General features: G+C 40.1%; 2 protein-coding genes and 2 pseudogenes across 12 annotated transcripts in view; 2 read left to right on the top strand and 2 right to left on the bottom strand.

Annotated features, from left to right (window-relative positions):
• The window catches only part of ECHDC3 (enoyl-CoA hydratase domain containing 3), a 16,433-nt gene extending 4,068 nt beyond the window's left edge, over positions 1–12,365 (bottom strand). Inside the window, exons 1-4 of the mRNA XM_036241580.1 lie at positions 12,082–12,365; positions 8,539–8,660; positions 7,018–7,115; positions 1,818–2,018 (exon numbers count right to left, since the gene is read on the bottom strand). Coding sequence (XP_036097473.1) covers positions 1,818–2,018; positions 7,018–7,115; positions 8,539–8,660; positions 12,082–12,251 — 591 coding nt within the window. The 5' untranslated portion in view covers positions 12,252–12,365. The remainder of the gene's footprint in view (positions 1–1,817; positions 2,019–7,017; positions 7,116–8,538; positions 8,661–12,081) is intronic.
• A 45,170-nt stretch (positions 12,366–57,535) lies between these two features.
• LOC118620229 lies at positions 57,536–58,746 on the bottom strand (annotated as a pseudogene).
• A 2,353-nt stretch (positions 58,747–61,099) lies between these two features.
• Positions 61,100–98,007, top strand: LOC118633852 (annotated as a pseudogene).
• A 23,854-nt stretch (positions 98,008–121,861) lies between these two features.
• USP6NL (USP6 N-terminal like) lies at positions 121,862–282,528 on the top strand. 11 transcript variants are annotated; one of them, XM_036259968.1, is made up of 15 exons: positions 121,862–121,922; positions 122,382–122,512; positions 124,398–124,484; positions 200,724–200,791; positions 203,852–203,934; positions 208,267–208,403; positions 214,062–214,101; positions 229,540–229,620; positions 240,345–240,452; positions 250,145–250,265; positions 252,986–253,080; positions 254,210–254,275; positions 254,370–254,469; positions 257,088–257,240; positions 279,986–282,528. In XM_036259968.1, the coding sequence occupies exons 9-15, from the start codon at positions 240,423–240,425 to the stop codon at positions 281,383–281,385; spliced, it is 1,965 nt and encodes a 654-aa protein (XP_036115861.1). In that variant the 5' UTR covers positions 121,862–121,922; positions 122,382–122,512; positions 124,398–124,484; positions 200,724–200,791; positions 203,852–203,934; positions 208,267–208,403; positions 214,062–214,101; positions 229,540–229,620; positions 240,345–240,422; the 3' UTR covers positions 281,386–282,528. The 11 variants fall into 11 exon arrangements, with proteins under 11 accessions (XP_036115861.1, XP_036115808.1, XP_036115803.1 ...); XM_036259915.1 differs by lacking the exon at positions 229,540–229,620 and adding an exon at positions 191,225–191,349; XM_036259910.1 differs by lacking the exon at positions 229,540–229,620.
• The last annotated feature ends 5,830 nt before the right edge of the window (positions 282,529–288,358 follow it).

Below are 288,358 nucleotides of genomic sequence, written 5' to 3'. Positions count from 1 at the left end.
CCCATAGGCAAGAACTCTTATCTGTTACAACTCTGAACCACTTTCAGATGGCTGACAAGGAAGAGCCTCTGACGACGTCAAAACCAGAACGCCACCACTGACCAGCAATCAGAGGCCTCCTTGGCCCAGGGCGGGAGCACAGAGCAGGGGTGTGAGTGGGACACTACTGGAGATTCTCTGCCCGTCCTCTGGGGGGGCCTGAACTCTCAGGGGGAGGAAAAAGTTACTTTGGTCTTAGAACATCCTGTCCCCTCATCTCTCATAATGGACAATTATGCTCATGGTTCTGAGAACTGAGCTTCCTGGGAACTTAAGTCCTATCTCTGCCACATTTTCCCTCTCCTTCTCAAAAACTAATTTAAAATTTGACAAATATAGTGTTTGAGTGTTTAGGACTCAATTATAAGCCTTGATTTTAAGTTTGTTTGTTTTAAGAGAGAATAGATTCTTATCCTGACAGTAGGAAAATCATGATTTAAAGATTTCAAATGCCTTAACATGGAACCTTCCAGAATGCTCAGTGTTGAAGATGAACAGCTGTACGTAGGCTAACCAGACAGCCACCTTTTACTGTGCAAAAGGCCTCGTGACTTGATTTACACAATTATAAGATGGTGTATTAATAAGCCCTGACAATATGTTTGTAATGAATGCATTTAATTTAATGTACTGGCATAAAGTAGGGACTTAACACTCTCTCTCTCTCTCTCTCTCTCTCTCTCTCTCTCTCTCTCTCTCTCAGCAAATGTGTGTCCTGACAGGAGGAAAACACCCTTTGGGCTGAGGACATTGTAGAAGCTCTGTGTGGACAGCCAGCTTTGCAGTTGTGGAGCCCACGTTCGGCCAGTTTCCGTGTATGTGCTCATAGGTATCTACTCAAAAACATGCACCTCTGTGAGAACTCGCGAGGAAGCACCATGAAAGAAAGGAGTGCTTCCTTAAAGGTCTCGGTCCCGGGCCTCATTTCTTTTGTGCCTCAGGCATATGGACAACTGCCCATTTTTGTAGCAGATGCCACAATGGATATGACATTCTAGAAAGTAATTAAGTTCCCTACTTGCTATGGTATACGACCCCCACCCCCCTCATTTTTTAAACAAATTTCCAATTAAGAATGAGGATGTATTTTTTCTTGAACAAGGAATCCGCTGGTTTCTACCTAAGAGATGTGTGATAAATATTATTTTATGATGCTATAGGGAGGGAGAAAGCTTTGTAAAGAAAATGGATTTCACTGTGGCTGGCAACGACAAAACAACTCTTACAATATGGCTCCTGGGCAGCTCCAACATGCCAGGCACAGGCTGTTCATGCTCCTGAAATATAACCGCTGTAAAGCCGACACACTCAGTATAGCAGCTACTTTCAATCTTTTCTAGAATAAGACACACTGTCAGCCAACAATCAGCCAGCGACACTCATATCCCAGCCTCTCGATGCTGGCATATATCACCGAGCTGGTACATCTCAGGTGCACCCTTTCAGTGCAAAACCACCACATCTCAACTGCATTTCAAATAAGATTACAAAACTGTGTGCCTTTATGAAAATGAACCCAAAAAATCCAAAAACCTAACTAGCCGTATAGTTGGGCAGGCAGCAGGGAAATGCATGACTCACAAAGCGAAGCGCTCTGTGAGAGGCTGCGAATTCCCTCCGGAACGCGAGGCGTGAGAAGGAGCAGGGCAGCACACCGCCGGCGGTGCTTCGCCCAGTGTCCTGACGCAAACGGTACTTTAACGAGCGAATTCTGGAACCAGCCTTCACATGCACTGGAGAGTTACAACTAGAGAGGGCGCTGCGGGGGGTCAAGTTACCTTTCTTGGCACTGCTCTCCCCAAGGCCACCCCAGGGGTGGAGCAGAAGAGCCCGATGTTGACACCCGGAGTGGCAAACGAGGATTTGTCACTGGCCACAGCAATGTCACAGCTGGCGACAAGCTGACACCCAGCAGCAGTGGCCAAGCCGTTCACCATGGCAATCACGGGGACAGGGTGATTCTGGATCAGCATCATGACCTGAAGGAGCAAATATACCCTGTTCACATCCATCCAAGAGTGAGACACAATGTTAATGTTTATTTCATATGACTTTCCTGCTTTCAGAGCCATTTTCACATCCATTGGTGTATCGGCCTCTGTGAAACAAGGACAAAACAAGGCACAAACAGAACTTGCGTTGAATACTGACTATGACCCAGACTGTGCCGTTGGATTCCTGAGAGCCCCCAGAGGAAGAAACGCTCTGTTTCAACGAGGACACAAGGCTCCGAGGGGAAGGAGCTGGCCTAAGGCCCCAAGATCCGCACGTGGGGTCTGAACATCTGTCTGACTCCCAGCCCCTGGCCTCTTCGGGGTTACAGCGCCCTCCCTCCGACTGCTCCCCTGGCAGCCCCGCAGACGAACAAAGCTGATTTTATCTCTGGGGAACAAATTGTTCTGTTCTCACTGAGGCCGTGTGGAGCTCTGGTGTTAAAGGTCTGAAACTGGTATTTGGAACTTCCTAGAAAAATTAATGAAAAAGGAACTGGAAGGCAATTTCTCTAGTAATTACTTCTCAAATTACCACCATGAATACCCTCTCACTTCTATTAAAATGGTGGGGGACACCCTGCTGTCATCAAAATAAACAGAATTCCTAGAACAGTACCACTGGCACGGAGAAGGCAGCCAGAAACTTGCTCGTGTGCTACCCCCTCCCCCTCATTAGTCTCCAGAACTTGAAGTTATTTTTGCAGCTTATGAAATAACTTGATTTATTTTTCCATTTCTTCATGACACGCTACACAGATTGTGTTTCTATAGTAACTTCAATGTATAAGTGGTTGCTCTTTGAACCCAGGCTGGAAGGGAGAGGAGGCAGGGAGAAGCTTCATCTGGTCTTTTTCCCCATGATGATAACTCAAAGATAAAAGACCTTCATTGATTTTGCCCAAGGAACTTATGTCTGCCTTTATATATTTGTTTATTTGCTTATTTTTTTTATCCTCACCTGAGGACATTTTTGCATTTATCTTCAGACAGAGCGGGAGCAAGAGAGGGAGGAAGAGAGAGAGAGAAACATCAATGTGAGAGAGACGCATCGACTGGTTGCCACCCACACAACCCCAACTGGGGCCGGGGACAAACTGTAACTGAAGTACGAGCCCTTAGTGGGAACAGAACCCAGTCTAACCACTGAGCAAAACCAGCCTGGGCTTATTTCTATTGTTATAAACATTTGCTACTTGTCAGTTGTTGTTGTTTTTTTTATTCCTCACCCGAGGATATTTTTCTATTTATCATTAGGTAGAGCGGGAGGGAGGGAGAGGGAGAGAGAGAGAGACAGAGAGAAATATCGATGTGACAGAGCAACACCGACTGGTTGCCTCCTTCATGACCCAACCAGGGCCGAAGATGAACCACAACTGAGGTGCGTGCCCTTGACTGGAATCGAACCCATGAGTCATTGGTCCACAGGCCAACGCTCTAACCACTGAGCCAAACCGCCCAGGGCTCTTTGTCAGCTTTATTATAACACAACCAATTATATATTTAAGGATATGCTATCATACTCTAAAATAGTGGCTCCTGACTTTTGGGGGGTCACCTTTGAGGATTTAAGTGTTAGTAACCTTCTTTATAGAAGAATGCACTTACATGTATCTGTACCCCAAACCATTCCCGGAACACAGGGTTCACGTACTCCCGGTAAGAATGGAGATGGTCAGTGACAGAGCTCATCGCAGTGAGCTACAGTAACCAGGGGAAGAGTGCAAAAAACTTCAGAAATCTTGCTGCAGAGAAACCCAAAAGTTTGTTTTAGCTCTGAGTGTCCCCTACCACCTATGAAAAGTCAATTGTTTCTCTCCCATCTGCCACCTGTGAAAGGCTAGGATTTCATACTACCTGGTGGGAAAATACTTCGGTAATCCAATATAAATCAACAACGTTAAAAATATTCATACCTTTGTTCTAGGAACTATACTAATAAGAAACTATCTGAAAGGTTAAAAAGCTGTCTGGACAAAGATGATCACCAAATCATCACTCTACAATAATCAAATCTATAAAAAATAAATACACAAAGAAAAGGAAATGGCTATGTTAACTAGAATATATTCATTTCATGGAATGCTGTATTATTAAAATAATATTTTCCAAGAGAAACATCAGCACAGTAGTCTGGGCCTCACATAGTAGTCCAGAGCCACCCACTGGGGTTTGATGCCCAGTCTATCACTCATTCACTGCCAAATCCTCAGTCTTGACGTCTGTAAAATGGGTAGATAATATTAACTGTAGAGAACATGAGAATTACATAAATTAATCTACAGTTCTTAAAATATTACCTGGAACATAGTTACCATTCATTGGTATATTATACAATTACATAGTGTAATCATATCTCTATATGATTAGTCAGGCAAACATGTACATGGGGGAAAATGATTAAAAATAAATGTAGTCAATATTTTTATTAATTATAGTTCTCTCTGGGTCATATAATCATGGTATGATATCAATAATTAATTTTTTTTCTTTTTTTCTAGATTACAAAAATTTTCTGTAATAAGCATTTATTACTCTATAATTAGAAACTTTAAAAAATAGCAGTCCTGGCCAGTTTGGCTCGGTGGTTAGAGCATCAGTCCCACAGACCAAAGAGTCACAGGTTTGATTCCCGGTCCAGGGTACATACCTCAGTTTTGGGTTCGATCCCCAGTTAGGGTTGTGCGAGAAGCAACCAGTTAATGTGTCTCTCTCACCTCTCTCTCTCTTTTTCTCTCTCTCTCCCTCCCTCCCACTTAATCTTAAAATATATATATATATATATATATATATATATATATATATCTCAATGGAAAAATATCCTTAGGTAAGGATTAAAAAATAAATAAATAAAATAAAAATAGAGAGCAATTCAGAGAATAAAGCAGCTAGATCATCAATCCCTTAACAGTCAAGAATTGATTATTCCCCCTATTTTACCTCCAGAATGAAGGACTTTTGGGAGGGTCCAGCCTACTCCGAAATGTGACATAAATTTAACTCTGCCCTAGCCTCATTCGGCAACATTGCCAAAGTATATTACATCCCAAAGCCAGTGGGGTGTGAGGAGAAAGAGAAGAATCTCCTCCTGGACTTGGGTTTGCACCGTCAAACTCACAGGATATTAAAGAAGACAGGCAAGGACAGGTGTCTAGTGAAAGCGGCCGCATCAGCTCACAGAGGTTACTATCATTCTTCCATAACCAAGCACTCCTCCTCCTTCTCAATTTGCCCTATTCCTGTTTTTTAAATAATTAACTATCATGCTGTACTTGTGGTCTGTAACAAATCTGCTACAAATTTTAGATACTATGCTAATTCAGATTATCTCTCTCTTCCTTTCTGAAATCAGATTTCCTCATGCATGATCCAACATGAAATAGCTAGCCATTCTGTTCCAACCTGCCTGTTGACTACCCTTGAACACTGAAATCTTGCACTAGTTTATGACACTCATGTTTACTCAGACAATTTGATTTTCTTAGAAAAAAAATCTTGAAGAAAACAATGTATTTGCACTCTATTTGACTGTGCCAGGGTTAGGTCCTGTTTAGGGACTGGGCTTTTTCAGTGAGCTGGAGGCATCCAGGGGCTGGAAGCTTCCACAAAAGCTGGTATGTATCCTCTGAAGAAGCCCTGGCTCCCTGTGGCCCTTTGACAACCCGTTTAGATCCCAGTCCATGAAGATCCGCTGGCAGAGTGACAAAAGCAGGTCCTTTTAGGAAGGGTTCTACTGGTTCTCTTTGATGATTTTCTATTTTGGTAATACTTACTGGGTATTAATAGAAAAATAACTTTCAAAGCACCAAACCTTTGCAAACATAGAAGCAGAATGTTACATAATCATTAACGTGAAACAAAAGCCCTAAGTCCTAGCTCTGGCTTGCTTCCTCCTCTCTATGACACCTCAAGTCAATCCCTTTTCCCCTCTGTCCCTCCATGAAAAGAGAAAACTATCATCTGATCTCCAAAAGGGTTTCTGGAAAGGCAAGGAAAACTAACGATGGTGAAGAAGGTATCTTAATCACCTTCCATTTCCCAACACCCACTGCTCACCTGGTTTTACCTCCATAGTAGGCATTATTAGCTATTTGTTGAATCATAAATGACCAATTGAATGAATGAATAAGTTTATGAATGGTGAAAAATTAGCCTAAATTATCTTAGGGTCAAGTCATGAAATTGTTTTATATGCCTTATTTCTCAGCTAGATTTCCATTTTTAGTTAGCCAGGAAACTCTTTTTTTTCCTTTTATTTCCCTCAATATCTTGCAAGTATCATACATATAGCAAGTGCTCAGTGCAATAAATATTCCTGAAATGAACAATATGTTATGTAAAGTTGGATTCTATATTTAATTTTTGATTATCCAGGGGCTGATTTGATACATTTATAGACCATCTCAAACTTCTGTTCTTCTTCCTGTGTATCTGTTGGCAATTTCCCTTCTTAATATGGTTAAAGGGACAGAGTGAAAATGAAGAGGTTAATTTTTCTTCTTCGAGGTGTTGATTATAAAGATTGGTTGGAAGAAGAGTTTAAAAATATGTTTTAAATTGTTACTGTTATTCCATTTATTAATGCTTTCTCTTTTCCCATTAACTGAATTGTTTTAGTTAAAAAAATTTATAATTTATAATCTTAGGTTCTTTCTCTCTAAAGATGTACATTTCCATCCTTTACCTCTTAACACATATACACTAAGACATGCTCATGATGCTGGAGATAGCAGCAATCAATACCAGCATATATTTCACTTTCTTTGGCATACACAGTATCAGTAGCAAACTATGGTCACTCCTTAAAAGTCTAAACCAAATTGTTGCTTAAATGAAGGATTCACCAACGACCAAGAAATTTCAATAGTTCTGCAGTGGTTAGGGCTCATAGATAAAACCTTACCTGTAAACTAGAAGCCTAATTCAACATTTAATATGTATCATTATCATTTTCAGGTTTGCAATGCCAACCATCCTCCTGACTTACCTCAGAACAGGTTTGAAACACTTCAGAATGATATTCCGGACCTTGCTCATCTGTCAGTTCCTTTAAATCATGTCCGGAAGAAAATACAGGCCCCTCAGCTGCAAATGTTTCCAATTGAAAAAAGAAAATAAAAAGGTGTAAATAGCAGAGCTGGGAAGGTCACTTATTTGTCAACTGATTAATGAACAATTGTATCAATAACGTAGGCACAGAAAGTTAATGGCCTAATTTGGTAAGAATAATTCCAATTAACTTGAAAAATTACAGCCAGTATCTTGTGATGACAATATCTGTGCTCTAAGAGGTCTGCGATAGACACCAGTGACCATGTGCAATTTGACAAAGGAGAGGGCTCAGGAACCAAAGCAGATGGACTTCTTTCAGAGTTGTTCCTCCGGTCTCACAGTTTTGTTTTTGGACCTGGCCTGGCCTGGAGGTACTGACTCATATAGATCCGTCAAAATCCACCATGCTTTCCGCAGGTCCTTGTCATTTAGTCGACAGACAATAGCCACCCATAATGGTTGTGATCAGGCAGGTCAGAGGGTGAAGAGAGCCCCTTTATTATTTACATGGGATCTGAGGATGTGGTTTTATTGTTATTGTTCTCATTAACAACAACAAAATGCAATTCCACTGAAAGCTGATAACTTTTTCTCATACTTTCCTTTTGTTGTGGCTCTTTTGATAGGCAATATTATTTCCTTTAAATAAGTGAGGAAATTGTGTTGTTCAGAAGTTAGCTGCCTTTGCTGCATCCGGGTAACATCCCTGTGGCTGCCGAACAATATCTGTCCTGTTTCATTTCCCTTCGCCATATAAAACAGTTGAAATTTTATATTCAACCTTAGATAAGAAGATAACATTCTGAGCATCCACCTCCAGAAATACTGATCCTTATTTTCTACAACAACAAAAAAGTACATCACAGGGCATGATGCATTTTATTTTTCTGTGGATGCTTTAAAATGCTGACACTGATATTATTTATGCCATCCTCACCATCACTAGATAATTCAGTAACAATTCTTACTGGAAAAGAGCACAGAGGAAATGAGCAAACCAGGGCATCCTCTCTAGCACCACTGGAGAAGCATGGCTGAAAGTTTGGGACAAACCAATAAAATGCCTGAGCCGCCTGGTCCCAGCCGATGAGGTAGGCTACCCAAAGGTTCAGTGAGTAAACCCATCTTATCAGGTCCATGAGGAAACAAATTATCTGATTTTGATGGGAATGTTTCATACCCAACAAAAAGATAAAGACACATATTTTCACTGCACAGTAATCTTTGCTATAATTTCCAGTTCACAGTGTTAGGGGGGGAAAAATGTCAACAACGACAAAAAAAAATAGTGTTAAGACCAAGCCTCGTGCTACACAAGAGTTTTTCCAAATTAACGTTCTTGTAAAGGAGCTTCCAAAAAATTCTCCCGTTAAGGAAAGACCCCCGTTAACCAAAGAATTTGGAGAAAAGTCTTGTAGGTATTACAGAACCCTGAGGATGGATATCAGATAAGTACCTGAAATGACAATGACTTTCAGGTCTTGGCTTTCAGCTTCATGAAGAATGTCACTTTGGAGAGATTTCAGCATCTCCAATGAGAGCGCGTTTCTCTTCTTTGGATTGCTCAAGACAATGTTCCTGCGAAGAACATTTTATAACTCCTGGGTCATGCACCAGTCAAAACAAGCGAGGACCCCTGCAATTCCTTTCTAATTTGGGAACTATTTTTAAAACACCAGAAAAGAGAACTGCTGGTGCTTAGAGGCAACTGAAATGGTCTGTCAACTCTCTGGAGTTATGACTTAGGTCAAAACACGGAGACTTCCTGAAACACAGGCTGGGTTTTCTCCCTCTTCCCTTGATTTCTCTTTTTCTTCAGGTGTGCTGTCATCATTACTGCCACCTCCACCAAAAGGGCAAGGTAGAGCCATTCCAGAATCACTGTCGCCCATACTGAGAGGCTGCGCAGTTTGTAAGACAGCAACAGGAGCCAGAGAAATCTGACACACAGTGCCACTTTCAACTTACTTCTTCCTGTTGTCCTTCCGGGAAAAAAATTAGGTTAGGAGAAGAGTCAAGAATGAACTCTGCCCCCGATCTCCTCCGACCCACCCCACAGAAGAGGCGGCCAAGGTGCAGCTGCCCATACACACACGACAGCAATTTACCATCTTTTATAGTGGCATCATGTAATTCTGCACAATAGTTCATGCTGTCTGAGAATGGGATGGTATGTGAAGAACAAAAGGACAGAACTGTACAGCAAGAGGGCTCTTTTGGACATGTCATCTCACCAGAAGCTGCCATTCAAAGGCCTGCTCACTATTTTAAGTATGCTGATTAAAATAACCTGTACTGTCATCTTACCACCTATACATAGAAATGTCTTATTTTTGCTGTTATAAGGAAGAAGCAGCAAGCCAAACACCAAATTACTATTATATATATATTTAAAGGAAAACAGATTATTTATTTATTTATTTATTTTTATCCTCACCCGAGGTCATTTGTCCATATTTTGTTCAGAGAGAGTGGGGGGGGGGGGGAGAGAGAAACATCGACGCGAAAGGGACACATCGAGTGGTTGCCATCCACACAACCCAACCAGGGCCAGGGACAAACTGCAACTGAGGTACATGCCCTTAGCGGGAACTGAACCCGGGTCTCTCTGGACTGCAGGTCGACGCTCTAACCGCTGAGCCAAACCGGCCAGGGGACTATTATATATTTTATATCTGCTTCCCATCAGCCCCCACCCACATTTTCTGCTTTCCTCATTCTTTTTTGAATCTGACATTCCCACCGCTATGTGTCAGTTTGGATTCTACATAAATAGCCTCCTAGGCCACTGTTTTCTGGAAAACCACTTTGATGACTGAATTTCGGTGTAATACCACTTTCTTTGGAATACCATTTCTGTTTTGCTGAAAACTTCAGGTGACTGTGGTCCTTATCATTGCTTCTCAAATATATGCTATCTCCTAAGTAAAAAAATGACTTGCAGCTGATCGACTTTGAAACCTGTATTTGGGGCGAAGTGCTTGTTGTAGTAGACTTTAAAAGCTGCCATCCTATCCATGACATAAATTTAAATTAAATTCTAAGGCCTCAGGCAAAATTGTATAAAAAGATGCCAGCCCCAAATGACCATGCTTCATGGCAGTGTCTGTTCATGCTTCCCACAAATCCTTTGGTTTGCGTGTTACACAACCTGTCAGAGGGCCCTACGTTGCTGAGTTCACTTTTCAACCAGTGTAACCAGGCTTCTGTTCCTGCCACTCCACTAAAACTGTTCTCACCTAGCAGCTCCTAATTGTCTGAATCAAAGCCAGTGGCCATTTGGATCATGCTCTCTTTCTGGAAACACACTCCTCCTCTCCTGGCTTTTTGGTCCTTCTCTACTTCTTCCATGGGCTACTAGCTTTCTGCTAACCCCTAAATGCCAACCATCTTCAGAGCTCTTTCTTGTGCCTACAGCAGTACCCAATTCATAGCCGGCCCTCCGTACATGGCAGTGGTATTGCTGAGAGGGAACAGCTTTGAAAAGGAACACTCAAAGCTTGACTGAATTGCTCAAGCTCACCTTCTTCGTGACTAACACAGTATTGCTTTCATGCTGGATTTGGGGGCTTCCTTCCTACTAAACGATTCCTAGCATTTATGATAAGTTGTTCTAATCATCTATCTCCCTTTCTGATTCGTGTTTAACTTTGGGGAAGTCAACCAGGCCTCCTTTTGTCATTTGATGGCCATGCCACAAGTCAGGCTTCTGAGCAGATGGAACCAGATTTGCAGAAGCAGAACTGCCCTTGAAAACTGGCCCCTGCCTGGGCTGGCCCTGCAGTTTGAGGCACAGTGCTCAGGCCTTCTTCCAGCTGTGCCCATCCAGGTGAGCAGGAGACCACTAGGATAATGGGATGTACTCACCAGGAATCACCTCCCCCTTCCAAACCCTGCTGGAGTTCCCTGCCTTTGCTGTAGGTACTCCTAGGCCCCAGGGTGACTAAGAGGAGTGAGAAGACAGAGAATATGGGCAAATAATTTGGGTGTCTCCAGACCTATGTGCCAAGCCCCTCCAAGAGCAGCAGGAAGGAGGGATTAAGAGGTAGGAGTGGGTGAGCAGAGGCTGGGAAGAAAAATAAAAACTGCAGGCTAGCAGCTGGCTCTCCACTTTTGAGACTCCTAGGAGCCTGAGAATTGTAAATTCAAACATGGCCTTCAAAGTTTTATGTAGGTCTACTTATCAGGGCAGGAGAAGAAAACATATTTAGCAGTTAGTTTGATTTGTAACTTTAAAATAGTTAGATATGCTATACGGGCCTCCTCTTGGACCCTTGACTGGCCTCGCGAATGTCAGGATGAGGTCTGGATGGGGCTCGAGACCCTTCAACTTTCACGTCATCATCCAGTTTCCACTGTGCGCACTGGAACGGTTTTAAGGGTTTGGGGCTGTGGGGCCAAAGAGCAGAGCTCAGTACCATGTGTCCTTCATTCTGTTTATTGACCGGGCACTTCTGGGTGAGGGCCAAGGGGCAGCTCTGCCAGGCCTACCCTGCCCTTGGAGCCAGATGGAGCTCGGGAGGCACAGGGTCCTCTGGCGACGGGCTTTCTCGAGGGCCGAGGGCCGCAGCAGCGGTGACCACCGGCAGAGCTGCCCGCACGGAGCCTGGGCGTCCAATGACCACTCGGTTGCACTAAGTGTTTAGGGGGAGTGTGGGGCCGTCGAGGCAGTCCCACTCGAAAGCCTCAGGTGTCAGTGTGGCGGGGTCCCATAGCTACTGTGCCCAGGCAAGGGGCCTCTTTAAGCACCATAGCCGCGGGGCCTTCCCCTGGACTACCCTGCGGGCCGCACTCCGCAGTGACGGACGGCCGGGTCCAGGGCGGCGGACCGCGCTCACCGCCGACAGCCCTCGCTGGACGCCGCGTGGGTGACGGGGCGCGCTGCGGCCCCCTCTGCCCATCTCCCCCGTGTCCCCGCCGGCCCACCCCACCTGGGGCCAGCCCCGCAGGCCTGCAGGGCGCTCCCGAGGGCCAGGGCGCCCGCGGCCCCGCCGCTGACCTGATGCCGTCCCGCTGCCGCGCGCTGGTGGGTCGCGGCCCCGGCTGCGGCTGCGCGGCCCCGGTCAGCCCTCGGCTGCAGAAGCCGGCGGCGAGCGGAGCCCAGGGGCCGTGCCGGAGCCAGTCGGGCAGCTTTGTGCCGAAGGCCCGCAAGCCCACGGCGGCGGCCATGGCGGCTGGAGACGCGCCCCCTGTGCCGCGACCCTTCCAAGGTCGTAGGTTCGAGCCCAGCTGCTGGGCTCCGGCCGCGGATAGAGCTGCCTCGCAACACTCAGACGCCGGCCTGTTCCGACTCTCCCAGGCCGAATCCCTCTCCCAGGCCGGATCCCTCCGCCGCCCCGCCCTCCGCCGCCCCGCCCTCCGGCCGTCACTCCACAGCCCGCGGTCCTCCGCGGTCCCGCCCCCGCCCCGCCCCGCCCCGCCCCGCCCCTCACGCCCCGCCCCGCCCCCCGCGCCGATCCCCTCCTGCGGGCAGCAAGGCCCCCGCCTCGCCCCCGGACCACCGGCGCCCCGCCTCCAAGAGATAAGGGGGGCCTGGGGAAAAAGACGAGGTAAATTGGCGGGCGTTCGCCAAGGCCTGTTAGCTTCAGCTAGGCCAGGTAAGAGCTGGAAGGAGGCCAGACGTGGATTGGTCTGTTCTTTTCTGCACCAACACGAAGAATGTGGTGATTTGCCTAGATTACAAAAACGAATGTCATCAGGTGGTGGGTGGTGTCACCTCTGGACGTCACTTTGTTACTTCACCCCACCCACGGAAAACCGCCCAGGCCTGGCAGAGGATCACAGCTCAGGAGGGGAGGTGTATCCCACATAGGCGATGACTTTTGAATGATTTAATGCTTTCCCTTCCTTAGAGAAACCCTGGGATCTACATTTATCTCTTGACTTTTTCAAAATGCACCAGGGAGGGAATGGGGGGCCCTTTCAGGACCTAAGTGGCTGCCACAGACGGGGCATATTCTGCAGTTAAAAGCTTAAGTATAATGAGAATGTTCTCGTCATTTGTTTAGTTAACTGCTTCCTGGAAGTATTTGTTAAATTCTCAAAGTCTGGAGATTTGCAGGACACATAGAAGGTACGGTCTTGGCCCTCAGTGATCTTATAGTCTCTAGGGGAGACACCATGCCCAAGAACATCCACACCTTTCATACGGGGTTTGGCAAGAATAGCAGCTGTACTAAAATGAAGCCATTAAGATTGTACAGTGGCTCAAAATAGGCATACATTGGGTTCCTCTGAGTGACGCTCTCTTTAATTCTCAGCTTATAATTGGACAGCGCTTATGTTGAGGATATTTTGAAATAGCAATTGAGATCACCACCACCACTTCATTTCCTTGGTGCCATTCCGTTCTGGCAGCTGTGGTATTCTCATTCATTGTCTCTAAGCAGAAGGGATATGGCAGAATTCAGAGACAAATGGGGCAATTCTTGGCTTTTGACTTGTGAAAGCCTAGCAGATAGGGGTTGGAAAAACACCAAACAGGCATAATAGATTGGGGAAGGTGGCACTGATAAGTCAGAACAAGACCCCCCTAGGGTTAGGGGGTAAGGATAGAGCAATTCGGGCTTGTAGGAAAAGCTAGAGCAACTGTTGTGGGATTTGGGAAAGGGGTGGGCCAAAGCCTCCTGAGAAGTGAGGATGGTGGGAAGCCCCAGCTAGAGCGGAGGCAGGCTTGCTCGTTTTCCTGGTTAGAGCCCCAGGGGAGTCATGAGACTCTAGGTGGCACAGAATGCCTGGGCAGATAGGCCGGAACACCTCCCAGAATTTCACATGGCCCAGTGTGATGCTGTGACCACAGACTGGTCCCTGTCTTCTGACTGGGGCTGCTCAGAAACAGCTGGGAGAGATCTGGACCTGAGGAGGCTTTGAGGTGGGGAATGGAAGATGACTCAGCTGGTGTGGATTTGTGGTAGGCAGTTAGACAGATATGAGGAGAGCAAGGATGGTGGACTAGGCACAGAAGGTCACCAGGGTGGAAAGCCCTGGATGCCTGGCAGCAGACAATTGGACAGTGGAACCTCATCCCCAGGGTGACCTTTCCTCCCTTAGCATATTGCTAGTTCTGTGGTTTGGGCCCCCTGACCTTTACTCCCTAGAGATAACATTTCACCTCCAAGCCCAGAAAAGCAGCAAAATCAGACAAGTGGCTGACCTCAGGACCAGTTGCATTGAATAATGACCCCCTGCCCTGGCACTGACCAATCAATCAATGGAGACCCCAACCCTGAAAGGACATACCTGGAAAGTTGCTGAATATTCTATCAAGATCTTCTCCTGGGACCTCCCCTAAAAACTCCACCCTTAAATCCCTTAGGCCCAGGACCCAGCTCCCTCTCCCTCTCCACTTGTACCTTTCCCTTCCCCCTCCTCCTTCCTATCTCCCAGGGGCATCGCCTTTATATTATTTTGCCTCTACAAATTGTTTCCTCAGCCCATTTCTTCTACAAATTACTTCTTCTACTTCTGTGATTTTTTTTCTAAATAAATGTTCTCTTATAGTTTGAGTCTTGCCTCTGAATTCTTCCCTAGTCAGAATTCAAGTACTAAGGTTGCTGAACCCAGGTCCGGACTGATCCTACCGGTCTAACAACTGGTGCTGTTCTCGCTAACCCCAGCAGGTTGACAAGGTGGGAATGAGGACATCTTGGATGGATACCATCAGCTGTAGGTAGACTAGAATATGGTGAGGTAACAAAAACAACAACAAAACAAGTCTAAGTTGCTCAACAACAAAGCCTCATTTCTCATCCACACTGCAGGTCTGCAGATCCACCGAAAGCTCTGGGCTGGGTCAGTGCTGTCTTCACCCAGGAACCGGACGGAACAGTCTCTGTCCGGAAAGTTGGCAGTCTCTGTGGCAGAGGCATGAAAAAAAAGGGAGAGGGGGACAGGGAGAAGCACGAACTAGCACTTAAAGCTTCTTTCTGAAAATGCCAGTTGATCTCATGTCTCATTTGCCAAAGCAAGTCATAAGGCCACAGTGCTTCAGGTGTGTGGGGAAGTACAAGCCTCCCATATATTTGGAAGAAGAGAGCTAGAATCTTTTTTCTTTCTTTCTTTCAATAACTACCTAATGACTAGCACAACCATCCAAGCACAGAGCCTTGATGTTGTAAACAAAGTTATACTTATTACTCAGGGATCGGGGATAGAACGCCAAATTGTCATAGATTACGTTTCTGCCACCAGGCAGAATGAGGGTTTGAAATAGAAGAAGTTAAGCTTATAAATAAAATGAAGTTGAATTTCTAGCACACCTGAGTGTCTGCCCTGGGATTTATATCTACCCTCTTAGTCCTGGCAGGTGCTGCAGAAGACGCAGAGCTGCAGGTCATGCAGGATCAAAAAGTCTGATCAGCCCTGGCCGGTTTGGCTCAGCGGTTAGAGCGTCGGCCTGCGGTCCTGAGAGACCCGGGTTCGGTTCCCGCTAGGGGCGCGTACCTTGGTTGCGGTTTGTCCCCGGCCCTGGTCAGTCGTGCAGGTGGCAGCCACTCGATGTGTTCCTTTCACATTGATGTTTCTCTCTCTCTCTCTCTGTTCCTCTCTCTCCCTCCCACTCTATCTGGGCAAAGAATGGAAAAATGTCCTCAGGTGAGGATTAAAAAAAAAAGTCTGATCAGAATGATAACCAACAGGGTCCAGAGCCTACCACCAGAGGACATTTCTCACCTTTGTACTAAGATTAGTACAAAGTACTGATAATACTGTCTGGTGGGCTCAGTGGAACATGCTCATCTCCCCTTGAGAACAATGGGGAGCAGTGGAGTCCAAGCAAGAGGGATGTTGCCCAGAGGGCTTGGGCATGGGCTCTGATGCAGATCTGACAAACAAAAGCTATTTCGAGTTCTTGGAGACTAATATTTGTGCTTAAGAAGAGACACACCATGGGGTTTTCTCTTTTAGCTTTTCGACTTCTTTGCTGAGTATAATGTCTGTGACAGTGCAGAGAACAATCTATGATGATAAATGAAAATTCAGAACTCCTGGATTTTAATGAGGTTTTTGATACATCCAGCTGACCCTTCAACCTCTGGTGCTCATGGCAGTCTGCAGAGGGAAATAATTTTATTGTTTGGGCAACTGCTGTAGGAGAGCTCAGTTACTTAGAGTAGAAGCATCCTGGATGGTCCAGAATCACATCACTAAAGTCATTTGTCAAAGTCATCTGCTTTTCTTGGAGTCTAGTTTGGATAAGCTCAAACTTGCATTTTAGATACTGTTTTTGGCAAGGGTAGGGGCTGGATGGTGGATGGAGCTTTCTGACATTCATTTTTGCTTGTTTGTGTTTGCCTTTGTTAAATGTGTACTAGATATGTATTAAATTTTTAAAAATTTTATGAGTGGGGGTTGATGAAGAGACTGCTTCATCCCAACATAGGAGTTGGTACAGAAGAGGAATATTGGGTTTTGAGAAACAGAAGGGATTAGGAGGGCACTCAGAGCCTGAAAGTCACAAATGAACATAAAATGTTTCAGACACAATGTCCACCTGATTTTACATTTTATTTAATAATAGTAACAGCGCTAGGCTGGTGTGGCTCAGTGGTTGAGTGTTGACCCATGCACCAGGAGGTCGCCGGTTTGATTCCCAGTCAGGGCACATGCCCAGGTTGTGGGCCCGATCCCCAGTGGGGGGGCCTGCAGGAGGCAGCCAGTCAGTGTTCTCTCTCATCGATGTTTCTATCTCTCTCTCCCTCTCCCTTCCTCTCTCTCTAAAAATCAATAAAAAATAATAATAATAATAATAATAGTAACAGCTGCTCTTTAAGAAGCACCCCTCTGTGCCATTGCCTGCACATGGTGCTTTACCAACGCCATCTGAGAGTAACTTGTGAGGCAAGTATCATTATCCCGGTTCAGAGAGGCCCTGCCAGCCCTGCTCAGCCCTGCTCACGCTCAGCACAGTGGTTACCAAGTTGGGACTGGGTGCTGGAGGTGACCTGAAAGATGGTGCTGCAATGGAGGTTTGCATGCTCATCAGAATTCCTACAGCTGCTCTCCCATCTCTGTCATGTCTCCTTCCTCCCCTTATTTCTTCCGTGGCCCGTAGCTCTGGGTTGAGTAGCGAAACACACAAAGAGCACAGTGGAGCTGGACCGCCGTGGCATTATCCAAGTGGGAGTCAATAGCACTTGCTGAACCGCTTGTCCATCCTTCAACAGTGCAAGAGTCTTTTCATTCAAGCTGTTTCTCCAGGCCCCTTCTGCCTCTCATTAATTTTGGTAGGGGCTGCTTGTCTTCTCCCTTGCTCAGTGCCCTTCTAATCTATTTTTCTACGTGGGCCTTCTCCCTGACACAATTTGATTTCCAGGTTGCTAGCAGGCTTCTCTCTGCCTTTGATTTATGTGCTCCTTCCCTGTGCCACATGTCTTTGCCGTACAGATGTGTCTTTGCTACTTTTCACATTTCCTTTAAAGACCCACAGATGCTTGGCAGAATGCTGCAGACTTAATGCAGAATAAACGACAGTTCTAGGGAGCCTGGTGTCTCACGCTTGATGTAGGAATGAAGGAAGATTCAGAACTCCTCAGGGTGCAGAGAAAGAAAAGTAAAGGGCAGATTTCAGCTGCATACAAAGTGGTTTTTGAACTTTTAAAAAAAATGTCGGGCCCTTCTAAGGCAGGCATGTAATGACAAGGTTCAGAGGTATGATGTGAAAGATCTGGGTGCTTAGTTTCAGCGGAGATCCCTTGGCATCCGGCTGACCCGCCAGTGCTAGCTTTCCACCCTCTTTCTCCTTACATCTGCACCCCCCAAAGTCATAGGAGGGTCAAGCATCCATAAACCAGAAATGGTTCAGACGTTCATTGTTTCACACAGCTGCAGATGCTTTTCAGTACCCCGGGTTTATTTTATATTTTATTTATAACCCACCAGTCATTATCCAAAGACCTTTTGAAAACCTAAAATTTCTTCACAAAGAACCATGCTTTGAGTTGGTTGAACTAAACGGGGAGGTGGGAGGGGGACATGGATGAAATTAACTTCCTTTTATCCTCAGCGCAAATTCTTAAGTTTGCTCAGATACTTTAAACCACAGGAACCCAGTAATTTTAAGTAAAGGATATGGAAAAGTGATAGAAACTGACGAAGAAGCGTTCCTTTCATGCATCGTGGTTGTAGATAACGTTTCGAATGAGCTTGAGGAGTTCAAGGATCCTAATAGTGGTGTTGATGTAAACTTTCTGGAGGGCAAGGAGTCATTTGGGAGATGAATGTTGAACATTTGACCCATAAAACGGTGCGAGAGAAAAACAGCCCTGTGGAGGCGGCAGCGCCCCGCCGCTCAACAGCTTTCACAGTTTCCTGATGAGGAAGGGACCCCAGAACACAGAGCCCCCTAGCCTCGCCTCGAGAATGAGTGCCAGAGCCACCAGGGGAACCCAATGCCTGCCACACCTCAGGGTCTGCACCACACCTCCCAGTAATTACAATCTCAGCACATGAAGAGAGGTTACATTATGTTTTTATACGGTAAGAGGAAAGAAAAACAGTGGAAATCCTGGCATCAAACAGGTTAACCTTCAGCCAGATGGAACATTCCACTATGGATGCGGAGTGATTTATTGCTCCAATATTCCAGAGAGCCTCAGCAGAAAGCTGTAGAGGCTGGGGTTAGGGTTAGGGTTTAGGATTAGAGTGGGCGTGGTGGTGGGGGTGGGAGGGTGGAGAGAAGGAGGAGGTTTGCTTGTCTAGAAGAGGGATGATTTTCTACTTGGTTTCTAGGAGGGAGGGATGGAGCCAGTTTAGTTCTTGGAAGTTATCAGTTTACTAGTTTAGTAACTGAAAGGTTTAAGTTGGCGGTGTGGTGTGCAGGCATGCTAAATAGCAATTCCAGACAGCGATTAAAGAAAAAATGAATTTGTTTTTAAAAAAGGGAATCGGATAGATATCCAAAGAGAAGGGCTACACAGCACCCAGCCATGGGGTATTGGGTCGATGATGGTAGCCCGTTGAAGCTGGAGTTTTGTCCTTATATGTATCCACTTATATGTATCCTTATATGTGTCCTTATATGTATATGAATCTTTTGTCGTCAGTGGGTTTTAGGGACTTGTTTGGTGGTTTGGGCAGGGCCTTGGGTCTATGGCAGTAGTTTCCAACCTTCCTAATGCTGAGACCCTTTAATACAGTTCCTCATGTTGTGGTGACCCCCAACCATAACATTATTTTGTTGCTACTTTATAACTGTAATTTTGCTACTGTTATGTCTTAGGCAACCCCTGTGAAAGGGTCATTCGACCCCCAAAGGGGTCGCGACCCACAGGTTTGATAGTGATAGAAGAAGTAAACCGTCATTTTAGAAAGAGTGAGTACCCAGGAGATAACTTAGACCCTTTTGCTTCTCAGTACATAACGAGACCCCTTTGCCTCCTAGAGATAACCAGACCTTTTTGCTTCCTGCTTCTGTAGGCTGCTTACCACTCTCGCATCTAAAGAATGTCCGCCCAGCCCACTATAAAGCTAGGCACGCCCTGCAGCTCGGCCCAGAATTTGGAGACTGCCCCCTCTGGGTGCGCATGCATAAATAAAGGAACCTCTTTGCTTCCTCCGGTGTTCTGTCTGAGTCTTTTCCGTAACAGGTTGAGAACCGCTGGTCTACAGGAATGCGGATGTGCAATCCCCATGCTCCTTTAGCAGTTTTAGCTCCTTATAAGGGTTGATTCCTGGTGTCCGGCATTTCTTGTCCGGCCAGTTCTCCTGTGGCGGGAAGTTTGGTCTTTGTTCTCCTGTGGTGGGGAAGCTTACAACATGGCCATTAAGAGTTACATTGCCTTGTAAGTCCCAACAATAATCTTAGCAAGTTACCCCTGAGCTTGTGCGAAGGACTCCAGAACCACAGAAGCTAGAGCTGACTTCTCTGTGATGCTTGAGGAGAGCTTTGGACACTTTACAGAGTGAAAACCATGAAGAGAACAGATGCAAACCAGACCCCCCCATGTGGCAGCCTTCTAAGTCTGTGTGCATCTGGTAAACCCTGTGCAGAGAGCTGTGTCAACATGAGAAACGTGCAACCCTGTGAAGAATTTTGTGAGTTTATTTGAGCCAAACTGTCAACAAATGTCGGGAAGCAAAACCCCAATGGATTGAGAAAATGCTCCGGAGAATGGCAGTTTAGCGTTTTAATTTATACATTACAATTAAAAGAGAAGACTTAAGTGGGTTACATGAAATCCATTGGTGATAGATTAGGGAGGTAGGAGAAAGCAAAGAGGGGAAACCACTGGGATTGGATAAAAAGTAAAATGATAGACCTTTTTTTTTTTTTTTTCATTCATCTTCAGATAGACTGGAAGAGAGAGAGAGAGAAATCGATGTGTCTCTCTAGAGCAGTGGTTCTCAACCTTCCCAATGCCGCGACCCTTTAATACAGTTCCTCATGTTGTATGTGGGCGGATCTGCATGTGGCGGAGATGGATAGAGGAGCGGTGTCTGGGTTCCTAAGACCATCGGAAATATGTGTTTTCCAATGGTCTTAGCCGACCCCTGTGAAAGGGTCGTTCGACCTCCAAAGGGGTTGTGATCCATAGGTTGAGAACCGCTGCTCTAGAGACACATCAACTGGTTGCCTCCTGCACAACCTGGGGACTGACCCACAACTGAGGTATATGACCATGACTGGAATCGAACCCACAACTCTTTGGTCCATGGGCCGACGCTCTAACTGCTGAGCCAAATGGGCCAGGGCGGTTCATCCTTCTTTTACTTATGGGGTACAGGATAGTTAACAGTCAACAATTAATATGATAATAAGAACAGTGAGGGGATTTGTGTTTTCCACCCTGGTGTACAGGTTGTGCCCTGAGGGGTCCGGAGAAAAGGAAGTCCAAATATATGTTATCTTAGACGCAAAAAGACAACAGGCTCCATTAAGGTGAAAATTGACCTTTTTTCAGGGAAGATGCCGACCTAGGACATGACTACCTGCCATAAACTGCTTTTATTTAAAAAGTTTACATTTCAAACCATCCTTTGTGGTTACTTGAGGTCTGTGAGTTCCTAGGCTGCCACCCAGGCCTTGCCCGAGCTTGTCAGGTTACTGTATGACCCCTTTCATCCACAGCTGAACAGGACCTTTTTTTTTTAGCTTCAGGTTACAACATAATGATTTGATATTTGTATATATTGCAAAATGATCAACACAGAACATCTATTTAACATCCATTATCATATATAGTTACAATATTTTTTTCTTGTGATAAAAAAATTTTTTTACATTTTTTTCTTTATTGATTTTAGAGAGAGAGGACGGGAGAAGGAGAGATAGAAACATCAATGAGAGAGAGAACATTGACTGGCTGCCTCTTGCATGCCCCTCAGTGGGGACTTGGCCCATAACCTGGGCATGTGCCTGGACTAGGAACTGGACCCAGTGACCTCTCTGTGCATGGGTCGACACTCAACCACTAAGCCACACCAGCCAGGCCCCTCTTGGTAACTTTCAAATATAAAAGACCGTGTTATTAACTATAGTTACCATGCTGTACATTATATCCCCGGGACTTACCTATTTTATAATTGGAAATTTGCACCTTTACCAATTTCACCACCTTCCACCCCTACCTCTGGCGACCACCAATCTGTTCTATTTGTGAGTTTGGTTGTGTTTTTTGGTTTGTTTGTTTTTCAGACTCTACTTGTAAGTGAGCATATTGTCTTTGTCTGACTTATTTTACTTAGCATAATGTCCTCAAGGCCTATCTATGTTGTCAGAAACTGCAAGAGTTCCTTCTTTTTTTATGGCTGAATAGCACATACACACACACACACACACACACACACACACATACATACCATATTATCCATCCTTCCACTGATGAACACTTAGGTTTTCAAATCTTGGTTATTGTAAATAATGCTGCATTGAACATGGGGGTGCACCTGTCTTTCTGAGTTAGTGTTTTTGTTTCCCTTTGATGAATACCCAGAAGTGGAATTTCTGAATTATATGTTAGTTCTGTTTTTAATTTTGAGAAACTTTCTTCTTTTTTTTTTTTTATCCTCACCCGAGGACACCTTTCCATTTTTTGTTCAGATAGAGCGAGAGGGAGAGAGAGGAAGAGAGAGAGAAACATCGACGTGAAAGGAACACATCAAGTGGCTGCCACCCTCATGACCAACCAGGGCCGGGGACAAACTGCAACTGAGGTACGTGCCCTTAGCGGAAACCGAACCCAGGTCTCTCTGGACCACAGGCCGATGCTCCAACCGCTGAGCCAAACCAGCCAGGGTGAGAAACAACTTTCTTTTTTTTAATTGAATTTATTGAGTGACATTGGTTAATAAAGTTATATAAGTTTCAGGTATAAAATTCTACAGTACATCATCTATTGTATTGTGTGTTCACCACCCCAAGTCAAGTCCTTCCATTACCACTTACCCCTCCTTTACCCTCATCTCCCTTCCCCCAACCCCGTTCCCTGTGGCAATCAACATAATGCTGTCTGTGTCCATGAGTCTTTCCTTTTTATCTTTGCTTAATCCCTTCACCCTTCTCACCCAGCCTCCCAATCCCCTCCCCTCTGACAGCTGACAGTCTGTTTTCTGTATCCATGAGTCCATCTTTACTTTGTTAGTTTATTTTATTCATTAGAGCCCACATATAAGTGACATCATAGGTAGGTTTCCTTTTCATTTTGTTGATGGTGTCCCTTGCTGTGCAGACACTTTTTAGTTTGATGTAGTTCCATTTATTTATTTATTTATGTTGATGTTTTTATTTATTTTTTATTTTTTATTCTCACCCGAGAACAATTTTGCATTCATCTCCAGATAGAGCGAGAAGGAGAGAGAGAGGAAGAGAGAGAGAGAGACATCAATGTGAGAGACACACTGACTGACCGCCACCCACACAACCCCAACCAGGCCCCAGGACAAACTACAACTGAGGTACGTGCCCTGAGCGGGAACCTAACCCCGGTCTCTCTGGACCGCGGGCCGACACTGTAACTGCTGAGTCAAACCAGCCAGGAATATTTATTTTGCTTTTGATATCAAATCCAGAAAATTATTGCTAAGACCATTGTCAAGGGGTTTACCACCTATTGTTTCTTCTTATGGTTTTAGGTCTTATGTTCAAGTTTTTAATCTGTTTGAGTTGCTATTATTTTTATATAACATAATGCAATACAATTTCAAAATAAGTAGAAGTTAATTTTGGTTACTTCCATTAGAATTTGTGTTTCTCTCTTAGTTGGAGCTACCTTGAGCTCTAGGTGCCTTTACATTCTTTCTCTCCTAACCCCCTGCCCCTCCCCACAGTGATACCCTCATATCCCTTCCACCGCACCCCCCAACCCCAGCCCCATTCCCCAAGTGAAACTTAGCTTGGTCAGAAGTTAGAGAGTTACATCTAATTAAACTACTGTTTCTGGCCTTGGTTCTCACCCCTATCTGGATATCTAATAGGTATGGTCCTTGTTCCCCAAAGTTAAGAGGTCCATTGCAAACCCATCCTCTGCCCTCACTTGATCACATGTCCTTCTTTTATTTCTACACAGGCTCAAAGCTTTCATGTCTCCTTGAATGCCTTTCTTACTTTCCCCCTAAACTAGGGTTTTGGGGGTTCCCCACCCTTGGAGTTTGGGTACGGCTGTTCCAAACTGCGTACTGACCACCCTCCCCTGTTTCACGCCCATGCCTCATTAAGACAGTGGCAGCGGCCCCCTCTCCTCTAGCCTTTCCCTTTGTGATTTAAACTGTGGCCAGAGTAGGCTCCTTGGGGTCCTTCTCTCCAGTCCCACTGACAGCACCTGGTGCAGCCACCTCTGTCTCACCTGCAACTGTAGAGGCCTCCTAACTGGTGCCCCAGAGCTGCCCGTGTCCCCTTCTGGTGCATTCTTCACACTGTGCCAGAGAGATGTTTGCTCCCCAGCTTTCTGTGGCACTTAAAATCCAGGCTCGTTGCCATGACTTGTAAGGTCACCCCCCCAACCCCCACTCCTGCCCTCCACTCACATCAGCATTTTTCCAGTCTCTTGAGGTCAGAAAACACCTTTCTTTTTCAGGCCTTTGATGCAAACATGAAGGGTTCATTTCCCAAACCTCTACCTGGCTATCTTTCTGTATCCTTCAGGATGTCATTTTCTCAAAGGGGACTTCCCTGACCACAATTTCAATTAAGTTTCCGGCCCCTTGTTATTCTCTTAAAGGATTTTGTTCTTCATCATCTGTCTTGTCATAATCTTTAATCAGGTATTTATTTGTATGAATCCTTCTTTATCATCTCTGCCTGCTATAAGCTCTGTGATAGAAGGGCCTGTATGTGTTTTTCTAACCGCTCTATACCCAACACCTTGTGCTTGGCACAGGTGGGCACACTGATAGTTGTTGAATAAATCAAAGAGTAAGTGAGCTTCTCTCTTCTGCTCAAATACCTTCTCTGGCTCCCACTATGTCATCCAGAGCAGTTCAAGTTTGTTTGATCATTTTTAATTTTTAAAACATATTTATTTTTTATTTTAAAAGCTATTTTTATTTTATTATTCAATTACAATGAACATCAAGTTTGTTTGATCTTAATTCACATCATTACCCTTTATAAATGTATGCTCCCACAACACAAAACTCCTTGCTATTTTCTCCATAACTCCTGCATTTTTCTGCTTTAATGGATTTATCTTACCATTAGTTAAAATATTTTTCCCGGCTGGTGTGGCTTAGTGGATTGAGCATCATCCCATGGACTGAGAGGTCCCATTTCAGTTCCTGGTCAGGCCACATGCCCGGGTTGCAGGCTCGATCCCCAGTGGGGGTCGTGCAGGAGGCAGCCAATCAATGTTTCTCTCTCACATCGATGTTTCTACCCCTCTCTCCCCTCTTCTCTCTCTAAAAAAAAATTAATAAAAACACTTAAAAAAAAAAAAGATTTCATGAAAGAACCAGTTCATGACTGGCCCTACATTAGACCCAGTCTGCAAGGTCCATATCAAATACGTCTGCCATGAAGCCTTTTAGACACCTCCAGCTGGGATTCATCCCGCCTTCTGGCCTTTCCATAGCACTTTTATCCCTGGAACCATTAAAGGCATTTTTTGCTTTCAGCCTCCCTTTTCAAATGTTTCTGCATGTCTGATCTTTACTGAACTGTGACTTTCTTGAGGGCAAGATTCGTGTTCTGATCACCTTTGTATCTGCCAGCATGATGCTTCCGCCACAGCAGGTGGTCAGTGAAGACAAAAATTGTTATGGATGATTGAGTCAAAGTGATTATGATTTTTCAAAGAACTTACATGGAAGTTCCCTTTGGAAACACGAGGGGGTGCCCTAACCAAGCAGAAGTAGAGGGACTGCACTACTTGGATTATTTCTAAATAGTTTTAAAGGTGATGGGGCTCCTTTTGAATTCAGTCTTACTGGTCATATTGACCATCTACGGATGACAGAAGAGAACTGTGAAGGACAAGTTAGTGGGCCAAGTAAGAGAGGTAGGAAATCAAATTCAAAGATTGCATCTGGTCAGAGAGACCGGGCAAGGCACAACACCTCATTTTCTGAATGAGGCCCTATCCGTGGTCGCAGACAGGATATAGCATTGGCGACGTAGGTCTCCAAATGAAGAAGGGCTGGGAGTTGTGCTGTGGGCTGAACTATAACCCCTCCAAATTCCTGTGTTGAAGCTGTAACCCCAATGTGATGGCATTTGGAGATGGGGGCTTTAGGTGGTAATTAAGTTCAGATGAGATCATCAGAGAGGGGACCTCGTGATGCGATAAGTGTCCTTGTACGAAGAGGAAGAGAGAACAGAGTGCGCTCGCTCGCTCTCTCTCTCTCTCTCTCTCTCTCTCTGTCATATGAGGACGCAGTGTGAAGGCAGCCATCTGCAGGCCAGGGACAGGGCCTCACCACGAATCTGACCATCCAGCACCCTGATCTCTGTCTTGTAGCCTCTGGAACCGTGAGAAAGTAAACTTCTGTTGTTTAAGCCCCCACTCTGGAGCATTTTGTATGGCAGCCCAAGCAGACTGAGACAGGATGGGGGGGGGGGGGTTCCTTTTAAGCTCTTTAACTTTTCATGCAGACATTGACATTTAGATAAGAAAATGCCAAAACATAAATTGGAAACAGACAATAGAATTTCAGTCCCTTATCAAATTCTCTGATTTTGTTTTCTTAACATATATAGAGTTAACATATATAGAGACCTAACTTATGTGTACTGAAAGGCACCACTAGTCTCTCATAACAGGTGTGTTGATGGCAAGTCTCTTTGACTAGTTTGTTTGGATTAGACTTTTATTTCTATTTTTGAATGAAATCCTTTCCATTTTAAATATTGGGGTATTATGTGGGGAATAAGCTCTGAGAACTCTGTCATCTGGGATAAATTGCTTTTTTCACTATTGGTCTAAATGTGCAAAGCAGTGATTAGAATTAACCCAGGGATATGTGCACACCAATAGCCACATGCACTGCTCCCCGGGGCACCACTGCTTTCTGATCCCTGCCAATACCTGTTGCTTTTCTGCATTATTTATTACATGATTATTTATTTGGATAAACTGAATTTGACTAAGCTGAATACATTGGCAGAATTTGACGGTGCAATTTAAAGTGGTTTACGAGCTGAAATAGAAACTCTTCCTTTCTCATCCTCCACCCTTCCACCTCCTCCCTCCACCCTGTCAGGTGCTTTGTGCTATTGTGTGTGTGTATCAGTGTGTGTGGGTGTCTGCGCATAATCATATCCTATATACATTAAAGATGGGGCTGAGTTTCACATCTGGGTCAACACAGTGTAGCTATGATAACATAAATGTCTTTCTCCTCACCCTCCTACTGAGAAGTCACAGGAATCTCAGGGGAGGCTCTGAACTTCCACAGTCCATAGAATTGGTACAAAGGAACTGAACCAGTTATCATTAGACCTTGAGATGTAGAGGGGTCCCAGTTTATATCTAAATTATATATATTTTCTTAATGTATATATTTTATAACATACAATACAAACTTGGAATAATACAGTGCAATGTTTTACAACCTGCTTTTTCTCACTAATAAATTATAAATAGTCCATGATACTAAATAGTCTCCTACAAATGATTTTAATAATATCATGCTATTGTATCATATAGCTCTACCATAATTTATTTAAACCAATCTCTCTTGACAGACATTTATATTATTTGTAATTTTTACTTTTATAAATAATACCACAATGAACAGCCTTTTTCATAAATCTCTCTGTACATCTCTGATGTTTTTCTAGGATGAATTCCTAGAAGCAGAGCTGCTGGATCAAAGGATCTGAACATATTCGATGGCCTCTGGTACCTGTTGCCAAATTGTCCTCCAATAACATTGTTCTTCTGCTCCCAGGTGTTTGTTGTTGTTGTTGTTTTTTAATACTTTTTCTTTATTGATTTTAGAGGGAGAGGGAGGGAGAAATAGAAACATTGATAAGAGAGAACATCAGTTGGCCACCCCAGGCATGGCCCCCACTGGGGATCAGGCCCACAACCTGGGCATGTGCCCTGACTGGGAATTGAACTGGTGACCTCTTGGTACATGGGTCGATGCTCAACCTGAGCCACACCGGCCGGGCTGCTCCCAGGTGTTTTAAAGAGAAAGGATGTGAGCTTGAATCGAACTTAGAAATTGGCTATTGATATGTTGAATTTGGGCCACAAAGATGGAAATACTCACTGGATGCCTTACATTGTACATGTACATAAATCTTTGTAAAATGGACAGTTTTTCCAGTATTTTAAAGACTTCTATATTCCTAACAACTAAGGCAAACATGGTGGAAATAGGGATGGGCAGAAAGAGAACAGGAAAATTGAGAATCACTATAACTTTATTGGTAAACCATCCTAGATAGTTTACAGATTGATTAGCAAAAACTCTAAAGAAGGACCCAAATGTTATAACTTTGAGGTTAGACAGACTACCATGAACTTAAGAAATAGTATTTTACAAAATGCTTATTTCAGTATTTAGGCAATCTCAGTAATTTATGTCGTTTTGAAACACACAAAAAAATGTGTCTTCTCGCTCACAGGATGGAAACAGAACATGGCCTCATCTCCTCTTCACATCAGAAAGGGGTTTCTTTCCTTTTGTCTGTATTGTCTTTTACATATGAAGGAACTGACCTCCTCAGTCAGGTATGCCCCCTTGGTTTGTTTTTTTCAAAAACGTTGCTTATATCCATCTTTGTGTGTTCTGTCTGTCTTCCCCTGCCTCCCTGCTATGACCCCTTGCCACTTGCGTTACACCCCTATCTATGGCTTCCCCCAGTCCCCGTGTGGGGTAAGGGGACATGAACGGGGCCTGGAATCAAGACATCCAGGTTCTAGTAATCTCACCTCTCAAGACTTGTGTGCTCATCTATAATGAGAGAGTCAAGCTAACAGGGACTGTTAAAGAAAAATCAGAGCTGGACAGTAGTTAAAGTGGTAAATACAACTGTTAGTCAGGACTATTGCAGTAGGAGAAAAGAGACCTCAGTGTAGAACGGGCTCGACTCCAAATACAGCATGGGCAAGTGGGAAGTTCTAGTCAAGGAGCAGGTGGGGTTGACGGATGCAAGATCACTAAGAAGAAACACCAGGGGTGGGCGGATTTTGGCTAAACCGCCTTAACAAGATTCTTGCTGGAGGCTGGCTGGTGATCAAACATCACCTGAAGGAAGGTGGAGGCTGAGGAACCCGATCAGATATGAAGGCTGATGAGATATGGAGGGTGATCAGATATGGAGGATGGAGACTATAGCTCGACCAACGTGGCAGGATTCTTGCTAAAACTAAACAGAGGTGAGCATGGAAGTCTCAAAATTGAGGCCTGGTTGAAAAAGAGTTAGGAGGGGCTGTGTAGAATTTGGTCAAGGAGAGAATCTTTGTTAGGATGTTTTTAAGTTGGGTCATCAGAGAAACCCTATGGGTTCCGAGGAGGGTCCTTTGGACTGTGGATTGCAAGAGGGTGGTGCTGAGAGGCCAAGTACAGTCCCAACGTCACCGTCAGCCTGAACAGCTCCTCTCTTATTTCAGTGTGTCTGTCTGATATATTGGGTCTTCCGAAGCTCGTTTGTTTGTTTTATCTATTTATCTATTTATTTTTAGATAGAACGGGAGGGAGGAAGAGAGAGAGAGAAACATCGATGTGAGAGAGACACATTGAGTGGTTGCCATCCACACGGCCCCAACCAGGGCTGGGAACAAACTGCAACCGAGGTACATGCCCTTAGCGGGAACCAAACCCGGGACTCTCTGGTCCATGGACTGACACTCTAACCGCTGGGCCAAACCAGCCAGGGCTCGTTTGTTTGTTGTAAATCAGTATAACCTTTTCTTCAAACTTTGAAGATCATGAAACCAGAAGATGTGTGAAGACCCTTCCAAATACATCACTTTAAGATTCCAAGTCAGCCTAAAGCAAGGGAAGGGCTTCATTCTCTTCCTAACAGACACCCCAGGGAACTTTACATGCACAGGAGGGTGGCTTTTCATGAATCACAGAAACCTGCTATGCTCTGTCTGCCCGCTCCTTTTGATAGAAGTGTGTCCTTTTTTTTATCCTCACCCAAGGACATTTTTCGATATTTTGTTCAGATAGAGTGGGAGGGACCCTTCCTTAGGCGGATTTCCACAGCCAACACTGAAACCTAGTGTCCAGGCAGGTCTCTTGCCCTTCCCAGTGGTAAGTATTCCTCACCACTCTGAGTCTGCATTTCACAGCATCCATCTTCTGTGGGAGGCCTGATTATTCGTCCATTCCCACAATATATGCTGTGGTATGACCAGTGCCTGTTCTGCAGAAGAGGAACCTGGAACACAGAAAGGATGAGCAACTGACCTCAAATAGCATGTGTTGTTTATTGGGGGAGTGAGTCAGGACTGGAGCTTCCTAAAAGTAGTTCCCTTCCTGCAAAATGCTACTCTGCCAGTGGAGAGACTTGAGCCTTTTCTGATCTCTTGATAGCACCCGGCGTGCTTCTCTCTTTTTATTTCTTCTGGGAAACCAGCCCATCAAGATTGGCTGTAGTGCCTAAGGAGGCAGACTCAGTCCTCGGAAGGTCGGGGCCTCAGAGTCAAAAGACACACCTCAGTGCTGTGGGAGGCTGACGACACCTTTTCTGTGGGGCCCCATCAGAGGAGGAGACAGTCAAAGAGGTTGCTCTTGTTGCCTGCTCCTGCCTCTTAGAGTCTGCATCTCTGTTGTCTTGGGGACATACGTGTGCTACAGCACAGGGACATCACAGAATAACCCAGAGACAACCAAGCCGTCGACTGCATCTCAAACAACATTTAAACTCATGGTCATCAGTCATGAGTTAAAAGCCCAGGCCCATTTCATGTGCAAGAGCTGCGTGCTTTTGAAAAGGAATGGGTTTTGCAGTTAACTTTGAATGCTAAGAGGCAAAGCCCAAAGAACTCAGCAAACAAAGTTTATATCATTAGGCAGGACTTCCCGACCTTTCCCATTTTGTGGCACAGAAAAGAGTAAAATGCACTATATGTGTAGAGGATACTGGGCGGTGCCCCTGGCCACCCACCGAGGGTGACTCTGCTGCAGTCCCCACCTGTCCCACCCATCCTGGCTGCTGCCCAACATCAGGAAGCTCCGCCAAATAAACAAGAGTTAGGAAGGATCACGATGATGTGAGAAGAGTGTTTCTCATAAAAAATAATAATAATAATAATAATAATTCAAAATAACATCTAGGCAGCAGAGACTAGAGTGAGACTCTGATGTGGATACCCTGAACAGGGCGTCATGAGGGGACACCACATACGATCTACCCTTGTGGTAATTAAGAGCACCCTCCAGGACTTATTCCCTTGTATAACTGAACATTCGTATCCTTTGATCAACATCTTGTTTCCCCTCCCCAGCCCCTGACAACCGCCATTCCACTCTTTGCTTCTGCGTTTGACGCTTAGATTCTACATGTAGTCGGCATCATGTACTATTTGTCCTTCTGTGTCTGGCTTCTTTCACTTAGAGTATTACTCAGCTTTAAATGAAAAAAGCCCTGACATGGGCAACAACATGAGTGACCCCATACACATATTTTATACCACCAAACTGAGAAGTCAGCTTCTCAGTGAGCAACATCCTGTTCAAGTTATTGCATAGCATCAGTATCTCCAGAACCAAGAGACATGGATTAATTAGCTTTGCACTGCTCAAGTCTAGGGTGGCATTCCCTAAACAAGGAGAATCTGCCTGGGAGGTGAATTCCAGGGTCTGGCACAAGATTTTCCATGATAGTTTAGTCCCACCCCCATCCCTGCGCCCTGCTGGCTCCTCCAGGGGGCACTTTCCTTCTGTCTTTGTGAGGTGGGGACAGGCATACTGCCGAGAGAAGCTGGGGTCCCCATCCTGGACCCTGTTGTTTGTTTTTGGCTGACTGTCTCCTCCCCAAAGCCCTGCTGGGCCCCAGGTCAGCTCAACTCAGCTGCCCTCACTTGATTTTGTCCTTGACCTTCCACCCTTCCTACTTGGCACCTTCTGGACTTCTCTCTACTGTGATGGGAACTACAGACTGTTTCCTCCTCAGCTGACCCCCCTTGGTTTCAGCTGGGCCCTTTCTGGCTCAGACATCAGCAATTTCCCCTTTGCTAAAGCTGGGTGACATCCACTGCTTCTCTCTCTGTTCACCCTTTGTTGCTTCCAACCACCCGCTTTCCAAAGCAGTTGGAGAAAGAAGAGTTACTCTTAGTATGTTTTCCCTCGTCTGTCTATTCTTTCCTGCCTCCGTTCTCCCTATCTCTGAGACTGGACACGCTGTGTCAGGCAGAGGCCTTGACTCTTGTGTCAAGATGGAGTGGACATTCTGCTGTGAGGTTGGTCGGGTCAAGGTCTTCAACTGCCTTTTTTTTTTTTTTGGCTCCTACTGGTCTCTGGCATGTGGTCAGCCCTGCTTTGCCTGGGAGGGGCATGGGGCCCAGTGGGGAGGCCTGGCACAAAGGCAGCCTCTCAGACTGCTTGCTGGGTGAGGGTTGGAGCACAGTGGCCCCTCCTTGTTCCCTGGGCCTTGGTCCTCTCCCTTCCTGCCATGCCAGCTCCTTTAAGAAAGGACAGACCTTTATTTGGGGCCAAATGCAGCTTCTACTCCACCCATCCTCAGTGTTTCTTGGTCTAGGGCATGTCCGAGATGCAAAATCATCATTCCTGTGGATTGGGGTACATTTTCAGGCTAATTTGCATAGAGGGTGGGGGCTGGAGCTCAGGTTTCCCTTGGGTTTTGTTCTTGGACTGCTGTTCCTACTTGGGGCCTGGAGCTGGAAACCAAGAAAGCTTCCCAGACTTTCCATTGTGAGGTCACAGGTCACAATGTCAGAGGAAAACACCGCACATACCTGTCAGATACTGAAACACGGTCCCCAGTGGTAGCATCACTTTTGCCTCCTTTCTCTTAAGCTGCCCCCCTGAAACTCAGCAGGACTCTTTTCTCCAACCTGAATCCAAAGCCTTTCAAAGACATCCATTAATTTCCTCTCCTTGCCTCCAGTAGCAGATGTGGGATGCGTTCTGTGACTCTTGGGAATGTTCTGTATGACAGTAAAGAAGGTCTAGGAAAGTTAAGGGACAGGTGTGGGGTGCTCCAGCCTTAGTCCATGCTGAACCCCGATTATCATCCTCCTCAGGGAGCTGTTGGTGCTGCCTTTCCCTCGGGCGTGGTTGGAGTCTGGCAGATTCTCTGCAGCGAGCGTGGATGTTGATTCCTACCTTGTAAGCGCTGTGTGAGTGCGTGGGCAGCCTTTTATCCTGATTGTGTACCTACGAAGGCTTTCCTTCCTCCAGCGTGCGCATACTCAGAGGGGTAGGAATTCCTACGACTTCCCTCCCGGCCTGGGGTTCAGGCGAATTCCAGGCCTACTCTGGGGGACCCCATACAAGTGCAGTGTGTAATCCGGCCAGTTGTACCTCGAGTTCTGGAAACACAGACACCTTCATACCGCAGACGTCTCAGAGATGCTACTGAGGGGACACCGGGACAGCTGTGTGCCGTGGATGCCTGAAATAGCAGACAGTTCTCAAAGTAAACGCGTAGAGCAGGAATTTTGTGATTTTAAAGGGGCCTTTTCATCAGGAAAAAAACCATAAGGTGGTGTTTATAATATTTTGATGCCAGAGATGCCTCCATGTAAATGGAAAAAAATACCCACACATCATTGGAGTGATGCGGGGGCGGGGGGGGGGGCAGAAAGTGATGAGCGGCTGAGGGAGGGCCTGGCGGTATTAACTGGGATAAGTGCTTCCCTTCGAGGAGGGAAAACCCTCAGCCTGAGCAGCACTGGGTGCCTGGGATTTCACTGGCTGCAAAAAAGGGGTCTGGATGCAGAGCAGACGGGAGCCTCTGGGTTCTAGTTATGTTCCGAGATCTTCCTGCGATGTTCCCCAGGGTCTTTCCAGACACAGCTCAAAAGGCAGCCCGGCCACCAGACCCGGCACACGTTTGCGTGAGTGGCCCCTGCCCAGCACCTGCCTTCCTTTCTTGGGATCTCAGAATCTCTCCTACTCACTGTCCCTGTCTCTGCAGAAAAAGTGGTGGTGGTGGAGGGGTGGAGGGTGGGGTGACTGAAGAATTCAAAAGGGCCTCTTAGGAATCAGCTATACTTCTAACACCTAATCACACGCGAACAACGTTTCTTTTAGATGCCACAGCTTTGGGTGATCGAGGAGTCCGGTTTCTGAAAGCCCCGTATCTGCTCATCAGGTGAGGTCCTGCTACTTCTTCCCCACTCGAAGGTCCTTTTTTCTCCCAATAAAGAAAACAAGAAGACTGATAATAAAGATCCTTCACTCAGACAAGGAATATTATGGAGCTCCTGCTGTAGCAAGCATTGTTCTCAGACTGGGGATAGGCCTGTCGTAAAACCTTACCCGTGTATAGTGTGCTTTACAGTTTGCAAAACACTCAGTTCAACCACTCTTTTTTTCTTTTGTTTTGTTTTGTTTTGTTTTTTTTTTGTTTTCTTTATGCATGTCTTTATTGTGGTAAAAGATATGTAACATAAAATTTACCATCTTACCCTGGCCTGTTTTACTCAGCGGTTAGAGCATCAGCCCATGAACCAATGAGTCTCGGGTTCGATTTTTGTCAAGGGTGTGTACCTTGGTTGCAGTTCGGTCGCCAGCCTTGGTTGGGGTCATTCAGGAGGCAACCAGTCAATGTGTCCCTCTTGCATCAACGTTTCTCTCTCCCTCCTTGCCACTCTATCTGAAGATAAATAGAAAAATATTCTCGGGTGAGGATTAGAAAAAAATTTACCATCTTAACCATTTTTACGTGTACAGTTCAGAAGCGTTAAGTATTTTGGGAAAGAGATCTCTAGAACTTTTGCATCTTGCCAAAGTACAACTATGCACCCATTAAACAATAGCTCCCCTTTGTTCCTCCCTCCAGCCCCTGGCAGCCACCCTTCTACTTTCTCTCTGTGAATTTGACAACTCTGGATATTTCACGGAAGTGGAACCATACAGTGCTTGCCTTTTCGTGACCGGCTGATTTCACTGAGCATAATGTCCTCAGGATCATCCCTGTTGTGGCCTCTGGGCCAGAGCTACAGGGAACATCAGAATACCTTCATCTGGGGCAGTCAGTGTGCACGCAGCACAGTACTTCCTGAAGTGTATCCTGGTTACATGGACAGGTCTAGTTCCTCAGCTTGTAAACACTCTATGGTCCAATAGGTCTGGGAAATGCTAAATGAAAGCAAAGTAATATAGACTGCTTGATTGCAGAATTTCTCCGAGTCTTTAATTTGCTAATTCAGCCACCTAATCAGCACATATCTATAAACTGCCTATTGTGCGTTATTGTGCGAGGTGCTGAGAACACCGGGACCAGGAAGACGTGGCTCCTGTCCTTGTTTAGATGCCGGCAGAAGACAGACCTTAAACAACCGACTACCCACTAAGAATGCAGTTGTGATGGCGAATGCTACAGAGAAGTGGGGAGAGCAGTTATGTTAGGTCCTAATGGAGTCTGTGGAATCAGGAATGGCTTTTGGGGGGAATGATGGTTGAGATAAGATCTGAAGAAGGAAAAGATGTGGACTGGGTGGCAAAGGGGTGAGTGCAGAGCACTATAGGCAGGAGGACAGTTTATGCTTAAGTGCTGAGCAGGAAAGGGCTGGGCATCTCTGCAGTGTTTGGAAAACAAACCTGATCAGGGAACTCCTCCTCCGCACCCTTCCCACCCTCGGGTGCCTCATGGGACTGGAATTTGGCTTCCAAGTTTAAAAAGATCCCCGGGGGGAGGTGTGGGAGGCTTGCCACACTGTCATTAATTGTTCCAGATACAATACCCTTAACTTCTTAGAGTCTCATTTTTCTTATCAATAAAACTAGAGCAGACAACATGATTCCAAAGATCCCCTCCAGCCATGGCATGCTGTGAATACATCTCAATTTCTTAGGGTCCACAGAGAAAGGAAGTCAAGCTAATTGTAAACAGGGGGATTTTGAGGCTGGAAGGGAAAGAATCCAGGGCTGAGGAGGATGCGAGAGAAAAAGGCAGTGAGTGCGTGGCCATCCGAAAGCCTGAGGGGACTGGGCAGAGAAGCCAAGCCCGGTTCTCCCTGGGGCCTCTCCTCAACTTGCATTTGTTGATCAGCTGCTGCGGGGGTTACAGGCCCTGCCCTGAGTCCCCAGAGAAATCTGGTTTCCCCTGCCCTCACCCCATTTGCTCTCTTCTCGAAAAGACACAATTTCCAGGGACGTGAAGCCTAAAGGACTCTAGTGGGGGAAAGGGGCTCTGATGGACACTGGACAGAACAGAGGCTGCCCAGTAATCTTGCTGGAATCCCTTCCTGCCCGCCCTGCCCCCATTCTGGGAACAGAGACCCTGGAGTGGGAACAGGGGCCTGGAACCCTAAAGAACGCGGTTGACACCCCTATACAGGAGACTTTTAGAGGATCATTTACTTTATAAAATAACATGCTTGCTCAGAATGCCAACAGAGTCCTATTTTTCAAACTCCTGCAGACTGAGAAAAGAAGACTCCTCTGTGGCATCAGCCTAGAAGTTAAGAATAAATATTGAATAAAAACTATTATCTCTCAGGCTCCCGGTTCCTCTCACTCTTTCTCCCACTTTTTCAGCTCATCAGGGCAGATCCTTTTGTTCTGTGTCTCCCTCCCTGCCCCAGAAAACAGACACTGGTTTTTCTGCTGCTCTCAGGTTACTTCCCTCGGAGAACTCGGAGTGAGAGCTCCTCCCTGCTCCGAGGAAAATGGAACGCTATTCCTGTATTTGAGTTCAGGAGATTCTGAGCATCCCCACCCCAGCCCCACAGCAGATGTATGCATTGCAAAGGCCTCCGCTCTGTGCAGCCATTGTATTCGTCTGCCGGGGCCTCTGTGACAAAGTACCACAAACCGCGTGGCTCAAACAACAGACATTTATTGTCTTATAGTTCTGGAGGCTGCAAGCCCGATATCAAGGTGTCAGAGGGGTTGACTCCTGCTGGGCGCAGGAGGGAAGGAATCTGTTCCAGGCCTCTCTCCTCAGTTTGCAGGCGGCCGCCTTCTCCCCATGTCTCTTCGCGTCGTCCTCCCTCTGCGCACATGTTTGTGTCCAAATTTCCTCTTCTAAGGACACTAGTCATGTTGGATTAGGGCTCACTCTAATGACCTTATTTGACCTGATTACTTCTGTAAAAACCGTACCTCCAAATAAGGTCCCATTCTGAGGTAATGGCAGATAGGACTCGAACATGTGAATTTTAGGGTGATGCAATTCAGTCCATAACAACCAGTCAGTCTTAAACTTCACTGGATCTATGGCTTACCTGGGGGCTGATTAGAAATGGAGGTAGCAGTGATACCCCTACAATTTCTAATTGGATAGATCTGGGGTGGTGTGTCCCCCCCCCCAATGAATTCCTCCCCAAACTTCCAGCACTTTGCTTACTGAAGGCCCATAACAGTGTTGTGCCAACCACCTCAGGCTGCAAAAAAATGACATTTCTTTTCCTTTGTCCCCACTGCAAAGCCAAGCCCTACTCACTTGTCACCACACAGCCTCTTTAATTTTCCTGTGAGGTCCCTGTCATATCTGCAGGCTGCCAGGCCCACTCCGATGGTCACTGCCCTCTCTAACTGGCAAGCAGGTGGAGTGATGGTTCAGGCTTTGGAATTTGGGGCCTAGCTCTGCTGCTTAATGGCTGATTGACCTTGAACAGATCACTGGGCCTCTCTGAGCCTGAGTTGATCCACCTCTGCACTGAGGAGCTGCCTGGTCCATCTCAGAGGGCAACCATATGAATTAAACAAAGTAATGTTTGCCAAAGGTACATTGCACAGTGCCCGGTACATGGGACAGAATAGATGTTAGTTAAAACTATTACCCTCCTCTTATATCAGATGGCAAACCAGGTTTATTCATTTCTGCAGCCTAACTGTGCTGAAGGGCAATGAGGAGAAACTGTATTACAAAGTTCTCAGTGGCTGTCTGTTCTGGAAATGAAGAGTGAGCTCACCTTTGAATGGAGCATCCAGTGCTGGCACATGAGATCTGTAACGCATGCTCTGGAAACCTGGGTTAGATGTTCCCAGCTTGATGAATTCTCAAAGAAACCTGCCCACTCCGGTGCAAACTTGGGAAACGGGGGTGTTGCTGAGTCCACATTTCCCCCTACGATGGTACAATTGCTATGAGCACAGGGTCTGGAGCCAGACTGTCTGTTTCAAGAGCTCAGCACATCACCTCCTGGCTGTGCCATCTTCTGCAAGTCACTTAACTTCCCTGTGCCTTGCTTTCTTCTTTTGTAAAACAGGGAAATAATAGTGCTGTGATGGTTAATTTTATATGTCCACTTGACTGGACCAAGGGATGCCCAGATCACTGGTAAGGCATTATTTCTGGGTGCATCTGGGAGTGTGTTTCTGGAAGAGATTGGATTTGACTCAGTAGACTGAGGGAAGAAGATTGCCTTCCCCAGGGTGGGTGGGCCTCATCCAGTCTGCTGAGGGCCTGAATAGAACAACGAGGCAGAGGATGGCGAATTTTCTCTCTGTTTGAGCTGCGACATCCATTTTTTCCTGCCCTCAGACATTAGTGCTCTAGGTTCTGGGCCTTTAGACTTGAACCGGGATGTACACCATCGGTCCCCTGGTCCTCAGGCTTCTGGGTTTGGGTTGAGTACACCACCGGCTTTCCTGGGTCTCCAGCTTGCAGACAGAAGATTGTGGGACTTCTCACCATCCGTAATCACATGAGCCAATTTCTCATAGCAAACCTCTAGCTAGATATATAAATTCTATTCATTCTATTTCTCTGGAGTACCCTGACTAATACAATCACCTACCTTACTATATTCATAGTTTCTTCTTCTTCTTTTTTTTTTTAATCCTCACCTGAGGACATTTTTCCATTTTTGTTTGGATAGAGTAGGAGGGAGAGAGAGAGAGAAACATTGACGTGAAAGGGACACATCGAGTGGCTGCCACCCACACAACCCAACCAGGGCCGGGGACAAACTGCAACCGAGGTACATGCCCTTAGCGGGAACCGAACCTGGGTCTCTCTGGACCGCAGGCTGATGCTCTAACCACTGAGCAAACCAGCCAGGGCTTATAGTTTTTTCTTGATGCGTAACAAATGACCACAAATGTAGTGGCTTCAGACAACACCATTCATAATTCTGTGGGTCAGAAGTCAGGCTCGGCGGGACCCTCTGCTTAGGCTCTCACAGGCTGAAATCAAGACTCTTCTCCGGAGGCACAGGGGAGAATCCACCCCCGGGCTCATGCAGACTGTTGGCAGAATTTAGTTTCCTGCCACTGTAAGACTAAAAAGGCCTCATCCTTGGCTTACTGTCAGCCAAGGGCTGCTCCAGGGCACCTGAAGGACATCCACACTCCTCCTCCATCTTCACACTAGCAATGGTGCATCAGATACTTCTTGTGCTTTGCATTCTCTGACGACCTCTTCTGCCTCTTGTTTATTTATTTATTTATTTATTTATTTAATCCTCACCCAAGTATATTTTTCCATTTATCTTCAGATAGAGTGGCAGGGGGAGAGAGAGAGAGAGTGAGAGAGACACATTGATTAGCTGTCTCCCGCATGACCCCGCCAGGGCCAGGGACCAAACTGCAACCAAGGTAGTGCCCTTGACCAGAATCAAATCCACGACTCTTTGGTCCGCGGGCCGACGCTCTAACGGCTGAGCCAAACTGGCCCAGGGCTCTTCTCCTGCTTTTAAGGGTTCATGTGATTATATTGGACCCAACCAGATCATCCAGAATAATCTCTCTATTTTAAAGTCAGCTGACCAAATCTGCAAAGTCCTTTTTGTCATGTAAGTTATTTGTGATAGGGCATGGCCTCTCCTAGGGACCATCATTCTGCCCAGTGAGAGTGCTCCCGAAAGACTTTGCCCCTGGATCATAGGACAAGGCATATTTTGTCTACAGACAATTTCCCCTTTATGTTGTAATTATGTTTTGTTTTCTCCAGCACAACCTAGGAACCTGTGCAGTGGGTGTAAAGCTGACCCCCATTATCTGTGTCAGCCTCCCTTTGTGGCCCAGTCCTTGTGGTTTGGGTGAGACAGATTTTCCACCACCACCCTCCAGGTCCAGAGATGGGTCCTTGTTTTCCTACGGTAGCCCCACCCTCTCCCCAGGCCCGTAGAGATGGGCATGTGACCAACAATGGTCCATATCAGAATGACCCTCAGGACTTCTGATCCAGATGGGGAAGGATATCTCCCTGTTCTATGGGACTGAGGCAGTTTATCTTAGAAGATTATCTTTGGCCATTTTGTAGCCAATGATGAGAGAGTCCTGGCATGAAATCAATACCAGGAAAACAAACAGGGATGAAAGATGGAAAGAAAGTATAGTCTTTGCACTATACAAATATTGAATTTTTATATTATATACCTGAAACTAATATAATGTTCTATGTTAATTACACTGCAATTTTTTTTTTTTTTAAAAAGTGTGTTCTTGGTGGCATTGTTGAAATGCTGGATCAACCCTTACCTAAAGTCCACACCATCTTAGGGCTTTTCATTTACATAAACCAGTAAGTTTCCCTTATTGTTGAAACCACTTTGGGTTAGGTTTGATCTTACTCGTCATCAATAGCACTCCAACACACAGAACATGTTTAACAATATGGTGATTTTACGGAGCAGGGTAGAAATAGGGTCACAAAGAGAGGTGTGATTTGCCCAGTTTTTACCTCCCCCTCTGTAAGGCTTCTAAAAGAGTAGCCATGTTGTACCATAGGGGTTGCAGCCCTCGGGTTCCCCTGAGTTGTGCTCAACAGTAGAGGGAGGAGAGGCAGTGGCAGAGCAGGGAGGGACACCCAGTTGGAGAATTGGTCAGATAGGGAGCTCTGGGCCACATGGGGACAGCGCATCTCTTTCTGCATCACACCTTCCCAAATACACCAGAGAGAGGTGACACCTAAGAGGGAGGAAGACTGCTCCTTGTTTGATATGTGTGAAGTACTGGACAGTACCTGGCACAGGGTGGCCCTCAGTAAAGAGCTGCAGTCCGGGTCCTGTGGAATGGACTGGGTGCTGGAGTCAGGGTGATTCACCAGAGAACAAATTCACATTTTTCTCTTCTTTAGCAGGGTCTGTGCCTAAAAATCACTTGTTGTTGTGGCTAAATTCCACCCCCTTCAGAATTCATATGTTGAAGCCCTAATCCCTGGTAACTCAGAATGTGACTGCATTTGGAGATCATTTTTACGGAGTAATTAAGGTTAGATGCAGTCATTGGGATGGGTTTAAATCCAGTATGAATGGTGTTATTCTAAGAAGAGGCCATTAGGACTCAGTTACACACAGAGGGAAGCCCATGCGAGGACACAGGGAGAAGATGGCATCTAAAGCCAGGGAGAGAGGTCTGAGGAGAAACCAACCCGCCTACACCTTGATCTCAAACTTCCAGCCTCCAGAACGCTGAGAAAATATCTGTGGCATTTTGTTATGGGAGCCACTGCAAATGAATATACCTGGGTTGAATGGTGTTCCCTAAAAGATATATCCACCAGGACTTGTGAATATTACCTTATGGAGAATTGTCTTTGCAGATACAATTAAGTTAAGGATCAACCAGGTGAGCCCTAAGTCCAATGACAGGTGTCCTTATAAGGCACAGAAGAGAAGAGGAGACGCAGAGAAGGCCCTCAGAAAGGAGGCTGAGGTCAGAATTATGCAGATCCAAGCCAAGGAATGCCAAGGATTGCTGGCGGCCACCAGGAGCTAGGAGACAGACATGGGGCAGGTTCTCCCTCAGAGCCTCCAGAAGGACCAACCTGCCGACACCCTGATTTCACACTTCTGACCTCCAGAACTGTGAGAGGATACATTTCTGTTCTTTCAAGCCACCCAATGTGTGGTCAGTTGTTCTGAATGCCCCAGGAAACAAGTCCAGCTGAGAGCTGACATTTGCGGTACTGGAGGCTAGAGTTAGTCCTCAGGACAGGGCTCCCCGCCTCCAAGAACCCAAGCAACTTGTGCACGACTCTGGCTGGATGGCGGGCAGAGACTGCAGTGGAACTGAGTAGAGCCGGTTTCCAGCAGCAGACTCAGCGTGCTCTTTGCTCAGATGGTGTGGAGTTCCTGGGGTGAGGAGGGGAAGGAGGAGCGAGCCCTATGAAAACCATGCATGGATTTTCTGTTAATTAGACAGGGCCTGAATGACAAAGGGTTAAAATAAAAGGGAAGTGACCATTTCCCTGGAAGTGTTGCTCAGTGGTTAGAGTGTTGGCCTGCTCACTGAAGGGTCTCAGTTAGAGTCCCGGTCAAGGGTATGTACCTGGGTTACAGGTGTGGCCCCTGGAGGGCCTTGGTCGGGGTCGTGCAGGAGGCAACCAATCAATGTGTCTCTCTCACATCGATGTTTCTTTCTCTCCCCCTTCCTCCCTTTCTTCCATTCTCTCTAAAAAGATCAATGGAAAAAATATCCTTGGGTGAGGATTAACCAAAAAAATGAGGGGAAGTGACCGTATGTGCACAGTGATGGGAGCTTTCCTGCATCTTGCACAGGGCTGGACCTTCCCCAGGTGGGTCTGTCCTGGGAGCTGCCTTTGAAAGTGGAGAGTCTGCTCATCTTTGTTTCTGTGACCACCTCTCAAGCAAATGTGACCACAGTGCAGGAACTCCAATGCTTGAAGTAGAACAGTTATTATCATTTAAGCCAGAGGTGGGGTGGTGGGAACAGTTCTGTGCCCCTGCCCCTCCTCTGAGCTGAAGTGCGCAGCTGACACCCCCCACCCCCTCCATGCCAAACCCTGGACCCTGCAAACCATACAGCGCAGAGCCAGATGGCTCCCTGGCGCTGCCAGGTGGAGGGGTCACAGTTTGTTACAGCAGCGTCTATGGCCAGGAATCAGGTGAGGAATTTCTAACTCCTGGCAGATGTGGAGGTGGGTTTGCCAAATAGTGGTACCAGATTCCTCCTCCTACTCTGGGCTTATACAGCACTTGGCTCCCGATCTTCTCTCTCTGTTTAGCACATTCTCCCTTGGATTTCCCAGCACCCATGCCCACTGCACACACTGTGTGAGTGTAAGTTAAGGGAATACGGAACGATGCTTCAAGGGGGTAACCTGATTCCTGGAAGGGCTGAAACTGATCCAAGGACACACAGTGACCCAGGAACCTTCCTTGGACAACATGAAACCCAAATCAAGGCAGGGAGGCCAGGCTTTGCCACAGGACCCCAAAGTTCAGAGGGTGCAGATTTTGAAATAATGATGGAAAAGATCGTACAAAATTGTAAGCTGATAACTCCTGAGGAATTGTCCTACCATGTTCCTCTCCGCTTCGATCCCCTCCCCAAGTGCAGCTCTCTGGCTGGAGTGGCCAGGTGAGCCCTGTCCTGTGTCACCTACTGTGGATACCAGTTGCATGGAGGACAGTTTGCCTATGTAGGACCACTCTCCCTTTGCCATGCTAGCTAGTCTTGTTCCACTGGCTTGAAACTTGTCATGTTTCTAGACCCAAACACCTATGCAAGTGGAGAAGGAGTGTGCAGAGGACTCAGGACATGGAGGTCCTTTCCAAGGTCCTACAAGAGTGACAGCCAGCGAAGGCATCTCTATGGGTTCAATGTGAGCAGAGAGGTTAGTTTTGAGTGAGGGTGGGGGCCTAACAGAAGTGAAGGGATTTCTTTTTCTGCCATGTCAGGTCAGTTGAAAGCAGGTCCCTGTTTCCTTGGTTCCGGTTGAGGCGAAGAGGAAGTCTGTCTCCAGGTGAGGGACGAGAGACTGGCAGCAGTGTGGTGTGGAGGACACTGGGGCAGTGTTTCAGAACCATGAGGTGACCCCACAGCTCAGTGTCCTGTTCTTTTCTCCACTGCCCACTCCCTGCTTGGTGGAATGCTGGTTTCTAACGCCACGAACCTGCACTTTTCTAAAAATAAATAAAGCCAGACCAGAAGTCTCCCTCTCCCAAAGCCTAATGAAATCAACAGCATAAAACCTCCCTGTCAGTGACCAAGCATGGAAAAGAATACAATCCCACACTGTAAACTTTGAAAAGTGGTTGCCAAGGAAAGAAATATGATACCCAAGGTAGCTCCTACCTCCACCTTCTCCCTCATCTCTGCCCCTCAAAACAGAATATAAAAAGGAATCAGGATTACCAGGTCCAGAAAAGTGGCTATGTCTGCAAAACCCCCGTGGCCAAACTGTGGCTCAGAAGAGTGGACACAAAAGTGATCAGATAGGAGAGAATTCAACCACACTCTAAGAGAGAAAGAGGAAGTTGGAACAGCAAATATACAACACTAATAAAGGGAAGAAAAGGAAGAAAGAAAGATCCATGCAAACTGACATGTGAAGAAACCTGTCCAGAAAAAAAAATATGAATCAAAGGAACAGAAGTAACTCTGGCTGGTTTGGCTCAGCAGTTAGAGCATTGACTCACGGACCAATGAGTAGCGGGTTGGATTCTAATCAAGGACATTTACCTTGGTTGCAGTTCGGTCTCTGGCCCTGGTCGGGGTTGTGTGGGAGACAACTAGTCGATGTGTCTCTCTCACATCAATGTTCCTCTTTGTTTCTCTTTCTCTCTCTCTCCTTCCGGCCCTCCCTTCCTTCCACTCTCTCTAAACAAAACAAAACAAAATGAAAAAACAGAAGTAATGTTGAATGCTCTACATATTTTATGCTGTAGTAGACACAGGTGATTCCCCCGATCCCATCTGATAGACGGGGCTGGCCACTAACAGCGCTTAGCTATCCCCTCTGGTCAGGATGCCACAAGTCCCTCCCCCCTCCCCAGGGCAGCTGGAAGACATTGACTGTCTGATGACCAAAGGCTGGCCCCCTGGTCTTAGGGGGAGCCTACCCTGTGGTGTGGTTCATGCTCAATCCAGAGGGTTCATTTGTGGGGCCCACAACTTTATAAATAACTGTGGGCAACACTAGGGGAGATGGTTCATAACAACTGGGAGTCATGGGCATCTGTTTCTCCACAAATACAGAAAACCATCTTTCGTCGCCCAAGAAGAAATATTTCTTGGTGTGGCTGCGCAGGGAGGCACGTCTACCCAGGCACCGGGTCTCCCTCAGGCTTGTCCCAGGCCTGGCTTCCAAGCCTAGCATCAGCAGACTGTGGGTGGCGGTGAGCAGGTGTAACTGGTTCTCTGGGCAAGGGTGGTAATGAGGTCACTAGCAAGCCATCCCTTCTGTGTGTTTAAATGGCAAAGCCTGGAGTAATTGCATTTCTTTCAGATGACAAGTAGGGGACACACCTGGGACAGTCTGACTCCTGTTGATACCATTTTCTCTTCCCAGATACTTCCCAACCCCATGTACCCTTTTTGAGAGATGTCTTCTCTTCTGGGAGTCAGAGCACCTGTCTCTCAACATAGAACACTACTGAGGCCACATCAGGAAGAGCCAGCAGCAGCTGGGTCACCCTTGTCCCCTGGTTGAATAGATAATCAAAGGTGGTTTAAGGAAAAACATCTCAGACATTGTGCAGTGGTTTCTCCTGAACAACTGGTCGACACATAGTACCTGGCCTGGTCTTGTGTATGGCTCACCTGGGTGTCACCTCCTCAGTGTGACCTTAGGGCTTCTCTGTGGAGCTCCTCCCCACCCCTCACCTTCCTCCATACCTCCTCTTCCTTCTGACATCAGAAATCCTAACTAGACCATGTATATTTGTTTGTATTAGTCAGGCTTCTCCAGAGAAACAGATCCAATAGGATGTATTGAGATAGATACAGAAGGAGATTCATTATGAAGAGTTGTCTCATGCAATTATGGAGGCTGAGAAGTCCCACAGTTTTCCATCTGTAAGGTGGAGGCCCAGGAAAGCCAGTGGTATAATTCCAGTCTAGACCCTAAGGTCTGAGAACCAGGAGTGCTGATGTCCAAGGGCAGGACAAGATAGATGTCCCAGCTCAAGCAGAGAACAAATCGCCTTCCTCTATCTTTTGTTCTACCTAGACCCTCAGCAGATGGGATAATGCCCACCCACACTGGGAGGGCAATCTTCTTTATTCAGTCCACTAATTTAAATGCTAATCTCTTCTGGAAACAGACACAAACACGGAGATAATGTTTTACCAGCTATCTGGGCATCCCTTGCCCAGTCAAATTGACACACAAAATTAACCACTACTATTTCCCTCAAGGTTTTGTCAAGAATGCAGATGTTTCCCAGCCAGTGTGGCTCAGTAGTTGAGCATTGTCCCATGGACTGAGAGGTCCCAGTTCCATTCCTGGTCAGGGCATATGCCCGGGTTGCAAGCTTGATCCCCAGTAGGGGGCGTGCAGAAGGCAGCAGGTCGATGTTTCCCACATTGATGTTTCTATTTCTCTCTTCCTTCCTCTCTCTCTGAAAAAAATCAAAATCATTTACTTAAAAACAGGGAATGCAGGTGTTGCTCAGAGGTAACAGCACAGCTGTCAAAGATCAGCTATTTGACTTCCTGATGAATGACCATCACTTTTCCTTAAAGTCTAAGCTTTCGGAGGATACAGAACTGGGCTGGGGCCTGCAGGAAGGAGGTGGGGAGTGACAGACACACTTGGGTGGGCAGGAGGAGGAAGCTGAAGACTTGCTGGGTCTACTTTACAGGTCCAGCTTTGGATCAGATGTGGATAAGAGGGCCACTGGAGCCCAGTTGGTGTGGCTCAGTGGTTGAGTGTCGACCCATGCACCAAGAGGTCACTGGTTCGATTCCCGGTCAGGGCACATGCCCAGGTTGTGGGCCCAATCCCCAGTGGGGGGCATGCAGGGGGCAACCAATTGATGTTCTCTCTCAGCGATGTTTCTGTCTCTCTCCCTCTCTCTCTCAAATCAATAAAGAAAAAAAATAAAAAATAAAATAAAAAAAAGGGCCACTAGAAACAGGGGTCCAGGAGGATCTTAAGCACCTCTTCCAGGCCCATGCCCAACCTCACCTTGGTTTAAAAATAAGATCAATGCAGTGGTAAGCTGGGCTGAGCTCTGGGGACAGTGGAGGAACCCAGCCCTGCCTACCTTCCAACCTGTTCAGTTAAGAAGGAAGAAGGGCCCAGCAGCGCAGCGTTGGCTTCATGCCGTGGAGCCTGGCTGACCACTGAAGACTCCTCCTGTGAGATGCTTTGTTATCAGGTTGGGCTCCTGGACTGCATTGTTTTCTTTCCTTTTTAAGATGTTTGAAGTCCTTTGATGAGCTGATGTTTATATATCATGTTCTTTCATGCCAAATGAGCACTCGTTATTATGTAGAATTACAAAAGCATTTGGTGTTTTCCATGCTTAGGAAGATAGCTTCACAATCCGAGACCGCCTTGCTTTGCACAATAGGTGTGTGTGTGGGGGGGGGGGGTTCCAAAACAGCCATATGCTTATCGAATTTCTGACAATTTAGTGATATTTAAAATTCACTAGAGAAGTGACCAAAAGGAATCTTCTGATGGATTGTTTTGGGCAAAATAAACTAACTCACATTCTGTAATGAGTATAATGGCCTCCATACCAGACAATTGAAATGTGGTAAATTGAAATTTGAGGTTGGCATTTTTAGAGTAAGGCAAGCCTGAGACGTAAACACTCACTTGTCTTGTACGCTCTACGTAGCTCTCTTATTTCTCCCTTCCATTCTTTTTCCTCGGCCGCTTTTATTTTAATTGGACTGTGACTCACATAACAAATAAAGTGCAGTAGAAGCCAGACCAAGACATTCAGGGACAGTCCCAAGAACCCAGGGGCTGGCGGTCACCCCAGCTCAAGGGGAAGCCTTCCGTTTCCCCAGCCAGTCCAACTGGCAAAGGCAATTACCGTGGGAGGCGCCTGTTAAAGCCGCTGGCCCAGCGAGTCCAGGTTGAGACGCCCCTTTGTTTCCAGCCCATAACAAATGAAATAGTGTTTGCTCTTTCCAAGCCCAGAGTTCTCATTCTTGATTCTACCAGGACCCGAGGGCAGCAGGAGCCACAGTCCTGATGACTTGGCAGGGAAAGCGTGGTGACTCATGCAGTTAGTTATGATTTAAGGTGCAAAGCAGCTGGTTCATTTAAATGAAATTTTACCTTCTTCTCTCTCTTCCAAGAGGGAACAGTCGAAGCCCTGGTTTAACACGGGCCTCAGGAGCCCCAAAGAACAAAGGACATTGGGCCTACAGATCTGGTTTGAAAGTTGCTTGTGCAAGCAGCCAGGGCAGGGCCTCCCCCGTGTCTCTCGACCAAGCCCTCCTATAGATCGCAGTCCGGGGTGGCCGTGGGTTCTGGGGTGAGGCCGGTGGCCAGCAAGGGTGTGTTCATCTCCATGACCAAGCAGCTCTGGCATCTGAAAGGTAGATTCTTTTACCTTTAGTTCCAAACATGTGTGTTTGTGGGTGTGCTAGTGTGTGTTTATAGAGTGAGAGGCAGAGAGAGGGAGAGGCAGAGAGAGAGAGAGAGAGAGAGAGAGAGAGAGAGAGAGAGAGAGAGAGAGAAAGGGAGGAGAGGCCTGCAGGGCACAGGGCCTCCATGCCAGGTGCCTCTCTATTTCACTCTAGTCTGAGTAGGGAAATACAAGAGGCGTGTGTTGATTGTTGTTTCACTAACAAAGAAAGACACTTCCACCAAACTTTGAACCAGACTAGCACAGACCTCCGTGATGGGAGGCAGAGATCCTAAAAGGAACGTCTTATAAAAGTTGCCTGGTTTCACTTGGCTTAGTGACACAGAGCAGAGAGAGATAGGTGATGCTCACTTGGGAGCTGACTCGGGAAAGAAGAGACAGGACAAAGGCAGATTTCATTTTGCAGCTTTATGACTCGTCAGGAGGTAGAGACATACCTGCTCCGTGCCTTCCCTGAAGCAGGCTGAGTAGTGTCTCAGTTTCCTGGACTGGGCATGGGATGGGGTCTGGAGCCGAGGCAGCCTCTCTTGGAGAAGTCAAAACAACAGCCGAGGCCGGGCCAGCCAAACAACAAGAGATGGCAGGGTGGTTTCACTTTGTGAGCCAGTTTTCTCCATTTGAGTGGCTTCCTTCCGCCTTTGGCTATTGTGAATAGTGCTGCTGGGAACATAGGTGTGCACAAGTCTGTTTGTGTCCCTGCCTTCAATGCCATTGTGTCTACATCTTAAAGCTGTCATCAGGGGACCCAGGAGGTCCTCAAACAGCAGGATGCGCCCTCATGAGGAGGCTGTGTCCATCTTTTCCTCACCCAGGGTCACACAGAGCTCTGTTTGCTGGGACTCAGCCCCCTTTCTGTCTGAGCACAGCCACATCTGGGCCAGAGGCAGGGGCAGGGCAGGGCAGGGCAGGGCCTGGTCACTGGCAAAGCCGGCTGCCAGAGGTGGGGCCTCTTCTCAGGAAGGGCTGGCAGGTTGGGACAGTTGTTCTGATCACTGCCCTGGCGACAGGGGCTGAGATAATGCTGTGTGTGCGCCGCCCCCAGGCGCCCAGGCCTGGACTCCGGGTCTCTGGGTGCCTGGCCAGGTGTGCCTGCCAGCTGCCTCACACCTAGCCCGGGGATTTTGTTTGGAATTGAACAAACTGAAGTACTTAAAGCAATTAGGACAGTGCTCATATATACTAGGTGTTCAATGAATGTTAATTTACTTTTCCTTTCTCTCTTAAAAAAGTTGTGCTGAAATACACATAACATAAAACTTACCGTTTTAAGCATTTCAGAGTATACCATTCAGTGGTATTAAGCACATTCACACTGATGTTCAACCATCACCACCACCCACCTCCAGAACTTTATCTTCCCAGACTTAATCTCCATACCCATTGAGCACTGACTCCCTGTTCTCCCACCCCCAGACCCTGGCAACCACCATTCTGCTTTCTGTGTCCATGAATCTCACTACTCTGAGAACATCAAATAAGTGGAATCATACAATACTTGTCCTTTTGTGATTGATTCATTTCACTCCGCATAATGTCCTCAAGTTTCATCCATGTTGTAGCATGTGTCAGAATTCCCTTCCTTCTTAAGTCTGCCCTAATCTTTCGTTGTATGGATAGACCACGTGCTGTTTATTCATTTATCTGTCGATGGACATTTGAGTGGCTTCTGCTTTTGGCTATTGAGAACATAGGTGTGCACATGTCTGCTGGCATCCTGTCTTCAATGCTATTGTGTCTATATCCAGAAGTGGACCCTTTATCCTCTGAAACACCTTAAGCTAATTTGACTCTCAAGAACATTAATAGATATAATGGAGGCGGGCGTCTGCTTGCTGTTGTCTGTACCCACTTCAGACGGCGGCTGCCTCTGTGTCTGTCTCAGAGCCCACAGGTGAGACCCCCAGCCCACTCTCTGCATGGGTCCTCACTCACCCCAAAGAAGCCTTTTAATATCCCTGTGCCTGTCCCAGTCTGGAGCATCTACAGACCAGCCTAAACCCCTCCCTTGGCAAGGCCTCCCTGGAACGTGGGCTGCAGCGACAGCCTTCCAACCCATGACTGTGCACTTGTCCTGGTTCCTGCAAGTCTATCTTCCCCTTCGGCCCTAGATCTCGTGACGCAGATCTGACCCTGTCACTTCCCACTGCCTGCAGGATACAGGCTGAGCTCTGGCCTGACCACACCTCCCAGTCCTTGCAGTTTCCACGTAGTTGCTCAGAGTTTGCCCTTTCGATGCCTTTGCTCACAGTCCCCTCTGAATGCCATCTCCCTGCCACCCCAACCCATCCCTCTAATATTTACCTTACCCAATTAAGGATCTTCTACTCCTTCCTGTGTGGCCCGCAGAGTAAGAGCTCAGAAATGTCTGAGAGGTTGTCAAGGGAATGGCATTCCCAGCATTCTCTCTCAAGGGGAAGTGCAGGCACAATTTTAACATTGCTTTAGAGGCGGGGTCATGCCTACAAAGGCTGTGGGCTCCGTCAAGTCCCGCTGGGCATCCCTCCCCTCCTCAGGTGGACAGTTATGTAAAGCGGAAGGTTGACAGACACACCAAGGCCTCTTTAAAAGTCACTGGACTGCGGGGTTGGAGGGTGCGTGGGAAACAATGTGGCTGGTGATGGCTCTTTAAGGATTTACGGTATAAATGTACATGCCTGGATCTAAGTGTAGGTCTAGCTGTGCAGTCTTGGGGCTTTCTCAGTAGCCGTGAATAGCAGCCCCTCTCTGATTAGCCCTCTGGTCCACAGGGTCCCCTAGAGTTGGGCCCAGAGCAGGGCTCAGCTTCCTTCTGTCCTGGGAACAGCTCTTGTTTCATCTAGGTTGTGACTTACATGTTAATAACTCTGTTTCTTGCTGCCCTCAATCTGGGAGGTTAGTCTTCCTCCACGGGCTGCTTGCCCTGTGTGTGAGCTCATTCTTCCTCATTCTCCGCAACAGTTCAAGCTTAAATGTGACCCTTTGCAAAGAAGAATGTCAATGCCGGAGTGAGACAGCACAGAGATGGACAGTTGTAGATGACAAGTAGTGATTACACCACTTTCTCTGCAATGCCGGCAGAACCATGAGCGCCGCATGCCTATTACACCCCGTGTGTGGGGGCTGCTTAAAGCTCCTTGGAAGAGAGACTTCAAATGCAGCTGCCCCGGTTTTAAAAGGTGAGTTTAATGTGTGAGAGCCCAATCTGTCACCAGGAAGCCAAACCATTGCGACATGGATGGAACCATTTAACCTCAAAGCCATGGGCAGCCTGTGTCTGACCGACACTCTCTCTGTCTTCAGAACGGTAAAAAGAAAAGTCTCACAAAGCCCTGCGTGAGGAGGACAGAACTTCCCTTTGTGTTGTGTCTCTGGCTGAGGCTCCGTGGAAACAAGCTTCTGTGTGTGCACCAGCCTGCTGTGGGCCTCCACACTGCTCTCATTTTCTTCCAAGTCCCGTCCCAGCTGGGGGTGCCAGGACAGCTGGATGAAGGCCCTCGGTGCAGCCCAGGGTTGGTCCAGCAGCTCAGTAGGGAACACTTCTCCTTCTCAACTTCTGGTGTTTTCTTCTATGTAGATGGAGCTTCACTGGCATAACACTCTGGTTTCCTTCTGTCATGTCACTTCCTAGAGGAAGAAGAATTACATTAGGAAAGAAAAATTGGGTTTGCAGAGTCCGGGTATGTCCTCTTCTTGGAGAACCAGCCTGCCTATGGACAACACAGGTCTGCTCTGCCCGCTCTCGGCTGTAAATACTCTAGGGGCAAGACCCCCACACGGCGAGGGTCTGCCCTGACACAGGTTGATATTAGGAAGCCAGTTGTTTGCAGATATTAGAAGCCACATTTTCCAAGATTAATTTTGTTACTCATAAAGGTGATATTTTGGTCTCCAGCTGCCTGGCTTGTTTGACTGATTTCTCAAAGGCTCAGAACTTGGATAGAGAAGAAGGGTGCTTTCTGGGGGGCCATGTTGAACTCCAAGAGTGACAGACAGCTCAGCCCCAAACCCTGAATGAAAAGAAAGGGCAGGTTGGGAGTATGTGCTGTGCTCAAGGTGGTGGTCTGTGATGTGTTAGGCTCAGGGAACAGAAAACACGGAAGCTCAGAGTGGGAAGGAACAGGAGTATTCAAAGACTGAACAATACTCACGGAACATTGTGAGTGAGGAGGAAGTGATTGAGAAAGGCTGGAAATCCCCATACCATGTCATGCAAGCTTTGCAAGGGAATAAAAAGAGTTTGGCCCTGGCCAGTTTGGCTCAGTAATTAGAGCATCATCCCATGGACCAAAAAGTCTCCAGTCAAGGGCATGTACCTCAGTTGTGGTTCAATCCCTGGCCCTGGTTGGGATTGTGCAGGAGGCAACCAAGTGATGTGTCTCTCTCACATCAGTGTCTCTCTCTCTCTTCCTTCCTCCCACTCTATGTGAAAATCAGTGGAAAAATAGAAAAGAAAGAAGAAAAAAAAGAGAGTCAGTTTGGCTCAGCGGTTAAAGCATCAGCCCGCCCCGCAGATCAAAGAGTCTCGGGTTCGATTCCAGTCAAGGGCACATATCTCGGTTGCAATTCAGTCCTTGGCCCTTGTCCAGGTCATTCAGGAGGCAACCAATCAATGTGTCTCTCTCTCACATTGATGTTTCTCACTCTCTCTCTCTCTCTCTCTCTCTCTCTCTCTCTCCCTCCCACTCTGTCTGAAGATAAATGGAAAAAAAATATCTTTAGGTGAGGATTTTTTTTTAAAAGTGAAGGATTTAAGCAGGGCAGTGATATGGTCTTATTTACACTTGGAGAAGTCATTCTTTATAACTTTGTAGAGAATGGTCTGGGGTTTGGGCCATGAGATTAGAATCCTAATTTCTAGCTTGGTGATTGGGTGGGTGTGGGTGTCATTTACAGAGTCAGTGAAGACTAGGAGGAGGATGGAAAGGTAATACAATTTCAGATGTTCCAAAGTTCCCAGTGGCAATGTCAGGGAAGTTGGTTGGATATGGGCTCTGGTACTCAGAGGGTCTTGGGGAACCCTAACATTTAGAAGTGTGTGTACGAGGACACCCACGCAAAGGAGACAAATCCCTGGTTAGTCCTGGCAGTCATCGACTAGAGGATGCTAGCCGAACATCTTTTTTATTATTCAGCAGGGTTTGGGGCTGACTTCCTTTGGAAAACTCTGTATAGACAGCTAACCTTATAGAGAATGATTGCATGATTATATTTGGGGAGATTTTCATAATTTTCAGGATTTTTTCTTCTCTATACAATGACTAGTTGTCAATTACTTTTCTTTTGAGGGCAAGGAATGCAAGAGTCTTTTTATTTATTACAATTGATGTCTTTTGACAAAGGAGCCCTTAATTAATGTTTATGGGGCACAGAGCCTTTTCAAGATACCCGTCCTCTGCTAACACACACAGCTGTGTTTTAGAGCCTAATTTTTCACCCAGCCAAAGGACCCCACAGGGATCCATTATTCATCTCAACCTCTGCTCCCCACATCTTTCATAATGGGACCACCTCCCTGCAAAGCTCCTGCTGGCTGAGTCCCATTCATTCCCGTGAAAGGGGCTGCTGGTATTTAAAGTTCATTTCAGGAAGGTTTCATAATAAGAACTGGGAAAAATAACATAATCTCATTTTAAAACATTTCCTTCCTCTGTTCTGCTGATGGAATCAAACAATTCAGAGTCCCATCTGTCCTGTAACAGGTCCAGATTGCATGATGTGGTTTTGAAGTTGTTTCCTTTGTTTCAGGGCACCTCTGGTGGGATTCCCGCCCCTCCTGGATGTATTCAGACTGTGCCATTTGATCCTTGGATTTGCAATTCCAGAAGCAAAATAATGAGCCAGCATTGTGGGGAAATGTCACTCTGCCCCAACCGTCCGTACCTAGCACTGAGGAGGGAAGTCAAGCTCTAGAAGGTAGAATGGATTTTTGTTTAAAGGAACATTTTCGAAGTTAATATGAAAACACACAAGTATAAAATAAAACGGCGACCACCATCCAAATGGGAATCTCTTTGCAATGCACTGACATGCTTCAAGGTGTGTCAAGTCACCTTTTCTCCTCCCCGAGGCTCTGAACAACCGAGCATTGTCTGGTCCTACATGCTGCCCAAGACCCTTCCCTGATGCGATCTCAGTCCCCGAGGAAGGTGGGAGGGGTTGCCCCCTGCTGCTCTTGCCCACCGGTCCTTTCCTGGGTTTCTACCTTGCCCATCCCCTTCCCTCTAGCTTCTAGGGCTGGCAAATTTTTCCTGTAAAGGGCCATGTCTTATGTGTTCAGGCTGCCAAAACAGCCTTTGGGCTAGGACATCATCGGCTCTTTTCCTGCCTTTGGATTTAAACTAAAACATCGATTCTTCCTGGGTCATACAAGTCTGCTGAACCTGACATCGGCTCCCCGGGGTCTCCGGCTTGCCTGCCCACCTGCGAATCTTGGGACTTGCCTGCCTTCATAAACACATGGACCTATTCTTTACATCTCTCTCTATATGTCTTATGGTTCTGTTTCTCTGGAAAACAATAACTGGTATAATCCCTTGCCGTTCTAATTATCTGAAATAACCCCAACCTTTCAGTTCCCCAAAAGTACAAAGACCCTTTTCTCTTGGAACATTTGACCCCTTCTCTGTGTCCTGACTAAAGCCTCCTCTACCTAGTTGTCAGCTTAAGCACAACTTCCTTAAAAAAGCCTAACGCACCCTGGCCGGTTTGGCTCAGTGGTTAGAGCATCAGCCCACGGACCAATGAATTGAGGGTTCAGTTCTGGTCAAGGGCATGAACTTTGGTTGCGGTTCGTCCCAGGCCCTGGTGGTATTTGTGTAGGAGGCAACCAGTTGATGTGTCTCTCTCACATCAACATTTCTCTCTTTTTCTCTCTCTCTATCTGAAGATAAATAGAAAAATATCCTCTGCACATCCACCTTCTCTATCTAGGCTAAGTCCCTCTAAAAGTGTCTCCTAATACTTACCATAACTGTAATTTAAATTTAAAAGTTTAAGTAATTAAAGGTTTATTGGTCATTTTTCTATTTACTGTCTGTGTCTCTCCCAGATGATACGTTCCCTAAGGGCAGAGACCATCCTGTCTTGTTCAGCACTGGGGCACCGGGCTATACAGGGATGGGCGAACAGGTGCGTGGCCCCGGGCGCCTGAGGCTGGTGTTATACCACAGTGATTCCGTTCTGCAGCAGACGGCCAACTGTCAGGTAAGGCGAAGAAGTAAATAACCTGCCTGCCTTAATCTGTGTCAAGGGGTGTAAATCCTGAAGAGAGAGGTGGTTTTTAAAATTCTAGTTAGAAAAATCATTATTTCTCTGTCATGGCTAACATAAAATTCAATCTAACTAAGGTGGCAAGGTGTTTTCTAGTTGGGTAATTTTGCTTGTTGCGGTTTTTAAAGTGTGTGCATAGCTGGGTGATAAATGACTAAGAGTCGGGACAGATGAAATCCTAATTTTTGTTTCTTCACTTTTATCCAACTCCACTTCCCCTGATGACTTCCATATGGGGATAAATGTGATTCATTACTTGTGTTTTTAAATTAAAACGTATAAATTGTGTATGCCTCATTATTCTTACTTTGCAGAGACTTCCTATTCAGCCAGGTTGCCTTTGAGCACGGGGGCCCCCCTGGATGCTGGCCGAGTGGAGCGGACAGCACTGTGTTTGCACCGGCAGGCCGCACCTGTGCTCTGAGGGCCTTGCAATTCCCTCCTTCCCTCTCTCGCCTCCATTCTTCCTCCCACACTCAGACTTGGCTGGTTTCCATCAGAGATTTACAGTAGAATATTTCATTCTCCTATAGTGTTCTAAATTTTATTTACATGTCTCCAAAGGATGCAACATGAAATCAACGGAGGAACAAGGCTTCCCCCAAAATAGTGAACTTTGGTAACACAGGAGGCCATGCATTAACAAATCAGTTAGATGGGTTTTGAGAGATGTCTTTGAGATCTGTGCTCTAGTAAATGACTGCGAGTTATAAGAGTACAGCAGGATCTCCCTGTTCCCTACTTAATTAATATGTATTGGATATTTGTCATATGCGATGCGGAAGATGGAGTTGGAACTGGAAAGTCTGGCTGACACAGTAAAGTGGAGAGTATCAGGAAGGAAGGAAAGAAGGAAGTCAGCTAGGAAACTTGGTTTCTGATTTCAGGTGCTGAGGACCCATACTGAGAGATGATGAAAATGTGCTGGGCTCGTTCCTGCTTAGCTTTCTTCTGTGTGGCTGCCTGAAATGCTATTCCCCCAAATGTCTTCATGGCTTAACTCTCTTACCTTGATCGAGTCTTTCTGCAAATGTCATTTCTCAATGTGGCCTCCTCATCTGCTATGTTTTGAATTTCGTGTCTTCTCCCAAATCCATATGTTGTCCCAATGCCCAAGGTGATGGTATGTGGAGCTGGGGCCCTTGGGAGATGATTAGGTCATGAGGGTGGAGGTCTCATGAATGAGATGCCTGCCCTTATACAAAACACTCCAGAGAGTTCCCCAGCCTCTTCCATCACGTAAGGACACAGCAAGAAGACGGCCATATGTGAACCAGGAAGTGGGTGCTCACCAGACACCAAATCATCTGGCAACCTGATCTCGGATGTCCAGCCTCTAAAGCCGAGAAATAAATGGCTGTTGTTTATAAGGCACCCAATTGATGGCATTCTGTTATAGCCCCAGTACGGACTAAGATACTCGCTATGCTATTTAACATGGAAGCCCCACCCCCTGCCACTTTTTCCACCATGTACTGTCAAGTTTCCTTTATCCTTTCCAGTTTTTGTTTCTTTTTATTGCATGTGCTATCTTCCAATATACTATATAACACACATTGACTTTAGACATTAGTTATGTTTTTCATCCCTACAAGAATATGCATTTCATGAGGATATATGTTCAATGTTTTATTCGTTGCTGTTTCTTAATAAGTGCCCAGAAAAGTGCGTGCATATGGCAGATACTAAATAATATGTGTTGAACTAATGCGTGACATGCTTGCATATTTTTGGTGACTCTACTTTTGTCTACCTTTAGAAGTATCATTGTATTGAAATTGATAAATAATTTACCTATAAACATCTGCTAGTTGGTGTTTGTTCTTTTTGTTTCCTGGTTTTTAGGTAGCCGAGAGAGAATCACTAATGGCAATGCTAAATTTGCATGCAAGTGGCAGGTGTGTACTCTTTCTGGATATTGACGGTTCACACTTCAGGTGCTGAAGACAAGGACTGAGTGGCAAAAGCAGGACTCAGGATGGGATTCAAATGCTGAACTTTAGGTAAGTGGAGGCTATAGGAAGCACATTCTGGGCAGGGTTCCCCATAGGCAGAAAGGCAAAGTTGGTGAGAAGACCAGCCCATGGTCATAGGGAACTAAGATGAAATAGAAGAGAGGGATTGGATGCTGTAAACCTGAAAAGCTGGGCAGATGAGTTTTGGTGTTTTGCGGGAAGTCATGAGAGATGGGGCAGGGGGCAGGAGGAGGTGGTTCGATAAAAGTTTATTATTTTGAGGGGGGATTACAGTGACCTTTATTTATGGTTCATGACAAGGTAGGGCTCCCTGAGCCCCTCCCCTTCTTCAGGAGGTCTGGGATGAAAACTGTGGAGGTCAGGAGATTCTCAGTGTGTTGGGGGATATATTTGGGGCAAGGACTACCCAGAAGCTGAGGGCTTCTCTTCCTCTTGCTGGGGCTGGTAATTCAGGGGGCTCTTACTCCTTGGAGGGCATGTGGACCATGAGCTCCACCACCCTGTTGCTGTAGCCAAATTCATTGTCATACCAGAAAATGAACTTGATAAAGTGGTCATTGAGGGCAACGCCAGCCCCAGCATTGAAGGTGGAGGAGTGAGTGTCACTGTTAAACTCACAGGAGACAACCTGGTCCTCAGTATAGCCCAGGATGCCCTTGAGGGGGCCCTCTGATGCCCACTTCACTACATCCTTCTTTTTAAATTGATTTTTAGAGAGAGAAAGGAAGGGAGAGGGAGAGAGAGAGAAACACTGATGAGAGAGAACATCAACTGGCCACCTCCTACATGTCCCCCACTGGGGTTTTGGCCCAAAACCTGGGCATGTGTCCTGACCGGGAATTGAACCGGTGACCTCTTGGTGCATGGGTCAATGCTCAACCACTGAGCTACACCAGCCGGGCAACTACCTTCCTGATGTCATCATATCTGACAGCTTTCTCCAGGCGTCAGGTCAGATCCACAATGACACATTGGGGTGGGGGACACAGAAGGCCATGCCAGTGAACTTCCCATTCAGCTCATAAATGACCTTTTCCACAGCTTTGTCAGCACCAATAGAAACAGGGATGATGTTCTGGGGAGCCCCTCGGCCATCATGCCATAGTTTCCTAGAGGGGCCATCCATGGTCTCCTGGGTGGCAGTGATGCATGGACTGTGGTTGTGAGTCTCTCCATGATGCCAAAGTTGTCATGGATGACCTTGGCGGGGGGCCAAGCAGTTGGTGGTACAGGAGGCATTGCTGAAAGTCCTGAGAGAGTTGTCATACTTGTCATGGTTCATGCCCATCACAAACATGGAGTTAACCGCAGAAGGAACAGAGATGATGACCCTCTTGGCTCTACCCTTCAAGTGAGCCCCAGCTTTCTCCATGGTAGTGAAGACACCAATAGACTCCACTACATACTCAGCAACAGCGTCACTTTGATGTTGGCAGGATCTCACTGGAAGATGGAGATGGACTTTCCACTGATAACAAGCTTCCCGTTCTCCGCCTTGACTGTGCCTTTGAACTTGCCATGAGTAGAGTCATACTGGACCGTGTAGACCATGTAGGTGAGGTCAATGAAGGGGTCACTGATGACAACAATATCCATTTTGCCAGTGTTAAAAGCAGCCCTGGTGACCAGGTGCCCACTATGGCCAAATCCGTTCACCCCAACCTTCACCATTGTGTCTCAGGGTCACAGCTGGCACTGCGCAGGAAGACGTGGCTGTCTGTTGAACATGAGGAGCAGAAAGCCTGTTTCAGAAGAGTCATGTGGCTGCTATACATGGGCTGGGCTGTGAAATGGAGTCAGAGGAAGTCAGACAAATCTACTACAAAGTCATTACCCATAAACAAGTGAAGGTCTCAACAAGGTGATCATAAAGGGTAATCTGAGAGATTTTGAAAGAAACAATAGAATTTCCCCCAATTTTTATTATGAAAAATTTCAAACCTACAGAAATTTATGAAGAACAGAAAATTACCATAGATATATACATGTGTGTATATTTGTATGTATAGATGTATATAATGACTTAGACTTAACACCTAAGACAACAACATTTTTTTTTTTTTATCCTCACCGGAGGACATTTTTCCATTTTTTGTTCAGATAGAGTGGGAGGGAGAGAGAGGAAGAGAGAGAGAGAGAAACATTGATGTGAAGGGACACATCGAGTGGTTGCCACCCACACGACCAACCAGGGCCGGGGACAAACTGCAACCGAGGTACATGCTCTTAGCGGGAACCGAACCCGGGTCTCTCTGTACCGCAGGCCGATGCTCCAACCGCTGAGCCAAACCGGCCAGGGTGACAACAACATTTTAATTGGGTTTTATTTCATTGACCAACCTCTTACAAATGGCAGGTTACAGTAGGTACATTATCTATAGAGAATAATATTTTTCCAGTTAGACTTCAGAATCAACACAGGATCATATTTTCTCATTATAATTTCAATTGAGTTAAGACAATACTACCATTTTCAGTAGACTTAGTCCTTGAATATGAACCTCCATATGAAGTCACAGTTCATTAAATTAATAAGGAAGGCAATGCGAGGCTGTTTGGCTCAGTACATCTGTGATTGTAATCTTTGCCAGCAAAATCATTTTTAAATGTTCATGTTAACTGGGTTGAGATGAAAAAATATTGTTTTGTTCCTCTCTAAAGAAAATAAAGGCCGATGTGGTTAACATGTTATGCCAGATATTCTCCGAGGATGAAGGGCTCATTCATGCTTGACCATTTTAACCTCCCATGGGGGGTTGGGGGGGTGAAGTATGAAGATGAAAATACTGAGGAAAATGAAACTACCAGCCCAACATCCAGTTAGTCTTTACTGCCAGGTTTCTTCCTTTCCCCAGTGCCCTGTTTTAGGTTGTTTTTGTTGCTGTTTGTTTGTTTTCTCGGTTTTCAAGGTCTGACCCAGTGCTACTTTCTATGTCTACCAGTTCTTAGCCTGGGGAGATGATATATTCTTGTCACTCACCAATTCTCGCGTGTGTTACTTGTTAAAATGCCAATGCGTTCAGTACATTCAAACTGTTCCAGTGTCTGTTTCAAAACCATTCCTTGGGCTCGCTAAGGTTGAGCCATGTGGTAGTGAGGGCCTTGGCATTCTTTGTGTAATGAAGCTCCCTTGGAAGGGTCATGAGCAATGGTGTGGCATTGAGTTTTGGAGCTATAGATTATCACGTTATGTGGGGTTTCTAGCAACTTAGTTCCCACAATCATTGTTCCTGGGTGTGTGTATTCCTCATTCTGAGGGGGTGGGATAGTGATGTGGGGTACCACATTGTTTCAAAATAGATTGCTGGGGCCACCAGCTAAGACAAGCATGGGACCTGCGTGTCAAACAGTCAACTCTGGAGGTCGAGGGCATGAGAGAGGATGGAGAGTCCTCTTGTTTAATTCCTTGAGAAGAAGTTCCGTTCTTCTCTTCACACAATTCATCAGTCAACTCTATTTTTTTGACTAATGAAGACAGTGCTCTGTTCCTTTTCCCCATTCTTTTAAAATTTATTTTCATTTGCACAAGTAACACATGAATACATTCTATTCTCATTGTAAAAGAAAATTCTAAACAGATAAAGACAAAAATCCTCTTTAGTTCCCCAATCCCCAGCCTAGTTTCTTCCCCAGAGGTAATTGCTATTGTCAGTTCGGTATAAATCTGTCCAGATTTTCTTGTATGTATTTGCATGACCATAGTTACATAGAGAAATACACAGTTTTGTGGAAGTATTTACATAACTAATGCCATGCTCTCTGTAGTGTTCTGTTGCAGGCTCCGATGAGCAAATGTCTTTGAGGTCTTTCCATAAGATTTTTATGTGGTCTTTCCCATATAAATCTACTTCATTCTTGTCGTGCAGCTACATTGTATTTTATGGGTATGCCAAAATTTAACCACTCTCCCTAATGATGGCTATTTAATTTGTTTTTTCTTTTTCTTTTCTATTTTAAACATTATAATAAACATCCGTTGCTTCTTTGTGCATACACTTGAGTCATTCTCTAGGACAGATGGAAAATGGCACAGAGACCTGGAAGTGACTTATTGGTTGAAAGTCATGGACATGTTATAGAAACAGGTACTGCCAGATTGCTATTTTGGAAAATTGGTATCAGCGCACCACCAGTGTATAGGAGAGAATCTATTTCTCCACCTTGGCTATGGACAATCTTGAATTTTTACCACTCTGTTTTGCAAAGACATACTATCTCACTGTCAATTATAATTTGAATTTTTCTTAGAATTAGTGGGGGTGGAGCAACTTTATGAACCACATGCCCGCCATCATTTTTTTCTTATTAAAATTCCTTAGAAGCTTTTCTTTGAACAAATATGTGCATGCACACTTACAAAAAGATGTGTTATTTGAGGAGGTTGAAATGAAATGCTTGCATCTAATGCCTTCGCCCCTCTCATGAGTGAGATGTGGTATCTGTGTTTGGGGTCTGAACTATGGTGGGACTGGGAGAGACATTGCCACTGATATAACGTGGTTTGTCATTAGTTATTAATTAGTAAAAGCAATGGCTTTTATTTATTTTGTTTGTTTTTTGTTTTTATGAAGAAGAGAGAGAGAAAAACATGGATGTGAGAGAGACACATCATCGAGTGGTTGCCCCACACACGACCCCAACCGGGCCGGGGACAAACTGCAACCGAGGTAGTTCCCTCAGCGGAAACCGAACCCAAGACTCTCTGGTCCGCAGGCTGACGCTCTAACCGCTGAGCCAAACTGGCCAGGGCAAAGCAGTGGGTTTTAATGACAGAGCTCTTTACTTTTGAGGCTTTCTGATGCTGAGTCAGGTTTTACTACTTGCCCAGGTGTCTTCACAAAGTGTGATTCTACACCACAGAGAGCCCACTGAAATTGTATGGCTCCTGATTGTCCCCTTCTGTGTGGTTTTCATCAATCGGTGGAAATATCAAGGGTTTTGCTGAGGTCTTCTCATCGTCCGGGGCCGATCTAAGGGTATCCTTTTCCCAGGTAAAATCGATCCTTTCACTTAGCACTACCTCTGAGCAGGATGTTTTCATGCCCCGACCCCTTGACTTCCAAAACACATTTTAGCATTTACCTATTCCCTCCATTTCCCCAGGCCCACCAACCACAAGGGATCTGAGCATAGCTGAAAGCTTGAGAGACCCCTTGGGCCAGGACCGTGGGCAGGGCTGCCAACAACAGCTGCTTTCTGGTTGGTTGCCCTTGCCTGGCTCCTCTCAGAAAAGCCAACTCTGCTTCATGGTTCTCTGCTGGCCACACCCCTGCTGCTTGCCCTCTGCCTCCTCCTATTCTAACCCAGCTGTTACCACCTGTCTCCTCCCCATGGTCTGGAATCTGATCCTGAATCATTCTCTACCTACAAGGAGATGGACTTGGTATCTTCTACGAGGCCTGGGTGGTGTCTGCCCCTGAGCCCAAGTGTCCCTTAGAAACCCAACAGCTACACACCTCCTATGCACTTTCCTGGCTCCCCACCCTGAAACGCACTGCCGGAGACGAGGTGAATGCTACAGTGACCAGTCACTGCTATGTTGTCAAGTTCCCAACTGCTGTTGTGTGTCCAGAACCTGTTTGTCCAGGTGAGTGTTGTCTACCTTCCATGGCGAGGTCTTAAAACTAGAGAGTGAGAGAGACCAGTTTTATGCAAATCTCTTTATACAGTGCTTAGCCCAGAACCATAAACAATTAGGTACTTAATAAATACTTCTCGGTGGAGCAATACTACAGGAAATTATTCCTTTAATTATGTATTTCTTGAACTAGGTGGAAGGTTGGTGGAGTAGGGGTAGAATGGCAGTAATTATTTTTAAACACTTTTTCCAAGGGTCAAATTTCTAATTTTCATATGCACGGTTCCTTAGAGGGTCTGATGAGATGCATAGTTCTGGAAATCACAGTTACAGTGCCAGCTCACGTTTAGTCCCAGAATGAGTTGCTGCGCACAGATCTGAACAAACGCAAGTGAGGTCATCCTATCCCTGGTGTCAGATTATTGCAGGTCTGCTTGGGAGACTTGTCATCCTGAACCAAACAAAACGGGAAGGCTGTTTCCCTGTCCCTGTGCCCTCCCGGACTCTTTCAGGTCTTCATATGGCCAGGTCACCTAGCTTTGGGACAGACTTTTCTTCTTCAATGGTGTATTTCTGCAATTTCAAGAATTGCTTAAATTTACACAAATTAAAGAATTTTTTAAAAGTGTGACACACATATGTTAGGGAGGAATGTGGGTGTATGTATTATTTTGTTTAATGACTAGTTAGCTACATGTTTTAGAGAAGGTATATAGGATTTGGAATCAAAAAAAGCTATGGGTTTTTTTGGTTGTTTGATTTAGTTTAGGCAACTTAACCTTTCCAAGCTTCAGATGTCTCACACTAAAGTAGGTGAAATAACATGAGAAAAGAAACATGTGAGTAGACTAATATATCACCTCTTGTAACTTGATGTTCCTCCTTACAAGGTTCTATCAGAGTGTCGCCCTGACATAACACTGAGCCTGTCGATAAAAACTGGCTCTGGGGACTGAGGAGTTCAAATTCTGCCCTGACCCAGTGATTCGCTTTGTGACATGGGGACTGTTGGCTTCCCTGTTCAAGTTTCAGAACTGTAAGGTAAAAATCACAGAATCGGCAAGGATAATTAATGTCTGTCACCCTAAGTGACCCAGAAGAAAAAGTTGCTACATAAATACAGAATAGAAAGGATTTGCCTCCACACCGAATGTCACAGCTTAAAAAAGAGCTCAGGACTTCCTGCCTCATGGTCTAGTGCCCGGGGCAGATGTTTGGTGAGAGAGGAAGTAGAAGGAACCGGCTCCAAGAAACTGTCTGCTCTTGCAAGTGGCCGACTGGCCTGGCATCAAGGGACTTTCCCCGCCACTTTGTGAAGTTGGGTTCTTCCTGACCCCATGAATAACCTTCTGGCGAGGTCCACGAACGCTGCTGCTCAGGAGCTGGGTGTTGTGGAAGCCCGTGCCAGCTGGGCCCCTGCTTCCCACGTGTGTTCCCAAGGCCCGCGACTGGCGGGAGTCACTGTGAACAGAGCTGGAATAGAGCCTCTTATTTGAGGAGAGGGAGAGAGAGGGGAAGAGAGATGTGGGTGGTGTGTTGGGGAGGAGCAGGAGTAAAAAACCAAACAAAAAAGGCCAGGAGAAAGAAAGTAGGCTCTCTTGTCCCATTTAACTTAATTTTTATTTCGAAATTCTTTTCCTGTGGCTTTGTTCTGGGCTGTCTCTTCCGTTCTGCTTCCTGGTGTTCAGACTGTTGGCCTTGGTGTGTCTGATCCTGCTGTTAGCTTTGCCCTTTGTCTGTTTTCCACTTCTGCGGCATTGACCTGGGTGTCTCACTGTAATAATTAATTATTTCATCAATTTCACCCTCCTGCAGTTTCCAGAACATACTTTAGAAACATCACTTCAAGAATTGGATGAAAAGCCATATATATATATATTTGTTGTTTTTTTAAATGAACATATTTTTTTCTCTTTCTCTTAAAAAAAATTTTCAATTGATTTTTAGAGAGAGAGGAAGGGAGAGAGAGAGAGAGAAACATCAATGTGAGAGTGAAACATCTATTGGCTGCCTCCTGCATGCCCCTACAGGGGATCAAGCCTGCAACCTGGGTCCCAACTTGGAATCAACCGGCAATCCTCTGTGCACCGGATGGCGCCCAACCAACTGAGCCACACTGGCCAGGGGGGAAAAACACTCTTTATCTTCTGGTTTCTCTAAGTCTCGTTGTTCATGTCCTCTGATACCAACTTCTTCCTTTCCCCCTCGTTCCCCTCCTTGTGAGTTGTTTTTTCTGGTGACGGCTTACCTTACAATTCACTAGTGTACAATTCTATGGCTTGTAGTATATTTTAAAAATTGTGAATCTATTGCTATAATTAATTTGAGACCATTTTCATAACCCCAAAAAGGAATCCTGTACCTATGAGTCACTCCCCATCCCCCCTCCCCAACACCTGGCAACTACTGTTCTATTTTCTGTCTCTGTGGATTTGCCTTTTCTGAATACTTCATATTAATGCAATCTTAGAGTGCTTGGTCTTTTGTGACTGGTTCCTTTCACTTAGCCCAGTGTTGCCAAGGGGTGTCCATGTAGAATGTGTCAGTACTTGGTTCCTTTATACTGCAGATACCCAGAGTCCACATAGCACAGATAAGGGTAAAGGCAAGAGTCAGAGACCATGAACAGGAAGATACATCACATGGGAAAGGATACAAAGTAATAGATTATTGAAACACAATGTGAGCTTTCCGGACCTGGTGGAGCACAAGGCGCCATCACAGAGCCGACAGCCGCCACAGTGGAGCAGGGAAGGCTCAGCAAGGTGCCCGGGACATCGGCCTAAGGCTGCGGGTCCAGCTGTGCAGGTTTCTAGCCAGACGAACCACCTCCACCGTCAACCAGCTGCTGCTGAAAGGTTGCTCCTGAGCCGCACCAACCGGCCGCCTGGGTCCCTTTCCTGATGGCCCAGGAGGGGACCCCGCTGTGGCTGTGGGGTTGCAACCGAAGAGGTGGGGCGGGAGATGCCCAGACGAGGGGCGTTCACCCGGTGAGCCACGCGGGAGCCGCATCCTCAAGGCCCAGCAAGATCCTCACCTGGGACCAGCTGGCCCTGGACAGCCCCAAGGGTGTGGCACCATCCTGCTCTCTGGACCTCATAAGGGCCTGAGAGGTGCCCCAGGACCCCTTCCCAGTGCAGCGAACCCTGGTTACGCTCCAAGGGCAGGAAGTTCAAGCGCACAGGAGGCCGATGGGCCAGCTGTGACTATAAAACTAACCCAGATCCTACCTTGTTATTAAAAAGATTTCGGATGCTGGGGGGAAACATGACGTGAGCCTTTGCCAAAAATAATGCTGAAATTATATTGAGAAGCGTTAACAACACCTGCAGGAGATATGACAAAAACTCCAGAATTCAGGAGGGGCCAGGACCAGGTTCAGAAAAAGATTTTCCATGCAAATCTTAATGCTCCCAAACGCCTGCCTCTTGTCCCTGTCTCCTTCTTCCCTCTGGTCTTTCTGTGGAAAGGAGCAGCATGAGGAGCACCCACACCTGCGCATTTCAGTGCCAGTCTTGGTCAACAAGGAGGGAAGAATGAGGGAAACAATTTCATTCCTGGGAATTTGGAAGGGCCCACCGGAGAAAGCATTAGGCAATAGCTATATTGAGCTGGGTTTTTAAAGTAAAAAAGATGTTCTCTAGTCAGTAGGAGGTGACAAATACAGTTTCCAGACTAACTGAAATTGCAGCCTGAGACCATAAGACAGAGAGCCAGCAGGCATACGGCTGGGAGTGAATGTTGGCAGGTACGTGTGGTGAGAGAATTAAGGAAGTGTGGCTTGGACTTCCTTCACCCTGGTGGAGGTCAGAAACCTTCCTGAGAGCCTCCAGTGTGACACTCAGGTTGTAAACCAAGGTGATACATCACAACAGAAACAGCTGACCATGTGTCAAGTCAAGACCGAACGTCACCAGCATTAATGTGAACCATAAGCTAAATGAGGAATATATGAGCAGAATGGGAATGTTCCCCTCTTGCAAAAATATCTCAAAAATTATATTAATAGTTATAAAATCCATTAAAGTTAAATATAGTTAACTCGATTAATATAGCTTCGAAACATTAATAATAAAGAGAGAAAGGTCGTTTTAGAGCTCTGGGATGGCTGATATTAGAATATTTTGATATTGGATCGGAAAAAAAGAGGAAAAGTCAGAGTAAGACTTACCGTGGTCCATTGTCAGGTGATATGCTGCTGTGAATTCTGAAATTCTGAGACTCACGCTCATCCTGAGAGCTCTCATCTATCTGTCATGCTCTCTAAAGGTCCTAATTGATGTTGCTTATGCCGCTGGAGTTTACAGAGTTCATAGCAACAGTTACTTTAATTATAATCTTCTGTGACCCTAGGACCCAGACATTTGTTCACAGAGCTGGGAGGAACAGATTATGCTAACAACTGCCATACTGTATTCAGAATTCATTCTTCATTCAGATATGGAATGAACAGGTATTACTTACCGCCAGGGAGATCAGGTGGAGCGCTGGAGACAAAGCCATGAATAAACCAGTCATGGCCCTGGCTATGCACTGAATGTGTTCCTCTAAACTCATATGTTGAAGTCATTATGGAATACCCTCATTATGGTATTTGAAGGTGGCGCCTCTGGGAGATCATTAGGTCACGAGGGCAGAACCTTTAAGAATGGGATGAGTGCCCTGGCCGGTTTGGCTGAGCGGTTAAAGCGTTGGCCCACGGACCGGAGACTCTCAGGTTCGATTCCGGTCAAGGGCACGTACCTCAATTGTGGTTCAGTCCCCGGCCCTGGTGGGGGTCATCCAGGGGGCAACCAGTCAATGTGTCTCTCACATCAATATTTCTTTCTCTCTCTCTCTCCCTCCAACTCTGACTGAAGATAAATGGAAAAATGTCTTTGGGTGAGGATTTAAAAAAAAAGACCCGAAGGAGCTCCCTCACTGCTTCCTGTGAGGATACAAGAGGGCAGTTATCTATGAACTAGAAAGCAGGTCTTTACCAGACACTGAATCTGCCTGTAAGCTTGATCTTGGACTTCTAGCCTCCAGAACTGTGAGAAATACATGTTTCTTGTTTATAAGCCACGCAGTCCATGGTGTTTCTGCTGCAGCAGCCTGAACCACGACAGGCCTGTTCATGGAGCTTTTAGCGCACGGGGAAACAGGCATTGACTACGTGTGTGGCTGTGACTGCAGACGTGCTATGAAGACTGCGGAGGTGTGTGAGAGTGTTTTAAGGGGATCCTACCTCAACCGGAAACTTGCTCTAACACTGGTGAGCCAGACGTCGTTTCTGGGTCAGGCTCATGGTACCTGGGTCTTTCCTCCTTTTAAATAAATTTTCATCCCTCTTACAAATAAACATTTATCAGGCCATTCCCCCATTTTTTCAGAGCTTGCCTAGGTCTATCTTATCATAGGCAACGGTCACAGTCTGAACTCAAGCGGAGATCCTGATTGTGTGTGACAGGAATGTTTTAAGTTTTCTCTCTTTTAAAAATTGTGGTGAAAACATACATAACAAAGCTTACTGTCTTAACCATTTCCATGTGTATAGTTCAGCGGCATTAAGTACATTCATGTTGCTGTGCTATTATCACCACCATCGTCTCCAGAACTGTCTTATCTTTCCAAACTGACACTCTGTGCTCCTTAAACTAAACTCCACGTTCTCCTTCCCCAGCCCCTGGCGCATACCATTCTACTTTCTGTCTCTATAAATTTGACTACCCTGAGGTACCTCAGATGAGTGCAATCATACAGTGTTTGTCTTTTTTGTGACTGGCTAATTTCACTCAGCATGATGTCCTCATGGTTCGTCTATGTTGTAGCATGAGTCAGAAATGTGTATGTACATGTGTGTTTCAATAAAACTTAAATTCTTAGACTAGAACTGTTGTAGCTATATTGTCAGGGTCTCTACGGGAAACATATGGTTTGGAATAATGACATGGATATTGAGCAGTATTGATCAAAGGGACTATTTCTGAGTGTGGGCAGGAAACCAGCAAGGGGTGCTTAAGCCCCCCCCCCCCCCCCCCCCCCCCCGAGCTAGCAACAATGGGAGCTATTACCACTCCAAGGCCTGAAGGGGCAGCGGAAGGTGTTGATTAGCAGAACCTGGAGAAAGAATTGTGGCTGGAGATAGGTCCACCAGACAGAAGCTGGAGCCTTGGGGAAAAGGGAGAATAGACCCCCTCCTCCCTACCCCACCCCCACCCCAATCTTGTGCAGGTACTTTGGTGCCACACAAACCAGCCAGGAGCCAGAGGTCAAGATTGGCCTCCCAGGCAGAGGGCATAGTGGGAGAGGATGGAGATTGGATCTGGAGGAGCAAACTATGTATCCAGCCTACCTGCATTCTACAGGGAGTTGTGACGGGCAAATAGGGGTGCAAATGGAGAAACTGAGAACAGAGGTAGGCTGAGTTTCTCTAAGAGAAAAAATGAGGTGTGGGTGATACTGAGAAGAAAAAATAGGTCTAGAAGGACAAAGGGACAGGGGAGAAGGGAGAGGGGAAAAGTGAGAGGGGAGAGGGGAATTAAGTTTGCAGATGGAATTAAGATTGCAGATGAGCTGACCTTGAAATAGAAAGGCTTTCCTGGGTTATCTGGGTGGGCCCAGTGTCATCACAAAGGTTCTTTTTTTTCTTTTAATCCTCACCGGAGGATAGTTTTACATTTATCTTCAGACAGAGTGGAAGGGGGAGAGAGAGAGAAACATCTATATGAGAGAAACACATCGATTGGTCGCCTCCAGCAGGACCCCGGGGCCAGGAACGAATTGCAACCGAGGTACGTGCCCTGGCCAGGCCTCTTTGGTCCGTGGGCCGACGCTCTAACAGCTGAGCCAAACGGGCCAGGGCTCATCACAAAGGTTCTTAATGGGCAAAAAGGGAGGCAGAAGAGTCTGTGTCAGAGAGTGCCATGTGGGAAAGACTTGGCTGGCCATTCGTAGATGGGAGCAGGCCACAGGCCAGGGAATGCTGCAGCCCCCGGAAACTGGAACAGCACTCTGACACCCTGATGTTAGCCCATTAAGACCCATTTCCAACTCCTAACCTCCAGAACTCTGAAAGAATAATTCTGTGCTGTTATAAGCTACTAGGTTTGTGGTAATCCGTTATAGCAGCAATAGGAAATGAATACGCTGAATTTTCATGGGGTTGGGGTGAAGTTAGCCAAATTTTGGATTCAAAACATGTAACCGTTTATAATTACCCTAAATACTGTATTGAAAGCTAAACCTGTAAACTTTACTGATGAGAGCTTTAATTAAACTATTCAACTTCCTCATATTAACTAAAAAGCCCACTAGTTAAAGCAGGGTCTGGGCCTTTATACCTGTTTTCTGTGTGCACTGGATGTGTTACTATTATTATTATTTTATTTTGATCCTCATGGAGCTGCTGTAATCCTAATTCCTTGATTGATGGAGTGTCCGTGATTCTCATTTTGTGTCGTCATTGGTTTCCTGTACGAGACCAGTGCAGAGCCTCGCAGTCTATATTTAGGGCTCTCCCTACAGGTCGTTTAATATCTAATCCATCATGCAAAGGTTTTGCTGTTCTTTGTGGCCTCTTTTTTGCCTTTGTGAACTCTCATTTCAGTCTTGTTGGACACACAAAACTCATGGTCGTACGGGTCAGAAGACTGGCTTTCTGGCAACAGATGACACACACAGAATAAACCCTCCAATCTTGGGCATCTGCAGCAGGTATGTTTCTCTATGTTAGCATTTCCACATCTGAAAGAGGCCTGCTCAGGCATTGCTGGCAGGAGTACAAAGCAGTTCACCTCAGGAGGAGGATTTAGCAATATTTAATAAGAACATCAAATGGGTCTCACTGGTCTGAAGTCAAGGTGTCAGCAGGGCTGCATTCCCTTTGATCCAGTAATCCAGTTTTAGTGAATCTACTCTGAAGAGAAACACTCCTTGAAATGCAAAACAATGTATTAAAAAGGTTATTTATTTTGGTGTTACAAGCGCAAAATATTGAAAGCACAATGTTCTATAAGAGACTAGTTGAATCGATCATGGTATAGCCAAACAATGGAGTATTATATAGCCATAAAGAAGAGTGAAGGAACCACTAAGAACTGGAAGAATTTTCAAGCTATATTATTAGTGGAAAAAAGCAATGTGGAAAAGAATATATAAAGCAGGCTGCTGTTTGTGTAAGATAAGGTGAGGGGGAAGTGTGTGTGTGTGTGTGTGTGTGCTGTTTTCACAGAATAATGGGAAAGATAAACCAGAAACAAATGAAAATGATCACTTATAGGGCATAGGTGTAAACAGGAAGGAAGGAGCAGGGATGAGAGAGTCAATGATACCTCTAAGTATGTCATATTTTTGCAGTTTTAAATTTTGAATCGTGTAAATATTTTAAATATTCAAAAAGTAAATCAAAGAGGATTAAAAAAAACACCTTAATGTTGAGTACAAACAGAAACAAAGGAAATTAAATGGTTAGCAAATTGATGGCAAAACAACACAGAAATAAGAATTACAAGTAACTTTTAAACCCTGTACTCTGACTAGTGGGATATATTCTAAGAGAAAAAAGACCTGCAAGAGGCTTATGAATTGGGCTTGTAATTAACAGTAACATCAGTGTCATCATGCTGAAACTTTTTTGTATATACTGTAGGACACAGCAAATGAGTAAATACACAGATCGTGTGGGGTGACCTATGACTCTCACTGTAGGAGGAGGGAGGTAATACCGAATGGAGACATGCTTGTTCCTGGATTCAAAATGAAAGTCTTAGTATGAATTCATGATTTTTCAGCTCTATCCACTGTCAGAGGTAAGTGGGACATTAGTTAAAGCTGTGAAAACACATTTTTTTTCAGTAATCACTGACAGTAAAGAAGGGCTAAGATTTGTACAGGGGGACTGGGTGGTTTTTGTTGTTGTTAATCCTCACCCAAAGATACTTTTCCACTGATTTTTTTTTTTTTTTTTTTTTTTTTTTTTTTTTTTAGCTAGAGTGGAAGGGAGGGAGGGAGAGAGAGAGGGAGAAACATTGATTGGTTGCCTCCCACACCGTCCTTGTCCAGGAATCGAACCCGAGACCCTTCAATTTGTGGCTCGATGCTCCAACCACTGAGCAAAACTGGCCAGAGCTAAGGGGAGAAGGAAGGACTAGGAGGGGGAGAAAGAATGGTTCAAGTAAACAATTACAAAGGACAATTGGTACAGGTATGATTAGGCCAGTTGTGTCTGCTAGCTGGCCATGATGGAAGTTAGGAGTCTATCCTCCCACAGAACCTGGGAGACAGAGGCCCCGCTGATGACATTTCAAAGGAATGGCTTTCAGAGCCTTGAGGAAGACACTCCTGAGTCATAGGAGATATATATGTGCATCTCAAAGGAACTGAGGAAGGATTCACAATTAGAAGCCCTTTTCAGTAAATGCTCTAAGAAAGTGTGGTCAGGGGCTGATCTCATGTGTTGGCTGGAATAGACAATAAATGCTCATGGCAGTGTTGAGCTTTCCAGGCATTTAAGGCAGGGCCTGCAGTCATCCTATGAACATGGCCTTATGCTGTCTACAGCCATGTTAGAGTTTGGTCACCTCTTAGTGTCCAGTCATTGGGTGCTGGGAGTTCTGCAGTTCTCACCACTGACAGCGCCTTGAGGCAATGTCACCCAGGTCCAGTGAACACGTTAGTACTCAGATCTTGGTTTCTAAATACCATTTCCCTCTAAAATTCTAGGTCATGGCAGGGAAGGTACAATGTGTTTGGAATATCTTCTCATGCTGGAAAGCAAGACAGTGCTCAAAGACCAATGGGCAGCACCAGCTACATAATTTGCAGGGTCCAATGCAAAATGAAAATGCAAGGCCCCTTGTTGAAAAATTACTAAGTATGTCAGGACAGCAGCAGCAAAACATTGAACCATGCAGTGGGTTTTCTAAGAGCAGGGTCTTATGCTACTATAGGAATTACGTGCCCAGGAAGCTGACCCTAGTAATGAGAGATGTGTTCAAGTTCAGAAGAGCCAGCTTGAAGGGGCACCCGATGGTTAATGGTGGGACAATCTGAGCACTAACAGAAATAATAATGGCAATGGATTATAAAACATGGAATTACAAAAGGATCTATGAATTTATAGTGATACTAAAAAAGAGTGTGCAGGGTAGGGAAATTTTTATGAAGAATGCCAGATTATACATGTAGACAGAGTAATAGAATTAGAAAAATTATCATTTTTTCAGTCTCCAATGTATATAACAATGCTGAAACCATTAGGTTATAGATTGCTGGGGAACAGGATATTTGCACAATTTATAGAGTCTCCCTTTATCACCCCATAGGTTACTTATTAACTACAAATGGGAAAAGATGACCTTACAGTACAGATCTAGCAGAAACCATCTTGACCAAGTGGTCGACTAAGCATTACCAGTAGTGAGACAAAGTTATCATGCACAATCTTTATATGATGCAATGAAAAGTACACTGTGTAGGATTTTGCCCAAAGTGTTTAACTTGAATCTAATAATAAGAAAACAAACAAATATAGGTTGTGGGGTATTCTACAAGGCTAGTGGCCTAAATTCTTTAAAAATGTCATGAAAGAAAAAAAAAAACAAATACAAGGATCTGTTCTAGATAAAAGAAAGCTAAGGAGACACAAGAACCAAATGAATTGTATGAGCCTTGATTGTCCTAGATTGAGAAAGAGTTATGGAAGACATTTAGGAGACAACTTGGAAAAGTGGGGTTTGGATTGCACACTAGATAATATTATCATTATTAATGTTAAATTTCTTGGGTGTGATGATGGTATTGGTTAAGGTTTGATTAGGGTTGTTTAGTAGAATGTCTCTGCTCTTATAAGACACAAGCAGGAGATTTTAGGGTGAAATGCCTTGATGTCCACAAAGGTAGAGGGAGAGATGGTGAGAGGAAGAGGAGGAGAGGAGGGGAAAGGGAGTGAGGGAGAGAGGCATAGAGAGGGAAGGTGAGTAGTGGGCCAGGGGAAGATGGGAAGAGGGGAGAGGGCAAATGGGCATAATGTTGATAATTGTTGGAGTCTGAATGATGAGTATATAGCTATTCTTGTATTATTCTAACACTTTTGTGTAGGAGAGACGTTAAAAAAAAATCTGAGGGGGGAGATTTTTTCTACCAAAGTCACATGTCAGGGGGGAACACAGTAGCACCTCAAGGGCAGAAAGCCTCTCTGTTTGGTCGGCAGCCCTTCAGGCAGCACACGTGCACCTGACACTTCCATGTCATTCACACATCTTCTGGGTCAAGCTGAGCAGCAGTTAGTCACGGTGAGCAGAGCAGTGCTGACAGCCAACAACGGTGTAAGATCAGCACCTGTACCCAGTGTGACCTAACAAGAAGAGCTGAGGCTGAGAATGGTAGACCAGCTGGCCAGGGACTGAGGTCCCTTCTGTGCTGTGAGAAAGCAGGAAGTCGGGTGCAAGTTCAGGCTTAGACAACTTCTTAGGGTCTTAAATGAAAATTGGTGAAAATATACCTGCTCTATTTATGCAATAGAGATCAAATGAGATAATTTATGAGACAAAACATTCTTCTTTCATAGATTTATCTTATATTTTACTTACAGATTTTTATTCTAGACATATAGATGGCTTTTTAAATATATGAGCTGTTGTAGATGTACTTGCAGTTTGTATTTCTTTTGCAATGTGTGTCCTATAAACACAGAATAAATGATCATTCTATTTTACACAATTCCTGCCAAAAAAGTGGGGGGGAAAGTAGTGCATTTAAAATGATCTTGCTGCCCGGCCAGTGTGGCTCAGTGGTTGAGTGCTGACCCATGCACCAAGAGGTCGCTGGTTCAATTCCCGGTCAGGACACATGCCCAGGTTGTGGGCCAAATCCCCAGTGGGAGCATGCAGGAGGCAGCCAATCAATGTTTTCTCTCATTGATGTTTCTCTCTCTCTCTCTCAAATCAATTAAATAAATAAATAAATAAATAAAATGATCTTGCTTAATTAGTGAATACTCCTGACAGGAGAGGACTTCTTTCCTGCTGGGCTTCAGTGAGAACTTATTGCATATTTCAAACTTGTTTTTCTTCCAGTACCTGTATCCTTTCAGGGCTGGGTGCAAGAGGACGCGTGCGCATCATATAACAACATACCTTCTGGGTGAGTCAGCCTGAAGGATAGTAGGGATATTCCTGGCAGCTATTCTGACACCAGGGTGGCAATTACCATACACTCAAGTGATAGAAACTCAGACTGTGTCCCACCAAACCCAGTAAGATGTATCCCTAACTCAGCTTCCCCGTAGTTGGAATCCAGAATGCTGCCAGCCGGTCCGGTGGCATCTGTGCAGAGAGAATATGATGGAGAGAAAATCCAAGAGAAAAGATACAGTGGCCCTAAGATATTATAGTTAAAATGTCGTATTTTAAAACAATAGAGAGAGAAAGAGACAGAAGAGAGACAGGGAGAGAGTCTATCAGTGTTTGTTCCATCACACCGAAGGTAGAGATGTCCATCGGACAGGTGGAGATGTAGGTTTGAAGAAATGGTGAATAGTGATATAGAGATTAGAGAGTCATTTCACAATTATTATAACTGCATGAGTGGATGACTTCTCCGAAATCAAAGTGCAGAGGAAGAAAAAGGGCTGAGGAGAGATCATGGGTAATGCCTATATTTCTTGTGAGGAGGTGGCTATAAAGTACTGGGCCAAGATACTGATTAGAGCCAGGATATGAAGGCTGTGAGAAATGAACACAACCAGGTTGGTTTGGGTTTTTCTCATAACAGAAAGATTTTTGATAATATATACATTTAAATAGTTAAACCCTTATATAAACCTATGAGTATAGCTTTTATACAATGATAAAAAAAATCAATGCATATTAAGTACTAGCAAAACTACAAAATTCATAAACTAGAAACTGACATTCAGTATGACAGATGGTATTGTTCTGTTGAAATAATTATCACTGCTATTGGTATTAGCAGTTGAAAAAAATCTATTTATATGGTTGAGATTTCACTTGTTGGTTTGGTTATTTTAATTTTGAGCTTACTGCCCACCCTTTGGGTAATTGTCATGGTCTCTGTTGAGATTTTTCCTTTCAACAAAATTTATTTTATATCCTCTATCCATTATTTAAAAGATATAATCTAATAGTGCATCTCAAATATGATGGCAAACATTATAAAAAATACATTATTTAGCAAAGTGTAATTGTTGATTGTTCACTATCATCGGGTAGATATACTCATCATGAAATTCTTACTCTACATCAGTCACAATGTGAATTTGGAGCTGCATGCTGGGGCATGCTCTTCCGAGTTTTGTGTGCTTATACCACCAGGTGTATTTTGATTATTCCGTTTTCCCCCAGTTTTTCTCTAATCAAAATATGCAAAACACTCATCTCTATAGCATGGTTTCATATGGCCCACATATTCTTAAAGGTATAAAGAAAAGGACAAAAAAAACACAATCAACTAAAATTGGATGGTGGAGGGAAGGGGAGAAAGGAGGGGTATACTAATTTCACCATTGCTCAAAATAAGGTGTCAATACTACTGAAGGAATGTACATACCAACCTTTCCAGATCAGGGCCTTTAAGGGAGGCAGTGTGAGGTGGTACAAGAGCATAGGTTTGGGAGTGAGACAATTCTGAATTTGATTGACATGCTTACTAGCTTTGACACTGGGAGGTTATTTAAATTAATCAATTTGATTTTTTATCTATCAAGAAGTGTTATAATGATTAAATGAGGTCATGCAGCTAAAATGCCTAAAACTATGTCTGGTACACACTTGGTGTCTAGTAATAATGGTTATTATCAGTTTTATATACCAAGCAGGACTAGAATAAATGTGGAACTCAAAATGCTGGTAGATGAGGTAAATAAGGCTCAGAGGCCTGATGGCTGTGAACATAGGGATGGTTGTGGCCAAATGGACCAACAGTGCAAAGGGTGAGAATTGGCATTTAGGGCTCCTCAGATTTTATGTACCCAGATTATTGCTAGTTCTAAAACTTTGACATGCAATATGATGTCTCACTGTGTTTGTGTCAAGGTAACAAACCTGTCCCTGACTGTCCAGAAACTCAGCATTACTGGTAATCACATCATTGTGTAAGTTTCATTATCAATTTAGGGAAAGTCTAAGGTATACAGTTCTTTCCTGGTGATTAAAATAATTCATTCTTTCATCTGTGAGAATTATAATCATTTTGATCTTCTTCAGATCTTCTCCTCTTAGCCTCTCTTAAAGAACTAAATACTACTCTTTTTTGTTGTTGTAAGACTAAAGAATTCAGTCCTAATCATGTAAGGGCAGAAGTTACAGAAGCAGACTTGGCTTTCGTCCAGGCTCTGTTACTTAGCAATTACTAGATCTTTTTGGTCACAGTTTCCTCACCTGGAAAATAAGGAATAATAATACCCTCCTCCACTGGATGGTGGTGAAAACTGAAAGAGATAATGGCTATAATGCTTTGGGCCTGTCATCATCAGTCTCAGTAGCCTTATGACCATTAGGCACACCCCCCGAACTCTTCTCACCCCAAATTAAAGACTCTGCAAGATTAGAGTTCTTTTGCATACAAAATTTTTTTTCATGAAACTTTGGACAATATCAAAAATTATAGTAGCAGCCCTGGCCAGTTGGGCTCAGCATTTAGAGCACCGGCCCATGGACCAATGAGTCTCGGGTTCAATTCTGGTTAAGGGCATGTACCTTGGTTGCAGTTTGTCCCTGGCCCTGGTGGGGGTCATGTGGGAGGCAACTAGTCAATGTGTTGCTCTCATATTGATGTTTCTCTCTCTCTTCCCCTCCCTCCACTCTGTCTGAAGATAAATGCAAAAATATCCTTGGGTGAAGATTTTTAAAAAAAAGTTATTATAGCAGACTGAATCTTAACCATATTGGGGAGAATTGGAGAGGAGTTTTCCCAGATCGTGTGGCTCGGTGGGTTGAGCATTGTCCCATGGACTGAGAGGTCCTGGTTCAATTCCCAGTCAGTGTGCCCTGATCCCCAGTAGGGGGCGTGCAGGAGGCAGCTGATTGATGTTTCTCTCTCCCTCTTTCTCTAAAAAATCAATAACAACATATTTAAAAAATAATTGGAGAGGAGTTTTAAATCATAAGCTTACTTTACCCAGTATGAAGAATGCTAAATTTCTAGGCATGGGACCAAAAAAATCTGCTGTTCACCTAACTATATGATTATTATCATAATTTTTTTCTTGAATGAACACATGTAATTTCTAAAGATTACCCACAGATGCATTTACTGAGGAGTGTTGCCACTGGCAATTGTAGAACCTAAGCAAGTCACTGTCTCCCTCTTGCTTCAGTTCTCGCCATGAAATGAAGCGATATTTTTAACTCGGAAGGCTAGAGTGGTTGGGAGCATGTGCGGGATGTTTTTGCTGTCACAGTGGTTGTAGGTATATGGTAGCCAGCTTCCAAGATGGCCACCAGTGATTCCACTCCTGGTAGTCACACCCCTTTGCAGTCCTTCCCTTATTGTAGCAAAGTCGATCTGTGTGACCAATAGAAAGCAGCAGAAGTGAACATCTACCACTTCTGACATAAGGTTAGAAAAGGCACTGCAGCTTCCTTTTGGGCTCTCTGTCTGTCTGTCGTCTCTGTCTTCTCTCTGTTTGCCCTGTGGAAAGCCTTGTTGTGAGCAACCCTCCAGAGAGGCCCAGGTGGTGAGGAGCCAACCAGATTCCTGACTTACAGAAACTGTGAGATAATAAATGATAATTGTTTTTAGGTGCTAGGTTTGGAGTAATTCATTATGTAGCAATAGACAACTCATATAGGGTGTGACTCACAGAGTCAAGGATGCTCAATGTCCTGCAGTCTATGGGACAGCCCTGCTTGATGAGGACTTGTCCCTCCCTGCTGTAGCCTGAAGTTCTGTGTCCTCCTAAATTCATATGTTGAAACCTAATCCCCAAGGTGATGGTATTAGGAGGTAGGGCCTTTGAGGGTGACTAGATCATGAGGGTGGAGCCTTCATGAATGGGTTTAGGACCCTTATAAAGGGCCCCCAGGGAACCCTCATCCCTTCTGCCATATGAGGACATAGCCAGAGGATAGCTGTCTATGAACCAGGAAACAGGCCTTTACCAGATGCTGAATCTACCAGCGCCTTGATCTTGGACTCCAGAACTGTGAGAAATAAATGTTTATTGTTTAAGTCACATCTTCTATGGCATTTTTGTTATAGCTATCTGAATGGACTAAGACATACCTCAGATGCCAAAGGCTTCTCCCAACACTGGCATGATTCCTCCCAGCTTGAAATGTGTATGATCACATGTTGTGAGTTAAAAAGAAAGATAAAAAAGTAAAGATAATCATAAATTGCTGTGTGATTCTAATCCGAATGTAAATGCATGGATCCAGTGGTCCAATGAGTCTTTTTAGAATCGATCAGGCAGAAATTCTGGCAGATGTGCACAAGATTGTGTACAAGGCTGTCCCTTGCCCCTTTGTTTGCAATACCAGAATGCTGAAAATAACCTAAATGTGCGCCAATACAGGAATAATCAAATACATGATGGTAAATCAAGAATATCGTGCAACTCTCAACAAGAATAAAATTGATCTATATTAAAATGAACTCTAAAGTATATTGTTAAATGAAAATCTAAATCACAGGATAATATAAGTGGTATATCATTTAGGTTTTCAAAAACAATACAGTGTGTGTTTGTAAGTGTATGGAAATAGATATGATTCACTTCAAACTCTTAACAAGGAATTCCTGTGTGGGAAGGAACTGTGTGGGGTGGAACTTGGACCTTTATTTTTCCTACCACTGTATTGAGTTTTTTTTACAATAAGCATTACTTTTGTGATGACAAAATGCATTACATTCAGTGACATTAGTAATGTCCTGTGTACTGTTGCTGTCACTGAGCTGCTACAATCTAATTTTTCATTCAAAGCTGGGAATAAGTGGCACGTGGCTTATGTTTCCGGTTTGAGTAAGACGGAGTTAGGGAGTGAAGCCATGATACCCCATTCCCGGGCTTTGTTGCAAACACTTGTTTAAGATGTGAAGAGCCTAAGACATTCTGTTCCCCCACAACCCACAAACACCTTACTCCGGACAGGAAATGTACACTCAATGAATGACTGTGTCAAAGACATAATCTATAAAAGAATGGGAAAACCTTTTTTTTTTTCCTTTTGTGTGGAATTAAATTGTTGGAAGGAAGCCAAGGAAGTGACACATCTCACCTCCTGTTTCTGGCTGAACAACCCTTAAATCATTGAAGTTGTTCATCAAATTGTTTTGGGTCTTAGGTACTATGAGTAAGTTAAATTATTTCCCAACTAATTTTAATGTTTTTTCATATTTCTATAAGATAATGAGATATACTGCCTTTGCACTGATTGTAAATCTATTCTACTTTTTACTAAAACTATTGAAAAAACATCCTTTGCCTCATCTACCTGAACAGTCATTTAGCTCCTGGTGTGCACAGGGCTTGGGTTTACTTTTAATATCTTTAAGTAATTTCTCTCCATCTGAGTCAAGGCAGAGAGTAAATCTTTTATTTCCTTTATATTTTTTGGAATGTAGTTTGCTTTTCACTTGATCTCACTGAGACTTAGTTTGCTCATCTGTAAAATACAAGCATTTATTGCAAGAATAACATGTATACTTGGTATACTTTATATTAAATACACATGTATTTAATACACATGAGAGCACACTGTAGACAGTAAAATAATAGAAAAATGCTAACTACTCCGTTCCCCATTTAATTTATGGGGTTGAATGTTTTCTCATGAATCTAGGACAGAATAAGTGAGTATGTATTAGAAAGCATATGGAACCTAAGGCAGAAGAGTGAGAAGTGAAGATGTTGAACAGCCAATTGAATGCATGGTTCTTACTCTCGGGATAGAGGTCTGATCTGGAGGCAGAGACTTGGGAGCTATCAGCCTATCATGGTGGTTGAAGTCACAGGTGCATTGTCACAGAAGGGGGATGTGTAGAACTAGACAAGATGAAGATGACCTGGGGCTGAACTCAAACTAATGCTGGTTATTTAAGGCAGAAGTGTTTAAATTGGGATAAACTACTCTTAGCGGTGTATGAAGACTTTCTAAGAGGTACATGAGCATGGATGTTTTAGGATCCTTTTAAGAAATGAGGATCTGCCCTGGCCGGTTTGCTCAGCGGTTAGAGCTCAGCCTGTGGTCCAGAGAGCCCCGGGTTCGATTCCCGCTAAGGGCACGTACCTCATTTGCAGTTTGTCCCAGGCCCTGGTTGGGTCGTGTGGGTGGTAGCCACTCAATGTGTCCCTTTCACATCGATGTTTCTCTCTCTCTTCCTCTCTCTCCCTCCCACTCTATCTGAACAAAAAAATGGAAAAATGTCCTCGGGTGAAGATAAGATAAAAAAAAAAAAAAAAAGAAATGAGGATCATTTTTAGATCTTCAGCTTCCATTTCTAATCACTCCTCTAATTGTTGTCTGAGAATGTGCCTGCGATGGAGTCGGGAAGTGGAGGGCAGTGTCTCCTTTCTTATCCTTTTGCAATTGCTTTAAGAAAGAAAGACACACTCGCCCTGGCCGGTTTGGCTCAGCGGTTAGAGCGTCCGCCTGCGGTCCGGAGAGACCCGGGTTCGGTTCCCGCTAAGGGCATGTACCTCGGTTGCAGTTTGTCCCCGGCCCTGGTTGGTCGTGCGGGTGGCAGTCACTCGATGTGTCCCTTTCACATCGATGTTTCCCTCTCTCTCTCTCTTCCTCTCTCTCCCTCCCACTCTATCTGTACAAAAAATGGAAAAATGTCCTCGGGTGAGGATAAAAAAAAAAAAAAAAAAGAAAGACACACTCTTCATCACATCCCATTGCATTGTCCTGGAGGGTAAAATTCCCCAGGATGGCAAACAAAGGGGTGACAGAAAATATTGCTGCTGGTTCTGAGCAAGCGAATGACACCAGTGACCAAGTGCTAGGCCCTTGCCAGCCTTTGCATTCAGCAGAATTCAAGTGAACTTAGTGAGTTGTCAGCTGTCATCAGAAGTAGTCTGTGATTATAGATCATTCTTGTGATTTTTAGCATAACTCAAAAACAGTTCAAAGATTTGAGAGCCATTACTATATATATAACCTTTCCCTTTCTCATTCACTTATTTATGTGAATAAGGTTTCTCAGAACTTACATCTATAAAAATGAAAGATAGGAATAGAATGGAATTGATTGTGAACCCTGTCTCACTCTAGCAACAAATAATATTTACCAACAGATGACTACACTAGGGGAAAATGTATATATTTATCTATCTCTAGTCCCATAAATTAAGAGATGCATTTCTATCTTAGTCTGTTTGGGCTGCTATCACAAAGTGCCGCAGACTGGGTGACTTACTAGCAAACGAGATTTATTTCTCACACTTGTGGAGGCTGGGAAGTCCAAGGTCTTGTATGGTGCTGAGGGATGCAGTGTTTACTGAGGACTTCCGAGTTCACAGATGGCACCTTCTCGCTGTCCTCACGTGCTGGAAGGGTCTAGGAAGCTCTCTGGGGTCTCTTTATAAGAACGCTGTTGCCAATCATGAGGGAAGAGTGCTCCCAAAAGCCCTACCTTCAAATAACATCCCATGGGGCATAAGATTTTCAACATATGAATTTGGGCGACACAAACATTCAGACCACAGCAATTTCCAATAAAAAAGTATTTTTAAGGCAAAACTATAGGAACAAAAGCAATTCAGCAGTCGCCCAGGTCTGGGATAAGGTTAGGATTGCCTGCAAGGAGGCAAGACGGAACTTTTGGAGTTAAGGAAATGTTTTATATCTTCTTTCTTTTTTTTTTTCTATTGATTTTTTTTAGAGAGAGAGGAAGGGAGAAAGAGATAGAAACATTGATGTGAGAGAGATGCATTGATTGGCTACCTCCTGCATACCCCTGCTGGGGATCAAGCCTGAAATTCAGGCATGTGCCCTGACCAGGAATCTAACTGAGACCTCTTAGTCCATGGGACAACGCTCAATCCCCTGAGCCACATTGGCCAGGCTCTTCTTTTTTTTTAAAAGAAGTGGAACCTTATTTTTCTTTTTAAATATGTTTTTATTGATTTTTTAGAGAGAGAGGAAGGGAGAGATAGAAACATCAATGTGAGAAACATCAATTGGCTGCCCCCTGCACGCCCCATACTGGGGATCATGCCTGAAATCAGGGCATGTGCCCTGACTGGGAATCGAACCCAGACCTCTCCATGGGACAACGCTCAATCCACTGAGCAACACTGGCCAGGCAATGTTTTATATCTTCTTGATTTTGATTGTGATGTTAGTTATATATCTGACGTAATTGTCCAAGCTCATTAAAATGGGTAATTATTTTGGATTTAAATTATACCTCAGTAAAGCTACTTTTCTGTTTAATAATTATTTATCAAATTTATAATATTTATGTTGTGATCAACTGTATACCATTAATCATTGCAACGTAACTCAGTCCAGAAGAAATGTTTAACATTTAGAGGTTTGTGACTATGGGAAACACAAAGAGAGTGATTAATAAAGACTATAACGTATAAAATATATTACATTAGAGTTAAATTCTGTGAGAAAGGAAATATGATATCAAAGGGAAAAAGAAACCATATAAAATGCCAACTGTTAAACAAGAGGTTGTTGAAATATTTTACAATATGGATGATAGTGGGTTATAACATATCACTATGTTTTGTAGATTCCATTAGTTTTATTTAAAGGAACGGTATAAAAGTTTCATTTTAAAATGTTGATATTTACAATGTACAAGAAAATGTATTCTTTGCAACTGTTTAGACTTAGGAAAAACATTTTAAATATCAACTGTACGGGGAGAGTACATAATTTTTCAGAGTACTTTTAGGGACAAAAAGAAAAACAAAACAAAACATTGATTTAAGGGTGGGCAGAGCAAAGAGGACTAAGAGAGAATAACCAGAAAGAAAGAAGAAAAAGTCAGACGGAATGTTCGCAGAATTGAAATAGACATTCAAGGAGAAAAATTGTTCTCCGCCTCAGACAGCTCAATCGAGGCAAGTGCCACAAGACAATCTACTGAGACTTTAATTCTCCGTGGGAAATACTTTTACTTCTCCCTGGCCCAGGTGGGGATTTTGAGTTTGGAGAGCAAGGATTCCACACCCCTGACAACCGAAAGAGTTGAATTGTTTGAGAGCAGAGGAGGAGCTCCAAGGAGATTGCAAACTTGGGCATGTACTGGTAGCAGGAGGGAGTGTCCTGAGGGATGACACACTGAACTGAGGCCAGAACAGTGGGGCCTGAGGCAGGTGGTACAGGCATTGTCTACCTAGACAGGTAGGTAGCACCCCTTGTGCCCAGAACAAAAGCAGGGGAGCCATTTGTCCCCTAGTGAAGAGTATGGGCTGGAGGAGAAGCATGTCACTTTCGACTTTTTTTTAAATTTAATTTTTTTATTATTTTATTTTTGTTACAGATGTTTCTCCTTTTTTCCCCCATTGACACCCTCCTCCTCATCCCCTCCACCCCGTCCCCGGCTTTGTTGTCCGTGTCCATTGGTTATACGTACATGCATATAAATTCTGTGGTTTATCTCTTCTACCTTTTGACTTTTTTGAACCAAAGACCCGGGCCCCAGTATTCTGTGCTAAAATCTTCTTGAACCTTGGATGACTCAGGAACTGGGTAGGGAAGCCCAATAATGTCTAAGATTGGATTTCCTCTAGTGGAAAAGGGAGCTGATAAACAGATTAATTTTTAGAGGGGAAAACATGTCAATTACATCTTTTTGAAGACTGCCTGTTGTTGTATTTTAAAAACCACTCCATATAGACTGAAAAGTGTTGTTGGATGGACAGCTGGGAGGTCATTTCAGCAGAGTGTGGGGCCAGACCTAGATTTTATGGCAAGAGGAAAGAGTGGGAAGTGAAGAAGTGAAGAAAACAATGTAGATCACTCCTTCCAAGAAACTTGGCAATGAATAGATGGTGAGGAGGAGGTAGAGTAGAGGGTTCTGCTGTAAAGTGACTGACAGCTGCATCGCAACATACATTCCTACTGATTGGTGCGCTCTCATCCAGCTGCTGCCATAGGTGAACCCCCAAAGCTCAGGAGCTTAATACAATGAAGTTTTATTTCTCATGAAGATAAACCCAGTTGGATATTGCTACTGGGTGGTCATGTTCTCTGGCAGAAATGCAGGGACTCAAGCTCATTCCATCCCTGCCATCGTCCACTTGACTCCCAGAGTTGCTCTGGAAAGGGGAAAGAGCACAGAGAATTGCCTGTGGGACGTTTCTGCGGGCCAGGACAGAAAGTGCTCACATTGCCTTTGCCCTCTGTGAGCAGAACTCAGCCACGTGACCACAACTACCTGCAAAGTGGCTGGAATGTGATGTGGCTGTGAGCCACGTTAGGAGATGAGTCTGTGGAGTGTGCACTAGACTCTGCCACGTTCTTCTACCCACTCATTTCTATTACCTGCTTAGCCTATATCTCAGGACCCTGCCCTCGGTGTAGACTGTTATGTTGACTAGGGTACTGCCTAGATTCTTGTCCTAATCTATTTCCAGCCTGAAATATTTAAGTCTCAGAGTTTCTTGTAGAGACTGTAAGGTAGGGGTTCTCAACCTGTGGGTCACGACCCCTTTGGGGGTCAAACGGCCCTTTCACAGGGGTTGCCTAAGACATAACAGTAACAAAATTACAGTTATGAAGTAGCAACGAAAATAATTTTATGGTTGGGGGTCACCACCACATGAGGAACTGTATTAAAGGGTCGCGGCATCAGGAAGGTTGAGAACCACTGCGTAAGGCATTTATTTCTGCTTATAAACCAAGTCACAAAACACCTAAATTCTTGGCTTGGGATGTATGAGAGGGGAAGGTGTTAGGGGTTTGGAGATGTAACAAGGCAGCAGGACCAGAAAACCTCCCCTGATAAATGGGCATTTACCTTTTCCCTTGGGGTTCCTCTGCTGTGATGACCATTGTCACCACCTTGGTTACAGGGACTTTCTCTGTGAATATCCCACCTCCAGTATAAACAAACCTGACTTCACATAGCTGAGACAGGAGAGCATTTTCTGAGAGACTGTACTCAATTTTTAAAAACATGCTTGTACTGATTTTTTGCAGAGAGAGATAGAAACATGGATATGAGAGAGAAACATCGATTGGCTGCCTCCGGCACACCCCCTACTGGGGATCAAGCCTGCAACCCCAGGCATGTGCCCTGACTGGGATTGGAACTGGAACCCCTCTGTCCATGGCAGGATGCTCAATCCACTGAGCCACACCAGCTGGGCAAGACTGTACTCAATTTTAAGGAAGGACAAATGGAAATGAACAGGGTATTGTGTGTAAACCAGAAGCTGCTGGTCACACACAGCCACAGAACGACTCACTGCCCACTCTCTTTTGATGCTGCTCTCATGGCCAGCACAATGTCTCAGGATGGACCCGAGGATTGGCACAACTCTAGACACTGCTCTAGACTTTGATATCTGACTCTTTGTCTCAGTATTGTATCAGCTTGGCTTACTGATGAACCTGTATTAATTTAAAGTGCAAGTATAAAATCTTTCTATTTTTTTATCCTCACCAGAGGACATCTATTTCCATTTTTTTGTTCAGGTAGAGTGGGAGGGAGAGAGAGAAAGAGAGAGAGAGAGAGAGAAACGTCGGTGTGAAAGGGACACATCGAGTAGCTGCCACCCGCACGACCAACCAGGGCCAGGGACAAACTGCAACCCAGGTATGTGCCCTTAGCGGGAACTGAACCCGGGTCTCTCAGGACCGCAGGTCAATGTTCTAACCACGGAGCCAAACCGGCCAGGGCAAAATCTTTAATGGTTTAAACTCTTTTGTCTTCCATTCAAAACGCTCTTTTATTGTTAATAACTTACCCAAGGAGCCTAATAGCAGCAAGAACCTTGTTTGGAGAACACAGAAACAGTATAGGGCGTTAAAGGGTTTTTAATGATGGTATATCCAAGGCCTGATAGAATTTGGCAAATCATCTCTATAAAATTATGTAGTATACCGTTTTCTTGTAGAAATAGTCATGTGTACTAGTGCAGTATTTACCTTTGATGGAGAAGGTTGAATAATGACAAATTATTGCTATTTGAGTCTTCTCTTTCAAAACTTCAAATAGACTACTGCCTTTATATATATATATATGTATAAAAAATATATATTTAAATCCTTGGCTGAGGATATTTTTCTTTTTTTTTTAACTTTTATTTTATTTTTTTTTAATAGTGGGAGGGAGAGAGAGGAACAGAGAGAGAGGAGAGAAACATCGATGTGAAGGGACACATCGAGTGGCTGCCACCCGCACGACCAACCAGGGCCGGGGACAAACCGCAACCGAGGTACGTGCCCTTAGCGGAAACCGAACCCGGGTCTCTCCAGACCGCAGGCCGACACTCTAACCGCTGAGCCAAACCGGCCAGGGCTATTTTTCTATTTTCAAACAGAGTGGGAAGGAGGGAGGGAGAGAGGGAGAGAGAGAGAGAGAGAGAGAGAGAGAGAGAGAGAGAGAGAAACATCAATGTGAGAGTGACACATCGATTGGTTGCCTACCGCATGGCCCCAACTGAGGGTAGGGACTGAACCACAACCAAGGTGCATGCCTTTGGCTGGGAACCAAACCCATGACTCTTTGGTCCATGGGCCAACGCTCTAACTGCTGAGCCAAACTGGTCAGGGCACTAGATTTATATTTTGAGGACTTGTTTCATATTCAGTTTTAACTTAGTTTGAATTGGTTACCTGTGATAAAACTGAGATTTAGTGCATACTCTAAATTTCATAGTAATGCTTTGGGTAGTTAATATCTCCAGGTAGCTAATCTCATAGAATTACCATATAATCCTACAATTCTCCTCCTAAGTTTATATCCAACCTAACTAAAAAACAGGTACTGAAATGATATATGTACACACACATTTATAGCAATAGCATTCTTAGGAGCCAAAAGGCAGCAACAACCCAGAAGTTCATCAATGATTGAATGGGTAAACAAATGGTGGTATATCCATACAATGAAATATTATGCAGCTAATAAAAAGGAATGTTGTATTGGTACATGCTACAACATGGATGAACCTCAAAAATATTATGCTAAGTGAAAGATAGACACAAAGGTTGTATATTGTATGAACCCAGAAAGGAGATTAGTGTTTGCCAGGGCTGGGGAGAGAGAAAATGGAGAATAATGGCTTACAGGGTATAGAGTTTGTTTTTGGGGTGATGAAAAGGTTTTGACACTATAGTAAAGTGTTGGTTGTACAACATTGTGAATGCACTAAATGCTACTGAATAGTTTACTTTAAAATGGTTAATTTTATATTATATGAATTTCATATCAACAAAAAATCTTATCTAAATGAGTCAGTAGGAGCAAAACATACCAACATATATTTAATACTCAGCTATCTAGAGTTTTAGAAATTGAATTGTAAATACTGATTCTCAGCTAAACTTTCAACATGATATGGCAGAAAGCAGTGTTACCCAAAGTGTGAGGTATGTTTTAATGATGGTAGGTAAGACGGGGAAGGCTTTAAATAACATTGCTTCACATAGTGAGAAATTTAATGTCTTTTCAGAGATTTTTGTCACCTTTTAGTCCCTGCGAATACATCAGTGAGTCTCTTTGGTGCTAGGGTGTTAACTGTGAGTATGTTTAATATCTCTAACACACACAAATGTCTTTTTTCAACAAAGAGAGCTCAGGCTTCAGGCTTAGAGCTCTCTGTGGGTAATGCTATGTAAGTGATTTTAACATCATTGTTTTATTTTCAGTGTGTTCATTTTTACTTTCATCTTTGGTTTATGTTACGTGACACCTGTTTTCCACTTGAATGATTTGCATTATAATTTAGGTAGTGATGCAAAATTTCTTCTTTAAATTGATCTAGGTAGAACTGTGAATTTAACAAAAAGCATTAACTATATAATAATGTAAATGGTATGAGGATTTGGGGGTAACGTAGAACTCAGATGATTAAACAGGACACACTGGCGTAAGGAAACACACACTAGGTGGGTATGAGGACCTGAGTCTCACACTGTTCTGCTGAGGTCTCGATGCTGCAGTTCCTGCCTGCCTCACAGAGCATTTGTGGTGTTTCACACATGGAAATTGTATTATTAAATTACTTGTGTTGAATATTGTCTGTATCACGGGGGTTGCACTTTCACACAATTCTTATAAGGTTAGATGCACTCATGGCATTTGGATTGCATAAGGAGCATGTCATTATTGCTCCAGCAGCAGCAGTTGACATGAGGGTTTGACAGACACAAAACAGTGCAGTGAACCTGGACTCCAAGAGGTTCCCTGACAGTAACCAGCTTCTAAGCTGCAAGGCAGCTGTGACACTGGCAGGGATTTCCTGTCATTTCCTGCAGTTTCTGATTCTGGGTGCAGCAGCTTCCTGACGTCCACAGCTGATGTGGCGCAACCGGAGAGTCATTGGTGGCCCTTTTCCAACCGCTACCCATCTACTCCCTCCAAAACCTTTGTACGCGGCCGCTTCCCTATATTACATATATTTCTGCTGATAATACCTGAGTAGTTCTCTGTTTCCTCACTGAACCATAACGGAGATATTATTAGTTTTATTGAATTCATAAAAACTTACATTTAATAATAATACAAAAGAATTCACATCGGTTGAGCATTTACTAACTACTAATCATTGGGCTAAGATTTTACACACATAATTTCATTTAGTTCTCTTAAGAACCCTATGAGATAGTCTCCATGACTATGCTCATTTTGCAGAGGAAGAAACTGAGGCAGTGGGTTACGTACTAATCCAAGTCTCAGAGGCGGCAAGCAACAGAACGGGACTTTGAAGTCAGGCTATCTGAATCCAGAGAGTGTTCAATGACTCCAGACTTTGCTGCCCTTCCCCCCTGCACAAAGATGTTTACTTCAGATCTCCAATAAAGTCTGTTTCAGGTCTGAAACCGGACATATTTTGGAATTGAGGAGTTTTGACTTTTATATATTTATTTATTTTTATTTTTTTATCCTCACCTGAGGACATTTTTCGATATTTTGTTCAGATAGAGTGAGAGGGAGAGAGAGAGAGAGAAACATCGATGTGAAAGGGACACATCGAGTGGTCGCCACCCACACAACCCAACCAGGGCCGGGGACAAACTGCAACCGAGGTATGTGCCCTTAGTGGGAACCGAACCCGGGTCTCTCCAGACCGCAGGCCAACGCTCTATCCGCTGAGCCAAACCGGCAACACAGCACATATACCATATGCTAGTTGTGGGGTAGCATAAAAGGGATCTGGGGCAGGACGTTATAATCCAACACACTAATAGTTATGCAACAGGATGAGTGTTCATATTAAATAAGATAAAGACCATAAATAGCCAAAAGAAAGTTCAGTTGCTACCAAGTAAGATAGGTGCAAAACTAAAGGTAATAAACTTTTGATTTTCAGAGCTTGGTGGATTTCAAAATTGCAGATTAGGAATTGTGGACCTGCAATTATCATGAAGTATTAGCAAATAGAAAACAGAGGCTGAATAGAGTTTTAAAATATTTTTTTCATCTGTTGTTTTATTTTAATTGAATCTTTAGTCAGGCTACTTGTGACCACTTCTTCTCTCCTTTTATAGCCAAAGCATGTGGGCAAAGACTTATTTTTATCTATTTAAGTCAATTGTAATTGCAAGTATATTTACTTTGCAGATGCCCAAAGGTTAAGATCATCGTGTTGTTTCACAATGCCCAGCATATCACCCCACCTCAAAGGTTAGAACCAGGAGTAATCAGCAACTTGGTAGTGAAAAACAATACCTTAGGATTTCTTCAAGTTTACCTTGTTATTTTTTTTAGGGTGGGGGGACTTTTAGGGGCTTAAAAATTGATTTTTCAATTACAGTTGACATACAATATTATATTAGTTTCAGGTAAACAACATAGTCATTAGGCACTTATATACACCTTGTCCTTTTATAACTTGACATACAGCATGTCAGTTAATTTTTGTTGTTGTTGTTCTTAATCCTCAGCAGAGGATATATTTTCATTGTTTTTTTTTTGTTTTTTTTTTAGAGAGAGTGGGAGGGAGGGAGGGGGAGAGAGAAGAGAGAAACATTGATGTGAGAGAGACACATCGGTTGATTGTGTCTTGTACGACCTGGACCAGGGATGGGAATCGAACCTGCAACCCAGGTAAGTGCCCTTGACTGGGAATTGAACCTGAGACCCTTTGGTCTACGGGCCAACACTCTAACTGCTGAGCCAAACTGGCCAAGGTGATATATATATATATATATATATATATATATATATATATTTTTTTTTTTTATTCTCACCCAAGGACTTTTTTTTTTTTGCATTTATCTTCAGATAGAGTGGGAGAAAGACAGGGAGGAAGAGGGAGAGAGAAAGATCAATGTGAGAGAGACAGATTGGTTGCCACCCACACAACCCCAACCAGGGCTGGGGACAAACTGCAACTGAGGTACGTGCCCTTAGTGGGAACTAAACACGGGTCTCTTTTGTCCGCGGGCTGATGCTCCAACTGCTGAGCCAAACCGGCCAGGGCAATATTTATATTTTTAAGGTTTTAGCTAACTATGGCTTTAACATTTTGTTTTTAATCAACTTATTTCAGTTACCTGTAGTGGGGCAACAAAGCCCCCCAAACTCAGTGGCTTAAAACAATTATTATTGCTCTCATGGTTCCATGGGTTGACTGTGCTCACCTGAAACATTTTCATTTGGGGTTTCTCATTGAGTCACATGATTGGGGCTCAAGGCATCTGAGGGTTTGACTGTGCTGGACACCTGAGATAGCTCACTCACATGACTAGCAGCGGACGGGGCTTCAGCAAAGGTTCATTCAGACCACCTATATGTGGCCTTTCCATGTGGCTGGGCTTCTTTCAGCATAGTGGCTGAGTTTTGGGAGGGTTAGTGCTCCAGAGACCCAGGAGGAAGCTGCAAGACTTCTTATGATCTACTTTAGAAACCACTTAGTATCACTCCCACCCTATTCTTTTGGTCAAAATAAGTCACAGGGCCAGTCTAGATTTAAGAGCAGGAGGATATAAAAGGATGTAGATATTGAAGGCATGGTTCACTGGGGTGGGTGGAGCATCTTTGAAAACTATATCATACAACATATATATATATATATATATATATATATATATATGCATAAGAGTTTAAAAGTCCATTAAAAAACCATCTACACAGAGACAAAAGTTTTCTTACCCTACAACAGCAGCAAAAATGTCTTGAAATTGTACTTTAGTTTTTTCAATTATCTTACAATACTTTTTTTTTTCTTTATTGATTTTTAAACAGAGAGGAAGGGAGAAGGAGAGAGAGAAACATCAATGAGAGAGAACATAGATTGGCCACTTCCTGCATGCCCCCCACTGAGGATTTGGCCTATAACCTGGGCATGTGCCCTGACCGGGAATTGAACTGGCGACCTCTTGGTGCATGGGTCGATGCTCAACCACTGAGCCACACCAGCCAGGCTTACAATACTTTTTAATACACCTCTGCTCGATGGGACAAATGATAAATAAATGGCATGACATCGAAGAAGTGGCCCAATGGAGAGGTGAAATATGGCAACTATAAGTTGAGCAGGCAGAAGTTCTCGAAAGCTATAAAAACATAAGGAGACACTTTCAAATGATAAGGCATCATTACAGATTTCTGGGAAACCATGATAACCATTTTGGTATGTAGTTAGGAGCAGGGTGGCTTGTGAGAAAAAAGGCAGAGGAGATAATGAGAGGCAGCCTATGTAATTGAAAACTAGTCATTCCTGCTTTTTTTTTTTTCTTTGAGTCACAGACACTTTTGAGTATGTGAGAAAAGTTAGAAAATTTCCTCCCAAAATGGGTATTTGTATACCTTTGTTTCTTCTTGCATTCTTTCCTCCCTATCTTCCTTTCTCCTCCCCTCCTTCCCTTCCTTCATTCCTTGTACAATTACTTATAGAGATCAGATACTGATCTGGACCGAGGAATAGACTAGGGGAAAAGACAAGTAAGTTTCTCAATCTCATGGTATGTACATTCTTAAGATAAGGAGACAGAGAAAACAGAAGAAAATGATACACAAATAAACCAGACAACCTCAGATAGTTATAAGTAACAAAATGCATACACAACATCTTGCATATGATTTTATGGAGTTCACAATCTTTCCATGGACTTGTCTCCCTTGCTCTGCAATTAATAACTTCTCTTTTAAACCAACGCCTAACTTTTTAATATGAACAGTGTGTATGTGGCTGTTGGTTCTCCATTGCTTTTTCACTTATACTGAGTACACAGATGTTGACTTTTTTCCCCCCTCCAACCATGAAGAACAAATATGTATAGTATCTTTGGAACTGACTTTCGTAACTAATGGAGGAGCATTGGTTCCTTATGAAATTTCAGAAAGTACTGCTGCCTGTGAGGATGAAAATGTGCCCTGCAAGGCTCTCCACAGCTTTATTTAAAAAAAAAAATTCCTCCCTTAGGAAATGATCTGCTAACCCCTCTTAAAAAAAATTAAATGGATCAGATAGCCATGGATTCACATTTCAAAGTCTCAATTTACAGGAGACTCTAAGGACCTACCCTTTCATCCGTGTTCTAAAGATGAGACTGAAGGATGGATGGTTTGCTTTGGAGAATTTTTTTTTCTCTCTGTCCTCTGTTTTTATGTTCTCACCACAAATTGTACTTCTGGCCTTAGTTATTATAGCATCCTGTGGGAGATTCAAACATATACTTTTACTTTTGGCAACATTTTAAGTTATTTTCATTAGCATAATATATAACTTTTACAAAAGTGAAATGCAAAATATCCATCTACCATTTCACTGGTTGTAGTTTTTGGGTATTTGTAAAATATTTTAATTGGTAATACAAACTGTTAATCCATATGTCTTTTCACTTTTGGTGCTTTATTGATATCAAGCTTTTGCCCTTTCTTCAGTTAAAGGGTATTTAAATATCTGTTATTTCATGTTGGAGTGAATATAATCAATATAGTTATTTAGGGGTTGGTAATATATGGCCCTGTGGGTCAAAACCATCTATTTCTATAGGCAATTTTTAGTGGAACATAGCCACACTCATTCTTTTACATATTGTCTGTAACTACTCTTATTTCCCCTTTAAGAAAAAAATTTGCCCATTCTGATTTAGAGGAAAAATGATTCTATCATTATTTCCTTTAAAACCATGACATAAATTTAAAATTTACTAAATGCCACATATAAGTGAAATTGCATGCTGACCACATGTCAAGCACCACCCTGAAGATATCTGAGTAAACAAGAAAGATAAAAATCTGTGTTTATAGTTTAACAATACCTCTAAGATGCTTAATAATAAAAATTATGGCAAACCCCAGAAGTTCTACTTAAGAACAAATCAGGTTTTATATTGAGGTGACATGACTCACTGATGACACTTTGGCTTGGGGAGAAATATGGGGATTTCTGAACCTTATTAATACTGTAGTGTCAGAGTGCTATCACTGAAATATAAAATTGAATCACTGGTGCTCATAATGAAGTCTAAAATAAAGTCTTAAAAAATTACCCATATAATTTATGGAAAAACATATCTGAAATTTCTACCTCATTTTGCAAAATAAGCATGTGGCCAGGGTCATTCATCCAAATTCCCATGAACTCATTAACTAGTGACTTGGGTTCTTGTTTATGATGTTTGCAGTGATGTCCCTTGAGTAACATCTTTTTTGTATCTCTGTGGTTCCCAAGGTCTCCTTAAGTGATGAGAGCTGAACCACAAACATGGCAATTTAACTCAATAACTGTTTGTTGAGGGCCTACCATGTGCAAAGAAATCTGCAGGTCCAGTGGGACTACTGTGTGAGTGGGGGCTTCTGCCTTTCAGAAGTTCAGGATATCCCAGTCTGGGTGATAGCTAATCAGAGCATTCCACAACTTCTGGAGAAATGTTTGGATGTTGAAAATGTTTGCCATGTCCTCCTAACTCTTGATCTGCTTTTACCCCAATTCGTACATCAACCAATTTATGGCATGTTTGGATGAGGTTCATAAAAATAAACACGTCTTCACAAATCTGGAGAAGTGAAAAAAGACCCAAGGGGAGTACAAATTTGTATTTTCTTAAAAGTGTACAAATAAGATCACACTTGTGAGCTTGAAGGAGCCTTAGAGACCATGTAAGACCTAATCTTATGTACAGTTCTTAAAGTTTGCATCTTTAAGATGTGACCTTCCTGCGCTGGCCAGTTTGGCTCAGTGGTTGAGCGTCGTCCTGCAGACCAGAGAGTGCTGGGTTCAGTTCCCCCTAGGGGCACGTGCCACCAAAAAAAAAAAGATGTGACCTTCCCGCCCAGCTGGTGTGGCTGAGTGGTTGAGCGATGACCCATGCACCAAGAGGTCAGGGGTTGGATTCCCAGTCAGGGCCCTAGGTGCCCAGGTTGTGGGCCAAATCCCAGTGGGGGGCATGCAGGAGGAAGCCAGTCGATGTTCTCCCTCATTGATGTTTCTATCTCTCTCCCTCTCCCTTCCTCTCTCTCTAAAATCAATAAAAGAAAAAAAAAGTAAAAAAAAAAAAAGATGTGACCCTCCTTCCATCCCTCCTCTCCCATCGGGCACACAGCACCCAGTTTCTTAGTGTCAGTTTTCACCAATTGGAAAAGAGAGGTAATATCATCCAGCAGAGTTGCCAGTTTTAGTAATTCTAGTTCCTGGAACCAAGGACAGGCAGCTTTTTTTGTTATTTGTACACCCTAACTTTTCTAGCTTCTATTGGATAAATCATTTAACTGTCAGCTAAATACAGTGTTGGAAAGTTTACATCATTCATCTTTTTATGGCACCTCTTAATGGAAGACTCGGGAGATTAAAACTCTTGACAATTTCCGTGAAATTAAAAAGGAAAGCTGACCTAGAGAAAGATGGGACAAAAGATGAACATTTGAGAACTTTTAAGTAGCAGTGGGATTTCACACAGTAGCCTATTTAAAGTAGTGCTGATTTGAACACTTCAAGTTCCCGAAGAATGACAGAAACATGAATTTTGTCCGAAGCAACGCCATTTTATTAAATGAATGATTATTTTGCACTTACTGATGACCAACCATTCGATTGTTTCAGGTAACAGCCCTAAGAGACAGGTACTATTATTATGCCACTTTAAGATAAAGAAACCGAGGCACAGAGGACATGAAATAGACTGTCTAAGGTGTGACAGCTGCTAGGTAGAGGAGCCAGAAATCAAATCCCGAGCATTTGGCTGCAGCGACCATGCTCCTGGTTGCTCCCCGTTGGCCTCACGCCTGGCCCCAGCATCCCTGACCTGTCCACTGAACAGCAGCGTCCGTCTGCCGTGTTCCTGCAGTGCCCGCAAGGTCGCCCGTGCGCCCCAGGCCCCTCCGTCGCTCCCTCAGCGCCCCGGGGCCGGAGCGTCAGAGCCCGGCTGGCCGCGGCGGCCGCAGTGCACCCGGACGCGCGCCCCCGCGGGCGGCGGGGACGCGGAGCGAGTGCGGTGCCGCCGGGAAGGGGCGCCGGGCGCGCCAAGATGGCGGCGGCCGAGGCCACAGCGGCGACGGCTGGCGGCGGCCCGTGAGGCGGGCGGGGCCGACTGCGCGGGGGCGGGGTCCCGGGCTAGCCGCCCTGGGAGGCGGGGGCCGTTTCCATAGCGGCGGCAGGAGGTGTCGCGCCGGGGAACTTCCTGGTTCCCGGGCTCGGCTTCGCCGGGATCCTCTTGGAAGGGAAACAATGGGGCGGAGGGCACTGCGGTAGCCGCCGCCGCGCCGGGACCTGCTCGGCCACCGGGACGCCCTGCTCTGCCCCCGTCGCTGCCTCCGCTGGGACCGTCCGGAGGTAACTTCATTTCCTCCTCTCCCGCCGCCCGCGGCCGGCCGCCGGCGGCGTCTCCCCGGCTTTCCTCCGGGGCAAGGGCTCCACTTGGCCCCGGAGAGCAGGACGCCGCCATTCTCGGACCCGGGGGAGGCGGACCGAGACGCGGCTGCCCTCGAGCGCTCGCGCGGGCCGGCTCCGTCCTCGTCCCCGCTCTGGAACCTGGATGGTGGGGTCCTGCGGGGTAATTGACAGGTTGGCGGGCGCCGGCGGGGGGGGGGGGCGCAGGGGGCGCGCGGGGAGAGTCTGCGGGGCAGGTCTGCGGGGCACAGCGCGGGACGACCCGCCGGGGCTCGTGGAAGGGGCCGGGGGCGCGGATCCCGGGAGGGCAGACCCGCTGCCCCCTCCCCCCCAGAGCAAGTTTCGGTCCCCGGGAGACGTGTCTCGCCTGCAAGTTTCACTTGAGTCCTCCGGAGCCGAAGCGGGGAAGACCGAGGCAAACTTCGTGCTTTTAAATGAGTGCCTTCACGCTGCGGAACTTTGTTCCGACTAGGCAGCGGGAGGATGGGGCGAAGGAGGGATCCGGGGAGCCTGGAATCTGTGCGTCTTTGCGAAGTTCGCAGAAGAGTTTGGAGCGAACAGCCTTGTGACCGTGTGGCGTACCGAATGCGTGAGAACGGCCACTCGCAGGTGTTTTAATGCCAGAACACGTGAGGAGCCTGTGAATCCACCCGTGGACATTTCTGTAAATGAAGAGTGAGCTCTCCCCCCCCCCCCCCCCATTTTAATTCACAGATGCTTTGCAGTCAGTAGACTTGAACAGGAGTTAAATGAGTCCCTTATGTGGCTGGGAGAGATTTTTGAATTGGCAATACCCAGCCATTGGAAATAATGTGACACAAATAAAAGTGGGGACACGATCTTGAATGTTTTGCTGGCCGGAAGAAAGTGATTTCAATTCTGTATTAATCCAGTTATAAAGAGAATTAGGTTTGGGGGATAGATATTTAATATTTTGTAGCTCAGAAAAGTTCGACAGAACTTGAAAGATCACCTTTAAAGATCAACTCTCTCATACATTGAATCTCTGGGAAGTTTTGTTAGAGGGAAGTCGGGGTCCTTTTTCTTTCTTATGAAGTCACCTTAATTAGAATTAAAAGTAGCCAGCATCAAATAAACAGTGGTTTATTTGCCTTTTTAAAATAATTCTCACCCGAGGATATGTGTCTATTGATTTTAAAGAGACCAGAAGGGAGAGGGAGAGAGAAACATCAATGGGTTGCTTCCAGTAGGCACCGTGACTGGAAATCCAGCCCACATCTTGGGTATGTGCCCTGACCTGGAATGAAACAGGCAACCTTTCAGTGTATGGGATGATGTTCTAACCAACTGAACCACACCGGTCTGGGAGGTTTATTTACTTTCATTGCTCTCTCCATCAGACCTTAACATGAAGAAAAATATTTCTGAGTTTGCTGTTGTTTATAATAATGTTTGTAAACAGACTAATTAATTACTTAAAATGGATGTTAATTCTATGTTGTATTCTACATAGGCAATTGAAATATATCAAAAGAAAAAATTATACTAATAAAAGTAGAAATTATTATTATTTTTTGGTATTTTTTTTATTAATCCTCACCAGAGGGTATTTTTCCATTGATTTTGAGATAGAGTGGAAGGGAATGAGACAAAGAGAGTGAGAGAGAGAAACATCTGTGTAAGAGAGGGTTGCCTCCTGTACACCCTGACCAGGGCTGGGGATCAAACCTGCAACCCTTCAGCCATGTGCCAACACTCTTCCTGCGGAGCCAAACCAGCCAGAGCTAAGTAGAAATTAATTTTTAAAGGCAAACCATAGTCTTAATTTCACCTACAGGTACCCTGAATTAACAAATTCCTCTGAATTGTCCCAAAGGCATTCAAAGAAGCATTGTGTGCCAAACATTAAGTCTTGGTGTTGGTGCCTACTTAACTGTTTTTAGCTAGACTATTGGTCTCTCTTGTACTTGTTTTTGGTGAGGATATCCCATTACCAATTTGAACAGTGTTTTGACATGAAATAGCTACTAGCGAGGACAACTGTCATTGGTTAAACAAGCCAGTAAGTATCGACAGCTTTGGCACCATCTGTTAAAGGACTGGTCATCCTTAGCATTATTGGGAACCAAGACAACTTCCTGGCATGTGGATCCAGACTGGGCTGGGTCTCCAGTGCCAAACAGAGGTTGTACTGGTCAGTCTTTGCCAGCATGTGCTTATCTATCTAAAGTTACTGTTACATTTTTTTAGCCTTTGAAAATGGGTGAAAAAGAGACCAGTAAATTCATGCTAGTGGCAAATTGAAAACAAAGTTACATTGGTTACAAAGTGGTAGGAATGAAAAGACAGTTTGAAGCTGGCAAAAGACTTAGCAATAATATTAAAACTTTGGGAATTTCTACTTCAGGTAGAGAGAAAGAGACAAATGATTACATTTTGTGGTTTGTGTTTGCAATTTCCCTTTACCATTCTTTTTTGTTTTAGTGCAGTGATATTGCTATAAACAATACTCAGACCATTTATTACCAGAAAGTTATAATTTGTCCCTTCAGTGTGATTTTTGGAAGGCATATTGCATTCTTAGATGTGATTTACTTATATTTAGAGACTCATGTTTTTTCCTTTCAAGAAGTGTCTCAATTTTTACAGTGGAAGTCAATACAAAGATAATATTAATTTGAAAGAATTCTGCCTTCTGGAACACTTCATCATAGTATGTGGGAATAGAGCATGGGAATTAGAATCACAAACACTCTGGTCTGTGCTATTTCCAGGCTATAGCACTTCATGCAATTAACTTACATGTCAAAACGTTTTTGTTTTGTTTTGTTTTGTTTTTGGTAAAATTGGGGAACATAAATTCAACATATATTTTTTGAGTGCCTTTTGTGTACCCCAAGACCTTGAGTTAGGTACCTTGTTTTCAGCAACAGGGTGCATAAATCTTTTGAAGTAAAGTACAGGGAGCTCTGAAACCTAGAACTAGTGAACCTAACTTGATTTGAAGGTGGCCCGGCAAGCTTTCCTGAGGAAATGACTTGTAAAACTTGAAGGATGAAGAGGAGATGGTAGGTGAAAAGGGGAGGTGGGTGGGTGGCTGGGACACTTTGAGAATGAGAGGAGTATGTATACAGTCCCCGAAGGGACTGTTGTGAACCTTAGATAAGAATGCATGTTTATTACTTAGTACTCTGCATGGCACGGAAGCAACCACTGTTAGTTGTATAGAGAAGGCTCTTGGCACCATACCCTAATCATCTTTCTTCCATAGCCACTATAGAAAGGCAGTTAATCTACTTGACTAATTGCACTAAACCTGGAAATGACTCTCTGCACACTGGTGTTTATTGTCATAACTCTGGCACCATTACTTGTTAGTTTCTATATCTGTGAAACTAGGATTAAATGTTAAATAAAAGATTCTTTGATTTATTTACAGAGATACTATCATCTGATATCAGTATAGTATTATATCAGTATAGTATTATGAGTATATCAGTTTAGTATTATATACTGATATCAGTGTAGTATTTTGATTTAATCCCGATGGCATTTTCCCATAGAAGAGTTTAGACTACCTTGTTTAAAATATCTACTCACGCCCTGGCCGGTTTGGCTCAGCGGTTAGAGCGTCGGCCTGCGGTCCTGAGAGACCCGGGTTCGGTTCCTGCTAAGGGCATGTACCTCGGTTGCAGTTTGTCCCCGGCCCTGGTCGGTTGTGCGGGTGGCAACCACTCGATATGTCCCTTTCACATCGATGTTTCTCTCTCTCTCTCTGTTCCCCTCTCTCTCCCTCCCACTCTACCTAAACAAAAAAAAAAGTGGAAAAATGTCCTTGGGTGAGGATAAAAAAAATAAATAAATAAAATATCTACTCACAAAATAGTAGCACAATCTACCCTAAAGTAAAATAAAAAAAAAATTAATAAATGGCAGGAGTTTAATTTGCTTCTAGGAAGATCAGGAGTGACCTTCTAGGAAGATCATGTCATATTTGCTTAAGTGTTTTTGGCTCTAAAGACATTATTTTCTGATAGAAGTACACATTGCACCTGTGTCTTGCTAACATTGACGAGTGTAGAAAAAGTCATAATTTTATCATGGAATTTTTCTGTCACTGAATTCTCAAGTGAATTAAAAATATTAGAGTAATATTTTTAACGAAATAAGTGAAAGGATATTATTTTTAGGTTTGTTTTTTTTTCCCCTCGCCCAAGGACATTTTTGCATTTATCCTCAGATAGAGCGGGAGGGAGAGAGGGAAGAAGAGAGAGAGAGAAACATCGATGCAAGAGAGACATACTGAGTGACTGTCACACACACGACCCCAACCAGGGCCGGGGACAAACTGCAACCAAGGTTCCTGCCCTTAGCGGGAACTGAACCCTGGACTCTCTGGTCTGCAGGCTGACACTAACCGCTGAGCCAAACCGGCCAGGGCTTTAACTTCTTAATGTATGAATTTTAGTTAGTAATGTTATATAGATCAGTAAAGGCAAATTAATATTTTATTATGGAATTAATGCAGTATTTATAAGACAATTAGCTCTTGGGGCTTTTTATTCTTGTTTCTTTTGTTTATTATTTTTTGGACATTTTTAATGCTCATTAGCCTATCCGTGGTAAAATAAGAAGAGATAAGGCGAAATAAGATTTTGAAAAGTCAATTACAATGGAAAAAATGGAATACACGAGGAGGTTGAAATTTATAAAGGTTAGGTATATGTTTGTGGGCTAGACATTTCTGTGTATTTTGCCAGTGCTTGTTATAAAAATTAATGAAGTGGCATACAATAACTATTGACATTAATATTTAAATTTCTTTAAATCTATTTGTTTTACTTATTCCATGTTTTTTATTTCTTTTTAAACTTATCTTTATTGTTGAATGAATTACAGATGTCCCTCCTTCCCCCTGCCCTTGACCCTCTCTACTCTTACCCCCCTCCTGCCTTCCCCACATTATTGTCTGTGTCTATTGGTTATGCATATAAGCTCTTTGGTTTCTCTCTTCTCACCCCACCTCCCCCCTTCCCTTTGAGGTTCCTCAGTCTAACAACCAATTTGTACTTCTTAATTCCTTCACCTTTATCACCCACCCCACCTCCCATCTGGCAACCAACAAAAAGTTCTCTGTATCTATGAGTCTGTTTCTGTTCTGCTTGTTCATTTTGTTTGTAGATTCAATTGTTAATAGATGTGTATTGCCATTTTATTTTTCATATTTTTTTATCTTCTTCAAGAAAACCTGCAACATTTCATATAATACTGGTTTGGTGGTGATGAACTTCTTTAGCTTTTTCTTGTCTAGAAAAGTCTTTATATGGCCATTGATTCTAAATGATAGCTTTGTAGGATAGATTAATCTTGGTTGTAGGTCCTTGCTTTTCATCACTTTTAATATTTCTTGCCACTCCCTTCTGGCTTGCAAAGTTTCTTTGGAGAAATCAGTTGACAGTCTTCCTTGTGGGTAACTAACTGCTTTTCTCTTGCTGCTTTTAAGATTCTCTCTTTGTCTTGAATGTTTTGCATTTTGATGATGATATGTCTTGGTGTGGACCTCTTTTGATTCATCTTGTTTGGGACTCTGTGTGCTTTCTAGACTTGTATGTCTGTTTCCTTTACCAGGTTAGGGAAGTTTTCTGTCATTATTTATTAAAATAGGTTTTCAGTTTCTTGTTCTCTCTCTTCTCCTGGCATTCCCATGATGCTATCGTTGGTATGCTTGAAGTTGTCCCAGAGGCTCCTTATACTATCTTCATTCTTCTGGATTCTTTTTTCTTTTTGCTGTTCTGATTGGGTGTTTTTTGCTTTCTTATATTTTAAATCAATGGTTTGCTCCTTGGCTTCACCTACTCTCCTATTGATTCCCTGTAAATTATTATTTATTTCAGTTAGTGCATCCTTCATTTCTGACTAGTCCTTTATTATGCTCTTGCGGTCCTAAGTTTCTTGAAAGTCTCACTAAGTTCATTGTGCATTTTTTTTTGGTACATGCCCCTAGTGGGAACCGAACCCTGGGCTCTCTGGTCTGCAGGCTGATGCTCCAACCACTGAGCCAAACCAGCCAGAGCATCATTGTGCATTCTTATAAGCAGTATTTTGAACTCTGCATCTGTTAGATTGCTTATCTCCATTGTGTTTAGTTCTTTTTCTGGAGTTTTGCTCTGTTCTTTCATTTGGGACATGTTTCTTTGTCTCCTTATTTTGGCTGCCTCCCTGTGTTTGTTTCTATGTATTAGGTAGAGTTTCTGTGTCTCCTGGGCTTCCTAGGGTGGCCTGTTGCAGTAGGTGTCCTATAGGGTCCAGTGGCACAGCCTTCCTGATCACCCAGCTGGGCCCTCAAGGTGCACCTCTCATGTGGACTTTACACCCTTCTGTTGTAATTGAGTCTTCATAGCTGTTGGCATGTCAATCAGAGGGTTTTACTCAGGCTGATCAGCTGCAAGGACTGACTGTGCCCACTGACCACTGACCTCTGACTACTTTGGATGGTCAGCTGTGCAGGGGCCCACCACACAGAGCAAGACTTACTTCAGCAGGGCTCTGGTACCTCCTGAGTCCATTCCTTGAGTATGTCACTTGTGGAGGTGGTTGGGTGGTGGTGCTTCGATGTGGTCTGAAGCTGTCCACTATGTGTGCTGGCTCTGGGCCAAGGTCAACCACTGCCTGTGTTTTACCTGGGGCCACCAGGCATAAGCTACAAGTGATCAGCTGATGGCTGCTTCTTGTGCTGGGCTTGGAGGTGCCCAGGCAAAGCCAAGCTGTGAACGAAGGCTGGATACTTCTAGTGCCAGGCCTGGAGACGAGGCTTTCTGTAGCCAGATGCTATTTGTTTGAGAGAATTTAGGAAAATCTGAAGCAGGAGCCAAAATAGGCCAATCCTAAGGTAAAGCCACTGGAAACAGCTTAGGTGGGCCCAAAAGTTGGGTGGGACAGGGCCTCAGGGAATCACCAGGGTGGGGCAAACAGTGTGAGCCAGGTTGCTGGACTGCCAGGTATGGTGCTCACCAAAGGAACAACGACCTCTGCCAGTAAGTCTGTCCAGGAGAAAGCTGCCTCTCCCACTCTCGCCTTGATGCCAAACAACTTAGTTCTTCCCTGTATGTCTCTGGTGCCTTTCAAGCTGCTTCCCTCCACGCTGGAGCTCAGAGGGAGTGAGTTTGAGTAAGTCTGTGTTTGGGCTCTTTAAGAGGAACCGCCTGGGACTCTAGCAGCCTCCGCCTCCCTCAGCCTCAGTCCCGCTGTTTTTTTTTTCTAACTTTTTTTTCTTTATTGATTTTTTTAGAGAGGAAGGGAGAGGGAGAGAGAGAGAGAGATAGAAACATCTATTGGCCGTCTGCTGCATGCCCCCCACTGGGGATCTGGCTCACAAGCCAGGCATGTGCCCTGACTGGGGAATCGAACCGGTGACCTCTTGGTGCATGGGTCGATGCTCAACCACTAAGCCACACTGGCCTGGCACAGTTCCCCCTGGTTTTTACAGTCAGAAGTTATGGGAACTTCTCTTCCTGGCACTGGAACCCTGAGCTGGGCGCCTGGTGTGGGACGGAGACCCCTCAGTCCTCAGGGAGGACCTTCCCAGCCGAGGTGTCCTCCTGATTTTTATCCGCCACACGTGGGTGTGGGATGAGCCTGTCTGCCTCCACCCCTCCTATCAATCTTGATGTGGCTGCTGCTTTAATTTTGTGGTTGTAGGATTTCTCTTCAGATTGATTTCAGGCAGTTCTGAATGATAGTTGTTCTGTAGTTGTAATTTTGATGTGTTTGTGGGAGGAGGCGAGACTGCGTTTACCTCCACACCATCTTGACTGGAGGTCGGTATTTTATCTTCCATGTTTTTTTTTCTCTCTAGCTTTGTTTTGGGTTGATTTTTAAAAAATAATTAATTCCATTTATTGGCTTGGGAATCTCTCTCTCTCTTATCTCTCTCTATCTCATCTATCTCTCTATCTCTATCTCTATCTCTCTATATCTATATCTGTCTCTCTAGCTATGTCTATATCTTCCTTTAGTTTTTGCTTAAGAAATTCTAATATGTATTCTGGACTTACCAAAGTGCAATAGTAATCGAAACTCTCACCCTTTTTTCAGATAATGCAAATCCTTTAAAAACATTAAATCCAGTTTCTTTTCATTACCTATTTCATTGTTACCATGTTTTAAAGTGTGTGTTACCATGTTTTTAAGAGTGTCCCCCAAAATGTATACACTCTTTGAATAATTATAAGTTCCAATGGGTTAAATCTGAAAAGAAGGAAATGTCAACTGAGCTATCAGCTGTTTAGTGTGTATATATATTTTATGACCCCCCAAAGATGTTTTTCTCTTATTATTATTATTTTTAATCCTCACTCAAGGGTATTTTTCCATTTATCTTCAGATAGAGTGGGAGGGAGAGGCAGAGAGAGAGGGAGAGACATTGGTGAGAGAGACTCATTGACTGGCTGCCTCCTGCATGACCCAGACCAGGGCCGGGGACTGAACTGAAATCGAGGTGCGTGCCCTTGACTGGAATCGAACCCACAAGTCTTTGATCTGCGGGTCAGTGCTCTAACCACTGAGCAACTAGCCAGGGCTGTTTTTCTATTATTTTATGCTGTTATTATTTAATTAGACTTACTGTATTTTTTAAAATTCCTTTTTGCATTACTCACCTTTCATTTGGAATATTTTTTTTTTCTACTTGAAGAATATCCTTATTCTTTTCCTTAAAGTAGATTAGTATTGACATTTTCAAACTTTTTGTTTGTCTGACGATGTTTTTTGTTCACCTACATTCTTGAAAGATACATTTTGCTAGGTACAGATTATATGTATATATATGTATGTGTATATATAGATACACACACACACACACACATATACATATATACACACACACAGACACACACATATATTAGTTTTTGGAGAAGAGATTATTCTAAAGTATTTGACTTTGTTTCTATTGAGAAGTCAGCTGTAGTTTATTGACTTCTTGTTCATAATTTGTTTCTTTATCAGACTGTTTTAAAGATTTTCTTTTTGTCTTCTGATTTCAAATGATTTTCTCTCTTTTCTCTCTTGGGTTACATACCTTTTGATGCTGTGACTTGATGTATTTCATCAGTTTCATATAGTTCTCAACCATCATTTCTTCATGTACTGCTTCTTCTCCATTCTCTAGTTTAATCTTTCTGGGATGTCAATTATCTAGAATGTTGGATCTCACTGAATCCTCTATATACTTCAACTGTTTTCTATATTTTTCATTCTTTGGTTTCCTTTGGTTGTGGATATTTTCTGGCCTATATTCCAGTTTACTAAATTCATCCTCATCTTTGTCTAATCTGCTCTTAATGTATTCTCTGGGTTCTTAATTTTGGTTATTGCATTTTTCATTCTAAAGTTTCAATTTGATGTTTTAAAAATCTGCTATGCCACTTGAAGAGTTTCTAATTCCCTGTCAAAAATTTGAAGCTTTGCACATATCTCTTTGGACAGAGTAAATGTGGTAACTCTATCCCAGAGTCCTACAGGGTTATTTTTATTTATTTATTTATTTATTTATTTTGTGGTCTGTTATTTCTTGAGGTGGCTATTCTCCTTATGTGCCGGCTTATTTTTGATTGTGTACTGTTTATTGTATTTGAAAAAATATTTCTAGAAGTAATTATTGATTTAGGTAAAGATTTTTCCATTTTGCCAGACACATAGGATCACCTTTTATCCACACTAATTTTTTCTTTTTTTGAGAGTCTGTATAAGGGCTGCTTTAATTTACTTCTGGGCTATCCCTTCTTCTGGGATTCAGATTTTTGAGGTCTTATTTGAAAGCAGGAGGTGCTTCCTTTGGTTGATCTTGTACTCTGATATTTTGTCTTCTTAGCCTGCAAGTCTACCTAAGTGCATTTTAGCCTCTTAGACACCTCTTTTGAGTAGGGAAACAATTCCAGGCGTAAACATTTGAAGAATTTTTATAAATGTAATTAAATATATAATCATACCCACTTCAATATATAGGACATTTCTGTCACCCCAGCAGGTTCCATCACACTCCTTCCCAATCAATACAACCTTCTTCCCTTGTCTCAGGTAACATTTACTCAATTTTTCTGTCACTGTAGACTAGTTTTGTATTTTCTCGTTTTTTACCAAAATGGTATACAGTATGTAGTATCTTGTGTGTGGCTTCTTTCATTCAACACTGTATTGTATCCATTAAAATCAACTATGTTGTTAGATGTAGCAGTGGTGTTTCTTTTTTATTACCTTGAACTTGTTCTGGTTACTGTGGCACCTAAAAAATTGTCTCACACCTCACTGACTTAAATGATGAAAACATTTTTTTCCTTATAAATCTGCAGTTTGGGTGATGCTCATCTCTGTTTCATTTGGTTTCAAGTTGGGCTGCTTGAAGGATGAGTGTAGTATTGTTTGAAGATTTGCTCATATGTCTGGTGGTTGATGACAGAACACTTAAATGTGACCTGAGCATGCTCACTACATGGTGGCTGGGTTCCAAGGGCAAGTGTCCGACCCACATGTGGTGAGAAGGGTAGTGAAAAGCCAGTGAACCAGACAGACGCTATTTTGCTTCTTATGACTTGGCCTGGAAGCTTATGCAGTATTACTTCCACTGAAGTCTATTCTTTGAGGCAGTTATGAGTCTGCCCAGGTTTAAAGAGACAGAAAATGGATTCTGCCTCATGCTGGGGAGAGGCAAGATTCTGGAAGAGCATGTGAGACCAGAAATAATCCAGTGACCATTATTAGAAAATACAAACTGCCATAGTAGTAGCCTAATACATGACTGTACCACAGTTTATTTGTCCATTCTACTCTTAATAAACATTTGGGTTGTTTCCAGTTTTTGGCTATTAAAATAAAGCTGCTATGAACATTTTTATATATGTAATGTATGTATTTTGTTGGACATATATACTCGCTCCTTTTAGATAGATTCCTAGGAATAGAATTATTGAGTAATAGGTAGAATGAATATATATTTTACTATCAAACAGTTTTCCACAGTGGTTGAACTGTTATAGAATAGTAAGTAAGAAGCTAGGAAAATTCCAGGACAAGTGGAATAGGGAAACTAAGACAGATGGTTAAACAGGAGTTTGCAGCCACCTAGTAAATCCTACCTTCCTTAAACCAAGGACACTTAAGAGTAAATGATTTGCACCTCTCCTCCCAAACCAGAGGGTAAATAGCTTAAGTCACACTACTGAAGAAGACAGGTACCAGAAATCCAATTAAGTGCCATTTGCTAACCACACCCAAGGTCAGACAAATTAAGAGAATAGATCTCATTTTGGTATATCAGCATCAAGCTGATGAATATCCTATTGGTCCTCCCCTAAGACCTCCCCCAAATACCCAGCCTTTAAAACTCCTGAAAACAAAGGTCCCAGCATGCTCTCCTTCCCAGGAGCATGCCTATGCCTGCCCCTCCCCCTTTTTTTCCCCACAGGCATGCATCTCTAAACTCTTAAGGTGCCCCATGAGCTTTGCAACCAGGGCAGCAATGGGCAGCAGCAGTTCATTCCAGACAAACCCCCTGAACCTGTGTCCATGGTCCCCTTTTGTCTGACTTCCCAGAGAGCCAAAGCAGCCCAGCCTAGACCCTCCTGGGTGCTGTCCCTCCTGAGAGCTTTTCCACACTTTGTTTCTTGTTTGAAATCTTTCCTTCAAGAAAACAAGAACAGAGGTCTCTTTATCTTGCCAGTAATAGTACCAATTTATATCCTCTGATATTTTTAATAATTCAATAATTAAAACATATACTTAATGTATATAGGTTTATCTAGCTTTCTATTATCTTCAAGCAAGAAGGTTGATCTGTAATATCTGGTCTGTCTTTGTTGGAAATACACATCCCTTATCTCGTATTTATGTAATTTTTCATGCATTTGTGTTTTTCTTTCCCAGTTAGATGCTTAGTTATTGGAACATAGGGACTAGGTAGAAGAGTCTGATTGTGAAGTAATAGACTGATTCTTATTTATTATTATTATATTGTTACTATTATTATTATTTTTAATAATCCTCAGCTGAGGTTATTTTTCCATTTATCTTCAGATAGAGTGGAAAGGGGGGAGACAGAGAGAAAGAAACATCACTGTGAGAGAGGCATATTGATCAGTCGCCTCCTGAATGATCTGAACCAGGGCAGGGGACTAAACCTCAACCGAGGTACGTGCACTTGACCAGAATCAATCCCACGACTCAGTGGTCCTCTGGCCAACGCTCCAGCTGCTGAGCCAAACTGGCCAGGGCAATAATTGCGTTTCAACTCCTTTATTTTATACAATAAGAACAAAAAATGGATCAGTACTAATACGTATGTCAAATATATAAGATACTTAGTTTACCAAAGCATTTTTTTAATGCATATTTCATGACAATTTTGAGGGGTAGGCAGGTTGGAAATTTTAATTGTAGTCTTACAGATAAAGAAATGGGGTCAGAAAAATGATCTGATCTGCTCTGAATTTTGAGAGTTGGTTAATGGCAGAGTTGGACCATTTGTATCTAGTACTTCCTATATATTGAGTGATTTTTTTTTTTTTTTAAAGCTCTACAGTCTATAATCAACTTGCTGAATTTCAAGTTTATTAACATCCTATATTAAATTTCCTCTCTTCAACTGCATATATATGTATACTTTTGGCCCATAAATTTCCTCATTTTCATTGACCACAGAGTCTTTGCATGAGCTGAAGCTCTTAACTCCTGTCTCACTCTGGTTTCCCTTGGTACTTTTGTCCTGAATGTATTCTGTTAGCACAGGATGACTGGGACCAGGTTTCTCTCTCTCTCTCTGTCTCTCTCTCTCTCTCTCTCGCTCTCTTTTAATTTTATTGAATTTATTGGGGTGACATTGGTTAATGAAAGTATACAGGTTTCAGGGGTATAGTTCTATACTACATCACCGGTATATTATATTCTTTGTTCACCACCCCAAGGCAAGTTTCCTTCCATCACTATTTATTCCCCTTTTACCCTCTCCTACATCCCACCACCCTCCTTTCCCTCTAGTATTCACCATACAGGTTTATTTTGATTATATTTGAAGCTGCTTGAGAAGTTTTTGCATTATTGTATGGCTGAATTAGTATTTATTGAATGGATGGATGGCTACAGTCTTGTGTTTATAATCCAACTAGAGGTAAATTTCTTGAAGACAGAGCCTAGAATCAGGTCTACTTTCCTTTATATTTCTCATAGTGTCTGCTATTGTGCATATTATTATAGTTGGCAGTCTGGAATTTTTAACTGACTTTTTTAAAGGGTGTCAGGCTCCTGAAAATCAGAGATATTGTATCTTTCATTCTAGCTTTTATCTGTAGAGCTCAGGTATTGTGTACAGTTCTGATAGGATGTATCAAGAGAATTAGGCAAATACAACATGTAAACAAATTATAAGCCACTATTGAAAGGCTCTGCCTCTGTAACTGAGATGAGTAAAGAAGCCTTGGAAAGGACATTTGTTTTCCTAAATACATAGAAGTTGACATGTTGACCAGTGTAAAGCTACTACAATTTGGTAAGTCCTGGAAACCTAACTTAAATTCCATCTGTAGATGGGGAAATTAGACCTCATTCTTATCTGATGCTTCATTAACATACACATGTAAACAAACTGAGGAAACCAAATGATTTCTCATTTTGCCCATCTCATTTTCTGATATTATTAGCAGGAAGTACTTTGTTGATTTAGTCAACAGGATAAACAAACCTCCTTTCACTCTAGCAGATAGACTTGCTTTACTTCTCTTGAGCTGGGAAAATACTTAAAGCTGTGGGAATTTAGCATTGTGTTTTAGGGAGTATAAATTGCAGAAAAAGCATTTTTTTTTTAATATAAAAAGCCCAAGAATTGTGAAAGTACAATGATGGACCTCCTGTGTCATTAAATAATGGCCTAATATTAACTAAAGTTATTTCCTTATCTGGAATGCGAATATGTTATCTGGGACTCATCCCTGACATATATATTTGAACTAATAAACTATAAATCTGAAATAAGAAAGGAAGGTACTAGAGTTACTGTGATATAAGTCCATGGGGAAAGGTTCTTTGTTTTGTTCATGGCTGTGTCTTCAGAGCCTGGAACACTGCCTGACTCATAATAGCTGCTCAGTAAATATTTATTGAATGAATAGTAAATGTGTATATTATATGTCTTTTAAGTTTAAAAACTGAACATTACTCACTTAAATATTGGTTTATAAGCCTTTGGAGAAATAAATTTAAATTGGTTGAGGCATCATTTCTGAGTACATCCTGCTGATTGTGAGAAAGTTACATAAAGCACATTCCAGAACATTCATTCATCATTACATTTCGTTGTGACATTTTAAAATGATTCATGACAGTTCATTACGTGTAAATTAACAACAGTTCATTTTGTTATCCCTTTTTATTGGACACTTAAGTTGTTTATAATTTTTTTGCTGTTACAAATAATGCTTTAATGAAGGGAATTTTGTTAAGCTTTTTCTTGGGATGACAGTTAAAAAAATAGCAATTTAGCAAAACAGGATCTAGGATTTTCTACTAGAAAATGAACTTGGATTATACAACTGTGAAGATGAGATCAGAAGCTTCAATGATCAGACAGCTGAGATCAGACATAACAAATGGACAACTCTTTGGGTAGGCCAGCTGGTTCTACATGTAGATAATGGATAATCATCAGTCTTTCACAGAAAAGCTGTCTTGCAATTTCTAGTGGAACTGGCTATCACTTCTATTTGTCTTTAACTTTTAAAGAGTAAAGGAGTCACTACAACTGTTTCTTCCTCTTAATTATGGCTTAAAGATTATAAGTGCATTTAACTCCTTTATGACATTTACATATATGATTATTATATTATATTACTTTTATTTCTAATCATCTTATTTCTGAGTTTTGTTGGAAAAATTTTACTTTTTATATTAAAGTATTACATTTGTACAAAAGACTGTATGTAATAATGTGTTATACAAGGTCTGATATAGCAATGTCCATACTATCCCCTCCCTCAGCTTAAGTGATAAAACATCATCAGTACCTCTTGGATTACATCTCACTCCATTTTTTTTTTTTAATTTAAATCCTTACCTGAGGATATTTTTCTGTTTTATCTTCAGATAGAATGTGTGTGTGTGGGGGGGGGGGGGGGGGGAGGGAGAAAGAGAGAGAGAGAGAGAGAGAGAGAAAAATATGATGTGAGAGAGACACACTGACTGGTTGCCTCCCGCACGACCCCAACTAGGGCCTAGGACAAACTGCAACTGAGGTGCATGCTTTTAACTGGAATCGAACCTGCGACTCTTTGGTTTGCAGGCTGACGCTTTAGCTGAGTCAAACTGGCCAGGACTACTGCTCCATCTTATTGTTGTCCTTGAGGAAACCATCAGCCTCAACTCTAGGGTCTAGTATTTCCTTGCTTTTCTTTATAGTTATATTACATAGGCTTATAGTCGACCCTCGTTTATCGCTGTTAATCAATTTCAGACTCTACTGTGATAAATGAATTTCCGCGAAGTAGGCTTCTTTATTTGTATAGTCCTCCTTCGCCACTTGTGCCTCAACTTTTGTGGCTTCACTCTATCGCAGTTTTCTTCAAATAAATAGTATACTGTTTGAAAAAACCGCGATAGAGAGAAGCTGAAAGTCGAAGCGCGAAGTGGTGAGGGATGGCTTTATGTCCCTAAAGAACATACTGTTAATTTTACATATTATGGAACTTCATATAAATGGTATCATTATATATATATGTGTGTGTATGTATGTATATGTATATATAGTATATGTTCACAAATTTAGTAAAATATTTTAGTAAAATTAAAAAACAAATTTATTTGCATTTAGAGTTAACATATTCATCCTTTGCATTAGTCATCTTTTGCTTTGTAACAAACAACTGCTAAATATCAGTGGTGTGCCACTACAGGCATTTAATTCTAGCTCACAGGTCCATCATTCTCTGCTGGGTTTGGCTGGGGTTGGCTGGGTTTGGCTGGGGTTGGCTGGGTTTGGCCGGGGTTGGCTGGGTTTGGCCAACGCTGTGGGTTGGGTGTAGTTATATGCCAGGTATCTATGCATTCTGGGACCTGAAGCTACCTGGGGTAAAGTGAAGGAGCATGAGAGAACACAGACAAGTTCAGTGCTCTCAAAGCCTCCAATTAGAACTTGTACAGCAGCGGTTCTTAACCTGTGGGTCGCGACCCCTTTGGGGGTCCAACGACCCTTTCACAGCCGTTGCCTAACACATAACAGTAGCAAAATTACAGTTATGAAGTAGCAACGAAAATAATTTTATGGTGGGGGGTCACCACAACATGAGGAACTCTATTAAAGTGTCGCGGCATTAGGAAGGTTGAGAACCACTGTTGTACAGTGTCAGTTCTGCCCACTTTCCTACCCATCATATGGCCAGAACCCTAAATCCATGAGGTGGCCCCCAGGGAAGCCATGGCAAAAGCAGTGAGTGAAGGAAGACATATGAACAAAGGCTAGTGTTTGCCACATCTTCCACCTGAATAACAGCATAAGAAACTTGGAATATTTCCACTCCTCTTACCTCCCTTGTAGATTACATGCTGTTTTTGTTCAGTGTTTAGGTGTTTTTATTTAAATAACTCATAATTTAGATTATACCTGTAATATTTGTTTGTATTTTTTCATGTTTACAATTTTTTTACATTTTATTTCTCAATTATAGTGTTTTCGTTTTGATGGTTTCCTTTGTTGTACAAAAATTTTTTAGTTTCCTGTAGTCCTATTTCTTTATTTTTTTCTTCTGTTACCCTTGCCAAGGAGATATATTAGAAAAAATATTGCTGAGAGAAATGTCAGAGATTTTACTGCCTATATTTTTTTCTAGGAGTTTTATGGTTTCAAATCTTACATTTAGGTCTTTAATCCATTTTTAGTTTATTCTTGTATATAGAATAAGAAGATGGTCTAGTTTTATTTTTTTCATGATCTGTCCAATTTTCCCAACACCATTTATTGAATAGACTTTCTTAACTTCATTGTATGTTTTGCCTCCTTTGGCATATACTTGACCATATATATAAGTGTGGATTTATTTCTGGGCTCAGTGTTCTGTTCCATTGATCTGTATGTCTGGTTTTATGCCAGTAACATGCTGTTTTGATTGCTGCAGCCTTGTAGTATAGTTTAATATCAGGTAGTATGATTCCTCCAACTTATTCTTTCTCAAGATTTCAGTGGCTGTTCAGGATCTTTTGTGGTTCCATATACATTTTAGGATTATTTGTCCTAGTTCTGTGAAATACACCATTGATATTTTGATAAGAATTGTGTTGAAGCTATAGATTGCTTTGGGTAGTATGGACATTTTAACAGTGTTACTTCTTATCTGTGACACATATGTGCTTCCATTTATTTGTATCTTCTTTAGTGTTTTATAATTTTCAGAGTACAAGTCTTTTACCTTCTTGGTTAAATATATTCCTAGGTATTTTTTTTTTTTATATATATACATATATACAATTCTAAGTGAGATTTTTTTTTTTAGTTTCTCTTTTTGATAGTTCATTATTAAATAGTGTATAACAAAACAACTAATTTTTGGAGATTTATTTTGTATCCTGCTACTTTACTGACTTCATTTATTAGTTTTAGTACTTTTTTGGTGGAATCTTTAGGGTTCTCTCTATATAGTATCATGTCCTCTGCAAATAGCAACAGTTGGATTTTTTTTTTTTCCTCCAATTTGAATACCTTCTTCTTGTCTGATTGCTGTGACTAGGAATTCCAATACTATATTGAATAAGAGTGGTGAAAGCTATCTTCATGTGCCCTGACCGGGAATCAAACTGGCAACCTTTTGGTGCATAGGACAACACCCAACAAACTGACCCGCACCAGCGAGGGCTGTTGGGAGTTTTTTGATTACTGATTTGATTTCTTTGGTTTAGTTCATCTGTTCAATTTTCTGTTTCTTCTTGATACACTCTTGGAAGAGTGTATGTTTCTAGGAATTTATCTATTTCTTCCATATTGTCAATTTGTTGGCATATAATTGTTCATAGTGTCTTATAATCTTTGTTATTTCTGTGGTGTTAGTTGTCCCTTCTCTTTCATTTTTTTAAATTGTCATCTTTATTTTATTTTATTTTTTAACTTATCTTTATTATTGAATGTATTACAGATGTTCCTCTGGTCTGTGGGCCGATGCTCTAACCACTGAGCAAAACCAGCCAGGGCTGGATTTTATTAAATGCATTTTTCTGCGTCTATTGATATGATCATGTAGTTTTTAATCCTTTCATTTTTTATGTGGTATATCACATTTATTGCTTTGCAGATACTGTACCAACCTTGCATCTCCAGAATAAATCCCACTTGTTCATGGTGCATTGTCCTTTAGTATTGTGGGATTCTGTTGGCTAATATTTTGTTAAGGATTTTAGCATCTATGTTCATCAAGGACATTGGCTTATAATTTTCTTTCTTTGTTTTGTCTTTATCTGGTTTTGGAATTAGGATAATGCTGGCCTTATAAAATGAGCTTGGGAGTCTTCTCTCTTGAATTTTTTGAAATAGTTTGAGAAGGATAGGTGTTAGTTCTTCTTTGAATGTGTGGTGAAATTCACTTGTAAAGCCTTTGGATCCCAGCAATTTTGTTTGTTGGGAGTTTTTTAAAAATTCTTCAATTTCACTAGTTGTAACCTGATTCTTCCTGATTCAGTTTTGAAAGGGCGTATGTTTCTAGGAAATTAATCCATTTTTTCCAGATTGCTCGATTTGTTGGCATATAGTTGTTTATAATATTTTCTTACAATCCTTTGTATTTCTTTGGTGTCATTTGTTACTTCTCCTCTTTCATTTCTGATTTTATTTATTTGAGTTCTCTCTCTTTTTTATCTTGATGAGTCTGGTTAAAGGTTTGTTAATCATATTTTTCTTTTAAAAGAACTAGCTCTTGGTTTCTTTGATATTTTGTATTTTTTTTTTTTACTCTGTTTCATTTATTTCTGGTCTGATTTTTATTATTTCCTTCCTTCTACTCACTCACTCTGGGCTTTGTATGTTGTTCTTTTAGGTCCTCCTATGCTGGTTACATAGATGTTTACAAGGATTATATCCTCTTTTTGGATTGATCCCTTTATCATTATGTAATATTCTTCTTTGTTTCTTATTATAGCCTTTTTTTTACAGTTTATTTTGTTGATATAAATTCATTTACCTTAAAGTGATTATTGATAGGTATGTAGTTATTGCCATTTTTTTATTCAATTTATGTTCCTTTTTTTCCCTTTCTTCTTCTTAAAGTTTGCTTTAACATTTCTTCTAGTACTGGTTTGGTGGTGATGAACTTCTTCAGCTTCTCCTTGTCTGGGAAGCTCCTTCAGTTTTAAATGATAGCCGTATTGAGTCAAGTAGTCTTAGCTGTAGGCCCTTGCTTTTCATAACTCTGGATATTTCATAGTAATCCCTTCTGGCTTGAAAAGTTTGTGTTTAGAAAACAGCTGATAGTCATATGGGAGCCCCCCTGTAGTTAACTCTCTTTTTCTTGCTGTTTTTAAGATTCTTTTTGTCTTTAACTTTTACCATTTTAATTATGATATATCTTAGTATGGGCCTGTTTGTATTCATCTTGTTTGGGACTCCGTGCTTCCTGGACTTGTGTGCCTTTTTCCTTTACCAGTTTAGGAAAATCTTTCATCATTATTCAAATAGGTTCTCAATCCCTCGCTCTCTCTTTTTTCCTGGTACTCCTATAATGCAGATGTTGCTATATTTGATGTTGTCTCAGAGGTCCCTAGATTTATGTTTTTGGATTATTTATTTATTTTTTCTGCTCTGATTGGGTGTTTTCTGTTACCTTGTCTTCCAAATCACCAATTTGATCCTCTGTTTAATCTAATCTGCTGTTGATTTCTTTGAGTGTATTCTTCATTTCAATTATTATAGTTTTCATTTTTGAATAGTTCTTTTTCATGGTTTCAGTGTTCTTTTTTATTCTTAGTACATCTTTATTGAAGTTCTCACTGTATTCATCTATTTTTCCCATAAGTTCCTTTAGCATCCTTATAACTTTTGTTTTGAAATCTGTATCTGGTAGATTGCTTGCCTCCATTTTATTTAGTTCTTTTTCTGAACATTTCTCCTGTTCTTTCATTTGGGGATATTTCTTTGTCTCTCCAATCTGGCTCCCTCTCTGTGTTTGTTTCTATTTATTAGGTAGATTAGCTTTTTGTCCCAATTTTGGTCATGTGGCTTTATGTAGTAGGTGTTGTGTGGGACCCAGTGGTGCAGTTTCCCTGATCACCTGAGCTGGGTGCCCCAGGAATGGCCTTTGTGTCAGTTATGTGTGTCCTCCTGTTGTAATTGATCCTTGATTGCTGTTGACATGTTAGTGGGTGAGGTTGACCTTCGGCTGGCTGTGAAAATTGGCCATGACCACAGTGTACAAGCAGTTGTGTGGAAGCTGACCCCACAGAGTGGAATTTGCCCCAGCCTGCTCTGACCTCCTTTGGATGTGCTGCTTGTGTAGGTAATCTGGTGGTGCTCTTTTGTGGTCTGAAGTCAGCCCTGGTTGTGTTGTTTCTGGGGCCTCTTCAGGTGGACTCTGCGTAGGTCTGTGCCTGGCCCTAAGCTATCTGTTAGGTACAAAGTGATCCATGGTTGGTAGCTGCCTCTGCTGAGCCTGGGTTCTTGTGGGAGGGGCCAAGCTGCAAATTGAGGCCGGCATCCATCAGTATTGGGCCTGCAGAAGGTCAGCAATAGGCCCAAGGTATTCTGAGACCTGCCGCCACCTGTTTTGTCTGTTAGACTAAGCCACTGAAAGGACTTTGGGCAGTATGCGAGTTACATAAAGCAGGTTCTCAGGGTCATCGGGTAGATATGTGTGGTGTTCACCAGGTTGGTATAGTTTTAAACTTGTCACCAGTGCTGGGTCTAAGGCCACTTGGCAAAAGTCTTAGTGTTTGCCAAGGCCAACTGCCATCGTCGGGGGGCTGAGGACTTTTGCAGTGGAGTGGGGTGTGAGGGAGTTGTCAGGGTGGATCTAGTGGAGTTCATCAGGGTAACGCAGATTAGGATTTGGCCTTGTGGGGGTAGGTTTTAACACAGGAGAGGTGGTTCCTGTTGGCCAGCTCAGAAGATAGCCCTTACCCTACAACTGGATAACTCAGTTACTCCCTGTGTGTCTCTGATATCTTTCATACTTGACCGGAATTCCACAAGAGTTTTATAAGAATGACTGCAATACAGGCCCAGGCTGCTTGCCTTGGATGGAGTCCCCTGCTGTGCATGAACTGGTTCAGGCAGGGTCTCCGGTAGTCCTCATAGTAGAGCTAGTGGAGCTCCCCAGGCTAATGCTACGGGAAGTGCTTAACCCAGGAAACTTGGTGTCTGTGAGCCATGTGGCAAGGAGACTCAACACCAGAATCTTGGCTGTTGTCGTGCCAGCCCTCACCTTGAAGCCATGCAACTCAGTCTCTCCTTGTATGACTCTGGCATCCCTTGAGCCATCATCCTTTTGTCAGAGCCCAGGGTGAGTGCTTGTGGTGAGAGTTTGTGCATTGGTCCTTTAAGAGGATACCTGGATTTCCAGCAGCCTTCTGTCTTCCCCTAGTCCCTGCTGATATTTCACCACCAGATACTATGTGGACTTCTCCCTCCAGCTCTGGGCTGGGGAGCCCAGTGTGGGACTGAGATCTTGCTCCTCAGGGTTACTTCTGCAGCTGAGATATCCCTCTAGATTTTCAATTGCCCCATGTAAGTGTGGGCCCAGCCCGTTTCATATCTTCCACCAGTCTTGATGTAGCTGCTGCTTTTTATATCCTTTGTTATATGACTTCTGTTCAGCTATCCTTCAGATGATTATCCAGGTTGATTGTCCTATAATTTAATTGTAATTTTGATGTGGTCATGAAAGGAGGTGAGTGCAGCTTACCTACTCCACTATCTTGGACTTTCTTACAATTTTCTTTTCTTACCACCCTTTCCCATGTTTCAGATCTTCATTTTGGCATCATTTTCCAACTTTGTGAGCTACAGTTTTAGAAGCATCATTAATGAGGATCTGTTTGCAGTATATTCCCTCAGTTGTTTCTGAAATTTTCTTTATTTTGTCCTTTTCTTGAAAAAATGGTTTAGCTTAGTTGGGTACTTAATTATAGCTTAGCAGTTATTTTCTATTAGAACTTTGAAGATGCTGTTCTAATATTTCCTGGCTTCCCTGGTTGCAGTAAATCAGTTATTAAGTGTAATTGTTCCTTTGTAAGCAATGTGCCTTTTGTTTCTGGTTGCTATTAAGAATTCTTCGTTATTGATATTTCGCAGTTTCACTATGATGTCTCTGTCTATTTCCTTTTTATTTATACTTGGAATTTGCTGAACTTGAATCTGTATATTACTATCTTTCTTTAGTTTAGGAAAATTCTCAACTCTTTTCTTTTGCATTTTGTTTCCCTCATTTGTTGTGTTCTTATTCTAAAACTTCAATTAGATATACCTATTAGATGTTTTAATTTATTTTTAATGTCTCTCAATCTTTCTTTATAGTTTTCCTTTGTTGCATTCTAAATAATTTCAACTATATGATCTAGTTCATTAATTTCCTCTTTAGCAGTATCTAGTTTGCTGAACTTGTCCATTCGAGTTTAATTTTAGTTATCCTATTTTTCTTTTTTTTGGTCCTCACTTGAGGACATTTTTGTATTTATCTTTAGATGGAGTGGGAGGGAGAGAGGGAGGAAGAGAGAGAGAAACATCGATGTGAGAGAGACACATCGAATGGCTGCCACCCACACAACCCCAACAGGGGCCAGGGACAAACTGCAACCAAGGTACGTGCCCCTAGTGGGAACCGAACCAGGGACTCTCCGGTCCACGGGCCGATGCTCTAACCGCTGAACCAAACCGGCTAGGGCTATTCTATTTTGCACTTGATTTTTTTCCCCCAAATCTGTTGCCTTCTTTTTTGTTCATAGTTTACATTTTATATTGTATTTTGAAACATTGCTGTTCTTTTTTTTTATCCTCACTCGAGGACATTTTTGCATTTATCTTCAGATAGAGTGGGAGGAAGAGAGGAAGGAAGAGAGAGAGAAGCATCGACTTGAGAGAGAGACATCTAGTGGTTGCCACCCACATGACCCCAACCGGGACCAGGGACAAGCTGCATCTGAGGTGTGTGCCCTTAGCGGGAACTGAACCCAGGACTCTCTGGTCCGCAGGCCGACGCTCTAACCGCTGAGCCAAATGGGCAAGGGCCATTGCTGTTCTTTAAAAATTTTTTTTGATTAATCTATTTCTGTTGAATCTTGCTTATTATGCATACTTTTTGAGCTCATTTTTATTATTCCTTTATCTGTGGAAAATCTTATGAGACCTGAGTTAGCACTGCTTTCTCCCAGAGGGAATTTGCAACTGTGCACATTGTCCACCTAGGGCCATTTCATTTTTAGGCTTAAGATTTTCTGTACATATAAGTAGTTTGAATTTGAACTTGAAGCCTGTGTGAAAGGTTGGTTTGGTTACAGATTTCCAGAGAATACTCCCTTTCCCCTCCCCAAACACAAATAAACCTACATTTGGGAGAATTTTCTTTATATCTTTCCTTTAGGTTATTTATTTTTTCATAGTTTATTCTTTTTATTGAAGATATAGCCCTTCAGGTGCTAGGCTTTATGTGCTTATCCATAGTCTGACTTTTTCCATGTTGTATAACATAAAGGTTTGGCTTTGTCCTAATCAAACTGTTAATACTGAAAGCTCTTCAGCATTGTTCAATAGACCTTTCTGTAATACTGGAAATATTATATATCTGTGCTAATACAGCAGCCATTAGTCACATTTGGAATGTGACTAGTGCAAGAAAGAAACTGAATTTAAAGTTTAAAATTAAATAGCTGCATGTGGTTGGTGGCTACAGTTTTGAACAGTGCAGCTTGGTTATGAGAGATTGTCAAATGTTTCTAAGGGCAGTTGCTGGCATCATTGCCAACTTACCCCATTCTGTGTTCCTATTTATTTTTTTACTTTTATTTTTGTGTTTGAGTTTTTTGTGAGCTTTGCTATGCATTTAAAAGGATAATTCTTGTATTTTATCAAGTATTTTTAGGTGGCATGTAACAAGAGATTTCACAAGCCATTTGGGCACAAGAATCTTGGAAACAGATATCTCTGATAGCTTTAGTTTTACTTGGAGATGTTCTTATCTTAAATGATAAAATGTGAAAAGTTCATAGTAGAGTGCTAGGAGTTCTTCAAGTAGAAATTGATTATGAAGTTAAAAATGATGAGAAAGAATTATTTTATCTTCTTATTCTAGAAAGAATTTAAGCATGTTAAAAGATAAAAATATTAATAAAAATATAGAAATTATAATCAATTTCTGTTACTTTTGGAATACTGGGTAAATTTGATTTTTTAGAAAAAATTTGTATTTTTTACTGTGGTAACATATTAATAAGATTTACCATTTTAACCATTTTAAGTGTATAGGTCACTGGCATTAAGTACATTTACTTTGATTTACAACCATCACCATCCATCTCCAGAACTTTTTTCATCTTCCCAAACTGAAACTCTGAACCCACTAAACACTAACTCCCTATTCCCCTTCCCCAAACCTCTGGCAGCCACCATGCTACCACCTGTTGTATGAATTCAGCTTCTCTAGGCACTGCATATGTTGGAATCACAGAGTATGTGTCCTGTTGTGATGGACTTATTTCATGTCTTCATGATTAAATTTGACTTTTAAAAATTATAGTTTATGGTGAGAGTAAAAAAAACGGAGACCACATGAGCTGTTAGTGGAGATTGGGGTTCTTGTGTATTTTTTCCCAGAGGAGAAGTTACTATACCATGAAATAAGTTAATGTTGATTTGGTCCCCTTAAAGAATATTATTAGAAACAATAGAATATGGTACCATATGTTTCGGTTTATAATTCTATTAAATTTCAGTTTTAAAGTAATTAAAATTGGGTCTGCTGAGCTAATTCTAGAATAGATTATTAGGTGTTATAAAAATCAGAAGTTCTTTTAGATACTTCCAGAGGTCTTAACTGTCTAAAAGTGGCCGAAATTACTTTTAAGCTGTTTACTGCTGCAGTAATGAGAAGGCTGTAGCAGAGCTTGTTTTCCTTTTAACTAGACCCTGAGTTTCCTGTCAGCTCGGGTTATCCTTAGGCCTGCTGCATGCAGCCCCGTTCGTGCATGTCAGATTTTGTCACAAAAGTTGGAGGAGTTACTTGAAAGCCCCCATATTAGAGTTATAAGAAAATAAGACTATGAGGAGAATAAACAGCAATGGAAAATGAGTTTAAAGGCCAGATTTTGCAGAAATACCCCAATATACTTTTTAGGTGCAATCGTGGATTTAAAATAGATTAGATTTTCCCTTTTGGATGGTGTGATAAAGAGCAAGTAAGATTACTTTTTCCTTCCTTGTTTGTCCAGTGGGAGGGGATAGCATTTAGGGGCAGAAAAGGAATGTGAAAATTTTCTTATGTGTCACTGAACTGCCTAGTTGCTTAGAAGAATTGCTAGACTACCTACTTTGAAAGTAGATGGAAGAATCTACATTTCAAAGCTGTGGTTAGCATAAAGAATCTTAAACAAGTGACTTCAGTTATAAACATTTAAAAAAAATGTTTCTAAATATTACTCCATGACATTTTATATTAATTCGAACTTATGCATTGTCTTGTATTTGTAAAGTATATTAATCACCTCAGATGGTAAGGTTATAAATCCAGTGTTTATAGGTTTTATTACCCAGGTATTTTTGAGTTTACTATTTTTAGTGCTGAAAAAACTCTCTGATATCTTAGGAACTTCAGCCCGGGAATACATATTTATTTGGCAATTTATGATTATTGGCAGGAGGGGCGCACTGCTTAGTACAAAGTGCTTTGATGTTGTCATTGTGGAATTTTAAATTGAAGATTAAAAAATCTGATCTAAACATGAATGAAAAGAAAAATTCCTGGGCAAAGAGATTAGACTGTACAAATGTAAGTAAATGAACTCCTGGTCTGTGAGCATTTCATGTACTTTGTGACTTTGTAACATGGGATTGCCTTCCCATGTCATTCAGCATGCTCAGAGGCCAGCGTGCTTAACCTCGTGGTTCCTGGGGGAGGCAAACAAATATAATAGACTCATTGAAACACCATCCAGAAAGAGTATTGATAGTGAGAAACTTTCATCATGTAGTCTAAAGCTAATATGTAGATTATATGTTTTAGATTTTCCATATAACTTCTCATTGCCTTTGGGATAATCAGATTATCTGGAGATGAAAATCATTTAGCAGTGTCTACTGCATACTTGGGATGGGGGTCAGGTGATTATATGGCAATACTATGATTATATGCCACTACTAATTACAGTATATGAGCCAAACTGTGCATACAGAATTGTCAGTTTGTAAATTTATATTTCTCATGAGCGAAGTATATAGATGGGGCAAGCATTATTTCTTAAAAAAAAAGTTATCCTAACTTTAATCTGTTTCAGAAGCAGAGGTCCTTAGCATTATGCTCTTTGCTTAATTGATTTAGCAAATAAAGTAACCATCATTCCTTGTGATTGCAAGAATTAGCTCATCAGTTTAGGTAACACAAGTGTAAATTTTGTATCTAACTTGATCTTATGTGTAGAATTTCATATAGTAGATTTGGGGAGGTATTTATGCATCAATTGGTATATTTAAATATAGCATTAGTATTCATTTATGCCTCATTTAAAACTACGTTAATTAGGAAAGAAAATTTATAATGTTAATTTTAGCAAAGGGTTAAGTATATTTATACTAATACAGAGTGATGCTTTGGTATACTCAAGCAAAAAGAATCAAATACAAAATTTTATACGTAGTGTTTATAAATTACACTTAAGAAGAATTTACAAAAATTGCTGTGATGCGCTGGCCGATGTAGTTCAGTGGTTCGAGCATCGATCCACACACTGAAGGGTCATGGGTTCTATTCCCAGTCAAGGTCACGTACCTGGGTTGCAGGTTTGATCCCCAGCCCGGTCAGGGTACGTAAGTGAGGCAATCAATCTATGTGTATCTTTCACATTGGTGTTTCTCCCTCTCCCTCTCCCTCTCCCATCCTCTCTTCTTTCCACTCTCTAAAAAAATCAGTGGAAAAAATATCCTCTGGTGAGGATTAAAAAAAAAAAAATGCCTTGAAAAGAAATAATGCCCCAAATGATTGGGTCGATGTAGTAGCATTGCATTGTGATAGATTTTTTTTTTTTCTACTTTGCTATTGTTTATAATATTTTTAGATCAATGAAACCATAGTACTTTTATTATGAGGAAAATGCCCAAGTTTAGAGACAATTTATAGCAATAACTTTGTTGATTGTATATAAATCATTTATATGCAATCAAAATAAATTTAGCAGGTGTGATGTGCTATATTTACTCTAGCTGGATCACTTTCTTTCTATGTTTGATAATGGTGGAGAAAATACATTTTTATTTTTATTTATTTTTTTTTGGGGGGGTTCAAATTAAGAGAGCTTTATTAGCTGCAGGGCGACTGTCCCATCCTACGCAGAGGAGAGAGCAGCCGAGAAAATACATTTTTAGTAACATGAATTAATACTGTGTTTAATAGTAAGACAAAGGACACCTTAATAAGTTTCTGTGTGGTAATTACTTTATACATTTTATTTACTTTTGAGCTAACTTATAGAAAAAAGAAAATTGAATGCAATCATGATGTTCTAAAGATTGATTGGTAATTTTTTTTTATATTTAGGTGACACCAAGGGCTTCTTTTGGAAATAGAAAATTTTAAACTAAATTATTTTCATCTCCTTTTAGAAAACTTATTTTAAATACCTTTATAAAATATAATTTATTTCTATTTGTTTTTTGACTAGGACATGTATTCCTCCAAGAAACTTTGGACAGCAGATTTTGATTTAATATCTGATTGGGACAACATACAGAGACATTTCCAGTCATGAGTAAGTGTCCTTCTTTATTTCATTTCAGAGGTCTCAGGAATATTTGCAGGGTTGTACTTAAAAATAGAAAAAAAATTGTTACTGTACACATTGGAATTATGTCACTTCATCCAAGAGATCGGCTAATCTGTTTCTGCCCAGTAATGTGAGCTTGTCTGTATTTAAACAAGGAGATACTTTTTGATGTTTGATTTATCTAGGAAGTTAAATGTGGTAAGGAAATCTGTGTCATTAGCTCTTGGCTGATTTATAGTTCTGTTATCTAAAATGTTCTATTGATTAGCTATTGAAAAATGACTCATTAGAAATATGAGGAGGGAAAATTGTAGTACCTTAATCAGCAGTAGTTTTATTGTGTGAAATTTGATCATTGAATAACATGGGTTAATATTATGTTTAACCAAAAAAAATTTTTTTTAAGAATAAGAAAGTTCTCTTTATCAACATCTTTGATGAAACAAGGAACCAAGTCTATTCTATAGACTAACCAACTTTGATACAGATTTTATCTTTTCAGTTGTATATGTAATGTTTTCTGTCATTCTATCCACTTCTTGTGAACACAAGAACTGTGTTTTACTATTTTGTGTTAACTGTTTACTTTTAGAGAGTGAGGGACGAATTAAGATTTTGCCCTGTCATAACCCTAGGATAGCTTTGATGTACTTTTAAAAAGTACAGCTTTTTTTGGAGAAGTATCTATTCAGGTCCTCAGCCCATTATTTAATTGGATTGTTTGTCTTCCTTTTGTTGAGTTGTATGAGTACTTTATATATTTTAGAAATTAAGCCCTTATCAGATGTATTACAGGCAAATATGTTCTCCCATACAGTGGGTTCCCTTTTCATTTTGGTGCTGGTTTCTTTTGCTGTGCAGAAGCTTTTTAGTTTGATATAGTCCCATTTGTTTATTTTTTCCTTTGTTTATCTTGTTGAGGTGATGTATTGGTGAAAATTCTGCTACGTGAAATGTCTGAGATTTTCCTGCCTATGGTTTCTTCTAGGATTTTTATGGTTTCCTAACTTACATTTAAGTCTTTTATTCATTTTCAGTTTATTCTTGTGTATGGTGTAAGTTGGTTCATTGTTTTGCATGTACATGTCCAATTTTCCTAACACCATTTATTGAAGAGACTGTCTTTATTGTATACTCTTGACTCCTTTGTCAAATGTTAATTGAGCATAAAGGCTTGGGTCAGTTTCTGGGTTCTGTGTTCTGTTCTATTGATCTGTGTGCCTGTTCTTGTGCCAGTACCAGGCTGTTTTGATTATTGTGGCCTTGCAGTATATCCTGATATCAGGTATTGTAATCTCTCCAACTTTGTTCTTCTTTTTCAAGATTGCTGTAGCTATTTGGGGTCTTTTTTGGTTCCATATAAATTTTTGGAGTGATTTTTCTAGATTTGTGAAATATGTTATTGGTATTTTAATAGTGATTGCATTGAATCTGTAGATTGCTTTGGGTAGTATGGATATTTTATGATGTTAATTCTTATAGTCCATGAACACAATATATTATTCTTCCACTTGTTTATATCGTCCTCTCTTTCTTTTTTCAGTGTCCTGTAGCTTTCTGAGTACAGGTCCTTTATCTGCTTGGTTAAGTTTATTCCTAAGTATCTTCTTCTTTTTGTTGTTGTGATGGTAAATGGGATTTTTTTTTTTTTTTTTACGTTTTTCCTTCTGAGAGTTCATTATTGGTATATAAAAATACCATCAATTTTTGGATGTTAATTTTTTTATCCTGCTACCTTGCTGAATTCATTTATTAAATCTAGTAGTTTTTTGGTAGAGTCTAGGGTTCTCTCTATATAATATCATGTCATCTGTAAATAATGACAGTTTTACTTCCTCCTTTCCAATTTGGATGCCTTTATTTTTTCTTCTTGACTATGTTGAATGAGAGATGAAAGTAGACATCCCTGTCCTGTTCCTGTTCTTAGGAGAAATATTTTTAGTTTTTGTCTATTGAGTGTGATGTTGGCTGTAGGTTTGTCATATATGGCCTTTATTATGTTAAGGGATGATCCTTCTGTTACAACTTTTTTGAGAGTTTTTATCAAAAATGGGTGCTGGGTTTTGTCGAATGCTTTTTCTATGTCTTTTGAAATGATCATATGATTTTTATCTTTCAGTTTGTTTATGTGATATATCACTTTTATTGATTTGCATCCCTGGAATAAATCCCACTTGGTCATGGTGAATGATCTTTTTAATATATTGCTGGATCCAATTTGTTAATATTTGGTTGAGGATTTTAGCATATATGTTCATCAGGGATAGACACTTCTCTAAAGAGGACATACAAACAGCCAAGAGACATATGAAAAAATTCTCAATGTCACTAATTGTCAGAGAAATATAAATTAAAATGACAATGAGGTACCACCTCACACCTGCTAGAATGGCTACCATCAACAGATCAACAAACTACAAGTGCTGGTGAGGATGTGAAGAAAAGAAACAGGGGTAAACCTAGTTTTGCCCCACGTTGTATTTACCTTAATATTGACCAGAGTACCTTTTCTTATCAACAATTTAAATAATGACAGTTAATAATAAAACTAAGCTGTTACTGTGAAATCTTTGAGTGCTTTCTACTAAGAATAATATTGCAAGAAATAATCTTTGATGTTTTAGACTTTCCAGTGGTGCATATTTCCAGTGGTGCACATTTTCAGTGGTGTACTTTGAATAAATAAGGATATTTGCTAGATGAGTCCAAATACAGATTAAGAAAGAAATAGCCCTTGTTATTTCAGCTCCATTCATACGCAGTTTTGTGAGAATGTTTGTGTAATGCAGTGATTTTCAACCAATGTGCCACAAGAACTTTTAAAACATGTAATACCTGGCTATTTCATCAGGGGTTCTGACTTCTTTTCTCTTAGATTGTCAAGTAAAAAAATTACAACAGCCAACACAACAATAACCGTCCGATGTGAATGAATCAAAATTATACCTGTATTTTTTTTGTTTTTTTTTTGTCAGATTGGCAAAAAATATAATATTTTTTTTTGGTGTGCTGTAGAATTTTAGTAATCAGTTTGTGTGTGCCATGAGATGAAAAGGTTGAAAATTGCTGATTTAATGTAAAGTATCAACTCTAGTAAAGGTAGTGATATGAGTTAGTGAAAACTAAGAGAGAAATGTCAAGACTTTTAACTTAAAAAATGCTTACATTTTTGAAATTTAACTAAATTTTATTTTACTTTGTAATCTTACTGTTCTGTTAGCATCACTGTTACAGATGGTGAGTTCTTTGAGATGGTGAGTTCTTTGAGAACAGGTACCATGCATCTTTTCTTTTTGAATCTCAGTGCCTATCCATGTCTTGTAACCAGCTTCCCCTAAGAACTCAGAGCCCTGTTAGAATGAAAGCAGAGGGATGATATCTTCTGAACCAGTACAAATTTTCATTTGTAAATTATAATGGCTATATTTTATTTGCAAGATTTTAATTGTTTTTTATATGCACTAGTTTTTTTCTCTTCTCTGCTTGTTTTTTATTTAAACATTTTTTGGTTCTTTTTTATACCTATCTCATTGTGAGTCTTTTACATGCTTATTTTAAAGTCTGTTTTAGATCACTGGATTATTTTTTATTTTATTTTCTCTCCCATGAATTTATGTTGTGGTTATTGATATTGTTGGTGGTTTCTTTATGTTCTGTAATTTTGCAGGTACATTCTGATGGGGATTTTTTTCTTTCTCTTATTTTTCTCTCTTGCTCTTGTCTATCTTTTTTTGTGATGGCCAAGCAGATTTTCAGTTTTCTGTTGTCTGGCGTTGGTGTCCCCAGATGAGAATTAGGTCTTGTGTTATTGGATCAGAGCCCCAGCCCCATGGTGACGTTGGGGATATCACAGACTCAGTCACTGTAGGTCAGCAGTTTCCTAAGCTATAGCTTCAGTGCAAGTAGAAGTCTTTTTCAGTCTAGAAGTGCCACCCTGTACCTGATTTTAATCAAAGAGCCTGGCTAATAACCCTACTTCACATGGAACCCTTGTATTTACAGTCACCCTATAGAATCAACTTCCTGCTGCCTTTTCCTACTTTTGGGCCCAGAGCCCAGCCAACCCCCCTGGCTTCAGCTTGGCTCACACTTTGTGTTCCTGTTAGATTCCTATCAGGAATGCTTAACAGGTCCTGGGGTATATTTTGGGGATTTACTTCTATATTTGATCTGTTATTTCTCCCTGTTTGTTGTGAAGACAGGGAAGCCACAAAGAATAACAATGCCATTGATATTGAAATAAAGCCCAAAGTCCTTACTTCACATTTAAGATTAGAAAACTTAAAATCAAGTAGGTGGAGCAGTGTGAGAGAGACATGAAGGTTTGACTCCATGTAGATGTTACCGAGTAGTTGAACATTCTGGAGATTAAAGACAGGGAAGGCCAGGCCATATACATTCTAAGAAGTTTGAAATTTATCCTGTAGGGCTTAAGGAACTATTTACAGATTTCAATTAGAAAAGCACTTTTAAGATTTCATTCTGGGAAAATTACTCTGACAAATAGACATTTTCATTAGATGTATTAAAAAAGATCAGTTACAAGCAGTATTTGCCTTTTCTAGCTTTGTTCTTATTTTTCAGCTTTTTTCAGGCTCTCTTTGAAATAGACTCTGAGTTCCCTTTCTTGTTCTTGCCAATTTGATGATTTTGCCTAGTGATGGAGATCATCCCTGAGTAGAGCGTGTGACTAACCGTAGGTGAGGGATGTTGTGCTGGTGAAGTTACACTGCTGTTTCCAGGGAGTGGGGACTGAGTATATCAGAGTTCCTGTTTAAAAAAAAAAATCGTAGAGAATATTTAAAATATAGGAAGGAGCCCTGGCCAGGTGGAGCATTGTCCTGTACACCAAAGGTTTCGGGTTTGATTCCTGGTCAGGACACATACCTAGTTTGCAGGTCAGTCTCTGGTCAGGGCAACTGATCCATGTTTCTCTCTTACATCAATGTTTCTTTCTCTTCCTCTCCCCGCCTTCCTCTCTCTCTGAAAACAACAACAATAACAACAACAACAACAAAAACATATCCTTGGGTGATGATTACAAAAAACAGAACAGGAAGATAAGTCATTAATGTTTAGATAGGATTTCCAAATCTAGATTTGGGTGACAATGATGGGTAACTAACATTTTATCAGTATTTCTTTATAGAGTAGAAGAAAGATTGGATATTTTTGTATGTCAGTGTGGATTATCTCTGCAGGATTTTCTAACCCTTTCCACAATGAACTGCATAGGACATGGCTGTAGTTGTACAGCAGGTGGGATAAACTGATGGAGCTGTTTGGGACTTAGAGGTGACTGGCTCTGATACCTCAAGCCAGGCTGCCACTGTGCCCAACTGCCCTGACAGCTGAGGAGATAAATTCTCCACACACCCTGAAACACTAGTTGGGATACCCCAACTATATAGCTTAGAGAATATGTTAAATACTTTAAGGTGTTTTCATCTTTTAATCTAGATCTTTATAAATTTTGAGGCTGAATATTTATTTCATGGAAAATGTATTATATGATGCTAATGTTATGCATTTCATGGTGAATTATTAACTTTATTACAATCCACAAAAAACCTTTTGATTTTCATTCCTTAAATTGTTCTTGTCTTTCTGTATTTGCATTGCTTAGTAGTTATCAGAAATATTCAAAATTCTGTTTTATTAGATGGTGCTAAAGATGAAATAATGTATTTAAAGCATGGCTGTAATTTGAAGTGGACCTCTTAGATCTTTAATGGAGATCATACAAGAGTAGTTCATGTAATGCCAAACCATGTCTAGATGATCATTTTGGTATAATATGTTTTTAAAAAGCCAAAAGAAAAAAAAGGTGACAAAAAACAAAAGTGATTATTTAGAGTACTAATTTTCTTTCCCCAAGTTTTAAGTCAAAAAAAGTAAAGCCTATTTACTCTGTTTAAAAGTTTCAAATTTTAAATTTACTTCTGTATTTTATTTTACTTTCTTCAAGAAAATTTGTTCTGTAACTAATTACATGTCATGTTTCCTAAGAGAGTCTGGATGTTAATTCTCTTGGGCAGTCCAGGAGTGACTCTGTTATGTTGGAGTGTTTGATCCTGCCCTTTGGCCTAAATAAATAATGGAGTGAGTTTTTTGAGGTCACTTCTGGGTATGAAACATTTCTCATTGATCTGAGGAAAAAGTATGGCAGTGGATAATTTGGAATGTAGTGTGTTTGTGGCTTTCCAGTAGAGGAGGAGTAAACATCTATTGGAGCAGTAGAATAAGAGTTCATGCTGAAGTGAAGAACAGTTTGTTTTAACATTTGCTAGAGCACGCAATGTTGTAAATAATTGAGTAGATTGCTACATCCCCTAATGGTGATGGAAGGATTCTTCTGGGTCTTCCTAAATAGAAAAGGCTCCCAACAAGTAATATAAGACTTCCCCTAAGTATGAGCTAAAACTTCTCTCTAGGACAAAGCTTATTTAGCTATATATCCTGTTTTACTGAGTAACTGTGTACCTTAGAAGTTGGGCAGAAGTTAAAGAAAATTTAAGTTGAATGTATTTTAAATAATGGTGTATCTGCATTTAATGGAATCTTGAAAGAAATCCCCCTGTGAAGTATAACAAATATCCATTTGTTAAGACTCCTTTGTGTTTGATAAATTTAGGTTTGGGAATATAAAATTTTAAATGTCAGCCATTGTCAAAATAAATATATAATCTGTGATTCTCAGTGGGGTAGGTGAATTTGGAAATGTATGGAGATTTTTTGGATGTCAGAGTTAGTGGGAGAGAGCCTACTGACATTTAGTGGACAGGGGCCAGGTAAAGTGTGTAACAGTCCCTGTTGAGAAACACTGTATAACCTATCAGAATTGTGGCAGCAATAAAGTATAGGTAAGGTGAGAAAGAATGTCAGCAAAAATTGCTTAGAAAATTTACTAGATCAATTTTCATTGTGTTAATAATGACCATTTAAAATGGAGTGTACTTTAGCTAATTTATCTTCTTTTTGCCCACTTACTGCAAAAAAGCAAGTAATTCTTAGTTTGATACTCTGAGGAATTAAATGTGAATTTAATGTAGCATTTGAGTATATTCAGTTATAGTATTTTAAGTTTTTGTTAGATGATTTGCATTATTTTATATCTTTTGTTTTATATTTTTCAGCCTACAACAAGTTGTAAAAATAGTACCCCCAATTTTTTCCCATATGATTTTTACCCAGATTTACCAATTGTTTGTATTTTGTCCATTTGCTTTTCTGTCTCTTGCATTCCCTCTCTTGTCTCTCTCTCACCCCTACCCATATTTATCTATCTGTAGATATAATTGATTTGTAACTAAACAAAACATTTTCTATGAAAGTCTAGTTTCCTTTTATTAAAAGTCATTTAAAGCCTTTGTACAAATGTAAATTACTGTAGTATTATAATTTCAGTAAAGCTTCTAAATTACTTTTGCTAGTTAAATTTTAAAATTTCAAACCATTTACTTAATATTACTATGCTATTATTGTTCAAAAGCCACATTATTTGTGTAGCTTTTGTAAACCCGTCATTAACATTTTTCTTTTAGATCTACAATGTATTGTATAATATAGATAGACTTGGTATATAAATCAACATCAATTAAAATTTTTTAGTACAACACAAACCAGGGCACTCCAACACATCTCTTTATTGTAGTTGTAAGATACCAGCCAGTGTGGCTCAGTGGATTGATCGTTGTCCCAGAGACTGAGAGGTCCCAGTTCGATTCCTGGTCAAGGCACACATCTGGGTTGTGGGCTTGATACCCAGTAGCGGGTATGCAGGAGGCAGCTGATTGATGTAGCTCTATCACATCAGTGTTTTATCTCTCTCTCCCTTCCTCTCGCTCTAAAAAAGTCAATGGAAAAAATATCCTAGGGTGTGGGGTTTTTCTTAAAGGGTTTTCTTCTAACTAAGGGGACATCTTCATTGCTATTAGAGTCTCTCCTTTGGATAAGGAAAAATGCTGTCTTTGTCCAGACATGGAAGCATTGGGCCATTGTGATTAAAGAAAAAAAGTCTACTTTATGCCCAGGCTGGTTTAACTCAAGCATTGGTCTGCAGACCAGAATGTCTCGGGTTCGATTCAGGTCAAGGGCATGTACCTTGGTTGTGACTTGGTCACCAGGCCCTAGTAGGGGTCATGTGGGAAGCAACCAATGGATGTGATGTGTCTCTCTCGCATCGATCCCTCCCTAACCCCCCGCCCTTCCACTCTATCTGAAAATAAATGGAAAAATATCAAAATATCCTCTTGTGAGGATTTATAAAAAAAAAAAATCAACCTTAGACCTTTTGTAAAAGGAACTTTGTACCTGTATGTGTACCTGTATGTATGGGAAGCTTTGCCCAGGAAGAAAAAAAAAAACCCACCCCAACTTTCTAGGTACCCAAACTCACTTTGTTGAAAGGATCTTGGATACAAGTGATCCCTCACTAAAAGTATCTCTGCACTTAAAGCCACTTAAAATGTTTGATTTGTATTATAAAAGTGGAGTCATTACTCTCTTTTCCTTAAAATGTGATGTAAAAAGTGTTAGCCATCAGAGCTTTTAGTCCAAAATATCGATATGCTTTTCAGCCTCAGTGCCGAGCTGCATCCTGATGGAGAAAACAGCGTCTACATCAGTTTTCTCCGCAAGTAAGTTTTTTCTTTGATCAGTGTGTCTTCTCAGCGGGTAAAATTCTACCTCTGATATGAAATTCTGTCTCTTCTTCCCAATCAATCCAACTTTATTCTCTCAATAGGATCAATTTTTTACTTTTCTTAATTTTTTTATTTTTTACTTTTCTGAATTTATTTTATATATTTATTTTTTAAATTTATCTTTATTATTGAAAATATTATAGCCCTGGCCAGTTTGGCTCAGCGGTTAAAGCGTCGGCCTGCGGTCCGGAGAGACCCGGGTTCGGTTCCCGCTAAGGGCACGTACTTCGGGTGCAGTTTGTCCCCGGCCCTGGTTGGTTGTGCGGGTGGCAGCTACTCGATGTGTCCCTTCATGTCGATGTTTCTCTCTCTCTCTCCCTTCCTCTATCCCACTCTATCTGTACAAAAAATGGAAAAATATCCTCGGGTGAGGATAAAAAAAAAAAAGAAAGTATTATAGATGTCCCCCCACTTCCCCTCATTAGCCCCTCTACTCTGCTCCTACGTACCCCCTTCCCCCACTGCCTTCACCACACTATTGTCTTTATTTTGTTTTTTAAATTTCTGAATATGTATTTTGAAAAAATGCATATTATTTATTTTGGAACCATTTGAGACTAGGTTGCATTTACTATGTTCCTCCTCTGCCCATTTTGTATTTCAGTGTGTAGTTCTAAAGAACAGGATATTCTCTTATGTAACTACAGTAAAACTATTAAATAGAAAAGTTATGTTTATCTAGTCTACAGTCCTTTTCCCACTGTTGACAGTTTCCCCAGTAATGTCTTTTAGAGCAGTTTCACTCTCCCAGCACAGGATCCAGCTGAGTGTTACTCACACATTACATTTAGTTGTAAAGGTTTATAAATCTCCTCTAATTTGGAACAGTTCCTCAGATGTTTTTTTACTTTTTGTGATACAGTCTTTTTGAAGAATCCAGACTAGTATAGAGTAGCCCTCAGGTTTGGATTGGCTGAGGGTTCCTCTAATGAGATCGGCCCCACCATGGGTATTGGTTGGGGGCATTCCTTCAGGAAGCTGGTCTGGAAAAGAAAGGAAGACTGTATGGTAATCTCTAGATTTCCTTCCCATTTAGTTCTTTAACAGAAAAAATCCTCACTTCTTCTTGAACTGAAATAAATTTCAAACCTCTTGCATAAGAACAGGATTTATTGTTCTGCTTTACTAGTTTCTGCTTTGCTTTTATTGCAAAGGCTTGAAAAAAATGGCAATGAAATATAGAATATGAGATGACCTTGAAAGGAGATATTTGGCTTTTAGCAAGAGAAATTCCTTTTTGCATAATTCCTATTTTGAATTATGTTGACAAAAATCTTTTTTTTTTTTTTTTTTTTTAAATCCTCATCCGAGGACATTTTTCCATTTTTTGTACAGAGTGGGAGGGAGAGAGAGGAAGAGAGAGGGAAACATCGATGTGAAAGGGACACATCGAGTGGCTGCCACCCGCACGACCAACCAGGGCCGGGGACAAACTGCAACCGAGGTACATGCCCTTAGCGGGAACCGAACCCGGGTCTCTCCAGACCGCAGGTGGACGCTCTAACCGCTGAGCCAAACCAGCCAGGGCAAAATACAAGATTTTTATTTATTTATTTTTGTGGTATGTGCCCCTAGCAGGAACCGAACCCAGGTCTCTCTGGACCGCAGGTCGACGCTCTAACCTCTGAACCAAACCGGCCAGGGACAAAAATCTTAAGTGTTGTTGAGCACATACTGTGAAGGTATAAGGTATAGCACTGTTGAGTTGGTTTATGACAAAGCAGCGACAGCTCTTCATGTATGGACTGAGATTGCTTCACTAAAGATTAGCCTTTCTCATAACTGGTGCCTCTTTGTTTTTGTTCTAGTAAATTTTCTTTAGCTAAAAAATAGAAAATGAACACACCAGGATTCTGATTTTCACACGTTTTAAGAGATTTATGGGTTATATTAGATTTTAATGTGAAACGTCAGGATACTTACCATCCATAGTTCTGACTCTTTATTTATTTATTTATTTTTTTATCCTCACCCGAGGACATTTTTCCATTTTTTGTTCAGGTAGAGTAGGAGGGGGAGAGAGGAACAGAGAGAGAGAGAAACATCGACGTGAAGGGACACATCGAGTGGCTGCCACCCGCACGACTGACCAGAGCCGGGGACAAACTGCAACCGAGGTACATGCCCTTAGCGGGAACCGAACCCGGGTCTCTCGGGACCGCAGGCCGACGCTCTAACCGCTGAGCCAAACCGGCCAGGGCCATAGTTCTGACTCTTAATAGGTTAATAATTGCAAGGTGTATTGAAAGCTAGAAAATTAATTTGGGATATTATGCAAAGTATAAGAGATTGAAATATTGCTTTCCAGACAAGTCCAAGACACATGACACTATAAATTAATTTCTTAAAATGTTAGAGTGATGTTTGAGTCTGATTTTAAAACATATTTAAAGGAAGAAATTATGATTTTGAATAAATAATAATTATGGGTTGTTGTTTTTTTAAGTTCTCACCTGAGGATATGTTTCTGTTGATTTTAGAGGGATTTTGTAGGGGGAACAAAAAACAAACATCAATGTGAGAAACATTAATCGGTTGCCTCCTGTACGTGCCCCAACTGGGAACTGAACCCGAGACCTGGGTATGTGCCCTGACCGGGAATTGAACCTGCAACCTTTTTGGTGCTTGGGATGATGTTCCAGCCAACTGAGCCACCCAGCTGGGGCTGTTTTTATTTTCGTCCTAACAGATATCTAATGAGCATCTCCATGTATACTGGTGCTGTGTTGGTCTTTGGGGATATAGACAAGGACAAGACAGACAAGGCTCTTGGCCTCATAGAGCATAGTGGGAAAGACAGATACTGCACAAGTAGCACAGACTTATTAAAACAAAAAGAGAAATGCAGGAGTTTGCAGGAACAAGCAAACTGATCCGAAGGGAGGGCAGGAACACCATCATGAGGAAACCATATTTCCACCCAGGCCTGGCTAGTGAAGAGGAAGAAGAGGGACAGGGTTCTCAGCAGGGGAACAACATGTGTGAATATCTGGAGTTGAGAGGTTGACATTAAGATTAAGAAATTAAGGAAGATTCGTCATTGGTTGAGAAGTAGGTGGTTGGAGGAGATTAAGTTTGTAACTTTGGTTTAGTTACTTCCATTTTATACTTAATTTTACCTAATCTCATCTAAACTAATTTACTCTTTTCATCTTCCCAATCTCCTTTTGTTGTTGTTTTAGAAGTATAACCAGCCCTGGCCAGTATGGCTCAGCAGTTAGAGCGTGGGCCTGTGGACTGAAGGGTCTCGGGTTCAATTCTGGTCAAGGGCAAATATTTGGGTTTCAGGTTCAATATCCAGCCCCAGTTGGGGTCATGTGGGAGGCAACCAACTGATGTGTCTCTCTCACATTAATGTTTCTCTCTCTCTTCCTCTCTCCAAAAATCAATGAAAAAATATTCTTAAGTGAGGATTAACAACAACAAAATATTATACTATACTGCCATAACTTTAAAATAAACACATTTTGGATATCGGGGAAAAAAGTCATTTTACAGTAACCCCACTATATTAAAACAACCGTTTGCGCCTGGCCAGTATGGCTCAGTGGATTGAGCATTGTCCCATGGACTGAGAGGTCCTGGTTTGATTCCCGGTCAGGGCACATGCCTGGGTTGTAGGCTCCATCCCCAGTAGGGGATGTGCAGGAGGCAGCCAATCGATGTTTTTAATCTCTCCCCACCCCCCAAAAAATCAATAAAAATAATTATAAAAAAATAAATAAGTAAAATAAAGCAACTGTTTGCTTTTTTGCATATGACCCTCTGGTATTGCCCAGATAGTATATATTTTATCTAATCAAATTCATAGTTTAGATACAATTTTATATTTGGATTTATAATATTGAATTATTTAGACAGTTATATTTCTGTAATTTATTTTCTTAATTAGAATGCATATTAGCATATTCCTTAAAGGTAATGATGCATCATTTCCCTATATTTTGGTTATTTAGAATGGTTCAATTAAAAAACAAAATTTGTAGAATGAATATCACTGGTGAATTTGCCTTTTTTATTTATTATTTACTGATTGATTTGAGAGAGAAAGGAACTGAGGAGAGGGAGGGAGAGAGAGAAAGATCAGTTTGTTGTTCCACTTATTTGTGCATTCATTGGTGATTCTTGTTTGTGCTCTGACTGGGAATCAAACCCACAACCTTGGCATATTGGGAGAATGCTCTAACTAACTGACCTCCCCTGCCAAGGATGTCCTTTTTAAAAAACAAAACAAAATAAAACAAAACCAGAATTAATTCCTAGGCTTAGGGGCTAGGTTTATAGTATGGAAATGTTTTTGCCTATGTCTTCCTGTCTTTCTTAAAAGAGGGTGGAAGAGGCATGAATGTGGGCCCTAGAAGCAATCCCACTCTGATACTCGGGGACAACTGAGTTATATTTTGAGGGAGTCAGAAGTTACATGCGGATTTTCAACTGTGTGTGGATTGGCTCCCCTAACCCTCCATGTTAAGGGTCAATTGTATTATGTATGGCTGTTAATTTGCATTAAGTTTCCACTTAAGGGTATATTCTCCTGCCATCGTATACTTACTTAGAAGAGTCATCTGAATTGTAATTCAGTAATTCATTTTGTACATGTTTAATATCAGTGTCTTTTGGTAGAATGGAAGGAGATTGATCACCCTTGTTATAAACTTCAACAGGCATTGTACCTATTATGTACCTACTAGGCATTGTACATACTAAGTGCTTAATACCATTTGTATGGATGAACACGATTTTATTGCCTTAAAATAGACTTATGGTTTGCAGTCAATACACTAAGAATTTTTAGATATTGTAAAGATACATTGAGATTTTATTTATTTATTTATTTAAAATCTTTATTGTTGGATGTAAAATGTATTACAGATGTTCCACATTTTCCCCCCATTGACCCCCTCCTCCCCACTCCCGCCCCCCTTTTCCCACACTATTATCTGTGTCCATTGGTTATGCATATAAGTTCTTTGGTTTATTTCTTCCCATCCCCCAACCCCTTTCCCTTTGAGGTTTGTCAGTCTAGCAATGAATTTGTACTTCTTAATCTCTTCACCTTTTTCACCCATTCCTCCAACCCCCCTCCCAACTGGCAACCAACAAAATGTTCTCCGTATCTATGAGAATGTTTCTGTTCTACCTATTCATTTTGTTTGTAGATTCCATTGTTGATAGATATGTATTCATTGCCATTTTGTTTGTTCATATATTTTATCTTTTTCTTCAAAAAGACCCTTCATCATTTTATATAATAACGGTCTGGTGGTGATGAACTCCTTTAACTTTTTCTTGTCTGGGAAAGTTTTTATATGGCCATCAATTCTAAACGATAGCTTTGCAGGATAGAGTAATCTTGGTTGTAGGTTCTTGCTTTTCATCACTCTGAATATTTCTTGCCACTCCCTTCTGGCCTGTAAAGTTTCTTTTGAGAAATCAGCTGACAGCTTAATGGGAACTCCCTTGTAGGTAACTAGCTGCCTTTCTCTTGCTGCTTTTAAGATTCTCTCTTTGTCTTGAACCTTTTGCATTTTGATGATGATGTGTCTTGGTGTGGGCCTCTTGTGGTTCCTCTTGTTTGGGACTCTCTGTGCTTCCTGGACTTGTATGTCTGTTTCCTTCACCAAGTTAGGAAAGTTTTCTGCCATAATTGTTTCAAACAGGTTTTCAATTTCTTGTTCTCGCTCTTCTCCTTCTGGCTCCCGCAAGATGCGAATGTTGGCACGTTTGAAGTTGTCCCAGAGACTCCTTACACTATCCTCATTTTTTTTGGATTCTTTTTTCTTTTTGCTGTTCTGATTGGGTGTTCTTTGCTTCCTTATATTCCAAATCGATGGTTTGCTCCTTGGATTTGCATACCCTATTATTGAAGCTGTGTAAATTATTCTTTATTTCAGTTAATGCCTCCTTCATTCTAACTGTGCATCCATGATTTCTGACTGGTCCTTTTTTATGCTCTTGAGGCCCTCGCTAAGTTCACTGAAGTTCTCACTAAGTTCATTGAGCATCCTTATAAGCAGTATTTTGAACTCAGCATCTGTTAGGTTGCTTATCTCCATTTCGCTTAGTTCTTTTCTTGGGGTTTTGTTCTGTTCTTTCATTTGGGACCTGTTTCTTTGTCTCCTCATTTTGGCTGCCTCCCTGTGTTTGTTTCATTGTATTACTTAATGAGAGGTATGGGGCTTGCTGAGACCCGATGCTGCTCGTTTGAAAGAATTTAGGAAAAACCTGAAGCAGGATCCAAGACAGGCCAATCCTATGGTTAAGCAAGTGGCAACAGCTTGGGTGGGCTTGAAAGTTGTGTGGGGCGGGGCCTCAGGGAGTCAGCAGGGCGGGGCTACCAGTGTGAGCCAGGTATGGTGGCTGTCTGCCGCCCCCGGGAAGGGCTCACCAAAGGAACAAAGGCCTCTTACAGCACGTTTGTCCCCGAGGAAGCCCCCTCTCCAGCCCTCACTCCAGTGCCAAACAGCTCAGTTCTTCCCTGTATGTCTCTGGTGCCCCTCGAGCTGCCTCCCCTCCAAGCTAAGAGGGAGAGAGTCCGATAAGTTCGCGCGCGGGCCCTTTAAGAAGCTGCCTGGGGCTCCAGCTGCGTCAACCTCCCTGAGCCTCAGTTCCCGCTGGTTTTTCCACCAGAAATTATGGGGACTTCTCTTCCTGGCACTGGAACCCTAAGCGAGGCACCAGTCTGGATGTGGCTGCTGCTTTAATTCTGTAGTTGTAGGACTTCCATTCAGCTTGATTTCAGGCGGTTTTGAATGATAGTTGTTCTGTAGTTTAGTTGTAACTTTGATGTGGTTGTGGGAGGACGCGATACCGCGTTTACCTACGCCGCCATCTTGACCAGAAGTCCGATACATTGAGATTTTAAAATTATTATTTTTTTAAATACTTACCCGAGGATATTTTTCTATTTATCTTCAGACAGAGTGGGAGGGAGGGAGGAAAAGGGGGGGGGGCATCTATGTGAGAGACGCTTCAATTGGCTGTCTCCTGCATCACCCTGACCAGGGTGGGTGACCAAACTGCAACTGAGGTACGTGCCCCCAACCAGAATCAAACCCGTGACTCTGGTCTGCGGGCTGACACTCTAACCGCTGAGCCAAACTGGCCAGGTTGGGATTTTATATATATGTTTATATATCGATTGGCTTCCTGCAGGACCCAACAAGGGCTCAGGATTGAACCTGTGACTCTTGGTTCATGAGTGGATGCTCTAACTACTGAGCCAAACCGGCCAGAGTAAGATAATATATTTTTATTTCCCATGTTTGTGAAGCATATTTTGCAATAATTATAACAGTTTTCACTGAGCTACAGAGTTGAGAAGTTTCTTGGTTGCTTTTATAAGCAAAATGAATTGCCCTTTGGTAGAGTACTTTTAAAAACTGGTTTTGAAAGAACTGCTAATTTAATTATATTAATACAGGTACTTTTGTTCATAAACACTATCATCTAATATGCTTTGAGAGATTATGTTAAATAAGGATAATGACATCCATAAACACACATGTTGTGTTTTTTTCCAAATCCTACAATTTCAGGACTTTTAACCTTCATATCTTTGTTTGGTTTTAGTTTTTTTTCTATAAAAAAAATCTGGAAAGTAGTTGATTAGCTTTTGACAGTGTTAACTTTTAAATACCCAGTATGAATTATTAGGAATTACTGTAAAAGCACCTAAACATTATTTGGACATAAAATAGTATAGATTTTAGGTAGAAAAAAATGTACAACTTTTTTTAGTAAACAACATATGATATATTTTATATTGATGAGTTTGTAGAGATTGATTTTCAAAATTCTACCAAAAAGTGATTATATCCCATCCTTAAAATTTAAGTAGAATGTCAAAGAAATTAAGTATATTAACTGATTTATTAACCTAAGAGGAGAGCAGTCAGAAATGGGCTTATAGTTTAATATTCAATAATCTTTTCTATTTACAGTCCAGCTGACATCTGGAATATTTACAGATTATTTTGTTACAAGAAGTGTGGCCTCTCACATTTTTTCTTCTCATTTATCTACATGTCCTGAAAAAAGATGACAGTAGTTTTATTTTAAAATATATTTCCAGGAAAGCCAAAAAAGTTTTCTGAAAAGTGGTTAGAAAAAACCTGAATCGGTGCCAAGAATGAGAAGATGCTGGGTTGTTAATCAAATAATCAAAAATTTTGTAAATGTAGAGCACAGTGCAAATACCCTTGTCTGTGTTGATTGTATAAAAATGATGTCGATGAAATATTTTAAAATGTTAAAACACATATCACTTCCAAAAGAGTATGCATAATATTGCCCCATTTTTATAAAATCAACAAAAAAGTACATGGATAAGTCTAAAAGCCTAAGTAAGATTTTTATTTTCTTTTGACTATTTTTGGATACTTATTCTCTACAGTGAAAATACATTATTTTTATAAGGAAAACTATTAAAGATGTATACTGACAAAAAAGAAAAGAGACCTTTTAAATTAGTTTGTATTTCTTAAAAAAATTTTTTTTTTCTTTATTGATTTTAGAAAGAGAGGAAGGGAAAGGGAGAGAGAGAGAGAGAAATATTGATGAGAGACAACATAGATTGACCGCCTCCTGCATGCCCCCAACTGGGGATTTGGCCCACAGTCTGGGCATGTGCCCTGACTGGGAGTCAAACTAGCGACCTCTTAGTGTATGAATCGATGCTCAACCACTGAGCCACGCTGGCTGGGCTAGTTTGTATTTCTTTAAGATTCTAGGCAGTTATGAGTCGGTTTGAATTATCTATAACATTATTTGTTATGAATAGTAGTATGGTTTTGCTTTAAAATAATACTGATTCACTCTGGCAGGTTTTGCTGAGTGGTTAAGCATTGACCTGTGGACCAAGAGGTTATGTGGTTTCTATTCTGGTCAAGGGCGCGTACCTGGGTTGCAGGTTACGTGCATGCGGGAGGCAACCGATCAATGTGTCTTTCACACATTGATGGAAAAATATCCTTGGGTGAGGATTAACAAAAAAATAAATGAATAAATAAAATAAAATAGTACTGAGTCTCTTGTTCCTTATACTTAGGGCCTAACAAGATGCTCCGGTGAACTTGTTCATGGTTTTATTAAATGAATGAGAGAAAGAATACAAATGAGATAAAATTTAATCTGGTTCTTTCCCTCTCCCCCCCCCCCCCTTCCTTCCTTCCTTTTTTTGGTGAATGAGTAATGGTGGGAAGCGATTTTCTTTCTGTATCTAGATTTTTTCTTTATATCATTTGCCATATAAGTCCTGTTACTAATCCCTTTTTTTCCTGAAAGAATTGCTTTCTGCCTTATATTTTTATTTGATGAAAGGAGAATGGCATGAGTTGGAATGTCCAAATAGGTGGACAGAGGGAGTGCTTGTATTCCTGGCCTGTTGCATTTCTCTCTTTGTTGTTATCTCATTCCTGTTCTCTTTTTTTCTTTTTTTTTTCTTTTTTATCCTCACCTGAGGACATTTTTTGTACAGATAGAGTGGGAGGGAGAGAGAGGAAGAGATAGAGAGAGAGAAACATCGATGTGAAAGGGACACATCGAGTGGTGCCACCCGCATGACCAACCAGGGCCGGGCACAAACTGCAACCGAAGTACGTGCCCTTAGCGGGAACCGAACCCGGGTCTCTCCAGACCGCAGGCCGACGCTCTAACCGCTGAGCCAAACTGGCCAGGGCTCATTCCTGTTCTCTTACCAGCATTCTCCCTTGTATTTCATTCTGGGAATGCTGAGTTTGGACGTGATAGGAACTAAAAGTTTTTGAGTTAAGCCAAAAGTTAGTGGTTTTCGGGTAGCCATATATAATAAAAATACGAATGTAGGAAACAAGATTGAGTTAAGAATTTTCTGTTTAAAAAAGAATTAGGTCACAGCTATTTGCAGGCTCATTGCAAGGGCAAGTGTAACTTTTTTTTATCCTCATCCGAGGACATTTTTGCATTTATCGTCAGAGTGGGAGGGAGAGAGAGAGAGAGAGACATGGATGTGAGAGAGACACATCAAGTGGTTGCCACCCACATGACCCCAACCAGGGCCAGGGACAAACTGCAACTGAGATACATGCCCTTAGGGGGAACTGAACCCAGGACTCTCTGGTCCGCCGGCTGATGCTCTAACCACTGAGCCAAACCGGCCCAGGTGCAAGTGTAACATTTTTTATTGACCAAGCCACATTGGCTCTCTAGTATATATAGGCAATTAATATTTTTGTTTTAAGCATTCTCTCTCCAGTTAAACTCTGTACTTTTTGGATTTATTTTTTATTATTTCAGATAAAGTCTGAAGAGTAGGATATAGATTAAATATATATTTTAGAATTCTTTTGTTGTTGTTATTATTATTATTTTTGTTAATCCTCACCTGAGAATATTTTTTCATCTATTTTAGATAGAGTGGCAGGGAGGGAGGGGGAGAGAGAAACATTGATGTGAGAGAGACACATAGATTGGTTGCCTCCTGCATGACCCCAACAGGGCCTGGGGATCTAACCTGCAACCCAGGTATGTGCCCTTGACTGGGAATCGAGCCCACGACCCTTCAGTTTGAGGCCTGATGCTCTAACCACTGAACCATACTGGCCAGGGCTGTTATTTTTTTTTAAAGACTTATTTTTTTTAGAACAGTTTTAGGTTTACAGAAAAATTTCTGGAAAGTACCAAGAGTTCCCTTATATCTCCTCATAATACTCTCCACCTTCCCAGTTTCCCCTATTATTAACATCTTTCATTAGTGTGGTAATAATTGAGCCAGTTTACTATAGTTGATAAGCCAATATTGATACATTACTGTTCACTAAAGCCCATAGTTTACATTAGGTTTTACTCTCTGTGTTGTACATTCTGTGGGTTTTAACAAATGTATAATGGACATGTATTTACCATTACAATATCATAGAGTAGTTTCACTGTTCTAAATATTCCCTGTGCTCCACCTGCTCATCCTTCTGTCTCTTTTCTCAAACTCTTGGCAACTACTGATCATATAACTATCTCCATAATTTTGCCTTTTCCAGAATGTCATATACGTGGAATCATGCAGTCCGTATTATTTCAGACTCCTTTTCAGATTGACTTCTTTCACTTAGCAATATGCATTTAAAGTGCCTCCATGTCCTTCTTTGGCTTGCAAGCTCATTTCCTTTTATTGCTGAATAATATTCCATTGTCTGGATGTACCACAGTTTATCCATTCACTTGCTGAACATTCTGGTTGCTTCCTGGTGTTGGCAATTATAAATAAAACTGCTATAAACATTCATGTACAGGTTTTTGTATAGGTAGAAGTTTTCAACTCATTTGGGTAAATATTAGGGAGTATAATTGTTGAATTGTATGGTAAGACTGTTGACTTTTGTAGAAAACTGACACATTTTTCCAAAGTGGGTGTATCACTAAAAAATCTCATGAGCGATGAAAGAGTTCCTGTTGCTCCACATCCTCACCAGCATTTGGTGTTGTCAGTGTTTTAGATTTTAACCATTCTAGTAGGTGTTTAGTGCTATCTCATTGTTTGAAATTCCCTAATGACATAAGATGTTGAGCCTCTTTTCAGATGCTTACTTGCCATATGCTTACTTGCCATCTATATATCTTTTTGGTGAGGTGATAATGGCTTTAAAAAAAAAAGCAAAACGTAATAAAAAAAATTAGTAAACTTTTTCCTGGCTGGCGTGCCTCAGCTGGTTGGGTGTCATCCAGTACACTGAAAGGTTGCTGGTACGGTTCTCATTTGGTGCACATGTCCCGGTTTCAGGCTCATTCCCCGTTGGGGAGCATTTGGGGGGCAGCCAATGGATGTTTCACTTTCATGTCAATATTTCTTCCTCTTTCTCTAGAAATCAATTAAAAAGTCTTAAAAAAATCAATGAAATTTGTTCTCTGTGGAAAAATATAGCAAAAAGAAGGTAGTAACATTCATATATAATGCCACCTTTCAGAGAGAAAATCATTGGTACATTTTTCTTTGTGCAACCGCCTCTCTCTCTCTACACACACTCGTGCGTGCGTGCGGGCGCACACACACACACACACACACACACACACACAGATATAGGTATAGATGTGTAGATCTAAAGGAGATAAAGGGAATGATAGGTAGCCCAGGATTTAGGACAATTGTTACTTTGGGTTGAAACTGGAGGATGAGGAGTTGGTGGTTGGCAGGACTGCAGGTTGAATGTAGACTAGTTTTAGGGTCCTAGTTTTTGTTTTGGGTAATTACTTTCTGGTGTTTATTAAAATTTTAAATATAATTAAACAATTGAGTGGATAATAAAACTGGGCAGTGCATGGATCAATGGTAAGAACTCAGGAAAATAATTAAACCAACTCTTTTTTCCAGAGGCCCAATAAGGAAAAAAATAACAAAAAAATTGTTACATCCTCCTTGTTAGTATATACAGTTGCATTTAAGTATCACAGTGGTTTGATACCCAGGTCATTCACACTGTACAAACTATTACTTAGTAGCCAGATATTTTTACATACTTCCTTTTTTTCTGAAATTATACATCCATTCCACTTTCCTCACAGAGTTTTATCCTAATGTCATTGGTGAAAACAAATATATGATAGATTTTGATAAATAATCATTTACTATAAAGTAACATTTTATTAGAAACTCTTATCTTAATAAGGGCAATGGGCTGTTACTTACCGTGCCTTGGTTAAAGGAATTGTCCCCCACCTTCCATGTTTTTACCCTGTGGAGAGCTACACCATAGTAAGATGAGTAAAGGTTGGCCTTTCTCATAAAATGGGAGAAAGGAGATTGTATAAAGGGAGATGGGAATGGAGGATCCCTGCTGCAGGCATCTTCTCAAGCAGGTCAGCTTTAGCAATCCTTAACATATGGAAGGTAAGGATCTGAAAATTAATTATTTTAAGATTATATATGTCAGAGTAACCCCAGATGTACGTCTGCCTTTGGAATTTTCATGCCAGGAAGGTCCAGAATGACGTATGGGATGAAGGAAGCAGATATGAGAATGCCTATGTGTATATATATACACAGTGTTAACTGAAAGATCATATATACAAATGCACAATTCTTTTTAAATATGGTTTCATTGACTTTAGAGAGGGAGAGAGAGAGATAGAAACATTGATGAGAGAGAGACATCAACATCTCTCAGCTTCCTCCTTCACATCTCCCACTAGGGATTAAGCCCAAAACCTGGGCATGCCTTGACTGGGTATTGAATCTGCAACCTCTTGGTGCATGGGCTGAAGCTCAACCACTGAGCCACCAGCTGGGCAAAATGTGCAATTCTTTATATTTATCTCATCCTTTAAAATTACTGTTTTGTATTATTAAAAATATGTAGATATGAATGCATATATATCTTTTATAAACAAATAAATACACATATATTGGAATATGTAGTCAGTATTTAACCTTTTATTTAGAAATAATTTCAGATTTAGGAAAATGTTGTGAGAATAATATAAATTCTCATATATTCTTTTACCTGGATTTCCCAAATGTTAACATTTACCACATTTGCTTTCTCATTCCGTATTATTTTTTTCCAGAATCATTAAAGAGTAAATTAAAGTATTAACCCCTAAAAATGTCATACTTCAGGGTATATTTCTAACATCCAGGATGTCCTGTTACATAACTACTGTGTAATGGTCATAGTCAGAAAATTAACAGTGATAATCTATAGATTGTATTAAAATTGTATCAATTGTCCCAAAATGTCATGCATTTCCCCTCATCCCTTTCTGGTCCAGTATTTAATCTGGGATCGTGTGTTACATTTAGTTACCTTGACTCTGTATTTTTCATTCTCCTCTTATCTATAATAGTTTCTTAGTCCTTCTTTGCCTTTCATGATCTTGACATTTTAGAGCATAGCTTAGCTACACATATTTTTGTAGCTAATATTTTTACTGATGCAATATGTGATAAAACAATGAAGAGAATGAGAAAAATAAAAGCCGTTGGTTGCTTAGCAGAAGGCAAGGACTGACAGTATTGAAACAGTGTGTCCAAACCGATTGCTATATGATGTTTATTTTCAAAACCAGCACTAACGTCAGTGAGATAGGTGATGATGAGATTGAAATGTATGGAAACATGAATATAGATATTCCTCTCTTCACTGATCAGTCATGGAGTATAGAGTTGGTTTAGAGGATCATGTCCTGTATATCCCCTTCCTTGCACGGAAAGTGAAAAATACTGAGGGAGAGCAAAGCTAACAGAAAAATACCTCTAAAAAACATTATTATCATTTTTTTCCAGAAGAGTAGAAGTAATTTCTCAGGAGTTGGAAATGCAAAGAACTGGAAAATAAATCCAGAGATATATAACACCTATTTCATGTTCAGAACTGCCCTAGGAAACAGGACAAGGGATAGAAAGAATTAGGGGAACTTGATTTGAGGAGTTTGACTTAAATGTTGATTTGTGTAGGTGTGGCTGGGTGGCTCAGTTGATTGGAGCATTGTCCCATACACCAAAAGATTGCAGGTTTGATTCCTGGTCAGGGCACATACCTAGGTTTTGAGTTCGATTCCCAGCCGGGGTGTGTACGGTTCCCTTCAGATCGATGTTTCTGTGTTTCTCTCTCTCTCTCTCTGTCTCCCCCTTCCTCTCTGTTGTCTAAAATCAATAAAAAACATATCCTTGGGTGAGGATAAAAAATATGTTGATTTGTCTATATCAAGGCTTCATAGGTATTTGTTAAAGAGCACAGTTTTGATTTGAAGTTTAAAACTTGGTCTTCGACCGATCTGAACTCTTGCTTTGATTCAATAGTTTACAAGTACAGACATAGTCTTTAAAGATAATATATAATTAGTATAAATGCCCTCTTTTGTCCTCCATTTGGAAATACTTTCTCACTATCATGGATTTGTAGCACTGAGTCTTAAATTAACACCCATATGGAGAATACATTATGGGTGGATATATATGCACATGTTATAGCACCTCTTCTTTGAAGAGCTGGAAACGTCACCCTGAATTTTAAACCGTACATTTGTACAGAAGAAGCTTAGTGTCAGGGAAAGCAGAAGAAGCCTTTAAATTTTGGATCCTATGTTTTACTTCCAACCTTGGTTGATTCACTGTGTGCCTCAGTAGTCCAACTGAAAATGGGAAAATAAATAAGCCTTTAACTGTGTGGAGGCAAAGGAGCTGCCTTTGATATGCTCTGGGAGTCATTACTTTATGATACATTAAGAATATCAAAATAGTAAGTGGGAAGGAAAAAACTTAGAGAGGGAAGTTGGCAACACAGTAGGGGAACAAATTGCTAGTGGAGACTCACTTTAGTAAATAGTAACCTTTAACCATATTAACCTGAATGTCAGTTTTCTCTTTTAGTTAATTCTGTAGGTTTACTTTAAAAAGGGCTGCTATGTGAAAAACAAAACACGTAAGAAAGGTATCAAATATTAATTGTTGCAAGTTGGCTGTTAAAACTCATAGCAGAGCCCGGCCAGTGTGACTCAGTGGATGGAGTGCGTCCCAGGGACTGAGAGGTCCCAGTTTGATTCCCCATCAGGGCGGGCGCCCAGGTTTCCAGCTCAGTCCCCAGTAGGGGGTGCGCAGGAGGCAGCTGGTCGATGTTTCTCTCTCACCTTGATGTTTCTCTCTCTCTCCCTTCCTCTCTCTCTAAAAAACATCAGTAAAAACTTACTTTAAAAAAACTCATAGCAGAAATGTTGGTTATACTGGATTTGGAATTCTCTGGTCCATGACTCTAATGGCAAGCCCAATGATTTTACATACCTCTTGGGATTTCTAGTAAGCGTTGTGAACCTAGACGTCTCTTCATCTACTAGGTTGTCAGAGGGGGGTGTGTGTAGGGAGCAAAGAATTTAGAGGATATTTTTTGAGATACTGTATCTTTATTTATTAATTTATTATGTTAATCCTCACCTGAGGATATTTTTCCATTGATTTTCAGATAGAGTGTAAGGGAGAGAGGGAAGGAGGGAGGGGGAGAGAGGGAGAGAGGGAGGAAGGGAGGGGGGGAGAGGGGAGGAGAGAGAGGCATCATGTGAGAGAGACACATTGATTGGTTACCTCTCACATGACCCCAGCTAGGGCCCAGGATCGAACCTGCAACCCAGGTAAGTGCCCTTTACTGGAAATCAAACCCGGAAACCTTTGGTCTGTGGGTCGACACTCTTAACCACTGAGCCAAACTGGCCAGTACGAGATACTTTATCTTTTATGCAGATCTGGGAACTTGGAGTTAGCAAGGTAGAGTTTTATTTTTATCCACATTTTATTTTCTGTGTTTCAAATATGAGGTTTTTGAGAAATTGGAAACAAGTATTAAGGCTTTGACAGTGCAGGATATTTTGGTTGACTGCTTCTGAGTATGTTTTTGAAAACTTGCACATAGCATCTGTGATCCACTATAAGAGAATTTATAGCACAGCACTCTATTTTTCCTGTCATGACTTCTGTGAGAAAATGTTTTCACTGTGCTTAGTGATTTACAGATGACTACCCACGTTTTGTTTTGTTTTGTTTTAAGTGTTAATACTTTGCAAAGTCATACATTGGGACTTTGAGGATGTTGGTTTTCACATCTACTGAAATCATTTTGAATCCATCATTTCAAGAGGATACAGCCTATCTTTTCGTTGCTTCTTATTAACTGCTTCAGAGCCTTCATGGATAGTTAAGTAAAGCATTTATTTCTCTGAAGTTGAACTGTGTTTGTCCCTGAGCTTCCTGAAAGCAGAGATGCTATGAGCTCTTGCTGGTGAAACCTGTTGGATTTCTGGAGGAGGCAGCTGGAAACCTTGGCTTGTTAACTAACAATGATTCAAGTCTTGCAGATTGTAAAGGAGCTGATGACACCATCAAGGCAAAAGGCAGCTACTGTGAAGGAAGGTAGGAACAGTATTAGAATGAACAATCAGAGCACTTTAAGGCACTCAGATTTTTACAGATATGTATGCAAAGAACTGATATAAAAAATGAGTTTCGAGTTGCATGTATGCTTTTGCATTTCTGATATATTATGGTATCTGAAAGAATCAGGTAATGGCATAATTGTTAACACGCCTCATTATTATTATTTTTAGACCACACATTAGACAAAGTATGTTAAATAGTACAAAGAGTAAGGAGAGGTTATAACATATCTGCTGAAACAGTATTTTTCACATTGTAAAGGTTCTCTTGCATTATGTATTGGAGGGAGAAGAATAATTTATATAATCCTCTTTTCTTTTAATTTTAACCTATAAATGTACACAGTAGAAATTAGAAGGGAGAACACTAGGATTTTGTCTATAGCAGGGCAAAAGAACTAGATGGTTCTTACTATTGTGAATAGCTGATAAAATGGTAGTTATAAATATGAATTAGACAGAGAATGGTAGATTTTATTGCATGTTTCAGTGAATAATTAATTTTTTCTGTTTATGATTATATGCTTAATCAGTGCTGTTTTATATTTAAAATACTCTTACATTTATAGCCTGTCTCAATTTGGGATATGCTGAAATATATTTCCAAAATCTTTTTGCAATTGCATGTCTGACTTACTGTTCTTAGAATGAACTAAAGCAGATATATCTTGGAAGAAATACTTGTCTGCTTTGCTTTTTAAACATTTGAAATAGTAGGTCTCCAAAATGACAATTAGGATTTGATTTTAAAAATACAGGCCATCAACTAAGTTTATAATACTGATAATTTAACTAATTTAATCTGTGGTTAAAAATCAGTTGATTGATAAACTTATATATATTTTATATATGTAAAACATACTTTTCTGTCATTATGTATTTGAATAGTATAACTCTGATACATAAATTATTTTGGATTTTTAAAAACTTGATGTGATCTGTGTTTAAAGTAAAGCTTATGAGATTCTTAAGTCCTATGAAAGATGAGTTAGGGTGATGGTATGAAATAATATTGTGACATATAGTATAATCAACCAACAGAATATTACAGCTGAAAGAAATCTTAGAAACTTTCCTCTCTGTTCTCATTTTATGGGGAAATGTGGTACATACATGGCCAAAATGCATCTCAAAAAAACAGAAAGCATTGTCATTTACTTTGAAAATGTGATAGTATTATTTAAAAATACTTTACAGTTATTTACCTCCTGTTTTCTACTTTATTTCTCCTCCCGTTTCTGATGATATAGAAGACTGCATTCTCGTGTCTGAATAGCAGGATTCTAACAATTAGATATTTCTTGAAAAGCTTACTGCTTTTACTGTTTCAGGAGAATATAAATTAGCTAATTTAATCCCAGTTGTTTGAAATTGTCAGATTCATACAGTTTGATCTTTACAGTCAGAATTTTTATATTAGAAAATTTTTCTACTTTATGGTTTTCGTCACAAACATGGTTTCTTGGAATATACCCAGAGAAAAGGATAATAATCTTCTTCTTGACTTTTAAAATATGTTCACGCATACACACACACACACACACACACAAATAATATAATCACATTTGATAGGAAATGCCATATGAATATAGAAAAAAAATAATACTAAAAGATACTATATACTAGAGTAGAATGGCTCTTGTTCCTAGATTCTTTCTTTGTTTCTTTCTATCGATCTATCTATCTATCTATCTAAATATCTATCCATCCATCCATCCATCCATCTTCCAGACAGAATTTTCTATGACTTGAGAAAACAGAGGCACTTATACATAGATTTTTTTTTTAAAAGAAACTTTTTTTAAAAAAATCTATTCTAATAGTATTTTTAATAATTAGGTAACATATTTACTATTTTTTCCTTTTGCAAAATATTGTTACATTTACCAGTTTTTAATATTGACAGATTGCAAAGTCCTATAGACAGATATAAACAATGAGCCATAAGAAGAGTTTTTTAGTAAGTTCTGACTAAAGTGTTTTGACTAAATTTGATGAATATGGAGAGCAACATTCCAAAGCATTGTATTCACATTTACAATTAGAATATTAGTAAATAGTATGGAAAAATTGATTTGTAAAGGAAAGTATCAAAGTTGGTGATGAAGTAATAATGATAAATGATTTGAAAAGTTATTACTAATTAGTTTTTGTTGGTATGAGGTAGTAAACAAACTTGATATGCTGTGTTATAAGTGCAACCTAGTTTATGGTTAAAAATTATTTTGGGGAAGGAGGGAAGTTATGGAATATTCATGAATATTTTTCCTATAATTTTCAAAACATCTGCTAAATCACTGCTTTGTCATTTAGTCAAAATTAAGTATCCCAACCTACCCAGCACTTAGTGTAATCCAGTGCCAAGAGTTCATGTTAATGCTTTTTAAGAAACAGAATTTTGCAACAGTTAGCATTACAAGAAAGGAAGAGAACTAATAACATTGTTTGAAGGATAATTTTAGTGGATCCACATTCTTTAGTCTAATGATGCAGTGGGGAACTGGTAGAAATGACTGACATTTGTAAGATAGTTGAAATGGATTGGAATAGATGTTTTCTAACACAACCTTGGGCAAAATAAAAGAAGACTAGGCATAGGATAACTGGTCTTTGGAAAAGTATCCTTGCCTTATAGGAAAGAGGGTCAAATATGCATGAATATATACATTCATTTGTTCATTCATCATTCTCTCATTTATATATAAAAACCCGTATCATATGTGCAGTGTTTGCAAGTCATTGTGCTCCTCACTGGGGATAGAAAATAAGATACTCTGGCCCCAGCCAGTGTGGCTCAGCGGTTACCACGTCCGCCCGCCCCAATGGGTCTCGGTTCAATTCCTGGTCAAGGGCACATACCTGGCTTGCAGGTTTGATCCCAGGCCCGGTAGGGGCATGTGTGGAAGGCAACCAATCAATGTGTCTCTCTCACATAGTTGTCTCCCTCTTTCTGCCCACCCCTTCTTCTGTTCTCTCTAAAAAAATCAATGGAAAAAATATCCTCGGGTGAGGATTAACAAAAAAACAAAGTACGATACAATCCATGTTCATGCCCGGAACACCGTAGACACTCAGCTGTTATAGATGGAGGGAAAGAAGGAAAGGCAGGCACATTTGTTAAGACAGTCTTTCTAAGAGATATTATACTCAGGGAAGAATAGTGGGTTGTATGTTCTGCCATAAAATCATCATGGACAGAGTTAAAGCAATTTAATCTTGTGAACCAGGGAAAGGGATGGGATCAGTGATTCTTTGCCTAATGGAAAATAAACTGTCACAGTTTTCCTCTGGAATGTCCTAGTTAGCCTGCCTGCATCTCCAGGGCCCAGCCTGACTAGGTTGGGAAGGAAACACCGTGGAGCAGACCTACGTAAAACCATACAATCTACTCAAATGTACATTAGGCACAAGTGTAGTCATTGTAGCTGTATATTATCCAGGAGCCTGGTTTTTCCGTTAGCAGCCTTATGTTTAAAAATTTTTTAAACATAAGTAAAAGACTCATGTTTGTTTGGATGAAACCAGGCCACTCCAGCTTCGAATCCCAAACAAGACCTCCCATTGGTGTCCCCTGGAGTGTGCCTGCTTGCCCCCCTTACCTCCTCCAGCACTTCTGTGTGCTGTTTCCTCCTTTGGCTCTGGCTCCTGGGCTGCTGTGAGTCCACCCTCCCTCCGCCTGGTTAGCGTGGGCTGTACTGCGCACTTGGCCACTGCACCCTCCACTTTGGTGCCTGCACTGGGGATAGGTGCCTCAGCCTGAAATAGACCATGGCACCCCATCTGGCCCCCTCCCTGCTCACTGTGTGCTCCCTGGCTGCTTTCATGCCCCGCCTTTCGTGCTGATACTTGGGACCCCAGTCCACTGACACACCCTACCTCTTCCCGCCAATCCTGTGTCCCCTCTGGTTGGTGCCCACACTTTGGCAGGAGCTTGTTCATATGCCCCCTGTTGCTGCCACCAGTATGCGCCCTATTTCTCCTGTTGCTGCTGGTTGGATAATCCTTTTGGAAGGCACCAGTGTGCCCCCCCCCCATCGTGTGCTCCTCCTCACTTTTTGCACCTGCACATAGGTCCCCAGTAGTACATCTATGGACACCCCCTCTCCCATGCACAGGCAGATCTCCTTGGTGAAGTGTTTAGAGCCAGATGGGGTGCCTGGGCTCACAGCTGACAAAGGTCAGGATGGACGAGGATATGCTGGCCACTCTGAAGATCGTCATCAACGGAGAGAGTGGTGTGGGCAAATCTGTTGCCTGCTCTCGAGGTTCACAGATATCCATAACTTGCAGCAGCAATAGGTGTTGACTTTAAGGTGAAAACAAACTCAGTGAATGGAAATAAGGCTAAACTTGCAATATGGCAGAGAGGCAGTGTGGGAGACCCCTAGAACTGAAGCAAAATTGACCTTAGTGCTCTTCCTGGAGATGGGGAAGGGATGAGTCATCAGTGGTGATATGCCCCTGCACAAAGAGCCATTCGGCTTTGGCGGGGCTCCCCATCTGGGTGTACTGCTCCTCGAGGTCCTCTTCTGCATCCATGGGCAGGTAAATCAAGCTAGTACCTACAGCGGCTGTCGCAGTTTGAGCAACAGCGGAAAGACCCAGGATGGGAGCCCACCTTTCAGTCCAGCCATTGGAAGGCCTGGGAGAGTGGGGCCTCCAGGCAGTTGGTGTAGCAGCCACACCTCTGTGACACTTCCCTTGACGACTGTGAGGTGGTCAGAGATGACGCCCACTTCACCAACTGCAGCAAGAATGTGACTCCTGCTCAGTCTCTCTTAGTGGCTCTGGGCGCTGCCCTGAAGCCCAGCTCACCTTGGGTTCCTGTTCCCGACTTGACACCAAGAGCAGCTCCAACTTAAGTCTTCATAATGCAGGAAGATCGGCCCCACATCTGAGTCTGGCTCTGGCCCTGCTCTGGTCTGCGGCTCTGGCCTGACTCTGGTTCTTGCTTTTCTTGGCGTGGGTCCACCTCTGGGGCAACCTTAGAGAGATTGAAGCTCATTTCCAGGAAGGAAAGTCCACGTTGTGAAACACCACAGTAGATTGGAAAGTAGCTGTTGGACCTAGTACCTATCTCTACTGCAGCCGATGGTTTTGAAGCCATGTTTGAACTCCAGCTGCTTACACCTGGATGCTGGAGTTTTGCTGGGGAGTATGTTGGTGACTGGTAATCTGCCTAGCCTTAAATTTGTCTGAGGCAGGCCTGTCCTGTCAGGAGTTCAGTTAATACAAGAAACACTTTACATGCAAATAGTATGTGTGCCTGTCCAACATGACTCTCAAGTTATTGGGAGAATGTGGCTTGTTCACAGGTGTATGAACACACACACATACACATACACACAAATGGCATAGATACTATATATTGAGTGGTAGCTTTTACCTTTCTGAGGATTATTCAGTAGCACAGTTCTCAAGTAAGGCCTTTGTGAACCTGGTTTTACCTAATTTAGTTATTATTTTTTATTGAATTTATTGAGGTGACATTGTTTAATAAATTATATAGCTTTCAGGTGTACAAGTCAATAATACATCATCTGTATAATGTATCGTGTGTTAACCACCCCAAGTCAAGTCTCCTTCTATCACCATTTACCTCCTCCATACCTTCTTCTACCTCTTCCCACTTTCCCTCTGATAATCACCATACTGTTGTCTGTTATTTTTATTAACTACAAACGTAATATGTACATACATTTTCTTTGTAAAAAGTTAGAATGAAAAGTGAAAAAAAAACACAAAACCTCCAAAACCCAATCTCAAACCTTCTTTCTATTTCTCTTAAAGGAAGTGTTCAAATGGGTGTTTATCCTGACAAACTGGTCTCTGTGAATTTACAGACATCTAAATATACCCTTTTCATAAATGTATTATTTGTATATGCAAATTACATTATTTACTTAAAATGCCAGAGGATCTTAACATGTAAGTGTTTGTGGATTTATCTTATAATTTTGAACTCCTCTCTAATTTTCCAATGCATGGATGAAATATAGATTAATTAGCTGTAACCTTATTGATAGGTTTGTGGGTTGTTTAGTCTTGCTGTTATAAGAGTGCTAAGTGAATGAATGTCTTTTATTTAGAACACCAGAACTATATCTGCAAGATAACTTTTTATAAGTGGATTTACTGGGCCAAAAGATATCTTTTTTTAAATTTCTAGAGCTCTTGATAATTAATATTCATAAAAGTTTTATCAATAAGCAGTGTATGTTTTGCTACAGTCTATCATAGAATGTCAGTAAAGTGTTCGATGTGTGAAAAAAAAGCCTCATGTTTATTTGAATGAAAACTTTTGGAAATAGTACATTTCACTATCTTGTTAAGCAGAAGTACACTCACTGTAATTGAACCTTTTCTTAATGATTCAGATTCTTTATTAAAAAAAACATATTTTTTGTAGGTTCCAAAACCTGATGACCATGTTTATTAAAGTTATTCTTAAAATAAGAATAGATTTAGGGTGGAGCCCTGAAGGTTTCTCCTATGAGTAAAACATATGAACTTTGGTATCTGTCCTAAACTTTTTATTTCCCACTTCCATGCGTTAGTACCTTTCATTTCTCTGTCAGTGGTTCTCAACCTGTGGGTTGCGACCCCTTTGGGGATCGAACAACCCTTTCACAGGGGTTGCCTAAGACATAACAGTAGCAAAATTACAGTTATGAAGTAGCAACAAAAATAATTTTATGGTTGGGAGTCACCACAACATGAGGAACTATATTAAAGGACCACTGCTTTAGATTATTAAAATAATCTCCTTGTTTATTGTATTTGATAGACTTGCACTGAACATTTATCACATCTTAGATGCTAGGGTACAGAGATGTATCCTCAAGGAGCTCATATGCAAGTGGGAAGAGACAAGTCAGTCATTAATATGACTGGTGTTGGTGTAGTCAAGGTGTCATGGGAACCCCGCAGGGAACTGGCCTTAGTTTAGTAATTAGGAGAGAGAAGGAATTCAGCTCTTTGGTGAAGTGACAGATGCTCTCATTTGAACCAAGTATCAAAGAATGCATAAAAGCTAGCTAGCTAATGGAAAAAAGAGAAAGTGTATAAGCATTCCAAGCAAAATAAATAGTGAAGAGAACTCAGGTGCCCAAATGTGAAGAGACTTGTATACTATGTGAGAAGTTTGGAAATATTCTTAGAGGTAGTTGGAGAAGGGGAGAAGACTGGTCACGTTGGAGTTGGCCATTTAACTGTATTCCATCCTTCCATACCATGAGATAGCTTTCTGAAATAGCTATATGAGATTGCTTTCTGAAACAATTTGCCATTCAACCAGAATTTGGACTTAGAGCTATATTTCTGGCTCTATCACTAGATTTCTCTGTGCATTAACTCTGCCAGCTACACCAGAAGGCTTGCTATCTCCCAGAACTGCTGTTCCATCAGGACTGCAAGTCCTTCTCCTTATCAGATCCTTACCAGATCTGTGTGCAAGGCTCAAATGCCACCTCACCAAAGTGCTTCCCTGACTTTTTCTCCCCTCACCCCTCTACGTCATCGACTTTCAACTAATGTGCCACAAGAATTTTTAAAACATGCATGCAATACCTGACTCTTGAGTCAGAGGCACTGACTTCTTTTCCCTTAGATTGTCAGATAAAAAAAATGACAACAGCCAATAAACAATAGCTGTTCTGTGTGAATGCCCTGTTTTGAACCATAACTATATAGGTTATATAATAGAATTGCATCTTATTGGTCATATTGTATAATAAGGTTGCATCTCATTGGTTAATTCTTGGTACCAGAAATCCTTATATACAGGTATAGGTACCTGATATTTTAAAAAGTCATGTTGGAGCAAAAAGAGTAGGTAATTACTACTTTTTTTTTTTTTTTAATTCTCACCCAAGGATATTTTTTTCCATTTATCTTTAGATAGAGTGGAAGGGAGGGAGAAACATTGATGTGAGAGAGACACATCAGTTGGTTGCCTCCTAAAAAACCCCAACCAGGGCTGGGAACGAACTGCAACTGAGGTACATGCCCTTGGCCGGTCTTGAACCCATGACTCTTTGGTCTGTGGGCCGATGCTCTAACTGCTGAGCCAAACTGGCCAGGGCGGTTATTACTATTATTATTTTTGTAAACCAGTCAAAATTATACCTATTTTTTGTCAGAACTGCAAAAAATATATATATTTTGGTGTGCCACAGAATTTTAGTAATTACTTTGTGTGCCATGAGATTAAAAGGGGTGAAAATCGCTGCTCTAGGTCAGAATTAATCATTCCTTTTGTATTCTCTTAGCATTTTACTTTTATCTCAAATACTCTACCTTTTAAATTGTATTATGCATTATAATTATATATTTTGAATTGACCAGTAAATGTTAATTTAAATAAATGTTTTGGCTTATTGGACATTTTTGCTTCCATTCTGTTTTAGCTGTGTTTTGGATGGTTAAGAGTGTCATAAAGTAATCTTTAAATAAATAAATGAAATATTATAGCTAACAACAAAACTGTGGACAGGAAAATTTGATTGCCCTTTGAGATATTTTGTAATGGTTTGATAAGATAATAGTTTTCAGCTTATATTTAAAATATATTCATATTTTGCTGTAGATGTTGGCTCTTTAAGCTTGAGAAACAGAAGTCATAGTATCTAGTATACTTTAGTTGTTTGAAGTTCTTAATGATATATAAAAACTTCAATGCTCTTGACCAAAAAAGAAGATACCATGATAAGAATTATTTACTGAGACGGTGAGAAATGGCTGCTGTGGCAGACACTGTCCTTGCCCACCCAATATCCATTCTTTAATTTATTTTACTAATAACAAAATAACATTGACTTGGTTTGGGGTGTACTGTGCTCAGTTAAAAAACAAACCGACAAAGTCTATTTCCTGAGTTGTTAAGCAAAAGCTTGCTGGGGATTTCTGGGCAAGTTTTTCTGTCTGAGATTCCTGGAGTTGTAGTAGCCATAATGTGACCACAAGTCAAAATTTGTAAAGTGTTTAGAACAGCACCTGGCATGTAGTATGTTTGTTAAATAAACAAATGTGCATAGCGTTCAGATTTATTATGTTCTATAATTTGTTAATGTGTAGTGATTATCTTTTTGTCCTTTATATATCTTTATTGCCCTTTAAAGAAAACAAAATTATGTACACCAACCTGCTTGAATGCATTTTTAATTTTTATTATTTGGCTACAATTTAGAATAATGTTTCCATTATGCACTGTAGCTTGAAAATTTATTGTGAGTGCTATGTATTAAGCTGTGAGCTTCTTGAGGGCAAGAACCACAGTTCATTCATCATTTTGAAGAAAAGTTAATTCTGAAGAATGCAGTGGTTGATGAGCATGCCTGATATTTGTTTCTTTATAGCTTATCATCAAAGTGATGAATGCACATATGAATAGGAGATAATTGTTCTATTTAATCAGTTACCTAATTAATGAGGGGATTCTGTTTTTACTGTCTATTATTTTATTACTGAAACAGACTGCCCAGTAGATATTATAAACATTCTCCTGAGAACAATTAGGTTTGCCATAAGTTATTTTACTTGAAGTGCTACTTGGAACGAAATGTTTGTACCACTATCTTGATAGAATTTAAATGTGATTTGAAAGTTCTGCAGTGTCTTCATTCAGATAACTTGTTACCCTTTAAAAATAGGCTGCTGGAGTTTTTTTCTCTTCAATTTAGCAGACACCAGATGCAGTGATTAATAAAGGTCATTATGTTACTTAGTCATGGAGAGCTTTTAATGACTGTCACCTGAACATCTGCTAGTTTCATCACTGCAGTTACCAAAAACATTCAACACAATAGAGATGCTGTTCCTGGAAAGTTTGACTTAGGCTAATCTAGTTACTACTTAATAATATTTTAATATTCCTTAAATAATTGTGGGAAAGCCCTTATCTTTCTGTAGAATGAGCAGTTGAAAGTGTCAGTAAAAAACTTTTGGAATGGTTTATAATTTAATCCTGATGTATGTTGGGGCTTAATTCTCAGTGTCTAGGAATTGTCTGTGTGCAGAATTGGGTGGGGAAGCAGTGACATTTTCATGCATTCTGATTATCATGCGAAACCTTGACTGGAAATGTAGGGTTAGGAGTGGAGTTAAAAGGGAGGAAAACATTTATCCAGACTCGCTGGGAGAAAGTTGAAAACAGAGAAAAGCTATCTTGATTATGGGGTTTTCAAAATAGGACCAAGTGCTTTTTTATTTTGAAATAATTACAGATTCACGGGAAATTGTAAGGCACTGTACTGAGAGGTCCCATGTACTCGTCCCCCAGTTTCCCCAGTGGTAATATGTTACAGAACTATGGTTAAATATGAAAACCAGGATATTGACATTGGCGCAATCCACAGACTTTATTCAGATTTCACAAGTTTTACCTGCATGTGTGTACTTTATGCACATTTATCACGTGTAGGTTTGTAACCACCACTACGATCAAGATATAGAACTGTTCCATCACCTACAGAACTACTCCTTTATAATCACACCCATTCCACTCACCCTCTCTGACCTTCCCTAACCCTTTGCAACTACTAATTTATTCTGTTTCTATAATTTTGAGAATGTTATATAAATAGAATAATATATTATCTATCTTTTGGGGATTTTTTAAAAACTCAATTTCCATGCAAATGGTTTCCTATGTCATTCATTTGTTTCTTTTTATTGCTGAGTGGTATCCCACAGTATGGATGTACCAAGGTTTGCTTAACCATTCACCCTTTGAAGGACATTTGGATTGTTTCAAGATTTTGACTGTTACAAATAAAGCTGCTATGGGCAGGTTTTTGTGTGTACAAAGATTTTCATTTCTCTGGGATAAATACCCAGAAATATGATCGATGGATTGAATGGTAAATAGATGTCTGGTTTTTCAAGAAATAGCCAAGAGACCAATAGTTATTTCTCTTCAACTTATTTACTAATACTTCATTAAACTGAGACACTCTATTCTATTAGAAATAATGTTCTTGCATATTTGTGCACAAAGATATTTACTGTAGCACTGTTTACAATAATATCAAACCACTAGAAACTATCCAACTAGCTCTCAGTAGGAGAAAAGGTAATACATTATCGTATGTCCATACAGTTCAGTGCAACACAGCCACCCACTGAAAATAAAAAGCTAGACTCATATAAACAGACCTGGAAAATAGCCATGGGATATATATGAGGTAAAAAAAAAGTTGCAGAACAGTATGCACAGTATGGTTCCATTGCCTGCCCTTCAGTACATAGGTATGTGTTTATATTGTGCATGTGTGTGACTATATATGTTTTGGTATGTGTGTATATTTTTGTATGTGTATGGTATGACTATATATGTTTTAGAGTATGAAGAAGAAAAGGAAAAACTTTATGGAAACACACCAAAACCAGTTAACACTGGGGGTGCGTTAGGGAAAGGGGTACGGAGGAAGAGATTTCATGTTTTTATTATACATGGCAATGGTACTTGGATATTTTCACATGTTATATCTGTTCAATTAGAAAATGAATTATTTCACAATGTGATTTGTTCAATGCTTGAAGCATAAAGTTGTGTGTTTTAACTATTCTGGATGAAGCTACTTGCATTTTTATTTTGTAGTTTTATGTCATAGAGTATACAAAATATTTTTTCTTGGTAATTCTGGACCTGATGAGGTATTCAGGGCATTCAGGGTTGCTGGAATACTGAAAATAGATTTAGATTAAATACTTTTTAACTCTTCCTTATCAATTTTTAAGTTTCTGGCTCAGGCCGGTAGTTATTTCTTGTACATTTTCAGTGAATCTATCTCTAATAATCCTTCCTATTTCTCATTTTCTGCTTTAATCTTCTTTGACTTGGAAATGAAACAACCATTAACCTGGTTTTAATTGTGTCTAAAAATAGTTCTGAATAAAAATGGGATAAATTAGATCTGAATGAAGGTTTTGAGGGACTTTATAGGAAAAGTATGCAAACTTTAATTTATTGTTGTTGGAACACGTATTTTTTTACTGTTTAGAGGCCTTTTCTTTTTTTCTTCTTTTGGTTACCTTTGAGTCTCAGCTGTGGTTTAGTTATTTGAGATGGCTTGATACTTAAAAATAGATAACCCAACAGTGTGGCTTCCTCTTTTAGAGAAACTTATAATCTGGTAAAGAAAGGTGATACAATATTTTAGGGCAGGGTTATATAAGAAAAAAGCTCCTGAACATTCAAATATTTGCATTTTTTTCTTGTTCCTTAATGGTAAGATGATTTTTGCCTTTGGTACAACTTAATAATAAGTAATACAGTGTTTAGAGCACACAGATCAGACTGAGGTTTGAATCCTGGTGCTGTAGTGTACTAGCTGAGTAATCTTTCTGGTCCTCAGTTTTACATTTAAAAACGTCTTTTGCTTAATGTCAGTACATATTTTGTAATTGCCTGGATGTCACATTCAGTGATTGCTATGAACATTAAGTGAAAAGAGCTTCTGTAATGTATCTGGTACACAGTGAGTACTGAAACCGTGACTGTTGGAAAAAAGTGCTGTGGTACATTTACACAATGGAATACTACTCAGCCACAAAAAAGAAATAAATCTTACCTTTTGTGACAACATGGATGGACCTGGAGAAAGACAAATACCATATGATTTCACTTATGTGTGGAATCTAATGAACAAAACAAACAAAATAGGCTCACAGATACAGAAAAGAGACTGACATCTGTTATAGGGGAGGGTGGTTGGAGGGCTGGGTGAAAAAGGTGAAGGGACTAAGTGGGACAAAAACCCCAAACTCAGACTCAAACAGCAGTATGGTGATGGGGGTAGGTAGAAGAGGGTAAAGGGGGGATAAAATGGTGATGGAAGGAGACTTGACTTCGGGTGGTGAACACACAGTGCAATATACAGATGATGTTTTTTTATTAGTTAGGAGAAAACCACTTTTAACTTAAAAATAAAGCAATACATTTCAAATAGCACTCTGTTTAACAACATAAACTGTAATTTGTTGAGGAAAATCACTTTCCTAAGTGGTATTGTGAAATTTAGGTATCAGAGTATCAGTACAATTTCCTTTCTTTATCCTAACTCAGTTAAAAGCATATTAAAAATAAGGATTTTTTTCATTAATTTAAACATTAAATCTGTAAAGCCTATTCTTATTTCTAATACACGGACAAGAGGAGGGGAGGTTTTAAACAAACATTTCCATACTGAGGAGTTCCCAAATAGCAAATAAAGTCAGTATTTTCTTTATGAAAAAGTTTATATGAAGGACACAGAAGACTATTAATGATATTGGACTAATCCACAAAATTTCAAAGCACAATTTCATTAAGATGATCTCTACTACAACTTTCTTTTGAAGAATTTCTCACATCTCAGAATGATTTAACTTGACATACCGGGAAGTATTAAACTTTGAAAGAAAGTACTAAATTATTGCTTCAAGTTGGAAAACCTATGGTCAGAAGAATTGTACACCTGAAGCCTATATAATTTTATCAACCAATATCAACCCAAAAAAGTAATAAAAATTAAAAAACAAGAAATAGTGACTTATTGTAGAAGATAATGTGAAGTTTGAGATTTGCATAATGTATTGTTTGTTTTTTTAACAAGACTTTTTATTTTCATAGAATTATTATTTTTTGTGCAAAAAACTTGGACAACACAAAATACACAAGGAAACAATTTTTTTAAAAATCCTCCAATTTCATTGCTCAAGAAATATCTTTGTTAATATGTTATTGTCTATCATTCTAGTTTTTTTCCATATGCAGTTACTACTTTCTGTATAGACTTGGTCTTAAATCTCTAAAACAACCTTGCATGGTATGGTCATATCTCAATTACAAATAAGGGGAAATGAGGCTGAGAGAGGTCAAGATCAAATTGCCAAGAAGTGTTGGAGGTGGTATTCATAATCAGTGTTGATGTCCCATTGGAACTAGATGGGGATCTCCTTGCCTAGGTGAAGGCAGTTCTCTCCAGAATCAGTTTACAGTAATTTGTGTTTGTAAGATGTTGATCAAGATTTAGCTTGTACTTTGTGTTTGTTTAAGAAAGTGAAATAGGTTTGGGCATAGTGCATTGTTTTTCCATATATTTTTATAGTATAATGTTACTTAGATGATATGCATGTTTGGGGCCCTATGAATGTTAAATTGTAATAACTGAGGTCAAAGTGGATTTTGTACTAGTCCAATGTGACTATAACTCTCTAGGCTGTAGAGTCTTATGACAATGCTTGGGATGCACTATATGTACACTTGGATGTTGAATTACTGAGTGATTTGGAAAATGATTTTAAAGTTGCATTTTTATTGTGCTAAAAAATGACTGACTATGTTATACAGAGTGGTGAAAGTAGGTTTACAGTTGTAAGTATGTGAAACACAGAATTTATTATTGTTTATTAATTATTGTATTATTTTTCATGCAAAAAACTGTAAACTCACTTTCGCTCCACCCTGTATTCTTATTTTAATAATAGTTTTAAAATTCTAATTTTCCTATTCATGTGTTTTTAGGAAGTAGAAATTTGTAAATCAATCGGTAAATATTGCCTTTAATTTAAGCATGTTAAAGTATTTACGCATTCGTTTATAATCTTCAGAAACTCCCTGAAAAATTAGTTTTTCTATTATGCTGTACATCCTGCATACATGGTACCTTAGATGTCACACATGCATGCACACACACACACACACACACGAACAAATCTGTTTTGTTAAAGGGACTTAATTTCATTGCTTTATTACACTTGGGCCTTTATCGTAGGGAATTGGGCATTCTCTTATTTCCAGTATTTTGAAAATTATATTGTCATGATTATAGAAGTATGTAACCAAGCTTGACTGATGGTTTGTGTTGCTTTTTTATGATTTTTTTTGCAGAAGTAGGATTTAAAAAAATGTTAGTAGTTTATCTGAATGTATCATCTAGGCTGTTATAAAACATGTATAAGATTTTTATGCTAAGTGAAATAAGCCAGTCAGAGAAAGACAAATATCACATGATCTCACTTATATGTGGAATCTAATGCACAAAATAAACTGATGAACAAAATAGGGCCAGAGGTATGATTACATGGAACAGACTGACAAATCTCAGAGGGGAGGAGGGTGAGATGCACTAGAAGAGATTAACCAAAGAACATATATGTATATAACATAGCCCACAGACACAGACAATAACGTGGCAAAGGCCTGCAAGTCGGACAGGGCTGGGTGGAGGGAGGCAAAAGGAGGGGAGAAATGAGGGATATCTGTAAGAGTGAAAACAAAACAAAACAAAAAAGTTAGCCCTGGCCAGTGTGACTCAGTTGGTTGGGCTTTGTTCCGTGCACTGAAAGGTTGCTGATTTGGTTCCCTGTCAGGGCACATGCCCAGGTTTCGGGCTTGATCCTGGTAGGGGCCATGTAGGAGGCAGCTGATCGATGTTTTGCTCTCACATCTATGTTTCTCTCTTTCTCTTCCTTTTTCTCTCTCTAAAAATCAATAAACTATAAAAAATTTAAAAATTATGTGGTAATATTATGCAAAATAAGCTATGGTTAATTTTTAGACATTATACTTTAAATTTAAACATTGTCAAAGACATTTCAGAAAAAAATACACTGTATTTATTCTATGTTTATAGCAGAGAAGGGGTAGATCTGTTTGAGTTTTTTACATATTTATGTATCACCTCAATATGATGTAACTTTCGATTTGATTAGGATTATGTGGATACAGTTTATATAAAGTTAATGAGGTGAATTAAATGTGATTATCTGTAGAGGTGTGCAGTGGTTATAGAGGCGGGTGTGTTTGGGGAAGAAGTACAGTGATTCTGGGGTCTGAGGATGGGGAGTGGTAGGAGATGTTTGGAATGTCACAACCTCAGACTGGGACCAGAGTGTCAAGGGTTGTTTCAGAAATATTGGGATTTATCTTTATGATATCCAGAGGTAGATATTCAGAAAGAAGCAAAATAGGAGTTTAGCATTTAGGTAGAATAGGATAGAGCAACATAGATACAGGTTTCATTATTTGGGGAATGGATGTAATCACTCAGGTAGAACTTGTTGAAGACAGGGAGAGAAGGAGAGAGAACCCAAGGGAATGCTGTTAGAAAAGGAGACACAGAACCCTGTGATGATGGTGTTCTTCTGTACTCGGGCATTAGCACCTGTATTTGTCAAAGTGGAATTTAGTCAGAAGGCAGAGGCCAGAACGTGAGTCTTTTTGGTATCTGAACTGACCTGTTACCTCCCAACAGGCTCTTGCTAACTTTACGCCTGCTTGCTTTGTACCCGTGCAGCTAGATGTGGCTGGAGAATATACCACAACCGGCTGACTAGTGTACTTTAAATTCATGATCTTGAACTTTAGGTGGACTTGACTTGTACTGTTGCCTGACAGTCATCCTACACTATCCCACTTCATTCACGAAACGATCTCAGTTTCTCCCCTTTTCTCAAACCTTCAACATCTCTTCCCCATAATCCAATTCTCAGCTAACTTGCTTCCTTCTTTACTGAGAAACTTGAAGCTAATTACTTCAGTGGACTAGTAGTGTCAGATACCTACATCACATCAACTGAACCCATGTTGTCTGCCTGCTCCTACCACAGATAGACAGACTCTGCTCCTACGTAATGCTAGCTCCTTTCCTTGTGCACTAAATTCTCTGTCCTCTCATCCTCCCCAAAACATTGCTCACTCAGCTCTCTGTTCTTTCTCTTGTGTCATCAGTTTTCCTCTTCTGTTGGCTCATTCCCATCATTATGCCATGTGCTGTTATTTCTCTTATCAAATGAAAAAATACTGCATTTGCTTCTACTCACTTTGCCAGCAACTATTCTATTTCTCTGTTTCCCTTTGCAGTAAGAAGTTGTCTATACTCCCTGAATTTCTCTGCTTTCATTTTCTTTTCAAAGCACTTAAGGCAAACTTTCAGCCCCAATGACTTTGACATTGGAGATAATTCAATTTAAAACTTGCTTTTAAAATAATAAATCTTATTTGAATTAGAATACATTATTTACACCACTTTACAGTCTTGTGCCAAGTAAAATATTTTTAGAAGAATGTGTAGATTTTACTGTGCATCTTTAGTTGCTATGGTTGTACTATAAAAAGGTACTAAAAATGGTAACACATTTTAATTGCTCTTGTTAAATATTGGGTATCATACTTGCTGGCTTTGCAGTATTGGGCTTCGTATGTCCTTCCTGTGACTCAGAAATTGTCTAGTTTTGATCAAGAAGATGGTTTCAAGTTTCTCTCTAATGTTTAATGAATTTGTGAATGAAAAACTGAGCTGAGTAGATGTGAAAACAGCATGCAGGACGTTTAGTATAGAAAGAAACAATAAACAGCAAAGTTAATCTGATATGTAATTGATAATTAGTTGTATGCTTTAGCTTTTATTAATCTCTCTCTCTCTCTCTCTTTTTTAATCCTCATCTGAGGATATTTTTCCATTTATCTGCAGATAGAGTGGGAGAGGGAAGGAGGGAGGGAGGGAGGGAGGGAGTTGGAGAGAGAGAGAAAAAACAACATCGAGAGAGAGAGAGAGAGAGAGAGAGAGAGAGAAACATCAACCCCTTGCCTCTCGCATGACCCTGATGAGGGCCCGGAACGAATCACAACCAAGGTACATACCCTTGACCGGAATCAAACCCGAGACTCCCTAGTCTGAGGGCCAATGCTCTAACCGCTGAACCAAACTAGCTAGGGTGATTCTTTGAGGACATGGAGTTTCCTAGAATTCATTTAAAATCCTCTAGTTATGACCCAAAAGGAAGTAGTCAGTGGGCTTTTATTCTTTCATGCAAGAAGTATTAAAAAATCTAGGTTCTCCTAAATGAAATTGAGAGCCACATTGATAGGCTCAAACATATTAAATGTGATTGATTTGTTGTTAAAAAGAGGTTTAGAGAGACTCATATTAAAACCTCCCATTGTGAGTTGGTCTATTTTTCCTTTTAATTCTGCCATTTTTTGCTTTATATATTTGGAAATTATGTTATTAGGTTTATACTTAAGTCTTCCTTATGGATTGATTCTTCTGCTGCTATGAAATGTTCCTTTTTATATCTAGTAATGATTCTTACTTAAGTCTATTTTGTCTAAGTACAGTTGTATCAGTCTTTAGATTCATGTTTGCATGATATATCTTTTCCCCTTCAAACATTCTATGTTCTTATATTTAAGATGTGTCTGTATATGTTTACATTTAATCTAATAATTTTTTTCCTTTTAATTGGAGTGCTTAGTCTGTTGTTACATGTAATACTGTCATGTTTGGGTCTAAATCTGACTTCTATTTATATCTTCCCACTTGTTTTAAATTCCTCTGTCATTTCTTGCCATTTTCTAGATTATTTACATAATTTATTATCCATTCTAAGATCTATTATTTTGTAGGTTATAAATTATTTTGCTGTTCTTTAGTGTTACCCTACATTGCATTATTCATCCTTGCCTTATTAGAATGTATAATAAGTTAGTGCTGTTACCCATTTCCCAGAAAAATCTGAGGACCTTAAAATATTTTAACTCTATGTTCTAACTGCCTTTAGGTATTATTCACGCATGTTTTAATTATACATATATTTTAAACCCTATGTATTTAATATCCATATATTTACTTTTCCATTGTTCTTTATTTCTTCCGTCATGTCTGTTTTTCTGTCAGTGCTCATATTCTTCTGCTTGAAGAACTCCCTTATTTATTTTAGTGTATGTGTGCTGACCACTAAATATCTTAGATGTTGTTTGTCTGGAAATATTTTTCTTATTTTAATTCAATGTGAAGGATGTTTTAAATTTTCTTGACATTCTAAAGTTGCTGGTTATTTTCTTCTAGCATGTTAAAAGTGTTAATTTATTGTCTTTCAACTATCATCATTTCTGTTTAGAAATTTGCCGTTTGTCTTATTGCTGTTCTGAAGGTTATCTATCTTTTTCACTGGCTCTTTTGAAGATTTATTCTTTGTTTTCAAATTTCAGAAGTTTTAGTCTGATGTGCCCTCGTGGTTTTTTTCTTTGTATAGATCCTGCCTGGGGTTTATTTTGCCTTTTGAATCTGTGAGTTAGCGTTCTTGCTTATTAGGTCTTTAAACTTGCTTCCACACCATTATATCTATCTTCCCTTTCTGGGACTTAAATTACATGTGTGTTAGGCCATTTCCTTGTGTCTCCTATGTCTCCTATGCTCTTTCATGTATTTTCTATCCTTTTTTCTCTTGTTTCCGTCTAGAGATTTTCTAGATCATTAATCCTCTCTTTAACTGTGTATAATCTGTTAAGGCTCTCTGTTGAGTTTTACATTTCAGTGATTGTATTTTTCAGTTCTAGAATTTTTATGTTCTTTTAAGAAAATGATTTCAAGTCTTTGGTGAGATGCTATATCTTGTCATCAGTTTTCTTGAACATGTTAATTATAGAACTTAAAAGAAATTCTGTGTCTGATACTACAATATCTGTCTTAGCTTGTGGGTCATTTTGTTTTCTTTTTACAATTTGATGCTCGTTCTTCATCGGCCTGGAAACTTTTTATTGAATAGAAACCTTTATATATGAATAATTTGTAGAGGTTTTGAAGAAATTTTTAGCTTCTGGAAGGCAGTTAGAGAACAGACAGGAACTTTTTCATCATGTTTCAGCTGTTGCAAGTCTGAGTTTTCATATTTAAAAAGATTTGTTTATTTCTAGTTGTCCATTAATTCCAGGGCATAGTCATTCAGGGACTTCAGCTGAAAATATGGGGTGCCTACCAGGGGCCTGCCTCTTTGGTGAGTCTTAAACTCTAATTTTCTCTTCCCGGGACTGCCAGAAATCCTGTTTATCTCTTTAACTGCTATTGCTAGTCTCTACTTGGCTTTCTGAAGTCTGTGCTTCTTATGAATTGGCAAATTCATTGTGGAGTTAAGCAACTGAGATTTTAGATTGACTTCTGTTTGCTTCCTTTTCTCTGGGGCTCTTGACCTTCAGTCCCTGGCTGCCTTAAGTGCCCCAAGTGCCAGTGTTTGTCTTCCCAGCCCTGGGAGACGGTGAAAACTGTTGCCTTTTCGTCCTCTTAGCAGTTTTTGCCTGGGGTGGGCAATGGACAGGGTTGGTACTCGTTTCCCTCTGCACTCTTTTTTTGTTGTTAATCCTCACCTGAGGATATTTTTCCCATTGACTTTTTTTTTAAATTCATTAATTAATTTATATATGGTTGTATGTATGTATGTATTTTTTATTTTTGGTACGTGTCCCTAGCAGGAACCGAACCCGGGACCCTTTGGTCCGCAGGACGACGATCCACCCGCTGAGCCAAACTGTCCAGTGTCCCATTGACTTTTAGATAGAGTGGAAGGGAGGGAAGGCGCGAGGGTGGGAAGGGAAGAGAGAGAGATATATCGATGTGAGAGAGACACATCAATTGGTTGCCTCCCACATGACCTCGGCTAGGGCCAGGGATCAAACCTGCAACCCAGGTACATACCCTTGACCAGGAATCAAACCCAAGACCCTTTGGTCCATGGACCAACACTCTAACCGCTGAGCCAAACTGGCAAGGGCTCCCTCTGCACTCTTGCCACCCATCTTCCTTCATTCTTGCTGTTTGTAATACAAATGTAATGGCTGGAGATCCAACAGCCAATCTTTGGACCATGAGGTGACTTTGAGGATGGAAGCCTTAAAGAGGATTCTAGAGAAGAAAGACTGAAGAGCTTGGAATCCTGTTGACTCTAGAATCCTCATATAGACCTAGATGACTTAGAGCTATATTTCTTAGATATCAAGAGATAAATCAATATCTTCTCTTGTTTTAGCCTTGTTATTTTAAGTTTTGTTTACCCCAGACAAATCAAATGCTAATAAATAGAGCAAATTGACATATGTATACATTCATATTAACATAGTAAAGGTCATCGATTTTTACTCTTTTATATAGTTGTGACATATATAACAAGTGACATTCATTGAATGAATGGTTTCATGGGCAGGTTATGTATTATACCTCCCATACTTGCCTAAATGCCATCACTTTAATCCCTACACAAGAAAACATGGAAATTAAAGTAGTGAGAAGAATATTACTATAGAGTAAGACTTGAATTCAAGTGTTGTTAGTTATTATTATTATTGAAAATTACTTATGCCTTAGCTACCAAATGATCCCAATAGACCATATTTGGGAATTACTCTACACTGTCTTGAAACAATACTTTTTTCCCCATTCTAAAAATATAATTCCCTGGACAAAATATGGGTGTAGACCAATGTAGTGGGGGAAATCAAATAAGCAAGGGATGATTGAAAAAATATTCAGGAATTGGTGAGAAATAACATATGGAAGGGTGAAAGAAAAATAAAATGTTAAAAATGATGCTAAGCTTTTGAAAGTAAGGGCTGCATGGTGATACGATTGGTTGAAAAAGGCAAAGTAAGAAAGGGTTTCTTTTAAGAAAATAAATGTTTACCCTGGTCAGTTTGGCTTAGCAGTTGAGCATCAGCCTGCGGACCAGAGAGTCCCAGCTTTGGTTCCCGCTAGGGGCACATACCACAAAAAAAAAAAAAAAAAATGTTTTATTACTTAAGGTTAAGAACATGTTCAATTGACATGCTTCCTCTTGATGTGTATGAATTTTCTGCATAATGTGAATTGTATAACATTAATATAAAAGCATTTCTTTACCTTTTCCCACCTTAAAGGATACTACAGAACTTTACCAAACCTTTGGCTGTAGTTGTACTCTCATATATTGTATAGCTGCCCCTATCCCTAGAAAGTATTTCAGGGACTGGTCTTAAAACCATTTATAATTCTTTTGTATGTGGCAAAACTACGACCCCATTGAAAACAAGAATTCAACATAAAGCAGCATTATTTCCTTATTTTGAGACAGATTATAATTAGTATCTTAGGATTTATGGTAGTGTCTGTTCACATTTTTTAGGTATACATTTAAGAATGACTCATTATCCTGACTCACTTGTTGAAGTTCACTGTCATTCAAAAGCTCTTTCAGTCTGCCTTTCTTTTCCTGGTTTTGATTTTTTTCTCCAATGAATAGAATTGCTGTAGTAAGTCTCACATTGCTGAATATAACCTTTGTTTTTTCTTAATTGTTGTGTATATGCCACGCCTTGAGGCATACTCAAAGCTTTTACTTGTGATGGCTGGCATTTTGTTGTTTTTGTCTTGGCAGGAAGTATAGTATAGTGAGAGTTAGTAGTGTGTAAGAATAGTGAGACAGCAAGCTCTTTTATTAATAGGATAACTGTATAAATACTATATAATGTACTCTAGTAGAAATATGCATCTGTTATTTAGAAATGTCCTATAAATTTAGTTGTATTCAATTAAAGTTGTACCCAGGAAGTACCCTCAGGCCTAGCAAATATTTCTGCTTAGCAGTTGAGCTGACCAAATGATTTCCAAGAATATTTGATCAAAAAAATTTTCAGGGATATAATTTGAATAGTCTTTATAGTTTATTATAAGATTAGACCAATGATTTAAGTCTGGGTGAATAGACCTAAATATCTGAAGTAGAAAATTCAGTGACTTCTGCTACACTGTATATAATGAACAGTTGTGTGCACAAGATTTGGAGACAGAGAGACCTGAGTTTGATTTGTGGCACCACCACTTAATGTCTGTGAAGTCATGAGCTAACATTAACTTCTCTTAGTTTCAGTTTTCTCATTTCTACAATGATACCTATGTCACTAGGGTTGTGTTAGGATTACATTAGAAAATTCTTGTTCATTTAGTCATTCATTCAGTTTACTCGCATCAAGTTTGTGTCCAGCACTGTACTAGGAACTGGTTTACAGGAGTAAATAGAATGACATGGCCTGATCTGTGGGTCCAGTGGGGAAGACAGAAAGCAAACAAGTAGACACATAATAAAACCGTTTAAAATTATAGTATTTTCTGTGAAGGAAGATATCAGGGTGCCATGAAAGAGAACAGCGAGAGGAGGATCTCCTTGAACAGGTAGCTCTTAGGCTGAGATGAGAGAAGTGGTGGAGTGGCGCAGAGAATTCCAGACAGAGGGAACAGAATGTGGAATACCCCTGAAGCACCCACACAAACAGGGTGCTATTAGGAACTAAAGTGAGGTAGGTGTAGGTAAAGCTGTGGGGTAGGTGTATTGCTCGCAAATGGTGAAGAGTGGGATAAATAGCTATTTGTGATCTGTGTGGTACCTGGCCCATGGTGCATGATTAATGTTAGTTGCTATCATTGTTATTATTATAATGATCCTGTACTTTATGTAGAGGTTACAATTACTTTCAGGGCTGTCACTTACCAAACAGCTTCCAAAGTTAGATGTTAAAGTCAGTGTATTAAAACTCATGTGTGCTATTTAGAGAGGCCTTTAGGCTCTCATTCAGCTTATTGGTGATTACTTTTCATACTGTTCACATACATTTAGTTACTTGATTTTTCTAACAGCCTAGAATTGGCAAATTAAGGCATGAATTTAGAGGTTTTCCAAAAGCAGCAAGGTTTAGTGTAATAAAAATAAGATTCAGAGTGATTGGTTATACAAATGTGAGATGATGACATCTTTTGTCCCCCCCCCCAGATTTATTTAGGTATATATGTTTACATACCATGGAATTCATTCATTTGAAGCACAGAGCTTGGTGAATTTTGGTAACTACATCACAACAACACTACCACCTCATGATATAGGAAAGTTCCAACAAGAATCCTAAAAATCCTTTATTTTTTAATTTATTTTTTATAAATTTTTTTTTGTTACAGATGTTTCTCCTTTTTTTCTCCATTGACTCCCTCCTCCTTATCCCCTCCTACCCCGTCCCCAGTTTTGTTGTCTGTGTCCATCAGTTATGCATACATGCATATAAGTTCTGTGGTTTACTCTTTCCCTCCCTATACCCCTTCTGAGGAATGTCAGTCTGTACCCTGCTTCTGTGTCTCTGGGTCTATTTTGTTCATCAGTTTGTTTAGTTCATTGTAATCCAGAAATAAGTGAGATTATGTGATATTTGTCTTTCTCTGCTTGGCTTGTTTCACTTAGTTTAATACTCTCCAGGTCCCTCCATGTCATCTCAAAGAATAAGAGATCTTTCTTTCTTACAGCTGCATAGTACTCCATTGTGTATATGTACCACAGCTTTTTTATCTACTTGTCTACTGATGGGCACTTGGACTGTTTCCAGATCTTAGCTATTGTAAATAGTGCTGCTATGAATATTGGGGTACATATATTCTTTCTGATTGGTATTTCAGGCTTCTTAGGGTATATTCCTAGAAGTGGGATCATTGGATCAAATGGCAGTTCAATTTTTAATGTTTTGAGGTAACGCCATAGTGTTTTCCACAGTGGCGGCACCAGTCTGCATTCCCACCAGCAGTGTACTAGGGTCCCCTTTTCTCCACACCCTCACCAGCACTTGTTGTTTAATGATTTGTTGATGGCGGCCATTATGACAGGTGTGAAGTGATACCTCATTGTTGTTTTAATTTGCATCTCTCTGATGATTAGTGACATTGAGCGTTTTTTCATATGTCTCTTGGCCATTTGTATGTCCTTTTTGGTGAGGTGTCTATTTAGTTCCTCTGCCCATTTTTTAATTGGGTTCTTTGTCTTCCTTTTGTTGAGTTGTATGAGTACTCTATATATTTTGGAAATTAACCCCTTATCTGATGTATCATTAGCAATTATGCTCTCCCATACAATGGGTTGCCTTTCCATTTTGATGATTGTATCTTTTGCTGTGTAGAAGCTTTTGAGTTTAATGTAGTTCCATGTGTTCATTTTCTCCTTTGTTTCTGTTGCCTTAAGTGATGTATCAGTGAAAATTCTGCTGCGTATGATGTCTGAAATTTTGTTGCCTACATTTTCTTCTAGGATTTTTATGGATTCCTGAATCACATTTAAGTCTTTTATCCATTTTGAGTTTATTCTTGTGTATGGTGTAAGTTGATGGTCTAGTTTCATTTCTTTGCATGTAGCTGTCCAATTTTCCCAACACCATTTATTAAAGAGGCTGTTTTTACTCCACTGTATGCTCTTGCCACCTTTCTCAAATATTAATTGAGCATATTGCCTTGGGTCCATTTCTGGGTTCTCTGTTTTGTTCCACTGGTCTATATGCCTGTTCTTGTGCCAGTACCAGGCTGTTTTGATTACAGTGGCTTTGTAGTATAACCTGATATCTGGTAATGTGATCCCTCCTACTTTGTTCTTCTTTTTCAAGATTGCTGTGGCTATTCGGGGCCTTTTTTGGTTCCATATAAACTTTTGGATTATTTGTTCTAGTTCTGTAAAGTATATCATTGGTATTTTGATGGGGATTGCATTGAATCTATATATTGCTTGGGTATTATGGACATTTTAATGATGTTAATTCCAATCCACGAACAAGGTATATGCTTCCACTTTTTTATATATTACTCTATTTCTTTTTTCAATGACCTGTTGTTTTGTGAAGAGATCTTTTACTTCTTTGATTAAGTTTATTCCTAGGTATCTTAATTTTCTTGCTGCAATGGTAAATGGGATTGTTTTTTCAGTTTCTTTTTCTGTGAGTTCATTGTTGGTGTATAATAATGCCTTCAATTTCTTGATGTTACTTTTGTACCCTGCTACTTTGCCAAATTCATTTACTAAGTCTAGTAGATGTTTGATGGAGTCTTTAGGGTTTTCTATGTACAATATCTGCAAATAATGACAGTTTCCCTTCCTCCTTTCCATTTTGAATCCCTTTTATTTTTTCTTCTTGTCTAATTGCTGTGGCTAAGACTTTCAATACTATGTTAAATAAGAGTGGCAAAAGTGGACATCCCTGTCTTGTACCCATTCTTAAGGGAAATGTTTTTAGTTTTTGCCCATTGAGTATGATATTGGCTATAGGGTTTTCATATATGGCCTTCATTATGTTGAGATATGATCCCTCTATTCCCAAATTGCTGAGTGTTTTTATCAGAAATGGGTGCTGGCTTTTGTTGAATGCTTTTTTACCATCATTTGATATGATTATATGGTTTTTATTTTTCATTTTGTAATGTGGTGTATCACATTTATTGATTTGCGAATATTGTACCATCCTTGCATCCCTGGGATGAATTCCACTTGGTCATGGTGGACAATTTTTTTGATGTATTGCTGGATCCAAATTGCTAATATTTTAAGGGAAAAAATTCTTTTTTTAAAGATTTTTATTTTAGATAGGAATAGAGAAGGAGAGATAGATAAACATAGATGTGAGAGGGGATTGCCTACAGGAGATCAAGCCTGCAACCTGGGCATATGCCCTGCCTGCGAATTGAACTGACAACTTTTCAGTGCACGTGACGACACCCAACCCACTGAGCCACACCTGCCAGCGTGGGAATGTTGGAGATAGGTTTTATTTCGATGTTAGAAACGTATTTGGTAAACTTTTCTGTGATGCCACCATAGACTAGAAGTAATAGATTATGTAAGGATTTTATACTTGAGTGATGAACCATATTTATATTTATGTCAGTGAGAGTGAAGGTCTTTGCTAGTGTGTCGTAGGGTCTTAGCATTCAGCAGTTTTTCAGTGGCCAGGATGAAAATTTAGTTATGGCCATTGGATTTATGAAGGAAAAGAGAGGGTACAGAGTTGATAGAGAAAGCTTGAGAAATTCACGTAGGAAATCTTTACTGACTTGAATAATGAACTAAAATGAAAAAAAAAAAAGTTTTAATTAAAATGAGAAAATGCCAAGTTCTACACTGAGATTGAGACAGCTCTTCAGAGAGTACTGAGAGATTGTCAATTAAGTATATGCTCATATGCTCATATGCTCGTTGTGAACCCCTTCAGTTGACCTGCCAGTCAAAAAGGAAAATGAATGGTTTGGTTGCAGATGAAGGGAGGTAATAAAATTGTTCTCCTCATATCAGACCTTTTCTAGGGTATCGTGTTGAATTAGGGTATCAAGTTTCAGAGGGGACTTTAATAAAATGTTATGTGTTGAGTAGTGCAACTCCGTGATTGGTATTTATAGGTCTGTCATGTGAAAAAGCCTAATATTGTCTAGAACTAAAAGGAAGACATTTCTAATAATAATTAGAATGGGTTGACTTGTGAGATTTTTCATCTCTAGAAGCATTAAAGGAGAAATTAAGTGACCACTCACTAATGACGTGATATAGGAGATGTCATCATTTGTGGGAGGTTGAGCTAGATACATTAGAAGATTCTTCCACTTCTTTCAACCTTTTTTTTTTAATGCTCACTTGAGGATATTTTTCCATTTTTCTTCAGATGGAGAGGGAGGGAGGGAGGGAGGGAGGAAGGGAGGGAGGGAGGGAGAGAGAGAGAGAGAGAGAGAGAGAGAGAGAGAGAGAGAGAGAGAGAGAAAGAAACACGTATGTGAGAGAGACACATTCACTGGTTGCCTCCTGCATAGCCCCATCCAGGACTGGAGACCGAACTGCAACCGAGGTATGTGCCCTTGACTGGAATCAAACCCTGAACTCTTTGTTCTGTGGGCCAATGCTCTAGCCACTGAGCCAAACCAGCCAGGGCCAATTTCTTTAACTTTTAAAATTTCTTTTTACTTCTTAGATACCTTATAATTAATTTGATCAGTTTTGTCCTTAAGACTTTATTAATAATAAATAGCTTATGTTTATATAATACTTAAATGTTTTAAAATGCTTTTGTGAGGCCTAATTAAATGTTAGGGTCACAAGAATTCTATAAGTTGGGCAGGAAATGCTTTACAATTTTTAAACAATTGCATGTTAATGACTTAGAGCATGGGTTCTGGATTCTAGACATTCTGGGTTCTGAATGCCTTCCTTTCCTTATTTGTAATTTGGTGATAATAATAGCAACTATATCATATGGTTGTTTGTGTTTACATATGATCATAGGTTTGAGAATATATGCTTGGAACAGTTTAATAAGCTCAGAACAGTACCTGACACATAGTAGACAGTAAATGTTAGCTCATCTTGTTATCGTCGTCATATTTCTCTTTTACAGGTAAGGAGACTGGAGCTCATGCAGGTTATGACTTGCCCAAGTTTACTTCAATAAGTTGTAGAGCACCAAAAATGGAGTACAGTTACTGGCATATGGACTAATTTTGTGAAATAGTATTGATTTCATTTAATGTGTCCAGTAAATCCACCAGACTGCTGTGAAACAATTGACTATAGATTTTGGGAAGGCTCGAGTTTGCATGTGTTTACATATCTACGTACATTCCAGACATAATTCAGTAGGGAAGCCCTTTCTAAAGCATATTATAAATGAAGATATCCACATGTTCCAAAAGAATTATGGTGCTTGGTAACATTTAAACAGAATTAGGCAATGAACTTGAGTTCTGTTGGCATTCCAGTGTATTTGCCAAGCAATTTGAGCTTCTGGTGTCTCGCTGTGCTTAGATTTCTAGAGGAAAATAAGTCAAACTGAAGGCATCTCCTAGAAGACAAATCTAAATCGGCTCTCATTTATAATAAAAAACAAAAAAACAAAACAAAAATGATCTCACTAAAATTCTGTTCTGTCTTCAAGTAGTCACCTCTTATAAGTCATGAAGTGCTCTGAAGTTTTCTAGTCAGGTTAGAACTACATTGTACGGTAACATAGGTGTCCCCTGTAGATTGTGTGGTGTGCTTCAAGAAGGATTGTTACTTGTGCATTTTTCTCACTGCTGTTTAGTTTCTGGGGTGGACATAACTCTTATAGTAAGGATTCTTTTATTTATCTACAAAGGTGTGAACATCCTGAGGGCAGATATTGTCTTAATAATCTGTTCTTTTCAGTACTTGTACAGAGCCCTGCACATAGCAAGTTTGTGAAATTTTCAATGCATTGATGGCTTTGTTGGAAACCAGAGAACCCACTTGATTGGCTGTATTAAAAATGGTCAATTAAATTAACTTGCCATTCACAATAATAGTAATGTAATCTATTTGTCAGCAAGTTTACTAAAGCTTTGTTGTTGAAAAGAAGTTCTGTTGGCAAAACTACATTTGGTAAGATCAGTATCTTATCAAACATGAGCTAAAGGGGAAAAAAATACCCTCCAAAGGGCTTTGAAGGCATTTCAAAAAGATTATAAGTGAAAATCCTGTAAGAAATCTATTTTAAAACAACCCAGACTTATCCTAGTAAAAGTCTCACCTGGTAAGTGGATTAATCAGGAAAGTTGCAGTGTGATCCGCTGAGGCTGACTCTCCTGTAACTTTTGTTATTTGGCGTTAACTTATTTTTAAAATATTTGAACTAGCCCTTAATAGCATAAAAATGTAATGACTTCAGCATTTGTATTATTCTTTAATTCTCGCAGTTCTCAATAAAGTGCCCACCCCTTTATAAATTATTGCAAGAGTAAGGGGATATGCTTCTCTGGGCCTGGTTTTCTATTCGTATATGGAGAAGGTAGAATCTCTTTCTGCACTGTCACAGCCCCCCTGCCTACATGACCCATGAGAGGAGAATGTACGAATTGATTTTCTTTTGGTCACATGAGAGAAGTAAGTATGCACTTGGTCATAGTTTCCATCTCTTAGAATTTATATTCTTTCCTTCCTTTTAGAGCAGTAAAGAAAGCTGGAAGGTGGAGGCATTCTATCAGGAAAAGCTGAGGTGACTTTTTCTTGACCCCTCCTAATGTTTCCAATCACTAGGGGCTAAAAGAAGGGTGTGGTAGAAAAGGGAACCATTTGCTTGTGTAGAAGTAGCTATGTTGGAGTAGTATGAAATCTTCAACCTTTTCCTGTGGAGGGATTTTTTTCTTAACAATAATTATCTTTACAATTGTTTAAGTGACTTGTATATTTTACTAGGTGGTACAAGTATATGGTAAACAATTGAAGGAGTACTAAAGGTTATCCAGTGAAAAATATGTCATTTCCATTCAGCCATCTGCTTTCGATTTCTTCCGGGACAGCTATTCTGAACTTGGTATATTTATGTGCTTCCCTGACACCAACCATGCGTTGGTTGTACGGCTTTTTCGAACCTCCCCTTTTTCCCTGCTTAAAATATATCTTGGAAATCAATTCAAATCAGTACATAATTTTGCTTCATGATGTTTATTTATTTATATTTTTTTGTTAATCCTCATCCAACCATGGTTGGGATCTAACCTGCAACCCAGGTACATTCCCTTGACCGGCAATCAAACTCAGAACCCTTGGGTCTGAGGACTAGTGCTCTAACTGGGGAGCCAAACTGGCCAGGACAACTTTATGATTTTTAATAACTGAATTGGTGGACATTTACATTGTTTCAAGTCCTTTTTGCTGCCTTGTGAAGTTGGCCTTGCTTATTTACTTATAAAGGAGGATTTGGGGATGCTATTGTAAATGCCTTCTATGATTTCAGATGGTTTACTCAATGAGTTGGAGACAGTGCTTTCTAAGAAACGTTTTCCACAATGAGAAAGATGGTACCTCTTTTATGTAAAAACCGTTTTTATTTATAGTCAATCACCTTTGAATATGTTGATATTTCATGTGGAAATTGGCATAACTCATCAAGAAAATTATTCTGGAAGAGGCTTGTTTTCCCTCTTAATGACTTCTTTAAAGAGTTTTACTCTGGTGTGTAAAATACAGATTTAGAAACTGATTGAACTTGTGTATACGTTTTTGGCTATGAAATTGTGGGTGAGGCATTGATATTTCGTGGGAATGGAATAGATAGATTACTGTAAAGAATCAAAATGTGAATTTTCAGGATCTCCAGACAAGATGTCAGCCCAGAAACAGCACTTTTCTCTTCCTTCATATATCGGTTGCATTTAAGATAATTGTTTTTATTATTTTTATTTTATTTATTGATTTTTTAGAGAGAGTGAGATGGAGAGGAAGAGAGAGACAGAAAGAGAAACATCAATTTGTTGTTCCACTTATTCATTCATTCATTGGTTGATTTAAAAAAATGTTTCTGTTGATTTTTTTAGAGAGAGAGGAAGGGAGAGAGATAGAAACATCTATGTGAGAGGGAAACATCAATCGGCTGCCTCCTGCATGCCCCCCACTGGGGATTGAGCATGCAACCCCAGCATGTGCCCTGACTGGGAATTGAATTGGGACCTCTCAGTCCATGGGACAGTGCTCAATCCATTGAGCCACACCTGCTGGGCTCATTGTTGATTCTTGTATGTGCCCTAACTGGGGATCGAATCCACAACGTTGGCATTTTAGGTCAATGCTCTAACCAACCGAGATACTTGGCCAGGGACTAATATTACTGTTTTTTTTAAAAAAATCCTTAATATAGTGGTGTAAGTTATGTTGGAAATCTACATTCTACTACTGCTATTTTTCTCAAATATATTCAACTTCAGGAAGATAATATGTATGGCAGATAATATATGCACTTCATAAAACTGAAGGAATATGTATTTGAATGTGCATAGATTTATTTTTAAAATTTGCTTTTTGAGCAGAATTAGCATTATTAAAACAAGGCTTACAGTTGCCATTATCTTAGTCATTCAGTTCTGAATGACCCAGATAATAATGGTATGCTAGTGTAGTATCAAAACACATGTTAATTTTTCACTAAGTTTATTTCACTTTCTTTATGGCTTCAAAGTAATTTCTGATCCCTAAATCTTTCCCTTTTTCTTCTTTTTCTGCATACACTTAATTTTTGCTCCAAGGGAGTACCTTCTGCTCCAGTTGTAGTGGATGGGATAATATGAAAAAAGAAGGGGGAAGGAGAAATGATAAAATTTTGAGACCTGTCTTCCATACCCAAGATGAGTGTTGAGATGGGTGCTATTGAAATAGATGTACCTGTTGCTGTGGACCCTACTTTTCATTAAGACATCATGGCCTTTTGTCTGTCTAAGTGGTGCATTTCTACTATTCTATTAAGGCCTGGATCAAATATTGCCTTGCAGCAGGTAAAGTCTTTTCCTTATGTTGCTTCTTTTCTATTAGCTTCTCCACAGTATGTTAAAAAGACTTCTATTAAGGGTATTTATTAGATTATTATAGTTAATTCTTTGTGTCTGACTCCCTCAGGAGACTGTGATCTTTTTTTTTTTAATTTTAATTTTTTTTTATCTTCACCTAAGGACATTTTTGCATTTATCTTCAGATAGAGCGGGAGGGAGAGAGAGAGGAAGAGAGACAGAGAGAAACATTGACGTGAAAGGGACATTTCGAATAGTTGCCACCCACATGACCCCAACCGAGGCCTAGGGACAAACTGCAACCGAGGTACGTGCCCTTGGCAGGAAATGAACCCGGGCTTCTCTGGTCCACGGGCCGATGCTCTAACCGCTGAGCCACACTGGCCAGGGTGAGACTGTGATCTTTTTGAGGAACTTTGTTTTATTTGTATTCGTAGTACTTAGGTACAGTGGCAATAAATGGTGCTCAGTAGTTTTTGAATTAATAAATATCAGAAAACTTGATTGATCTCATTTTTCCAAGGGAAAGCTGGTATGCTGGTATACTATATATATATATATATATATATATATATATATATATTTTTTTTTTACACTCAATATTGTTTTGTATTAGTTTCAGGTATACAACATATTAGTTAAATAATCATGTAATTTACAAAGTGCTCCCCTTCATATTTCCAGTAACCAACTGGCACCATACATAGTTATTACATTATTTATTAACTATATTTCCTATGCTGTACTTTTACATCCCCCTGACTATTTTGTCACTATCAATATGTGCTTCTTAATCCCTTCACCTTTTTCATCCAGTCCCCAACCTCCTTCCCCTCTGGTAACCATCAGTCTGTTCTCTGTATCTATGAGTCTGTTTCTGTTTTGTTTGTTTGTTTGTTTATATTATTCTTTAGATTCCACATATAAGCGAAAACAGGTATTTGTCTTTCTCTGACTGACTTATTTCTCTTAGCATAATACCCTCTAGGTCAGCGGTTCTCAACTTGTGGGTTGCAACCCCTTTGGGGGTTGAACAACCCTTTCACAGGGTCGTTTAAGACCATCAGAAAACACATTATTTCCTATGGAACCAAGACACCGCTCCTCTATCCGTCTCCAGGCGGGTCCACCCACATACAGATAAGCCCACATACTACATGAGGAACTGGATTAAAGGGTCTCATTAGAAAGTTTGAGAACCACTGCTCTCGGGCCATCCATGCTGTGGCAGATAGTCTTTATATTCATAATCTTATCTTCATTCACTGATCTGAGTGATTATTAGTATTCCAAGTAGAATTTTTAGGTATCCATAGAGATAGGGCAGAATTATTTTGATGACTGTAGATGATGTTTTTTTTCCCCAAAATTTTGCCCCAAGGTTTATATAGAAAGTTTTCTATATAAACCTTTTAGAAAACTGAGGAGCAAGTTTGTTTTCCAGCTTTGTATTAAAAAGCTAAAAATGTGTCTGGAAAAAAATTTTTTTAAATGTTCTATTTTATGGTATCAGTGTGATCTTTCTATTTTTAAAACATACTCAGTTGATCTTAGAGAGAGGAAGGGAGGGAGAAAGAGAGAAACATTGATATGAGAGAGAAATATCGATCAGTTGGTTGCCTCCTGTATGCATCCTGACAGGGGATTGAACCCACAACCCAGGTATGTGCCCTGACCGAGAATTGAACCCTCCACTTTTTGGTGTATGAAAGGTCGGCCAAAGGAGGAACACACCTGGGTTCAGGCAAGAGAACTTTATTGGGGAGTTACCTGCCAGGCTGACTCCTAAGGGGGTCAGCGCCAGTATCTCCAACAGGCAGGGTTATACAGGGGATTTATGGGTGAGGGGCTGGCATCCCTTAGAGGAAGAGGAAAATGTGATTTGGCTATTTGTGTAGGTATAACTGCAAGGAGACCAAGGGGGGTTCCACTCCCGGGGTGATTCAGCCTGGATACCTGGGGTAGTGATCTGGAACATCCTGTTTCTCAGAATTCTTTTCTTATATCAAGGGAGGAGGGAGTTGGAGACGTTGGCTGCAACCCAGTCAGTGTACAGGACAATGTTCCAACAAAATGAGCCATACCAGCCAAGGCTAAAACATCTATTTTATAATAAAATGAATATACGCTTTTTATTGATCAGAAAAAAAATACAAAAGTGTAAGAAGAAAATAAAATTATCCATATTTCCTCCTTTTAGAAGTTAAAATATTTGTTAGCATGCCATTCCAGTCTTCTTTCTGTACATGGTTTTTTTTTTGTTTTGTTTTCCATAGTATTTGATTTATTGCTTTGTTGTTTGATATTGGAGTAACTCTAGGCCTCAGTTGGCACAGTGGTGGTAATATCCATCATTTAAGACCTCTGTAGATCACATCTAGAGGGTTTATGTTGGGTTGTTACTGGCATTGGGGTTCTTAGGTGCACAAGATAGAAATCAAGAAGAAACTCCAGAGAAATTTCCAACAGATTTTATTAAGCTTATGCTACAGCACAAGGGGAGGGAGCACCAAGGAAGGAAGGTCCTCAGAGCTACCCATGAGGTTGGCTGTGCTTGGCCGCTTTTATAAGCTGGGGACAAAGAAGACCAGCCCGAAAAAGTGGTCCTTTTGAAAAAGGTGGGCTTGTGGAATTTTCCATATCAGGGTAGGAGGAGCAAGCCTTTAGAAGGGAGATAAAGTTCTGCATTTTTTGAGCAGGGAGTGGCGGGGTGGTGAGTTCTTGTGGTCGGCTTATCTGGTGTTCCTTCTGGCCATCTGGTGCCCTTGGGATCTTAGGCTCAGGTCCCTGTGCTGTCTCAGTGCTACCTGAACAAGTTCCTCAGTTCAGAACTACTTAGAGAATATTACTTGTTTTCTTTATGAGGCCGTTACATTTTCTGTTATGCTTGACTCCGACCATGGGATTGAGTGTGTTTGTGATAATGAGTAGAGAAAAATGAAGCTACTTAGGCATGAGCTGTGCAGCTAGGCTCACGGATGGGCAGGTGCCCCAATTTCTCATAGGCACAGTCCTTGGCTCAAGGTCGTGTCAGGAAGATTGTCAGTTGTTACATGTCATGGCCTTCAGGAGTTGCTCCAGTGTTAAAATTTTCAAGTGCTAAGGATAAGATGAGAGCAACTCCTAGAGAGCAAACCCCAGGGAACCTTATATTCCAGGAATAAACAGAAGGGAAGGAAGTAACACAGAATATTGAGGAAAAAATAGCAAGGATAGGTAGGAGGCCTGAGGGAAAGTTGTATGATTCAGGCAGTGAATTTCAAGACTAAGGAAATATTTTACATCGTCAGATACAGCTGAGATGTCTAATTAAAGGTCATCTTTATAGGTCTTTCCCAACTCTCCTAGCCAGAGTCCATTTCTCCCTCTGTTATGTTCTCATGGCATACTGCATGTATTTCTTTTGAGGCCTTTATCACAGTGTGGCATTTGGAGTCTCAGCTATCTTGGGTAAACTCCCCGATCATCCCCTTCCACTGCGGTGTCCTGAGCACATGGCTGGCCCTCCATCACCACTGCTGAATAAATTACACAATTACAAAAATTGTGGCTAATTATAAAAAATTTTTCAAATGTTATCTCAGTGTAAAGCTAAGGAAACTGCATTACCGACCCTGCTGGTAACCAACAAAATGCCAGAAATGACGAGGACTTGTTCCTTGGTTACTTATTGAAGATACTGTAATATTAATGTGTTGCACTGCTGATTTTTCTCTAATTCAGAGTGAAATTCTTTCACTTATATTTTGGTACTTGTATAAATCAAGAGCTAAGAATTTGTGAAGGTGTCTGCTCTTTAAATTATGCACATTTATGTTCCAAGATAATATTCAAATTGAATTGACACAATTTTAAATGGATGTTGCATGAAACGGCTGTGCCTCCATTGAGGCAGTGATGCAATAAATTTACTCCGCATTCCTTTAGCTTTGGTGAACAATACTGTGTTTGTTTTATTAAGATCTCTTTGTCAGGAAAATACTCAAGTCTTTGTACAATATTTATATATTAACAAACTGCCAGTAGTACTGTTGGAAATACTGTTTTTTAAAGTTTGATATACTTTAGGGGTAATAAATCTTTACTCTGAAGAACATTTGTGTTGTATATACAAAAAAATTAAAATGTGGTTTAAAGGGTTTGAAAAAATAAACAGTGGGACTGGGTTGCATTGAATAGAGAGTATAAGTCAAGGACTGAAATCCTTTGGTCAGGAAGCTCACATTTCTCTGTTTTCTGCCCAGGGTCTGGCAGTTGATAAACTAGTACAGCATAAAAAAATAAACTTAATTGTATCTAGTCGTATATGAAAACAATATTTAGTTGTCCCAATTTAACATTTGGAAAAAAAACCTGCTTGTTTATAATAATCAGTTACTATTGAAATCTGTTTTATATCCTTAAAACTCTGTGGCAGCTTTATGGTATCAGTGGAGTAAAACCTTGAGAACTTGGCTGTCTGAAAATGTACAGGAATAAGTGATTTGGAAAGTCATCATTTGCAGGTCTTGGAAGGTGTTTCTTTTTCCTGGAGTAGGCAATTACTTGAGGAAACACAGCCGGCATTGGAGGTTTCTGCACCCTGAAATCCACTCACCTACTTCCCGGTTACTGTACACTAGTTGGTAGCTTGTGCCTTATTAATTTAGAGGTACACAGACACATTTATCTCCCTCTTCTCTCTCTCTGTTTCTCAACTTTTGTAACCTAGTGAGCAAGAGGACAGACTTTGGATGTGGATTTGGATTGAGTCTGCGACACTAATGTAGCCTTGGACAAGTTGCTTGACTTCTAAATTTTATTTTTCTCATCTGTAAAATGTAAATGACAATAGGGCTATTTGAATATTAAATGAGATAATGTACTCACCTAGCACTGTGCCTGGGGGATAATAACAGCTCAACAAATGAGAGCTATTAATAAGCAAACTATTCTTCCTTCCTTGAGTAGCCTTTATTTTTTTTTCCTCTACAGCTTTTCTGGCCTCTTTTCTACTCAGAAACACCTCTTTGTACTCCTATTGACTGGTGGGCATTTCCCTGGCCTATTTACATTTGATTGTTATTTTGAGGATCCCTGTTGACAGATTCTTTTGATAAACCTTCCTTCATTTGCTTGCCATTTTATTTTTTTCAAAGGCCACGCGGAGTGATTAAGAGCACTCTGGAGACTTATTGCCTTATCCAAGATGCCATTTCTAAACTTTCAAGCTATATGATCTTCGCCAGTTAATTAATTTAACAGTTTTCTCATTTGTTAAGTGAACAATATCTATCTTATACTTTTGCTATGAGGACATTAAATAATAATGTACATAAAATGTTTATATTGTGCGAAATAAATACTAGCTATGATTTAGGAACCCAGCTTCCTAGTTGGTACTTAATTCATCTGGATCACTATGTGTGTGTCGCACTTCTGATGTTTGTTAATGTAAAATAAATCTTACTTATCCAAGTCACCCTAACAACATTATTAGCACAATAACAGTATCAGAATGTAAAGAATACATATCATACCCTTGCGGTTTTGCTCAGTGGTTGGAGCCTTGGCCCGTGGACCAAAGAGTCTCAGGTTTGATTCCATCAAGGGCATGCATCTCAGTTGTGGTTTGGTCCCTGGCCCCAGTTGGGGTTGTGTGGGCAGCGACCAATCTATGTGTCTCTCTCACATCGATGTTTCTCTCTTTCTCTCTCTCTCCCCCCTTCCCCACTCTATCTGAAGATAAATGGAAAAATACCCCCAGGAGAGGATTTAAAAGAAAAAAAACTAAATATCATATTAAACATACGTACGTGTGTGAGATACTTATAGTGTTCTCAGGATTGTTTTGGTGAGGTGTGCTGAATACAGTTGCGTGTTTGAGAACAGCTCGGTGCTGTGCTTGGAGCTCAGGGCACTTCTCCTCCTTCTCCTCCTCCCCCTCCTCCCCCTCCTCCCCCTCCTCCCCCTCCTCCTCCCCCTCCTCCCCCTCCTCCCCCTCCTCCCTCCCCTCCTCCCCCTCCTCCCCCTCCTCCTCCTCCTCCTCCTCCTCCTCGCCCCCCTCCTCCTCTCCCTCCTCCTCCTCCTTGAATTACAGCTTCATGTGATAGGAACGTTTGTATTTATTATGGCCTAAATTGCTGTTTTTTTGATGGCCTTCTGTTTCATTTTGAACCTCTGGGACCAAATAATTCTTGCATAGCTCATACTTTTGTTTATGTATTAATACAGTTCTTCCTGTGTGCTACTCAGTTGTTATAAGTAATACTTAGTTTTTGTTTTTGTATTCCATTTTAGGCACAATTTGATATTTGTGTATCATTTTTTATTTAAAGAGTAGAAAAGTTACCACTGGGTTGAGAATAGGGTTTGTGAAACTATCTGTAGGATTAGTTATTGATTGTCAGTGTGGGAAGTCTATGAATTTCCTCTTATCTCCTTTTATCCCCTTTGTCTTATATCTGATCTATAAGAATTTGCTGTAATTGCATTATTTCTTCAACCCCTTGGGCTGAATTCAACACAAAGTTTTATTGTAATGAATAAATATAATTGTGCATGCTTATAATTACGAATGAGCTGAAAGAGTTGTGAAAGGTAAGTAAATGATGTGGATTCAACAGAAATCTTTCTATAACCATAGAAATTAATCATGAAATCATTTGACATCATCAAGTTAAAGTATGAAGTATTTTAGTAAAGTTAATATCAGTATCCACTTGGTGAATATTCTGTCAAATTTTTAATGTTTCTCAATTATTTCCTATTGTTTTTCTAAAACACACAACTTAAAAAATAATAGAGTCAGTACAGTTGCTTATGATCACAAAAAATATTTTATATTAATGGTTCTTGGATCATCTACAACACTGCTGGTCTCCATTTTGCACAAATAATTGACAATTTAGTGTGATCAGATTGGAAAGCTACTGGAACCCAGAAAACAACTCTTAAGAATTCATAGGAGTTTCTAAGAAAAGAAACATAAGGCCTAGCAGAAGTGAGAAGAAATATAAAAGGATCACCCCTTTAAATTTTAGCAAAATAGCTTAGTGGTAAGAAACAGGGCTATGAGGTCAGAAAGCCTGACTTTGAAGTCCTGCTCTGCCAGTGACCAGCTACCCTGGGACCAGATTGTTGTAACCTCTCTACACCTCAGGCTCCCCATATGTCAACTGGGGATACTATTAAACTGACAGAACAGGTGGTCGCTGTGAGAATTATGTGAGATTATGTGTAGTAAATACCCAGCGTGATGTCGGGCACACAGTAAGATCTCACTAAACAGATTATAAAGTATCTACAAACAAGGAGTTGTTACAGAGCAGTCTGTGTCATACTGTCAAGATGATCATACTGGCGGAAGCACAGCTAAGGTATAATCTTGATTTTGCTAGCAAGTGTAGGCGGGTTTAAGTGAGTAAAATGACTCACACTTGTCTCGGGTCTAAGTTTCTGTTGTTGTCAATTTTGTCATTCAACCCTGTCCCTTAAATGGGAATTACACTCTTATTCAACAACCAGTAATTACATTTCTCATCAGTAGTAATGGTATTTATTTAAGTAATATTACATCACTTCATATCCTTTTTCTCCGTGAATCATCTTTCACAGAAATGTAGGAGTTACTTGTCTGATTGCAAGTTCTAGGGAACCAGTGGTGACACTCTCTCTGAGGAGTAAGACAGAGGAGACCGACAGAGGGAGACCAGAATGACTCCTCTTGGCTGATTGCAGGACACATGGCATTCAATCTGAAGTGAGCGGGTTTATTAGCCTGTCTTGACTTAGACAGACTTACCCGTGGTTACTAGCGCGGCTGAGCAGCCCCCGGCTTCCCATCAGGACCGATGCCTTTCTGCATGGAGGGCAGAGAGCAGGCACCCAGGGACAGGGCAGCTGGGAGGGAAAGGCAGGAGCTTAGCCATCTTGCTCAGGTGCTCCTTTCAGATGCCTCGACCTCAGAAGTCCTGCCTCCATGAGAGGAGTAAGGGAAGAGGGGGAGAGAGTTCCCCAGTGTTGTTCTAGTGGAAGTCCCTAGAACAACACAGAGCCAGGTCACCGTGACCTTCCAGAACAGAAAGGGAGACTGAAGCTCTGTGAGTAGATTGGGAGCTCTATAAAGGGAAGGATGTGGAGAAGGGTAGATTGGAACATAGACATAAACAAGTTTCTGCTTTTCTTCATCTTTTAAGAGCCCCTAACATTCATTCATTTATTCATTTCCATCCGTTTGTTCATCTGTCCATTTATCCATCCATTCATTCCTTAATGGATGTGAAGGATTCGTAAATACAGTCAGCCCTCTTTATCACAGTTAATCAGTTCCAGACTCTACCGTGATAAATGAATTTTTGCGAAGTAGGATTCTTTATTTATACTACTATACTATATTTGAAAAAACCGCGATAGAGTGAAGCTGTGTAAGTCAGAGCGCGAAGTGGTGAGGGACGACTGTAATCAGAAGTGCTAATCAGAAATAGATTGTGATTTCTCATGTTTGAATTTTAGACTCAATAAAATCTTAAATGTTTCTTGGAATAGAATTTAAGAAACAATAGAATATATGAGGAAAGCTAAGAATCTTTGGCAAGGGTGTACTTTTTGCAGTGAAGACGTATCTGGAAAATAGCTTATAAATCTAATTTAAAAAACAAATTAATATATTAAGTACTTGCCTGGTTGAATAATTCACATTAACAATTAATTTTCAGTAATTTTTCTTATCCTCTTAAGAAATATTTAGTGAGCAGCTACCATGTGCAAGGCACTATAGTAGATTTTAGAGCTACCAAGACGAATGAGATACTGTCCTTTGTTCATGGAGATTACAGTTCAGTAAAAGAGACATGTAATATTAAATAAAATATAATTGAAAATACAGTTGATCAAAAGAAGCAGTGGCCAGTTCTACCTTTATGGCAATGGGCAGTGACAAGGTGGATCATCTAGAAGCAGCCTGCAATTCATGATTACATTTGAGGGGAGGAAACGATCTTCTCTCTTATAACGAATCCTTGTCAGGACTTGTTTCTAGGGCTTTACAAATTGTCCCTTATCTTTCCAGAAATCAGGAAGCAAGTAGTAGAAGCCTACCCAGTAATTGTTAAAACTATAATTTAAAATAGTTTGAATTATAGAAATATTAAATATCTACCTGACTCTGGGTGCTCCATGTTTTAAATATTGGAGATGTATCCTGTTCTTCAAGGTCTTAAAATACATGCTTACAAATGAAACAAACAATCGACCAGTTTTAAAATGTTGATCTTTTTATTTTTGAAAGGAAGAGAAGGCCCTGGAGAATGGGGAGGTACTCTGTGAAAGGGAGAGTAAGATGGCAGCTGGGAAACTGATTGGAAAGAAATCACTTGAGCAATAGATGGCAAATGTACTAACAAAAGAAGGCAGGTGGGTACAACGTCCTTGCTCGGTCTGTGTAGCACTAGCAGTTCCAAAGAGGTCCTGGGGGTCCCTGGAGGAAGGAGGGAGATCAAGCTAAGAGAACTTTGCTGCATCTCTCCTCAGTCCCACTCATCCATCTCCCTTAAAAATTGGACTCCTATGTAAGAATTTGAAGAAATATGTTCTGCAAATTTAATGAAAAATTAAAAAATATTTATTTAAAGCATAATATAAAATGATGATAGGCTGCTGGTAGTGATATATTGGAAATATTTTGAGTGAAGAGGTATAAGTCATATTTATACTGATAATTAAAATAAAAGCTAAAATTGAAGATCATTTGGGGTTATTTATTTTGACCACTTTTATTTTATTAGACGATGCATATTAAATCCGAGGAATATAAAGATGCATATGGATACTTGTGTGGCTCTTCTGAAGAGGAAATCTGGGCATTTTTGAGGACTTTTGGCTTTATGGCATTGGTTCTTTCATGCATTTAGCTTTCAGTCTTTGGCGGCGCCCTCCTTGATCATGATTATTTATACTGTTTTTATCATTGCAGCTATGATCAGAATCATTTCTTGTGTTGTTCCCAAGTGAGCATGAGAAAGAGGGAAGGAAGCCAGATGATTTTTCTAAGATTATTACATTGTGGGGGAAGGAAGGAGATAAATGGGATTTTGAGGTTGTGCATTTTTTGATAAGACATTTGTTTAACATGGAATAAACTGAGTTATGAGATGGAAATGGGACGGGGCTGGAGTGCAAAGGAGTATTGGATTATAGATACCTGCCCCCCACAACCCCCACTCAATGGAGGGGTTGAAAGGAACAGTAGATTCTGGATCAGTTCTCACAGAACCACAGGTGGTGCTTTTGGCTTAGGTTACCTCGGTATCCCAGGATGCTCTTTAAGAATAAGCTTTCGGGGATGGGTTGCAGTGGCACACATATGTAACTTTTAGGTGCTTATATTGAATTTCATCTTGCACAGAATGGCCTGTTAAAATAAGTAGTATTTCAGGTTATCTTATGACTGGTGCACCTTCCTTTATTTTTGTTTGTTTTTAGTTGTATTTTGTAGTTGATCTACTTAATTCTGCTTATTCCTCCTCTGAACATTCCTTCCAGCCTGGATATAGAGCACAGCAAAATAAATGCTGATGTTTTAGCAGTGGTGCCTATTAAGATTTTACCATTAAAAGAATCTTTATTGTTGATATGTCTTAGTCAGTGTTATATTGAGGAAGCAATCCAAGTAACTGAACCATTGCTTGCGTTGGCTCTGTGGATTCATAGGCCCTCTTTTGGTTGAAAGATGGGATGGAACTAAGGAACTCAAATCATAGACATGAATAACTTATTCAAATTACTTCGGGAAAAAACATGTGCCATGTGAATACATTGAACTTGAAATGAAAGCCACCAGTAACTGAGGCATGAAGCAGCTTCATGGGTGGGCTGGCTCTTTTTTAGGCTAAAAGGTCTCTCTGAGGATGACTTTGCTTTGTCTGAACATCAGGCACTGTTTTCCTGTCTGCCACAGCTGCTTTCTCTCAGTTTACTGGTCATTTTGGCTTTCTCATTTTTTCAGCTTGCCTTTGGTCATTATGGACTGCTGTGCCCTTTACCTCCGGATGTTTCATTTAACTCCCATTACAAAGGAACTCTCTCAGTTTATCCTAGTTCAAATTCCTAAGAGAGGATTGGCTGAATAAATTATGTTAATGTGTTAGGAAACTTTACAGCTGTCAAGAAGGTTGAGGTAGATGCACTGATATATTGGAGCCAGCCTGAACTCTGTTCAGCCACATCATCTTGGTAGCTTGGTATTGGCCACCATAGTGGGAGTATCACAGCGTGGGAATTGGCAGATGCCACAAATCCAGGTTCCAAATACCGATTGCTAAACCTTTATTGGCACACCACTGGGGAGATCTGTAGGTGTTGATATGTACAATCTCCAAGATGTGTTGTTAAACAAAAGAGAGTAAGGTGTTGGATTACTTATAAGATGATTCTAGTTCTTGAATAGAAAAGGGAGATTTAAATGTGTGTGTGTGTGTGTGAATCCATGCAGATTCTTGTGTGGTGTGGAGAGTACTTTTGGTAGATAAGAGTTGCTGTTTCTAGGATGGGGGATTAGGTTTGGAGTGGAATGTGTGTATATGTGCATATCAGAGTTTACTTTTAGATACTTTGTCTATACTGATTATGGGCAGGAAAAGGCATTGAAATTCTTATGTAATCATAATAATATAAATATCATTTACTTCAATCTCAAATATTATGATGAGGTGTATAGGAAGGAAATATAACCCTAATGTTGAAAGTATCAAGGTCAAATGAACTCACTTTCCCATATGCCATCAGATTCATAACCATACCCCTTTGTACATTACTTCATATTTGACTGACTTAACACTGTTTGCTTTGCTTGTTATGAGATTTCTAATAGGCCTCTCACCATCTTTATTGGTATCTTTTGCATGTAAGCTTTTACTATATCACTAATAATATTCAGGATCTATATGTTGCTGAGAATCTACTTTCTTATTGAAGACACTTTGTATTCCCCATTCTAATGTAGGCTGGTTACTCTCTAGGCAACTACACAGTTGGCACCTGGACATGTCTAATTTTAGCTTCTTGAGATTTCATGGATCCTGTGTCTGCCCCTTTTTTTTATTCTGTTAAAGAAAAAGTATTATGAATTAGTTAACAGTAAAGAAATCTTTATCCAGGACTATTATATCAGGTGTCAAAACTATCACAACAGGGGAGAGTGATTGGCCTCAACTTCAAATACAATAAAGACAAGTGGGGATTTATAGCCCACAAACAGAGTGAGGAATTTGGTTGATACAGAATTACTAAGAGGAGGCATTAGGGTAGGGTGATTCTTGCTAAACCCATTTAACAGGATTCTTGAAAAAGACAGGCCAGGGTGATCAGATATTAAGGGTGATGGGTAAGGAATCTGATCAGATATCAGGGGTGATCAGATATCAAGAATTAGGGGTGGAGGGCATGACTCTCACTCAACTGATTTAGCAGGATTCTTGCTAAAATTGGTCTAGGCAGGTGGAATACAGGACAGGAGACCAAGTCTGGGGCCTACTTGAAAGGAGGACTCTGTGGAGCCTGATAGATGTTTGCATAAGGAGATGGTCTTTGTCAATTCTTTTGGTTGGTGTTATTTTGTTTTTCTGTAGTATATTCTCAAAGCCTTCTTAAGAGAAACATTACAAGGCAGTAAACTTTGAATTCTTACATTAGTTTCTTATTGCTGTTGTAACAAATCATCACAAACTTAGTGGCTTGAAACAACATAAATTCACCTTCTTACACTTCTGTAGGCCAGAAGTCTGAAATCAGTTTCACTGGGCCCAAGTCAGCGTGTCAGCAGGGCTGGTTCCTTCTAGAGCCACTAAAAGAGAATTCGTCTCCTTGCCTTTTCTAACTTCTGGAGGCCCCATGACTCCTTTCTTCCTCACGTCATTGCAGCCTCTTGCTTCCATCGTCACATCTCCTACTTTCTCCTTTGACCTCTTTCCTTTTATAAGGTGCCTTATGATTACATTGGGCCCACTTGCATGATTCAGGATAATCTCCCCATCTCAATATCCCTACTTAGCTGTATCTGCAGATTCCTTTTTCTATATGAGGTACACTCACAGTTTCCAGAGATTTGGAGGTGGACATTTGTTGGGGGGTTGGGGTGTCAGTCTTCAGCTTGCCATATATTGTAATATCTAAAAGTGCTTTTATTTTTTTCCTCATCCTTAATTGATAGTTTGACTTGGTATAGAATTCCAAGTTCATGATCATTTCTGCTCAGAACTTGAAAATAGTGCTTCATTATCTTCTGACTGATAAGATTGATACCAGCCTCATTCTCATTCCTTGGAATATGACGACATTTTTCCCTCTCTCTAAGCTTCTGAGATATTTTTGCTTATATTGAATGTTACAACTGACTTAGGCTGAGCATCACCTTAATTCATTAGCGTCCAGTTAAGTGTAATTGATGTTCTAACCTGGCTGTCATTTTCACAAAGTGGTTTCCAAATTGTAGGTCCCTGCCCTTTTAAAAGAAAGAAAGAATGAAGCAATGAAGGGGAGAATAAATAGAACATTTCACAGTGCCATCCTGCAGTAGTTATACATATTGTTACATAAAACACTTGTTTCATTCGTATGTATGTGGTATGTTAAAAATGTCTGAAACCTTCTAAAATTTAGCATGTATTTGCTCAGTGTCTGAAACAGGAGCAGTTTACACATTAGAAATTATCATTAAAATGATGTTACAGTATAAAATATATTTGAGGAGGAGAGCATCTCTGCTTAGCTTTAATGTCGTAAATAAAAATTTTCTTTGTTTCTCCATGACAAACTTTATTAAAATTAATAAGAATGTGGCTAATTTTGAAGTACCAGAGTAAGGCGTATTCTGAAGCTGCTTGTTAAAGCCCCTGTTTGTTACTAGATGGAATGCTGGGTGTAGGCTGCTGTGTTTCATACTTGGGATCTGGCCTGAAACCATGTTTTCTCTCAACAAATATCATCTTTGTTTGAACATCTATAGTCCGTGTAACCATAGCAAGGTCTTTTTTCTCCCTTAGAATGCATCTCAAACATCTTCTTTCTTGTGCTTGTTTCACCAGTAGTTTAAAGTAGAGCTGCCTTCCATTTTCCTGTTTTAGTTTGTTGCAGAATGTGTGAGGTTCCACCTAACACTCTTGGTGTGCTTGAGAATTGTAAAATAATAATGAAGTCTTGGAATAGATAACTTTACTCTATGAGGACTGAAGCTGTTGTTAATTCCCAAGGCCAGACCGGGTATCTAACAGAGGGTAAAGTAATTTTTAATTTAAAATGGTTGATTCATATATATTTAATGTTCATCTTCCCAAATGTACACCAGGAAAAATATCTGTTATCAATTTTGTTTTATTGGATTGAGTTTGAAACTTTACAACTATGAATGAATAGTTTATTAGAATTTGGGGTTAATTGAATAATGCTGAGTTACAATGCCTGTTTTTAAAAAATTGTAATTCAGGAGGATATTTGATTTTTTTTTAACAGTTTTTGTGTTTAAGTGAAATAAAGGTCTTCTTAGAAACATCTGTAACAAAAAAAAATTAAAAAATTTTAAAAAATGTTATAAAACACTACTTAAAATGCTACAGTTGTCATTTTCTTTCATACATTTGGGTCCAGATAGGTTTTCTTGTATTATTGAGTATCATCCAAACACCTTTTTATCCTTACTTTTTAAAATTTACCTCTGAAACTTTGAAACCTTGTTATATTAGATATAAAGTCAAGAATAATAATTAGACTTAATTTGGCTTGAATAATGTAGTAGGTTTTCTGAATTTGAGAATGACATGTGAAGTAAGTACCAGTGACACAGCTGTCACCGTTCAGTAGGCGCCTGGGACTCGGTGCACACTTGCACACAGGCACAGGCAGCTCTCGGTTGCCCTGTGGCCAGGGTTTGACGGCAAGCTCTTTGTTCTCGCAATGGGATTTCTAAATAAGCCATCAGAACAAAACCAAATGGAGCACTCGAGTGTAATTCTTAATAAATTTCTCAACTATAGATCAGATAGTATGAAACATAATTTAACTATAGCAAGTTCTGCTTAAGGATACCACTTCTGGCTCTAAAGATGATTGTTTCACAATGCAGATTATTTAAAAATGTCTTTAAACTCTGTTGAAAAAGATTGGCATTTCCATTTAGTCTCTTGAAAGAAGCAGGTTTGACTGTATTTTATAAAATTAATTGACTTTTAATTCACTTTCTTTTTAGAATACGTTCATTAATAGTATAAATTTTTTTCCCTGTGGGAAATCCTACGATAAAGAATTTCTAAAGGAATTTGAAGATATAGAACATTTATTTGATTGAGAGTCAAGTGAGCTCTAATCATGTTAAAGTATATCATCTTTCTTCCAAAAAATTAGGATACAGTTTCATCCAGTTCCAGTACAACCTCTGTTAGAGGGTTAGGCTTTCTTTTCTGGAAATCTCTAGACTGGAAATGATTTGTGTAAAGCTTTATATGTTACAGTTTGCCACAATGGCGTTTTCTTGGGATACTTTGCATCACTTCCCAACTACATACCATTTTGTGTTTTTGCCTTTAATCTTTTAAATTTTTGTCATTAATTTGGACATATAGTTGGGACTCCTTCAACTGGTAGCAGGAATAAAGGACTTGTATAAGATGCATTCAGAGAAAATGCTCATCCACTGAATTGGCCTAATTGCAATAGAAATCCATGCTTAATGTTCTGATAATGGAAGTGCAACTTAATATGTAGTCAGGTTTTTTAGTTTGTGTTTAATTTCTATTGATTTGTTTTCCTTTCTTTTTGTAGAAGTCTTAATGTAATGTTTTAAAGCTGGGCAACATAAGAAGGAAAAAGGAACTGATAAAGGTTTATAAATCTAAAATAAGATAGTGAATATGTACATAACTGAGTTGATTACCCCAGACTTCTGATTGTGTTAGTTCACTATGAAAATCTGAACTAGTCTGTATTTTTATTTTATAGAATCATTCTATTATGTATTCACATTTTTCCCCAAAGGACAGCATATTGACACTTTATAATCTAATTGAGAAAAGCAATAGCATAATAATTTTTACTAAATAAGATTTTTTAAATGTACAGATTCCCATTTGGTTGTTTTTACTATTATAAACAATCTTGTGCTTGTTTGATGATCTAAATAACATAAATTCCTAGAGGTGAAATTGTTGGGTAAAGGACATGCCTGTTTTTAAGATTTTTGATACATATTATCAAATTACTTTCTGGAAAAATTTATACATTTATAATTCTGCCCTCAGTGTCAGGTACTGCAGATTTGCCCCACACTTTTGTTAGCATTGAGCAATATCATTGCTTTTTTTTGTTGTTGTTTAGTTAGTCTGAGATAAGTGCAAACAGATATTTTATTTATTTATTTTAACTTTTTTTCTTTATTGATTTTAGAGAGAGACGAAGGGAGAGGGAGAGAGAGAGATAGAAACATCCATGAGAGAACATCCATTGGCCACCTCCTGCATGCCCCACACTGGGGATTTGGCCCACAACCTGGGCATGTGCCCTGACTGGGAATCTAACCAGTGACCTTTTGGTGCGTGGGTTGACACTCAACCACTCAGCCACTCTGGCTGGGCACAAAGGGATGTTTTAAAACTTGTGTATCTTTAGTTTCTAACGAGTTTGACACTCCCCTCCCCCCATGTCTTGGCTTTACATTTAGATTTTATTTTTATCAGAGCTATACTTGGTTTAAAGATTCAGCAGTCTGTAAGACTTATTTTGAAAAATAGCCAACATCCATGCCTTTCCCTCCTCACTGCCTACTCCCCTCGCTGATTCTTTTTCTGTTTACTTCCATAGTGCAAGATAACACCTCTATTGCCACTTCCTGCTTCTGCATCTTTAGGCATCATCCATTGCTTTCCTGCTTGTGAGGGTGAAATTTTGTGCTCCCAACCTCTGCTACATACAGGCACATCCCTTCAACCCTCAGGGGGTTGATGCTTTTAATCAATTCCCTGTTTTTAACCCCACCCTTCCCTCTCCTCAGGAATTACCATTTGCTGAGCCTTTGAGTGAAGGGCTTTAAAGAATCCCTCTGTTGTCATTTTAGTTTGGTTTTAGGAGGCATGGATATGTGTGTTCTATCTGCCATCTTTAACTGGAAGTCCTTTTCATCTTTGGTAATCACTTTTCTAGAATAATGCTTGTATGGAGTCAAGACTATCTGGATTTGAATCCTGGCTTTGCTATTAACTAGCACTGAGACCTTAGACAAGTGGGTTCAAATCTCTAGGCCTCATTTTTTCCACCTATGTAGTAGGATTAATATACTACCTTATAAAGTAAGTTATAAAGTGCTCTTCACAGTAGTATCTGCTGCCTGGCAGTAACTCATCCTCTGCCAGGCACTTAGTAAGAGTACAAATATAGTTGTCCCTGCTGTTGTTACTCTTGTGAATTTCTTGCTTATGCCCTTGACCCAGTCTTCCAGTGGAATGTTTGTCTTTTTCTTCTTGATGAGAGCCATTTACATAGGCTGTCATTGGTCTTTTATTTTTACTCATGGTTCTTGGGATGTGTAATCATACTCACACTATTTTATGCTATGATCTCTACTTTTATTGTCAGATTTGTGTTTTGGAAAAATACCTGGTGGTAATAAAGAAAGAAGTGTGTGTGTGTGTTCGTTCATGTTTGGGGGAGGGGGGTGAAACTGGAGCTTATTATAGTATTTGGGGTATTCATAAGGGGGGCCTGAGAGGTTAAATGAACAAATGATTATTTTCATCATGTAAGAAAAATAATTTTTTATAAAGTTCTGAAGTATATCTTGCACTAGTTTTCTTTGTGGATGAATTCCAATAATTTTTAAGAGCTTTCTTGAGTGCTCTTTTCATCATCTACTCAAATGGATTTCATCTGAAAGCTTAGAGCTTTTGCTTTCAGATTCTCCTTTAATACTCATTTCTCTGACACTAGATCCAAAATTAATTCTTTTTAATATTTTTATCGCTTCTTTCTTTATTTTTTAAATTTGTTTTTTTTTAGTCACCACCTGAGAATATTTTTCTATTTATCTTCAAATAGAGTGGGAGGGAGGGAAAGAGGGAGAGAGAGAGAGACACAGTGATGTGAAAGAGACACATCAACTGGTTGCCTCCAGCACGACCCCAACTGGGCCAGGGCCAAACCACAACTGAGGTACATGCCCTTGACCGGAATTGAACCCGAGACTCATTGGTCTGTGGGCCGATACTCTAACTGCTGAGCCAAACCATCCAGGGCTTCTTGCTTCTTTTTTTAAAACTATGTTTTTATTGATTTTTTTAAAGATAGAGGAAGGGAAAGATAGAAACATTGATATGAGAGAGATACATTAATCTGCTGCCTTCTACACAACCCCTACTGAGCATTGAGCCCCAAACCCGGGCATGCACCCTGACCGAGAATCAAACCAGGACCTCTCAGTCCATGGGAGGATGCTCAGTCCACTAAGCCATACCGGCTGGGCCAAAATTTATTCTTGAGGGATAAGATTTATCATATCCCCTAAGTTAATGCTATGTTAACAAAGTTGCTTTCTTTTAACTACTATAGATAATACTGAAATGATATATAAGTTGATATTAAAGTAGTTACAGATACTTAACTCATTCTTTTAAGTTTATTTGAATGTTGCTGGTTTGCCATTTTAGGCAGTATGAATTTATTTTATTTGTATCTTTTTTATCTTAGTGATGTAATCAATTTAATTTTATAATTCTTTAAATAACAGTTCATCTAAATTTGATCTTCCACAGATTCAGACCAGGATGTAGCACTCAAACTTGCCCAGGAACGAGCTGAAATAGTTGCTAAATATGACAGAGTAAGTATGTTATTAGAAAAAAAACATATAAATAGAAATGGATTTGCTTTTTTTGGAGGGCTTAAATTACAGAATCAGTTTGTTTATTTCATGTGACAATTGAAGTCATCTTTTTTTCTCTGACTTCATTTCTAAATGTTCTCTCCTTCCTTCCCTCTGCTCCAGCCACTGCAGTCTCTTGCTGTTCTTCTAATGCACCAGGCTTGCTCCCGACTCAGGGCCTTTGCGCTGGCTGTTTCTTCTGCCTAGATCCTGGATATGCTCATGCCTCATTACCTTACCTCTTCCAGATCTTACTCAGATGTTACCTTAGTGAAATCTCTGACCACACTGTTTAATACTCCCCCTCTACCCTCGCACTCCGTATCCCCTTTTCTTATTTATTTTTCACCATAGCACTATATAGTATACTTACTTTGTTTGTTGTCAACTCTCACTCCTGGAATGTAAATTCTCTGAGGGCAAGAACCTATTTTGATTTACTCTTGTATCCTAAATACCTAGACCAGCTACTAACTTACACTAGGTATTCAATAAATATTTTAGTAAGTTAGTCTATAGAATTAAATACCCATTTTATTCATAATTTGTATGTGCTATTAAAAATTTAACCTGGATCTGAAATTTTAAACTATATATATATATATATATATATATATATATATATATATATATATAAAATCTCCATTAGCATTTTGTTCTTTTTTTTTTTTTTTTTTTACTCCTCACCCGAGGACATTTTTTGATATTTTGTTCAGATAGAGTGAGAGGGAGAGAGAGAGAGAGAAACATCAACGTGAAAGCGACACGTCGAGTGGTTGCCACCCACACGACCCAACCAGGGCTGGGGACAAACTGCAACCAAGGTACGTGCCCTTAGCGGGAACCGAACCCGGGTCTCTCCGGACCGCAGGCCGACGCTCTAACCGCTGAGCCAAACCAGCCAGGGCAGCATTTTATTCTTTTTTTTTTTTTTTTTTAATCCTCATTCGAGGACATTTTTCCATTTTTTGTACAGACAGAGTGGGAGGGAGAGAGAGGAAGAGAGAGAGAGGGAAACATCGATGTGAAAGGGACACATCGAGTGGCTGCCACCCGCACAACCAACCAGGGCCGGGGACAAACTGCAACCAAGGTACATGCCCTTAGCGGGAACCGAACCCGGGTCTCTCCGGACCGCAGGCGGACGCTCTAACCGCTGAGCCAAACTGGCCAGGGCCATATATATATATAATAAATATATATATAATCTCCATTAGCATTTTATTCTCAAATTAGTTTTGGAATCTGGATTTTGATGCCCTAGGAAATTATAATTGTTGACAATTTATGTCTCATTATTACCTTACCTCTTGAGATCTTTGAGTTGCAGCAGTGATTTATAAGTGTCACGTTTTATATTTATATCACTTTCATATAACTGTATATTTTATTTTTTATTACTTGTGAGAATAACAAGAGCATGGAATTAGAGAAAGCCATCTGAACTGTGCTCTGCTTCCGGGGAGGCATATAGACAGAGCTCAGCTCAATGGTTCTGTTCCCAGAGTGTGTTTAAGTTGGTCATTTGGAACATCAGACACAGTTTCCCATTATTGTGATTCAGTTTTAGTGTAGTTCCTGACAGAGCTAATTAATTTATTTAATGGCTTACCTAGTTTAAAACCAATAGAACAATCACTCATTCATGCTTGCATGCTTTTTTTTTTTTTTCTTCTTCCATGCAACTAACACCTAGTGGCCAGGTTTGGCATTGTGCTGGGCCCTGGGGATTCACACTACAGATGTGAGTTACAGTGCTCTTTGCCCACAGCTTCCTTGGAGGAGAACACATAAGCAGACAACTATAAAGTATACTCAGATGGAGGGGTTCATAAGACAGTCAGGTATTGAGTGTGAAATCGGAGGGGTTAGTATAGACAGTTACGTTGGAGGTTTCTGCACCAACAGTGCTAGATTACAGCCTCAAGGCAGAATGAGAGAGCAGTGGCTCAGGTCAGAGACCGGGACCACCGGCAGTTAAGAGACACTGTGAAAAAGCCACCAAGTAAGAGTGGGAAAGGGATGAGGAGAACCGAGAAGGGTGGTGTCGTGGAGGTTGAGGAACAGGGAGTGAGCAACACTGCTAAGTGCTTCGAAGAAATCCATTAGAGGAGGACTGAAGCGTGTCCGCTGGTTTCAACAAGGGGAGATGCTTCCTGACCGTGGCAGCAATACTTTCAGGGCTGGTCTATCGGTGAAGCAAAGAAGTAGAGATACAAGGTGGATAGCCCACTCTTCTGAGAAGGTTGGATGAAAAGACAAGAAATACTTTTTTTCCTAAGACATGTTCACTAAAAAGTTTACATTTTGACAGCTCATTCTTGAGTGACTTTCTTACCCTCTATTGCTCCCTCCTTCCCAGGTCCTCACAGGAACCCAAGTCTGATCAAACTTAGCTACGTGTTAGCTGCTGCTGACATATGGTATCTTCCAAAGCTGGCAACTAGAAAATAGTGATTATATTGCCAAATATATATATATATATATTATTAAAAAATATTTTTGGTTAATCCTTACCTGAGGATTATTTTTCTGTTGATTTTTAGATAGAGTGGAAGGGAAGGAGAGAGGGAGAGAGAAACGTTGATGTGAGACACATTGATTGGTTGCCTCTTGCACAACCCCGACTAGGGTCAGGGATTGAACTTGCAACCCAGGTTCTTGACTGGGAATCAGACCCGTGACCCTTCAGGCCACGGGACAATACTCTTTTTTTTTTTTGGTGGTACGTGCCCCTAGCGGGAACCGAACCCAGGACTCTCTGGTCCGCAGGCTGACACTCAACCTCTGAGCCAAACTGGTCAGGACAGTGGGACAATACTCTTAACTGCTAAGCCAAACTGGCCAGAGCCAAAAATGGTTTTTAAAGTTAAGTAAGGTAGATTGTGCTTCATTTCCAGCTCTTACTGTTAATAGATAAAAAAAAAAAACAAAAAAAACTTTTCTTTTTTGGTCTTTTTATTTAATTGTTCAGTTTTGTAGATTTCCAATAACACACTTCTTTGTTCACTATTATAGGGGCGAGAAGGTGCAGAGATCGAACCTTGGGAAGATGCTGATTACCTTATTTACAAAGTCACGGATAGATTTGGCTTTTTACAGTAAGTTGCATAGATTGAAAGCTAACTTTTTAATTATAATACTTCTGTGAACACCTGTTATATTGATTTTATTTATTTTTAATAGCACTGTTGTGGACTGAGGTTTCAAGACTGGTCCTGCAACATGCTTTTTGTTATTAAATTCCTGGTATTTTTAACCTCTACGATTGAAATTCAACTCTTTTGTAAGAATACAGTCTTTAATACTGTTTTCTATATTTTAATAAGAATATTAAGTGCAATAAATGAGTTGTATTAAAAGTTTATCAGAATTAAGTGGAATTAATAACAATTTGTATTCAGAAATAATTATAAAACATTTCATTTTTATATAAATGCATTATAAAAACAATTAGCAATTAGAGCCTTAGTGTTATGCAGTCTGATATTGAGCAATGAAAAAAAATGCCATTGATCTTCCTTATAGTTGTAAATATATTCATGTTATTGCTTCTCAAAATTAATTACATTTATCCTGAGTATGTTATATAAAGAGCTGAGAGAGTTCTAGATCACTATAAAGTAAAAGTGGTTCAAAGGATTTTGACTCTTAAAATCATCCTGCAAATGATGTGACTCTGCCTGGCCTGGTTCTGGCATTGATTAGTCAGATTCCCATTGGCTGGAGACTTCTCCTCATTTCTGGAGTTTGTTTGGTTCCATATAGTTCAGTGATTAACTTCTCATTCAAATGTATCTTTTTCAGTCTTCTTCATTAGAAATAGGAAAAAGCCAGAGATTTTTATTTTATGATATATGATTACATTTTGAAGGAAAAAGGCTTATTTATTTTTTTTTTTGTATAATTCATAGCAGTAACTTATAGTACTCAGAACCCATTTTCTCCTTCTGTTTCGTTTTCTTGTATCTAGATAGTATTTGGTTGTCTGATGTTTTTCTGAGGGTCCAACAAGCAAACAGATAAATGAAGAGTTCTGAAAGTTAGAAAATAAATGCTTTTCTTGTGGCTTCACTGGCTCAGTTAACCACTTCATGCCTCAGGTGTGAAACAGAAATCTACCTGCTCTACATACCTTCTAGGGTAGTGGAAGCTTTGAAGACATAAATCACAGAATACTGTATAAAGGTCTGGACAAATATAAGGTGTTATTATTATACCTAATAACATGACACTGGCATATCCAAAATGTTCTCCTGAGTAGTTGTAATTAGAATACTTTGAACTTCAATAGACTAACAGAGCAATATTTAACTGTGATGAAAATAGTGTTCTTAAATTAACCCCCCTACTTCCACCTTTTTTTTTTAAGTAAATCAAGCTTGGCCCCCAATGTGGCAGGAAGTAATTGCACATTTGTGTGGGTTAATCGCAGATCTGAAATATGTGAGTGAAGTTTTAGGAAGGACAATGTGAGCATTTAGCCCTGTGAAGATCAGTGGGTCCAGAACTTGCCTGCACATTACAGTCAGCTCTGGGAACTGTTTGTTTTTTAAAATAGATTTCTGGGATCTGTCCTGGATTTTGATTCAGCAGGTGGAATATAACTCAGCTGATTTTGACCTCCTCAGTGTTTCTGAGAGAGTGAACCACTCTAAAAAATGTTTTAATCATAAAATGGTCTAATGTAGTACAAAATACGTATGAAAAACCTGTGCATTCCAAACGAGTCTAGTAATTACCTAAATTTATCTTTTTTTATTGCTTTGAACTATGTGAGTGAGTTTCTGGCCCAAGAGCCTAGCCTGTACTTGGCAGTCTAAAAGTCACACTTAATTATTATATTGTTTTATCCTCTGTGCTGAGGTCCATTTGGCGATAGTGGGGGGAAAGTCTGTCAATAATTTATCTTAATAATATTATTTAATATTTATTGAGCACTTACTAGGTGACAGGCACTATTTCATGCTCTTTCATGGATTAACTCATGTATTCCTCTCAAAAACTTTTCTGGATAGGTACTTTTTTTAAATCATTTTTTAGATGAAAATGAAGCACAGAGAGGCCATTGCCCAAGTTGTGCTGACAGTAAGGGTCAGATCTGGGATGTGGACCTTGGAGGTCCTAGGGCAGAGCCTGTGTTCCCACCTTCCGCATTCCACTGCCTGTGCCTGCTCTCCTGTAATTTAAATAAGAGAAACCCATAGAAGGCATTGAAATGCTTAGAAAGAAAAAGGAGAGGAAAAGAGTGCACAAAGAGGGGTACTGAGTGAACCGGCCACATGGACTGAGGTATGCTCATATAGCTAAGCTCACTGCTTTAAAGGCAAAGCCATTGATAGCAGTGCGCATACTGCCATACTAATTTTTTAAAAAAATTACTCCATGGTGCAGTCCTAAGGCAGGCAGCACAAATGAAAATAATGAAGCATAGAAATGGATCTCAGTGTAATTTTAGGCTTTATTAAATTTCACCAAAGTCATTGATTTTTCTAACAATGCCTAATTTCAATAAAACACTTTCTCCAGAGGTCGCTGCTGGTGGCTTTTACTGCTTGTCACTGTAGACTGGGATTTTTTGTGTGCTACTGAATAAAGGCACGTGGCTTAGGCATTTAGATATTGCTCCCTGTCATACCTTGATCAAAAGAGCATTTCTTTCCGCCGTCTTAGTTCTTTGCAAATTTTGATTGGTTCTCCAATGAAATTGGGTTTTAAGTGTCAATGTCAATAACATTTTTTTAACTACAAAATGAACTTTGTAGCCTTCTCTGAAGGCTGCTGACTTTGTATCTAATTATAGTTTTAGTAAATTAAATTACTTGGTATGATATGTGGGGAAGGATGACAGCAATGAACAAATGCATTACAGGAATAACTTGGTTTTATAACAGATTTCACAATAAATATGAAAACTGTTGCCAAATCAACTTGGCTTGATGCTGGAACAGGAGTATCTCTGTTAAGTACTCAGAAACGGGGAGCTGTCCCCAGTCTGTGATTGCATTGCATCTGGAGAATGGAGAAATCGAGATTATTTAAAAAGTTAGAGAACTTTCAACATTTTTATTAAAAATAGCCAGTGCTACTCTGGTCAACAAAGAATGTTGGTATTTGGATCATGATAGATAATGCTTTTAGGTCACAAGTTATTAATAGAAGGATTAGAAGGAAATTGTACCAAAAATAAAGATAAAATTAATACTAAGCTTCAGGTTTCCTTTTTTTTTAATCCTCACCTGAGGATATTTTTTCCGATTAAAAAAATAGTTGTTAATTAAAGAGAGAGAAAGGGAAAGAGAGATAGAAACATCCATGTGAGAAACATACATCAATGGCCTTCCTCCTGCACACCCTCTGCTGGGGATGGAGCCTGCAACCTGGGCATGTGCCCTGACCTGGTAATCGAGATGAGACCTCTCAGTCCATGGGAGGATGCTCAATCTGCTGAGCCATACCAGCTGGGCTGATTTTTTTTAAAAGAGAGAATGGAAGGGAGGGAGGGATAGAGAGAGAAAGAAAAAGAAACATCGATGTGAGAGAGACACATTGATTGGTTGCCTCACACACTCACCCCAACTTGGGCTGGGGATAGAACCTGCAATCCAGATATATGCCCTTGACCAGGAATTGAACCTGCCACCCTTTGGTGCGTAGGCTGATGCTGTATCCCCTGAGCCACACTGGCCAGGGCAAAGCTTCAGGTTTTCAACTACTTATCAATCAAAATGTATATATCCATAAAATTTAGCTAGTTGTGCTTTACTATGCCTATATAAATATGAGAAAGCCACAATAAAAGTGTTTTTGTTTTTAAAGAATATCTGTTTTGATGACAAGGGCTTGAGAACTCTTTCTACTCATCTAATTATTTTGACAGGAATAAATCTAAATTTAGACAAAATTTACTACAGAAATAGAAATAAAATTTGGTTAGTATATTCAAATTTACTGATTTTAACAAGTTAAGTTTTAAGTTTCTAAATAAAATTTTATCTAGTTATAGAAATACTCCATCTGAGTTACTGAAAAATTATAGACATATGTACCCTAATTAGTAATTCTAAATTTATTAGCAGATGAAACAAATAGACCCAGTCCAGGTCCCTGTCTTTCCAGAGATGACTATGTTGTTGTTATTTTTTTACTTACTGTATTTCTGTGAGGCATATCTCCTTGCTGTCAGCTTGGTGTTTTCTTTGAGCAGCTTCTAGGTATTTCTTTTCCTTAGAGAAGAAAACCTTTGTTTTCTAAAGCAGGAGGAGGCAATCATTTTCTGTAAAGAGCCAGATAAGAAATATTTTTGGCTTTATGGACCCTTTGTCACAGCTATACAACTCTACCATTGTAGCATGAAAACAACACAGACAATACATAAATGAAAGAGCATGGCAGTGTTCTAATAAAACTTTTTTTTTTTTTTACAAAAACAGGCAGTGAGCTAGATTTGATCCATGGGCTGTAGTTTTGCTGACCTAAGGGAATACTCTACTCACCCAGATTTTGGTCCTTTTTTTTCCTACTTGAAGGATATTTAAGTGGCAGGGTAGAGATGTATGTGCGCATGCAGGTATGCATTCATCCTTCCCTTCATACATTCATTCAGCAATATTAGTGTATTCCTTCAGTGTGCCAGCATCTGTGCCTGAGGCTGGTGCGGAGCTTTACATGTGTGGTCTAGACATTGTTGTAGCTCTTGGTAAGACAGCATGCCCCTGATTTGTCCTTGGAAGGCTGTAGAAATTGTTGTATGCCACTACAGAATTTGAGGAGTAATAGTGTTTTGGAGATAAAAGAGTTGGGCACATAGCAGACTTTGTATAAAATGTTTTAGGTGTGAAGCAATAATGCAAGAAAATCCATATAGGAAAACTTGAGCACATTCTTGAGCTATGTCATCCATCTATGAAGCCTCAAGACTTGTTACAAAATTGAACATCCATTCATGAAAAAACTCTCAACAAAATGGGTAGAGGGGGAAATGTATCTCAACTTCATAAAGGCCATATATGACAAACCACAGCTGAGATCATTCTTAATGGGGAAAAACTGAAAACTTTTTCTCTAAGATCAGAAATGAGACAAGGATGCCCACTCTCACCACTTTTATTTAGTATGAGACTAGAAGTGCTAGCCAGAGCAGCAAGGCAAGAAAAAAAAAAAGGCATTCAAATCAGAAGGGAAGAAATAAAACTGTCTTTATTTGCAGATCATATGATCTTATATATAGAAAACCCTAAAGACTCCAACCAAAAAACTGTTAGAACTAATAAATTCAGTAAAGCTGCTGGATACAAACTCAATATACAAAAAAAGTTGCATTTCTATATACTAGTAACAAACTATCAGAAACAGAAATTAAGAGAACAGTTCTATTTACAGTTACATTAAAAAAAAAAAATCAAGGAATCAGTTTAACCAAGGAGGTAATAGATCTGTACTCTGAAAACTATAAGACATTGATGAAAGAAATGGAAGAAGATACAAATAAATAGAATGATATTCTGTACTTATGGATTAGAAGAATTAATATTGTTAAAGTGTCCATTCTACTTAAAACAATATACTTTGTGCCATCCCTATCAAAATTCCAATGGCTTGTCTTACAGAAATAGAATAGACAATTCTAAAATTTGTATGTTATCGGAAAAGACCCCAAATTACCAAAGCAATTTTGTACAAGAAGACCAAGGCTGTAGGCATCACATTTTCTGATTTCAAACTATATTAAAAGATATAGTAATCAAAACAGTATGGTATTGGCATAAAACCAGACAAATAGATCAATGGAACAGAATAGAGAGCTCAGAAATAAACCCACATATATATGGTAAATTAATTTATGACAAAGGAGGCAAGAATGTACTGTGGGGAAGGGATAAGTCTTTTCAATAAATGGTGGTGGGGCCCTGACCAGCGTGACTCAGTTGGTTAGGTGTTTTCCCATGCACCAGGAGGTTGCAGGTTCAATTCCTGGTCAAGGGCACATGCCTGGGTTGCAGGCTTTATCCCTGGTATGGGGCATGCAGGAGGCAGCCAATCAGTGTTTCGCTCTCACATTGATGTTTCTCTCTCTCTCTCCCTCTTCCTTTATCTAAAAATCAATAAACTAGCCCTGGCTGGTTTGACTCAGCAGTTAGAGCATCGGCCCATGGACCAGAGTCAAGGGTTCAATTCTGGTCAAGGGCTACGTACCTCCGTTTTGGTTCAGTCCCCAGCCCTGGTCAGGGTCGTGCGGGAGGCAACCAGTTGATGTGTCTCTCTCACATCAATGTTTCTCTCTCTTTCTCTTTCTCTCTGTCTCTCTCCCTCCCACTCTGTCTGAAGATAGATGGAAAAATATCCTCAGCTAAGGATTTTAAAAATAAAATTTTTAAAAATCAATAAACTATTTAAAAAATGATGTTGGGAAAACTGGACAGCCACATACCAAAGAATGAAACTGGACTACTATCTTACATTATACAAAAAAAATCAACTCAAAATGAATTAAAGACTGAGCATAAGACCTGAAACAGTAAAATCCTAGAAGAAAACATAGGCAGTAAACTTCTTGACATCGGTCTTGATTATTATATTTTTGGATGTGACACCAAAAGCAAATGCAGAAAGCAGAAATAAACAAGTGGGACTATATCAAACTAAAAAGTCTCTGCACAGCAAATGAAACCATCAACAAAATGAAAAGGCCGCCTACCAAGTGGGAGAAAATATTTGCAAATCCTATATTTGATAAGGGGTTATTGTCCAAACTATATGAAGAACTTATACAACTCAATACCATAAAAAGCAAACAATTTGATTGAAAAATGGGTAGAGGATATGAATGGACATTTTTTCAAAGAAGATATCCAGATAGCCAACAAGTATTGGAAAAAGTATTCAACATCGCTAATCATCAGGGAATGCGAATCAAAACCACAATCTGGTAACCCCTCATACCAAAGTAGATGAAAAAAGACAAGAGATAGCAAGTATTGGTGAGGATGTGGAGAAAAGGGAACCCTCGTGCATTGTTAGTGGAATTGTAAATTGGTGCAGCCACTATGGAAAACAGTATTGAGGTTCCTCAAAATAGAACTACCATATGATCCAGCAATTCTGTCTCTGGGTATTTATCCAAAGGGAAATTAAATCACTATCTTGAAAAGATATCTGTACCCCTATGTTTTTTGCAGCATCACTTACAATATCCAAGACATGGAAACAACGTAAGTGTCTATTGACAGATGAATGGAAAAGAAAATGTCATGTATATCGGTGGACCTTCATAGCATTATGCTAAGTGACATAAGTCAGACCAAAAAAGACAAACACTGTATGATATCACTTATAATGGAATCTCAAAAAAACAACAGCAACAAACCCATAGATACAGAGAACAGATTGGTGGTTGCCAGAGGTGTGGCGGGGGTGGTGAGGGTGGTGCTGGCAATGGGTGAAGGTGATCATTGAGTGTAAATTTCTAGTTATTAGTAAGTCCTGAGGATGTAATGTACAGCATGGTGACTATATATAGTTAACATTGCTGTTTTGTATATTTGAAAGTTGCTAAGGGAGTAGATCTTAAAAGTTCTCATCACAAGGAAAGTATTTAAAAACCTATAAGCATGTTTGCTGATGGATATTAACCAAATATAATCATTTTACAGTATATATACATATAGCAAATCATTATGTGATAGCCTAAAACTATTATGTTGTTATATGTCAATTATGTCTCAGTTTTTAAATAAATAAATTTTTAAATGCACATTAAAAACATGGTTGGATAGCAGGAGTTCAGTAACTGGGGATTCTGATGGGGGCAGGACAGGTAACCAGATCCTGGTGGGGTTGCCACAGGGCAAAAGGAAATAATGTGAAATACTGGACTGAATGGAAATCTAAGGCTAGGCTTGTGTGCTCCTGGATTTTGCCTAAGGCTGACCATGGTTCTATGTGTATTCGGGCATTCCTCTCTCCCAGGGTTTCAATAGCATGGTTTGAGGTCAAGGTGCAGTGGTCTGCTGCGTGCAGTCCTGGCTCATCTTGAATTTACAAAGCAGTTGGTTCTGTAGGACCTGCCCAACACAGGCCATGTTGCCTGAGCAGGTGATTAGCATCATTCCACAGACAAGCACAAAACTTGGTTCTGATTCAGGGTTCAGAACAGGTCTGTCAGTCTTGTTTATCAAATAGGAGGACATGAAAGAAATTCACCCAGCAACTTCAAAGAACTTCTCCTGTGATAGGCAGCCCTAGATAGCACTTCATTTGCAGTTAGGAACGTTAAAATAAACAGTTGTCAGGATCAGCTCAAATCAGTTGTACAAAAGGTTAATCTTGCGCAGGGCAGCCCACTCACCCCAGAAATACCATTCTGGGTGTGCACAAAGCGTGCCAGATGTTCTTATTCTTTCAAGGCTTCACTGCTGACCTAGTTACCTAGGAGTACATTCCGGTGGTGTCCACAAGCCCTCTTCTACCAGTACAGGAAGAATGGATAGGTACACTTTTAAACTGGAAGTTATATCGTTCATACATCATAGGCCCTAGTTATCAGGATTATAAATGCATTTATTTATTCATTGATTTTTAGAGAGAGAGAGAAGAGGGTGGAGAAGAAAAGAGAGAGAGAGAGACAGAGAGAGAGAGAGGCATCGATTTGTTGTTCTACTTGTTTAAGCATTCATTGGTAGCTTCTTGTTTGTGCCCTGACCGGGGATCCAACCTGCAACCTTGGCATATTGGGATGACACTCTAACCAACTGAGCTACCTGACCAAGGAGGGTTGCAAATTAGCAGGGAAATTGAGACAAAGAGCACAATGAAAGGTATAAAAAAATCAAAGTGTCACATTCAGTAAAGGTGAATGGATACTTTAAAAGGTGAGTGGATACTTTAAAAGGTGAGTGGATACTTAGAAAAAACAAAAAAGACTTTTTATATTTAATCCTCAAAGTTTCTTGTCTTCTTAAGAATTGTTTATTCAGCCTTTCATATACTCCTGCACAATTTGAAGATCTTGTCTCTGAATTTGAACTTATGGGTTAGATAGTGCTGAACATCTCTACATTAGGCTAAGTGTGACTAAGTGAAAAATGTTAGTTTCCTTATCTGTGAGATGAGGATTTGAACTATCTTTCTATTCAATTATTACACTTTTTGTCAGTTCCATTGCTTTAACTTCATGGTTCACCTAAGGACCTTAGTCATCAGAGTAGCAAAGAGTGCCTTTGAAATACCGGACTCTTGACTACGAATGTATTGCACTCTGGACAGTGGTATTATTTGACCTCAAGAGAAACTAAGGCAAGAATATGTACATATCTTGCCAAAACCTCAGTATTACTGGGATATCAACTTGAAGCGCATGACTTTGTTTACGGATAGCACATTATTTTTACATTTCTGACAGTGAACATAAAAGTCCCAGAATAGTTTATATTAGAGGTGATATCACAGAATCACTGTGTTAGAAAAGTGAATTTCATCTTTTACTTATGTTTAAAAAAAATCATCTCTATGGCATTTTTCAAAAATAAAGATTTCCACCCTGGCTAGTTGGCTCAGCAGTTAGAGCATCGACCTGCAGACCGGGGAGTCCTGGGTTCGATTCCCACTAACGGCACATACTTCGGTTGCAGTTTGTCCCCAGCCCCTGCTGGGGTTGTGCAAGTGGCAACCAATCGATGTGTCTTTCTCACGTCGATGTTTCTCTCTCTCTCTTCCTCCCTCTCTCCCTCTTGCTCTATCTGAAGATGAATGCAAAAAAAAAAAAAAAATTTTAATAAAAAAAAAAGATTTTCTTATTTACCAGGTAAAAGTTTTCTTTTTAATTCATAATCTGTTGGAGGCAGTTTTATTTTCTACTAATGTTTTAAAACAATCATTTATTATAGGCCATGGTTTGAGCCAGAGAGTGGAGTAATGGTCTAGATAGAGTTTGGTGATCTGTGGCCTGAGACTGAATGTTTAATTTTATTTAATTTTAATTTACATTTAAAATTAAACAGCCACATGTGCCTAGAGATTACTTTATTGGACAGTGCAGGTGGTGGAATTTGAAGGTCGGGGACATTGTGGTTACAGAGAGCTAATATTTTATAAGGATTTTGGTGGAATGGGAGCTATGTAACTTTTGTAATGACAGTGGTCGTACATCATGTGTACCTATTGCTTTATAATTTTTTCAAAGTTTGCTGTGACTTCAACTCTTTGACATGTACTGTTTTTTTCTCTGCAGTGAGGAGGAGCTCCCGTATCATAATGCAGTGGTGGAACGGGTAAGGCCCGCTCTGTGATTACTCACAGTTACTGGTGAAGTATGTTTATCAGAGGAGTAAAATCTACCACCTTTCGGATTTTGAGTACCATATTATATATAAATGGGGCAGTCACTGTTAAAATTTGACCCTAAGTATATCACTGTAAGAAAGAAATTAATGGGGAAATAATTTTAGGTGATTTGATGGAACTTCTGATACTTGAGAAAAGGAAAGGTAGCAGTTTTCAGAAAAGATTTGTATTCTAGACAGGTAGTTCTCGATCGAGGAGTGCTTCCTAATGCAGAGCCTTGATTTTGTTTGTTTGTTTGCTTATTTATTGTAATATGTTTTTATTGATTTTTTTTTTTAGAGAGAGAGGAAGAGAGAGAGAGAAACATTGACATGAGATAGAAACATCGACCGGAAATTGAACCGGGACCTCTCAGTCCATGGGACGCTGCTCAATCCACTGAGCCGCACTGGCCAGGCCTAATGCACAGCCTTTAAAGAGCACGGCTGCTTAGGACCCACCTGCGCCTGTCGAGTCAGACTCGGCAGGAGGCGGGGCAGGTAATTTGTACAAAGTTTCACAAGGGATTCTCATGTGTCCTGTGGCTGATAGAGCCTCTTCTAGACCAGTAGCTCTTTGTGACATCGTGGGTCCATGAGGCTTTAATAAACTCTCCCACAAACAACAACAAAGTTTGCTGTAGCCAAATAAAGATGTTAGCTTTATAAGGACTTAGAAAAGTCTTATATGTAGTAAACCTGTCACTTTTTTTGGTAACTTGGAGTTTCTCCTTTCTTCATTATACTTGGCTAGGGAGCTGGTTCCATAGCTGAGAACTAGGGACTGAATATTTTAAAGTTGGTCAGAATCCCCCTTCTCTGTTTTTTTTTTCTGTTACCAAAAAGTGAACTGTAGAATGAAAGGGAGGCTCCTGATTGGGTTTGTTCTTAGTTTGTTTATGTTTAGTGAGGAAGGAGGTTGAGTTTCAGATAATAGAGGTAAAAATAAAATTGGAATTTGAAAAAATATTTTAGAAAAGTCTTCCTAAAATAAAAATTTTCTGAAAATAAAAATTTGTAACATAACTGAGATGTAGACAGAATTGGCATTTTACATACATATAGTTCCCTGTAGGTACTTCATACAGTTGAATTCTTTTGTTACTTCCTCATTCTCTCAGTATCATACCTTGGTGTTTTGGCAGAGGAATTTGTTTTTTAAATAGCTACATTCTTACATAGCAGTGGACTCGGTATTGCCTAGAATATTCGGATCAAATAGACATAGTTTCTGCCTTTGAGATGCTCACTGTCTGCCCAGTGACCAGAGGAAGGTCAGTGAGGCAGTGCGTGGAGGTTGATGATTGGTAGCTTTGGGAGGCAGTATTAGTGAATGAAATGGCAGTGCTGGTGGTGGGGAGGGCAGATCTGTGGCTAAGGAGCGAATGAGAAGGAAGTGAGCATTTTCTAATTTTGCCTCTGGTGAAGTTTCTACCAGTCCACTTTGAAATGGGAACGGAAGGATTCGTTTCCACTCTGGCCATTCTCTTGTCTAGTGCCCTGATTTCACTAACCCCTGGATCCCAGTGACACCACCGCTGTTTGGTTGTCCTCAGCACACTCATGTCTTCATTCCCCTCTCTTCCAGCTCAGTTCTGCAGTCACTCGCACATACCTTAACCTCCCTCACCTCCCTTGCTGCTTCTGGGCTAAACTACAGTCCTGGTTAAAGCCAACTTCCTGCCACTGCAGTGCTTGCACCTGCATGGCTCCGTGCAGCTAGGCAAAGACAGCCATGCTGACGGCTTTTACTTTAAACTCACTAGTGCTCCCAAACCTCAGCTGGAGCATGAGCGCTGCCTGGTCACGCTGCTCCTCCCTAGTGAATGTCTGCTGTCATTTCAACTGCCGGAACCCTCTCTTCCTCCTCAGCCCTCCAGTACCTCCTTTTCCTCCTGCTCTCAGCTAATGGCCTTGCTTCTTATTTCTTGTCGGAAAACAGAAGCAATCAGAAGAGGACTTCTGGGGCTTGCACAACCACACCCACCCACCTCCGCCATCCGTGCCCAGTGCTCTAGTTCCTGCGCGTGTCAGTGTTGATCGTTCAGGGACATCGCTCTGTCCCTCTCTCTCTATTCCCCTCTCTCTCCTGAATTCTTTCTCTTTCTACTCTATTGTTTCCATCAGAGTAAAATCTATTATTACTCCCATTTAAAAACACCAGTCTTCCTTTGACCCCATTTCCTCCTCAGCTACTGCTCTGATTCCTACAGCATTCTCTGTTGCCCTTACTCTTTTTAAAATTTTTTTTTAAATCCTCACCCGAGGACACTTTTGCATTCATCTTCAGATAGAGCAAGAGAGAAAGAGGTAGGAAGAGAGAGAGAGAAACATCGATGTGAGAGAGACACATCGAGTGGCTGCCACCCACACAACCCCAACTGGGGCCAGGGACAAACTGCAACCGAGGTACATGCCCTTAGCGGGAACCAAACCCGGGTCTCTCTGGTCCGTGGGCCGATGCTCTAACCTCTGAGCCAAACCGGCCAGGGCTGTTGCCCTTACTCTTGCCTACAGTTCTTCCTTGTACCCTTTCCAGTCAGATTCCAACTTGCACCCTCACCCATTGCCATTATCAGGGTCTCTAACTACCTCTATACTGTTACATCACGTAGTCAATTCCCAGTCTTGCCCTTGACCTACCAGCAGCATTTGACATGGTCGGTTACTCTCTGTTCTGACACATTCTCTTTTCTTGGACTTCAGAACTCAAATATTCTTCCTTCCTCGCTAGCTGCTCTTTCTCAATTTGCTCTGCTAGCTCTTTCTCACCTCCTCGGTCCACACTTCAGGGTGCCTCATGGCTCAGGCCTTGAACTTGCTTTTCCTATCTGTGTTTCTTCTTTCATAATCTCATCTAGTCTTTGGCTTTAAATGCCAACGGTACATCGATGACTTGGCTCTCTCAGTCCCAGACTTGTATATTTTTGTATATACATTTCAATGTCTAGACTTGGATGTCTGACTTACTGTATATGCCTAGGTGTCTAATAAATGTTCACACTGGGGTTTCTGTTATTCTCTTCAAATCTTTTCTATTAATAAACTTCCTTATTTCAGTAAATGGGAACTCCTCTCTTCTAGTAGTTCAGTCTGAAAACTTCTGAGTTGTCTTTGACTTTTTCTTACCCCTCTTTTCATCTCTTAGCAGTCCTACGAGCTCTGCATTCAAAATGTATTCAGAATCTGATCACCAGCTCTACTTCTGAACCCTGGTCCACTGCAGTCTCCCTTCTGGAGCTTCCCACTTCCTGCTTCTGCTACCATTCCCTTCCCCCCAGAGTCTGTCTGTTCACCGAAGAGCCAGATGATCCTGTTAAAATAAGATCATGTCATTCTCTAATTGAAACACAGGAAGGGGGAAAGTCCTTGGAATGGCCTGCAGAGCCCTGTATGACCTGGTTTGCGTGAAGTCTCTTCATCTCATCTCCTGCTGCCTTCTCTCGTCACTCACTGGCCTCCTTAGTGCTTCTTGAGCATGCTCATCACATTCCTTCCATCAGGTCTTCTGAACTGGCTGCTTCCGCTCCCAGGGTGCTCTTCTCCCTGATTGGGACAAGTCTCAGCCCCTCATCCTTTAGGTCTCGTATTTCACCTTCAAAAAATTACCCTCTCTGGCCATCATTTCTAAAATTGGAAACTGCCCTCCACAGTACTAATTATTCCCTTCCTGCCTTTATTTTTCTTTTTAGCACTTATTATTTTACATAGTAAATATTTTACTTATTATTATTATTTTTTATCCTCACCCAAGGAAAAAATTTTTTTTCATTTATCTTTAGCTAGAGTGGGAGGAAGAGAGGGAGGAAGAGAGAGAGAAAAAAAACCATCGATTCGAGAGAGACACATCGACTGGTTGCCACCCACACGACCCCAACAGGGGCCAGGGATCAACTGCAACCAAGGTACGTGCCCTTAGCGGGAACTGAACCCAGGACTCTCTGGTATGCGGGCCGACACTCCAACTGCTGAGCCAAACTGGCCAAGGCTTTTACTTATTTTTTTATTTGTGAGTTTCCTCACTAGGATGTAATCTCTATGAGGGTTTAAAAACAATTTTTTTTTCTTTATTGATTTTAGAGAGAGAGGAAGGGAGAGGGAGAGAGAGAAAGAACATTAATTGGCCGCTTCCTGCATGCCCCATACTAGGGATCGGGCCCACAACCTGGGCATGTGCCCTGACTAGGAATTGAACTGGCGACCTCTTGGTGCATGAGTCAACACGTAACCATTGAGCCACACTGGCTGGGCTCTATGAGGGTTTTTTATTTATTTATTTATTTATTTATTTATTTATTTATTTTATGAATTTTTTATTTATTTTTTTGTTACAGATATTTTACCTTTTTACCCCATTGGCACCCCCCACCCCACCCCACCTCCACCCCGTCCCCGGCTTAGTTGTCCATGTCCATTGGTCATGCATACATGCATATAAGTTCTGTGGTTTATCTCTTCCCACCCCCCCACCCCCTCTTCTGAGGGGTGTCAGTCTGTGCCCTACTTCCATGTTTCTGGGTCTACTGTATTCCTCAGACTGTTATGTTCATTATATTCCGTATATAAGTGAGATCATGTGGTATTTGTCTTTTTCTGCTTGGCTTCTTTCACTTAGGATAATACTTTCCAGGTCCCTCCATGTCGTCTCAAAGGATAAGAGATCTTTCTTTCTTACCGCTGCATAGTACTCCATTGTGTATATGTACCACAGCTTTTTTATCCATTCGTCTACTGATGGACACTTGGGCTGTTTCCAGATCTTAGCTATTGTAAATAGTGCTGCTATGAACATGGGGGTACATATATTCTTCCTGATTGGTGTTTCAGGCTTCTTAGGGTATATTCCTAGAAGTGGGATCACTGGGTCAAATGGAAGTTCAATTTTTAATTTTTTGAGGTAGCACCATATTGTTTTCCATAGCGGCTACACCAGTCTGCATTCCCACCAGCAGTGTATTAGAGTCCCCTTTTCCCCACACCCTCGCCAACACTTGTTGTTTGATGATTTGTTGATGGCGGCCATTCTGACAGGTGTGAGGTGATACCTCATTGTTGTTTTAATTTGCATCTCTCTGATGATTAGTGATGTTGAGCATTTCTTCATATGTCTTCTGGCCATTTGTATGTCCTGTTTGGAGAGGTGTCTATTCAGCTCCTCTGCCCATTTTTTAATTGGGTTCTTTGTCTTCCTTTTGTTGAGTTGTAGGAGTACTCTCTATATATTGGAAATTAACCCCTTATCTGATACATCATTGGCAATGATGTTCTCCCATACAGTGGGTTGCCTTTCCATTTTGATGATTGTTTCTTTCGCTGTGCAGAAGCTTTTTAGTTTAATGTAGTCCCATGTGTTTATTTTCTCCTTTATTTCTGTTGCCTTAGGTGATGTATCAGTGAAAATTCTGCTCCGTATGATGTCTGAAATTTTGTTGCCTACATTTTCTTCTAGAATTTTTATGGATTCACGGGTCACATTTAAGTCTTTTATCCATTTTGAGTTTATTTTTGTGTATGGTGTAAGTTGATGGTCTAGTTTCATTTTTTTGCATGTAGCTGTCCAATTTTCCCAACACCATTTATTAAAGAGGCTGTCTTTACTCCACTGTATGCTCTTGCCACCTTTGTCAAATATTAATTGAGCATATTGCCTTGGGTCCATTTCTGGGTTTTCAGTTCTGTTCCACTGGTCTATATGCCTGTTCTTGTGCCAGTACCAGGCTGTTTTGGTTACAGTCGCTTTGTAGTATAACCTGATATCTGGTATTGTGATCCCACCTACTTTGTTCTTTTTTTTTCAAGATTGCTGTGGCTATTTGGGGTCTTTTTTGGTTCCATATGAACTTTTGAAGTATTTGTTCTAGTTCTATGATATATGTCGTTGGTATTTTGATGGGGATTGCATTGAATCTATAGATTGCTTTGGGTAGTATGGACATTTTAATGATGTTAATTCTTCCAATCTATGAACAGGGTATGTGCTTCCACTTTTTTATATCTTCCTCTATTTCTTTTTTCAATGACCTGTAGTTTTCTGCAAATAGGTCCTTTACTTCTTTGGTTAAGTTTATTCCTAGGTATCTTAATTTTTTTGGCGCGATGGTAAATGGGATTGTTTTTTCAGTTTCTCTTTCTGTGAGTTCATCATTGGTGTACAAGAATGCCGTCGATTTCTTGACATTAATTTTGTATCCTGCTACTTTGCCAAATTCATTTATTAAGTCTAGTAGATTTTTGATGGAGTCTTTAGGGTTTTCTATGTATAATATCATGTCATCTGCAAATAATGACAGTTTCACTTCCTCCTTTCCAATTTGGATCCCTTTTATTTTTTCTTCATGTCTGATTGCTGTGGCTAAGACTTCCAGTACAATGTTAAATAAGAGTGGCAAAAGTGGACATCCCTGTCTTGTTCCCGTTCTTAATGGAAATGTTTTTAGTTTCTGTCCATTGAGTATGATGTTGGCTGTAGGTCTTTCATATATGGCCTTTATTATGTCGAGATATGACCCTCTATTCCTACATTGCTGAGCGTTTTTATCAGAAATGGATGCTGGATTTTGTCGAATGCTTTTTCAGCATCTATTGATATGATCATGTGGTTTTTATTCTTCATTTTGTTTATGTGGTGTATCACGTTTATTGATTTGCGAATATTGTACCAGCCTTGCATCCCTGGAATGAATCCCACTTGGTCATGGTGAATAATTTTTTTGATGTATTTCTGGATCCGATTTGCTAATATTTTGTTCAGGATTTTGGCGTCTATGTTCATCAGGGATATTGGCCTGTGGTTTTCTTTCTTCGTAGTGTCTTTTTCTGGTTTTGGAATTAGAATTATGCTGGCCTCATAGAACGTGTTTGGAAGTCTTCCTTCTTCTTGAATTTTTTGAAATAGTTTGAGGAGAATGGGTGTTAGTTCTTTTTTGAATGTTCGGTAAAACTCCCCCGTGAAGCCATCTGGGCCTGGGCTTTTGTTTGCTGGGAGAGTCTTGATTACCTCTTCAATTTTCTATGAGGGTTTTTTTAAATATGCTTTGTTCACTGCTATATCCCCAGAACCTAGAGCAGTGAACACAGTATGTTAATACGTGTGCAGTAAGTGGCAGCTGAATGAATGACCAGATGAATGTAATGACTGCTTCACAACTAACTGTGTTGATTTAAAGACTGGCCGAGAATGTTCCTTCTTCAGAGGTTAAATATCCTCTATTTGAGAAATCAGGCAGAGAAGAGTTGAAAAGTATCTTGTAACAAAAGATACCCATGTTTGGCAAAATAGAAACCTGGCAACAAAATATTGACTTCTCTCTCCGATGCCCACGCCCTACCACTTTAAAAATAATCTCCTGGTCCAGAAAAACCAAAAGTCTGGAAATTAGTGATACAGATTTAAGAAATGTGACAGTAAGGAAAAGAAGAAATATAAGACAGATGCTAGTGGAGGGTGCATACTTAGGTAGGCTTTAAAAAAATACTTTGGCCCAGCTGGGGTGGCTCAGTGGTTGATTGTCGACCCATGACCGAGAGGTTGCTGGTTTGATGTCTGGTCAGGGCACATGCCCATATTGTGGGCCAAACCCCCAGCGGGAGGCATGAAGGAGGTGGCCAGTCAATGTTCTCTTTCATCGATGTTTCTATCTCTCTCTCCCTCTCCCTTTCTCTCTCTCTAAAATCAATAAAGAAAAATGTAATTAAAAATACTTTATTTGGTGCTTTTTTTAATTAAAAATTTTTTTTCAATCCTCATCTGAGGATATTTTTCCATTTATCTTCAGATAGAATAGGAGGGAGGGAGAGAGAAGAGAGGGAGAGAGAGAGAAACATTGACGTGAGAGGGACAAGTCAACTGGTTTCCTCCTGCACAACTCTGACCAGGGCCAGGGCCAAACCACAACCGAGGTATATGCCCTTGACTGGAATCGAACCCAAGACTCTGGTCTGCAGGCTGATGCTCTAACAACTGAGCCAAACAGGCCAGGGCTAATTAAAAATGTTTTAATGTTGACATTTAATGCAGGAGTCCCTTTTAAAAGATATTTGCCTGTACAATGCAATGAAGCTTGTAATTAATTGGTTGTTTAATCTCAAGAGTTTAATATAATAGGAAATCACTAAAAATGACCTGTGTACACCTTAATAATTTAACGTAAGATGTAATTTTATCTTCATTTGTCAGTTTTTTATTGAAAAAAGGGGCAGGGTTCTGAGGCTGCTGACTGAGGTTCCATTATGTCTTTTGTACGTAAACTGCTCTCATATTGTGTGACCTGCCTTTTACAGTTTTGGGAGAACGTTAGACCCATGCAGAGCAGTATAAGGCAAGAACCCTTTTAGTGTATCAGGATTTCCTCCAGTTTTTTTTGGTCTAAGTTTAGTTTATGTTGTCTTCAGTGACTGCCCAGTCCTAATGGCCAAGCTCTACCATTTCTAGGGAGCTAATAAAAAATTCTACATGTGTGACCTTGTTGAATAAGATAAATGGAAATGATAGCCTTGCCGACATCTGAAGTGTTTCCTAATCTTTACAAAGCACACACTTGAAGCACGCACTTGCTGCCGTTTGGGAAGCTTGCACACTAACGCCCAGCTAAGTGATCATGGCTTTAGTTTCAGGTGTGCCAGTGTATTGTTTTACAGAAGGCAGTTCTCTGTGTAAAATAAGGATAGTCCCTCATAAGAGGATTAGTGTTGATATTTGCAAAGTGCTTTGGATTCCTCCAAATAGGCAATTAAGCAAGTAAACAAACACACTTATTATGTTTACTCTGCAAAGAACAATATTAATAATGAATTATATTGTTTCTTTGAGCTTATTGATGTTTTTAATAAGGAGGAAAGGATATATAAGACAATGTATTTTCGTGGATTCATCTATTTATTTATGCAGTGCAGTATTTTGCAAGGCTTACAAAATATTGGAGCCTATTTATATCTTTCAAAATTATATTTTAATTTTATGTGATTTGAAATCTTAAAATAGATGACTGACAGAGTTCTCAGTGTTACTGTCAAAATACAAAGCTTTCCTTCGTCTTGTCCTCTCCTGACCTCTGCTGGTAAGGTGTAGGTGTGCGCGTCTCTGGTCAACTTGATCCTCTGCCAAGCATCCTAGTACTCAAAATAGAGAAACAATAAAGCATCTGAAGACTTAAACTTCATTAAAGCGCTAAAATTTCTCTTTCTAGAAGAGAAGACTATCTAATATCCATCCATGCATTGTGTGTATGTTTTGCCTTAACTATCTGTACTATTAATTATGTTAGTAGGGGCAGGAGCCCTGGAAAAGACAGAAGAGAATTTAATCCTATGTGAATATCAGCAGTTGTTAAGTGCTTACTGGTCCTGCATGTGGTTAAAAATATAGTTGCAGATCACTGGAGGTTGAGAGGTAACAAAGAAGATACTGGCCCCAGTTTTAGACTTTAAACCCTCCTTCCCCAAGTAGGAGGGGGGCAGTCATGACTTAGAGGGAACAGCAATTTAAGATAATCGAGAATCAGATTGCACACTTCAAATGGAAGTTTAGTCCTTTACTGAAAACAACCCTTGGGAAGAAAAGTACACACAATGTACCATATTTGTAGTTAGTGGAGGTAATGGGAGATAGAGATAATAGAGGTAATGACGAAGTGATAGAGAATATAGGACGAGGATTAAGACCTCTGTATAGTTTTCCTTTGATATATGTTGTTCTAATATTCTCTGGGGAGTAGAATTTTCTTATACTAGGGTCTCATATGATTTTAAAAATTGCAATAATGAGCACATCTTGTACCCAGTTCTTAGTTTTTAAATATAATTCCCCATTTTAAAAAATCCACTGTTTCTTAAAGAAATGATTGGTGTATGCCCTGGCCGGTTTGGCTCAGCGGTTAGAGAGCATCGGCCTGTGGTCCCGAGAGACCCGGGTTCGGTTTCCGCTAAGGGCACGTACCTCAGTTGCAGTTTGTCCCCGGCCCTGGTTGGTCGTGCGGGTGGCAGCCACTCGATGTGTCCCTTTCACATCGATGTTTCTCTCTCTCTCTCTCTCTTCCTCTCTCTCCTTCCCACTCTATCTGAACAAAAAAGTGGAAAAAATGTCCTCGGGTGAGGATAAAAAAAAAAAAAAGAAAGAAAGAAATGATTGTTTTAGGTCTAGGTAGAAAACATATAAAGTGAGCTGAATTATTTTGTGCCAGTTAGGATATGTCTAAAGGATTCATTTGAAGGGAGAAATCTCCAACCAAGTAAGAGGGGGTCAGCTAAATTTGGGACAATTTGAACTTCAAAGAGAATAACGGTGATAATGGATTATAACACATTGATAAAACAACCCTTTGTACCATAGTGATATTAAAAAGTGTGGAGGAGCTAGAAAGGAAAACTTTTTAATAGAAAAATGTCAGTTAATCATATAGAAGGAATCATAGACTTAGAAAAACACACACATAATTTTACCACTATCATAATCAGAATTGATTCAGACAGAGATTATCAATGGATGATAAGACCACTGAGTAGAGTTGTTGAGGAACAGATTATCCACATTGTCCCAAAGTGTACTACACATATTACTCACCAAAGGGAAGTTCTCTATTAGTTAATAGAGAAATTGGGCAAATACCATTTAACCAAGGGATCAAATATTACATTATTGATAATGGTGATAATAAACTAATTTTAATTTTTGGGGGGTGTGATAGTGACGCATTGATTATATATGATAATGTGATTTTTTTCCCCTGAGCTGATATGTACTTGAAATATTTGGAGATGAAGTAGTGTTCATGGTGTCTGTGATTTTCTAATAGATCAGTTAAAACCACTCCAATATAAATAGATAAAATCAGGCAAAATGTAATAAGTAGTGGATTTTGGTGAAGCATGTATATAAGTATATGGTTCACTGTCTTCCAACTTCTCTTGTAGATTTGAAATATTTCAAAAAAAATTGGGAAAAGTAAGATGTCTGTGTTTAAAGTCAACAGAGTTATTTTATATCATTTTTGTCAGTAGTTTTGTCATTTTATATTATCTAATGTCAGTAGTTCTTCCTTTTAGCAGCACTTTAGAAGTGTTGCCAACATGATGGAATGATATAATTTCTATCATTATGATACATAACAGATACTATTATAATTCACTTCTGGTTAGTTCTGTTATATTATAATGATTAAACTGCTTCAGAGCTAATAATGTTTTTGGTTTGTCCATGCATATTAATTCTCCTACCCCCTCCAGCAAGACAGAATGCTGTTATTTGCTATGTAGTGATGTTTGTCTTTTCTCGTGTAAATTATGTTTAACTTTAAAATGTTTCTTTAACGTTTTTTATATACAAACTGCTGTTTTAGGTGATGAAAGAAAAAGAGGAATATATGATATGGTTCCTATACTCAAGGAATTCATACTTTAACATTAATAATATGTTTGGAGCATTTAAGCCAACTAAACAGAGGTGTTATGGGCTATAATAGTAATCAGCCCTGGCCAGTTTGGCTTAGTAGTTAGAGTGTCAGCCTGTGGACCAAAGAGCATTGGGTTTGATTTCAGTCAAAGGCATGTACCTTGGTTGCAGATTCAATCCTGAGCCTCAGTTGGGGCCCTGTGGGAGGCAGCCAATTGATGTGTCTCTCCCACATCAATGCTTTTCTCTCTCCCTCCCTCTGTCCCACTCTATCTGAAAAAAAATCAGTGGAAAAATATCCTTGGGTGAGGATAAAAAAAATAATAATCATAATAGTTCTTATTTTATAGAGAAGGAAACTAAGATACAGAAAGATTAACTTGCCCCCAAATGAAAGAGATAGGAAAGGACAGAACTCAAATTTGAACCCAGGCCCACTGGGTCCTTAGTCCATGCCATGAAATGCTAAGGAAACAGTTGATGTTGCTTGGAGCATGGAGACATTTGGGAAAGGTTCCAGACCTTTGACATTTGACTGGGTCTTGAGAGGATGCATAGGTTTTGCCAAATGATAGTGAGGAAGACCATCACAGACAGATGGATAACAACATTGGGCAGAGAGTCACGAAAATACATTTTGTGTTGGGGATGACAAATAGTTCCAGGTGGGCAAATCTAAAAGTAGCAGGGAGGTGAGTTGAGGCCATATTGTGAAGGTCTGTCCATGTGGAAGTTTGAACATTTTTTGTAGGTGATGAATGGGTAGCCATAAAAGGATTTTAAACTGGGACACGTTATAAAAATTGTGGTGGCAGTGTGGAGGCTTTTTGAAGACAGTCAGGCTACCCGTCAGGAGTTAATGCTTTCATAGGCATTAGGATCGCCTAAACTAGGGCAGGGGACAGGATGGACACAAGAGACATGGGTGGGACCAGCAGAAAGTAGTATGGATGTGAGGAGGAAGATAAAATGAAGACTGAAAGCAACATAAGGTTCTAGTTTGTTTGACTTAGTGATGCTGTGAATTTGTGATAGGGAAAAGGAGGGTAATGGCAGCATGGTGAGGGAAACAGTTTTGGCTATGTTGAGTTTCAAGTATTTGTTGAACTTGCAGGTTGAAATTCTAGCTTGCTGTTATATTCTAGTTCGTGTTGGTGTTATTTAGTCCATGGCGAGATGTTGATCCTCGGCCTGTTTTTCTAGAGCACTGAAGTTCACATTTGTCACATGGTTTTCAGTTACTTCTTACTTTAGAGTAAATGCTGGAATAGTCAGCTGAAGCGTGTTTGGTGTGAAGTGTATTTTACCCATGAATTATAGATTCTTGAGTGGAGGGGAATAAGGCGTTCACATGCATTCAACACTGGTGTAGTTGAGCTGACAGTATCATGGAGTTAACATTTAAACTTGATTCAGCTACTGATATATAATTTAAAATCCTGTAGCTTGGGAGTTTTTCTCAAGGTGAATCATTTTTGTTTTTTGCTACACGGGAAAGAAAATCATGCTTAATGGTTCTTAAAATTGTGTGTGTGTGTATTTTGTCCTTGCATGTGAGGATTTGTAGCATCTAAAATAATCTATGTATATGATAAGCATTAGAATTCAAAAGGGTGCCGTTATAAAAAGGAAAAGAATATTTCTCAGAGTGATTAATTGATAGTCATAAAAAATGAAAGATAGCAAGAGACAGGCTAGATCTCAGCAGGGTTGTTCCTGGCAGAGTGTGTTATTATACTCTGGGGCTGGTTGAGTTATTTGGTGCTTTCCTGTTGGTGGAGGAGAGGGTTGTGCTTTGAAGAAGTCAGGGAAGGAAGTGCAGAAGAACAAAAAAATACCAAATGGCAGCTGAGATCAGTCTTAATTTTTCATATCTTGGCCTTCTCTAAAGTCACATTTAGCAGAAACATTAATTAGATTTCAGTGCCCCACTGAGTTTTAAAATTAAACATATTTCTAGAACCATCTGCAACATTTTATCACTAATAATATAATGAAGAATATGCTTAATCTTTTAAAAAATGAAATGTATAACAATACCTTTTGCTCGCAAGTGATCATCTTTTATTATGAAAAACCCATCACGTTTTTATAAAGAGTTAAGAAGTAATTAAAGAGTTTTAAGAATATGGCTAAACATAAAATTCTGTAAAAATATTCTTATGGGTGAGAATTTTTTCCTAAATTCAGGGCTTCCTCTGGGGTTTGATGCCTATTTCAAATCTGAAAATATTGCTGGTGGCCTATGCCACCTGCCTATTTGAGGTTGGATTGCAGACAGCCAGTAGGAGCTGCTGTGTCACCCAGGAGTGCCATTGCCTGAACCACGGTGGAAGCAAGAGACGGAGATACGGGGTCGCAGTGCAGGTCCTGAAGCCAAGTTGCCCAACTTCAGATCCCCTTCACACTTGAACTTACTAGATGGGGGAATTTGGACAAATTCCTGATCCTTTTGCGCTGTTTCCTTATCTGTACAACGGGGATGATATGCTTACTTACCTCAGAGGGTTGTAGTGAGCATACATTTGAGCATAAAAATGTACCCTCAGAATAATTTTCTTTCCTATGAGTCTTCCATTTTCATTGCTTTTTATTCATATGCTTATTATACTTACAGAAAAGAAAATGTAGGGATTGAGAAAAATGAAAGAAATAGCAGAATCTCAGCTCACTTATAAGAGAAAATTATGCTGGGCTTTGTCCTCATGAAAATGAAATAAATACCTAAGAGCTGCTCTGTGCCCAGCACTATTCTGGGTTGTGAGAAAACAGCAAACATCCCAGCCTCCGAGAGCAGGGAAGTTGAGGGGAAGAACGTGGGTTAGGTGTGCAGGCCTCTGGCACTGAGCCCTGGGGGGACACAGACTTACTCACCTGGCCACGGCAGAGGTTGCCACAGACCTCTTGGCCAAGGAGGGTGTTTTTTCTCGCCTGAAAGGATGGAGGACAGATGTGCTATCTGAGAGTTGCTGGGCTCCAGGAAAGGGACTGAGGGCTATACTCCCGGTTCTTTTTCTAAATTTACTAGTCACGTCGTCCCTCTGCCACCTTAGGAGTGAGTAGGAGACTGGACAGCAGGCCCAGTTCCTCAGGAAAACAATGTCCCTCTCCTGGCAACCAAAGTGAGGAAGAAGCACTTTCTAGACCACCTTCCCCATTCCCTCCCCTTGCCCAAGATCCCAATTTGGTGTCGCATACAAGACTGTTTTCATTTAGTCTCATCTGATGCTACATTATCTCAGAACTACATCTACCCATGCATCTTAGAATATTCTTTCCCACATTGCACTTGATAAAAATCCTGATAACCTGTCAGTTCCTCATGTCGGGCTCATCTGTTAACATCCCCCGGTGGATCGACTCCTTCCACCATGACCTTACCCTTGTCCTTTCTGTCCCTATGTCACTGCACCTGTCACAGCGTATTTCCACATCAGTCTTCCTTAGTAAATGGTGAACTTTCTTTTTCGGCAGTGAGTATTACTTACTTTTGTATAATTTTTCAGTAGCTGTGATAATTAAATATTAATCACTCCACAAATCAATAAACACCCTATTCTTCTTTCAAAAAAAAAAAACAACAACTCTGTCACTGAAAACATTAGTATGGTAGAATTCAGTAAAATATGGGGGGAAAGAGGAGAATGGAATTTTGAAGTTATGTTTTTGTTGCTTCATAACAAATATTTCAAAATATTTAATTTTTCCTTTTGGTTTAAATTTGTAGAATACAACATGTTGGAAAATAGCAACAGTTCCTTTCTCTTTACCTACTCCAGTGAAGTCCTCCTGTGTATCTTTAACTTTCACTACAAGATACTATTTACACAACTGTAATTATTAATACAGCTTTTAAAGTTTTATAGGGTATTTCCTATCTAATATAGCATAACTCTTTCAGTAGTACTTTTCAGCAGCATTTTCTTTGACCTTTTTTTATGGAATTTGTAAGTAAAGAAGCCTTGAACAAATAGTAACAATAAATTTCAATTTTATTTTAGCAAAAGCACCTGGAAATTGAAAGAACTGCTAAATGGTTGAATATGCTAAAAGGATAGGAGAAATACAAGAACACTGAAAAGGTAATTAAAAACAATATTACTTCTTGATGAAACCAAAAGTTCAATGTGGATTTTCCCAGTAAATGTTTCTCTCTCATTATAAGACTATTACATTCATATCCTTAATTTTTTTTTTTTTAGTTTAGTTTATTTAGTGGAATGCCTCAAATTTGGAGGCTGTATGTTGTAACAGAGGGCCCACCTCAGATTGGTTTCAACAATCGCGAGGCTGTGTGGCGCCGTGCAGGATAGGCTGGGCCAGTGAATCCAGCCGATCGGTTACGTTGCCCATCTCTTCTGCAGTGTCAGTCAGTCTCACCTTGAGGCTGGCTTCCCTTTGAGGTCACAATCATGGCAGTAGTTTCAGGCTTCATATCCACATGCCACACTGCTCAGAAAGAGAGGACTGGCTTCTGAACTCTTTCCCTGAGACAGGAACAACCTCTTTTTCCAGAAGCTTTAGCAAACCTCCTCTTAAATCTTGTTGCCCTTCACTGAGTTTGTGCTTAGTTTTAAACCAGTTTAAAAACACACATCTATTACTATCACCACCAATCTCATCAGGAAAATCTTTAAATATTGGTAAATTGTGACGTTTATGATGGTGGAAATTTTCTGAAATTCTGATTTTACTTGGAAGGTCAAATGTTATCAGTGGCACCAAATGCTATCAGATATTTCCTTAAAGTGACAAGCTTCATTTATTTTTGAGAAAATGTTAAATATCCAAATCTGAATAACTATAGTTGATTTAGTCAGTCATTTCCATAATAAGGTAATAAGACTTTCCATATAAAGAAAGCAGTTGAATCAGGTCATGATTCACACAATTTTGTAAGTGCTTTTTCTGGAGGCCACCAATGTACTAGGAAATGCAGAATAGTGCTCTGTGTGTACTTCCCATGTCATTGCTCAGAATGTCAATACGATGTGTATTCAAGAGTTGAGGTTTCATAAAATTAATCATTTCTACTGCTTCATCTTAAGTAAAACTGCCTGTTTTAAACTGAGTAGAGAGCCTGGCCAGTGTTGCTCAGTGGGTTGAGCACTGTCCCATGGACCGAGAGGTCCTAGTTTGATTCCAAGTTAGGGCATGTGCCCAGGTTTTGGGCTCGATCCCAAGTAGCAGTTGATCAATGTATCTCTCTCACATCAGTGCTTCTATCTCTCTCTCCCTTCCTCTTTCTCTAAAAAATCAATGAAAACATTCTAAAAATAAAATAAATACACCGAGGGGAGAATGCAGTGACCACTAGCATAGTGCGCTGCCGCCAGGGTCTGTGTCAAGGTGCCAGTAGCTCTATGGCCATTGCTCTCTGCTGCAGTGCAAAAGTCCAACAGTGGAAAAGGCAGCAAACATTAGTAGTAGTTTGAGAACAGTGTTGACCTCATGGACTGTGCTTTGAGAACGGCTGACATCTAAACGTTGGTTTCCTCATAGTAAAATGGAAATTCTCATACCTATTTCAGAGGGATGAAAAGTGAGTGAGTAATGCACACCCAGCACTCAGCACACACCTTGCAGAGAGTAAGTTTTCAGTAAATGTTAGCTACTGCTGTTAGGTTTTTGAAGGAAGTTTGGACAATAAAAATTTTTTTTAAGAAAAAAAGAAATCTTTATAGTCACAGTAAAACACAACTGAGTTAAGTAGTAGAATTTCTGTCTATTTCCTCCACTTTTTTTCCTTTTTGCGTAGATATAAACTATGTATGTCAGCATTTGCCAATAAGAATTCCAGGGAAAGAAATCTGTTTCTTAGATTCTAATGAATATTACTTGGAAGTGGTATGCTTAATAGTTAGCAACAGACTCTGAAGCCAGGCTATCCTGGGTTCAAACCCCAGCTCCGCCACTTTACTAGCACTGCGACCTGGGGGAAGGTATTTTACCTTTTTCTGACTTAGTTTGCTCATCTGTAAAGTGGGGATAATAATAGCACTTACCTCTGGGAGTTGTTTTGAGGATTAAATATTAATTCATGTAAAACATCTAGAGTAGTGCCTGACCCTTAGTGTGCAGTCAATAAGTGTTGCTTTATTATTACAAGAGAAAAGTCTCTCTGGTTACATAAAGTTGGGAAAATCAGAGCTAAATATAGTTAAACAATGTTTCTTTACTACAGGACTTTAGAGAGTCTTTAATATCATGTGGTGGGAATTTTTATGAGGGACCTTAAATTGTGTGAAACTTATTTAACCATGGAAATCTTTTTGTCCTGGGTTATCTCATAATGCTAATGTTACTTTTCTTTGTGAACATCTTAAGTATCCTTATTTAAAGTCTATTAGACTCTTATTTTCATCAGGAGTGAGTTCCTCGCTGATTGTATTATCTGTGTATTTTAGCATTGGGTTGGAGGTCAAGGTATTTTCAAGAGGAATCAGGTCAAAGTGGAGCATGAGTTACAGTGCCTGTGGTCTTGTATAATACTTTGCTGCACCTCTCAGATTGGCCTAAAGTTGACAACCATACTTTACCTTTTGTCTTTGTGGAGAGATTGCTCAAGTGGTAATTACAGGATAAGTTTTGTTGCATTGCACCTATGCTTTAATCTCACATTCAGACTAATAAAATATTTGTAGAGTTATGTGGCTTTATGTTCTTGTTTAGTATACATATATCTATGATAGTATGTAAGCCTCTGTAAAATGAGCAATTCTTCTAGGCTATTATTCTGCACATTGACTCTGGCTAATTTAGTTCCCAGTTAGAGAGATCTTAACAGAGCTCTTTCTTTGATGTATAATTTTAAAGCACTTTCCCACAAACATAATGCAAGAATTATTGGATGATATATATGGTCCAATTTGATGTGAAACAGAATACACCTTCTAAAAGAGAATCACTGCTTTCAAATCCTACCTAGTTTTAAGTTGCATTGAAATAAAAAAATAGCATGTATTTTTCTTCTCTTTCAAGAGGAGCAGGTATAAGTTTTCTCTCCATAGATTCCTTACTTACAAAGTAGTAATACAAAGAAATTTATAGAAATATCTCAAAATAAATATATAGCCCTCATAGAGAATATTTGGATTTTTAGGATACAAGCTTTGATGGAAAAGTTTCCAGTAAGGCTGTTTGTGCTAACTGTGTATACTCAAGTGACTGCCCCCCATGTACGATAGTATGTATTTTTAAAATATAGTCTGTTAAATGAAGTGAGCTCTGTTAAGTGGAGCACATTATGATTTAACTAGTCATGATGTGAGGTGTCTGAGCTAAGTCACAACATGGTACCTGCTACAGATACATGTATTTTTTTCTTGACCAAGTAACTGAATGGACCTTTGTGGTTCAAATAACTAATGGACTTATATTAACCAACATTTTATTTTACTGATGGGAAATAGAAGCACCATGTTTGGAAATAAAATTTCCAAGGCCACACAGCTTAGTGACAAGCAAGAGATCCTGTGGCCAGACCTCAGGGCTCATTCACTGTGGCCAGACCTCAGGGCTCACTCACTGTGGCCAGACCTCAGGGGCTCACTCACTGTGGCCAGACCTCAGGGCTCATTCATTGTACCATCTTTTACCCCGGCCTTTCCTTTTGGTGATTGCTACTTAGTAAGGGGTCAGGGAAATCGAATGTAGTTATAGGAGGCAGGAGGGCGTCTGGATGGTTTAAAACTTTTTTAGATCCAACTCGGGAGCTCTGTGCCTATTTGGAGGCAGAGATGAAGAAGCCGGTGGAGCAAGGATGATGACAGAAGATGGGGAGGCATAGGAGCGTCAGCAGCTCCGAGAGTGAACTTGCGTTCACGGTGTACGCTGCAGTGTGGAGTCCGCAGAATGAGTCAAGCTGCTGGGCTGACAGGTTTACTCCCTGGCAGCCCTGATGACGTGGACCAGCATGCTTTTGACTGTTTCAGAATCACTCAGGTTTGAAAGGGGTATTGAAAATACTAGGTGAGTTAATGGAATTGTTTTTTTAGTTGATGGATTTTTAAATGTGTCTGTATGACTGAAGTAGTCTGCTTGATTTTATTAGCAAGTAAACGAAGATACTAAAAACAAAGGTAGATTTCAGACAACCTTATTTATTTTTTCTTAAAGATTTTATATATTCATGAAATTATAACAGAAATTTAAAGATAGTACTTCTCAAATTGGAATACTAAATTATTTTGTTAAAATCCAACATGTCGCAGTTTTATATCATGGTTGTTGAGAGCATGGTCTCTGAAGTCAGACTAATGAATTTCAGTTCTTCCACAGTTTATTGGAATGACTTTGAGCTGGTTATTTAACCTTTCCACATCTTAACTTTCTCATCCATAAAATTGAGATGATAATAATAGTACAAACCTCTTTAGGAATGTAATAATATTACAAGAAATAAATTGATCTAGAACAGCAATTTTCAACTGGTGTGCCACAAGAATTTTTAAGACATTCAATCCCTGACTATTTAGTCAGGGGCAGTGACCTCTTTTCCCTTCGATTGTCAAATAAAAAAATGACAGCAGCCAACACAGCAGCAGCCATCCAGTGTGACTAAATCAAAATTATACCTATTGTTTTGTGTCAGATTGGCAAGTAAATATGATATATTTTTTGGTGTGCTGAAGAATTTTAGTAATTAGTTTATGTGTGCCATGAGATAAAAAAGGTTGAAAATTGCTGCCTTAGATTGTCAAGTAAAAAAATGAGAACAGCCAACACAATAACTGTTTGGTGTGAATTCCCTGTCATAAATCATAAATATATAGGTCATATAATAGTGTTGCATTTTATTGGTCAGGTCATGTATAAGGTTGCGTCCGATTGTTTAATTCTTGGTACCAGAAATCCTTATATACTTCTATAGGCACCTGATTTTTTAAAAAGTCACTTTGTAGCAAAAAGGTTAGGTAATTATTATTTTTTTTGTGTGTAAACAAATAAAAATTATACTTTTTTTTTTTGTCAGATTAGCAAAAATATTTTTTGGTGTGCCACAGAATTTTAGTAATTAGTTTATGGGTGTCACCAGATGAAAAAGGTCAAAAATTGCTAATCTAGAAATGGATATGTTGATTCCTAATAAATAATCAGAAAATGTTAGCGTAACTATTGTTATTAACATTGTCATTACTGTTTGATTCATCATTATCCTCACCTTCATTTTCACTTCCTGGCAAATCCCTATGTGTCCTTCAGTATTGAGTTTATTGTCATCTGGTCTGAATGGAAACTTTCCTAACTCGTGCAGAATTTATCGCTCCTCCCTCTGTATGGTACCTCTAATACAGTCTCAGGATGAGGGACACTGTGTTGGATCAATAAAAAGTGACCACCATGGGAGATTCACTGCCCTCACCCCACCACCTTGATCCCTAAACTTTTTCTGGTTTCCCCAAGTCCTACTACATGCAGACTAACTGCCCCGTGATGTTACTTCTGCAGATCTAGACAATGTAGTGCCTACCATTCTCCTTTTATCACCCTTGCTCACCTCTGGGGGAGTCTGTCTCCATCATGCCTTCTCCCATCAAAGTGGGATGTTCAGCTCTGCTAGCAATTAGGGTATGTGGCTTTATTGTATTATAAAGGATTATCTGTTTATGCTATAATTACCTGCTTACATACTTATCTTCCCTACTGCACCATGAGCTCCATAGAACTTCTTCATGTTAATAGCCATAGTACCTAGTTAAGTGTTGGCCACAAAGCAGGCAGTCATTACAGTTTCTTTTTCAAATAAACGGATGGATGGATGATTTTCATTTATGAGTTGGGTCAATCAGCTATCACTTTCTACTGATAAATTCTGCTATTTTAATAAAGCTGTAATCTCTAGGAGGTAGTGCAATTGGGCAGAAATACCCTGAAGTAGGAGCGAGAAGATGAGGTCTCTAACCTGGACGAACCACTTCTCTGTTCCTGGGTTTCCTAAGTTGTTATAGAAAATATGAGACACCACCTTGTCAGCTGAAAGATTCTTAACAGGTGTAAACTGGACTATTGTTCTAGAAAATAAATTTTATTGTGACTGTTTTGCTTTGATGTAATTCCTACTGTTTTACAGAATTTCTTTGATAGTTGAAAATTTGTGAGGAAAGATTTGTAAACGTAAGTCAGTCTATCATATAACAGTACAAATATTTGAAAAACAATAAGCATGATTTAAAATTCTTATTTTAGTGTCTCATTTTCTTTTTTGTTTGTTATTTAGTGTTGAATTTATTGAAGCAATATTGGTTAATAAAAGTATATAGGTTTCAGATGTACAATTCTATAATTATATAGGTTTCAGGTGCACCATTCTATAATACATAGTCTGTGTATTATATTGTGTGTTTACCACCCAAAGTCAAGTCTCCTTTCGTCACTATTTATTCCCCCTTTACCCTCTTCTACCTCCCCCACCCTCCTTTCCCTCTGGTAATCATATGATTATCTATGAGTTTTTTCCCCCCACTTCATCCCTTCATTTTATTCACTCAGCTCACCAGCCCCCTCCCCTCTAATAGCTGTCAATCTGTTCTTTGCATCTATGTTTTTTTCGTCTATATGATGTGACTTTTTGTACATGTTTCATTTCATTACCTCTCACAGCTTAACTTCCAGATTCATTCATTATATTCCTTTTAAGTTTTAGGTATAATTTTATTATCATTATTTTAGTGGTTTTTCCTCTTGGATTTCCTTAATATTTTCCTATTCCATGTATTTTATTAAATAAGTCCAGTTGAACAGAACAATGGATACTATATGCACCATGATCTTGAAAGATAGTCTTTGTTCTTTATAAAATGTAAAATCAGTATTTTTTACTAACTGGTAACATCTAGGTGTGCCATTTGACAAACTGTTAAATGTTTTTGTGATTTCAATATCTATAAAATTGGAATAACAACATCTCATAGAGGTGTCGATAAGGTTAAATGAGATAAATATGTGTAAATAGCTTTAAAAAGCTTTCTGCACATACTAAATGCTCATTAAAAGTTGACTTTACTTGTTATTGTTGATAATAATAGCGATAATGTACCAATGTTTCTTTTTCAACCTTTTCTATATGTTCCTCATTGTTTATTTTAGCCCTGGAGTAGTGCTAGGACTGATAATTTTTAAATTTCTACTTGAAATTTCTCTCTTATTTTTTCCCAATTTATCATGGCAATCTGATGAGGTCTTTTTTCTAAATCTCAATCAAACTTTAGGATAAATAATGGACAGTAATATATGTACAATTGTTGAATGAAGAATTGAATGACAGTAATAAAATGTCAAGTCTTTTCAAGTAATCTAGTTTAAGAAAAACATGTCAGAGCTCTTATTTTACTCATTGAAAAACATCTGTTTAATGGAGAGTCACGTCTATCAAAGTTAATCTGTCTACCTGCCATCATATTCTACTTGACTATTAAAATTCCGCTTTTCAGCCCTGGCCGGTTTGGCTCAGCGGTTAGAGCGTCGACCTGCGGTCCGGAGACAGCCGGGTTCGGTTCCCACTAAGGGCATGTGCCTCGGTTGCAGTTTGTCCCCGGCCCTGGTTGGTCATGCGGGTGGCAGCCACTCGATGTGTCCCTTTCACATCGATGTTTCTCTCTCTCTCTCTCTCTTCCTCTCTCTCCCTCCCACTCTATCTGTGCAAAAAATGGAAAAAAATGTCCTCGGGTGAGGATAAATAAAACATAAAGTTCCGCTTTTCATATTTGCTATTTAATAATTTCTACACTTCCTGATATTTATATCAGATGCTTACAGTGTAGCACCTTACTCTAGAAATTTAGGAGATAATTTGAAGTAATGTATAGTGGATGATATATATTTTAAAAGTTTATTATGATTTTGAGGTGAGTATAGATAACAAACTTTCTTTAGGGAAATAAATCACTTTTTTTTTTTTTTTTTACCACATTCAGTTCGCAATTAGTGGTGGTAAATATTGAGTACATGGGGAATGTTACAAGTAGCAGAGTCTAGTTTGCACAGAGCCTTTCTGTATAGACTTCAGTTAGAGCTGCTTCATGCATCAAAACTTCTATGATTTTAGTCACTCTCTGTTGAAATTTTTAATTTTAGGCCTATTATGTTTATACCAAAAGAAAAAAAATGGAAATTATGTAATTATCTAATTGAATCAATTTCACCATATTTATAGTTTCACAATAAAAGTTGCTCTACAGTGTCACTCATTTAAAACCATTTAATCAAGGTTTCTTAAGCTACATCATGTCTGCATTGCTAAAGCTTTAGTTTTTAAAAGTCTAAGTAGTGTACCTAAGATGCTGAAGCTCTACCTACCTACTCATAATTCATCAGCATTTCAGTTTAGAACTTGCATCTATCTTATTTTCTTAGCCATACTATTTAAATATCTTATTTTGATCATAAAAGTAATTATGCACCTATTTCTACCTTTCCTTAAGGTCTCTGCCATAATTTGTTTAATCATTTCCACATTTGCTTTTAAATTTCCAAGTTTTATTGTGCAAACATTGTTGTGACTATAATAGGTTTGTATGTTATTTTGAGTAGTCTTGAGGAAAAACATAAAATCATATGGTGGAGAAGTATATTGAATGATTCTTAGAGCATTCTCAGTGTACTTTCACGAAACCAAAGAGTTGATGGTACTATGTTTTATGGCTAATTTTATTCAATTGTGGTGGTAGTCCTTCTTGATGGATATATACTATTTTTGTCTGATCAGATAGAATCAATGTCATTAGGAAAAGGAAAAAGAGATAAAAGACTTAAATATGACATGTGAACCCATAAAAATCCTAGAAGAAAATGTAGGTAACAAAATTTGAGACATCACATGCAGCAGAATTTTCACTGATACAACCCCTAAGGCAAGAGAAACAAAGGAAAAAATTAATAAATGGGACTACATCAAACTAAAAAGCTTCTGCACAGAAAAAGAATCAAACATCAAAATAGAAAGGACCCCTACTATATGGGAGAACATAATTGCCAACGATACATCAGATAAGAGGTTAATTTCCAAAATAAACAGAGCACTCATACAGCTCAACAGAAGGAAGACAAATAATCCAATTAAAAATGGGCAGAGGACCTAGATAGACATCTCTCCAAAAAGGACATACAAATGGTCAAGAGACATATGAAAAAATGCTCAATATCACTAATCATCAGAGAGATGCAAATTAAAACAACAACGAGGTATCACCTTTCACCTATCAGAATGGCCGCCATCTACAAATCATCAAACAAGTGTTGGCGAGGGTGGGGAGAAAAGGGGACTCTAGTACACTGCTGGTGGGAATGCAGACTGGGGCAGCCACTATGGAAAACAATAGGATGTTTCCTCAAAAAATTAAAAATTGAGCCCTGGCCGGTTTGGCTCAGCGGTTGGAGCGTCGGCCTGCGGTCCGGAGAGACCCGGGTTCGGTTCCCGCTAAGGGCGCGTACCTCGGTTGCAGTTTGTCCCCGGCCCTGGTTGGTCGTGCGGGTGGCAGCCACTCGATGTGTTCCTTTCACGTCGATGTTTCTCTCTCTCTCTCTGTTCCTCTCTCTACCCCCCACTCAACCTAAACAAAAAATGGAAAAATGTCCTCGGGTGAGGATTAAAAAAAAAAAAAAAAAAAAAAAAAATTAAAAATTGAACTTCCATTTGACCCAGTGATCTCACTTCTAGGAATATATCCTTAGAAGCCCAAAACACCAATCAGAAAGAACACATGTACCCCTATTTTTATAGCAGCTCTGTTTACAATTGCTAAGATCTGGAAACAGCCCAAGTGTCCATCAGTAGACGAATGGATAAAAAAGCTGTGGTACATATACACAAAGGAGTACTATGCAGCTGTAAGAAAGACAGATCTCTTATCCTTTGAGATGACATTGAGGGACCTGAAGAGTATTATGCTAAGTGAAATAAGCCAATCCGAGAAAGACAAATACCACAGGATCTCACTTATTTGTGGACTGTAATGAAGAAAATAGACCCAGAAACATAGAAGTAGGGTTTAGACTGACAAACCTCAGAGGAGGGTGATGAGGAGGGGGAGGGAAGAGATAAACTGAAGAACTTATGCGTGTAAGCATAACCAATGGATGTAGACAACAGTGCTGTGTGGGGTGCGAAGCGGGATCAGGAGGAGGGTGTCAACGGGGGAAAAAACATCTGTAGCAAAAATTAATTATTTTTTTTAAAAAAAATGGAAAAAGGTTTTTCTGAAGAAATTATTAAGAATTGAGAAGAGAAGAGGGAAGTGGAGGGGGCTGAAGATAGTGGGTGGAATGAACAGAGTATGAAGCGTAGGGGCTTGCTGTGTTCCAGAGAACCCCAGAGAGAAGGCGTGAAGGTGGTGGGAAAGAGATGAGGGGTCAGCCCCATTCTCTACACTCCATGAAGACGCCTGGCACAAGGCAACCTTTTTGCTATTTGGAGCCTTTAGGTGTATGGATTAAAAGGAAGAAAGTGTGTAACTAGCTAATTATATATCAGCAGGGAATGTATAAATCAGATGTTCACAACTTTAAAAAAGCACTGGTTATGCTTTTGTGTCATTTAGGGAACACCTTTGTAATGAGTGGTATGAAAATAGTAGTGTACTAGGCATGTTTAACATTTTCTTGTTTATTTGCTTGCTTTCTGCATTTATGTCTCCCTGTTAAGATCTGAAAAGCAGAGATGATAAGATCCAAACGTGCTATGTTAAAATGTGTCATTAATTATCACGGATACTTTGGAAATAAAAGACTGACAAATATTAATTTGATATAAGGGACCAGTCTAAGCTTCTGTTAGTTTATAACTTCGAATTATGTTTCTTTTAATAAGTTTCATAGGAGAATTTACAAAGGGATCCCCCTCCAGCTCCGAGGTGAGGTCTGGGCTCTGCTTCTTGAGATCCCTAAGATGAAAGAGGATACAAAGGCTCTTTATAATGTGAGTATCTGAAGCCAGCCTGTCATTTTGAAATTCAAAAGTAAAATCCATTTCTTTTAGCTTTCAAGGTGATGTAAGATATTTATATCATCATTTGAAATTATATTAAAAAACACATTGGGTTTTATAGGCCTATTATCTGTTTTCTTGTAGTCTACTTCCTAAATTTCAAACAAATACTTCAGTGAAAATGTTATTTTCTGTATTAATCAGTAAGTATCAAGTGCTTTTCAAATACTTAAAATGATCAGTCAATGTTGGGCCTTACTCATAAGGAAAGTTGACTAAGACCTGATTGTAGCTTCTTGTTTGCAATGTAGTAATATGAAGAGATTTACAGTGTCACTTTCAGAGTTACGGGAGAATAATAGAATTCAGTTTATCCAGCAACTGCCTGTATAAGGTGGACTGTTTTCTTCTAAATATGAAAAAGAAGAATTTTTCGTGAAGATTATTAGGGTATCTCTAGGTTTTTGTTAGTTATTAATAAAAAGTTAAACGGTGACTCAGTGATCAGTCACGCGTTCCTTAAATTACCCTAATGCATTAAATTTACCTCTTTGTCATCTCAGCTATATCCCTTTGAAACCTAAATTTTATATCAATCTTTGAAAGGAGTAAGAAACATATATCTAAAAATCAATGTGAAATATGTTCCTCAAAAAATGTGTATAAATAGAATAAATTAGAGTAAATGGAAAAAGTAAAAATTATAATTTAAAGCCAATTTCAGTGATAAAAGGGGATTTGGAATGCTCTTTTGATATTTTCTTTTTAATATATGTAAAATGTCATCAAGATGAAGGTAATAAATACTGATTAATTTAAAGAATTACTCATTTTGCATAATATTTTTAAAATTAGCTGATTGGACTCTACACAGACTATATAGTCTCATGATTTTAGAATTTCAAATTATGTTAGACTGTTGATTAAATATTTGCTTCCAGTGTCATAGTTGTGCAGCCAGAGTTGAAAATGATGTCTCAGAGAACATATGTCAAATCTAACCCCTGCACCTGCTAAGTGTGCATGTGGTACATGCTCAGTAAATATGTGTTTAATAAAAGAAGTAAATTACTTTTATTTAGCATGCTGTACTCATTTCCCAGGGCTGACATAACAAAGTACCACAAATTGAGTGGCTTAAAACAATGGAAATTTATTCTCTCACAATTGTGGAGGATACAGTCTGAAATTAAGGCGTCCATAGGACCCTACTCTCTCTCAAGGACCTAGGGAAGAATTCTTCCCTGACTCTTCCTAGATTTTGGTGGTTGCCAGCAATCCTTGTGTTCCTTGGCTTGTATCTGCATCACTCTAATGTCTGCCTTTGTCTTCACATGGCCCTCTTCCCTGTGTGTGTCTCCTTGTAAGGACATCTGCCATTGGATTTAGAGTCTACCCTAATTCAATATGACCTCATCTTAATTTGATTACATCTGTAAAGACCCTGTTTCCAAATCAAGTCATATTCATAGGTTCTGGGTAAACATGAATTTTAGAGAGAAACTATTCAAGCTAGTATCCAATATACATATTAATATTAGAACTGTGGTTTTCAGTTATATATCTTAGACCTTTTTTACATAGAATAAGATTTCTTCCAGTGCCTGGTTAATATGTGAGAACCATTTAGTAAAAACCAGTCATGCAATAACAATAACAAGAGTGCTCACCAAGACTTTCAAGGTTATAATTTTCATCGTTATCATAAACATTACTTTTACTCTGAGTTTCCCTCAGCATCATTATTGAACCCAGTCTTCTTTTCCAATCTGTTTTTCTTCCTTTCTTTGCAAAAGTGGTATAAATTGTTCTCCTCAAGTTAGAAATTTAGTAGAAATAAAACTACCTTTTCTTAATCTACTAAAGTTTTTCTCAGATCATCAACTTGTCCTGGCTCCTGACCTGGTGTTCTCATCTAGTCTCCTATTCTTTTAATTGTGTCTCATCCTTATTTGTCTCTCTCAGGCCCAGTGATACATCCTACAGATAATGGAGGTTCAGCCCATAGGGTCAACAACCTCTTGTACAGCCTTAGTGGGGCTTAATAATCTTGTGAGCCAAACCCACAGTGCTAAATGCTTTCACCTAAATGCTCTCCACACAACTTCTGCCCTGCGTTTTGTAGGTTCATTAGATCTTTCTTCTTTAAATAAGATGTTTATTCTTCAATTATTGTGGTAGTCATGGATCTCAACCTACCCAATCTCAGAGATAACTGTAGAAGCTGCTAATCTCCTTTCATTAAGTAAAAAATATGCTTGATTTCTTATATTCTGCACACTAACTTGTAAACGTTCTAAGACATAAATAATCTTTCTGACCTTTTTCCTTTTTCCTGACTCAACTGGGCTTTGTTTCTTTCATGAAGTTTTTTTTTGGATTTTATTGTCTTCTAGAGAAGCTGATATTATAGATATATTTGAGTGTTTTTCTCCCTTTTGACTAAATTTATTTTAAATTTTATTTTATCATGTCTTGCCAAACATTTTCTTTCTGTGTTTCAACATCTTATCTTTTACCAAGAGACCTATACAGCAACAATTGAACCTCTTTACTTACCCATTACCTGCATCCTCCCCACAACCCCCGATGTTTAAAGAACAAATATACAAAGATTATTATTTTTAAAGCTAAATTTTTGTAATGCCTTCTGGATCAACTTCTATCAGAAATAACATACAATGATATTTTCGTGGGCATATGATTCCAGTACAATACTCGAAGTGTCTTCCTCTGTCCTTGAAACTCTGAAGTGTACCATGGCTGCTTTGTATGTTTTAGAAAGCTACAGAGCTACTCTTCTCTGAACTCCACCTCAAAACACACAGCTACACATACACAACACTTAACATACACAGATCCAAGACATCCCTCCTCTTTTCACTTTTAGCTTGTCAGGAATTAACAGTTATGATTTTATGTATAATTTTGTAATTGATTTTAGCAGAAATATATATTACTAGCACATGGTCAGTGGGTCAATATACCATATGTACATAGATGCTTAATTTTACTGAAGCATGAGTAAGTATAAATTATATAAATTTTAATCTCCTATCTGGTTAAATATGGGTGATTAAACATACTCATTTAGTGCCCCTACACTGTGTAATGCCGCTAAATGAGAGGGTTGTAAAAGGCAAACCCACGAGGAAGAGAAGGAGAAGAGATAACAGCTGCCAGTTTTGGAAACCAGAATTCAGACAAATATCTTAGTGAACCCAAGAAAACTGATCGTAGCATAGCAGTGAGAAATTGGAGAAGCACCTGATTTATATCTCAAAATCTCCAAAAGTCTTGATAATTGCCAATTTCAGGCACCCCTGGATGCGGAATTGAAGCTAAAAACAGAAGTGGTTAAAAGCCTATTGCAGAAGCAGTTAGGGCCCCCAAGTCTCCTTCCCCAACCCTGACAGGAGACTGGAGGTTTACTACTTGGAGAGGGTAGAACAGAGGCCCGGGGCTGGAGCTCAGGCGCTGCGGAGGCGGGGCTGCTGTCAGGGAAGCACCGAGGGGTGAGATGTCCTGAACTGGGGCACTGCGGTCTTTCCCTCCGCCCAGCTCCCAGAACATCGGCAGCTGGGTGCTTGTCTTTTTGGCAGGAGATCAGAAGACCCTTCTCTGGGCAATCTGACCCACCTAAGAAAATGAACCCAAAGATGCTGACTTCAGGGGAGCCCCCATCAAACTGCCCAGCAGACACTGTTGTGAATCCTGCCTCTACACATAGAGCTTTCGACTGCATTTGGTCTCCCACTTCAAATATAGACAACGCAGTATCACTGTTCATCTGAGGAAAGGAGCTAATATGAAAGACAAATGAAGACAAATGGAAAAAAGCAACTTGTAAGAAACAGACTACAGTGCAAGAAGAAAACGTTGAAAACTATCATTATCTTCAGAGGGATAAAAATAGATCTTGCATCCATAAAACAAGTATAGAATGCTATAAAAAGGAACACTTGAGAACAACAAAGAGTTTATGAATATAAAAATGATAATAGAAATGAAAGATCCTAGAGGAGGGTTTGAAAATAGCAATTGAAGAAATTTCCCAGAAAGTGGCTTATAAAGTCAAAGAGATGGAAAATAATAGAGAAACTATAAGAGAATTAAATGACAGCCCAGGAGATCCCACGCTGTAATAATAAGAGTTCAGAAAGAGAAAATGGGAACGTGGGAGGGGAGGCTGGGGAAATCAACAAAGGAATTATTGAAGAAAATTTTTCAGAACTGAGAGATGTATGGGTTTTTAAGATTGAAAAGATCCATTAAGTGCTCAACCCTGTGGGTAAAAATAGATCCAAACCAAGAACAGAAATATAAAGTTTCAGACGTGGAGAAGTAAATTCCTATAACCTTCTAGAGAGGAAAAACAGATTTCATATAAAGAAGCGTGAATTAGAATAGAAACACTGGAAGCTAGAAGACAATGAAGGCAGTGCCTTTTGAGCAAAACTATTTTCCAACTAGAATTCAAAATAACCAAACTGTTAAGAAAGAAGGTAGCTATCAGACATTCAAAGTTTCAAAAAATGTACCTTCCATTCACCCTTTCGCAGGAGCTACTTACTGGAGGATGTGCTCCTCCAGAACAAGGGAACAAACCAGGAAAGAAGATGTGAAATGCAGGAAACAGGGGACCCAAGCAAAGGGAGGTCTAGCAGATGGTGAAGGGAGACCCCAAGACACCAGCTGTGTGACAGCCCAAACCAGAGCAGGTCAGAAAGCTCTCAGAGCAACACCTGCAAAAAGTTGAAATTGGGAGACTATCCCTTCTATTTGAACATCGCCAGAGGAGATTTATGCAACTTAAAGTGAGTTTGGGGTTGAATTAGCGACAACTATGTAGCAAACAAGCAAACCAAGAAATAGGGCAATGATCACCTCCAAGGAAAACAAGAATATTATGTTGGAAAGAAAAAAGAAATCAGTGGACTGGGTGACTCAGCTGTGAAGAGCTTTTATATAGTCCTAACAATGCAAACTCCACAAAATTCTCTATGCAAAATTAAAATCTACTTCTATGGATAGGCGAGGAGGGAAAAGAGGTGATGGGAAAAGGGAGGGATGGGAGAAGGAGAGATGGGGCATGAATGGGAGAGAAACTTCATTGTGTGACTCTTATGTTGTTTTCATGTTTGAACCATGGGAATGATTTTCCTAAACCAAAATAACTTTTTAAATGAGAATTATTTTACTATTTGTCATAGACTTTTCAACAGCTGTTTTCCATAAAAATGTGCTTTCTTCCCCTTTTTTTTCTTTAGAAATTAAAACACAGAGCACGTGGTTGTTCACCTGATATCAGACAAATAGACCTTGATGTCAACCGCACATATTATGTTTAGAGACAGATACGGTGTTAAGTAAGTAAAGTTTAATATTATGCAATGTAAATAGCATTTATAAATAGTCCGTATCAAAATCTTTATTAACTTAAAATGTGAGTGTTTAGCATGTCCCTTAAAGACTAACCTTAATTCAGGTCTAAAAGGTTTAAGCTTTTGAAGATCATTTGGTTCCTGTTGTGTCAAACTTAGGTTCAGATTTAACTTAAAATTTTTTTGGCATAGTTGGTGCCATAAAATTGGTAAAGAATCATTTTGTGATTTGTGAATGCTTAAAAAATGTACTTTATTAAATGTCTTAGAACATAAACGAGAGATTGTGTTGCTTTTCGAGAACTGTGTCAGTGATAAATATATCCCTCTAACCTTGCTCCCATGCATACATGAAACTAAAAAAGGGGGGAGGGGAGAATGAATGAAATGACTGTGACAGTTTATGAATGAAAAGTATAGTTTTGCTGACCTCTGTATTGGTTAGGGTTCAATCACAGAAACAGAAACCAGTAAGAGATATATTAAAGCTAATTATTGTGAGGAATCAGCTTACGCAGTTGTGGGAGCTGCTGGGCAGGTCCGAGCTCCATCGAGCAGGCCATCAGAAGGGGCAGGCTGGGACTCCTGGGCATGAGCTGAAGCTGGTGTCCCCGGAGGACTTTCCTCTTCAGGGAAGCCCCAGATCTGCTCTTGCAGCCTTTGAACTGATTGAATCAGGCCCACCCCAGATCTGCCTTAACCTGACTTAAAGTCAACTGATTATGGATTTTAATCACTTGTGAAAATACCTTCTTTACAGCAACACCTGGATTAGTGTTTGAATAACTGGGTATTGTAGCCTAGCTGATTTGACAAAGTTGACCATCATAGTCAACCTTTGTCAATTTAATTTTCAAATAAAGACAATAACAAAGTTATACTTTGGCTTAACTCTTCTGCTTATGACTGAATATGTTAACCCTTTCCCCACAAGAGGATGCCTGTTCACTACTCTGCTTTGATATTCTCTAAGCGAATTACTGAGATATGAAGTTAACTATCATTAATATATCTCATAAGATGATAAAGGAAAAGAGAAAAAAAAACAAAATATTTTAAACATATATACAAACATATACCAAAATCAGGAAGAAATACTCATTTATAGTCATTTCTGTGACTGGGCATGTGGTCATAGCTAGTTTATGACTCTCTTTCCACTACCCATTCCATACTTCCTTTGCCCTCAGCAGGTACTTCTGCTGGTTGTGGTTCTGTACCTGGTGGGGTGACCTAAACCTTTATTCCTAAAGGGTCTAGGCCATTAGCAGTCCAGCCTAAATTGGATTGTTGTAGTTTTCTGTTGACTTGAAACACAGGTTTTTGGTAATGCTGAGAGACGCTGTCCTTAAATGTTCTCTCTTTTTTTTAAGACATACTCTTCCTTACATCCATTGTGTAGTAGCAACTTAATTTCCCCTCAGTAATCAGGACCAGTCACCCCAGCCAGTACAGTCCCCTCCTTCTTTGCCTGTTGATTCAGAGGCATGAGGAACTCAGTGTCTGGGTGGCAACTTCCAGTGCGGTGGGATCATTGTTGTGCCTCCTGGGGGAAGCCTTTCTGTCTTTGAACCTAAGACCTCTAGACTGCCAGAGAGCCTAAGGTTGAGGGGAAGGGAAACAAACATGTTGGGAGTAGAATACCACAGATAGTAATGGGTGGAGCCTTTCCTTTTTCCACCCCTCCAGCCTGGGACCCCTGAATCTTGCTATGGGAGAGACAGCACCATGTACGAGAGGCTGATTTAGAGCATATACAGCCTCCTGGAGGACACTGCACAGCCCTGCAGGTGCTGCTCAGAGCTGGCACTGGGACCAAGGCCGTGCCACAGCTCTGTCAGGCCCGTTGCTTTCATGGGGATGATTTTTTTTTAAATAGTCACCTGAGGACACGTTTACATTTATCTTCAGAGTGGGAGGAAGGGAGAGAGAGAGAGAGAGAGAGAGAGAGAGAGAGAGAGAGAGAACATCAATGTAAAAGAGACACATCAATTGGTTGCCACCCACAGGTCCACAACCGGGACCAGGACTAACCGAGAAATGAGCCCTTAGCGGCAACCGAACCCGGGACTCTCTGGTCCGTGGGCTGACGCTTTAACCCCTGATCCAAATGGGCCAGGGCTGATTTTATAGTGAGAATAGTTCAACAAAAGAAGGCAACACATTTAAGAAGTTGTGAAGTCTTTTGTGTTTTTTGGTATAAATTCTTTGTATCAAAATGAACATTATCCAATCTCAAAGTTATACCACATAGCCCTGGCCAGTTTGGCTAAGCTATTAGAGCATCGGCCCATGGACCAGAGAGGCCCAGGTTCAGTTCCTGCTAAGGGCATGTACCTCAGTTGCAGTTTGTCCCCAGCCCCAGTTGGGGTCATCTGGGTGGTAACCAGTCGATGTGTTTCTCTTGCATCAATGTTTCTCTCTCTCTCTTCCTCTCTCTCTCTCCCTCCCACTCTATCTGAAGATGAATGCAAAAATGTCCTTGGGTTAGGATAAAAAAAAAAGTTATAGCATATAGAATATGATTAAAATTTGAGCTTTGGATCATTTATTATAATAGTAATTTTTTATTTAGGTTATCTATTTTGGTTAACCTGTTTTTTAAGTTTATCATTTTTACAGTATGTGAAATAACTAAGTTGTGTTCAATATGAATTTTCTTTTCTCTAGGCAACAATCCCTGTTCCATGTTCTTGCTGCATATTCTATTTATAATACGGTAAGTGGAGCTTGCCTGCCCATAGCTCTTTGACATGTGTTCTGAGGAGCAGGAGGAATATTTCAGCACTCGCTTCCTAACTAGGCCCTTGTGGGCCGAGCTTCTTCCTCTAGGTGGTCTCCTCAGCCTTTGAGCTCTGTGGACCCCTTCAAGGCTCCTTACAGCAACCCTGGGTCTTAGAACAAAGCAGATTTGGAAGTGGGACAAACCACATGTCAGTAGATCTTACTTTTCCTCTTTCTCCAGACTCTTTTATTATTCTTATGTTGTTGTTTATTTTGTTTTTATTTTAAGCAAATAAGACTGGGAATGAGAAGGGCTAGAAAGACAGGAAGTTGGTAGCTAGATTAATTTTTGCTTTACATTTTATACATTCGTTGATGTTCAACTAGGATACGACCTGTGCTTACTTGCTATTCCCAAGAGCAGGCTAAGACTAACCTTTCTGGTAATGGAACACGTTACTCTTTAGGTATTTATCATTCTGGGGGAAAATGATAATTTGGGGAAAGATCAGTCCGGTTTTAACCAAATTTGGATGTTAAATAAATGCGTATTGACTAGGTTTCGGGGAGGACAGCCTTGAACCTTGAGATATGTAACTTCTGTTGTAATGAAAACCTTTAAGTTACAAGGGACAGAAATTTTCAAACCTAGGGCAAGTTAAAAAGGAGTTTATTAAAGGGACTTCGCATAGAAATGAAGGAATAGTCGGGCTCATGGGAAGTGGAGCTGGAAAGTGAGAAGCCTTCCCAGAGCTGCACGTTCTCTCTTCCACGGGGGCCACATGCTGACCCTGATTCTCTTTGTAACTGTTTACTCCAATATTTCTCTCTCCAGATTCGTTTCTTTGCCTACTTCTCAGTTTTTCCATGGCTGAAATCGCACCCATAGACTCGCTGTGACCACTCTATTCAAGTACACACTGCCATCAGATTACAGTCTCTGTGGCTTCATTCAGATTTCCTAGAAAGAGATGGTGATTAGCCAGTGCGGCCAACTGATCGTTCCCTTGGGGTCAGGTGTCCTCTTCTGCTCCATCAGCTTTGGTTCATGTGCCGCCAACATGAACAGCTAAGGCCACTTTATAAGCAGGGACATGGGGAGAGTGGGAAGTTCTCAGAGAAGTGGAACAGGCTGGATGGTGTCTGCAAATGCGTGTATGTATAAAGGTCCAGAAATCTAGAGGAGGCCACACAGTGAACTGGGAACTGTTGGAGGAGAGAGATTTGCCAGCATCTAAGCAAAGAAGAGGAATTGAGCTGAGAATCATATATAAAAAGAAAAAAAAAACTATTAGTGCTCTTCACAGAGGGTATAATAGTATTGAAAAGGCGACAATAAAAATACGCTTAGGTTTAGACTTTGTTCACACCTCTACATTTATTCTTGAACACAATTTTATTCTTTTATAGTATATGGCTTAATGATATGAAGATTTCAATATTTTTCTGTACAGTTGCTCATTCAATAATGTATTTAAGCATTTTCTTATTGTTTTATAGGTCAGTTTTATATGTGCATGTACATGTAATTTGATCTTAAAACCCTAAGTTTCTTTGTTCTCATTTACTCTTCAGGAGGTTGGATACTGTCAGGGGATGAGCCAGATCACAGCTTTACTCCTTATGTATATGAATGAAGAAGATGCCTTCTGGGCCCTGGTCAAACTCTTCTCAGGCCCCAAACATGCCATGCATGGTAAGAAAGCCCATAGCTTATAGCAAACAATAAGCAAGGCGGGAAAATTAGAGCACAGACTGTGGAAGATACTTGGTAGAGTTAACTGTGAAAACTTACTATCTCAGGGCTTGTTCAGTTAATTGGTGTTTGTTAGTAATTATTTTTATTTCATTCTCCTTTATTGAACTCTTCTAAATTTTTCTGTGTACATTTATATTACTTTATGTTTACCCAGAGTATATTGTTGGCATTTAAAAATTCTTTCTTTACTTTCCCCTGCAATCAGAATAAACATTTAGGTTTGGAAGAATTTAGGAAAAGCTGTATTATTGGGAGAAAGAAAAGATGCCTTTTGATCAAAACTTTTAGACAGTCATGCAATTATCATTGCAGTAAACTGTTTGTTATTGACTGGATATTGATATATATCTCTTTGTCAAAGAATATTCATTGAATAATGATGCTTAGGGTGTTTAAAGAAAAGGTACATGATAATTAAGTAGTTTCATATTACAAGTGTGTGTTTTAGTTCTTTCAGCCATAAAATTGATTCCATTTTACATAAAAGGCTGGTAACACATTCTGGGTACTTTTTTTGGTTTTTAAGTTAGAAGATTGATTTTAATAACCATGCCCTGATATTTGGCAAGCATATGCAATAAACTTTATTTAAGAATTTGGATTGTAACTTGTCTTGGAAATAAAAGTGACATTTGTCCATATAATGCAAAATTATTTTTCCAGCACCATCCATGTGATAATACCAATTTAAAAACAAAATCTAACACTAATCACTCTAAGAATGGGTCATGCAAGCTCTGTTTGTGAATATTTAAACTTTATATTGTAGGGAACCTACCACATGTTTAAAGTGATATTTTAACATTTTCAATATCAAAAGCTTTCCATCATAGTTTATAGTTGATTAAATCTCACATTCTTACCATGTGGTTTTTATGGGGTATTTTGTATGTGTGTGGTCTGTGTGTATATGTGCACATGTGTGGAAGCATTTGGATGTCTCCCTCAGTGTTCCTTGTGAATTTTAAAAAATAAATACTGTCTTTATAATAACTGTTTCTGGACACTTTGAACCCCAAGAATAGACTCCTAAAGTATGATATATTATATTGAACTGCCATCCAGCAGACAGTATCATTTAAAAAGCATCTTGAAGAAAAATAACTCTGCTTTATCAGTATTTATTTTGCTTTACCATGGGATGATGTTGCTGATATATGTTATAATTTAAGTATATGTAATTATGTAGAAGATTGCCCTATTTTAGAAAAGTCATTTATTTGCATTTCATATATGAAAGTATCACTTATAAATGTATACAATAAAGTGAGGGCTGAAGAAAACGAGATTTAAAATATCAAGTCTGGAATATCACTGAAAAGTGAAGAAATATAAGGTATCTTAGCTAGTATTTATTATTGAAGGGCATTGCCTTTTTAAAAATCAGACTTCTTGAAATTCTTCCAGTTTCCATCCCTATCAAATTGACCATGAAAGTGGCACAGATAGAGAGAGATGGATTTTTTTATGAAATCATTTCACTGGAAGATATTACTAAGGGAGGAATAGAATCTCTATCTGTGGAAATTTTTACACACACCTTAGAGAACTGAGAATTACTAAGAAATAACCCTTCCTCAAAATATATAAAGCAGTATTTCCCAAAAGTGTGTGAGGAACATGGTTTCACTTTTGGGAAACATGTTTTGTGGGGAGAAAAGGTCTCCAAGATCAGATAAGCCTTGAAAACTGAGTTAAACAAAGAAAAATGTTTCTTTAGTCTAGAAAACAACTTAGAAGCATTAAGAAGCTCATATGCATAATGAATATCCAAGGAGGGCATATCTGACACACAGCATTTGCCCCGGATTCCTTTTTTAAAAACATAGAACATCTATTAACATCTTTCCAAGTTACACAGAACCCAGGTTGTTAAATGCAAATATGGAAAAACTGTAAATCCATTAAGTATATACCTTTTTTAATGGATTGTGTAGAATGTCTGAAAGGAAACCTGTGAATAAAAATAGATGTAAAGGTCCATGAATTAAATACACAAAATTAACACTGACTTACTATTTACAATTAGTTGCCATTTATGAATCTTACACATTATATTGTATGATCAGTTGGGATGAAATGCTAGTTTTGATGTAGTATTGATTACATAGTACCAGTATATCTTACCTGGTATTAAATATCACTTATAGAAAAGATTAAAAGTGATAAAAACTTTAGAAGCACGATCCTAAGGAAATTGTTAGAGTAACCCTGGAAAAAGTAATAAAATATTTGGTATGTAATAGAGTAACAGTAAAACAAAATGACAAGAAATCAAAATTAGAATTACCATAAAAATTTTGCACCTTTAAGATATGGTCCAGTAGTATAAGAGAAAAGATAATTTTGATAAATGGCTTCAGTTTTCATTTTTTCTTAGCTTCTTAGTTTTTCTTTTAATTCAGAATTATTCTTTCCTTTTATATTTTTATAAGGTTATAGGAGATCTTTAGAAAGCAAATATTAGACTATAGGTTTTATTAACCAAAGCTCATACACAATTATTTTTTTTTTGGTAGGGAGGGAAAATACTTTGGTAACTACTGGATTTATTTTTTGTTGTTGATGGTTAAAAATGAAAAAAAAATTATGTATTTTAAAATAGGGATTTTTATTGGTCTTGGTTAAGAAATATTGTTTTTATGTTTGTATTCTAGGCTTTTTTGTCCATGGTTTTCCTAAACTCTTGAGGTTTCAAGAACATCATGAAAAAATACTGAATAAATTTCTGTCCAAGCTTAAGCAACACTTGGTAGGTAGATGGGACATTGACTTACAACCTACCCACACCAAGAATAAAACTAGGAGAATTGAGTGCAGCCTTTGGTCCCAATTATCTTATCGATTAATAGTGTTGTTCATTTCATTTACTATGCAGTTATAATTTCCAGTTATTTAAAGATTATTGGGTTTGTGAAATTTAATGTTGATGAAGTATTACAACCATAACTCAAACGTCTTTGAAGCTGATATATACTAACAATACAGCTTTTAAAGATATATAATATTTCAGTAATTTTCAAGGGTTTTTTGTTTGTTTGTTTTTTTTATCCTCTCCTGCAGACACTTTTGCATTGATCTTCAGATAGAGCAGGAGGGAGAGGGGGAGGAAGAGAGAGAGAGAAGCATCAATGTGAAAAAGAGACATCGAGTGACTGCCGCCCACACTACCCCAACCAGGGCTGGGGACAAACTGCAACCGAGATATGTGCCCTTAGTAGGAACTGAACCTGGTTCTCTCTGGTCTGTGGGCCGACACTCTAACCGCTGAGCCAAACCAGCTAGGGCAATTTTCAAGGTTTTAAAAAAGATTTTTAATTGATTTTTTTTAGAAAAAGAGGAAGGGAGAGGGAGAGCGAAATATCAATGTGAGAGAGAAACATCAAATGGCTGCCTCCTGCATACCCCCTGCTGGGCATTGAGCCCACAACCCTGGCATGTACCCTGATCTAGAGTCGAACTGGCTACCTTCCAGTGCACAGGATGACCACTGGACCACACCAGCCAGGGTTTGAAGGTGTTTTTGTTGCACAAAAGTATTTTAAGGGTCTTCCAATCCCTCCTTAGTGAACCTTATATATGCTTTATGATAAACACAGTAGTTTAGTGAAGCAAAGATCCTTTACTATAAAGTATATTAAAGAGAATCAAAATGTTGTGTTACATTCTATCATAAGAAGGATTTGATTTTCAAAAGTGAAAATGAGGGAAAAGGAGAGGAAGTTAGAAGAGAAAAAATAGAAATACTTCAGCAGCATGAAAAAAGATTTGTAATGAAATGGCTTTATGTTTAGCTTTGATAGCTGCCTGCTACAGCCTTCCTAACTTTTAGTGTTATATGTCACTACAATCCACAAATTATGAAGTCTTTGTTTTTTCAGGATTCTCAAGAAATCTACACAAGTTTTTACACTATGAAATTTTTTTTTCAATGTTTCCTTGATCTTGTGAGTATTTATTTACAAAACCCAATCATAAAATTATAAATGTCAGGCAGGGCAAACTATTAATCTTATTTTAGTGTCTTGTTTTTAATTATAGACTCCCTTTACGCTAAACCTCAGAATATGGGATATCTACATCTTTGAAGGAGAACGAGTTCTTACTGCTATGTCTTACACAATCTTAAAATTACACAAAAGTAAGAAAATGTTTAACTATTAAGATTTCACAAAAATCTAGCCGTGTTTTAACTCTGATTTCTTATTTCCCACTCAACTTCATTTTCTTTTATTAGTGAGTTTTAAAAATTCCTGAAAATCAGTGCAAAACTTATTTTCAGTCGGTAATTTATTTTCATTGGCTCTTATGACCACAAGCTTACTTCATTGCAAAGCTCTTTGATTCTTTTCTCTATATCAGTTTTATTTTCATATTGAGACAGTAGAATATAAGGTGCTGGTTTTGCTAATACTATTAATCTTATTAAGTATTTGTTTCCACTGGGACCCCATTCTTTCCTGTCATCAGTCTGAATCCCAGCTTTGTAATAGGAGAAGAGAGAGACCAAAGAATCCATGCACCCTAGTTAAAAGGTCTAGAGAAGGACATTTCCCATTACTGTTTCCTTTATCCAGGAAAAAAGCATCCAGCTCCAAGGCATACCCAGAGATGGGGGCCCTAGCTCATCTCTCTGCTTGACTGCACTGTGGCCTCTGGGGCAAGTATAGTCCATGTCTATAGTTGCCTAAATGCAACAAGGCTTTAAACAAGTCTGCAGTTGCAATATTTCAGGGGCTCAGTACATCTGATATACTATGCCTTATTTTAAAATTGAAAAATGAGAATTTTTATTTATGAAATAAAGAACCTTATTCATCTTAATGTCTCAATTCATCCTTAAAAATTACATGACTCCTTTTGTAGCTGCAGAGAATCACTGAAAGCTTTAGATTGCGTATGTACTTCTATTCAAGCCACACAACACAGTTTCATTGTGTTCTGCTCTCTTATGTTCTCAAACGATTCATCTGTTCAGCTACATGTTTTGTAGTTTTTCCCCTGCTGTGCTTTGGCATTGTTCTAAGTACACGTTAGATAGTTTAATATAAGATTGTTTGGTTGCTCATCCGAAAAGCATGGACTTCGTGAGTGTCAGATTATCCAGACTTTAGATAGGAAGGAAAACTCTCTTTAAAGTCACATTTATATTATTTACTTTGAAAGAAAAGAATTCAGAAGTGTTGTGGTTTGTTTCTCTTACACCCAAATCCTTACTCCCCCAACACGCAAACCACAGCACCAAACAAAACAATTGATGTTGAATTGTCTCCAAGGCTGTCCTGTTAACCACAGGAAATCAATCAATCTCTCTCAGTCTCTCTCTCCCTTCCCTGTTCCTCTTTCTGGATTATGAACTGACCAAGATATAGAACAAAAGTATACTTGTTTTTTAATCCTCACCTGAGGACATTTTTTCATTTATCTTCAGATAGAGTGAGAGGGAGAGAGGGAAGAAGAGAGAGAGAGAGAGAAACACATCGAGTGGTTGCCACACACACAACCCCAACTGGGGCTGGGGACAAACTGCAACAGAGGTACATGCCCTTAGCAGGAACCAAACCAGGGTCTCTCTGGTCCACAGGCCAACGCTCTAACTGCTGAGCCAAACCAACCAGGGCAACAGTACACTTTTTATTAAGATATGTGCTTATTAGTTTAATGTTCCCTAAACATGAGCAGAAGAAACATGAAGTTCTGTTTCTCCATAGTTCTCCTCTCCCTCTTAACGTATGTTTTACTTACGACTCTTAATTAGTTTTGACAAGTAAAAATTCTTCACCCTTTGTAAATAAACTTTAAGTGTAACAGTTACTGTACATGCTGTCATTTCATTAGACTAAATCTGTGGGAAAAGTCTGTCTGCTGCGCTGTATTTTTTCTTAGGAAGAGAAAGCTCCCTGACTTACCGGAAGTCCCTTCACCACAATATAAAGCTTCAAAAACGGTGTCTGGGCTTATAACCAGTAGTTAGTTGAAGCTCCCAAGGTTTTCCCTTGGTAATTTCCCCATTGCCCTAACAATATTAAGAGACATTGTTACTGGAGGTTCACCACACAGTGGTTTTAAACAGTGGAAAAAAAAAAAGAAAAGAACCTAAAAGCCCAATGTTAGAAACTATAGTGCATACATAAGAGGACTCTATTAATCATGATGGTGTATAGTTATACTTGTTGAAATAACATGGACAGTGTAATTTACTTTTTAAATTGATAAACATGTACACATGTCTTATAGGACAGTTGCTAGTGGGATCTTAGCTGATTTTTACTTTGTTTTATATCGAATTTGAATTTTTCCAAAAAATTAATTTCATAAGTAGAAATATAAACAGAATTAGTAATCCATATTTTTTTTGTAATTCTGAAACAATAAAAATAATAGACCTAAAAGTGGGTTTGGAGCTTCATGTCAAACAGAAAGGCTTCATGTCATCTTTGGTGGTCTAGGAATATTGTATCTAAGAAGCTCTTGCTCTGGGTTAATATTAGTGCCTAGGTATGGTTATTCTTAAACCAATGAGAAGGTATTTAGTAGTTTTCAGCTCCCTATCCCCCAATGTAAGAGTACTTGCTTTCTTCTGTGACTGCTTTAATATCAGAAAATACTGTTGTCTTCCTGATTTTCAGTGATATTCACAATACCATATTTAATTTTTTTGTTGTGCTCCTTTAAAATAATATTACACCAGAATAGAATACATTATCTTCTCAATCTAAACTAGCTGTTGATGTAGCATTTTATTTCATCCTTTCTTAGAACATTTAATGAAATTGTCTATGGAAGAACTTGTAGACTTTCTTCAGGAGACCTTGGCAAAGGACTTTTTCTTTGAGGATGACTTTGTAATAGAGCAACTTCAGATTTCTATGGCAGAACTAAAGCGGGCAAAATTAGACCTTCCAGAACCTGGTAAGAAATATCTAAACACTTTATATCTAAATTATAATTATAATTAGAAGATACAGCTCAATTAACACGGGCCATTTCTGTTTCAAACGTAAGCACTAAACATGCTTGTGATGACATAATGTAAATCAGTGTTTTACTGTTTATGACTTTATTCTTATTTTAAGAAAAAGCAAATAAATGTATTAATTAAATCTGCCTCTTCTAATAGAATAACTGTACTATCCCTACTTAAATTTAGAAAGTGGTTAACAAGTAATATTATTTAACAGAAGTAACCATGTGGCTTTAAACTAGCATAATAAATTAGCTCTTTTTACTTTCATCATTTCAGTTTTTGAAACCATATGCAGTAGCAGAGCAAGAAAGGGTCCCACTTTATAGAAGAGGAAACCGGTACTAAAATGCTTAAATATGAAGCTACAGAACCAGCAGATAGCATTACTAACACTAGAGACCACGTTCTCTGACTGGTAATCCAGGGCTCCTTGCATTGTATTGCAGGGTAGATGATATATTTCATTTACTTATTTCAAGACATCTTCTAATACCTCCTATTAGGTTTTCTGCTAGGTGCTATGCTGGAGATGAACAACCGAAAGAAAGACATGCTTCTTGTTTTCAGGGTGCACACAGGAGAGATGAGATTTACACAAAGATAAACAGATTGTGAAGGGGTAATAATAGAGCTGGATAGATGTAGGATACATAGGGGGAGATCAGAGGAAGGAAAGTGGAGGATGAGAGGGAAGAAAAAAAATGTAGATCACAACAGGAATAACTTGAGAGTTTTGATTAGATATTACTTAACAATGTATGATTTTCTGGATAAAAATTATTCTGCCTTTTTCCTTTCTTACCTTTGTTGCATGGATGGGTGTGGGAAGGGAGTAGGGAAGTGGAAGACCATGATGAGAAATGAAAAGTAAATGCAGTCAGTTATGTGTGCCCTCGGGTGCAGTTGGATTTAGCATTTTCCATCAGCGTGGCCCATACTTTGATGTCTTCTTGGATGTGTGTGAACAGAACAAGCAGAAATACATTAATAAATAAACACATCTTTCCCCCTTTGGTAAAAACCAAGATGCTCTGCTTTTAGTTATTAATTGCAAGGGGTCTAAGCATTAGTGTTTCTCTGAAGTTTGTTCTGAGTCCTCAGGGTTCGGTAGAAAACAAAACATAACAGCCATAATTGAGAGTGGGCACAAGCCCTGTGAAACCGTCACCGTCCCTAAGTGAGGTCAATACTCTCTTGTTCGGTATAATAATGTTCATTTTCTACTAATTCTTTCCTGTAGCAGGGAATGCATTTGGAACACAATTACTAACTACATCCTTGCTACTTTAACATTTGTTTTTAAGTTTCTTGCCTACCCTTATAAAGAGTTTAAGACAAGTTTTTAATAAAAGTAATATAGAGGAAAATGCAGTGTATTTATTCTCATGTTTAAACATGAGAATAAAATAGCAAGACCTATGTAATTCAACATCTAACTAGCAGCTAATATTTACTGAATGCTTGCTGTGTGCCACCTACTACATGCACTGTCTCATTTAATCCCTAAAAATAACTGGAGGAAGTACTTGTCCTCATTTTACACATGAGGAATCTTGAATTCCTTTCTAAAATCTTTTTACTAGGAAATAGTAGAATGGGGATGGAGAGTGGGGCAGGGGGATAAGGGAGAGGGATAGATAAATAAGACTAGAAACATTGGCTTAATTTTGCTCTGGTCATACAGTTTAGGTTGAATGTGGTCAGGTGGCCGTACACTATCCAGGACAACAATGTCTTTCATCTCTGTCTACTACAATGTTTACTTTTTGAACTTTTGCCCTGCAGCCAGCCCATTGTTATCCTCTTTACATTATTGAAAGCTCAAAATGGAACATTAACATAATTCATTGAACATTATAACAAGAAGTTTTAGTATCACATGTACAATTTTGGAAACCTACATGAGCATGTTATTTGTGTTTGACTCCTTATGTAGTGCATCAGCACGAACACGCTCACCAGCAGTGTGTGAGGGGGTCTGTTTTTAGACCCACACAAATACGTGGTAGTACTGTTAATTTTTTTTTTTTGCTGGTTGGGTAGAGTTGTTGTTATTTTGATTTGCATTTCTTTCATTTCTCTCAAGTATCTTTTTTATGTATTAATTGGGCACTTTATTTCTTTTTCTATAGACTTCCCTGTTCATCTTGTGCCCATTTTTTTTTCTTTTTTAAAAAATTTTATTTCTTTATTGATTTCGAGAGAGAGAGAAGAAGGGAGGGGGAGAGAGAGATAGAAGCATCGATGAGAAAGAAACAACATCCATTGGCCACCCCCCACCCCCAGTGATTTGTTCCACAACCTGGGCATGTGTCCTGACTGGGAATCAGACAGGCATGCCCATTTTTCTATTGGCCTATTTATACAAGTTCTTGATAAGTTAAGGAGATTGACCAGTTTAATATGTGTTACAGATGATTTTCATATAGAATTTTAAAATTTCTCCCTGGCCGGTTTTGCTCAGTGGTTAGAGCATCAGCCCATGGACCAGAGAGTCCCAGGTTCAGTTCCTGCTAAGGGCACGTACCTCAGTTGCAGTTTGTCCCCGGCCCTGGTTGGGGTCATGTGGGTGGCAGCCACATGTGTGTCTCTCGCATAGATGTTTCTCACTCTCTCTTCCTCCCTCTCTCCCTCCTGCTCTATCTGAAGATAAATGAAAAAAGAAAAATGTCCTCGGGTGAGGATAAAAAATTTTTTTCATCTGTGTTTTTCTTTTTTTTTTTTTTAAATCTTCTATATATATATATATTTTTTATCCTCACTGAGGACATGTTTCCATTTTTTGTTCAGATAGAGTGGGAAGGAGAGGGAGAGAGAGAGAGAGAAACATCGATGTGAAAGGAACACATCGAGTGGCCGTCTCCCACAGGGCCCAACCAGGGCCAGGGACAAACTGCAACCGAGGCACGCGCCCTTAGCTGGAACCGAACCCGGGTCTCTCTGGGTCGGACCGCAGGCCGACGCTCTAACCACTGAACCAAACTGGCCAGGGCCATCTGTGTTTTTCTTTATGGCATCTCACTTTTGTGTGTTATGTAAAGGATTTTTTACATGCTGAATGAGAACTTTTTTACTTATTCATATTTTCTCTTAAAGCTTTTTAATGTTTTTATTTTTTATGCTTAAATCTTTAACCATCTAGAATTATTTTTTGTTTAAAGAAGGATGTAAGGACTCAGCTTTGCTTGTACTGTACGTAACTAGCCATGTAGCTTAATAGCCTCTTGCAACTTGAGATGCCATCTTAGTCATGTAATAAAGTGTCAGAAATGTCTGTCAGCATTTTATTCTCCATCAATTTCAACTTTTCTAATTACAAACAATTTTAATATCTGTTGGGGCTGATTTTCCCTACTTACTTTGTATTATTTTGTCAAGTTACAAAAAAAGAACCACTAGTATTTTAACTAAGATTGCAGTGAATTTAAAGATTATTGAGAGAAAATTGATATTTAAAAGATATTTTTCATATTTTTCTAAATACAAGCTTTTAGTTTTTAGTTGTTCAAGTTGACTTTACTCTTAATCAGCCAAATTTGTTTTTGTTTTTTTGTTTTCATAAGACTGATACACATTTCTTATCCACCCACCCAGACCCCACTCCTGTACGTAATTGTATCTTTCTTACTGCTATTATAAGGTAAACTTTCCATTTTTTTCTAATCAGTTAGGAAAACTTTTGGTTTATTTAAAAACTTTTTTTTTTAATCTTTACCTGAGGACATTTTTCTATTTATCTTCAGATAGAGTGGGAAGGAGAAGGAGAGAGAGAGAGAGAGAGAGAGAGAGAGAGAGAGAGAGAGAGAGAGAGAGAGAGAGAGAGAGAAATATCGACAGGAGAGAGACACGTCCACTAGTTGCCTCCCACACAACCCCAACAAGGACCAGGGACCGAACTGCAACTGACCAGAATCAAACCCTAGACTCTTTGGTTTGTGGGCTGACAATCTAACCACTGAGACAAACTGGCCAGGGCTAAAAACCTTTTTTATTGTGGTAAAATACACATAGCATAAAATTTGCCATCTTAACCATTTTAAAAGTGTAGTTAAGTGGTTTGAAACAAATTTATAATGTACAATCACACCACTATCCATCTCCTTAACTCTTGGTCTTTTAAATCTAAAATTCTGTTCCTATTAATCAAGACTTCTCTAGTCCCCCTTCCTCCTAGCCCCTGGAAACCACCATTCTACTTTCTATGATCTTGACTACTCTAAGTAACTCATATAAGTGGAATAATACTGTGTTTGTCTTTTGTGGATTGACTTATTTCACTCATCATAGCATCCTCATGGTTCATCAATGTTGTAGCCTCTGTCAGAATTTTCTTCCTTTTTAAGGCTGAATAATTTTCCATTATATATGTAAACCACATTTTGCTTATCCATTCAAGATGCAAATTTGAGTTGCTTTCACGTTTTTAGCTATTGTTAAATAATTCTGCAATGAACATAGGTGTACAAATACCTCTTTGAAACCTTGCTTTTAATTCTTTTGAGTATATACCCAGAAATGGATTTGCTGGGTCATATTGTAATTCTGTTTTTAATTTTTTGAAGAATTACTGCTGTTTTCCACAGCAGCTGCATCTTTTTACATTTCTACCAACATGCACAGGGGTTCCAATTCAATATTATTGCCAGCATTTCTTTTTTTTTCCCTTTAGTAGCTATCTTGATTGGTGTGAGGTGGTAGGTATCTTACTGTAGTTTTGATTTACATTTTCAATGAGTTGAATTGTCTTTTCATGTGCTTATCGGTCATCTATAGATTTTCTTTGGAGAAAAATTTTAAAAAGTTTTTTTCCTTTATTGATTTTTATAGAGAGCAGAAGGGAGAGGGAGAGAGAAATAGAAACATCAATGAGAAAGAACATCCACTGGCCGCCTCCTGCACAACCCCTCTGGGGATTTGGCTGACAACCTGGACATGTGCCCTGTCCAGGAATAGAACCCGTGACCTCTTGCTGCATGGGCCAACACTCAACCACTGAGCCACACCGGCCGGGCTCATTGAGCAAATATTTATTCAAGTCTTTGTCCATTTTGGAGTTGGGTTATTTGGTTTTTTGTTGTTGTTGAGTTTTAGGAGTTCTCACTCTATTCTGGATTTTAATTTTCTTATTAAATATATGATTTGCAAATATTTTCTCCCATTCTGTGGGTTGCCTTTTTGCTCTGTTTGATATTGTTGTGTTTTGTTTTTTTTTATTTATATCATGCATGTAATTTTTTAATTGAGGTCCAATTTGTTTTTTAATTGAGGTCCAATTTGTTTTTTCTTTTGTTGCCTATGTTTTTGGTGTCATACCCAAGAAATCAATGCCAAATCCAATGACATAAAGATCTTGCCCTATGTTTTCTTCTAAGGGTTTTATAGTTTTAGAGGTTACATTTAGGTTTTTCATCCATTTTAAGTAAATTTTTTTTATGGTATTAGGTAAGGATCCAACTTCATTCTATGCATGTGGATAATCAATTTTCCCAGCATCATTTGTTGAAAAAACTGTCCCTTTCCCATTGAATGACCTTGGCATCCTTGTCAAAAATCATTTGACCATATAGGTAAAGATATATCTTTTGGGTTCTCTCTTTCATTGGTCTTAAAGTGGATGTCTTTATGCTAGTTCCACACTATTTTGATTAGTATAGGTTTGTAGTAAGTATTGAAATTAGAAAATGTGAGCCCTCCAGCTTTTCAAGATCAGTCTCTTTCAACAGTGTTCTATAGTTTTCATTGAACATTTCTTTCACTTCTTTGGTTAAGTTAATTCCTAAGTATTTCATTCTTTTTGATGCTATTATAAGTGGAGTTGTTTTATAATTTCCTATTCAGATTGTTTATTGTTAGTGTATAAAAATACAACTTATTTTTGTGTTGTTGACTTTGTATCCTGCCACTTGACTAAACTTGTTTATTAGCTTTAACAGATTTTTGGATTATGTGGAACCTTTAGGGTTGTCTACATGTAAGATCATATAATCTGTGAACAGAGATAATTCTATTTCTTTTTTTTCCAATTTGGATGCCTTTTATTTCTTTTTCTTGCCTATAGGTTCTGGTTAGAATTTCTGGTGTTGATTAGAAGTGGTGAGAATGGGCATCCATTTCTTATTACTGATCTTAGAGGAAGAGCTTTCAGTCTTTTACCAGTGAATATGTTTATTGTGGGCTTTCCATATATGGCCTTTATTATGTTGAGGTAGTTTCCTTCTATTCTTAATTTGCTGAGTGTTTTTTTTATCACGAAAGAGTGTGAGATTTTGTCAAACACGTTTTCTGCATCAATTGAGATGATCATAGGTTTTCCCCCCTTCGTTTTATTTTCTTTTTTGTTAGTCCTCACCTTTGTATATTTTCCATTGTTTTTTTTTGTTTGTTTTTTTTTTAGATATATTGGAAGGGTGATAGGGGGAGAGAGAGAAACATTAATGTGAGAGAGACACATCAATTGGTTGCCTCTACATGACCCGACCAGAGTATATGCCGTTGACCAGAATTAAACCAGCAACCCTTCAGTCGCTGAGCTGGCTGACTCTTCCAACTGCTGAGCCAAACTGTCCATGACGCCCTTCATTTTGTTAATGTGATGTTTTAGATTGATCAGTTCTGTATGTTGAACTACCTTCTATTCTAGGAGTACATTCCACTTGGTGTATAATCCTTCTATGTTGCTCAACTCAGTTTGCTAGTATTTTGTTGTGGAATTTTTCATCAATGTTCATAAGGGATATTGTTCTGTGGTTTTCTTGTAGTATCTTTGTTTGGCTTTGTTATCAGGACAATGCTGGCTTCATAGAATGTGCCTAACTTATAAATTAAACTTTATATATATATAAACAAAGTATATATAGGGTTCAATGCTATCTGCAGTTTCAGGCATCCAGTGGGGGTCTTGGAACGTATTCCCCATGTACAGGGGGAGATGTCTGTATTTTCTTAGAAAGTTGTTCACTTCCAGTTTCTGAATGTATTTGTATAAGATTTTGCAAACAACAACAACAACAACAACAAAACCCTTTCAAACATATACAAAGGTAGAAAAAATGTTAAAGATTCCCTTTCTCCATGTATTCATCACCCAGCTTATTAAACAATTTTAAAATGAAAATAAAGACATCGTAGATCCCAAATATGATCTATAAACCAATTCCATATTAGAACTTTTTTAGTAGTACCCCAAACTGTCTCAGCTACTTTTCTTCACCAGGAGTTAACCAAGGACCTCACTTTGTATTTTTTTTTTACATGTTTCTTAAGTCTCTTCATGTACAATGGCCTCTTTCTCTTCTTCTTCCTCACTCCCTACTCCTGCCTTTCATTTATTTTTCAATGACACTTTATTGAAGAAGTCAGTCCTATTATCTTGTGGAATGTCTCATATTATGGAGTAGTCCAGCGTTTCTTTCCAATAGTCATTTAACTTACTCCTCTGGCCTACATATTTTCTGTAAGATAGAAGTTAAATATAGCGGTTTAATTAGATTCCGGTGAAATGGGAGGTTCATAAAGACTAGTTTTATTAACAATAGTAATACACAATTTGAACCCTGGATAAAAGGTGGTGATAACCAGATCTCTAAACTTACAAATAAGATTTTTTAAATTACAAAGCTTTTAGTAAGTAATCTATGTCATAATGTTTTGATACTGTACAGTATTCAGTTTCCTTTTAATCTTTCCTTTGATGTTTTAGCTTTCATTGATAATTCTTGCCTAAAACAAACAATTCTTGCCTAAAACAAATATTTCATTAGAGGCTGCAAAATAGTAATTTTCAAATTTCTTTTACATTTATCAGCAGATTGTCTTCTGTAACAAAGAGTTTTTCCTCCTTCATCAACAGGAGCTCTGTGGTTACTTTAAAATGTATTTCCTACTGAAAGGAAGAATAAATGCTTAATTGTTTTTATCAATTTTCAAAATTAAGAGTTACTGTTCTTGATTATTTCCAGTGGCAACAAATGGCCTTTTCATTTTCTTCCTCATTGTGAATTAGTAGAATTAAATTTATTCTGAATGTTTCAATCAGATATAATTATTATTGTTTTATTGCTCATATTGTTCTATATTTGGCTAGTAGGATCTTCTTTAAACTGATTCCTGTGTCTTTTTGACCCAACACTAGTAGTCTTTGAAATTTTTTGTGCAATAACTTCTTTGCTTTTCTGTGCAATAACACATCTCTTACTTATCCTAAAAAATCCCCTGTTCCTCAGTTTTATTACACAAATATATCCACATTAAGAATTCTAGACAGCCCTGGCTCAATTGGCTCAGCAGTTAGAGTGTCAGCCCTCAGACCAAAGAATCTCATGTTCAATTCTGGTCAAGGGCACATACCTTGGTTGCAGTTTGGTCTCTGTCCCTGGTGAGGGTCATGCAGGAGGCAACCGATCGATGTGTCTCTCTCACATCTATGTTTCTCTCTCTATCTCTGTCTCTACCTCCCCCTCTGTCTGAAAATGCATGGAAAAATATCCTTAAGTGAGGATTTTAAAAAATAATAATAAAAATAATTCTAGACAATCGTTGAAATGTGCTGAGTAATATATGAAGGCTTTCCATTACCTCATTGTACTCTGTTCTTTCTTTCAAAGGAAACTACTGGCCACAATTTGGGGCATATTCTCTCCTTTCCTTTGCTTTTTCATGAAAACACATACATTTACACAAATGAGTCTAGCTTTTTTGTAGATGTCTTTTATCAACAAATGTTCCATTCTATTCCTGATTTGCCAACACTTTATCCTTATGGCACTGCTTGTTGTTTTAGTCTTCATTTACTGTGAGTCAATCAGCCTTTCCTTTCTTTTGCTAATCTGACTTCCAACCTCTTCTGTTCTGTTTTATGTTATTTTTCTCTTTCAGTGATTAATTCTATAATGCCCCCTTTTTTTGGCCACTGGTGATAAACATGTATATGACATTATGTTTTAGCTCTCCATCTCTTCATGTGAATCAACTATGGAGGCCTCAGTTTAAATAAAAGTACTTTGACAAGTAAAGTATTAAAATGATTCAGGTGATTTCTTGCATACCCCAATGGCTAGTGATTATTAGACAGAAATATCCCTTTGTACTCATGAGCTATCTTCCATTCAGGTGAAGCCATTGTCAGAGACTTTGTCACTTCGGGAAGTCTTTCTGGTTTAGAAAGCCTATGTGATCCACTAGGACTGCCAATTTGGCCCAGATTTGTAGTGTATGACCTATATAGAACAACTGAGAGAACAATTTTCTTAGGATAATTGAGGAAAGCCATTTTAAAGTTTATCTTTTATTTTAGACATCAGAAACATTTTTTTTTTTAATTCTCACCCGAGGACTTTTTTGCATTTTTCTGCAGACAGAGCAGGAGGGAGAGAGGGAGGAAGAGAGAGAGAGAGAGAGAGAAACATCGACGTGAGAGACATATCGAGTGGCTGCCACCCACACGACCACAATTGGAGCCGGGGACAAACTGCAACCGAGGTACATGCCCTTAGCGGGAACCAAACCTGGGACTCTCCAGTCCACGGGCTGACACTAACCACTGAGCAAAACTGGCCAGGGCTGAAAGAACCGTTTAAAAATGAAAGCATTTTGTTGCTTTTAGCTCTGGTACCTGTCCTTTTCTTCCCTAGAGTAATTTGGGAATTTTATTTTCTTTGTCCAGAGAAAAACTTTCCAGCTTCACTATTACATTTTCTGGTAGCGTCCGTCCAGATTCTTGACTGGAACATGGGAAGATCATGTTTGTTTGTGCTTGGCCAGAGTAGGGCTTTGTGTGGGTCACAGTGGGGTCCTTTCTGGCTCACTTCCGGATAGCTGCTATTTTTCACTCCCCCCTCAACCATTCCTTCTCTTTTTCCTCGACTTCCTTTTCTTGGGCTCATGTTTTTTGTTTGTTTTTTTTAATTAATCCTCACCCAAGGATATTTTTACATAGATTTTTTTTTTCTTTATTGATTTTCTTTAGAGAGAGAGGAAGGGGGAGAGAAAGGGAGAAACATTAATGAGAGGGAACATGAATTGGCCGCTTCCTGCATGCCCCCCACTGGGGACTTGGCCCACAACCTGAGCATGTGCCCTGACCAGGAACCAAACCAGTGACCTCTTGGTACATAGGTCGACACTCAATCACTGTGCCACACTGGCTGGGCTTTACAAAGATTTTTTACATAGAGTGGAAGGGAGGGAGGAGGGAGAGAGAGAGAGAGAAATATTGATGTGAAAGAGAAACATTGATTGGTTGCCTCCCACGTGGGGATGAACCTGTAATCCAGGTATATGCCCTTGACCTGGAATTGAACCTGAGATCTTTGGTCTGCAGGTCAGTGCTCTAAGCACTAAGCCAAACCGGCCATGGGTTGGGCTCGTCTTTTAAATGACGTATCTGAAATTTATTCTTGCCTTCTTTTTATTTTGCACACTGCCCCAGGGACTTACACCATTTTCCCTGGCATGGCAGTCACTTCAATGACATCCATCTTGGAATCTCTACCCAGATCTTTGTGCTAGAACTTCTGAGCTCCAGACTCATTCAACTGATACTTTAAAAGGGGGTCTTTACCCATGTACCCCTCAGGTACTTCCAACTTAATGTCTAAATTTCCACCCCGCCTCCAACCTTTCCCCATTTTTCCTCTACATTTCCTGTCTTGGTAAAGTCCTCAATATTTACCCATCTTCTTGGTCATCCAAAATCTCCTTCTCTCTGCTATCCCTCCCTTACTAGCCCTCCATTTAGCTATAATGCATTTAGTCTCCAAGTTCTGTGCTTCTTTTGATTCTTAATCTCTAACATTCCCCTCTTCTCCAACCTCACTATCAGAGCCACATCGTCTGCACTGGACGTCCTGGCCCAGTGTTGCTCACCCCCCTGCTGAGCCCGAGTGATCCTGTAGGGCAGCCAGGCCTTCAGAGGCGCTTCAGTGCCTGGGGAGAAGTCCACACTCCTTGGGCCTCCCCTGGCCCGCTTGTTTTCCTGCTTCCATCCATCCCACCTCCCGGCCACTTGTATTTATTTATTTATTTATTTTTATCCTCACCCGAGGACATTCTTCCATTTTTTGTTCAGGTAGAGTGGGAGGGAGAGAGAGGAACAGAGAGAGAGAGAAACATCGACGTGAAAGGAACACATCGAGTGGCTGCCACCCACACGACCGACCAGGGCCGGGGACAAACTGCAACCGAGGTACGTGCCCTTAGCGGGAACTGAACCCGGGTCTCTCAGGACCACAGGCCGACGCTCTAACCGCTGAGCCAAACCGGCCAGGGCCCGGCCACTTTTAGAGTGATAGTAACAGCCAACTTTTGAGTCTCATAATAGACTCCTTGAAAAATGCTTTCTTTAAACACTTAGCAGTTATTTTTTCAATAGCCATTTGGAATAAGGTATTTGTCAGTGTAAGTTTGTTTGTTTTTTAATATCCTCAAGGATAATTTTCCATACACAGCATTGTATAGGTTTTTAAAATTAGTATTTGGTTTACTAAAGTTACAAATCCAGAAACTAGTTCTTTAACTTCATTAATTCAGCATGCAAAAATTTTCTTTGTATATTCCAAAGTTTTTGACTACCATTACAAAAAAGGAAAAAACAAAGAACAAAATGCATTACTGAAATTTTTTGAGGTGATGGAATTGTTTTGTATACTGATTACATACACACACACACACACAAATAAGTCAATTTTATTCTAGTTTTTTAAAAAAGAAACTTGGCCCTGGCCGGTTTGGTTCAGCGGTTAGAGTGTCGGCCTGCGGTCCTGAGAGACCCGGGTTCGGTTCCCGCTAAGGGCATGTACCTCGGTTGCAGTTTGTCCCCGGCCCTGGTCGGTTGTGCGGGTGGCGGCCACTCGATGTGTTCCTTTCACATCGATGTTTCTCTCTCTCTCTCTGTTCCTCTCTCTCCCTCCCACTCTACCTGAACAAAAAATGGAAAAATGTCCTCGGGTGAGGAAAAAAAAAAAGATTAAAAAAGAAACTTGTTCCACTTTTTGAGGGTTTGAGTGTTTTCACTTTTATTTGTTTGTATAATGGAAACTGGTGTTAATCACATATGTGCAGCAAATTTTACATATGGAAAATGCTAGGAAATACAAAGTGCAGATTTTTTAAATAATTTTTTTCACAAAAACCTCGATTTATATGGTATTAAACCAGTTTATAATGATAAATATGTTTAAATAATTGTCTTCTTTCTGCTTCTGTTATATTTAAAGATAAATCTGATGGGGGGGAGAGTTCAGCCTATAAGCCTAACTACATCATTTTTTTTAATTTTTAAAATAACCTAGCAATAATTTAGAAGCAAACTGCCCTCTTTTGATCACCTTGTTGAAGGCTATAATAGTGTTTGAATTGTATATTCTTTTGGCTGATGGTACATTAAACAGAAATAAAACCTTTTGGTTTTTCAGATATAAATTTGAAATCAGTAATTTTGTTGACAGTATTTTAAAAATTGGACTTAATATTTGATCTGGAAAGGAATGAAATGACTCTCCCAGAATATTTTTCCTGGCAACGACCCCCGCCATTTCTAAGTGAACAATCAGAGTACATACATTCTATTGTTGAAATTTAAAAGTAAAATGTTGCTCACAAGAAAGAGCACTTAGAGCACTTTCCTGTAATTATGTCTCTCGTTGGGTGCAAAAAGCTGTTGCTACCTTCTGAGGCGATTAATCTTCAAGGCCTGTAGTTGAGTGTGGTGTCCACTGGGTGGTGACAGAGACCTGATTAAGCTCAAAGATGGAAGAGGGACTCTTTCCCTTACATTTTTAAGGATACCTAGAGTATTCTTTTTGCTGGCTTAAAACAAAAACAAAAACAAAACACCCACTACTTTGCCTTTATTCTGAAATATATCAAGTTATATCTCCCTATTTTGAGTCGAGTATCATAATTGTTGACACTGGTATAAAAATAATCACCACTTATATGATGATAACAGCAATGAAAAATATCATTAATGTGGCTTTTCTCAAAAGCACTTCCTATTACATCTGATGGGAATTGTGGGGCTTTCCCATCGTTTAAGGAGTAGGGCAGTAATTCTTCATTTAAGCTCAGGTGGTTCCAGAGGAAGAAGGGAAGGACGCATTCTAGGCAAGGAGCTAGAGCGGGGTGAGCAAGTCAGCACTGTGTCTGCTGAAAAGAAATCTAGAACGAAAGTATAGATGATAAATGTTAATGCTTATTGCCTATTAGCCATCTGATTGGACATCAGTTATGCCTCATCCTTGTATTTACACTCAATTGCTTAGGGATGAAAAGAGATAGTTAAAACACAGGCCTCGCGCGTGTGTGAGTTCGAGCAGGTTAAGCTGGATCTAAAAAGAGACTGCAGTGGAACCTTGGTTCTTGAACTTAATTTCTTCTGGAAGGCTGTGCAAGAAGCAGTTTGTTCGAAAACCGCATCATTTTCCCCATTGGAAATAGTGTAAATTAAATAATTTGTTCCAGCCCCCCAAATGATTCCCTGTTTTAATCGTTCTTATGTATAGTACATGTCTAATGTACTGTTTAATCTAAGACACTTCTTTTCTTAAATTTATTGCACACCCCCCCCCCCCCCTTACTAGCCTTAAACAAATCCCTCCCAACACCGGTTGCTGCGGTGTCTTCCTGGCCGGCACGTAGCGTCTCTGCCTTTTCACCGCATGGCCTCCGAAACCCTGAGCTTTCTACCTCTCCTCCCTTCCAGGTCACCCCCCTTTCCATTTCCTCTCTGGTCACTTCTTCACAGGCCACCTGCTTGCATTTATCCAAATCAACAACACTTTTCCTGCCTCTTCAGTTGCCTGTGATCATTGTTCCTTTCACACCCTTAATGACTTCAGCACTCTTTATGGCCTCTCTACGTTTTAAAACTCTGCTGACCATCCATTTCGCCTGAGAGATGCTTTTTGTCAGGCTGATGTATCAGCGGGAAAGGGTTGTCACCGAAGTTTTGTTCAATAACCGAGACATTTTTCCCCTGAACAACTTGGTCGAGAACTGAATTGTTCAAGGTGGGAGACGTTTAAGAACGAAGGTTTGACCGTATACAATGATGTCTAAAGCTTATTTGGATCTACTTGTGTGGAAAAAGGCAGCGAATATTAGCATATGAAACTATTGCTGGGGATGGCATTTGTCCTCCTTACAGCATCTACATCATATATTTTCAGCTCAGAGAAAGTTGAACAATTAATCTTCAAAAAAGAATCACCTTTATAACTAAATCAAGTAGTTTTTCTTTGTAATTTCATACTTGCAGAGGTCAGGTTCCCCGGGCACAGAGTCCTTGAGCTTGGTACTGCTGCTGGAGTTGCAAGGCCTCTGCCCTGCCCAGTGTAACAAGAGCAAGTCTGCACTCGGACATGGGAGTTACAACCTGCTTTTGACTGGAGACGCTCACTCATAGGTTGCTTGTGGTCTCTCCGTTTTCTGCCTTCCCAACCCTATTGCCTTCTGCTTTCCTTCTTTCTCCGTCTGGTCCTCTCCATTATTCACCTACTATGATCCGCCCTCTCCTCTCTCCCCTCCCTTCTGTCCTCACCTCCCTTTCTATTTCTTCTCTGGTCACTTCTTCCCACTGCTTCTCATTCCTCCTCTTTTTGAGAGACTCAGCCCTCCACAGGCAAGGTTGTCCTGGGGCCCCTCAGAACCTTCGCTGAAGTGCCAGCCATGTATGTAGAATCTTACATGGTTCAGAGGTGTTGGGTCAGTGATGGGAGTAACTTGGGCATAGCATAATCCAACAGCGTTATCAGCCAACAAATATTTATGGAAGATAGATGTTGATTTGGGATCATGAGCCATAGATTAGTTCCACTTGTTAGTCTTTAGCATGCTCCCTGGTCACAAATCATTATAGAAAGTAGATGTGACCTGACACTATTTTAAGTGAAGCAAAGCCCAGTCCTGCAGTCTGGCCCTGGCACCTGTGAATATACTCACCACTGTCACGCAAGGCCTCCTAACCTAACTGGCATCACTGTCTTTAAAATGAGGAAGAATTGTTGTTGTTTTTTTAAGCACTTACTTTTAGGAGGCAGTTACATTGCTGTCTGCTGCTTCCTTCAGATCACTTTACCTTCTTCTATGCTTATTGAAAATCTTTACAGGACAAAGGGCCATACTCTTTAAATGTCTGTACGTTTGAGGCATTCACCGTGCACCTCTCAAAATGTCCTACTTTCTAATGAGAGATTGCCATTTAGGAATTAGTTAGATACAGTGTCATTTTGTTTGCATTGATTTTTATTCCTCCAAACTCTGCTATATCCAGCGTCTTACCTATGTCGATCTTGGGTATTTGTAACCATTCTTTCTGTAGTGTATATATGAGCAGTGTGTCTTTACTCTAATTCATGTTTACTATGCATCAGCGAGTGAACATTTTGTCAACACCTTACATGTAAATCTGTTACTATTTTAGATATTATACAAAAGAACACACATTAAGTAGGTTTTTGTCGACTCAGGGGAAGGGAAATGTATTACATGAAAGAACTTGAAGATGCTGCCTTTTGGATATTTTAGAGCAGTCACAGGTTTTCCCCCCAGTGTGGATTTTGGCCTCTTGCCTATTCAGTAAATGGAACATGTTAAGTTTTTCTTATTATTCTAATTTGATGTGTAGATGCATAGAATATTAATGTCTCTTCCTTAGAGAAATTTCCATATTGACTTGAATAAAAAGTAGTGTTAAGTGTAAGGTGAATACATTTTTACCCTTTATATTGAAAAATTAAATCTCCCTCATAGGTATGATATGTACCTTTCCATTTTGTTTCAGTCATGAAATTACCACCTCAGTCTCTCCATTACTTCCTTCTCAGTTTTTCTGTTGCTTCTCCTGAGAAATTCATGCCTCATCCTACGTTTTGCTCTGTGTCCTGTTAGTTTTTACCGATGTGTACCTTTCATATATCTAAAGGATTTCAAAATAAAAAACGTATGGATATTAGAATAAGAACAGTATGTGAAATGACATTTTCCCAAGGATGTTTGATTTTCTCCCTTAGTCCTTTCTTCCCCACTTTACTTTGAGAAAGTCTCTTCCCCTCATTGGTTCCTTCTTATACCCTATCTACTCTGCTTCAGTGAGTCCAAACCTAGAATATTGCTTAAATTCTGGGTACCACATTTATAAGGACGCCCTTTTATCTTTGTCAGTGTCAGTACTAACTCTAGCTGATGTCTGTGGAAAATGCTTATGGAAGCCAGCCCCAAACTGACTGTTCCTAGCAACAAGTTGGTGCCTGCAGGACATAGAAACGACATACGGGGCTCTGCAGAGTAATGGAACTCTGGTCACCCCTGGTCTGGTGCTGCTTGTGTTCGCCTTACACACTTGTTGTGTTCAGTTGTCTTTTTGATGTGGTATGTAAAATAATTTTAATTACTATAGTTGTGGACATTGAAAATGTGCTAGGACCATAAAAGCAGATGATCATAAATATGTGACCATAGACATTCAGTCAACAACAGGCAGCTAACTTTTGAAAACTCCAGTTTCAAGTGGATCTGGTTTCACGAGCTATGAATTGACGTAGACGGAGAACAGGCTCTGAGCACGCGCAGTCTGGCTGAGAGAGACGGGTGTAGCTTCCACTGCAGACTGGGTTCCAGAGGTGCACGGGCAAGTTGCAAGCACAGTTTCTTTTCTTTTTTAAGAATAATACTGCTCTGGAGAATTTAAAACATGTAACATTATTTCCTGTGAACGAGGCTCTCTCCGCAGGCTGCTAAAGGGCACTGAGTGCTGGCGAAGCAGGGCGGCGTGAAGGGCCCTGCAGCTACCCCAGCGCCGTCCCTGAGCAGCGCTGCGGGCATGAGCTAACCACTGCTTTCCTTTTCTTTTTCATGGTTATGTCTCCATCGGGCCCCCTCACCACCCTGAAGGGGTGTGCTGACGATTAGCTGGTACTGTCGAATGGAATATCAACCAGACATTGACTTCGCCATTCAGATAACTGAGTTGTGTGCCCTTAGAAGATGGTCTGAATGGGGACTAAATGGAAATTCATAAATTTAGTTTTTCTATTACATAGATCTTTATGTCTTCCAGATAATTTGTGTTGGGGGTCAGTTGCTACAAGGAGGAAGAAGTTCATCTATCTGGGACTAAATAGATTGCTATTTGTAGAGCTGATAAAAACTTGGGGAACACTAAGTAGATTTTAATTACTAATGCTAGTTTTTACCCAGATAGGCTGAATAACTACTTGTGAAAGTTCTTGACTTGGGCTGCCTTTGAGTCAACTTTTGTCCTGATTCCAGGAATTTCCTATGAGACTAGTCAGAGCTGAACGGGAGTACTTTGGATTACTTTACATACAGCATTCAAGAACAAAGAAAACTTTTTTCAGCAACAAGCATTTTAAAATTCAAGCTATCACTTGAAGTAATTTGTCCACATATCATAAACTGTCTTTATTTTGAAAAGACAGAACATTTGGTTATGCCGACCGTTGAGTAGCACCTATCTGTTGCTGCCTTTGAACCACGAGCCCCGCTTACCTCTCTTCCTTCACGGGTCAGCCTAACGCAGGGCCGGGTGTCTGAGCTCTGCCTGGAGCACGGCCTGCACAGCCTCTTCTCCCGGCTCCGCCACGCGGTGGAGGGCAGCGCGGAGGCTCTGGGCCACCTCTCTGCTTTACCTGCCACTGACCAGTGTCAGCCCCTGGGCAAGTTCACTTCCGCCTCGGTTCTCTCATCTACAAAATGAAAATAAAGGTGGTGAGCTACGCTATATGCCAATTGCAGACACTATATATAGCTTTTATTTTTTTTTTTTTTGGCGAGCTTGCCTTTGTCCTTTTATTTTATTTATTTATTTATTTAAATTAATTGATTTTTGTTACAGATGTTTCTCCTTTTGCCCCCACTAATTCCTCCCTCCCCCACCCTCCCTGCCCTGTCCCCAGCTTTGTTGTCCATGTCCATTGTTCATGCATACATGCATATAAGTTCTGTGGTTCATCTCTTCCCCACCACCCCCTCTGCTGGGGATTGTCAGTCTGTACCCTACTACCACGTCTCTGGGACTACCCCGTTCCTCAGACTGTTATGTTCATTTTATTCCACAAATAAGTGAGATCATATGATACTTGTCTTTCTCTGTTTGACTTGTTTCGCTTAGGATGATACTTTCCAGGTCCCTCCATGTCGTCTCAAAGGATAAGAGATCTTTCTTTCTTACAGCTGCATAGTACTCCATTGTGTATATGTACCACAGCTTTTTTATCCATTCGTCTACTGATGGACATTTGGGCTTTTTCCAGATCTTAGCTATTATAAATAGTGCTGCTATGAACATGGGGGTACATATATTCTTTCTGATTGGTATTTCAGGCTTCTTGGGGTATATTCCTAGAAATGAGATCACTGGGTCAAATGGCAGTTGAATTTTTAATTTTTTGAGGTAACACCATATTGTTTTCCATAGTGGCTGCACCAGTCTACATTCCCACCAGCAGTGTACTAGAGTCCTCTTTTCTCCACACACTCGCCAACATTGTTGTTTGATTTGTTGATGGCGGCCATTCTGACAGGTGTGAGGTGATACCTCATTGTTGTTTTAATTTGCATCTCTCTGATGATTAGTGATGTTGAGCATTTCTTCGTATGTCTCTTAGCCATCTGTATGTCCTCTTTGGAGAGGTGTCTGTTTAGTTCCTCTGCCCATTTTTTAATTGGGTTCTTTGTCTTTTGTTGAGTTGTATGAGCACTCTATATATTTTGGAGATGAACCCTTTATCTGATATATCATTGGCATTTATGTTCTCCCATACCGGAAAGGGTTGCATTTCCATTTTGATGATTGTATCTTTTGCTGTGCAGAAGCTTTTGAGTTTGATGTAGTCCCATGTGTTCATTTTCTCCTTTGTTTCTGTTGCCTTAGGTGATGAATCAGTGAAAATTCTGCTGCGTATGATATCTAAAATTTTGTTGCCTACATTTTCTTCTAGGATTTTCATGGATTCATGAGTCACATTTAAGTTTTTTATCCATTTTGAGTTTATTCTTGTGTAGGGTGTAAGTTGATGGTCCAGTTTCATTTTTTTACATGTACCTGCCCAATTTTCCCAACACCATTTATTAAAGAGGCTGTCTTTACTCCATTATATGCTCTTGCCACCTTTCTCAAATATTAATTGAGCATATTGACTTGGGTCCATTTCTGTTCTCTGTTTTGTTCCACTGGTCTATATGCCTGTTCTTGTGCCAGTACCAGGCTGTTTTGATTACAGTGGCTTTGTAGTATAACCTGAAATCTGGTAATGTGATCCCTCCAACTTTGTCCTTCTTTTACAAGATTGCTGTGGCTATTCAGGGTCTTGTTTGGTTCCATATGAACTTTTGAAGTATTTGTTCTAGTTCTGTGAAGTATGTTGTTGGTATTTTGATGGGGATTGCATTGAATCTATAGATTGCTTTTGGTAGTATGGACACTTTAATGGTGTTAATTCTTCCAATCCATGAACAAGGTATGTGCTTTCACTTTTTTATATCTTCCTCTATTTCTTTTTTCAATGACCTGTAGTTTTCTGCAAATAGATCCTTTACTTCTTTGGTTGAGTTTATTCCTAGGTGTCTTAATTTTTTGGCCACAATAGTAAATGGGATTGTTTTTTAGTTTCTCTTTCTGTGAGTTCATCATTGGTGTATAAGAATGCCATCGATTTCTTGACGTTAATTTTGTATCCTGCTACTTTGCCAAATTCATTTATTAAGTCTAGTAAATTTTTGATGGAGTCTTTGGGGTTTTCTATGTATAGTATCATGTCATCTGCGAATAATGACAGTTTCACTTTCTTGTTTCCAATTTGGATCCCTTTTATTTTTTCTTCCTGTCTGATTGCTGTGGCTAAGACTTCCAGTACTGTGTTAAATAAGAGTAGTGAAAGTGGGCATCCTTGTGTACATATATAGCTTTTGAGCAGTGTTGGCATATAAAAGTTTAATGGGTATTAGCTAGTACTATTATTATTATCTTCATGAATTATTACACAATCTATGTCCAACCCACCATTCAAAGTGAACTTTATAAAACAGACATCAGATCAGGTTACTCTCCTGCTAAAAAGCCTTCAGTATTTTGTAGTTAACTCACACACACACACAAAATCCAGTATTCTTACTGTGGTCTTCAAGGCCCTGTGCGACATGACTTCTGTTTCTTTGATCTCAACCCGAGCTATTCTCTACCTGTCTTCCCTTCTCTGTCCTGCCCCACCCCAAGTCACTGTAATCACCTTGTCCTGGTGCTGTCTTCGCAGCTCTCACCACTAGCGCAGACTCTGATCATTCTCTGCTCCCTCCGCCAGACAGGGGCTCCACCCAAGCTGTTCGCCGTGCCCCAGCACCGAGAGCGGTGCTGCTACGTAGTAGTTGCTCCGTAGGCATGTATTGGTTAAATGAGTGAAACCAACTGTTCACAGTTCCAATGCTTTGTGTGCTTTCAAATGCATAAAATCAAGAGCTTGCACAAATATTGTCAAAGTAAAGTTAAATTTGGTTAAAACCATCAAAGTTTCTCTGGAGTTTAATGAACGTGGCGTATGGAAGAAAACAGTGACCAGGAGGGAAAATACTGGGTCTTAGTTCTCATTCCATTTCTGCCACTAAAGATCACTTGGCTTCTCTGAGACTCTGCTTCCCTGTCCATGAAATGCAGGCAGGACTGGAAGGCCCCGGAGCCCTAGGGCTCTGAGAAGCTGCCCAGCTGAGGGAAGTGGGCAAGGGGATGATGGGAGGAACCCTGAGCTCCTCCACTCTAACTAGAGCAGCTGTGCATATATTTTCTTTATCTATTGAGGGGTCATATGAAATTAGGTTTGAAAAAAAGTCTGCTTCTAAAAAGTTTGAAAACCACTGAATTAGAAGAGCACAAAGGTTATTTTTAGCTGAACGGATTCTGGTAGCTTAACCGTTTGAAGGATATTGTTTCTTCATCATGCTCTGCTCCCTCCCCTCCCAAAGAAAAGCTCAATGAGTATTTTTTCAAATGTCTTCAAGAAAATTATGATATGTGGGTAAATAACAAAATGTCTTCATCAACAAATGAGATCCATGAAAACAAAGACCAGATATGCCTATTCACTGCTAATGTAGCTTAGCACAGTCCTGAAGCAGAGTTTTCTCAATAAATATTTGCTGGATGAATGGATGACGGGTAGATGTTTGAAGTGAGCAGCTACTTATTTTTAAGTGAGAATATGTTATGTTGTCATAACTGACAACATAATGTGAAAAACATATCTTAAATCATGGAATTTTTACAAGTAAAATCTGTTGTGTGTTTTTTTTTTCAAGATGATACTTACTGGATATTCATGTTGTAATAGATTATCTTTAAACACTGTTTGCTAAATGGTGAACTAGTTTCACCTCTCTTTAATTCCTCATTTATTTTCTGATGTTTGCCATTTGAAACATAAAGCTCTCGATCCAAGATGGCGGCAGAGTAGGTAGAAGCTACATTCATCTCTTCCTGAGACCAAACTGGAATTAAAACTAAAATATAGGAAGGTCATCCTGAATGACCAACTGAAGACTAGGTGAAGAGAAGTCGTATAACCAAGGGCTTATGAAGAGGCCATAGTGAGACTGGGATAAGCACAGAACTGATGAAGAATTAAAACTCCTTAGATAGTGGCAGGAAAGAATTTACAAGGAAGCTTGATAGACTCCAGGCAAAGGCTACCAGGATGCCTCCTGAAGCTGCAGGTGACCTGGAGAAGTTCCTGCATAAAGTGCGACCTGAAGCTCAAGTTGAGAGAGAATTTCTGGCCTCATCAACAACAACACGGAAGACTGTGGTTGAAGAAGAAGCCTAGCCAGTGTGGCTCAGTGGTTGAGTGTCAACCCATATACCAAGAGGTCGCCGGTTCGATTCCTGGTCAGGGTACATGCCCAGACTGTGGGCCCAATCCCTAGTGGGGGGCATGCAGGAGGCGGCCAATCGATCTTCTCTCTCATTGATGTTTCTGTCTCTCCCTTCCTCTCTCTAAAATCAATAAAGAAATAAAAAAGAATATTGCATAAAAAACAAAATATAGAGCTAACGTATCCAATGTGATTTCCTCTTTCTTTTTTTTTCTTTAAAGTGGGATCTTCTTAGAATATTAGCTTTAAAATAAAGAGTACTATTTCTTTTTATTGTGCAGTTATACTGTAAAAGGTCCTTAATAATTATGATAATAAGTTACTTGGGGACAACTTTCGATCACAGTTAGTCATCAGTTGACTTTTAAATTTGGCAGAGCTGCTTGAAGTTGATAAGAAAAGTTTTACTGAGATTTCAAAACCATTTTAATCTAAGCTAAAGTGGAGTTGATGGCAGGACACTGAGCACCTGACCTGCAGGAATAGGAATGAGACTGTCAACCTTGTATTCTTGAAAAAACATGGCACAGTGTATCTTGAATCACATATTACACAGTTGTGTGAACCTTATTCATGAGGTTATAAAATATTGCGACCTACGCATTGCCTAATAAGATTTTGAATTTTGTTATGTTTTACTGTCAGTATCTCTAAAAAAAATGCTTCTCTTAAGCCACTATAATTTTGTGTGTGTGCGTGTGTGTGTGTGTGTATGCACATATGAAAAGTATGCAACTATTCATAGTGTAGTTTTTATATTTGATACTATTTACTCATGTGTTTATATTACTTATGAATTTATCTTTTGTTTTAGGTAAAGATGATGAATTTCCGAAGAAACCTTTGGGACAGCTTCCACCTGAATCTCAGTCTGCTGCCATTAGTCATCTGAGCAATGGACAGAGTGTTGGCAGGTCAAGTCCCCATAAGAACAGAAGAGAGAGTGACTCGTCGCCTCACAGAAAACCAGAGCATTCCCCTCACCATCAGAGCAGACTCGGTACCCCAGAAAGAGTGAGGCAGCCAAGGCGGAAATCAGTGGATGAGGATAGTAAAAAGCTTAAAGATGAGGCAGATTTTCAAAGAAAACTTGTATCAGGTCCACAGGATAATGCCAGGCAGTATGATCATGCAGCTGCTAACCAAAATAGCAATGCTATTTCAAATATCAGGAAGGAATTTATGCCCAAATGGAATAAACCATCAGATGTGTCAGCTATTGAAAAAACTGCCAAATATGCCACTGAAGGCCAAAGTCGATTCGCGCACCCCACGCTTACAGTCACCATCCCAAGTTCTGCAGATCCGCGGGTGTCGAGCGCGAGGCAGAGGGCGAAGGTCTGGGATGTTGAAGAAGGCAAGCGGGGCTCGAATGCATCGCAGTATGATAATGTGCCTGAAAATGAAAACGGCACGTCTGTTGAAGAGGCACTAGAAAGGGCTTACTCTCATAGCCCAAGGAATGTTGTTTACGCTCACAGTCCAAGAAAGAAAGCTGAGCCAAGTTCTAGCCCCTCAAAAGTATCAAACAAGTTTACTTTTAAAGTACTGCCTCCAAGTTATGCAAAATATCCAGCTCAGTTCGATGGGGAAGATCGTGGGACAGTGCATCCCCCATCTTACAGCAATCCCCCTATTTACCATGGAAATTCTCCAAAGCACACCCCCACTGCTGGCAGCAGCTTCGTGTCTCCACAGGCTAGCCACCGGGCTCCGGTGAATCCTTCCAGGAGGCCGTATGGTTCCACTCCTGCCATCGATGTTTCTCCGGAGAAACCTCACAGCCGCCCAGTTCCTCTTGTCCTGCCGTCTAACCGAATAGAAGTTCTTCCCATTGATATTGGTGCTGGAGGATATTCAGGCAATTCAGGGTCACCAAAGAATGGCAAGTTCATCATTCCTCCAGTGGATTATTTGCCAGATAACAGGAAGTGGTCGGAAGCCGGTTACACATACAGAGCTGAACAGTCTTGGGGTCGTGATGCGAACCGTAGCCACTTAAGCAATTTAACAAAATATTCTGCCCTTCAACATGTATCCTTTCAGGACCATAGCCTCCCCACAGTTTCTGTGGATAGTCCAGTGCGGTATAGAACTCCCCCAGCTTTAGAAGATGCCAGTTCCTCTGGGTATCAGTATTCAGGGCCCTCAGGCCCAGTGTATCACTACAGAAACCAGGATGGACTTTCTGTTCAAGAATCGGTATTGCTGTGAGATTTCATCTGCACTTGAAATGAAGACAAGAGAGTGGAAACCGTACGGAACCTACATTGCTATGTTTATAATTGCCAAAGCAGTATTTGTACCACTGTAAACAACTCGCACAATTCTAATGTATGTTAGTAATGAGGGTGGACAGAAGTGTTTCCAACCCCACGTAGATGCTGCTGAAGATGAGCATTTTAAATTGCATCATCACTGAACCTGTTAATTTACCATGGAAACATAGCAATAGCATTTAGGGATGCACACAGAACAGTTATTACTCAATTTCATTTATAGCTTTCTCCAAAACCTAAACACTTTACTCCATTAGCTCATTTATTTTGAGTAATGTTACAAAGCACTGAAGAACTGTCTTGGAGAGTAGATACTTTTAAGGCAATATGTAGTGTGTGTGTCTGTGAATAGATGTAGGCATCTATGCATACATATTTGAACACAACTAGTGAAACGTTTAAAAAACTGCTTTAACTCTAGATCCATCAAATAATTTATTCTTCTTTTCTTTAACTGGTCTTTTAGTCAGGTTTTTGCCCCTCATATTTTTAACCCAGATTCTAAACTGACTTAAGGGTTTGCCTTGAGTTGATTCATTCAGATCTCACAGAATACTCATTTTTCTCATTCACTTGCTGCCATTTTCTCTCAGTCTGAAAATTAAAGATATTGGAGAGAAAGGCTAACCACTTAATGATGCTTAACCATTGTGGCAGTTAAAATAAGATTATGGCCAGAGATGCAGCCCTGCTCTGGTCTGACTCGTGCAAAGCTAGATGCAAGGGCGGTGCCGTGGCACAATGCAGCTCCCCTGTGGGTGCCAGCAGGAGAGGGGGCACCTTACTCCTGGGCAGCAGAACAAACCCCGGGACTTGCCTTTGAAAGCAGGACTAACAATATGGTTACTTCTTCCTTCTGCCCCACATTCCCTGCAGGCCTCGCTGCACAGGCTGGGTGCGCATCCCCACGGTCTCCTCCCGGCGCTCTTCCTTGGAGAAGGTGGCCAATGGCTACTGCTGCGCCCAGGCCATTAGATTTTCAGCCTATAAAACTGTAAAAAACAAACAAAAAAGATCTAAATTATTGATAGAAATCTAAGATTTTGGTCTTTTTTTAAAAAAATAGTGTGACTTTCGTAATTTTAAAAATCTTTTTCAGGGACAAAAGTTCAGGTCCATGTTTTAAAAAATTAGCAATGTCTTTTAAAATATTTTATTTACACTACAGTTACCAAAACACTGACAAAGTTTGGAGCATGCCAAGAACGTATGACTTTGTGTTTAATTGGAGAGCTTGTTTTCGGCGTGACTTGGCTCACATTTGCACAACAGAGGAACCTAAGGTTCAGGGCTCTTTTTGTTGCAAGTTGTGGCTTTAAGCTTTCAAGGTACAGAAGTGTGTCTTTTAAAATGGAAAGTAACATTTGTTTAGCTAGCGAATGTGACAATATTTTTTATGTATATAATGAGTCTAATGTAATTTTAATCAACTTGGTAATGATGTTATTAAACGGCAAAACAAGTGCAGTGTATTAGGTAAGCACTACACGGAAGCTCACCAGATCCTCACATCACTGGGCCCTCGATTCAGATCATGTGAAGCTTTGAAATAAGTGTACATAAAAATGTAGCTGAGGATATTAATTCATGATTTTTAAACCATGATTCTATGACTTGTAATAAATCAAGCTGTAAAATTTAGTTCGTGATAGCAGCACCTGAGCTGCTCCAAAATCTATATATCAACAGTGGTGAATACTGTAGATTTATATATATATATGTATGCAAAATATGTATACACACACTATTTTCTTATGTCATCTATGACATTTTTTATCTGTATCATTTTTTTGATGTGATTGTTTTTAACATGCTAAAAGTAATACATATATTTTGTTTTGTGTCTTTTATGTGCTCTTGTCCATCTGGCAGATGCGCTGCACCCCTGACCCTTGGAAGCTCATCCTAACGAGGGCGCTGCCCGGTGTGCGCGGCTCACGTGCATCAAGTCCTGTGTCATGTGCTCTATTAACTCCCAGTACTCTCTTTAGGACTCCAGCACCTTTCCTTTATTTTATTTAATCTGCCATTATTAATATCAATAAGGTATTATTTCTAGTCTTCCCCATTATAAAGTGTAGCTCTCTGTGTTAGTTTTTAAGTAGGAAAGTTTAATTTGAAGTTCTTTTGCCACCATACAATTTCATGCTTTCAGATTTATCTTTTAATAAAGATAAATAATGAAATACTGATAAAAGACGAAATCATATTGGTAAAGTGAGTTAAAATATATTTAGGAAAAACATATTTGGTAAGAATTTTTATGGTGTGGAAACTGATTTTACTCTGTAACTGCATGTACTTGGTGGAAATATTTTGTTTATTAAGTCTTCATAGCAGTTTTGCCCAAAACACTAAGCACTTTGGTATAGTTTTTATTTTTTTAATATTTAGTTTGAAAAGTTAAAGAAACTAGACCTTGAGTCTCAAAGGCTTTTAAAACTTTTACTCTTTCAGGTGCTTATTTTTTTATAGGATTTTTTTTTTTTTAATGACAGCTTTTTAAACCTGGGAGATCTATCTAAAATCAGATATCACAGTATTGTAGGGGAGGAAAAACATATATTTTTCTGTCAACCTTTCTAGGTGCTCTGGCCAGGGCCTGTCAGTTGGATTGACAAAAGACAGGTGAACAAGAGAAAAAGAAACAGGGCTACTGACATGTGTATCCTGCACTCAGATGGCAGGGTCCAGGGCTGAGCAACGAAGGGAGGGCAGACGTAGGCTCCAGATACCTCCCTCGTGGGGAAGGGATGGGGAGGACGGCACTTATGGTAAAATAAATGACTTTTTGGGAAAATGGAGAGGCCTTTTGGAAATAGATGGGAGATATGACGGTTTGTGACAAGTCCGGGTGTGGTGCCACAAGAGATTAGAGTTGCCCGGGGAAGGGGATTTGTGACTATTGAGTTCTTTGGGAAGGTTCTGCATTTAGGCAGATAAGGGATTTCAGGAACTCAAATGCCTTCAGCTCAAAATCTTTCTTAGGCCCAAGTAGCATATTTTAGGGTAGCATGCCCTGATACCCTTCAGCATCAAAGCGTGCTTCTGGAAAAAACTAAGATTTAGTCTATGGGACATTTCTGGAGAAGAAAAATGGATGTTTACAGACTGTGATATGATTTAACATTTTTCATTCCAAGAAGATGCTAATACTAAATTTTATGTCGTACTCAGTGTAACTTTAAACTCCAGTAGTGTGTCTGTAGTTTCTCTGACCTCCCCGCAGGGCCCATTATAATTCAGGTACAAAAGCAGTACTTCATCAGTACTTTGCTGAGATCCTTTTTATTTTCATGATTAGAGAAAATCATGCCATGTCCAGAAATAGGGGTTTATTCACAGAGGATCGACGCTTAATCTTCTGGAACTGTTAGTACTCTCTGCTATCTTTACACTCACACTTTGGTATTCACTTAGTTGTGGGTTAAGATAATGCTTTTGAGATGTTTCTTTGTTTTAACTGTCCTTTAATGGGTTATAAATGTCCACGTCTGATATGGATATAAATGCTTATTGATTGACAAGGTGATTTTAATAAGTCGAACTTTACTTGTTCACCGACCCAAGGTATTGCGATTAGGAAGAAGGATTCCACTTAAAAATTTATTTATGATTTGCACTTTCAGAAAGATTTTCAGTTAACCATAAATCTAAGGAGAAGTGTCACCATTTTATAGAACACTGAAAAGGAACAAATTTTAGATTTCATAGGAGTGGCTCTCGATTCCTGCTGCTCTTTGGAACTACCTGGGCAACTTCTTAAAATGTTCTGCTTGGTTCCTGCCTTAGGCCCCTTAAATCAGAACGGCGGGGGTGGGCCCTAGGTACCAGGTCAATTAAGCTATTTCAAAAAGTCCCTCAGAAGTTGATTGTCTTATATTCCCACAATGGGCTGTCTCAGAAATTCGTAACAGATCAGTTTGCATTTAGAAATTCTGATTTCAGGTAAGTTAGGAAAAATTCCACTGGAAAGATGAGCATGACCAGCAAGCTGTGTACGTGTTGATGCGCTGACAGCAGGGAAGGTATAAATGGCCTCAATGCCGTCCCTCACTAGTGCTTAGTCATTGTGCATGGCAGTGAGAGCCTTGTCCAGATTTCATTTCCCTAGACGACCTGACAACCTGTGCCATTTTCCTCAAGTGACATGCAAGGTGGAAACAGGCCTACGTTTGGAGGCCTGCGTGCCCAGCAGACACTTCGTTGCCCCTCCAGGGACTAGTCCCAGGGACAGCGCTAGACTCACGCCTCAGCATCAGAGCCTGTCATACCCCATCTCCGCTCCGCGCTGGAGACCTGCACAGCACGCGAGCCAGGCGCAGAAGGCCACAGCGCGAGGGGTCGGGGCGCGTGGGGGAGTTCCCTCAGCTGAGCCCAGAGGGTCTTGCATGGACGGAAAATAGGGAGGGGAAGGGGCATTGCTCCATGGGGATGGCACGAGCAACTGCAAAGGGGGAAAGTTTGCGACTTCGATGTGCGGGCGTCGGTTCCTCAGAGACCGGATTTGGAGGGCCTTGCCTGCCGTTGAACTTGGCCCTCCTGTGGGCGACTTTCCCATGGTTATGTTTAATAGCTTGTGTGATCTCTAGAAGCTGTGGGGGGCTAGATGTGAGGGAACAAGCCTGGAGGAAGTAAGGAAGACTGAAGAAAGTGTTTAAAGGATGTAAAGAGCATAAGACCAGAAAAGAAATTCCTAAGAAAAGGTGATTAACTTAAGAACTAATTACTACACAAAATGGGCAAGGCTTGATAATTGCTTGAATGTCATTATAATAAGAAGAAAAGTAGCTAATAATTCCTGAATACTTACTATGTGCTTAAGCATTTTACCAGTACTAACTCATTTAATGACCCTAACAACCCAGTGGCGTATGTAGTACTATGATTCCTGGTTAACAGATGAGAAAACAGGCCCAGATCGTCGAAGTAACTTAATGACACAGTGGTAGGTACCGCAGGACTTGGTCTGAATCTATAGCCTGTCCTTCCCCCACGCTAAAAAGAAAGAAAGTTTTAAAGACGCGTAATGTAACCACCATAACAGCTCACCCATTTACGTGTGCATGTCTTCGATTTTTTTTTAGCTGATTTACAGTTGTGTAACAAACCAATTTTAAAACATTTCCACGACCTCAGGAAGATATCCGCCCATTTGCAGTCTGTTCCCTTCCTGCCCCCAGCCTCAGGCAAACCACCAGTCAATCCACTGTCTCTCTCCGATTTGCCTTTTCTGGACATTTCATACAAATGGAGTCAGACAATATGTGGTTTATTTTTGCATCTTTCTTTCACAGCATAATGTTTTTGAGGTGTGTCTGTGTCATAGCGTGTATCTACTTCCTTTGCGGAGTCCTAGCCCACAGTGTGCTATATCACGGTGGGTGTACACATTCATAGGCACTTGGACTGTTCCGTGCCGCAGGCCCACTGTGTTCAAGTCTTTGGGTGTACATGTTCCCATCTCCCATGTATATGTCTGGAGTTCTGTTGCTGGCTCTTATGGTAAGTTTATGTTTAACTTTGAGAAACTTCAGACTGTTTTCCAAAATGCACCATTTTACGTCCCCACCTATAATATATGAGGGCTCGGATTTCTCCATATCCTCGTCAATACTTGTCATTTTGTATTTTCTTGTTACAGTCATTCTAGTGAGTGCAAAGTGGTATCTCAGTGTGGCTTTAATTTGTGTTTCTCTAATAGCTAATTATCTCGACCATCCTCCCGTGTACTTACGGGCCATTTGTGTATTTTCTTTAGGGAAATGTCTATTCAAATCTTCTGCTCACTTAAAATTGGGTTGTTTTTGGATACAAGTCCTCTATAAGACAAATGATTGCCAAATATTTTCTGTCTGTGACTTGTATTTTCAGTTTCTTAATGGTGTCTTTTGAGGAGAAAATGTTTTTAATTTTAATGAAATCCAGTTTATCGGTATTTTTCTTTATGGATCATGCTTTTAGTATTTTTTTCTCTGCTTAACCCATGGTCACAAAGGATTTTCTCCTGTTTTATTCTAGAACTTTTATACTTTCAGACTATGAGCCATTGCGAATTAATTTTTGTGTATGGTGTGAGGTAAGGATCTAAATTCATGTGGACATCCACTGGTCTCAGCACCGTGTGTTAAAAAAACTACCCTTTTTCAAATTGAAGTGCCTTGGTACCTGTGTCAAAAATCAATTGATTATATATTTGTTTTAAGTTTTGAAATCTGGGTACACATCCTCAACTTTTTAAAAAAAATTATTTTGGCTATTCTAGGTCCTTTGCATTTCTATGTAAATTATAAGATCAACTTGTCAGTTTCTGTAAAAACAAACAAAAAAACCCACCTGCTGGGATTTTGATAGGTATTGTTTTGAATCTATAGATCAATTTTGGAAGAATTTGCATCTTAAAAATATGAGTCTTCCAATCCATAAACATGTATTTTGATCTTCTTTAATTTCTCTCAGCAGTGTTCTGTAGTTTTAGTATATGACTTACACTTCATTTGTTGAAATTATTTCTGAGTATTTTATTTTCTTGTTCTGTGAGTGGAGTTGTTGTCTTCGGAGCCAGTGTGCTTAGACATTATTCTGTACTGTCGAGGAAAGGGGGGGGTCAAGGTTGATGGGTACAGTTCTCACGGGTTACCACAGGGTGAACGGTGGGGCCACCATCTGATACAAGGAATTCAGGGGAAGGAGCAGGTGTAGGTTTCATGAGAAAATGACATGTTTGACATGTAGAATTTGAGGAACGAGGGATTGACAGATGGTGTCTGGCAGGTAGCTGGTGATTCCAGAAGGGTTTGGGACTTGCCAGCATGTAGGAGGCAAAGCTGCGAGGGAGTCCTTGCTTAGGGAGAAGATGAGCAAGCTGAGGAAGGGGGGCCTGGGCGGGTGCACAGAGGACGGAGGGG

The sequence above is a fragment of the Molossus molossus genome, unplaced genomic scaffold (assembly GCF_014108415.1).
Source record: "Molossus molossus isolate mMolMol1 unplaced genomic scaffold, mMolMol1.p scaffold_m16_p_1, whole genome shotgun sequence".
NCBI classification, from domain to species: Eukaryota; Metazoa; Chordata; class Mammalia; order Chiroptera; family Molossidae; genus Molossus; species Molossus molossus.
This window is presented reverse-complemented; position numbering and strand designations above follow the sequence as displayed.

Bases quoted from the DNA above. Each gene is read 5' to 3' on its own strand.
- USP6NL (XM_036259893.1), top strand. From the start codon at position 149,999: ATGATTCAAGTCTTGCAGATTGTAAAGGAGCTGATGACACCATCAAGG. The intron at 200,792-203,851 runs GTAAGTATGTTA...TCACTATTATAG, and splicing joins TAGTTGCTAAATATGACAGA to GGGCGAGAAGGTGCAGAGAT. The intron at 254,470-257,087 runs GTAAGAAAATGT...ATCCTTTCTTAG, and splicing joins AATCTTAAAATTACACAAAA to AACATTTAATGAAATTGTCT.